We start from the raw sequence: 281,372 nt of genomic DNA on the forward strand, positions 1-281,372 counted from the left end.
AGGATAAAATTTGACCCTTGCCATTCGTCTAAACCGGTATTTCAAAAACCAAATAATTTGTGTATTATGAATACACTAATGGTGGGTAACGAATCGCAATCAATGCCTTTCGTTTTCTTCGATGAAAGAAACTACCCTATTCGTTGCTTCGTATTGGTCGAGATTGGGACTATAAGTCCCATCTTCCATCTAAGCCCTCATCATGCATTTAATATTTGCAGAGGAATACATGGTCAACTAACTCTTGAAATAACATGAAGTCAAATTAGAGACATAGAAGTATACTTAAAAAACAGCAACAAAAATACTAAGTGAACAAAGTTAAATTTACAAAGATGTGATTAGACATGGGAAAACCCTAACATAATGACATTCATCCTTATTGGAAAAAAATCCGCTGAAGCGAAACTCCACACAGGAAGGGGGCGTGCAAAGCCTACCTAATGAAAGAGCTAATGTAGACATGGATATACATGTGCAAACATAAGAAAATACAGGAAATTTTCACGCAGTTGCTGGAAATAAAAAAATAATAAGTTGAAGTAGCAGGAGGTAAGGATTGAATCTTTCACACTGTTCCCATGATGTTATACATGTCTCGTTGTTGCTCATGGTGTGTAGTACACTTTTGAAGGAGGCGGGTGATGATGATTTACGCAGCGGTAAGTCAATGCTGTTGCAATCGCAGCATAGGCACAATTAATGATTTATTATTGAATCTTACCTACTGTCCGGCAGTGAAGTATAACGAGTTTTCCATTTCCCCTCTTATTCGATTCGTGTACTCTACTAACAATAAGTATTTGAACTTTGTTACCGAAGTGCGCTGGTATATTTGTTTGTAAAATTTGATACGAACAGCAAAGAGTACTTGCTGAGCTTTACTATGAATAATCAGCAGAGTTCATTTCAATAGGTTTTGAAATTGGACCATCACTGACAATAAGTTAAAGCCTTATTCAGCGCGAACCTTAATGCCATTTTTAAAATGTAAATTGGCACGGACTCGCATATGACTGAGCGTAGGGCATGCAAGGAATTCTGAAATCTACACTACATCGTACACACATTTTAAAGCGTGCACGTCATCACGGCTACAAGGTTTTACTTATTTCGAATGGGCCCAGTTCTCGATACGTGATACAGATTTATGTAATGCTCCGCGAAGTAATACGACGAAAAGACAAATGAACATACGACGAAGACGGGCAACCCATTCGATCACGACGGTCCCACAAAAGCGGTCGAATGATACGGATTCCTCATGCCTAGATGAGACTCTACGGACTAGAATAGGGAATTTGCACGTCCATGTAAACTTTTACAGAGCAGCATTAAAAAACATTCTTAATGAAACCACAGACGGTGGATTGCAGAAGGTTAACTATTACGAACAAGGGAAACAACTCATTTAAAGCGCTTCGGTCTCAGTCCTGGTAGCTTCAATGAATGTACTGAAACCTGCATTTGATTTATACATTACTAAAAGATTATTACAATACCGGCAGCAATGATTGACATAAAATTGCATAATAGATAATCAACATTTTCAGAAATTTCAGGCGAATATCAGTGAAAACAACAGGCGTAAATAAAAGCGTATCCAAGTGACGAACGTTTAGCCACGACCACATGATGGCAAATTCATAACATACATTACATGCGGAAATCCTTGGTGGAAAGAAATGAAGAAGACCGGTGAAGAGAAAAAATCCATTATAAATGGTGACGAAGTATTGCTGCATCTAGTAACAATTTCAGAAACCGTAAGGGAAGTGAACAACAAACTTAATGTAGCCGAAAGGCACATTAATTACTTGAAGAATCTTACAGCGAAGGAGGGCAGAACACTGATAAACCTAAGAAGTACTACCAAGGCTTTGCTGCAAAACGCGATGACAGTCGCGCAATCAACCATTAAGTGCTTAGAATCTGAACCTTACGGGCATAAAAATGAAAAAGTAATTGACTTATGCGAGAGACTTTATAACATAATGGAAAAAGATTCACAGCCGGATGTGGACAACACGGAAAATTCAGTGCCAGAAGAGGGGGATATCGACTTATCTAGGCTGACGGACAAGATAGAATACATGGAGTCGAAGCAGAAGTCAAATGAAAGCATATATTCTCCCGCAAGCCACAACTTTTATAAGTCATACCGGTCAGACATCGACGAGAAATACCCCGAGAGCTGCTCAAGGGAGTCTTTGCTTGACTTGGATTTTGGCGCAACACTTCCTCCCGTACCAGAAGGAGCATTCACTGACTTCAAACGGCCACCTCGAAGTTGCAGTTTGTCATCCATAAAAAATATTAAGAAAATGAAGCTAACCTTGCGACCATGTTATGACGATAATGAACTTGATGCTGAGGAGAACAGCCTCGTGAGTATTGACTACCATTGATAGGAAAGATGAAGGGAGGAGAGGTGAAATAAAAACGGGAGGTAGTGGACTAGGGGTTCAAACCCACCTTGAAATTTTTAAAAGGGGCTCATTTGGGTAAGCCTGCTCTCGAAATACACCTTCCCTCGACATGCAATCTAAAATATTCCGGCAGGGATGCCGACTTACAAAAAATATTAGGGGGGTCCAAACCTCCATCTTGCTCCAGGAAATTTTTAAGTAGTGAGTTTTACGATTTTTAAGCATTAAGAGTAACATGATCAACATTAGCGCCCTGATAACTCGATATCTGGACACTCGGTGAAAATCGACAAGCCCGACACATTTTTATCCTCACACCCATAACGAATTTTTTAGGGGGCTCGGGCCCCCTCGAGTCGGCACCACTGCCCCCTAGTAAGAAATAATCGTTTCAATCTGAGCCACATTACAATCGCTTAGGTACCCCAAAAGGGATTCCCTATAAAAATAAGCCAAGGGTGGTTGCTCATGAGGGCCTGCACTGCCTAGAGACCCAAAAGGGTGTTTATTCAGCACTGCATTAAACAGCACAAAGCCCATGCCCCTTAATTACAGAAATCAGGGTATGCAATATTCTTTGAATACATCATCACTGCAGAGTTTTTGGGCTAATATAATCACTAGCACCAGAAACATTTTAAACGGAAATGATAGCTCTTTTAGTGATTCCTTGTGAAAGTTACAAAAAATTAAGGAAGCAAAGAGAAATTCATCTCATTTTAACCTTTTAAGCTTGAAGAATTATGAGGCAATATAAAAATCAGAGGCAAGTTGTGCTTTGCATTAGCATCAATTCCCCTTGCAAATTATTTCAATTTATGTTTTTGTAGATGCTAAGCTGCAAGCCTTTAATTCCAGGAATGGTAACCCCAAATCAATTATTACACTGACAAAAGAAGTTCTCATTCTGAATAGATATCCCAAATGAATTCCCTGTCTCAGGATATGATGTTAATTTTCCCCATACATACATCACACTATTTTTAATTTCATTGTTCATTTTTTCAAAAATAATATGTACTACTAAGACACCACTCATTTGAATATAATTTTGTTTTCTAGGGGTCCCACAAATTGAACACACATTAAATACTGTGCTCAGTGTTTAAATTGAGCTGTTTTTCATTACCATGACATTGCTGTAATGATTAGCCATATCTTTGTATGCATATAATTTTTCAGCGCAACTTGCCATAATAATCGACATTGTTTCCGTTGGTATTTTAAATGCTGACTCACATGAAACAGTCCAAAGTAAAGCCAATATTTCACTGAGATTTATCGCTTTTCCAGAGCCCTGAAAACCCTGTTTGAATAAATCTTCATGGTTCCCACTCAAACTAAAATATAAAATTCACGGGTTTTCCAGGTTTTCACGGTCTAGATGTCGTCAAATTCACGGTTTTTGGATAAACCATTTTAAGCAGAAGAATTGATCGCATAACGATCATCGGCCGCCTTGTTAACTGAAAATTTAACAAACACAACAGATGCTGTGAATGCAAGCGCTGCAATGAAAATGTTATCTCTAATGACGTCACATATCATTCGCAAAATTCAGCTCCGACTAAAGGTTGTGAGTGGGAAAATGGAGGGACCAGGGTGCCAGGGAAATTAAGAAGTGTCTGAATTTTCGCCAGGGTTAATGAACACTTTGGTTCTTCCGGCTTTGGTACAGGCTTAAGGTCAATGTGTCATCATCGCAAACGGACCAATAATTGTGCTTAGAATATACGTGTGCAGATAAATGCATGGAGAGTGCCTGCACATGACTGACCTTGAAACATGATCGACATATCAATTTTTCTTTTGCTCTTTCAACCGTAGCTCTAAAATCAAGTTTGAAAGATTTTCAAAGTTATATGACGAAATTCACTGCTTTTTCCAGGTTTTTTCATGGCAGACGAAATTCACGGCTTAACACATTCAATGCGGATGATATTTTCACCGAAACCTCCAGTGACGGATGGGTGATTTTCCTTCATAACGGTGGTCTTGGAAGTAATCCAACAGAATTTGCAATTTTTTTTGTTTCTATTTCAAGCAATTTGTAGAAAACCCTAATGACATACATGTATGCCACCCGTCACCAGTAATTGACAATTCACGCAACCCGCATTACACACATGCAATTTTCCTTGCATGAAGAAGTGAACTTTTCATATTTCTGTTTATAATACTTCTTCTACCGTTGATTCCTTAGGTTAATGACGAAAATATCTTGGAATTAGTCTTTACGTGTATTTTTTTGTTTCAACGGCCGCAGATTTAATTTTTTCAAGTCACAGAAGTAGAACACACAATGAACGGCAAGAAAAATATAAATTTATGGGATAAACATTTTTTTTAATCTATGTTACCTCAGAGTTATTGCAAAATTGAAACATTTCAATAAAAGTTCTCACAAATGTTTATGATATATTTGAAAGCAAGGCCTTAGACAGAGCCCTGGTTGACCTTCACATTCTGGGCAAATCGTAGTCACTGTCCCACGGATGCCTTCACGGTTAGCGGAGAAATGAAGAGCCTGCATCATTCCTAAAAACCTATCACGGCACATTTTCTCCCGAATATCGCTACTCACACTAATTCTGACCTCCAATCGTTAGAAATCGTGTTAACCCTAATTGCGCCCATGTGTGGAAGTTTCCAGTTCTCCCTGTCCAACGGCTTCCAATCCATTATGCCCTTAGTGAAGGCCCTTGGTGAAGGATTTTGGAGGAAAATGCTTTCTGCATTTTTCTCCGTCTATGAGAGGATTATTTCAAAGGAAATATCATTTGCAAGTTGAAATAAACTCTGCGAGTGCCGCTGGTAGGGAGGGACTCCAACCTTGAGCCTTAATAATTATCCAGGAAAATAGTACAATTAGTGTAATGGAGTGTTGCATATGTGATTAATACCTTAGTTTTTATGAAAATTTAGACTGTATGTGTACCTAACACTAGAATGTATTAATGACCTACAAAATGAAAACACCATAATGATCAGAGGACAAGTAATTGATGCGGAGCAATGACTGAGAAAATATGCCGTAAAATTAGGAAAAAAATCCAAATTATGTAAAAAAACGTAATTTGCAATAATTATTTTAAAATTATTAATAAAGTATAAAATACGACCTTATGGACCGCATGGAAACATTTTGAAATAAAATAGTAAGTTTTTAAACGGGAATACACGTTATTAACAAAAAATAAGTCTGATAATAATTTTTGTGGTTGCACATAAGATATGAATAAATTAAAAAATAAGATAAAAATACTATTTCAAGGGCATAAATAATGGTTAAATGCCGTAATGCTTAAAATACCTCTGAGTCTATTCTTTTCCGCAATTTTGTTTACAAAGCTAAGGAAACAAATAAACGAGTAAAAAAATACAGACCAATACTGTAGATAATGTAATGCAGTGTTGCATACGCCATTAATATGTTATTTTTTTTATGAAAAGGAAGAAAATCTGCAACTAACCCAACACGTATGAATAACTCAGAAAATGAAATAAAATCGAAATGAATAGAGGATTGGTAATTGACCTAGGGAAACTAATGAGAAAATATGCCGTAAAAGTAGGAAAAAGACCCAAAAAAAATCACCCAGGATAAACGTAATTTGCATTAATAAAAAATGTTCCTACAAAAACAAATTCAAATATAACATCATTAAATGAAGCACCGCACTAAGATCATTTTTTTATTATGTAGTGAGTATGAAACGGGGATAAATATCTTTAATAAAAAAGTTAGTCTACTCATAATTTTTGTGATAGCACATAAAATATGAATAAATAAAAAATGAAGGTAAAGAAACAAATTAAAAAAGATAATCCATATGTAAGACATGATGATGATATTTACGATAGGAATAATGAAATAGAGGTGAAGGAATTGAAAAGAAAAATCTCAACCTGCCAAATTGTTCCAAAAATAGCACTAAAGTAAACAAAAAAACACTAAAAATGAAGGAACACGTAGAACTAGAAACGGACACTTCTGCAATGGTTTAAGGTCAATCCCGAACTGCGGGAGGGTGAAAAAGTAACGCTAGGCGCGCTCGGAGTACCCTAGTGACCAGCGGAAAAACGAGCTCCCGAAGACATACATTTATGTCATCCGCTTGAGTGGAAAAGCCCTCATGACATATATATATGTCATCCGCACTGAATGTGTTAAGGTTTAAAGGTTTTCACAGTTGGGTGGAAGCCCGGATTTAATGCCATTATCAGAAAAAAGAGACTAGATAAAGTTCTTACCTAAAGTTGCAACATGGACTCTCCTACCTAGTCTTTTCATGCATGTAATCACGCAAACTTCATACCCTAAAACAAAATCCATACCATTGATACAGAAAGCATAGATGTAAATGATAATCAGGAGGTTCGGAAATCACCAACAAATTCAAGACATCAATTCATATAGTGGAGTCAATAAAGTAGGTCTTGATCATTTCAATATGGATGCTTTGACATCAAGGTGTTCTATCATTATCATGCATATACTGCTGATGACTTTGAGGCACATATTACCCACTTGTTTCCCATCCATCTGTTCTGGGGTGCCTATCCACAAAGATTATGGTACATTCCCTTCAAAACTATGATTTAGTGAATAATCTATTATGATATACTTTTTAAATCTAATTATTTTTGCCAGTACTACACAAAGGATTTAAGGCAAGTAAAGTTCAGACTAAATGGAGAGGACTTAAGGAGAAAATCAATGACACAGTAATTAACAAAATACTTGATTTATGTAAAAAGAGTTTGAAAGGATTAAAGGGTTCTTAAATATTTTTCAGGGAATGGACCAATTCCACAAATTACAAATTCAAGGACAAACAAGCAATTCCATCCCTGCAAGCTTAAATACACAATCAGATGATTCTTAAAAATGCTAGAAGACCATATTTACAAAAATTAGTAAAAATGCAGTGCTTTAGCAAAGAACACTTTCTTAAAAACGGTAGTAAAAATTTAACATTACTTATACATAACAGTTACAAATTGTCAACATTAAGTTCACAAATGGAATATCTTGATGATGAAAAATATGCGTGACTGAACTACCTCATCATAAGACAGCTGCATGGTATGAGGCACAGCACAATAGCTATCAACTCTCAGGGGCCTCATCCCTTGGCGAGTCACTAGAATTTGATGATGGAGCAGGGGGAACTCCACATCCAAGGAAGGGAGCCAAGACTGCTTTCACAGTGAGCCACAGGAACCAAATCAGCAGGAAAACTATGAGACCTTGAAAGTATCCACTACCCATGATCCAGGAAAGTACAAATATCACTATAGCCATTTTCATCAGAACAGCTTGATTTGCTAGAGAACGTAAACTTAATCTTGGTGGCATGCTAATGTATTCCTCATTGAATTCTTCTTTCCCTGTTACAGCTCGAACTGTCATTGGAGGACAAAGAACCTGGCGTGCTAATCGGCCCTTGAAGTTGTCAAGCTGATACAAGGTCTTGATTTCATCTCCATACTGCAAGCAAAGAAGAATACAAAGTTATCATGAATTGAAGACAAAGCAAATTTCTAGCTATCATTCATTGTAAACATTTTCCTAAGTCAGAATAACCCCGATTTCCATCCAACATTTTATTAAAAGAGGTTTTCTACTGGCCAATCCTTCACCGAAGGATAAGAATGCACACAGGAGAAGGATGTATTATACTGCAGCTCATTCACTTCACAGCCGCTAGTAAACACATGGGATTTGGCAACACAAAGGTGGACTCATTGTCAAAAAATATGTTATCTTGAGCCAACAGCCACCACTAAAGTCACCCAACTAAACACTGTCATTGGCTCAGAAAAAATGCAGTATGCTCTCCATCTAAATTAATTTAGAAGCATTTAAACAGTGTAGAATGATTTGTATGAGCAGTAATTTATGAAATAAGCTAACTCAAAGATGTCTGTTATAGAGTCCTGTACATTGTATGTTAAAGAAAAAGATAATTAAATACACAAATAGCCAAAATCTGGTACTGATGGTACAATTAATACATGCATCTTAATGCATAATGCACCCTCGCTTAAAATGGGTTTGACTTTCAATGGATATGATCTGAGATTGCCTATTTTGTGTGCACTTTTCAGAAATTCAAATTTGGCAGCCTTCAATTCCAATGGAACAATATGTCATAAATAAATTTTCACATTATTTCTAAATGGGACATATTTTAGAACAGAGCAACATTTTTACATTTGCTGATGCTCTCAAAATTGATTCCCAACCCAGAAATTAGGCTGATTCAACATTTGATGGAAATCATTCCACAATCACTCGGAAACAGATTACTATTGTAAAGAGAGAATCTAATGGATAACAACAAATCTACTAAGTCGCCAACTGTAAATGCCCTAGAGTTGCAGATTCCCAGAGGAAAATCATTCAAGACCAGGGACCTCATTAGAAGAGCTTTATGTCACAGATAGCCAATGAAGACGGACTTCTACACCACAGGGCTGGAAAACTCCAAGTCAATCTCCAGGAGTGGGAGTCTGAGCAGAAATAATGGACTGAGGAACTTAAATGTTCCATCATTGTATTATACTTTTTACTGGATTTGAATAACTTCCCTTCAAATTAGTGGAGAGAAATATCTGCCAATGAGGTAGAAAGACTGGAACCCATGAAATTCAGATTCAAGTCTAAAACCTTCAGTAAAAATCTCTACCGTTTCCAGTTTGTCAAAAAAAATGTGCTCCTTTGTTCTGAGATTTAGCAATTTAAGTCTATAAATGGAATGAACACAAAGTATAGTTAACAAACCATCTGTAAGGCTTTATTGCTCCATCAAACTCATTATTAGATTACTTTGATATTAAAAACCAATTTAGTTCGGTCCCTACAATCCAGGATCAACAAAAAGTTACAGAGTCATTAGGAAAGCTAACCTTAACCAAAATACAACTGCAGAATTAAGCTCTGTAATGAATTTGGGAATCTAATACAATTATTTAATTTCTTTTCAACAAACAAAATTATAAGGAAATTAATGAGCCAGCAATTGATTCCACTCTTTCTTCCTTGTTACAAGAACTGATGTAATCTTCATCACAACCAAATTGTTCACGATGCAGGGGGGACTTTGAAAGTAGCCTCAATGTAGCACGGTGCGTATTTCACGCCATAAACGGCGCAACCTGGGCCGGATTGAACCTTGCATTGCTGACCGTTGACAATGCCGTGCCGTCAACTGGGCGATTTGATTTATGTATTTGAAGACATACATTGAGACCAATGGTTAGGTATTTGAAAGCACGGTACCGTTGACGACGGCCAGAGCAGAGCCAGCTCGTCTGAAAGCGGCAAAAAGCGGTGGTGCGCCGTCTACTCTGTGAAATACACACGGAGCTACATAGAGGCAGCTTTCAGCCAAAACAACTTATCACCAGCTGCCGTTCCCGGCACAGCGCCGTTAAATTCAGGCCACTTTCCAACGAGACGACTCTCTGGATTTCACAGTGCTGTGCCGTGAACGGCTGCCCACGGAAATTCATTGCGTCGGTGAGCGGCCAATGCAGTGAAAAAATTCCAGCTTAAATATACACCTAGAAAAACAATTTCGTGGGAGAAGCATGAGCATGAGAAAAAAAATGAAAATCGCATCTGAGTTGGTGAAAATCGCCCATGAATCGGAGAAAATTCATGATTTTCACAAAGAAATACATTCGAGGACATAAGGCGACTTGTTTGTCAGGAGGATGTCTAAACCGCATTCACACGATGTCTACAAAGTAGCCAAAATGCCATAGGAATCTGATGGTTGACTGAATAAAATTACGGGAGGGTTCATACTATCCAAATGCTCACATTCCATAAGGAGTTAACCCTTTCGCTGCTAATGACGAAAATATGCGGCAGGACGTTTCTTGACCCGGGAGACGAAAGGCGAAAATTTTCGTCTGAGATTTTCCTACGCAGTCGAACGAATGCCGAAAATACACGTTTCTTTGCTCTCCTCCTTTTATGACATTCGTGGGTTCGCGAAGTCTTAGTTTCTGCACCCAACACAGGCCGTAACTGCCAAAATCCGGGAGCATGAACTCGTCTTATATCACCCCTCTTTATGGCAAGGGACCGCAGTCACACAATTGTTCATTCAGTTAGTTTGCGAAATAAATATATGCTTCTTTCTCAAAAAATAAAAACTAAGAATTGAATTCCTTGTCTTTTGAGCAGCATTTACAATTTTTAAACAAAATTCTACCATAAATAATAACTTATCTCTCGATTTCAGAATAAAATCAACATGGAAATTCATTAATGCTGACGTTAGAGCTTCATTCAAAATTTTAAAATTCTCAGAATAAAACGAGGAATTCAATTGGAAGTCTGTAATTTATGTGCAAGCAACTATTATCCATATAGCTAATTCATATAAACAAAGCACGAGTTGACAGTGAACCAATGCCGCTGGTAGGGTTATAAGTCGTGAAAGGAGGGAGACCAACTACCCTCGGAGCCCAAGATAATGCAAAATCCCCACTAGGAAGGATCAAAAAAGGTTGGTGTTGAGAGTGTGTGATTATCCGCAAGACTCTTCTTAACAAATGTCCAACATAAATGCTCCATACAGAGAAGACCGAAGAGTCTCTTAGGGTGCAGTCCTGCATTCATGCTAAGGAGAGAACTCCACCGTTTTGAAAGGGTTAAGGAAGTTAAAAATGAGCCTCGAGAATATTCATAGACTACTTTTTTTGATAAAACCACTTATTACATCTGCAAAACATGACAACCTCTAAAGCAGCTGCTGTAAAGTCAATACCTATGCAGATGGTTGAAAAGGCATCAACCAAACTTGGTTCTCTTATGGCAGAGAACCTAAGCAAAAAATAGGTTTTTGAAAAGATCTCAGTTTTTGATCCCCAAAAAATTCTGACAACAGACATGAACCCTGACTTAAAGACAAAAAAATTCATGGCCTGGAATCAATGGAGACAGAGAAGTTGAAGTTGGGGTTGGGAGAATTACAGAAATTACTACAAAAGCAAAATTCCTGGGGTTCAGTGGATATAATGAAAGCAATCCAGGAGCTCAAATGTCTGAGACATTATTTGCATCTAAGCGCCTTTAAGCAAATTGGATCCCCTCTGCAAACGTGGACTGGGAAAGATTTCTTTCATGCTATTGCACTGTGTTAACAGATAAGAGAACAAATGTGAAAGATGACAACTTGATCACAATAGCAATATTTCATTTGAACTTACAGAAATTTAAAAGTAATTTCTCTCAATGTAAGCTAGATATATGGATACGCGAAGGATAAAATATGTAAAATAGGTGAATTCAGTCAATACTCCATGAATATTATTGCTAAAATTATTCCCGGTCAATAATATCCTAAATCTAGGGCAATGGGTGGGCCACTGGAAGGATGGCTCTCAATCAACATCAATTATTTTCCCGTTAGAATAACACAGATTTCAGGGCAAAATAACATCGCTTTTTGAAAAAAATAACACCACTTTTGGCTATAAAATAACCCCTCCTTTTGCATGTCTCTAGTCATTTCTAAATCACCAGTGACTAACTTACCCCTCACTTCTTGAATTTGACTTCAATGATAACCTAACAACAGACAACGAGTTATTCTCAGAGGGCAGCAGCTATAATGGTTTTCTGAGAATGTTTTTCATTAGCGGCTTATGTCCCTTTCACATCCACTCACAGTGGGCAGTCCATTGCTAGCCCAATATAAATCAGTCAGCTTCTTTCCCAACTCAAAATCAAATTTTTAAATCCATTCCAAAGATCAGCTTCTACAGAGGAACTGTGAAAGAACCAAGGAATTGTTTCCCCAGACATTTACATGATAGATGAGTGAGAATATTCTCTCAAAGCAGAACAACACCACGAGACATCATTATTTAGATATACAGTAGACTCTTGTTATTACAGTAAACTCTTGATTTTACGAAGCAGGATTTTACGAAGTTTTCGATTATACGAAGTGATATTGCGGTCCCGGTGAAAAGCCTATGCTAAATACATGGCGCTATTCGATTATACGAAGTTTCGATTATACGAAATTTTTTGAATTTACAAACCTCGGCTCGGTCCCTAGGAGCAAATGGCATTCGTTTATACGAACTACGGCGAAAAATTTGTCAACAAAACTAGTTACGCCGGCGTAAGTAGCTAAAAAATCAGCGCTTCCAACTGTGGTCCATCAAAAGTGCGAAATCGTAAATGATAATGCAACTTTGGAGAGAAATGGGTCGCCAAAAACCTCACTGTGGGAATTTAGGGGGAGTAGGAGTTCAGTTAAAATATCGCGGCTGACATTATGCCCCTATTTACGTGCCTGTTCGTAAACATAGCATCGACAATAATTCGTAGTTTAACATGTCAGGAAGGTCGCGCGGAGTATTTCGTACACCCCTAATTAACCCTTTGCACTGCTGTGAACGTACTTCGAAGACTACTTGACTACTTTTCGCCGAAGCACTTCGAAGGGTCCCTAATCCGGGACCCTTTCCTTGACGAGCTCACCCTCGCTGGCCCCTGAAACTGGGCTATTTTTTAATGCATTACCTGACGCAACCCTGGGTTTCAAAGGGCAAAGGTGCCATGGGGGAAAAAGAATAAAGTGCGTGTTACTGTGGGGCTGTGCGTCAACCAAATGGGCACGGACAAAATAAGCCCGTTGTCATTGGGAAATTTGAAAGGCCACGGTGCTTAAAACATGTAAAATTGGAAGCCCTCCCCGTTTTTTACCATGCAAATAAAAACAGCTGGATGACCCGAGAAATTTTCCAGCAAACAGTTATACGTCTACAGAGAAAAATTGCTGGAGAGAACAGCAAAATTGTTTTAATAATGGATAATGCCACCGTTCATAAATACGTGGAAGATCGAAAATTGGCTAATGTTCGAGTCCTCTTTTTACCCCCGAACTCGACTAGCAAGTCCCAGCCCTTGGACCAAGGCATTATCCAGAAATTTAAAGTCCTATACCGGAAGAAGCTTGAGCGGTATTACTTGCGATGGATCGGTATGTACACATTCATCTATTTTGCTCATGTGCGTTTGGATATCGATTTAGATATTTTTATTCATGATTATCATTCTTTCAAATCTATTTGCTACTTTTATAAATGGGAACAGAAATTAATAACATCCCGAAATGGACGTTGATACATGCAATCCGCGCCATAATATCTTTTCGTGTATATATTGGCCTTTGTGAATGAACAACTTAAATATCTTAAGTACTGGGCTCTATTTACCGCCAATTTATATTTCAGGCTTCTCGTAATGAAGACGCACTTCCAAGTCTAACCATGAACTTTCTTCTCACGCGCTTCCCCGTTCTCCCATGCTGGGGTTCTGTCTTTCCAAAGCCGTCCCTTCCCTCCTGCCGCCTTTGGCTGATCTTGCTGACACCCACCTTACGCATCCCAAACCCCTCCTTCCCCAGCATTTCCCATTCACTCCCTCCCTAAGGAGACTGAGCTTGTGTGCGTCGCAAAAAAATACGGCCCCCAAAAGTAGACTGAGGCAGAGCTGAAGGCCATTTCCCCACCCTTCTTTGTCCTGCCCCCTTCACCAGTGCTTGTACTGACCACACTTCTTCCCTCAGGCAATCCCCATCCCACTCTTATTCACCCCACCCACTGGGAACGTTCCCCGATTGTGGAGAAGGGCATGGTTCATCTTTACCTGCAACGGGGGAAGTTATTAACCGGAGAGAGGCGGAAGAAGTATCTTCCACTATCGGGAAAATGGTGCCGCGCTTATAATTGTCTCTCTTCTTCTCAGCTGACTTTTCAATTGAAATTAATTTCTTTGCTCTTTCCACACTATATTTATTTACGATTATGGCGCGACTATTTTTTAGTGCTAAAACTAAGAAAATCTTTTCTCTATGTCAATGATCCTTTGCCTAACTTTCAATACGGCGGAGAAAGGAACACGAAAACTAAATGAGGTGACGGTACAGGTTTTTGCGTGTCATTTTTTGGGAATTCACGCTAGCGAACCAATACTTAACCACGTTGAGAAATGATAAAACCTCTCTTGTAGGAAAACAATCAATGTGGATAATAACGTTTCTATCTATATTTCTCCGATACTGTAAGATGTTTCTCCTGTCGTTTTCCGGTTGGAACCTTGCTCCTGTCGGCATAAAAGGAGAGAAACATACTATATGAACAGGTCACCTCACACCCGGTGTGAAGAATACAGTCCTGATGAAGAATTAAGTCTTTTATGGCAACGTCTGCGAAGATGATGGAACACAGTAGTCGGACGGAGAACTCAAACAGAATTTACTTCAAATATTCGCCAGAAGATAATCACATCCTACGTCATTTATGATCGTAATTGAATCTCAGTGATAATATAGCACATTCTGCTGAAAATACGAAGTAACTCGAAATATTAACTTACGAAGGTTATTTTGGAAACGGGCTAAGACCCTTGTTTTTCTTTTTTTCTCGTCACTGAGCGATAGAGGGCGACATAAATGGCGGTTAGGCCGGCTGCCGCTAAAATTCCGTGGGTGTCAGAAACAAATATCTATCTTTTGCATACTTAATAGTAGCTATTGGCTCCTAACCACAAATTTATTACTGTTAATTCTTATAATAAACATTGCAATTCATTATTTGATTACGTTTTCTAAACTGGTCGGGAATTTCTTTAGCGATCGTTGATGTTGAAGTATGAACAAGAAATGGGAATTTTATGGTGGTATAATTATTTAACGATTTTTCACATCATAAATCGATAGCAAAAAGCCTTTTCTATGAATTATACCGAGAATAACCACCGAAAACATTTAAATAAGACCACTAAAGACAAAAAACGGCGGAAGAAGCGAACATTTTTTTTGTGACTTATGAAAAAGGTTTGAATTTACGAAACTCGATTTTACGAAGTGCCAATTTTCCGGTCCCACTGACTTCGTAAAATCAAGAGTTTACTGTACAAAGTTCACGGGACCGAAAAATCGGAGGTTTGTAATAATGAACTTTGTATGAACATTTCTTTTAGGAATCATAAAAAAACAGTAAATTATAAACACGATTAAATTACGTGGAAATATATATAACAGGAAAATTCATTTCAGTTTCTCAACAGAAGAATGCAGCATAATGCAATTGAGGGTTGATATCTTCCTGAATACAGTAAGTGCAATATACGAACTAGATGCATTCCAAGACCTTGTTCCTAAGTTGATAAACCTACAGTCCGGCCGCCGAGAGTTGTCCTATGACAAACAGAATGGTCTAGGTCAAGGGGCATCTGCCTCCCCCCCCTTGAAGCAAAAATTACAAGTCTTACAGCAAAATCAGTACTAAATTGAAACGATAGTATTCAACAAATTTTCTTTAAACCCACGAAAAATAATATGTATTAGTATAAGATATGTATCTAAAATAAAACTATTTTTCAAGGAAATAATCTCAAAATAATGAAGTGCTGTTATAATTTTCTTATAATGATGGTTTCATTCATTTTTTCCATACTAAAATGTCACAACTTGGATTGCCCCTCCATAGTTATGATCCTGCGTATGCCCTTGAATAAAAGCCAGAAGTAATCTTGAATGTCAGTGCATAGAATACAATAACATATCTTTAAAAAATTTACAATCGCCATTGCTTGACGGAGCCTCCTAAAAAAACGCATCAAGTCCACAAGGGTACTTACTCCAACTAAATTACCAAAAAATCCAAAGCTGACCTTTTCATTGATTTTGGATGATACAAGACGCAGAGCCCTCACGAGGAAGCCAAGCTCGATCGTCATAACTGGAGCCATCTCTGGATCCCCCTCATACTTAGCATCGCAGTATTTCCTCCTAAGCCTGGGATTGGGCAGGACAAGATTAGCATCTGGAGTTCTGGGCATCTCACTTGGTGAAGGCTGTTTGCTAGAGCTTTGGAATGCAGATCTTGAATCAGGAAAATCAACTCCCGGGCCTGGATCAACCTAGAAATCATAAAGAAAAAAATTACAAACTATTTCCAGTAATACTATAAAATACATCTAGGTCATAAGATGCACATAAAAAAGTTTACAGTGGCTCATCCTCTTCCCTAGCCTCTACCCTAATTTCCTCAAAGGAATTTCAACAAAAAGTTCTCTCAGAACTAAATGCACCTAACAGCAGTCTTGCACATTTCCCAATCACTTGCAAATACCAATACCTTACCTTATACCAATGACTTGCAAAGAAAAATTATAGGAAAAATAGTCAAAATTCACACTGTTCGCGCCATAGGGAGTCCTATACTTTAATCACCACTCGCTTGATTTATTGTTTGTTGGGCACCCATGTGGACAAGAGTTTTATTGTTTAAAGTTATTGTTTTCGTGGTCGTTGGCTGTGAACGGCAGTTGTGAATGTGTCGTCAAGTCGGAAGGATCTCGAGCCGACGCTGCCTGAGGAAGCCATCGACGGGAGACCGACACCCAGGTGAGTGTGGTGATTTTGGATGGTGTGGGACTCCCGGCGCATAATAAAAAATACAGTCCACTTTTTAATACTCTCGTGTCGTGCCGCGTACACACACAATTAAGTGGCCAAGATGCAGTCCACATAGTTTGCTGACGAGGTACGCTATAATTTCTAACTGAATGAATAATAAATCTAAAATTATCAAACGCAAAACAGTAAGTGATAAAAAATAATTACAGGCATCCCCCGAGTTACGTATGCCTTGACTTATGTAAATCCCGCAATTGAAACGTGTTTTGACGTTGTGCTTTCTGAGCACTCTGGCAATCTTTTCTGATGTACCCGCCACAAAAATTTCAGACAAACTATCCGGAGCGAAGGACAAAATCTCAATGGACCTTAACGAAAGAATATATTGAGTGCCTTGCTCATGCGGTAAATACTACATCGGCGAGACTTGCAGATCAATGAAAGTCCTATTGCAGGAACATCAAAGGGCTACTAAAAACAAACAGCACCAACGCTCAGCCATATCTGAGCATGCTTGGAGTGAACCTGGACACAACGTAGTGTTTGAAGATGCAAGAATAATAGCAAAAGAAAATAAATATTTCCCTCGCCTTATCAGAGAAGCTATTGAGATAGCAAAAACACCGGCAAATTTCAACAGGGATCAAGGCTACCGCCTGCATATCGCATGGATAAGGATTCTCCGACCACCAACCTATGGGAGACCAACAACGAGAGATGGACAACTACCGACCAATGAGAGAGCAGTAGTGGGATGAAGAGGCCGCCGCCACCTATATAACGCGGAAAATTTTCTGATTTACCTCACCTTCGACCTGAAGACGCTGACTGCAATGTCAGCGAAACTGTTGTCGCCAAAACACAACAGATGCGGTGGAAACCCGAAGAGAATACAGACATCATTTACTACATGAAATTTGAAGAAAAAACAAAAATACACATTACTTACCCGGAAAATACTGCACAGCTGCTGATAAGATGTGTCAAGGTATGCAATGACTTTCCTTCGCTCCTCCATGCTGTACTCCTCCAATTCAACATCAATTCCTAGAAACAGTGACTTCATGCTAGACAGGAAGCCACCAGGCCGGTTTCGTCTTTCTTCCTCTAAATTCTGTTGAACCTGCTTTGCAGTAGCCTTGGCCATCTTAATGATGCCCAAAAATTTGATGATCTAAAACAGCAAGTTAATAGATTGAATTAATTCAATAGCACACCCTCCATCGGAAACATATTTGGCTTTAATGCAATTTCATGAACCACAGGAGTTGAGCTTGTATTTATTTTCATGATTCCTAAAACAAATTCACTGAAACCTCTTTATCAAAATCTTAACAAACTACAGAAACTAGTAACAAAAACAAAGCATTGAGAGCAAAATAAAACTAGTGTTCTTCTTCTTTGCAAAATCTACTAGCCACAGCAAGCCACTACGCACTTCCATGTCAAAAGATATATGTAAGAACAAAATCATAAAAATGTGTAAGAGTATATACTTCACAGATCCACTCATAGCAATAATATGTACTTAATGCCAGAGAGTGAAGCATGACTATTAAAAATCCATTTTCCAGAAACTCTTATTTAAAGAGTGAGGCATCACTAAGAAAATGGAAATACATATCTAAATTTCAATCCAATATGAAAATAAAAATGATAGTAAGTGTACCTCATTCCTCAGTTCTGGTCCAAACATAGATTTATACTGGAAAAATGGGCCCTCCAACTCGAGGAGTTCCTGATGCAAGGTTGCACCCCATTTCTCTCTCATCCATGGGGAGTTGGTTGGAGACAGGCTGTGGTTGTGCCGAAAGAGTGTGGAGTGCTGGGCATTTGGTGTTCCCCATTGAGATGCATTGGGAGACTCTGCAGGTGACAACAGTGTATAGGGCATGGTTGGAGTGCCCACCCGTGCTGACACATTCCTCGGCCCCTGTGGCGACTCCATGTAGCTCTCCACCTCAGCAATCATCTCATTCAGGTTGATCTGCGAGAAGACCTAGAAGGAGATAATATCACAGTGTAAGCAGAGCAATTTGAGTTCGCGGGGACGTGAGACCGTATGGTCTAATGGTATTCTGATCCCTATACATAGGCACTTATGAGAAGTGCCTGCGTGGGAAGCGATGCTGCCATCAGCACCTTACAGGAAGCTGGTGGCCACGTGGGGAAAGGACGGCAGATGACGCCGTATGCAGAAGGCAGTCGGCGGAAGAGACTCGTGTGTGTAAGTCGGAAGGCGGGCGTGTGCGCGACGCAATATGTACTGTAGTAAATAAATTCCTTCACTGTATGACTTGTTCCGCTAATTCTTCTGGAGTGCCATCGCAACGGAAACCCCACGCTAACAACAGTAATATTAGAGAACAGAATAAAACAGCTCAATTGCTGGTTGATCAAGACTGGATGTCATTGGTAGTTCTCTTAGCCTGCTTTGCAAAAGTATACTTGAGCACGGACCTCTGATGAAGCCATATAGAAATAAATTTCAATAACTACATACAATGCCAATAAGAGGGTAGTTATAACATTCCAGAAATCAAATTCCACGATGAAAATTTTCATTTCCCCTCATTTTTACACGCACTCTTTTTGATTTTTTAAAAATTATTATTAAAATTTATTTAAAAAAAAATTAAGATTCAAGAAAACTGTATCTTGTAAATACAATTTAAGTCAAATAAAAGTAAAAATATGGGGTATAATGTTCTGAAAATAAGACCTGAGTCAGCATGCAGTGCACGGTTCTCTTGATTCATGCTTCATGACCCTGACAAGGACCCCTTACTTTGCCATGAACTGTAAGAACCTTGGATACGACTGAATTCCATCCAATTATACCACCTTAGTACATATATATGAACTGTGTACTAACTCAAATACATCTTCGGGGCATGCCAGCAAACCAGAATGTACCCAAGTATGACCGAACTGGTACACCATTGCGTGGTGCTGAAGGATATACACAAAATTTATGGAAAAAATGCTTATTAGTACATTATCCATAACTGACCATCTTTAAGTATATTAAAGAATTGCTTACAGAAAATTTGCATCTATAGGAAGGTTGGAGGAATTATAAAAATTTGGCAACAGAATAGAGAATGAAATGTGCTGATGAGGGCCTTCAATTTTTATGTAAAACATTGCATCGCATACGTTATTAATGCATTAAAATACAGATATACTTAAATAGAGTACATATCCCCAATTGAATGTTTCGAAGGAAAAACTAAAATTGCTCTGTGACAATGCACTCTAACAAAATGGTGATTTTAGTTTTTCTGGTTTATTTTAAGTAAGAGGAGCAATATAAACATTTCCATGCATGAAAAGTTTGGAAACATTTTTTTCATATAGCATACATACCTTCCATATTTAGGTACTTTACTACACCTTGAAAATTGAAATCTACCTTCCGACCAATTAAAAAATCTAAGAATCGGTAAAATTTAATTTTAAATACATAGCTATTTGTAATCCGAAGACGTCGTCCTCTCTATAAAAAATACAATGAAGTGTACTAATCAAATATTTTGCCCATGACGAGATGAAGAACACAACCATTTTTCGGCTCTTTTGTGTTTTGTTCTCTTGTTCGTTTGCTCTTCTTCAATCTTTTGACTGTAGAAGCTAAGTGCTTACGTTTAACCCTTAACCAGTGACGTGAAATATTTGTTACACTACCAGTGACATGCGGTCTTGGAGACCGCAATAAATCAAAAATTCATAAAATGTTGCAACGCCATTGTTATTGTTTTGTTTAATTTTTGTTTGAATGCTTAAATCTTAACTATTCTTAAACTTATATTAAAATTTTTACACTCCCAATACGAACCAATTTGTCATTAAAATTTGTGATTTGAAGCAGGCTCAAAAACTGATGCCCAAAACACTTGAGTTATAATTATTCTATTTATGCATCAATACGTCGCCAGATTAAAAAAAAGCCTTAAATGATAAAGTTGGAAGGCAAAGTAGTAAGTAGCTATGAAATTTATCCAGCTTATTCCTTTCTTGATGCTTTCTTATGCTAGTGACGTACGGTCTCACAGACCGCTAATCGAATTGAATTGCAAATTTACAAAATTTATTAAAAGGAAGATTAACTTTTGAGAGTGGGATGTCCTTGTTATGCAAAAATATGAAGCTAACGAGAATAATAGATATTTTGAAATATTAATTTTGAAAATATTCATAATTTTAGAAACGCAGCGGTCTCTCAGACCGCACGTCACCGGTTAAGGGTTAAACAATGTTTACTGATTTGCTGTTGTAGTCAAATACACGATGAGTAAAACGATATTTGACATGACCTATGGAGCTTCAGCAGAATTTCATACAAATGCTTTAAGTTCAGCGTTCTACCTTTTTTTGCAGCGATAGTAAACTCATCAAGTTCAATTGGCTCCACATTGAAAATAAAGCTTAGTCATTGGAATTGATCAAGATTAGTAGTGGATGCATATGCGGGGTGCCGGGGGCACACACATCCTACCGTTGTGCCACCCGTATTGCCAAACATTGCAGAACCACAATGGTACCTTCATATCATTATTATAAGATATTTGTCTTATATATTCATTTAATAAGTTTAAATAAAACTTTCTCAAACTTAGCATGCGAGTTGATTATCTTTTATTGAGATATAACTAAAGGTAAAGGCTTTTGTGCCCCCCTCGAGTTTTTTCTCTATCCGCTACTGATAAGGATGCAACTAAATCAGGGAAGAACAAAGCTCAAGAGTGCTACAATGATACATAGCAGCTAAGAACTTTTTAAGAGTTAATTAACCACTCAAAAATCCAAATCACGAGGATACACACACGGATACGCAACTTTCAAAGCAAAAATTTCAGAAGTGTGTAAAAGTGTATGGATACCATAGAAGATACAGAATTTTTAAACAACATTAAATATTTCCAGAAATTCCTCTTTTCTTTTAAATGGTTGGAAGTACAAACACATCCAGCACCTCAATTATGTAAATGTGACAGCGACGACGGCGATAGATGACCATCACGTTCTCTATCACGTTCCGCTGTATCGCGCGATCATGTAAGCCACCGTCATCGTGCGTATCATATAGGTACGAGTGCGTGAGGTTGGTATCATTGAGAAATCTGAAGAGCCAATGAAATCCTTCGACAAACCTCTGTCCTAGAATGTGTCATCTGCGGAGTTTTTGAAATAACAATAACAAACAATGAAAACATAAAATGGAGGCAGTTCAAGGCTATGTACTTCGCTTCGCCAGTAGGTAATATTATGATAAAGTACTCGTATTATGGTAAAATTATGGGGAAGGTGTACAGTATTACTTTTCGATGTGTGATAACCTAATCCATTATGCTAATGCTCGCCGGGAGATGCTGCAGTCATTATATTTACTATATCGTAGATAATGGCCGAAAAGTCGTGATCTTGGATTGAAACTAATTAATGTTGAAATGATAATGGAAGTGTAATCGCACTAGCGATTTGAATGGAATTAGTTAATAGTTGATTTATGATTATTAAAAAATCGAAAAGGAGTTTAACGATGTTCATGGTGAAACAAAACTCAGTACTATTCCACAAACCTTTATTTTAACAGTCTACTAGTTTCGACGTTTATACTGTCATTATCAAGATTAACCTGACTGTTAAAATAAAAGTTTGTGGAATAGTTCTGAGTTTTGTTTCACCATGAACATTTCATCGTTCCAACAAGTAACGCCCAAAGCAGTTGAGTTTAACACTGTTTATATGTTGGAGAATGTACTTGGCAAATGTTGATAATTAAACTTCGATATAAAGTAATTGACGTTTGAATCACGGATGTATTTCAATTAGCAGTACTTTCCAATTTGCTGTGTGGAAATAAAGCAGCTCAATCGAATTCACCACCATGCTCATATAACAATTGAACATCGCGGACAACTAATGATGTCAAGATAGCACTCCAGTAGAAATAATTACGAATGTTATTGGTTTTTAATCGATTATGGGCATTTTTAAATTAAATAAACAATAATTTTTTGCTAATATATGCATTTAGTGCTCGTTTTTATGCCAGCATATGCTTGTCACCATCGGTTTCGAACGTGATAGGCCGATGACGCTCGCAACGTGATAAAGAGTGCGATCACGGTTTCATAATCGCTGCTATCACCTTCCGTCGTGGGAATCGCGTTGCTCCTGGCAACGACATCGGTCTCACCCTTCTCACAGTTACATAATCAGGGTGCAGTACTTGAGTAAGATTAAAAAAGAGATACTGGTCATACACAAGAACATGCCTCAGCCAATAGTTTATGCATCAGGTGCTAAATAAAAACTAAATCACATTCAGAAGAACCAGATGCAGCAATACAACAAATGGATGAGAGATTACTCTGAAATTACCATTTGAAAGTAAAAACAGGTTCAGTAAGAATACCTTTTTCAGATGAAAAATGCAATAAATATATCTCACCTTCGTGACACGAAATAACATCTGTGAATTTTTGGGAGTAGACAAATCCAGACGAACAAAGCGCGGAAGAAGCTGCTGAAAAATTACGGTGTACGAGGGAAGGTTTTCAGCCACAAATGGAAGCCATCGATTTCTATCCACAATTCTCTCCTGCTCATCATTTTCTCCAGCGTGAAACCTATTCCTATGGTGAACCAAAGATTAAGACATATTTTAAAGTCCATTAATTGATGGTAATATTAAAAAATATTCACATGCACAGAGGACAACTTACGCGGATTTGTTCAGAAAATCAGTATACCTCCAAGGCTGTATATAACTTAGCCACGTCTCCAAAATGAGACGAAATGAACTATCCAGAGGCCAGTTGTGAATCGTGCTTCTCAGAAAAGAATAAATTTTTCCTTGATTGTTAGGTATCACAACCCTGAAAGGAACAACACACATCAGTACACTCCCATAAAAATCATAATATCACTGTCATAGCAAAAAACAACAACTTGGAAGAGGGTGACTTCATGATCAACTTAAAAAGATTTGAAATGCTGACCAGGAGACATATTTAAAACATAGTATATTAAAAACATAATATCAAAGCATTGCAGCCACATGAGTAGGTACAAGCATTTAAAAAGCATATTTTCAACCACTTCCCTGGCAGCCCATTTTGAGTGGGATGAGGGAAGACTGCTACGGATGTGTTCAGGAAGTTCGAAGTACTAGGGATTTTTGACTATTTCTAGTAATACAGTTTATTCAATACTGTTCTAAAAAATTAGGCGACCACAAAACTGACATCATGATCCAGAGGATGAGGGAAAATAATGTGGGATTATTAGTGCCAGTAAATTCAGTTATAAAACTAATGACAGCAGTAAGCAACCAGAAAATAGCAAATGGAAGGACAGAAGGACGAAAAGATTGACCATGTGATCCAAAAATTAAGTTATTTAGAGATAACCCTATTTCCCACTACCCCAGAATTCATCTATTGAATATGGTACAGAGCTATACTTAATGGACCAAAAGCTGAAGCATCCAATCTAAGCATAATGCACCTCCTGACTGCTCAGATTTCCTTCCTTGCTAAAAACAACTACATAACCTATCCAAAAGCTTTTACACCAAAATAATGTCCTCTTTATACTAGGATGGATTACAAGGAAATAGATGTCTCTATAATAAATGTCTAATAAAGGAGAGGAGCCCATATGAAATCTCAACTATGGTTTAAATGACCCCATCAGCATTCCAGTGCTAATGAAAAAGATCTCTCTGGAGCTATCTCTTAGTAGGACAGTTAAAATTATTGTGAAGGACAGGTTTAACCTTTTAATGGTTTCCAGCTACGACAAATAGTTTATTACCTGCTCACAGAGAGGCATATGTATACTAATTATTAATAATAAAACAGAAAATTAATGTCCGAGAACTAAATCGTAGTTAACAATGTTAAAGATCAGCGAGAGTAGAACCAGTAACAGCAGAAAGTGGCACACCTTTTCAATTCATCCATTGCACTCATATCACCGGTGGAACTGTTACTGAAGTAGTGAAAATGCTTAATCATGTTTCTTATCACACGGATGTGCTCAGCCGAGGGAAGGAAATCCTGTAAAACAAGAGAAAAGTGTGATCATTACAACCATAGTTTTCGCATGCTCAACGACCACTCTAAACCTAATAAAGCATTATCTGTAGTCCATAATTGCATAAATGCTTCACATTTCATAATAAATAATCACATTCCAATGAGGAGGATGTTTCAAAGGCTCAAAACAAACTATTCAGCCCGAAACAAGAGATCAAAATCTGGATAAGTTTTTAAATACATATGCGCTAACCCAATTTTTGGAGTGGCAGACATACTTGTGAAAGGTTGCTAATGCCAAATGTTGGTGGATCAGGTTCTCGGCTATCTAACCAGAAATCTGTGAAAACCTGAATGATGGTTTCACTCCTCCATATTTCCATGTTGTTTTGCTGAGGAACTGCAGGAGATGCATGAAGGGGTGATGAAGGCCCACTCTTCAGTAAAACAGCTTGCCTGAGCAGAGTGGGTGACTTCACAGGCCTAAAAATAGACGTAATTATAGACAGTGGCCCATAAGACATCAGTAGCTAAGTAGGAAATCAGTTCTGAAGTGCCCTACTCAGTATGCATAAGCAAAACATGGGAAGCAATATAATAAGATTGCTTCCTATTAGTTCAGTACTTGCATTATGTGAAGATTAAAGTTAATGGAAAAACAGAGTTCTCAGTTTAAAAATAGTTTCCCATGCCTTTCACGACTAATGTACCAGCATAACATGACCACAATGAAGATTATTCCTTTACTCCTACGAGCATGTTGGTGCGGAGGTCGTCATGTAGAGAGCAAATCAAATTCAAGCCAACTAATTAATTCAATGACGCATCTCACAATTGTTACACAGACCTGATTGCAGCTTGGTGCGGTAATGACGGTCTGACGGCATTAGCATTGGAATCTGTATTGCACACAGGAACGTGAGACCCATCGCATGGTAGGAAATGGGAAAAATACTCCTCTGCTAGGAACAATATCAACTGACAAGATGATGGACCCATATCACCTACACCAGATATAGATCTCTGATGCCATGGGTTAATTATGAAGTAAGCAAAATTAAAAACATATAATTCGAAAGGATCTGTCATGGAATTAAGGAAATATGCAAGATAGGCTGATGGCAACAGTTCATACAAAAACATATTGTTATAAACCATGCATAACACTTTCTGTTGACAAAACAAATGATACAAAATTTCACTCAAAGGATACTCAACGCCAACGAAAAGGGTTTGCCGGTTTGGCTGTCTACCTGCAACTTGTCCACATAAAATGGTGGAGCCATTCCTTTTTCAATTAGCTTTTTCACCTTTCCCTGAGTGAAAGAAATCACAAGTTTGCGACACCAACAGTTACTATCATTTACAAAACAGTAAGGCCAAAAGAAACATTAATTAGTATTTGTACTTACGGGAAGGTATGATAACGGAAAATCATATTTCAAATATGAATCGCCGATTAACTTATAGCAAGCCCTAAAAATCGGTCCATTAGGATGAAGAAACTGGAATAACAAGTCAAACTCTCGGGGATTTTGATTGTTATACACATTCCTTAAGTTCCATCCATAGGTGTCATTGGTGCCGAAGAGACTTTCAAGCAATATTGGATACACTGATTGCAGCTCTTTATTACTGCATTGTTCCAATACAGTAACAATATCTTCCACTCGATACTGCAATGGTTTGCTGAGCGCATTGTAGATTCGGTACTACAAAAAATAAAGGATAGATCAAAGGAATAGTAAAGACTCACTTTTCAATTGCAGTAACTATTCAAATGCAAGAACGTTAACTGCATGTAATTCATAACGACAAAAATAACTTCAACAAAGAATGTAGAAGATTTGAATACTCACACGGGCAGTTTCGCAGGAAGCCGCCATACTTACAAAGTCAAGGCAACAACTCGATGTAATAAAAAATGACAAATAAAAGTAAAGCCGGGTGATATATCCTATTATATCACTTCCTAATTTAAATTATCAATTAAGTGGATTTTTTCCACAGGTAAATCCAACTTTTGTAAAATAACCTGAAAGACTTCCATGAAAATAAGTGTTCGAATATGGCGCTTACCAAGGATGAGCATGAGTTACCCAACTTAAAAATTGAAATTGAAAATGATCTCGAGGAGGCTATGGATACAGATGATGGCGAGGTGAATAAATTAAATACTATCGTTCATCACGGACGAGCGAAAGACGTGGAAGAGGGTGAAGTGTGTGACGTGAAGGATGATACTCAGGCGGAGCCAAGGATCGTCAAAACATCTGATACCCTCCCGAAGACGAAAACGTTACCGGTGAGAAGCATCTGTGAAATACACCCACGATTATCTAGGTATAGATATTTGTTATTGTATGTTTGAAGGATTTCCTCTTATCATCGCTATCCGGTGTGTATTTTCTGTAGACCCGTGAAACCCGTAATGATGGCAATGAAGAAGTTCTGGTGCCTGCTGTTTCCAGCTTCAACAATAAGAACGGCGATGGATTTTCTCAGAAGACAAGAAAATATGGCTTATCACCAGAGGAATTGCAAGCTATTACAGAGGATAAGTTAGCGTCCCTTTATGAGAGGTAAGCGAATCTATGTTGACTTCCAAGTTCCTTAGAATCAATTTTAGCAGAATACAACCTTGACGAAGCATTTGATATTTGAAGTTTATTACGGAAGGGAATTTTTTTGGTTTACATACATGTTCGTGCTTCTATCCTCACCAAATTTTCAATTGTGGTGAGAAATAACTTTTAAATAGAAGACACATAAACAATATGAGATATAGCCTTGTTCGTAGGGAATTTGCCGAAAATCATTTCTAAACTTCCTTTGCTTGTAAAACCTTCAGTTTTACTTTATTTTGGTCAAAAATTTCACTGAAAGATGTATTGATTGGTTAATAACAACTTGCAGTTTGGGAATGAAAGATGAAGAATCCACAGAGAAACGCTACAGGCTTGACGCACTGCATATGAGAGGCACTCAAGATATGAGTACAGATGATGTATTCGCCTACTTCAAAGACTGCAGTCCTGCCTCCATTGAGTGGATAAATGATTATTCTTGTGAGTTGTGCCTAATTTTGATTCAAATGCTGCTTATGGCATTTATCAGGAGTCATTCCAATGCATTTTCGTGTTTATTTTCAGGCAACGTAGTGTGGATGAATAATGTACAAGCTGCTAAAGCTATAGTCGAAATGACAAGGCCTATTAAAGGATTGGAAAACAGTCATCCTAAGGATCCTTTTGCAGAAGATAGAGTTTTGCCTGAAAGTAAAAGAAGGAGACTATCTAGTGAAAATGTTGTAGTAATGGTCACAGAAGTTGAGGACCAAGATAATGAGGTTTTGATGGTTGGGGATGATGATCCTGGTGAAGAAGAGGCCTCAAAAGCCAAGGAATCCCAAGAAAAGTCTACCTCACCGAATGTGGATGAAGTATGCTTGTGGTGAACATGGCTGTTAAGGAAGCCTATATTTATTATTCAATATTCATTAATGACGTTCTAATTTCAGGTTGGTGGAGATAATTTCAAAAGTGATGATTCTCAGGCTGCTAATGCTTCCGAAATTGACATACCTATCCCTCCTGGCCTATGGAGGTTAGGTAAACCAACTCCAAAAGCAAAACATATTCTGTTGCGTTATGCTTTGAAAACTGACCGTAAGCCTGCCCGTGCTGAAAAAATGAGTGACTACTATAAAAAGCATGGAAATCCAAATTATGGAGGTAAGAATGCATAAGATATTGTTTCCCTGCAAGGTGCTCATTCCCAAATATGATGGTTCATTCTCCCCCAGTCCACAGTAAATCATTTCAAATAAAAAATGGGCTGAATATGCCGCATGCTATTCACAATTCTATATCCAATGGAATTTAAGTTCGTTGAACTGCAAAGAGTTTCATTCATTTGCTATTTAACAGCATTAATCAGTATGATTAGTGTTTAATTCATTTATTCTCCCTGGAGACCCTTGACTGGGTGCCTTTCTTTGTTTTGATGATTTATGCATTTGACCAAACGATTCGTATATTTGGTGAAACCTATTGCAGAGTCAGTTTTCTTCTTGAAGTATTAAGGTAATTGATGATGGTAATAATACCATGGAAGCAATTTATTCAAGCGTTGTGTGTGGATTAGTTTCCTGTACTTTGAATTCATAACAAAGCCTTCCAATAATTAGTTGAATCCTCCCCCCCTTCCACGTTATGGTATACTATGTTTCTGTCTCCCATTTCGGTTCCCTTCTTCAATTGTCAATCATTACCAATAGGTCCCCACTCCTTTCATCCCACAGTTGGGCTAACAGTGTGTCGTCACTGGGTGCCCATTCCCCAAAATCCCACCAACTACTTATCCATCTCTTTTTGGCCATGGTTGTCAGTTACTCAGTTGCAGAGCTATCTTAGTTGTAGAATTTGAAGGCAATTACAACCGTGTAAGTGGTGGAATTTTATGAGTTAACGTAAACCCATACCACTGTCAAACTAAGTGAAGTTAACTGTGACAGAAAGTTGAATGGTAAGTTAAAGAAAATTAATGCTGGTTTTGAAAATTTTTGGTATTGTACTGCTCACTTCTATTTCAAAGCCATTTATTGTATAAGGTGCCTCCACCATTGTTGTGGGGTTAATATGAGGTCATTTTTTATGCCTTCATTAACCGGCTGTGTATTATTAAAAATAACGAAGTCAACTATTACATATATGTAATTATGTAATCCCTTTTTTGGGTAATTTTTAACAGTTGAATATGAGCTTTGTACGAACACCACATTTAATTAAACAGCAATTTTTTTCGCCATCCTTTTACTACAGGAATCAAAGGGCTCATAACGAAATCCCGAAAGAGGAGGTTTAGAGAGAAAGCCAATATGGATGCCAAGCCTCTGAAGGGGAACCCATGGGGCAGTTTAGCTGAAACTTGGGGTGACATTGACCGAAGAAAAGCAATGCTGCCAGGTAGTTAAGATCACATGAATCATAGGGAGCTAGTTTCCTATGAAATTTCTAATAAATTGGGCATATGAGCTCTAACATTTTCTGCTGCTGCAAGCAAACATTTAAGTACATGTCATGAAAATGTTAGTGTATCAGTCTCTCATCTAGTAGGATATTAGATTAGACCTACACTCTGTGTGAGACTGGATCATTTCACTTTGGTGGAAGTGAAGTTGAATTCTATATGGTTGAAAATTTTTCCTTTGGATGCAAAAAAAGTGTCTTGGGCTTTGATTGAATAGGGAGAATGTATCCTAATGATGGTAAGGAAGTCTATATTGACATAAGCTGGAGTAAAGCCCAGGAAACGTTTATGCAGTCAATTTATTTTCTTTGTGCAGTCTATGTATTCATGGAATTCTAAAATCATAACCACTTACTCTATGTTTTAACTTACCACCACAGCTACTTTGATGGATATAATTGCAAAATTGGAATTCCATTACTCAATTTTAATATGAACTGAATAGTATTAGGCAAAACATGATGGATGGCCCTGTGGAGATGAAGTGTGATAGTTCAGGAAGAAAAGGCAATGGTAGGTTCGATAATTAATTATCAATGTGTCTGGTTTCGGTGTGAAGTGTCATCTTTGGGCACTAATTATAGATGACTTGACTCTACTATTTAGTTCCCCTTAACCCTTCCACTCCATCTTAAAACTCCTGACTCATCTATATTTATGGAAATGATACCTCAAATAAGTGCCTGATGATAATACTTGGTATCAAAACTGGTCGCTTCAATAAATAATTGTGGAACCTGCCATTGCTTTACCTTAAACAGTTTTTAGGACTGTTCAGTTTGCCATTATCTCTATCATTTCTTCCAGCCATTGTTTTCGTTATATTCTCTTTGTTGTAATAGGTCGGCCTAATGTGCAATTTATACTATGTGCAAATTTTAATCCTTAAAAATGTTTTTCTTATCAATTTTTAGCCCAAGGTTATATTTCTCCTTTACAGAAGAATACCCATCTTCACAGGGCCAATGTACAAGTTTATCAAACTTCATCTAGTCCATAAAATTTTCATGTAGCGCAGCTAAATATTTATCTGCATAAATTAGACCATTTTATCTCTATTTTGTTTGGTCAGGAGTAAAATTTTAAAGATTTTTATGCCAAATTCTTTACTTTTACAATTTTTTTGATAATGTAAATTAAAAATGAATAATATTTGCTGTTATGCCTTGGCAATGTTAGAAAAGAAATATCTCAGGAATGCATTTATAGGATGCTGTAATGTGTTACTAAATTTAAAAAAAACTAATTTGATTAATTGGAAGAGGGATATCAGACACAAATAGTTTGTAATCGTAATTTTGTTGAGAGTTTGTTGAAGGCATCACATACTTAGTTTGATAAAATTATCAGTTTGGACTTGAATTTATATTTTCATTTAGTGGTAAATGTTCCATTAGTTGTTGAACGTATATTAAAATGTTTTGTCTTTGGTATGCTATGACACAAAATATTTTTTGATTAATGGCATTTAGCTGGCAAAATCATTTTTTTCTGGTAGCCCTCTTCTGGTTACATAAATTCTGATCCTGAAATGCATGTAAAAAATCAATTTAGTTTTTGAAAAGGCCGTAGCTTTCCTTTCTGAGAATTTAAAAAATAGGGTCCACTATGCAGTGATAAGTTGCTGTTTTGAAATTATTTCATTTGAATCAATATGCTTAGCTGTGTGACGAATAATACCTCTGATTTCCCTCACTTTCAGAAGCCTTTGATCGAGATGGTGAGATACCCCTTACCTTTTCAAACAGTGCACCTCATGTACAACGTCCCATACAAATGTATCCATTGGCTAGATCCAGTGTGTCAGCCAAGACCATCATGCCACGAGTGTCAAGGCCTTTACCCCAACGCAAGGGATTATCATCAGATCCTGAGTCAGACAAGTCTTCTGATGATGAGGATGGGAGCAGCACATCCCAGTGGCGACGTAAGATCAAGCAGCCTAGGATGCGCATGTATGCCGATGAGGAGGAAAAACGTGTCGAACGCCGTCGTGAGCTACAGAAGAGGGAGGCTGAGGTTGCGGCTGCTGTGTACAGTGGTATGGACCTGAAAAGTGTCACCCGTGGTGGTGGCGGCTTGAGGGAGGATGGGGTCAGCAAAAGGCAAATAGGGGACCTTCGTAGTCGACTCAGTAAGGATCGTGGGGACACAATGAAACGGGGAGGTGTGGCAGTCAACACTGTGAACAGGCCGAGCAGGGGGGCATCTTCCGTGTGGAATCGGTTAGCTCAGAGAGAGAAGGCGCTGATGGATGCCGAGGATGATGAAGATGAAGAAGAGGTTGAGGAGGACGAGGAAGAGGCAATAAGGGGTGGGAGTGAGGTTAGATCATCCAAGAGCCTGGACTTAAGGGCATCCCTCACCAAGAAGCCGTTTGAAGGTGATCTCAGGTCTAAGCTTAATAGGAGCAAAACTCTGAAGAACTCACCGCTAAGGATTGAAATAGACAATGATGAATACTATCGTGTGACTGGCTGTGACTGAGTAAGCATGAACAAGGATGCCATGATACAAAATGTCATTATTCCATGTGTGCTTTCTTTACATTGTTTTTGAGTGTTTCATTTGTGAAGCTATGAAATTCATTCTGTGAATGTGGTGTTGTTGGAACTTTTTTGTCGCCCAGCATAGTGTAAATAACTGATAATATGTGCTCTGACAGGTGGACATATTTTGTATTTTCAGTTAGGCCAAATATACTGCAAGGTAACATGAAATTATTTAATTAAAATATGGAAACAAGAAACCTTATAGGACAGAGACAAATCACAACATGTACCAAAATACTTGGTGAGTAAAAATAATTGCATAGTAATATATTTGCATATTTAATTGCATTATGATTTGTCAGTGCGGATATAACGATCCAAGAGAACATCCCCTTCTGGATCCACCTTAGATAATTCACGAAAACCTTCATCATCAACAAAGCATATTTCATGACCATCCTGAAAGAGAGGAGTTAAAATGAGAGAAAATAATTTAAGTAATTACGTGAGATTAAATAATGACATCACATAACATGAAAATATAAGTTTACTCACAGGATCGGCTAAGATGATAACACGAACAGTCGCTTTTCCAGGGGTGTCCAAAGAGATCAGAGGTGTGAGAATTTTTCCATTCATGGATTTAATTTTTTCATCAATAGCTGGTTGGTCATCGTATGGACAGGAAAATGCGATTCTTCCATAAGCAGAGGCATGGTCAACTGCTGTCCCTGTAGCAAAAACAAATTGATATATTTAGAACTTTTTGTAGGAATCCAATCCGTTGAGTGAGTTGGTCTGTGCTTACCAAGGTTTAAAGGTCTTTGTCACCACAATGAACATGAGTTATTCACCCAGTGGACCTCCAATATTGGTAACCACTGACCACAAGGGTTTAAGCATAAAACATAGGAAGGAAACCATTATCAATTAATCTCACAACAATTCTGCAAAAATAACTTCCTTAAATCCATTGAAGGGGAAATAACAGCAGCAAGACCAATAGGTCAAGATATAGACATTGTGTTGTAGAAAAATCATGTAGTACATCCATCCTAACCAATTTAAAAGATAATATTCAGGAAAAATGAAATCATTGCATTAGGTCACACAGATTGTACATATGTATGTAGTATGTTTTTTGGCATAATAGAGGGACAGAGGTTGCTAGATTTCATGACACAGATGTTCCAGCCTAGAACAACAAACAGCCATTGTAGCTCCACATTTGGATAAAAATTCAATGCTTAACACCTATATTAACTCGATGTACTTTTATTTTTTGAGACTTGACCTTACTATAATCCTTAAATCGGAAAATATTTTCCTTACTTTCCATGAGTCCATGATCAGCATAATCACGTGTAGTTCTTCATTTCAACATTCAGTACTCAACCCAAATGCAATGAAAATCAAATTACAATTTACATTTCAATGGTTCGTCATTGCTATTACTGGTTCCCAAGGAAATATAATGTTGATTAAAAAAATTGAGACTTTTCCACTACAATCATGATTTTAAGTCAAATACGAAGTGCAAAAGAAAATCGATTGAAATCTATCTTCATTTATATTACTTCTGAAAAGTAAAAACTGATACCAGGGTATGGAGCCCAATGCGATTTATGGACAGAAGCAGCAGAGGGTCTTTTTTTAAGTCCTGAGGGCAAGTTACCACAAAATACACGATACAAAAACCTTTTCCAGGAAAAAAAAACACGTTAGTGCCAAATTTCACAATGATCAGTGTTCCTACATATAAATAAATGTTAAGCAAAAGATTTAAAGATGATTTTTTTCAGTGATTTGATACAATACCGAAAATTGATCCTATCATTCAAGCAGCATTAGGGAATTTTAAAAGAGCCTTAGAAAAGTCAGCTACTAGCACACATAGTAAGTATGCTACCTGCAATCCACCTTCACCAAACACAAAATTCACTTAATAAGACACTTTTTATGAACATATTTCTCGTGATGCACAAAGGTTGAGAAAACACTTAGCTGTTTCACAAAATAAAATTTTATTTTGTGAAACAGCTAAGTGTTTTCTCAACCTTTGTGCATCATGAAGGAGTTTCACCATGTTACGCCAACCACCATCGCATTCATATTTCTCGTGTTTAGGGAGGGATACTTATGTTGTGATGTATTTAGTGATTTTCATACGATTCAAATCAGAAGAGTTGATTTTTGATTACAAGGTTTAACGTCCTTGTCACCACAATGAATATGAGTCATTCACCCCAGTGGCGCAGTGAGGGGGGGAATAAATCTCCCCCCCCCTGCGAGCTCAGAGAAATTTTTAAGTTTAATCCATTTTACTTAATTGGATGAGTACTTACAGCATAGTGTTAGGATTAATCAAATGTCCCTCACAAAGCCATAACCTTTTTGAATTTTTATTCTTAAAATTTTTCTGGAGGAGGGCCACTGCAACTCCTGCTTACCCTGGCAGGTATGCAATACCCCCACACCCCTAAGTATGAGTTGTGCCTAGCTTTGATTCCTAGCTATGCCCCTGATTCACCCAGAGGACCTTAAATATTGGTAAACCACAGACTAGCTCACAGAATCAGGTGGAGCTGCTAATTGGCTTAAATGAAATTAGAAGTACATATATTTCCTAAAGCCAATTAGAATAGGAATAAAAGGCTCTGAAACAGGTTTTCATTTGGAAAGGCAACCACCATCGTCTTTGGACAGATTGAGACATTTTCCTACCAGATGATGGTTGCCAAGCCAATCAAAAATCCACTTTTGAAGACTTTAATTCCTATTTTAATTGGTTTTAGAACATGTATACACATCTAATTTTCACCACCCGACGCGGTTGAAATCCTCATAAAAATTTAGATAGTACACTAAAAAACTACCAGAGATTTGAATATAAGCCTTAATCAGCCCTGAGGTGACTCAGGTTTGCTTCAGAATAAAGAATTTATAATTCCTAGCCTTTTCAAATTGACAGCATTTTGTAAAAAACCGAGCAAGTAATACTAAATATTAAATAATTAACTATTTTACATGATAACATTTCCTTACCTATGTCTTGTAATTCAAGTTTGGCCTGGCTTTCATCAAATCCAAGCACCACAGATTTATCGCTCTGTTGAAATATTTTGAGACCTAGAGTTCCATTCCAGTAATCAATGGATTTCTGGAGATTAGAACTTGCTAGTGTAACCTTCTGCACAGGATCTGAAATAATGAAAGAATAATATGCTGGCAAATAGCTTTATGGAACAAACTTATTACATATTAAGATGTAAAATTCAGTAACAAAGGCACACAATTAATGTAATTACTCTTTCTATTCCATTAACACTAAACTAAGAGGCTTTGATCGTATACAAAAAATCAATGACGGTTGTTAAATGAAGAGACAAGTGCACCTATATGCATGAATGTCAGAGTCCTAGTCTCATAGCTTCAGAAGATGTGGTTTAGGGAGTTTTGAAAATTAATCATGAGAAATGTCCAAAAACTGATGTTATTTACACACTTAAAAATGGACTTTTTTTTTTATTCATATATACGGCAATACACCTTTTTACAATTTGAAGATGATACAATAATACCAAATGACGGATAAACTATTTCAAGCACAAAATATCTATAATATAACGAGAATCTACAACCATCAAAATGTAAGCTAAATAACAGCAAATGCAACTAATCAATAAATCAATTGGAGACAAGTATATAAAGCAGAGCAAAACCCTGAGTCAGTCAAACATAAACCCCTCTAAGAAGCAGTTTAAGACATTCCCTCTTGAAGGCTTCGTAGCTGGTCCCGAAGATCTCGATCTCAACGCACACCCTGTTTCCAGTCCTCATCAGGCGAGGTATTGCACTGTGGTAGGAGTAGTTTGTCAGGACTTGAAAGTTCTGAGGCCACAAATTGCTAATAATCCCCGTACTGGATTGTCTCCCATTTGAAAGCAGCAGTGCATTTTTACAGTGAACACTTAAGAAATTCTTGTCACTATCAAATAGGGTTCGACCTCACGAATAAATAATTTGTTTTAGAACTTCTATGTTATGCATTTCACTTTTGTTCTACCCTGAAGGACCAAACGACTTTCCCCTCGGAGGGAAATTAATTTCTAGAATAACATATTTTTCGCTCCACATACATTTAAAAATATATACTACTTCATTTATTTGCACGACACATTAAGCACAAGCATACATATAATTAATAGGAAAGAAAGGGATAGGAACATATAATGGAAAAATGACGAGGACAACAGGGCTGTGATAGATGGAAAAAGCCAGAAATAAGATACATACTGCGGACAGTAATTAATTGCAAGATTGGAAATAATGATTTCTTATTTTCATTCTAATGTTCTTGCCCAGAATCAATATTTATCAGAAGCTCATAGGATTCAAATATTTAGAAAATTGCTAAATTTTCATAACTAAACACAGAATTCATATTGATACCAATCACCTCTCCACCGGCCATGGTGCTACCAAAATCAGTATTTCACGATCAGTGGCGGGGACACTTGTCACTCGTATACTTACAACTTTTTTTCTGAGAAAATTCTGAGAAAAAAAGTTCATTTATTTTCTTTATTTTTTGAGTCAATCTCAAATTTACTTTGTTGAAAGTATCTTAATTCAAGTGATAAGAATGGAATTTAATACTTGAATTTAAAAAACAGAAAAACAAGAGAAGGTAAGCATTAAAAAAATCGAAATGAAAAAGGTGATTCACAAAAATTTAATTTTGAACCTAACTGCTCTTAATTTTTTGAAACTACCCATCACCAAAATGAAAAATCCTTTACCGAACACCTCAATATACAACATATGCACAAGTAGTATGCTTTGTAGTTTATTTCCATTGTTGATAACCAAATGCTTTCAAAAAATTTGATATACATTGGGAAAAGAATTTTATCTGTCTATAAATGAGGCCAGAAAACATTTATGATTACGAAAAAAATTAATAGGGCTAACCTACTCCCAAACATATTCCTCACTGAAATTAATGAGTGTAACAACAACGAAGGGCATGGAAATTCACCACCTAACTAGCAGAGAGACTGATACAAATGGATGATGAAAAATCATATTTACCTTTGTCCTTGGGCTGTGGTTCATCAAGAAGGAAAAACCTATAGCCACCAGGTGCCTCCAGAACATGACGACCATCCTCTTCCTTTATTGGCCAATTATGCTCCTTTGCTCTAGCAATTGCTTCTTGAGACTTAATGGTGAATCCTATGAAATCATTTCCTTTGGCGTACGACTTCACACCGTAGTTATAAGTCAATTCAACCACAAAATGGGTATCTTCGGGGCCATAACCCACCATCGTCTTACTCCATCGATTAGCGTACGGACTGAAAAAAGGAAAATAAAAAAATTCAGCAATGAAAAAACACTCAGTTGGATTCCACATAATTTCATTGAAAAGAGTTCAATAATTATTTCACAAATTGAAGAAAACCTACAACAAATTTTTGTAGGCTTAGGGGTTGTTTGATCTACATAAGCAAACCCATAACATTCTCATTCCTGTTATCTTCGATTACTTTTTATATCCTTCATCTTTTTGTAAAAAAGCACATGCTGTACCAGTTAAGCAATGCACGTTCAACTCATCTGAATACATTTTATTCCTATCATTAACCACTAATTTCCAATAGGTTATAGACCCAGAAATTCTTAATTAAAATTACATTATTAGTATTAGCACTAAGTTTTAGAAGCTTAAAGCATAGTTTAGAAGTTTTAAGCATCATCAAAAATAGAGAGTTCTGGTGGAAGTGGCTCCATTTTTTCAATCTAAAGGTTAAGCAAACAATTTGACTATAAGGACTGGAAATATGCTTATTTTATGCTGTTATTTCACAAAAAATTACGTGATTATGCCTCTGACAAACAGACTCCCTCTTCCTACGAGTATGTTGGAAATGAAGACCAGACTGCATTATCCAAAATTTCTCAGTCAATTGAGCCAGAGCTTTATGCACACTTGCGTGAAGCAACTTCCGCAAAGGATGCATGAATCCACCTCGCTGAGACATTTGAACCGTAAGGTACTATGTATTGAGCATCTTGCAGCCTTGTCACAGCTGATTAATGTGTGGCTGTCAACTTCCATGTCCAGTTATGTTGCTCATAAATCGGATACAGTAGTAAGGACATTAGGAAGAGAATTGCATTAGCAAAGGAGGCGTTCATGAACAGGAAAAAGCTTCTGAGAGGATCGTTACGACAGAGTTTAAAGAAAAGGTTAGTGCAGAGTTTGATCAGGAGTGTAGCGCTCTACGGTGCGGAAACGTGGACATTGAGGAAAGAAGATGAGAGAAAATTGGAGGCATTCGAGATGTCGGTATGGAGAAGAATTGAGAAGGTGAAATGGACGGAGAGGAAAGGGAACGACTAAGTGCTGGATATTGTTGGCGAGGAGATGCAGCTTTTAGATGAGGAACGGAGGAGACAGAATGTATGGATGGAGCAAATACTTAGAGGGGAGGGGATGTTGAAAATGTTGTTAGAGGGTAGAATGTTAGGGAAACGAGGGAGGGGAAGGAAAAGAATAGGATTTTTAGATAGATTGAAAAGGAGTAGGCCTTACAGTGAATTGAAGAAGGCAGTGCTGTAGTGATCCGGAAATGGAAGATTTCCATTTCCAAAATATGCATAAATATGTTGTTGTGTGACGCCTCAGAATAGCCAGCTATGACAAACTATGCCTCGGGATTTGCACCTTTTCACTTTCTAGAAGGCGTAACCTTCCTCTTCGACGAAAACATCCTGGTTCCACTTCCCTATATAATGGCACAGTGTAGATGCAATTGTCACTTGGGCACTCAGGGACTCTCGCACTCAGTAACTCTACTCAGTCACTGGTCTGTCAGTAATGTAGCCGTCAGTTGGAGTCAAAGTGCGGGCCTTATGGCCCGTGCGACCGAAGCGCCTCGCTATCCACCCGTGCCATCACCAGCAGCTCCTCTCCTTCCCGAGACATTGGTAATATTCTAAATTTTGGCTATTCTACACACACAAATTCGTTATTACTTCATGCCTTTTGCTTGAATTGATTTTGATATTGGGTTTTTGAATGGAAATAAACTTTGGGTAAAAACTTTAAATACTTGTGTGTAATTATTCGCATCCCGACACCAAGGGCAAGAACCCGCACCCCTTACAGTGCTGGAAGGAAAGGGAGGCTCCCAGATCACTTCTATAGTACTCCATGGAAACCTACCTTATTCAATAGAATACTGTAATAATAATATCGCTCATATGATGTCCGCTGTGCAGAAGTTGACAGATTCCAAGTTCACAAAGAAAGAATTGGTGGGATCTATGACGCTGATTGGGCCTGACATCATTCATCGGCTTAAGGGGATGATTATAGACTACTCTGGGAGAAACCTCACTGCTTAACATCATCAATGCAAGAATGATGGCAGTAGAAGGCTGACGAGAGTTGGAGAATGGGAAGGAGTCTACTTCTGCATTAGCTGTCAACCGTTAAGGCTGCTGCTGAAATCATCATTTGAGTGTGGGTATTGACATATGAAGGGAAATGTTAAGAAAAATTTTTTCAAGCAGAAACGAGTGGAGGAGCACAACACCAGAGGAAATCAAGAAAATGGTTCAAGGTTGAGTGTTGGTGAAAAGAATTCCAGTAAGATAGTAAATTATAGTAAAAGATAGGTTGTTCCAGATGTAGTTATTCCAAAGGAATAAATCTGTTCAAGGAATTGCACGGTTTAGTCCAGCTGAACTTACAATCTTGTTCCACTGGAATGAATCTGGCAGTAGGGCACCTTGTTCTAATGCAACCAAATCAATCAGGCTGTACCTATCAGATCAGAAATAGCTCCCTCTCCACCTCACCTTCTTGCCAAAATTCTCTACTACCTTCTTTACCTCTCACTGTACCCACAATATGTTCCTACAGAATAAAAATGGCTGAAGTGTATCTTGAGCAAAGATACAAAGGCTCTACATTGCACATCCCTAACTTCAATTATGAGTAGCTATTGAGAATGGATAGATCATTGATAGCATGCCTTACTTGCTTAGCTCACCAACTTTACTCGCTAGCACCAGCCAGATGTATGGCTACAGCACATTTCATACTTACTTTGAATTTAATTGAAAAAAGGAAAAAGAGAATACTCCTTACCCATTACATGCTGCTTCACAACCTTCACTGAATTCTTCGTGCCTCAGGGTCTACAAAATAAAGACAAACAAAGAAATATAGTTTCATTTTTATTGCCAAGAGATAAGAATTTTCTATTTTTATTCATCAATCTCCAAGGTACAAAGATGACAGTTGTAATTGGCTTTATGTTATGATGCTTCCTGATGCGTAAATGACTTACACGATTAATTCGTGGCAGTTGGGGAACATAATCGTACCTAACTCCCATCAAGATGAACAAATATTACGCAAGCACTCTTAATTCATAGAAACTATCGCTTCCTTTCCATCCAATGAAACCGCAAGGTCAAATGACTAATTAAATAACCCTTTGATGCATTGAATTCTTTCTAAGACAAGGACAACTTCTCAGCACAGAAAAATACTCATTTAGTACAAATCCAAAGTATCAGCAAAAATACAATACTTTTTCGTAAACACATTAGTAATAAAATCGTAACATTTAAAGATTCCAGTATTACGAACAGGACGAATGAGATTAATGGGTGCCATAACACCTAGACACCGAAACTCGTGGGAAAGCAGATTAAAGCATGAAAGAATATCAACTCATAGTTTTATATAATAAAAAGGATTTTCACGAACCTTCATTCCCAATATTTCACGATAGAATTTCGCTGTCAACGTCCTGTCAGCAACTTTAAAGACAAAATGTAGAGCTCGACCCCTCATGATCGAATAGCCGTGAATGTTTACAACAACTTAAGCAATATAACTCTTCGAATCCTCTCCAACTTACTATCCAGCGGACAATGGGTCTAAAACGAAGAAGCTACTTTGGTAACGTCCGTGAACACCTTTCCTGATAAATGGAAACGGATATTGCGAAGCAAAACTCCGGAATCACGAGTCAAGAGCCACGGATTTTTTTTCCTTGTTCACCTGTTCACCGCTATGCGATCAAAGCGACAAACATTCCTGAGACCTGTGGTGGAATTATTAACTATCTGAACCGCTAGCGCCACAAGCCACAAGCCTTGGTAATACCTACTGGCGGTAAACTCAAATGTACCCTGAAGAAGACCCAGTATAAGGAAGTATATGGCAAGATTATTTACAGTGTCATTTAAGGTGATTTTTTAATAGCTTTTCTAATTCATCTTTTTAAATAATTTCTAAAAAAGTGGTGCTCAACAAATTACACTTACCAGTAAAGGATTGTCTCAAACTACATCTGTTATTCAAATTCGATCAAACGGTCCACCTTTAATTTGTACGAAACTGTAAAAGAAATTTACCTAATGCTATAAAGAGAAACAAAAAATTGAAAGATTAAAAAGGTTGTTTCATTTTATTTAGTACAAAAGTGCTTTCATAGTGTCAAGGAATATTTATGTGAGCTATAACTTGAGTTTTCTTTTTTGATGTGCCTTATACATTTACTAAGTGATCGTTTCTTATGTAGTCTCCGCTCGGAAAATAAATATATTAATATCATTCTCATAGGACTACTACTAAGAAGGAGTGGAATCAAAGCTAAATACTTTTGTTAGAGGTAGAATATGGCTGTAATATATTTATTTTCAAAATACCTGCTTTACCCACCCAGTCAACACAACAATAGGTCACAATAGCCCACTATGACCACAGTACGGCCACATTGTGGCCGTACTGTGGTCATAGTGGGTTGCCATTATGGCCCCATAGTGGTTTTGACCCCTGGCCATAGTAAGGCCAAATTTTGGCTCACCATAATGTGGCTTAAGTGTGGATAATACACTTTCTTTATATCAGCTGAATCAATCAACTTCCATTTTAACCCCTCAAGCGCAGCAGGCATTTAATTAAATCCCATCTCAGCGGCCGGATGAGATTTAAAAATCTTCGCCTTTTTGGTATACTATCATTCAATAATTTATATCTTTCTTAATATACGATCAGTATCGTTGAAAATTTTTGTAAACTTGCGTATTACAATGCGCTACTATATAATAATTTTTTGAGCGATTGGAAAAAAATATTTATTGTTTTATGTATCTCTTTTTATGAACTAATGAATTAATTTTCAATTTTGAAATATTTTTATTTGGTTTCGAATAAGCTACGAGATCTCTAACATTCCATGCATTTAAAAAATACAATTACATGATGTAATTTAGTTATTTGGGTTTGAAAATTTCATAACAGATTGGATACTTTCGATAGGATTACCCGTTTCGCCTACTTGAAAATTTACCACTCCGCCCACTTCTCTGACTTTGTTCCATTGTTACCGTATCATTTCATACAGGTAATCACATGCTAATGTTTCAAACGTCAATATCCAAATATTCAAATGATTTACCTTAGAAAATCTGCTCTGACATGATTTGAAGCAATCCAAACATAATCCCACTGCACATTTTTCACAACAGTACACGCAAACTCTTCATTTCCCATGTTACGCACAAACTGCACACCTCCTTTGTGACTTTGATTTCTTCCCAGCTGCAGGAATTGTCTTTAGGAAATCAATTTTTGTGAGTCTTGGTACTAAATTGTGTAATGAGTGACGGCCAAGTCCAAACAGTTCGTATGACGTTGGATATTTCAAAAATATTATCTCGCCCAATGGCACGCGAAATGATAAGTCAAATTTTTATACGTGTTTTTCCTGTGAACAACATATGAATTTAGGACTGCCTCATTCAATAGTCTCCTAAATAACTTCATACATCACTTGTAATGGCGTTTTCTTTCCATTACGTACGAATGCAATAACAGGTCCTTGAAATTCACCCCACCAATGATTTTACTATAGCCTAACACACAAACAGACTTCCGAGTATCTTTTTTGCCTTTCAATACTATTCCCATTTTGTAGGATCCCCAATGATAAAAAATACCACACACAGGAAGTACACTCGATGAGAATTTCAGCACACTGCCTGAACGAACACCACACAGCATGAATGACTCTGGTGGACTGGGTGGACTGAAGCTCGAGGTTTAGAAGCTCCCTCAAGAGACGAGAAAACATCTCGAAGGGGCCCTGGTATACGCTGACTGTTTAGATGGAATCTTATCTTCGTTGATTAGTGTCCAGAAAAAAAATAAAAAAATAAATGCAGAGCGAAGCACATGGCCCCTATGCTTAGGACGCTTAGGACTAACGAGGCGGACCAAACACACTAGGGGCTCGAGGTGACGACAAACAAGGAGAAGACGGAGAGATGGCATTGAGCTTAGAAGATACCGTATCTCAAGCTAAAATAGCTGACCCTTCTAGACATCTCTCAAGCAGAATAGGCGGAAGTTTTCATGATAGAACAGCTGAAAGAAGGCGATGAGTTTTTGGACCGAAGTCGTCAAGGCGCTGGTTTAAAACGGAATTTTATCGAAGCATTTTTTAAAAATCTTGAAGGCATAAAACCGCTATGAATATTTTATTGGAAAGGAAAAACATTTCTTCAAAAGATAGAGTAATAAGTTTTAATTTAACATACAATATCTGGCGGGAAAAAATATTATAAACAGTAGGTCAGGAAGCGTACTGGGTATGCATGACGGCGGCATACGAAATTTAAAGGGCGCGTACTGGGTACGCATGACGGCGTTGAGGGGTTAATAACTGACATACTAACCCATATCAATAGCAACCGTAATATACTTATGTTTACAAATGTTTGGTTTGCCAAACTGTGGCATTCCTGAGACAATCCACAGTGTGGCCATAGTTTGACATGTTTGGCAAGCCAATCTATTGCTTGCCGCATGGCAACCACAGTCTGGCCATAATATGGCAAGCTGTGGCTAGCCATACCCAGCCGGCACAGCCCATACTGCATCTATATGTGAAGTGGATGCAATGTGTGACAGGATGTGCTAGGTACCAAATATCCTTCAGCCATCCTTTGGTAGTTGCACCTATGTATGCCATATTTTTCATGATGTGGTTTAATACTTAATAATGTCTGCAAATCCTCGCATTAATTATTATAAAATATTAAGAATTATTCTTATGATAATTATTCACTGCTATAGCCATAGTTGCCACAGGTAAACCACAATTCGGCCACAGTGTGGCCGTAATAGGGTGGTTTCCTATTTTTTTTTTATTGCCTAAATCGAAAGATTATTACTCCTGGAGTTTGCATTTCACGCTCTTAGATTTTCGAATGACGATATCTATTTTTTGCGAATAAACGAAAAGTAAAAATTTTCAAGCGTGCGAAAATGCGACGGCTAAGTAGGAATGATGGGAAAAAGTCCGTGTGACGTATTTCTGGTTCCCACTGCCGCCCTGTGAGGTGACCTTGAGGCGAGGCTTGAGTGCTGATACGATGCAGGCTGCTAGCAGGTAGCGCTTGGCTTAAATATGGATTATTACTACCTAATCAATCGAAGGAAACTTTCCGACTTTAGACAATGTTAATAAGTGATTATTAAGAGATATTTCCCTGAGCTCTGCGTCTCATGCATGCATTGGTAATCTCAGACGATGTAAAACTCCTATCCTCTAGTGTAGAAACTAGGTCATGTGGCGTCATGTGGAGTGGAATCGCATGGGTGCCATTCTGGCCTTTTTTCAAATGAGGTTAAAATTGACCATTGCCATTCATCTAAACTGGGATTTCTAAAACCATATAATTTGTATATTATGAAAACCCTAATGGTGGGTAACGAATAGCAATCAATGCATTTCATTTTCTTTGATGAAGGAAACTACCCTATTGTTGTGTTGACTGGGTAGTCCTATGAAGCTAACTGATCAAATCACCTTACATAAATTCTAGGCACTATTGCCATTTCTGGGCGATCAACTGGAGAATGTACATATATTAAAAGTGTTTGGATAATATGGAGGATAGTATTACCCCTCCCCCATAGGCATAAAAGCTTTTTCTAATTTGGAAGGGTTTTCTAATATTTACCTCATCCAACTTGTATTTATGGCTTTGTAACCTTAGGTATAATAAATGATATAGTGGCTTGAAATTTACCCTTTTTTTACAGTTGAATTCCATAATGTGTTGGGAGAGTAAATGTACCTATTACATATATAGTCAGATTACTGGACTCTTAGAACTCGCTCCCTTAAGGGATAATTATCCCTTAATCTCCTTTCCGCAATGTCCTACTTATGCTCACTAGAAGCAGTTCAGGCCGCAAGCATGAGCCATGGACCATCCCTCCCTTAGCACAGCAAATATTTCTCCCTGATGAATGAATTATTTAACGATACTCAAATCTTCTTTGTACTCAAGGGAAAATGATTCCGAATTCACTTGTGTATTTCCCTCACTGGGCTGGGCAGTATTTCAAATATCAGCATTTAAAATACGAATTTCAAATACATTTGTAATTTGCATTAGGTATTTCAAATATACAACCTGAATGTATACCTTGTATTTTGTATTGCAAATACCAATTTGTAATAATTGTACTACATCTCAACATTGAGGTATTAGAGAGATGGATTACTGGGACATTAAGTAATAACACTAGTTACTGGGATAACCATGTGACTGACACTGTAGGTTAGGTGACATCTCGGGAGCTCATTGTAGACAAGACTGCCTATGAGGAGAGAGGATGCGGATCGAAATCATCATGGTTCTGGGTTATGATTGGTTGGGTGAGGGTGGTGATGGTCTGGCCACATCATATATTTATTATATCACAACATCAATTAGAAATATACAGCAGTGTCACCATAACATGACATTCATTGAAGTAAATTATAATTAGTAATCTTTTATTTAATATTTAGATATACTACATGATTTTTTGTATTTTTGCATTCTAAAATAAAAAATGCAATAGTAAAATACTTTTGAAGTAGCTCTGATATCATTTCTGTAACGTTATGCTTCAGAGATTACTTGATTTTCATTCAGTGGTGTATACATATGGGGGCACAGGGGGGGAGGCGCAACCCGCCAACCCCCCTTGCACGTCCGCCCGCATTACTGACTGCAGAACCACAATTGTAACTTTTGTATATCATAAGATGGCATTCTCTTGTATATGTGTAAGATCATTTCATATAAAACTTTCTTAAACTTTGCATGTAACTAGATTACCGTATGTGTCTGTATATAGTCCCCCCTTTTTTTCCAAAAATGCCTGTGGCAAAAGTAAAGGGGGGGACTATATTCAAACGCATTTTTTTAACTTTTCCCGAAACTGAAGCCTCAAAATTAGGGGGGGGGACTATATTCGGAGAAATACGGTATTTTTCATTATGATGAAAGTGAAGGTAGCCCAAGGTGCCCCCCACTTGAGTTTTTTCTGTATCCATTATTATTTTCATTAGAATCACTGTCTTCATGTTTGCAACTATCCATTACGTACCAAGGCAGATTACATTTTTTAAGATCTTTTCTTTTTCATACAAATGTATTTTGTACTTTGAAAAGTATTTAAAATACTATTTTGTAGTTGTTTTTTCAATTCCCCAAGTAAAAGGTATTTTGTGTTTTGCATTTCAAATGCATTTCGAGCGATATTTTGTGTTTCAAATACTCCTTGGCCTGTATTTTGCCCAACCCTGTTCCTTAACCATTTTAAGTGCCAGCTGCCCTATTAATTGGCCCAAGGGGTACCTATGTGCGAAGAATGCCATGAGGCCATCTATTGGATTAAATAAATATTGAATTTGAGAATTATTCCCAAGTTGTGCAGAAGACATAACAATGTAGGTAAAGATTTTTATTGATAATGTATGCATTAGTAGCAAAAAGAAATTACCTCAACATATTCATATTGAAATCTTTATACAATTCTGATGACACTTATACAAATTAGTCACAAAATTTCTGGCACTCCTGATGTGCACCAGTTTAAAGAGGTTGGCACCAGGGGTACAGCTAAGAATTAAGGCTAGGGGTGTTTTTTGGCGCAACTAATACATTGGGGTATGAGGGTGTTGCATACCTGCCAGGGTAAGCAGGAGTTGCGGGGGCCCTCCTCCAGAAAAATTTTAAGAATAAAAATTCAAAAAGGCCAAGGTTATGGTATTCTGAGGGATGTAGAGGGAGGGATCAAAGCAGCGGGTATTTCATACCCTCCAGATCTCCCAGAATTAGTTGCATCTAAAACCCCTGCTGGCCGTAATTCCTAGCTGTGACCCTGAACCATGCTATTATGAGGGCAGAATGAACTATGTACCACCAGCAAAACTCGGCATTCAATGTCACAGAGACAGGGGGAACCAGAGTGCTAAATTTTGGCTGGAACGCATGGGAAAGTCACTCCAACACCTCTCAGGGAAAAATCAGTTTATTCAAAATGTCATTATTTTATATATTTGGTAAATGTGATCCTCATTGTAACTTTTACTACAAGTTTAAAGGCTCAGAAGTTTAAAGGGGGCATTGGCTCATATTTGAAAATCATACCTTCAATCCTATGATACACCTATAATCAAATTCTGGTACCTAAAATTTTAGGTATTAAGAACTGGGGAACCACCAATTGAATATAAGAGATGGTTCCGAGATCTATATGGATCGACAGCTCCATATGCTGACAAGAACAGAGGCCTAGTGTCAGTGGCGGATCAATAGTGGCGGGGGCCTAATGAGGCAAGTGTATGTTTTGACCTAATTGCGGGCTACCCCTCGCATTGGATCAAAACATATACATACTAGATAAAATCGAATTTTTTGGAGGTTACCTCTTTGTACAAAAGTATTTAGATATGTTTTCCCGTAAATTAACCCACTATAACAAATTGAAATACAAATTAGTTTTAAACTTACGGCTGATTTTACAGGCTTTCGTACAAATAAAATGACTTTACTGCAAATGCTCAGTCGTGTCTTTTTTCATCTAAGAATATAAGCCTAAAATCACCATTTTCAAAGTCTTGAATTCCCAAAATCTCCTTCTGACTGCGGAGGAATTCCCTAGACCTCCGGTTGGCTTCCCCCCTTTGTCCAAATCTAGATCAGATCCACCACTGCCTAGTATGTAACAGAAGAAGACGAAGAAGGTACTAGCGGCAGTCAAAATTACTCACAGCATCATCTTGAGGCTGACTGTGTAAGTTGCCATTAGCGTTGAAAGTTCCCATAGCAATACACTCACAATGCCGCTTGAAAATATGCACATGATATTTACTCCTCATAAAATGCCCTGAAATGATGGCTTTAAGGTTCAATTGTGTGTGAGAGGAAGTATTTATTGTACATACTACTTACCATTACCCTAAGGACATTCAAGACACCTAAATTTTCAAATATAATCTCTAATGAAAGGTATAACTATGTCTTACAAGTGAGACCATGCTTTGTCTTCATTGCCTCAGTAATAAAAGGTCATAATTTTGCCGGCCTCAGTGGCTGCTGGGTAAAGTCCTCGCCTGCCAAACATGAGGTTGCAGGTTCGAATCCCGCCTGGGTAAGTTTCCCCTATCCAGGGGATGGTTGTCCGTGGACGTTTAATTGTTAAATTTGCTGAATGCCCTGATGTAAAATGGCCTAAGAGAGCTGTATTCAGTGGTTTGTGAATAAAATAAAATAAATAATGATTTCAGCATTGGCAGTTTCAGGTGGGTGTAGAAGATTGGAGTGGACGCTCCCTTCAATTTCTGGAAAACTTGAAAATATGGTAATCTTAGCCACAACTTTCAAATGGAATTTTTTATTTTGTCAGCTTCATGAAGAATGTTTGAAAATCATTGATGAATATCTAAAAGCTGCTTTTCCAAGAATATCAGTCCTCAAATCTGTTATTGGTGAGAGGTAATGCCTCCCTTCACCTAGGCAATAAAAAGTATCTAATGAACCCTCACATAATAATGTCCTTATTAGGCCTCTGAATTTAAAGAATACATTATATTCAGCAATTTTCATCCAGGAGGATAAGGTGTCAATGGTCACGGATTTTTCTGCATTTACAAGCATTTTGGGTTATTCTGAGAAGGTAAATCACTTTTGCACATGTCTTCACATGTTTATTGGGAAAAATTACAAGCTAACACATAACTATATAATTACAAAGACCTAAACAGAGGACAGTCAAAAAATATTTATAATAATAATTACATTTCATTATATACAAATACATACTTAAAATATTTTTCAGGTTTCTTTATATACATCTGCACTACTGCAGACTATCACATTCCAATACTCCATTTGCCGGTGGTTTTACTTCTATGGAGTAATGCAGCTTCTTGCTCCGAAGGTAGCTGTAGGTGTTATCAAACACCACAGTGTCTGAAATTAGAGAGAGGGAGGAAAGAAATCAAAACTCAACTTCTTGTAAGAGCAATAAAAATGAGAAGTCTTTCACTTGTGAATTTATTCTATTAAAATTATATGTAGTTCAACTGTAGACAAACAAAAATGGCAGCAGTGACAAAAACAAATTTCATAGATCCACCATGGAAATAAGTGTACATGGAATATTGAAGCATACTATGCTTTTGCCATACTGTATCTAAAATGATTTATTTTTCAAGTCAAACTTTCCTGCTAGCCTCAGAGTTGTTAGTTGAAGTTATTTTTATGATTCGCAATTTCTATCGCCTCCCTTATCAGCCGAGGGAAATGTTTGTTCTCTCTGGTGATGATTTTTGATTCTTGGAATGGAAGGAATAGAATGATGTGCCCAGGTTCTGACCATTCATGCTCCTCAACCGCAGGAAGGCAAAAATTTTTTTTTCAGTTGCCTTACGATGTTCATCTATTCTGCACTTGCGGGATCTAGATATTTGCCCGATGTCAATGGGGGAATGGCTCTCCTTTAGCTTTATCTTTCAAACGGCTCTTCCAACAATGGAATTCAAACCGAGCAAATCAGCATGCGCCTGACTAGCCTTATAAATAAATAATTGCAGCTCTGCAGATCATTTGGACCTGAAGATGGGAACTAGAATGTGCCTGAAACTGTTGTCCGCCAAAAATGAGTCGACGCGGAATTAACCCGAAAACCAATCATCAATTTAATCACCACAGAAGCCTTCGTATTGAGTAGGTTCATTGTTTTAATATCATGCCTAAATTACTTCTTGCCTTCAATGAGTCACGAGTTTTCTTTGAGAAGCAAGGGTGGCTATGTAGTACATTTGGCAAGGTTAAGTTTGCTTCGACTCTCTATCTCGGTGCTACCCCTCCCCCATCGGTGAAGCCCTACAACAGTGCCTCGACTCTAAAGAAACGCACCCTCCCCACTTGCTTTTGCCACACCCACTAGGTGGCAAAGATATTTGAACCTGGCATAAATGCCAATGATTCATCAGTGCATCCGGAATCATGATGTGGATCTCTGTCCTTTTCCACTTACAGGTAGCTGGTCCAGAGCATGGCAAAGAGCCCGTTTCAGCGGCCAGGTGGCAGTTAACTCGATGGATTGGAACTGTTGTTGTCTCGCTTCCCTCCTCATCCCTCCTCAGGATCCCAAACTTAATATCATGACCTTCAGAGCTGAACTCCCACCTAGAAATTCAGAAATCATAGGAAGAAATGTCAGTATAGGAAGAAATAGGAATGCACTAGTACACATCAAAGAGATACAGGATGAGGATAATTATTTTGGGGGCAAATCCAATTATTTTTGGGGAAGCTTGGGGATAAACAGGCCTTAGTACATCTCTCCTAAAGGGAAAATTCCTATTTCTATGCCAGGATATCATTAGGGGGAGTCATGAGGTAGGTAATGTAGTGTTTCAGGTTTCCCTAGCAGATTGTAAAGATAAATTCCATGGGGCTTTGACACCAGGTTAAAATCTCCATAGTTGCCGACATTTTTTTGGATAGGTGATTTTGTTTATTAAGTAACCTGTGAAGAGTTTATCTATGTGCATATTACATATTTTTTGTCATGGGAGAGGGCTAGGGAGGAGAAATTGCTCCTCTTACCCCACTCAATAAATCTTCAACTGTCACTAAACCCTTTCTTTTCCAGCCCCTTTCCATCAACAAGACTGTTTCTGGAAATCTGTACAATTTCACAATTTTAATTATTTCTACTACCTACTTCATTTTATTATCCCCACAGGAGCTACACCTTTTGAACTAACATAAGCAAGACAATGCAACACTCAGGGTAGTGTAAAGGTTGGTTTACATAAAAAGTTAGCAGTAAATTACACACAGGGAGCATTTAGTGTGAGATTCCAGCACCAATATGTCAATGTTCATAGAAAAAATTAAGAGTTCAAATTAGCACAGGGACTGGCTGATTTCGAATCAAGTGGAAAATTGGCATGAAACTTTGGAACATGCAGTGCTATAGTCATTTATTTCCAAATGATGTGTAAATTTCATTCGTTTTTTGCCCTCACCTTAGGAAAATTGCACCCCCTTAGTTTTTTTGATAGCCAAGAAATTCAAAGTATGCTGCACTAAATGTGTCAGTGTGCCCACCACAGGGTTTAATGCATCTGATTTTTTTACTCAGTGCTGAAGATGTGTTTGGGGTAAAAACCATCTAACCTGAATAATTTTCAGGGTGAAATATTGAAAAGTGCAAGATTTTGTTGGCCATTCAGAGATGCAAGTTTTTCAAAAACCTGAAAATGCAGCTTGATTTTGCATTTGAATCAGCCAAGTTGAGTGTGCTAAAAACATGGAAGAATTACTGAAGTTGAATATTATTTTTAAAAGAACAACTTAATTGTTATTATTGCAAAAACTGGGCAAATATATCAGCCCAGGGCAGTTTTCATGCATCCAATGAGTGCTGATATATCACCTGAAAAAGGGTTACCCAGCTGACGTAAGGATTGCGGGTATAAAAATAATGTTTATGATAATTACCACTGTTGGTCACCTTTTATGCTAGATATAGAGCAAAGAATCTGATGAAGCACATCAATTGAAGTCATGGTTCCCGACCACTTTGGGCTACACGCTTCTGGTCTGACCACATTCGAATTCAGATTGAGAGAAATTACCTTCGTAAATTTATCATAAGAAAAACCACTTTTTCATGATAATGAGATCGAGGTTTAACATTCAATATAGAAATGAATAATTCTGCACTATAATTACTTCAACATAGATCCTTCTTCGAGCACAAGGAACTTGAGACAGAGCTTGTCGCCCTTCTTCACCACAGTAGTTGAGGAATTGAAAAATGGGTCATCTCCATTTTTTTCCACCTTCTTAAAATAATATGATTTGGGAACCCTTCCTCCTGGTTTTACCTGAAAAACAAAATTACATGTTATAATTATTTCTGAAAGACTAAAAAGAAAGAAAATGAACAAAATGAGACTAAAATCTAAATATCCTACTTTCAGAGTACACTGCTCATCACCACCAGGGTCTGTCATGGTTCCTCCAAAATGCACAGGCAGTTCATCTGGGTCAATGTTATCCAGCAGAGCCTTCTTCCATTTTCCGGGATCATTCTTGTAAATACTGATTTTGCGAAGAGTGTAGTCATTTAAGAAGGGCTTAACAATTGAGAAAGCCAAGGAAAATACTTTTGGAGCTGAAAGAGAAAAGATATTTTAATATTCACCTTTACTCTGTGCAAAAGCATCAAGTATTCTACTAACATTCAGAATCATTTGACTGCATATACTCTTTGAGCAATTTATCTGTGACTTTTAATCATAGATAATCCATAATGAATGGATATGTTCCACTTATGTGAGATGCAATTTGATGAATTCCATCCTCATGTACCAATAAACGTAATTTTAAATTAGAAAAATTCATGAAAATATTACTCCATCAGCTGTTTGAGCAGCCTGAAGGGCCAGAAAAAATACACTGGCAAGCATGTTAATAAATGCTCAGCAAAAAAACACTAAAAAGCTGAAATGATTTTGCAAATGGAATATGGTGTGCAATAGTTGGCCTTTTTATTTCCTGCACTGCACTCCATAACCTAGTAAACCCTTCAGCAGCAGATTTAATACACAACTGTTGAGTACCAATATAGGTACCCTTGAAATCCACAATTCAACTTTTTTGAAATACTTTTGATCAGTATTAATTTTGCAAAGGAAGACATTCTGGGGGAAAGTAATTAAAATTGGCATTGAACTAAATATATCATGCATAAAACAGCATTATAATGAAAATTTATTGTTGAGAAAATCTTTATTCAATAATTGTCATCTAATTTTCCCACAAGAGTTATTCTTGTTTTATGCTAAGTATGATAATTAAATATATATACCTATTAGAAAATACATAAAAATACAAAAACATAGAACACAATTTGATGTCCATTTACATAAATAACAAAATTTAAATAAAATTAAATAATAAAAAGGAAAATTGGCAGGTAGCCATATTAATACAAAAAATGATACTCAAAAGAAAGAAGAGATTTCATTAGTAAGTAATCAATACTCTCTATTTCTAAATTCAATTCACAGTTCAAGACTGATGGATTTAATACTATGGAAACGCACCATTGATGATGTAGCAAGCTTTCAAAATTTCTGGATAGTTGGCTTCATACATTTGGATCAATGCAATCACAGCTTCCCCAGCTAGACAGAAATAAGCACGTGATTAATAAAAAATAAAATATAAATAGAATAACTGGAGCCTCCAAGGAAACACATATGTAACAAATAAGACAAGATTAACAGTGAAGTTTTCTCGGGTTTCACACCAGGTCAGGTCCTCCATTTCTCCTTCCAATGTTTCGATGAACAACTAGCCCATCGTCTTCAGGGATTCAGGAATCCAATGATTGCTGAATTGGATTGCAATTGGATTCCTGAATCCCTGAAGACGATGGGCGAGTTGTTCATCGAAACGTTGGAAGGAGAAATGGAGGACCTGACCCGGTGTGAAACCCGAGAAAACTTCACTGCAATTGTTCGCCGGGAAAAAACCAAAAATTATAAGATAAGATTAACCCTTTCACTTCTGTTCAATCTCCTAAAACCTTCCCCTCACATGCGGCGAAAAGGTTAAAGTATATTTCGTTTGGCCATGGAGCAGGTACTTCCAGGATGGGCATGGTACGCCATTGTACGATTGCAAATCTGGGACCCTTGCCTTGACGAGCTCACCCTCGCTGGCCCGTCTCTTGGACCCTCCCAGCCAGGCCTCACTCCCAAAAATTGACCGTTCTGACTGCAATTTGAAAATCAACCAATCAATCCGATCATCAAAAAATGATTGTTTTCATTGCACTCCTGCCAAACAAGCAATCAAGTACGTCTTTGAACCATGTTTCTGTGATGAAAAATAACAATTTTATCCACTTTGCTAAAAATGTGGCTGCGAACCACCTGAAATTGGCCATTTTAGCAAAGTAAACAAAATCGTTATTTCTCATCGCAGAAACACGGTTCAAAGACGTAGTTGACTGCCTGATTGGCAGGAGTGTGATGCAAATAATCATTTTTTGATGATTGCATTGATTGATAGATTTCCAAAATGCAGTCAGAGCGGTCACTTTTGGGGAGGGAGGCCACCCCACTTGGAGGGTCGAAGGGAGAGGTCAGTGAGGGGGTGAGCTCGTCAAGGAAAGGGTCCTGGATTAGGGACCCTTCTCGAAGTGCTTCAGCGAAAGTGCTTTGCAGGGAGGAAGAAAAAGTTCGTTCACAGCAGTGAAAGGGTTAACTCCTGCTAGACAAGCTATAGAATTGAACTTTTTATTTTTGCTTTGTTGGAAACATATTTTTAACCAAAGGCATAGAAAATTATGGTTAATTATTTAGAAATGAATAAAAGCAGTTCAGTTAGTGTAAAAATGATAGTTATGTATTAATTTTAAACTACTGATAATTCCTCAACTGCATTTAAACAATAGATGATTATGTTAGGCATACTCAATTTACAATAGATTTCCATTAATTTCATTTTAATTAGAGATTAATTTTTTTATTATCCTAAGTTCCATGGAAAATAACTCATGTGTCTAAAATAGTGATGAGAATAATTCAATTATGGACCATGTGACAACCTTTTTCCTTTCCAATGAAATCAATCTATTTAACAAAAAATTTTGCTTGAGTTCTCAAAATGTCCCAACAATAACAATATGTGCCATTATTAAATGCAGGAGTATAAGTATAAATAATTTGATTGAAAATCTCTTTATATACCTGCAATTGCCCATTGATGGCTATAACATTGATTATTGTGACTTAATGAATCACTCACTTAAAATTTTAATCCAATGGTTGTTTTTTTGTAGGTGATGCTTGAGGATACAAAGTCGTATGAGGCGTACGTTCATGCCCCTTAACAGGCATGTAGCCAGAAATTCGCTTCAGGAGGTTCCTGGGTGGTACGCTAATTGGCTGAATTGATAAAGTATTTTACCGATTAAGGTAGGTTTGCATGGAGTATTCATTAAGTATTCAGGCAGTCTCCTCTCCCTTTATGCACTTCCCCCTATCTTTATCATTCCATCTAAAAATCGTATTCTCTTCCTTCCTCTCTCTTGTTTACCCAAAATTCTACCTTCTAACACTGTTTTTAACATCCCCTATCCACTCATTACTCGCACCAATCAAACCTCCTGTCTCCACCCTATGTCCTCTATAAGGAGGAAGGAGGACGAGAGAAGACAGGAGGCGTATGAGATGTGGGTGTGGAGAAGGATGGATAAGGTGAAGTGGCCGGAGAGATGGAAGGACGAAGTGTTGGGTATAGCGGGTGAGCAGAGGCAGTTTCTACGAGAGATACAAAGGAGGAGACACAAGGCATGGGTGGAGCGAGTACTGAGGGGGGAGAGGATGTTGAAAACACCGGTAGAGGGTAGCAGTGGCGCAGCAAGGAGGGGTTTGGGGGATAAAACGTCCCCGGAGCTCAAGAGAAATTTTTAAGTTTAATCCATCTTCTTTATTATTTCTTCTGTAAAGATACCTTTTTCTCAACTTATACGCAACCAAACTCTACAAATGAGGTACCAAAATGCACAGAATTTATCAGAGAACATGCGACGGCATATTTTACTGCCTAAATATTGCTATTGTTTCCTAAAATTGGTTTTTAAATAATTAAAAAAAAGCAAAAAAAAACAAAGACCGGTAAATATTCCTGACGTTAACGGCGCACAAACTGATACATTTGTTCATTTGCAACAATATCTCGCATTCTTTAAATAACTTTTACCAAAATGCGGCTGATTCCACATTCAAGTCTCCTGTTGATACGCAAGTATGAGTCATCATGTGCGTTTAACAGAGGATAGTGTAATTACTTCCAATGTTGCGTTTAAAGAGGTCCTCTGACCTCAATTTGTACATGAACATTCCAATTAAATTTGTAAATAAGACCCTGCTTTTTTTCTACATTTTAAAATTAGAATTGCGGCTATCCCTCTGTGGACCTGCATTGAAAAGAGCGGGAGAAGCCCGCTGGGAGCGGACCCAGCACGCTCGTTTTACTTAATTGGATTGATATTACTAATAGATTAGTGTAAGGATTAATAAAATATCCCTCAGAAAGCTGTGAAACTCACCATTTTGAACCATTCATCTTAAAATTCCACAATCCTGGTGGGTATTCTATACCCCCACACACCCCGGTATTAGTTGCACCTAAACCCCCCCAGCCTTAATTCCTAGCTGCGCCCCTGGAGGGTAGAATGTTGGGTAAACGATGGAGAGGGAGGAGAAGAATTGGATTTTCGGATGGAATTAAAGGGAGTCGGCCTTGTTGTGAATTTTAGAGGGGTGTCCATGAAGGGAGGGGAGACTGCCAGAATACTTCTTAAATACTCCAGGTAAACCTAGAAAAATACTTAAATAATATTTACGCGCCGTAAGTGGTAGCATAAATAGAGCCTCTATGGAGCGGACAGGGGCTTCCTCACATAGAAGTAGTCCTCTCGATTCAAACAACTACTCCGAAGCATCAATGAATATTACCAGGACGCCAGGCGTAAGGCCTTATGCTGAAACCGTCCATGTCAATGATGGCGACCACCTCGGCTCTCGTGGCGTTGTGCTTCTGCTTCTGCTCTTGCGCCACTTTGAGAAGGTGCTCCAGCGTCTTTATGGTCATGCGGATGAAGTCGGACCTCGTCGCGGAGTGCAGCAGCCCCCAGATGTCCAACCCGGCGAAAGGAACCACGATCACTGCGAATTAAGTAAAAGAAAACCCATTGTTAGGTAAAAAAAATCGGTGTTAAAACTAGAAATCATGGAGCCAATATGTGATAAATCTAATGAAATCACATTAAAGGTAACCTAAGGGGGCTTCCATTCATTACGTGAGGTGATTTAAGTGATTTTTGGACGCCCCCCTCCCTCTTAGTGAGATATCGTGAGATTTGGCTCGACCCAATCCAATCTCACGTGAGATTTTTCAAAATACGTATTTTCAGGGTAAATACGTTAATATATGCTTCATTGCGTCTGATTTATTGAAAATAACAATTTTTATCATCAGTTTTATTTAAGATTAGTTAAGTATATAATTTAAGATTACTAAGATCGTAATTTTACTCTTGCGGAAAAAAATTACGCGGCACTTGCCAGGACCCCTCCTCTCCTCCACGTGCGATTAGGTGGGAATCGGCTTGACCCCTCCAACGCCTCACGTATTTAATGGATAATAAGGGCTAAGGGGAAGCATCACACAAGCTCGTCCAGTCTTTTTTTTACGACGTATTACTCGTTTGAATCTTAAGATATCGTCTTGAAAATTTCAGGCCGCATGAAATAAACTCTTATCAACTTTTTTCTGCATTTGAAGTTAAATAATTTTGCATAGAATTTTCGCAGATGTATTTTTTTAATTCGAGATACAGAAAAACGTTAGTAAAGGTCTACTCTATGAAACCTGAAAATTTAAAAATAATAACCTAATCTTTGAGCGGATATATTGCCAAGAAAAAAGACTATCGATAGCTAAGTGCTAACAATACGTATCTCCAAAACTTGGCCGGTCTGAGTTAATATTGCTAATACTGTTAATAAAAAATAAAATTCAAGCAAAAAACAACTCTTTGCCTGCAAAAAGTTATGCTTCTTTTTCAGTTTTATGTATTTTTGGTTTTTCGTTTCAATTAATATTATGTAATTAAAAAAATAAATCGTTTTTTTTTTCTCCGGAAAAGTTGCTATTTTTGAGATACGAGTTGTTAGAACTTAGCCATCCATATACGACCAGCAGAAACGGATAGATGTATTTTCTTAAGGTTGGATTTCATGAAATACAACTTTTACTCTTCACCCACGTCTAACCGGAATCACGCATTCATTTTTTCCATCCCTTTCGAGCGATAGCTCCTATGAAGGCGGACAAAAGACCGTTTCACGCAATCATTTTCCGCGATGGCTCCAGGGACAGATATCCCATCCCTTTTTCCATTTTTTCCGTCGCTGATACCATCGATGGTACCGTCTTTTAGCCAATCAGAACGCACGGCCGCTAACAACAATCGTAAAGCCACGTAAGGCTTTTAATTGAACGACAGTTGTAAATGCGGAAAGTGACGTAATAAGCGATGGAAAAGGGGATGGTGGGAATGACCGTGTGATTCAGAAAATATTAATAGGTGGAACGGTCACTCCTTTGGGCCCTGAAAATCTTTCGCTGAAGCTATGAGGCAGTGGCGTAGCGAGGAGGGGGACTCAGAGGGTCCGGATCCCCCCCCCCCCCACCCGAAATATAGAAACACAGTAGCGTTCCTTCATGAAAGAAAACAAGATATTGAAAAATCATGAATTTACCAAAGATTTCTTTGAATTATTTTTTCAAAGAAATCTTTGGTAAATACCAAAGTTTCTTCCACAGTGAAAAGTGCTAAAATTAGTTTAAAACCCGCTACTTAGTACCCCGTTTTTCCTAAATTTTCCCCTCTGGCATTGGACCCCCCCCCCCCCCGAACGAAATTGCTGGCTACGCCACTGCTGAGGGACTGAAAAAATGATCATGTGATTAAAGTTTCATCCTCACATTCCTTCTTCAACTCTGCGGAGGACCTATTTTTCCTCCTATTCTCCATAAACCCTATTCTCTTCCTCTTTATTACTTGCCCAACATTCTTTTCTTTCTCAACAGAAAGGCACACTTGACGAGTTCAATACGGTCATATTGCATCAACTATGAAATTAAAACTGATTGTAAAGCCTGAATCACACGATAATTTTTTTCGTATTTTTCGAGTGATCACTCCAGGGATCACTCGGAAACGATCGTCGCGCGCAATTGCTTTTCGCGATCACTCCAATGATGAGGATTCCCATCACTTTTTTCACCACTCGTCTGGTTGCTTTTTCCGTCGCCGAAACCGTCACTAAAACCCCATATCAGCCAATCAGAAGGCATGCCCATATGGAGCGATTGCAGCGCAACGTTTGACAATCGTGGGGACGACATAGAGCTGTGATATCGGAATGTCGGATGCGAGAAGCAACGGCGGGAGGGACCGTGTGATTCAGAAAAATGATCACTCGAGTGATCACTAAGAGGGACGAGACAAATGATCGCGTAATTCACGCTTAATTCACGCATGCGTTCCTTTTCAAAATGACATACGTTCTAGCAGCAGCTTTTTCTTCAAATAGGTGTGCACCTCTTCAGAGATTTTTAAATGATTAGATTTAAAAAAACGTAACCGGAGGATATTGGAAGACCTAATATTTAAGCAACGATCGGAAATTTTGAAATTAAGTCATTTCATATCCCTTTTTTAGGAGCCTTCCTCTAATTACGTTTTTAGTGGTCTTCCCAAGGGGAATTCATAGAGGATGCCCAATTCCATCCCATAGAAGGTTGATTTCTGTTGCCACTTCGGTCGCATTTTAATCGGTTTTCAAAAATGCCCGCGGTGCGGCGATAAGTGCAATTTGATACACTTTTTCAAATATTTAGCAGTATGATGTCTGCAATTTCAAGGAATAGCATTGAAAAGTTATGGATTAGGTATATCACATCATCATGCACATAAATTTCGGTTGACACTCCTAATTATAAGTTACTAGCTGACCCGGCGAACTTCGTACCGCCTAACAATCAATGAACAGTTTAGTTACACCATTTATGAATCAAGAGCGGCTGTACCGTTTTTAATCATTTTTGACTAACTATAATAAAACAAGTAATAATAATACAAGTTTTGACTGACTTCACAGCTTCTGCAGTGTTACCAATTCCTTAAAAAAATACCCCTAAGAAAAAGGTTAATTTTTTTGTGAACTTTTACAATTTTTTTATGTTTATTCTGTTATCCAGGGCTGAGACGAATCCAAAAAAACAAATGTCATTGCAATCGGTATTGCCATTCTCGAATCATAAATGGTGCAACTAACACAATTTTCGACTCTCTTTTATGCATATAGATTTATCTGTATAACTCGAATCACTTTGTCCGTCAGCGACGCAAGTGGCGACTTCTGTAAATTCAATTAAATACGCGGTGGATGACGACACATCAAGAACCCAACTCGAGGATCCTCTTTTGCAATATTCGTGGGTCTTCCATTGAATAATAGCTTCTCCTAGGGAGGGGATGAGTAGAAATTATGCCGCGGGGAAATATTTTATTCAATGCAATGCGGACAGCTTATAAGCCATGATAAGGTGGCGAGTTTCATTTTTCTCGACGGTCACTACGTTGGACAAGGTCAACTTCTCTGTGGGTAAGCCGTAAAACACATGGCCTCATTCATTTTATTGGTGCCCTAACAGCGAAAAAAGTAGGTCATTTGGACAAAAAGCCTACTCTCGTCTTGGCATTAAGTTTTATAAAAATTTTGATTCGTACTGTTTTAGAGCCTCGCAATCAGGGGCGGTCAGGGGTGGTTGGGAGCCCTCGGCTGGGGCTCATGATGGGGCCCTCGTTACCTAGGGATTTGTGGGTTCTTCCTCCGTAAATTTTTGGGAAATCGCATGCCCTAAAATAGCTTTTGACCCTATTCTGGCTCTTAAAAACTAGATAAAAGTTAATAAAAATTACAATGAATGTGAGAATTTCACAGCTTATAAAGTTTAATAATGCATTATTGTTCAGTTATCTATTTAGTGAATTTGTCCTTTCAAACTGCACTGAAATGTAAAAAAAAACTCAAAAATAACCTATTCGAATGACACTTTCAAAAAAGCATCAGGTTATCTTTTATCTTCTGACAACTATGTTTTATTTATTATTTTATATAATCTTTATACACTGATTGTGAGGATGTCGCAAATAAAAAACTAATATAAGCGTTGAATTTAATGAGAGCAAAAAAATTTTGGTCCAATTAATCCTGGGTCTTTCTTGATCACACCTTTGATATACGCTTTACGATAGATGCGAGCGTTGTGGGCCCCCCTAATCTCGGGGCCCTCGGCGATCGCTGACCAGCCGACCTGGCCAGACCGACCCTGCTCGTAATGGTATGAGGGGTTGAAAATAATGCTCCATTGCATCCTCATCCATGCCATTTTCTTCAATCCTTCATCACTATGTATTCCATATACCTACTTTTTTATATGTATCATAAATTTCCCTTCTGGTCTTCTTCATAAGCTTTCGCTTTCAATTGCCCATACACGGCTAACGTTATAGCCGAATCATCTGGTTGGCCTCCATCATGACCAAATCTTCTTATCTCCTGATTTTAATTTGAATTCTCGATGGTTAATCCAATTCATCATGTACACCGTACACCTCAAAAATTGGGTTACAAATAACTGTACTACATTTAATTTTTGCTCTCCGTTTTATGCATCGTTGAGCCACGTATAGCAAAATTTTGTAAACATGATTGTAATTACTATTTTATAATTACATACATGTCATTCGTAGGTGGAATTTATTTTATTTCCGCCTACATATCTTCCTCTGGGCTGGTATTTTCATGTTCCGCGTTGTTTTCATAGACTCAACGCGGATAAATTCGAAATAAGCGTTCGTATAATCCAATCTTTGATAGTATATTAGTATAATACAGAGGAGTATTCTGTTTCCATTTAAAGATAAAATACCAATTTTTCCAACTATCACGGAAAATATTTCTAATTGGTTCGAGAAATTGCAACAAATACGATGAAAAACGAATTAGCGTCACTTGAAAGCGTGTTATGCCACCAATAAATACTGAAATGAGGAAATTCTCGTCATTTTAGCAAATTCGTCAGCAAATAACAGTTCTTCCTCGTCCATTCACGATCGTACAGCATCCAAAACATGTTGAAAAACGGAATAGCGTCAATTGAAAGCGTATTGGGCCTAAAATAGACACAGAAATGAGTAAAGCCTCGTCGTAATGGCAAATCCGTCAGCAGATATCCGTCTATTCTAGTCCTTCAACGATCGTACAGCATGCAAAATGTGAACAGGTTGCCTTGCCGAGCGCGGTGGACGCGTGGATTCCTCACCTGGGGCACCGCCCTTGTCGTATCCGCAGATGCCGCTGGGGAAGTACTTCTGCAGGACCTCGGGTGGTTCCCAATCGGACAGGATCTGGTCCACGCTCCACTGCTCCCTCCATTGAAGCGACTGCAAAATTAAGGTGAGGGTGATCAACTCACAATCGATGAATTAGAGTGAGCTACGCTAATCGCCTTCGTTTTGTTACCGTAATTGGATCATTTACAAGTAACAGTAAGGATAATTCACTATCTTGAATATATAAAGACACACCAGTTGGACTGAGGCACTATTAGGTAGGCAGAGGTGGGCAAATTGCGGCCCGCCACAGAGTTTGCGATGGTCCGAGACAGAATTGAAAAGAATGTGATAGGATCTCATTAAGTTGATTATTGCTAGCAGCTGAAATTTGCTAGCAGCTAGAAATCTAACTAATATAGAGTTAACCAAACAAATAAGTTGAATAGAAATAACACTTGTTTAATTTTTATTATACAATTTATATTTTTTTAAATTAAATATAATGAATGTTAATTGATGAATACAATCATTGCAAGCGGTGCGGCCCACCGATAACCTTCGCCCATACAAATTGGCCCTCTAGCCCAAACAATTGCCCACCCCTGAGTTAGGGGGTGCGAGTGAAAGTATGTATTGCCTTAAAATTTGATCAAGTGCAAGAGATAGAGTGGGGTCATCATTATATTTACGTTTAATGTAATCCCATTTGGGTTTTAATCAAAATTCTATCGTGGTAACGTTAAAAACTGAATTCTATAATGATCACTATTTCCCTACATTGAAAAATTTATTCATGTCTTTCTTTGGATTAGAAAAGTTTGGGGGATGGAGATGCTGAAAATAACGCCACACTGATAAGGATTTCAACGTTCAATTCTTTCTAACATTTTATTGTTGCAGCATAATCAGTAGTTAATGTATTGTGTATGCGTCAACAGGGCCGGATTTACCGAAAGGCAAAATAGGCATGTGCCTAGGGGCATCGCAGTCCAAGGGCCGCCTTCAAGGATGGCAGTTCATTCAGATACGGCAGTACGTAATGTTTTTTTTTTGAAGTTACTCTTCTATTTTGTTGTATGAATTAAGGCTGGACATTATTTTTGGAAAGGGTATTTATTAAGTGTTTTAGTTGCATAAAAGTTAAACTGTTCCATATAGTATTACTTTAATCTGTTTTCCTTTAATTGAATTGCCTAAGTTTTCCCTGCGTAAAAATTCAAGCATAAATTTATTCTGCCAGCCATATTTCTGTTTATGCCTTTTTCCCAACCTTACCTCATGGGGCTATGCCTTATCATAAAAATCGGGGATGGGGGTAACTTTGGGTAAATCCGGCCCTGTGCGTCAAAGTTGATCAAATAATCTCAAAAGGTGTAAATTGGATTCTATTTTACTAAGGATGAATACATAATTTCATGCATCAAAAACTAGTGGTACTTTTTGAATTGGTATTTTTTTAAATTTCATTTACATATAAACAAAAAAGGAAATTTTCTCCACGGTTCGCATTGGTATTCAGACAATTCCCGCCTTCAGAAAAAAATACGTTTGATGTTGCTTGCAGGAACTGAAGGCAAATCACAAGATCAAGGTTAAGGTGAAGACAGGTGAGGCCGTAGAGTGGACTTACTGCTGACGTAAAATGTCAATTACGGCCGGTCATAAAAATTCTAATACTCATTAAAACTCTGCCTCACACTGCCTCTCCCTTTATCTAACGATTTGATCGTTGGATTATTCTTCCTCATAGAATAATCCTCCAAGGTCGTTAGTATATTAATTACGTTTGCTTGGTTTCGCTTATAGTAGAGCCCGCCCGCCTTGTGACGGTGCGGGAATCCTCGTCCCTTCCCTTCCTTCCCCGTCCTTCCCCTGGAGGCGTCGTCGGGCTCTCATCGCGGCGGCGCCTCCTTTCCTTGATCCCTCCCGTCCTTCCCCTTCTGGGTGCAGAGGAGAAAAGCTAGCGCTTACAGTCCCTGCCCCAGGAGTGTATCCCGCGAGCCCGCCCTAAGGGTTTCGTTCCACCTGCCTCTCCCTTTCAGCAAAAACTTATTGCTCAACTTTTTTATTAGAATGTGGTTGCATAGCATTCGAAGTTGTTAGACCCACTAGTCACAAGGAAAATTTGACTGATAGTAGGAAAATAGTAAAGGTAATTGTAACTAATTTGTGGCAGTTAAAATAGATTCTGAGATACTGATGCCAAGGCAGGAACTGTTATATTACTTAAATGAAACAGATCCAAGCATTGGGCTAGGTTATTTAGCGAGGCAAACATAAACAATAAAACCAGATGAAGTCCAAGTCTGCGATGATTTTTTTCTATGCACTGTGAAGCTAATTTTTTGTTGATCCTAACTGATATGTAATGCTATTTTTTCTGTAATGCGGCCTCTACTCGTAGTAAGCTTCACAGATAGTTGGATTCCTTAGGAATATTTTCATTTCCTCCAAGATAATCACAATGAAAAGTTTTGAATGATCTCGTAAACTGGAGGAATAATTAAAACATTGTAAAAAAATTGTGCAAAGTGAGCAATGACGTTCCTTAGCACTTTTTTCAGTCGTCGTGGGCACAGAAGAAAATTTTGTCGCAGCACTGTTTACCTGCTAACGGAGCAGCTATAACGTTCCATGTTTTGGCTCGTAGGTACGCTGATGACGCAAACATTTATTTTTCTCAAATTTCGTAAATTTGGAGAGTTGAAATTTATTTTGTGTATTCTTCAGAGATCTCAGTTCCTAGCCTCCAAATGTTTGAGGTGAAATCGTGTTTAACGACCCAATTCCTATCGTTTATTTGAATAGTCCATTTTTTTTTAACCTCATTTCCATATTCTTATCGAGGAATCACTTCCGATATTTTTTTACGCTTTTTAAATAATTAAACTCTGTTATTCCCATACTGTCTCTTATCGCCGCTTTCGTCTTTGATTTCCAACGGAATCAACTATTTCCGTTAGTTTTACTGACAACGATGACCTTATTCACCCATATTTTCTATTAACAAGCAGTCAATTGGCTGAAGGAATACCTCATATCCATGGATACGAGGAAAATTTAAACTATACATTTGTATTATGGTAAAAGGGCTAAACCTTGTGAAATGAATAACTATATTTTTATTATTATTATCTATCATTCTTCTGTCGAACTATGATAGCAAACTACAACACCCAAGGCATTGGAATTGATTTCAGCTGTTTCTTAGACGCATTGATTTGCCAGAGTTTACTCATCAATGTTATATTGTATTTACGTTATTTTTTTTCATCCCGAGGCTTCTTTTTCTAAGAGCGGATCCAGGAATTTGTAGGGGGAACAAGGATCTGAACGGTATTCTCATATTTGATAGTAACAACGTGCAACAACTACTACACGAAATATTCTCTTTATTTCAATATGAAATTAAATGATTGAAGCTCCGTAATGCACACAACAAAACGAACGTAATGGTAACAGTTTTAAAAATATTGTCTATTTTTTAAGCGTCTGGGGGTAGCACGTGCCCACGTCCTCCGCCCCCCGCTAAATCCGCCGATGTCTTCTTCCGCAATTAACGGTGAGAGCTAACACAACCAGGGATGGCAAGTGAAACGAAACGAAAATGTTTCGTGTCGACCCGGAGGGAAACTATGATACGAGGCCTACCCTTAGTTTCGTTCCCGTACGAAATAAAAATCACCATGGAGTTTAGTTTCGACCCGAGACGAAACTTTACTCCTAGGAACTAAACTAAATTAATCGGAACTTCTCTGCTCATAGTTAAGTTTCGATCCCAGAAATGGAGTGGAGGGGGATAAGAGGGAATAGTTTCGACCCGTTACGTTTGGCATACTTGTAGAGAGGTTAAAACATTGAGCTTAAAAATCGAATGGCCAGTTTGCGTTCACCGCTCTCCTGTTAATGGTAAAAATATGAGTGCCCCATGGATTTAAAGGCGGCAGGCCGAACCTCTTCTTCATTCAACCACACTTCGTACTCGGTGAGTGGGTCGAAACTAAACCGTTCGGAGGTGAAGCACGTGGTCCCTCCGGTGCGAAACATTATCTTTTGTTTCGATCCGAAGTAATTTTGACTCCGAATTCGTTTCGACCCTGAATTTGGCTCCCCGGGTTTAACTTTTTTCGTTTCGTTTCTGCATTTTGCTCCCGGGAACGAAAATATTTAAAATGTACTTGTTTTGTCTTTCGTTTAGTTTCGATTACCATCCCTGAACAAAACGCCGTTGCAAAGCGCATGAAAAAAAAGAATACTGGGCACTGCGCCTTCCCAAAATTCACGCTTATGTCCCCTTTACAAAATTTACCAAACCTCTTGCTAACCACACCAGGTTCCGAGCAATTGTTTTCTATATCTTATATCAGGGAACAATCATAATAGTTCTCCAAAGGACCAAAATAAAGAAATGGGTAATGGACACATTCATTTCGTTAGTACGTTAACTGTTAGTTATTTATTAAAGCTGTAGTTTATGGAATGCAGAGATAGATAACAGAGAGAATTTTTCGTATACAAATACGTTTCGGTTTCGGCCTTACACCAGTGGATTCAAACGGTTCCCGTTAGGCCTGAAATAACCTCTGCCACATACACAATACATCCCACCCATTTCTGGGCTCGATAGAATGGATTCCAACTAGCAGATCCGCGGGAAACCCTGGAAGGAAAAGAGAAAAAATTTCGCCCCCGGGTGGGCTCGAACCACCAACCTTTCGGTTAACAGGTTAACAGCCGAACGCGCTAGCCGATTGCGCCACGGAGGCCGTTGGTTCAACTCGAGGAAAATAGATTAGATTTTCTTTTTGCCTCGCTCGTGGGTGCTCGTATTGATGACGCAATGTTTGATGGAAAAGCATTACTGATTGGCGGCAACAGATTCAGATCCATACAATTATTTCAATGGAAGGAGAGTGAACGTCTGGAGAGCGTAAACGACATGGACAATTAGGTAATGAGATCTTGGTTAATTGGGTTATAAGTTTTGTATTATTGAAGATTTTTTTATTTTTTATTTCTGCTACTTGCTAAGGTCTCTTGAGAGGAATTCGACTCACCATTCGAACAAAATGTTTTACTTTGAAGAAGTTCAACTAACCAGGGGCGGATGCAGGATTTCTTTCTGGGGGGGGGGCACAAGCAAGGCCGTACAATACAGAATTTTGTTCTGGGGGGCCACAAGGATACCTCGTAATACAAAAAAAAAACGCAATGATAATGATACTTCATTAACCATCTTGCATAATTTTTAAGGGTCTCGGGCGGGGGGGGGGGGGGGGATGGCCATCCCCCCCCCGCCTATGCAACTAACCACAGAAAAAAGCATTTCCTCTCGGATTTGAGGGCAGTGGCAGCCGGGATGGCAGTGGCACCCCTTCAACTCACAGTATCGGGGAAATTAAATCTTTCGCAGATTAGTGGATGACGTCACCGAATCGTGCCCATCGGGTCGACACTTCTCAGCGACTACTGAACCTGGCGCATTCCCTCACGCGTTTCGCTATTTGCGTTTTCATTCTTGCGAGGAATTCCTTCCTTAAGTAAGCAGTTCCCTCTGCTCGAGTTGATGACCCGAAACTATAGATAATGACGTCATCAGCTCATGAAAAGCGGGTTGCAACTTTTTTTTCTTCCTTTCAATGAATAGGGATTGACTGAATGAGGAAAATTTTGTTCTCCTAAATTACTATTCCATTACATCAACTGAATTACTTTAATTGACCATTCAGGTCTAAGTAAACGACCCAAATGGGTGATAACTATTAATTTTTCTCAATCCCTGCCAAGTGAGGTAGGTATTTTACTCTTCCCCATTGAATCAGCCAAGATTAAAAATACATAACTGGCTAAACTTGAAATGTTTCATGAGATAATAGTTTTCTGCTGTATTAAAATAGGTCGGAATTATTTTTTTAATATTCCAAAAAGGTCTTTCCATTTTTTTCTCGGCAGCAATGGTAAAACAACTCTGAGTCAGAGGTGGATGGAGATTTTATCTTCGGCGAGAATTAATATCAATGTTATATTAGAGTAAGAAGTAAAATAGTTTTGCTCCCTAGGAAGCCGGATAACCATAGATGGACGAAGCAAGAAGGAAAGTCAGTAGAATAACACAGGTAAAGAGGGGATTCTACATAAAAAAAGAAGCTACTTGCAGTTGAAAATACAAACAAAGAAGTAAGAAGACAATTTATTAGATGCTACATTTGAAGCTTGTTTCTATATGGGAGAGGGGTATTGGCATTGACAGATGCAGATCGAGTTCTCTAAAGAAGCCAAATTAGACACATTCCAAATTTGGTGCTTCCGAAAAATGATGAAGATGAAATTGATCGACCGAATAAGAAATGAGGATGTCCAAAGAAGAGTGAGAGAAATGAAATCTACTAAAAACTCTCAAAAGAATGCGGTACATCTAAATTGACCACATCATATAGCTTCATGGTCTGAGGAAAATCATCGCCGAAGGACAGGTGGACGGGAGGAAGGGTATAGGATGGCCCGGAATAAGTTACATGGAACAAGTTGAAATGAATTCGAAAGAAGAGAAACATGTTATTACTAAAGGTTAGCAGATAGCAGAGTGGAGGGCACTCTGCTATCTACTAACTCAATTTTTAATCCACTCCCATGAGGCCGAAATCAATGCATTTCTATACGAAAATGTTTCTTTATTATTTATGTCTGCATTCCATAAACTACAGCTTTAATAACTGACTAACAGTTAACGTGCTAACGAAATGCGTGTGTCCAATACCCATTTCTTTATTTTGGACCTTTGGAGAACTATTATGATTGTTCCCTGATATAAGACTTTTTTGTTTTTATGTAAAAAAAACTCAGTTTTGTTACATTTTAAATCCTCGTATTGGTGACTTATGATGATATGAATCTGAGTAATTATAATGAGAAATAATTTATCCTTTGATGTTTCAAATTTAAAATCCATATAAAATATAAAAGCGCGGCAGTATTAATAATGTAGGAGGTACTACGATGCTGCGAGTCGGTCCGAATCTCACTCCCCTATACCATTATGGCGTCCGAGTATCGCCACAATATCATTACTTACTGCATTGATTCCCACGCGCATTAATTAATTGATTAGAATATTTCAGATTTAGACGATCATTTTTTTCTTTTATGACCTTCACTTCGGGAGGTCAAACGGGTCGGGAATTATAACCTTCTATTAGCCCCTGTCCACAGAGTATTATAGTAGAAAACCAAGAAGTATTACTTAATTATACTTACTGTACGAAGCATTTTCTCGGCAGCTTCCGGATCATAGTTTCTCGCTGAAAAGAGGGAAAACAATAAAAGATGTAGTAATAATAGATTCTTTAAAACAAATATCATCATATCAAAAAATAGCAAATGGCAATGACTTTATATGAATAAAATCTCAATGTATTCCTCAGCATTTTCTTTTACCGACAAAATTCGCTTTGTATCATATGCAGATAGAGCAAAGGAAAAAGCTATGCAAAATAATGAGACTGTTCATAAACCGCAACAAAAACCGCTAACTCTGTACATAAAGCGGAGAGAAAAAAAGAAATTTTGATTAAGTCTTCCCAAAATTAGGAGAACGTGATTACATTTTCTGTTTTCTGTGTAAAATTCTTTGAAAATTTACGAAAGTTGTTTATTTTCATTCAGCATGGATTCTCAACAAGAGAAAGCCGAAATCTATCAATTTCAGATTTGATATTTGATAAATATTATGTTCCTACTTATAACTAGGCATCCTTTAAGTCCATTAATCTAATGGATAACTACTCAGGGACAACCTTAATTTCTGATGTTCTTGATAAATGTAAATATTTATTCTTAAATATAGAAAATATTGGTGAAACCACACCTGACAGGCACAGGCATCTACATCTCTAAAAAAATTGCAAAATAAAAATATCCTCTTTCTTCATTGCACACCATATGGAAAACGTGGACAACCTTCTGTTCGCATTGACCAATATTTATTTTAGTCCTTATTTAAACATCGCACCATAGCCTAATAGGATAAGTGTTGGGACCTTTGCACCTTACGACATGGAATCATAAGACAACAATGGCAAAGAGGGGAAGAAGAAAAATAAATTAATATCAACGTGATGAAAACAGAAAGTAAAAAAAATATCTCAGAGAATACTATAGCAACGCTTAATTTCCTACCATGATTTCGGCACTGTTATCCTATTGTATCATGCCTTGATAATCACATCACAGCGTCAAAACCATTGTCGGATATAAAATAAAACATTTACGTGGTACCACAAATTAAAGACTCAAACGCCAAAAAGAGCTTATTTACAAGTTTTGGATCCATTTATTCCAAGAAAAATGATTTCAATAGAATGAAATGCAGGTATAAAAATAGATATGGAGTCTATTTTGAAGGTCTCCATTCCATAGAGGTAGCCATAGTGAAAAAAGCGACTTCAACAATCCTCTTAGGAAACATAAAAAGAGCAAGAGCTACGCATGAGAGCACGTTTGAAATGTCGAAAACCGAAAACGTGCAATGGGTCTATTTATTTCATTCTGACGATATAGTGTGGTTTCATTTTTTTCGACCAATTGGCTTATTATTACGCTGTTAATTTCGACTGGAAATTTTATTACATTAACTTTAGTTCTCACGGCGGCTGGTATGTATCACGGTTTTAATAATTTCTGCTTTTAAGTATACAATTGGCTAACCTTTTCCCTATAATATTGCGGGAGATGGGGTTAAACTGTTGGTCTCAGGTTTTGTTTACTGCGCTGTCACTCCCGTAAATATTAATTCTAAGCAAACTTCTTCCCATCTCCGTATCCAGCGCCTCTTCCGGCGAACAAGAGAAATTAAAAGGGAAAATATACACATCAGCTTGATCTCTGACTCCCTAAAGAAGGCTTGCAAGTATGTAGATATCCCTTTTTTACTCACTATATCCGTGGCGGAAAAATGCTCCGAGGCCATCTCATCTTTGCGATGCCAGAACTCTCTCGGCTTCAGAATTGCATCCAGCAACGGTAATCATGGATAAGAACGCGGAACAAATTAACTGTTGGGATAATTTCAGCGGATACGCAAATACAATGGTACCTATGTGAACGCTAAATAATCACATATCCCCACAATTAGATTTTAAGTCGTATGCACGTTCTTGGGAGATGGGTGGAATTTTCCCTGAGGAGAAAAGAAAACACAAACTAAAATCTTTTACTATCTTAGCAAGCACGCTCATAATAGGTTGTTGAAGATGAAAATAAAAAAATAACAATTATTTGCCAAGAGGCAAGTGAATAACCGGATTCAATGTCACTATACGAAAAAAATATTATGGTAACACTTTGTGATATCAAAGATGAAAATATCACAAAAGTAATGTGTTCCGTAGAAGAAAATTAATACACAATATTTTACACATAGTTTAAAAATATTGAAAAGCATCAAATTCACTCAGCGTTTCAACTAAAAGTTAAATTTAATCGGTGCGGGTAGAGCTCACCCCGAACCAAGTGAAGAGGGCGTGATTTTAAAACATTCTCGGTTTATGAGGGCAAGTTCCCCTCCCTTGGTCCCCAGAGACTCACTAAAAATATTTTTGGATAGAAAACTAATCGGCGTGGTGTGATTTAGTAAATGCATTTACATTTACAGAGTCCGTGCTAAAATATTTTACAAACGCACCTGAACTATGGCCTATAAAGAGTGGGTTTGGGTTAGCTGGACCGTAACGATAAAGTAAAAATATGCGCCCCCGGGTGGGCTCGAACCACCAACCTTTCGGTTAACAGTCGAACGCGCTAGCCGATTGCGCCACGGAGGCCGTTGGATCAACTCGAGGAAAATAGATTAGATTTTCTTTTCGCCTCGCTCTTGGGTGCTTGTATTGATGACGCAAAGTTTGATGGAAAAGCATTACTGATTAGCGGGTACAGATTCAGATCCAGACAATTATTTTAATGGAAGGAGAGCGAACGTCTGGAGAGCGTAAACGACATGGGCAATTAGGTAATGAAATCTTGGTCAATTGGGTTATAAGTTTTGTATTATTGAAGATTTTTTTATTTTTTATTTATGCTACATGCTAAGGTCTCTTGAGAGAAATTCGGCTCACCATCTGAACAAAATGTTTTACTTCGAAGAAGTTCAACTAACCACAGAAAAAACATTTCGTCTCGGATTCCATGGCAGTGGCATCCGGGATTATCCCCTTAAACTCACATTGGACCCGAACTACATATTTTTCAAAATAAAGGGGCATATATTTATTTCGTTTTTCGATCCGGATTTCGATCAAATATTGGCTCGTTTAGCGTGCTCCAATAGATATTTTGGAGAAGGCCGGGGCTAGATGACATTAGGGTTCATTTCACAACTTTAGAGGGCTGCATTCACGCATAAACCATTTAGATTAAGTCAACAAAATATATAAAATGCACTATATTGAGCTACTATTTTGTTATTCTTTTCGCTATCAACAATCATTCATTGAAACATTGACATAATCAAAGTCAATATATCAAACTTCACCAACTTTTCCTCTAAGAGGCGCATGTTCATTAGAAAACTCAACACACCGGAGATGATACGAAGGTAATTAATAAATCTGTAAAAACACCAATTTTCATAATTCTAGCCTCCCTTACAGGTTACATAAACACGATAAAAACAAAGTAATAAAATCTGAAAAGAACATGTAACAAATGCCATGTGCATACTTCAGGAGGTCTTTATGCATATTTACTTGTAATTGAATTCATCATTAGAGAAAAATTACCTGTCCAGCATCTTTATTTCTTTATTCTTTATATTTTAATTTTACTCTTTCAGCATCTTGTTGACTACTTTGCTACACCTTTTGGTTTCCCATGAAATTTTGGAGGCCAGGCAATTATTCACGCAGCTTTCCACAGGTTCTTCACAAAGGTATTCCCAAGGCGATGTCAAGCGTTTTCCGTTTTTTCGGGCAGTGCTGCTACGTGCTACACTATGAGCACTCTATTAAAGTTTGCCGATGGCTACTCCACTATTTCGAAAAAATGTTCACATATTCGATCAAAAGCGATAGCATGCAAAGAAAATGTTCTGAAATTTTCACGAAATGAAAATTTACTTCACTTCTTGAGGGAAACTCCTTAGCAAACGAGTTTGATTAGGGGGCATTGAACCCACTTATTCAGATTCAAGGGTGATATTTTGAAGTGGTGCTGTTGAGTGAAATATACTGCAGACAACACGTTACTAACAGGATATCCCAGGAAGAACAAAATTATTGGAGAGAGCTCTAATAAGAAGGACACGGAAGCCATGAGACTGGGAAGTGAGATCTCTCTAATTTCAGGAAAACCACCAAAATTCGTGAGCAAAGACGAATGTGCTGTTCAATTACAACGTAGAATGGAGAACGGCAGAGATTTTAATTTGGAGAGCGGCTACTTGCCCTCATGAATTAGGGAAGCATAATTATTGCGGGGGTACACACAAGAAGACACGGAACTCAAATGTTCGGAAATGTACTTTCGAAACTTCCACTTTCTGAGAAGTTGTTCTTTGCTTAGTAAGAATTTTCACCAAGATTTCCTTGTTCTTTTTTTTCTTTCAGTTTGATTTTTGTATTTACCCAGAAAGTGGTCAAGTAAATAAGAATAAGAATGACTCGCTTTCGGCGCCACGTACTGTTTTGATTTTGCCCTTTTTCGAATAGGTAGACTGAGAGAAAATACCCATGTTTTTATCCAGGTTTCGCCATGCAGAAATAGGAAGCATAGAAAATGAAATTTAATAATTCGGGACAAGTGTGTTCCTTAGGAATATACATTATTATACATATAGTAGTCAAAAATATAACAAAAAATATGAAGATTTTCCATTAAACATCGATGTCACAGAATGCGACTTAATATTTGACCAAATATTGATAAATAAAGATACACCTCGTCAAATAGGTATTTTGTTTATATACGATTAAATTAAGTTGTTACGCTTGTTGAAATGCTGATTTTTGTGCGGAGCCGTCGGAGGTTAACAAAGATTATCAATTTGTCAAAACTCGCACAAAAATCGATAAAATATTATTAATTAAAAATTGATACTAGTATTTTTTGCTTCAGACCGATAAAGCTGTCCAATTGACTTTCTAATCGGCTTAAGATCTATCCTTTTATATACGAATTTATCCAAAATATAAATAAAAACTACAAAATATACTGCGAATCTACGAGAGCGTTTAGAGGGTAAGGAACCTTTCAACAGGATTCAAGTACAAGCAAACCTTCATGATGTTGAAATAGACGTATTGGTTCACGAGAGTCTTTTGTGGTACCTATTATTAATTTTAGAATCAGAGAGAAGAAACACCCATGAACCAAAAATAAAATTAAAACTAGAAGCTAACACTTACAATAGTGCAAGGGCTTCATAATGGCCAAGAGACAATATGGCGTTTCACAAAAAATAGTGGTAGAATATACTGATGTAAAGCTTCACATTTCACATCTCAAAGTTTCACATTTCAGAAAAGAAAAATCAGAAAAATGGCGAAAACAATGTTATTTACACTACTTGAAAATTAAAAGATTATTACATGAGTTATAAATAAGCAATACGTCAAGAAAAAACCCGCCGGACGGAAGTTGATGTGTCTCTTAACATTCGACCTTCCTAGCGTCTGAGGAGACCATTACGCCATAAAAGGTTTTTTTTCAGGTGGAAATCATCGGTACCCTCCCAGCAAAATTGATATTGACCCGCTAAATTATTTACAGAACTCTTCATTACACTGAAATAGTTTTGATTTTGAGAATCATGAAGTGCTTTCCTCGGTAAGAGCCAAAACTCAGGCCATGTTAAAAAAAATCCGGTAGTTTAAATATGGTGGCGAGTTTTAGGAACGTATTTTATTATTTAATAAAAAGCAGTGCTATAAATTAATACTTAAAACCGTTCTCTTCAGAAGCTTATATGAATTTTGTATTCAAGAGGTATATTTTTTAATCACTAACCGAAGAATTTAAAATTAAATTGCATTGCAACATAATTCATGCAGCAGATTTGTTGCTATATTACCTGCATGTACGTGACAGAGTTTTCTCAATATTTGACGTTATGAAAATAAGCTTTATTAAATCATTTAGCAACATTCATTAGTGTGAGAAAACAATCACAAAGAGTCATTTAGGCATACTTAGGGCTAGAAAGATTGTGTTACGCCCAAAACCGGTATTATTCTATTGATTAAGAAAAAAGTACGTCGTAAGGAGAAATGTGCGATTTTAATGTGCGTATGAAATAGAGAATTCTGAAATGGACTAAAATAAATCTACTGTTAGGTGACACACTTGACCAGAAAAATATTAGAGCCGGAGGACAAATCCATCCCATTGCCAACAGCCAGGGGAGACAAAAAAACTACTCCTGGTGATGACATTATCTCTATAATTTCATGAAACGGGTCTCCTCATGCGAGACGCATTTCCTCAACCGTTAGGCATTTATGCTATCCCGGTAGCTGCCAACTATATTCAGAGCAGAACTCATGCCTCTAGGGCATGGAAATCTAAAACAAGACGAAAAGGGGGTTTAAACATATTAATTCACGTTTCGCTAACTAGGAAGTACTTTAATCCACGTCAAGGCGGTCATTTTGAGTTTTTCTACATGTGGTATTCATCATCCTGAAAAACTAGTTAAATACGGAGTCATATAACTATGCGTTTGAAAAATACTTCTTCAAATTTTTTCGTTTCTGTCAGACCCATGTGGTTCAATGACGATGTTCTCTACGTCACTCTGATTGGTTATCTGATCTTAAGCGCTCATGCAATCCTTGTGCAATGTGCTGCCTCCAAAGTTGCTCACAGTCTAAATGTTGTAAAAGCAATGTAACGCTCTCTGTTTGCAAATAATAGTTTTTGACGAATCGCTCTGCAGTTCGGTATGGTATTTGGAGGATGCTAACGACAGCTAATGTCATTCTCGCCATGAGGGAAGGGGTGGAGATAAACCCGGCGTCGGCATTAGCCTGCTGTTAACGAAAGGGGCCATGGGGACCACGGCTTAACATCCCATCCGACGGACGGAGTGTTACGCCTTTTACTTTTCACCTCGCAATTGGCATTTAAAACGGAAGCAAATAAAAGGGAATTCGTTCGCAACGCGGGTTTTATGGACGAAATGGAGGATACTGCATGTTTCGATAACTATTTTGCATTCATTACTGGCCCGAGAACCCATTGCTACCGTGCTCCGAAACAGTTTTTATGCCTCATTGGACTAAATCACTATGAGCGAAAGTTCAAAAGCTACACTTTTTGTTGTTTTTTCACTACACGTTATGGAATATAGACAGGCGCGCCGACTTACAAAAAATATTGGGGGGGCCGAAACTGGGGATATTGCCCCGGGAAATTTTAAAAGTAGTGAGTTTTAAGTTTTTTAAACATTTTAGAAGATTCATATGATCAACATTAAAACGCTGATAACCCAATCTCGATACCTGAACACTCCGGGGAAAATCGACAAGCCTGACACATTGTTTCCTCACACCCATAACGAATTTTTGAGGGGGCTCAGACCCCCTCAGGCCCCATGGAGTCGGCGCCACTGAACACAGAACATTACATAATATGTGGAACATATTTTAATATCCATATTATTATTATAAGAGAGATCTCACATCATACATAGTACATTTATGATATATTTTTATGCTAAAATTGTAGGAGGAAATTTGAAAGCAACTAAATGTGTTGAAATTTTGGCCTCAACAGGAATCCCATTGATTAAGGAAAGCATTAACTTGAGCCAATCTAACACTCGCTGCCTTTAACAGAAATGAAGTAGTTAACACTGTCGGGAAAACATAATGAAGTGGACCAGATTTTTACGCGTCATAGCAATTTCCGTTTGGTATTCCAAACAGCCCTTCCTCTTCGGACTTTCTAATATCCCCTCCTGCCTCTCACTCGAGCCCTTGATTCGAATTTCCGGTGATTTTGTCCAGTAAGCGCGAGTATGACAGATTTCGTTGTGGGGGAAGTTAATATCAACCCTCGCATTAGCATCATCGACGTATATTCAACTCTTTTCGTGCGCGAATTCGTGCCTCAGGTAGGGAATGGCGACGAGGGAAAAAAACCTATAGCTGCCATCAAATGTCTATAATAACAATAAGTAGAAACTAGGTACCGTGCAAAATTCAGTAGTCTCCGAACGACAAAATATCTCTTTCATTTCTGTCAGACCTGAAAAAAAAAGTGCGAACTAAAAAAATTATATTCTTCTTGTCACTCTAAAATATCAGTAGTGTACGCTATCAAGACCCGCATTAGCTGTTGCTAATCTAACTCCCGCTGCCTTGAGCGGAAATAAAGTAGTTAGCTCTGTCGGGGAAGTATGATGAAGTGAATCAAATTTTTACGCGTCACCGTGACTTCCGTTCGGGATTTCAAGCAGTCTCACCTCACAAGATTTCTACAAGTGAAACAGCTTTCTGGATAGTTTATAGAGATGCAGATATCATTCCATGACGAATGATTGGAATAGTGATAATATTGGTCACCTTCCTTCCTTCGCGTGTTTTTTTTCCTAAATGGATAGCAATCGGTCGCGTGATTCCCTCGCACAATGGTGCTGCTGTAACTTTCCTTTCAGGCCGCCAACCTCGTTTTCAAACCTTGAAAGAACGCACAAGAATCTCTCACCATGGCATTGTGAGCTATTTTGCTTTCATCTCTGCTCAAGTTCAAGACTGCTTTCTCTCAGAGCAGCTGAGGCCAATTCGCTGTAGCCATTCGCTCCTTTCACATCTCTTATCTAATTCATGCCCTTGAGGGAAACACGCTTAACATTAATAAGTAAACAAATCAAAAAATCTAAGCACAGAGCCGTAGTTTTAGGCAATTTTGCAAATTAAGTTGGGATTGCAGGGCAAAAATTACAGTTTCAGAAAAGCTAGGGGGTATATGCTCCCATGGTTTCGCATAGTAAATAATACAAAATATAATTAAACTTTTACAAAAAAACGTTTTTAGCGAACTAAAAAGAATATAAAAAATTCCTATGAGACTGACGGAGTCCCTAAATAATTTGCTTCACAACGAAAAACGCTGAGCGCATGTTCCACTAAAAATACTCAATTTGTAAACAAATTTGTTGTTATGACTCTCTATCATTCTCGCTCCTTTAAATGAACGCAGCGCCGCCAACAGATTTTGGTGGCCGTTTTTTGGACTTATCTCCTCATATAATATTAAATTCTGAATAACAATCGATATACAGTTAAAATCACAATGAAAGTGTTAGAATATTGCGTGGTCACCTGTTTCGGAGTTATCCTGAAAATGTCAGCTTGATAGCTAATCAGAAAGTGGGTTAAAATTGAGTTGAAAGATGTGACCCAGACAAGATGACAAACAAGCGAATTTAGGAAATGTTATGAAAATATACGAAATCTGTACGGACAGAAATGGTTGTTAAGCAAAGTATAAAGGGTAATCTACATGAATAGGCCTCTCAATTTCTAAAGTCACCCATAGAAGAAGAATCAAAGTTGCTATCCAATACCAAGCTACATTGACCCGCCGTGATGCGTCAGTGCGACTCGTTGCTAGGGCGGTGCCCGACACCATGCTTCTGTACTGAAGATAAGAACAAATAACTTGCTTTGGCCTTGAAACTTCAACACCTTGTTCGGCTAACGCCGTCTCAAATTCGCCTTGCAATAAGATGGCTTGAGGAGTATCTGGTAACATACCTGACCGGCGACTGGGAGATTCAGGTTCGAACCCCGGCTAAGAAAATTATTTTTACACGGCGAATTTCCTCTTAGAGTACATAAAAATAAATAAAAATGCATCTCTTTTGATTAGTTTAGTTTTGCTTCCTCATAGGAAATGATTATAAATACTGTGTGCGAACCTTCGAAACAACGAGATCACGGAAACACATACGCCAATGCGCTACGCATTTAGAGAGAATTGGGGATGAAAAATAAAAGCACGGACAATGATTTAATTAGAGATAACCATTCAATTTTATGGTTTGGGGCGACAGTGAAATTGGCATTTCGAGGTCTTCCTTTCTTGCAAGGGCTGTGTACGCTGCAAACCAAGCAAAATAGGCAGAATATACAACATAGAGGTATTATTTTTATTCAAAATGAAGCGATATCCATCGACTAAAAACGATGATAAAACATACAATGAGAGAGCAAAGATGAAATTCACAAAAGGTGCCCTTATGAATATTTAAATAATTCAACAGGCTCCGAATAAATAAAGCTTATTCAGCAGTAATTTGAAGAGGAGTCCGAAGCGCTGCCTTGCCAGGTCGAAGTTTATTACTTTTTAAATATTGACATTGATCATCCTACGTCCTCTAAGGTCAACATTTAGACGTGATATTACTGAAGGGGATCGAGTTGGTGTGGTGGCTAGAATGTTGGCATCACACCCGGTGGGCTCGGGTTCAAATCCCGGCAGTGGCAGAGAATTTTCAAAGATTGTCCGATCCCTACTTCAATGTTGTAAGTAGGACATTTAAAGCGCAAAACTCCGTCCGTGGGATGGGCCGTTATGCCGTGGCCCTCTTGGCGCCTTTCGTTAAGAGCAGGCTAATGCCGACGCCGGGTTTCTATCCACCCTTCCATCCATACCCTTCCCTCACGGCGCAAATGACATCAACAGTCGGTCGCCTCCTCCAAATGCCATGCGTGCTGATATTGCTGAAGTTTATTTTTCTGGGGGATAGTCTAAACTTGTGTGGGGGTGTTTAAATTGGTGAAATAATTAGTGAGAAGGCTTAGATGACGCAGTGTTTTTAAAAAATATGCAGAGTGACACCTAAAACTTCCCAGTTTAGAAGTAAATTGAATTAGTATTAGGCGAGTGCAAATTTTCGACCAAAGATTAAAGAAATATTCAATGAGCGATTTTCCAACGCCCACAAAGCCAAGCCAGGACGTCAACTCACCTCGGAGCCAACGAAGCAGGTACTGGTCATCACGATCAGGTCTCGTCAGATCACTCACGTTTCGCCTCAACTGGAAAAATAAGAGAACACCCAGTCAGACTTTTTTCACATACATAAATACGTCAGCTGCAATGACAATTAACTAAGAAATAATAGCCCTAAAAGTTGTGAATCAAGGATAAATTTAATAATAAAACTGGCACAACGAAATTAATTCTTCAAAATTATCAGGTTAGCGATTAAAAGGGCAACCACCAACGATTAGGGTTATGGTCAGGTCACCAACGGTTAAGGTCACGGTAATGGTTTCATTTTCCTTAACTGAAGCACTGCCTAGCCAGGTCGAAGTTTATTACTTTTTAAAAATCTGGAATTGATCATTCTTCGTCTTCTGTGATCAATGTTTAGACGTGATATTACTGAATGATGCATCCCACGCCAACAGCGATAGATTCACCACTCAATCGGAATTACTTTGTTTGGCTAACCACTTAGTTACAAAAATTCACGGACATTTCCATTTTGAATTTACTTTCTAGCAAAATGGCTAAAACTTTCATCAATTCCAAAGGATGTTGTAGTAAAGGAAACGAAAATGAAGTTTTAGGTAGCAGAAGTTACACCCGCCGCGGCGTCAAAAAACCGAGCTAGGTATTTCCTTAATCTGAACGCTAGAATGTTAACGAAGTTCGGTTGAAGTCAACCATATAAAGTTAAAGAAATCAACCCTTCCAGTGTCGTACGTTTTGCCTTCGATCATTTATTTTTCTCTGAGATGTGAGAGACAAGATGGATGTTGGTGGGCAAAAATTGGAGCAGGTAGAGTAATTAAACTGTTTGGGCAGCATATTAGAGAAAAACAGATACAGCAGTAAGAAAATCAGGAAGAGAATTGCGTTAGAAAAGGAGACTTTCATGAACAGGAAGGACCTAACGAAAGGATCATTATGTAAGAGTTAAAAGAAAAGTCTTCACTAGAGTCTGATCTGGAGTGTAGCGCTTTGCAGTGAGGAAACATGTAAACTTTAGAAGAATGACAAGAGAAGACTGGAGGCTTTCGAGATGTGGGTGTGGAGAAGAATGGACAAAGTGGAGTGAACGGAGAGGAGGAGGAACGACGAAGTGCTGGACATGGTGGGTAAGGAGAGGTAGCCTATGGGTTAGATATGGAGGAGATAAGGTATGGATAGAGCGAGTACCTAGCGGGGAGAGGATGTCGAAATCAGTGTTAGAGGATGGAATTTTGGGTTAACGAGGGAGAGGAAGGAAGTGAACAGGATATTTTTAGACATAATGAAAGGGAGCAGGCCTTATTGTAGGTTGAAGAGGGATGTCCATGAAGGAAGGGGGGACTGCCAGATTGCTCCGTAAAATTTCCATAAAAATTTACCTTAATCGATTGAATGCTTTAATAATAATAGCGATATATCAATTAAATTGTGCTTTGATTGAGCAACAGGCCTTGAAAATGGGAGACACGTCGTCTTTCTAAACGTCGGCCTATAAGAATTAGTTAACCTGGTTAAAAACCAGAGAAGAATTCATCAATATATTAATTAATTAATTTAAATTACCCCTGAAAACAGCACAATGAGGCCTTTACATCGTGGAGTTTCCACAACTGACAAAGGCACATTCACACCCATACCCTGGATAAGGGCAACCTACCCAGGCAGGACTCGAAACCCGCAAACTACGTTTCGGCAGACGAAGACTTTGCTCCACCGCCACCGAGGCCGGAAAATTAATCAAAATAACTGAAATTGAAAAAGGGGGACAAAGAAGGGAGGGAGGACAGCTAGAATACTTCATAAATTTCTCCATGCAAACCTAACTTAATCGGTACAATACTTTTATAGTAATCTGTTTTCAAACTCGATTCACTATAACTTTGAAACAGGCATTAGTCACTCGAATTCTGGCATTTTAGGGACCAGTGGCACAGCGAGGGGGGGTTTTAGGGGATAAAACCCCCCCAGCTCAGAGAATTTTTTAAGTTTCATCCATTTTACTTAATTGGATTGATATTAATAATAGAATAGCCGACGTATTAATAAAATATCATCAGAAAGCCGTAAAACTCACCATTTTGAACCATTTATCTAAAAATTCCGCAATTTATTAATATCGCACCTACCGCTTATCCTGGTGGGTATTCCGTACCCCAAACACCCCGGTATTAGATGCATATATTCCCCCCGCCCCCCAGCCTTAATTCCTAGCTGCGCCCCTGGTAGGGAGGAGTAAAGTGATAGAGTTCATTTTACGCGGCGTGCTTGCATAATGAACCCCACGCGTCAAAGACGATGCAAAACAACCCTGTGGAGGTCCAGTGCTTTCGCTGCGGAAACGCATGCGATGTACCGGGGGTGGGGCATTGCACTGACTGAGGTTGCTGCCACTCGTGATCTCGGAACCGGAAAAACCCGTATTCCTGGACGTGGAAGCCTCCGGTGAGGAAAATTATGCTCTACCCCCACCATCTTCCCCTCCTACTCCCTTCTTGGCCGTGAATTCGACTCTTTTTAAGGTCAAGCTCACCGTTATAGAGACAAATCTCAAGAACATATGATTGGCCACTAATTGTAAAACGATTTCCACTGTTATTTGGAAAACAAACTAGTTTAAGTTAAACTTTCTAACAATCTAACAGTTCCATAAATGTTCAATTTGTTTCCTGAGTTCACTCGTCATGCAGGAAAAAATTAAAAGCGACAAAAGAAGACATGAACTGCTTTTCTATTACCAAGAAAATTCGGTTGTTGTTATTTTAATATATAAGCCAATTTTGGTGAGCCTTAAAGATAGTTTGTTTAAGATATCGTCTCTTTGTTCATGTAAAAATTCCATTTTTGCAAACTTTAAAGTCATATTTGATAAGATACATACACTATAGCAGATATGAAACATGCTGCTATTATAATATGTAGGCATCAATTTGATGCAGCTTCTTATCACACTCTCCATATCTGTAGCCAAATTGTAAAATTTGACACTATTTTGTGATTTTTTAAATATTTGTGAAATTTACACTTCGCTTCCAACATTCCAACCTCACAATTATAAAATGTTTTTCGTACTATTATATGAAAATAATAAATAAGCACTCCAAAATAAAAATAAATCTCAGATTATTGCCTATTAATCGTCCAATAGTTATAGTAAATATATCTCAAGTGTATATGCCTACGCCACCTTAAAGCGATGAAGACATTGAAAGGATATATGAGAATATAGAGAGGCCCATCGGATATGAGGTGAACTGCTTCAAGATAATAATGGGAGATTGTAATGCTGTAGTCGGAGAGGGCAGAGAAGGGAGAGAAATAAGAACCTTTGGATTGGGGAAAAGGAACGAAAGAGGGGAAACATTAATAGAGTTTTGCAGGGAGAACAAGTCGGTCATAGGAAATACCTTTTTTGAAAATCATAAAAGGAGAAGATATGCATGGATATCGCCAGTAAATAATACACATTATCAAACTGACTATATAGTAGTGGATGAAAGATATAAGAATGCAGTCAAGAAAGTAAAAGGCCTACCAGGAGCAGATAATAATAGCGATCACGTACTTCTAATGATGGAAGTAAGAGTAAGATTAAAGAAATTGGGAGATGGAAAAAAAAGGTTGAGAAGTGGAATATGGAAAGGATGAAAGAAATGGAGGAAACTGTAGGTAGTAAGTTTGCACAAGCAATAACAGAAGGAAAAGTGCAGGATGAAAACAGCGCTGTGACATGGGAAAGAATAAAGAACGGTATGTTGAAAACAGCAGTAGAAGAAGTAGGGTATTATGAAGGAGGAAGAGCAAAGAAACGATGGGTGAAAGAAGGAAGTTCGCAATGAAAAAATATTTGACCTAGCCGGGATTCGAACCCGGATCTCCCGATTGCCTCATCCGTTGGTGTACTTAACTTTGCACCCGTGCGCGTGACTGCGTACAAAGTCACTTGTTCCTGCAGTGCTTTGAAATTCGTCGTCGCAGACGAGCGATCCTCGTCACCCCGACAGTGGCTTAGTAAGCACGACCCTCGCCACATGTGCCACAGTGTGGATTTGTGACGTCAACATCTTGTCCGGTAAAACCCATCCCGAAGTTCGCTCTGAGAAAATGGCTAGGTGGTGTAACTGGCTAACACACCTTGCCGGCAATCGGTAGATCCGGGCTCGAATCCCGGCTAAGTCAAATATTTTTTTATGGCGAACTTCATCCGTTGGTTTATTTTCGATATGATGAATTGGAAGATACTGTTGGAAATAATAAAGACGAAGAAAGTAGACTGTATGGGAAGAAGACTAATAAGAGATTTATATTTGAGAAAAAAGGCAGCCGTTTAAGTGAATGAAAACATGACTGAATGGGTGGAGCTAGATAGAGGGGTTAGACGGTTCATGTAGATGTGATTGAGCTGTGTATTTCCCTCAAAATTATTCAAATTCCCAGCGTGGGGTGCCGCCACCTCCGAGGGGAGTTGCCAAGGCAACCCGTCTCGCCACTCAATCACCGCTTTCCTTTGCGTGCAGCCACGTGACTCACTAGATGACTGATGGATCGTCAGCCGAATCAATCCGGACCCGTAAAAAGACTGCTTCCCTCCGCGAAAATTTAAAGTTTACTTCCAGCGCATCCCAAAAAAAAGGGGTGCAAAAATACGACGTAGGTGCATGACAAAGTGGGTCAAATTACGGATAGCTTTCTCCATATTTTCGTTCGAGCGAGAGAAATGCGGGAATACTTCAAAAGACCGGAAAAATTAGTAATTACCCATAAATCATCACCTTTTTCCCAGGATTTTTTAAGGGCTATAGTCGTACGGACCAAATTGGAATAATTTTTTTTCACTGCTTATTTTGCTGTAATTGAGAAAAGTCGTCTTACCTCTCGGCGCTTCATTAAAAGTTGATTAAGATGATCAAGTTAATTGAAGCACATATAAAACTAAATTTTTTTACCGTTTGAGGTTGATGGTTGAAGAACACTTACTCACCCAGTGGAATTCCATGGGAGTTTACTTAAAGTAAGAAATGGAAAGAGTTACTTCTTTCTCTACTAATGTTACGTTACACGGATGAACAATGATTGGCTGTTTCAATTAACAGCACTATATAAATTGGAGTGGTGGTATAATTTTGAGTGAACGACGGACACTAAAAATAATAGAATGTTTTGACGACAACACAACGAAATATTCAAATTAATTTGTACAAAAAATATAAAATCTCTGTGGATTTTTCGCACAATATGTGCATAGCTGGTGAATCCCGTAAAAATTATCACCGTAGCTAGTCCCGGTATACTTAAAGCCAAAAAATATATAAGTTATAAGGTTTAAAGAAATCGTAACAAACACTCATAAGAATAATGCCAAAAGGTAAAAAGAAAGTTTAAAGAAGGCCAGGAGATAAGTATTTGAGGCGGATAAAACAGGAAACAAGGAAGAAGAGCCTCTAGAGAGAAATGAGACCGGCTTGGGAATATAATGAGACTAATGAGAAAAACTAATGAAACCGGCATGGGAAAGGTATAAATGGGTGGCTACAATAAATAGCACTTAGGATTGTAATACCATGAAAGAATGAAGGTCTAAATTTATGAACATTTTCAATTTTCCTAATAATAACAGAATTACCTTTTCAACGGCGGCCTCATTTTATACTTCTACGGAGCTACGTAAACCATACTGTTCATAGTACAATGAGGTAGCCTATATCAACCAAAAGCCCTTAGCACCAGGCAGATTTAACTGAAGGCAATTTGTTAGGCTTAAAAAGAGGGCTATTCGAAATCAACGACACACAAATTTCTTTTGCCAAGCTCCCACCTCATGTTCTTCGACGAATTCCCCTAAGAGAATAATCGCATAGTTATCATTTCGCCAGACACGCCCAAATGTTTCACGGTTTTTTAGGCTTGGCCAATCCTCGACCCGCAGTCAGCAATATTTTCGGTCATTACACCGTGTACGAAGGTAAGCAGTAATGGCCTGTATCCACGGGTCTCATTCAAAAAGCATGGTCTGCTCAAAAAAATAAGGAAAATATAGGCGTGAACTTTTATAAAGGTAAAAAAAATTTAATTGAAACTCAATTTGAATTCATTGAGCATTTCAGAAGAAAAACCAATCCAAAAATCTTATAAAACAAGTATATAATACTGTATTAGATTTAGTAATCTTTATTTACATGTTCAATCTAGATGAAACTTACCTGATACTAGTAATACTGTATGTGTCAGAGGCTCAGGATCTCATTAAATTCGCATTAAGATAGCAAAATATCCCTTCAAATTATCATTAATACCTATTTAAAAATAAAACTTGAGCTTCATATATAGTTTTATGTTATATTTATGAAAGTTTCGTGGTATGGAGTGTAAACCGTCATCGAAATTCACCTGTATCTCAAATGTAATAAATTACCTCCAAGAAAATAGATTAGTAAAATAATTGCACTTAAAATTAGACGTTAATAGCTAAAGAAAATTTTGAAGAGGATCTGCTCTATGTAGATGTAACATTTAAATTGAAATTGATAGCTTGAACAAAAAGTTCTGAACGAAAATTCGCCACGAAAATCACATGGAGTGATTAGTGCTATTTAGGGGACGTATTGGCGACTCAAATCACCACTAGCGGCGCTAGCGTTGGTGACGTAATTTTCCAAAATGGCGGACACATTGGTGATAAAGTATGTTATTAGATTAGATCGCAACGAGCGGTATATGGCTATTTTGCTCCATCATCTGTTATATTTTTCCTTAATATCTATCGAGTTCATAAGTATCGTGTTTGCACGTCACAGTACAAAGGGTTTTCCGTTTATAGTGCACTTTTTCATTCAATATATATCGTTTTTTGAACTACTCTCCATGACATTGATGCACATTTATCTATTCCGTTGGTTCATTATTAACTTCATTTTAGAACTCTATCGTAATGTATCAACTTGTAAAGCGTCTTGAAAAACACTAACGAGGCGATGGTCTCACTGAGGAAAACGACGATGAGGAGAAATTAAGCGTTTCTCAATGTTATTCGGTGGCCTTATCGAACCCTGAAATAGGAACTCCGATCCATCACATTCCCTTCTCATTCCTTTTTTGAAACAGTTTTCTCCTTAAAACTTCCTATTATTATACCTATGGTTTAACTGTGCTTTTAATGTCTTCATTTATTTTTACTTCAATGGCTTTGTATTGATGAAACTACATGCTAACTGAAACTTAATTCATAAGAATTTTATCATTGCTCTCTCTAACAAAACACTCGTGTGAGTATTGGGCCCATGATTGAACTGTGACTTTAATGCTAACGCTTGTGTGACTCACGGTCAATAAAGACACACGTCCATCTTCACCCATGATATTCCGATTTTTATTTTCGTGACGCGTCACTAGTTTATTACATGCTATAATTTTAAAAAATCTGCATATATGTAGTAGACTTTAGCTAAAATTTGCGGGCATATCAAATCTCCACCTCTGAGAGAATAATATCCACCTCTGAGGCAATGCTTGGATAACCTTATACATATAATTTTAGACACAGGAAAATAAATATTGATGAGTGTTTTCTAAACATACCATGAAAATTTCATAATGTTAAAGTAAAATTTGAAGATTGAATCGATTGAATGCTGCCCGAATTTGTTTTTCGATAGTTCTCAATTTGAGACATATCAGACGTTTTTGAGATATATTTTACCTGATTTTTCTTGATACGATACAAGTATAATAAGAACCGAAGTTTCTGACCAGTGGCGCCGACTCCATGGGGCCTGAGGGGGCCCGAGCCCCCTCAAAAATTCGTTATGAGTGTGAGGAAAAAATGTGTCAGGCTTGTCGATTTTCCCGGAATGTCCAGATATCGAGATTCGAGATATCAAGGTTCTAATGTGATCAAATGACTCTTCTAAAATGCTTAAAAAACTTAAAACTCACTACTTATAAAATTTCCCGGGGCAAGATCCCCGGTTTGGGCCCCCCAATATTTTTTATAAGTCGGCATCCCTGTTTCTGGCACATACTACATTACTCCTATCAGATAGTTTTTATCTAGATTCTGATGTAGATTCAAACGCAGTTTTTTTTTTAGAAGTCATTCGTTCCAAACAAAAGGACGGTTCTAGCGAGAGTGAATATGCTCTCAAAACTCGTATTGCGTCCCATCAGTTCGAGCGAGAAGGGATTTCTGTTTACGACAGTCGATGGCACCATTACTCCGCATTGAGAAATTTCCAGCTCTGTACCGAGTGGTTCACCCAATTTCACGCACCATTCGAGTTTCGTGCACCGTCCAAACTACCTCGCAGTTAGCTCTCGAGATCGGCAGGAGATGGGGAGAGAATGTCTCGATTACAGTCGTTATCCGTGCAATTGCCCTTAACTCAAGGCCAGCAAGAAGCTCTGGAAAGTCTTTTCACGACGTGGTTCACCCGTTGTCTTTTTTTTAGCTGGCATATCTTTGAAAATTCAGACGTAAATGAACTCAATGTGGAAAGTAAATTAGCAAACACGAATAAAGACCGGCTTCAAGAGAAAAAAAATAAGGATAATTATCCTCCGGGTGCACTTGCGTGAGGCTTCAGAACCAATGGCGGATGTGACAGAAAACATTGGCGCGGAAATATTGAAAGTGTTTTAATAAATCTTGGCTTGGGATTGATTTCATAACTGTTCCAGGCGTCTGAACTCCTTTGGAACAAAAACTGCATTTCTTCTTCCAACACTGACTGAACATTAAACGTATCAATATAAGACACAGTCTCAGGCGTTACTTTGTGGAATTGCTTCATCATAGAATAAAATAAAATTACTTTTTTCTATTCAACACTTTATTTTAAACAGCACGACCCGGGTTTCAGCATCTAATGCTATCATCAGGTACTTTAGATGCTGAAACCCCGGTCGTGCTATTTAAAATAAAGTGTGGAATTGAACAAAGTAATTTTATTTTATTCTATGATTAAACGTATCAGTTACCAAATACATCAATTAACTCAGTCAGCTGTCATGGATCACTGGAAAGTAAGTGTGAGAGTCTTCCTCTTAAATATTTCTAGTGAAGCGCTGTCTTCTACCCGTTTCGGCCAATCAACATCAAGGATAGACAATTTTGAGGCAACAGCTGTTAATGATTTTTGGACTGTTTAGTTGTCCGAAATAGTGCTCATTCTTTATTGCGCACTCTGTTGCTGATTGATTTTGTAAGCAATTTAAGTATTCATAAATTATTTTTTATAATGATGTCAATTTTAAAGTTACTACCCACCGATTTTGATAATTTAGAAAAAATGAAGACTTCTCTGTGCATACACCTGCCTTGGTTGCCAGATATTTTTGCTTGTCAATTCTACCATATGTATCGATGTATCATATGGCAACCCCTCCCAAAGAGTGATCTTCTGGGGTAGCTAATTTCACTCTACTCTAACTGATGCTTATTGCAGGCTATGAATAATGTACATCAATTAAACAAAGTCATATATTATTACAACTCATAATTTACGAGGGTAAATTTAAAAGTGAAGTCTTCAATATTTTTGTCATTAAATGATACAATTATTTCCATTGTTGATTACATCGCTGTAAAGGTCATGCTTTCAGCTATTTTTTGATGTAGTCATCCTGGCGCTCGGTGACTTTCCTCATTCGCATGATGAACTTTTGAATCCCGTCGTCATACCAGCTTTCGTCCGCGTTGCAAAGATGGGCGTTGACCTCCTCTTGCGCATTGTCGTCCGTCGCGAACTTTATCCCTCCTAAGTGCTTCTTCAGGGAAAGCAACTGGGGGAAATCATTGGGTGATAGAATCCAAAAAATCATCTCCTTACTCTTCAAAACGGCGCACAACTTCTTCCACATATTCCAAACGCTGCCTTTAGTGATCTTCGGTCAGCTGTTTAGGCATCCACCTGGTAGTGGACCTTTGCATGGCCGGAAAAGAACTTGAGGCAACATTTACGATCGTTTTTACTATCCATACATTTTCACGATAAACTTCAACCAATTGGCGATTGATGCCGATTGGTGTCACCTTTTTCGCGGTCGAAAATCGTCGGACATACCGAATTTCAAACGTGGACGGAGGGAGACGTGAGCGGAAGATCAATGGAGACGGCTGCTATGACAACGATGAGCGGTCGAAAAGGCGTCGCGGCAATCCAGAGTGGTAATCAAGGGGGGTGCACGGAGGAGGCCCAATTCCACCCTAGAGAAGGGTGAATTCTATTACCACTTCGGTCGAATTTAAATGGGTTTTCAAAAATGTCCGCGGCGTGGTGATGAGTGTAGTGAGATCCACTTTTTCCCCATAATTATATTATAATCTGCGATATAAAGTTTGTCATTGCGAGGAATAATATAGAAAATTAATGAATTTGGTAGATCACGTCATCTTGTACATTAATTTCGGTTATTACCCGTAATTATAACTAATTTCCTCGGATCAATTTTTTCGTTAGCGACAATAGTGTTTACTTTTGTAAACCCATTTAAATGCGCGGTGACAACATATTTAGGCCGAATTGAGGATCCCCTTTCGTAATATTCGTGATGATAGTGGAGGAACCGAGGAACACGATGGTGTTAGTGGATTGCGCCAAATGTTATGACAATATTTCCGTCAATTTGCCAGGATTTCGCGAGCACTTTTCTATGAACGTATAACTATTAGCCCTATATCAATGCATTCTCGTACCAAATGATTCCTATGGTTAATTCAAACCTATTACTTTGTTAACCCGGCCTAATGAAAAAAGTACGTCAAAATTTGGCACCACATTTATTCCCAAGATGAATATGTAGATACTTTTAAAGCAGCAGAAAATAAGGCCCTCTACATTCATGGCGGCAGTCGAAAATTAGTGGGCTATTAGTTCGTCAAGTAAAATACGGAATGGAAACGTTTGAGACAGCGTGAAAAGAGTTTATTTTCTAATTATATTCAATTCACTACAGGATAAATCAAACGACATTTAGTGGAGCTATTTATCATACAAATTGATTGATCGAGTGATGATCAGTTTCTCGCGCGAAGATGAAACACTGTTTTTACGTTGAAAGATTAGAGATTTTGAAGTAATTGATCACGCGAAATTCACTCGCACAATCTCATACATGATCACCGACTAGATTGATTATGCTGAAAGAAAATCCTATCTGATGGTTATGCAAGTACACAATCGTACCCACTGATAGGGAAGTGTGCTGAATCATTTAATCGGCAATGTGCCCGTACGTGAGTTTGTGAAAGTTTATGGGTTGTGAAACCAGACCTGCATGGCTAATGTCTATTAGATAGTACTCCTTGTAAATATGATTTAGCAACCTATCTATAATCCGTCCAATCTTTAGATACCTCCAATCAACATGTTGTTATTGATGTTGATATTGCTTGATACTTTGTGTAATTCAACTATAATTGTTGTTCTATAGCCTTAAGTTTTGTCTATTTTCATGTTACATTTATTTTTTTGAATAAAAAAATGGACTGCTGAAATATCTAACTGGTCAAATATTCCTTCTTTTCATCTATTCATTGAATGCAATCGAAATAAAGCGTAGAATCACAAGCCAAAAATAATGCATTCTTTAAATTTTACTGAGCGAGTATTTCTAATTTCTAAAAGCGTGAATAAGAGGATGAATATAGCGTAAAACTTCGGATAAGGTCACACATCATGCATTACTATGAAGTTATCTTTAAGTTTAAAAAAATAAAAATAGCTGATAAATATAATTGTTTTCATAAATAATGCCGGAATTGATAGCATTTAATTCCTTAAAAATATTGGCGCTTATTATTCCCTTATATGTGCTTCCGATTCTATGTGCTCATCCTATGGATCTTTTGTTCGTGTAAACTCAACAAAGTTGACTTAGTTGGTGCTTAATTAGGAGGTGCAGGAGAAATTAATGTACGTATTTTATAATATTTCTCAAAAAATAGTTCATTCTTATTAGCACAATTTAATTTCTACCAACACTTTTAAGCCAGGAATAAAATTAGATTCCAGCCACATCAGTTACAAAGTAGAATTGAATAATGAAGCTACAGAGGAAAAGATATGATATTAAAGTGGAGGGATTAGATAAAGTATTTGAAATTTAGGTAAAACATATTGATTCGAAAAAAAGAGGAATTTCGTGTGAATGAAGTCAGATTTGAACAATAAAAAGTTGTGGTACTTTTTCGCACGATTTATTCAAGACGACCGGTTTCGTTGCAGAGGCGACATCATCAGGTACAGAAATCGTTATATTAACATATAACGATTAATAAAACGATTTCTGTAACTGATGATGTCGCCTCTGCGACGAAATATCTCGCATCGTCTTGAATAAATCGTGTGAAAAAGTACCATAACTTTTTATTGTTCAGAATGGATTTTCACAAAGTAAAGCCAGAAACAATCGAGTTATTTGAAGTCAGATTTATTGAAAAATAAGTAATAATAAATATTTCCAGTTTTGTTTAATCACTTTATAATTTTTCAATGATCGCAGCCATTGACCCTAACTCACAGCATTCCCACACCAAATTTTTGAAAATACTAATTAATTATCTAACATCTAATTATAATGCTGAATTCTAATATCTTATTAAAAGATAGACGATATGAGGAAGTTAAAAAGTAAAAGAATATCATTTTCATTTTTTAATACGAGGTGCAACGGATGAAGTCAACTATTATATTTATGTAATTCTAATTTAATAATAAAATAATAATAAAAAATAATATAATATTAAAACTTCAAAGTTATTTTTTTGCGAAGTGGTAGTTTCCAGCAATTTATGGAACCAAGCATGGTTATAACTTACGTAGGATTGTTAATTTTCTAGTTCCTAAGCCAAATCTTTCTTTATTTAAAAGATCGTTTCTTTGTTTGGGGCTCAAGATTTTTAATAAATTACCTTGTTCGATCAAAGAGTTAAAGAGTATAAATAAATTTTGTAAAAAGGCTAAAGATTGATTGCTATCCCATAATAATATAAATGTTCTTTTTTGATTTGTTTGTGAATACATACATATCATTATATATTATTTTATATATTGTTTTTTATATTTTTGTGATAGGAGAAAAATGAAATTTATTTTATTTCGTTCATATATTATACTTTGCTCTTGTATATTGTTAGTTATTGCCACATATATATATCATAAGGATAATGTTTCAAAAAAGTTATATATACTTTCTTTTGCTCATGGCCTGCCTTGAATTTCATTTTTAAGATGGTAGCTTCCATGTTGTTTTTTTTTTATTTTAACAATTGAAGCTACCTAAAGCTCCATTAATTTTGCGTTGTTAAAAAAAGGGAACATTTAAGGTTGGATTAATAAATTCATTCATTCAATAATTCATTCATTCATTAAATTTGCTTAGAAAATTTTTGATTTTACAAGTAATTACATATAAGACACGGTCTCAGGCGTTATTTTGTAGAATTGCTTCATCATTGAATGAAATAAAATAACTTTGTTTTATTCCACACTTTATTTTTAATAGCACGACTCGAGTTTCAACATCTAGTGTTATCATCAGGTAACACTAGATGTTGATAACACTACATGTTGAAACCCGCGTCGTGCTATTTAAAATAAAGTGTGGAATAAAACAAAGTTATTTTATTTCGTTCAATAAGTAATTACATGTTTATTTTGGCTCAGTTTTTTTCCGATTGGAAACTAGCGTGCGTCGTATCTCTGCCTCCTTCCCTCACCCAGAGTGCCTGCCCACCAACCCCCACCACAGTGGACGTTCTCTGCCCACCAAATCCGCGCTCCTTCGAGTGGCCGACTTCGGGCGTGTGTCCCACATCGAAGAGCGCCGAAAAGAAAGGCGGTGCAGCCGACCGTCGAACTTTCGGCAGTTGACGGGAGAAAGGCCCGCTCCTTCCCATTCCCCCTCCAAGCGATCGACGTTTAACGACCCAGTCCACATAGTAACGACTCAGTGGCCCTCAACAAAACGAGAGGGCATCTTGACACCATAAATTTTCCAAATTTGCAAGCGTTTTCACTTCTGCCTGGATACAGAGGCCTCAAATAAAATTATATAAGTGCTTGATCTGTTACGACGTAGAGTTGAATATTGACTCTACAGAAGATAGCAGATGATTTGAAATGGAAGGGATTAGATAAACTATTCAAAAGTTTCATTGAAAATACTGATATGTAAAAGAAAATGGACGAATGTCACATAAATACAATCGGATATACATATTTTACTCAAAATGTCGTGTTTACTCGACAAAATCAACTTTTACCAAATCAAATATTCATGCGATGTATTCAATCATCAAACGACTGAATACATCCCATGAATACAATCAGGCATTTTTATAAAGATGGGGTAGGCCACGGGAGCCGGCTGCCGCTCGAAATTAATCATAGCAGATAAGCTGCCCACCGCCCATCTCGCCGATTCGAGCTATTTCTTATCCATCTTCTTGTGCCATAATATTATCTTATTACGCTTCTTTAATGTCGAAAAATCAAGGGATTAGCTTATGTTAAATCACTTAATCTGAAACCTAAATTGATATTGAGCCCCCGAAGATATATCATACATTCGCTACAGCTAATGTTACTTAAATGGATATATTACTCCCGCCTGAACCCCAGTATTTCAGTCACAATTTCCTAAAATGCAATACGTCAACAAATCAGATATATCGAACGTGAGCGATGCGCTTTATTAGAATTGCAGAAACGCGTGATAAAGCGATCCTATTCTCACGGAAATATCAAAATTTATATCCTTCATACTTGGCTCTACTGACTTCTGTTGACGAAAATGCAGCCCTCTATACAGTGCTCGCTGGAAATACAATTTTGAAATTACTGAAATCGTTAGATATATGCCCAGTGATGACTAATAGTTGTGCTTTGATAAAGAAATACAAGATGACCATAATAATATACTGGTTTAAGTGGTATCATTTCATTTTTGCAACAATAAGCATGAAAAAGTGTCTCCTTACTATAGTAAAATGTAAGTTATAATCAAAATGATACAATTACTGTCAAAAATATTAGTTAAGAGATAATGTGGCTACAATTGACTCAAATATCTAGAATAAGTTTTACTTGGAAAAAATTTCATCCAGTATGTAGCCTAACTTAATTACTAAGACCAAAGGGCGTCACTTATAAAATAAGTGTTTTTACTAAACTCTAAAAAGTCAGAACTAGGCAATTTTTTGGCTCATGTATTCGAGACAGAATTACTTTTAAAGGTCTTAAACGCTCAGTGGCCCATCCAGCACACCATATCACGCTCCATCACGAGACTCAACTCATGAGTTGATCGTAAAGCCTCCGTTTTTTTGTAGTAATCTCTCGATTCCATCTCAGAGCCCTTTTTCTTTTTGGGGATTATAAGATGATAAGGCACTTAGCCAATCAGGCGAAAGGGTCAGAAAGTAGCTATATCCTTCAAGGCAAACCGGGCCTCGGATTGTCTAAAATCACCGGTGGAGAACAGTGGAAAACTAGGGATTACGAGGCCCAAAATAATGCTTTTTATCGCCAAAAGGAGACCTTCGTGGTTATTTCAAAGTTGCTTACAGAGCGGTTCGATGAATCAAGGCTGTGCAGAGGAACTTATTAGGGCAATTTTTATAATTTTATAGGTAGAATTTTCAATACGCATTAGTGAAGGTGCTACTTAAGGTAGTATCTTGCTGCGACGTTGATCTGACATGACCAGGTGACCATGAAGCACATTATGCTTAATGACCTTCGCTCTTGAGAGATTTAGCTTGTGAGAACGACCACTTTGTAAAATTAATGTAGGACACCATTCAGGTTTGATCATATTAACTTTGAGGGAACTTAAAATGAAAATTAGCGCACTTATTCAGTTCTATACCACCAATATAGAAAAATTCTTTGTCCCTGTTGAAGTTAATAGTAATTATTTTATCGAAATGTTAATTTAAATCAACGACATAAGTGTTGGAGTTTATAAATAAGCAAAGGGTTGCCAAGGGTAAGAAAAAGTTGTTGACTAGTTACCAGTGCGGTTGAATAAATAAGTTAAAAGAGACAACAACATCGTGTATAATTAAGAAGAGTAATTGAGTTACATTAGTCCCATCTCGCGTCAAGTGGAAAATCCTAACCCTTGCTTAATCCAGATGGGAGTTATGTTAGGACCATTCGGCAAGTCATGGGAACTGATATTAAAATTTTAGCCATAATGAATACAGGGCCTCCATATTCTTTTACGTTTGTGTTTTTATCACTTAAATTTCGAAAAATTGCTACGAATACACAAAAAAGCCGGTTAGAATACGTTAGCGGGTTGAGTGTGATTCATTGGAATCTTTATATCTCTGATGACCCGTACAGATTACGATTGTTCCAGCGATCGTTCTAACGATAGTTGGCCGAACTAGCTGTGTGAATGCATGTCCAGACAATAGTTCAGGTAGTTCCGAACGTTATCACTTTACGATGATTAGTTGCTGCAAAACCAGAGGAGGACGTGACAAGAGAAGGACTAAAAGTCTGTAAAGCCCCCATCGCTCTATTTTTTTCATGGATTTGTCCAAGCGAGGAAGAATATGGGCTGAAGAAAAATTATAAGTGAAATACACGTTGAACACGGTAATATCTTAACCCTCCATTCCTCAACAGATTTGCCAACCGTCAATTTCTCGTTCACTTTAGATTTCAGCACTGGATGGCAGCACAGGTTTTAAACATCGTTGTGTGAATGCACGAAAGTTCCTACGATCGCTGGAACAATCGTAATCTGAAAGAGGCATGAGAAAACAACATAATTTCTCCGCAAGTATTTAGGTTTAATAGTCTTGAAACGATATTAGCGCCTAAAAAGGATTTTGAAACCGGAACGGATGAAAATATAGCAATAAATCAATAGAGATATGAATCTTCCGACGAGAAATACGTTTGCCGAAAACAGCGGACGAATAACTCCTTGTCCAAAATGCCCACCAACTTTCCGCTCTAGCGCTTGAGCAGAATTGCATTTGTGGCTGTTGATGGATGACGCAGAAGTCGCTGAAAGGCTAAATGAGCATTCCAAGAGAAAAGGTAATGATCTATTTTATACGATACAAAAAGCGTGAAATAATGGTTTCATCGGCTTCTTTCCAAAGTACGGCTTCACTTTCCAACGCGGATAAATGAGACCCCACCCCCACTTCCTTCACGGAGCGCTACACTTCACGTTTAGCGGGTGAACCTTTCCTGACAGCGTTATTTATTTGTTTTCCTAGCCTGAAGCTTGTTTCTAACTGTCTCAGTTCATGGCTAGGATTAATAGAATCTTATTAGCTACTCATTATCTACGACCCGGTAAGATCAGCAAAAACATTTTGGCAAATTACTCTAGTGAAACATTAACATATATCATTAACGTTTATTTTATTGTGTTTGTTATGTATGTTCATTTAAAATGTTTAAAATAATGTAAACATAAAAAATATGTATGGAAAATTTAGTACCTGAACTAATAAAAAGCATAAGGCCTCATCAACTTATCCATAAAATTTTTACGAGAAAAATATTCAAATCAAATCAATGCCCACCCTTGGTATAATTCAGTTTGTAACAATGTTAGTGAAACCATTGACTTAAAAATGCGACCAATCGTGTATGCCAAGCTTAATTCCATTAGCTCATCCTTATCGGCTTAAAAACAAAGTCACTAAACATTAATCTGACAGAAGTACTTAAACCCATCGATAGTTTTAATAACCGATTATATAGAATCGAAAGAAAAGAGTTAAAAAGATGCCAAGAAGAATTGATAGTTAATTCTTTCCTTGGAAAAGTAAGGTTGAAATCATAAATTTTTCATTTGAGAAGCTTAATTTTACCTGTAAGTGACTCCCTAGTCGTGCAGAGGTTAAAATATGCTTGAGAGATGTATGAGAAGAAGAGGGCGTCAAGGGTCAGGTGATGGACAATTTCGACTTGTAGCATAGGGTTCCACCTACATCCAATGCGTCTCCCGATCGAAAGCACCCACAGTGTCAATCACGCCTTGGAGCATTCCATTCTTTTTGCGGATGCATGCCAAGTGAAAACGGCTCACATGAATGAACACGAGGGGCTCAACGTGTACACTTCCTCCTCTATTTGCATGATAAAAGTGGGAAGAGCACCGCATCATTGTAATTCTTCAATGCGCATTGTGCTCGCTCACAATTTGCAATTATCAGCGGGGTCATGGAAGACTTTCCACTTTCACGCCGATGCACAGCAGAATGAGATGACGCGGCTCACAGCTCTGGTTCGAAACGTTTTCGATACGTCACTCTTTCTCTCGCCAATGACAACGCGGAATTAAGGTCTCACTGTAAGAGACTTAGTATCGTGGACTTATTTAGTCATTTCCACTCATGCCATGTGTCCATGGATCTGTTCGACGGCTGAGCAGAGTAGCTTACCTTCACTCGCGTCTTTATTCTCTGAATAGAAACTCTCGACCTCCATACATCTTCTGCATCACACCGTTGACATATCATTGTGAACTTCAATGGATTTCAGGTGTAAACTCTAATATTTAAGTATTAACTAGTCGATGATAATAATATTCTATGCAGAATTAAGAGCAACTAAGACGTGAAAAGGCTACAGTAACTTTCATCTGCTCTGAGACATATTCAAATCTGATCTCCATAACTGGGGGATAATGGGAGAATATCTGTAACCACTTTATCGGCTGTATAAAAAAAGGTGAAAGCAATACTCAATCTAAAAAAAATACTGAATAGCTACCAAAAGCATTGTTCTCACAATTCAGTCACTGATGTCTTCCGCAATATGAGGAGAGTTTTCGGCGACGGCGATTGGGAAGGGGATGTGAAACGAATTGGAACCCCAAAAATTGAAAGTATTTCGGTCTTCAATTTTTTCGAGCGCATAAGATTTTATTTTCTTTTTTCCAATCTCTTTGTCCGAGAATGTCTCACTCTGTGTCGCCACTCCTCGTGACGGCAGTGTGACGAGCAGTGTGTCGAGCGTTAAAGTTTCCAGGCACGGACGTCCCTATTTTCTTCCGACTCGGTCGTTGAAGTCTCCATTGTTGTGCGTCGTTACATTTCCGTGTTTTTTTCTCAGGACACAGGAGGAGCTCTTCGGCGAAACAAAAACACTCCGGCTCTCGAACATTATTTTCAAGTGTATTGCTGGTGCTACAAATCATTTACACGTTGACAATGGAGATTCCTCTGATTGTGAGACCATGGAATTCAAGAATTAAGACTAATAAAATATGTTCGTACATATGATGATTAAAAACTGCTTTCAAAATTGAAAAATTGTAACAGCAGGCACAGTTTTTATATTGACAGCTGAGCCAAGCCAAATCAATGCCAAAGTAACCGATTCTTCAGTTTTCTTCGGTGCTGATTGAATTTCAAATCAAAATATGGGAACATCATGAAGTTAAATGCTGTAGGATATTCGCCACTCTAAAGAATCTGTTATTTGTATTTTCACCCACACGTGGAGAAAATTGTTATGAATGTGAAAGGCAATATCGTCGCCTTTAGAAAACAGAAATTGTTAATGACGATCTAAAAGGAAATGCTTTTCCGGTTCCCTATTCTGAAACCGACAGTGTTCACAACGCTTATTTTGACGTATTCAAATACAAAGTTCCCAATTATCCGGCTGAATTTCAGTTCTCAGAATAATGAGCTCAAATAAAGGCACTCATCGTAGGGTAAAAAGAGGCCGAGTTTAGATTGTTTATTTTCGCGTCGTCAAAGAGAATTGTTGTTTACCATCATTTGACTCTCATTGTTTTCTCCCGTCATCAAGGAGAATTGTTACAATGTACAAAAGAATTCAGGCTATCAATCATAACTGGTTGCATTGTAATACCTCTCATTCAAGTAGGAGGCGACCTTTCACTCTTTCCATCTTCAAGGTTTTGCTCATCCTCTCTTCCATCAATAAGCAGAATTCATTTGGAGCCAAAACTTTTGACTGCACGTACACCTAAGGGATATTCGTAAGAGTTGAGCCTATTCGCACATACATAATTGGGCAATTCCTAATGAAATAAATTTTGCTTTCATTATGAATGTACGCAACGGCAACAAAATCTGGCATGATTACTTACAGCGTATTATATTCATCCACACAATAGCTGCAGCTATATTGTTCATCGTACCTATCGTTATCATCGTAAGACTTCAACAGAGTATTACCTTATAATAATACATTTTCTCCATGCATTAAATATATTAATTTGATCTCTATCGGTTTAGGACATTGTTAAAAATGTCTCATCAAAGGGTTTGCTACAGATTCCTTGTTTTATCAAACAAACTTAGCATACTTATCTGGTCTCTCCGAAGAAATTGATCTTTCACCATCCTTTCGAGTTTCCACTGTGTGTAGAGAGAGCGTGTAAAAAAAATCAATACGCGAAGAAAACTCGTAAAGATGGAGGGACATGCCTATGCAGTTCGTCGAATAAAAAATCATAGCAAAATATAAGTGTCGGAAGTCATGATTTATGAGCATGTACAGGAGACAGTAGAATACAGAAGATTGGGAAAGATGGATTGCAAAACACATCTCTCCGGACTTGTGGTCATGAGCACAATTTTTCCATCAGAACTCCCTTACTCGGTGTGATGGTCTATTGCTATCAAAATTTCCAATGCTTTCTTTTCCTGTCAGGAGTAATGGATGAATTGTGCAGTCAATTCGAGAGTTGATGAAATCAAGTGACACAGCTAAAATGGAAAGACTGCGGTCACGAAAAGCATGTCACGATGGATGATCGTGGCCGGCTGCATTTTAATTCCTTTAACCCAAGTAGATTGCATCTTTTCTTAATTTCTCGTAATTTTAACATGAAATTATACAGTCCTTACCCAGGGCTCTTTCGCTGATATGTTAATTATTCACAAAGAATGGTTGTGCAGAAATATTCTATCACCAAAATCATAGCCATTATTTTTCTCAAAACATAATTTCCTTTGGAATTTAATGCATAGCATGCTTCTTTTTATCTTTCAATATCTACTTTTGTAGGACCCAAGAAGCTTCTTTTCCTACAATAATACCAACATATGACTGATATCTTAATATCTACCCTGTCGGAATGTAAAGGCAGGAGCAAGCTGCTGGTTATTTTCTACTACTACTTTAACATTCATGGTTACTATACCATTCATGGTTATTATATTTTCAGCTTTAACTATCAATTTTAACGTTCACGTAATATCTGTGTCACATTTTAATAATATTTCCGCAATCTGAACCTATAAGGGAACAGACCAGACCAGAGTGCCATAATTAAATTAGGTTTGAGATGCGATCATAACTACCAGAACAACATGACCACAAGAGAGTCTTAGAGTATTTATGAGAAAAAATGAAGAGAAACTAACCAAAATGTATAAAAAATATGTAATAAATACAATCTCATCTGTATAAGTCAAGATGAAACAACGCAAACAAATTACTGTAGAAATAGTCACCCTCATCCTTTCTGATGGCTCAGCCTATTTTATCTTTCCTTTTTTCTTGACTGCTGAACAATTTCTAGCAACCACACGTTATTATGGCTGGTTACAAGGTATGTATCAAGGTAGTTATCCTCGAGACTTGATTTTTATCAAGATAAAAATGAAGTCCCGAAGGATCATATACCTAGCAACGTATTATATACCGGGTAAAAGTTGAAATAGCATTATATCACTTTATTTTCTCTTTTTCCCGACTTTTTGCTCCCGATACCTAGCCTGTCCTCACCTATGTTTAAATAATCATTCCTTTTTTAGATAGCTCCTAATCCTGAGATGGTAAGTAAGATATGCAATTGAAATCTTCATGGTATAAACTACATGAAAAGGGCAACTAATAAGCAGATAAACGTTTATCTCAACCCGAAGGCCTTCGATTTCGCCAGCCGCAAGGATTTAAACGACTTAAATGGTAACAAACTTTCAACCCTTTCACTTGGCAGTCATCAACGGCTGCAAGGAGGGAAAAAGTGAATTATAAAAAATGCAATTACCTCATAACTTCTTGTTCTTCTCATTGTGTTGAAGCTGTGAGTAACACGAGGAAGAATTTTTTTGGAGTTAACGAAAATATGGGGTGGTGCGAGGCATTCCGGCGAAGGGAGCTGCCCTTCCCTAATATGAACGTATGAATTTCATTCAGGCGTGTGATACCTGGCAGTTAAGAGTATTGTGGCAAGTTTTATCTAAAGGCCATTTCACACTTCGAAAATTTTTGTTTTAGGGGTTCGACAGCTTCACCCAGATTACGACACGGGACCCTTCAATCAGTAACTCAACCAACTGGGCCACCTCTCTTCCGAGTAATTTCTTTCTCCCCAAAGTATTTTCAGGGCTTAAGGATTTTTGGAAGCTGAGGAGAAAACAGAAAATCGAACTATTACCAAAGAGATGTAATTACCAAGAGATATTTCAAACCATACGAAAAACTCAGACCGAATTAGGGGCAAAAATGTAAAAATGTGGCATAAAATATTTAAGATTTGATAGTAAAAAAGTGATACCTACCTATGGTAGGATAGAGTGGTGAATTTTAATCAACTTGTGGTTTGAATAAGACACCCTAATGATAGGCGAGATTGCTACTGTAGGCATCTAAATGACGTGCCGCTGTACTTTGCAAATTTATATCTGGGCTTCAATGCATGTAAATTGATGACTAATACTTAATTATAAAGATAATTTTATTCTTAATTCTAATTTATTTTTTGTATTACGAAAAATTCAAAAGTGTAGACACGCCGGAGCAATAAATATCTCCGCGCACCATAAAAGTAGCCGTTTCGTCAACTTCATGAAGTTTTCAACTCAGCAGAGCGAAAACTACAACATTCATCTTCCACAATAAGTTGCAAACATTAGTTATAAATAAAATGGCTTTGTATTATTTTTAGAACGAATATTTTGTTGCTAATTAGCGGAAATATTTAAAAATTATCTGGTCCTACAGTTTACCAGGAACGAACAAATAAAACTGATAGAAACACTTTTTTTTTAATTTGTAACATTTCTATGATCCATAATTTTTTATTTTTTTTTAGCAGGACACGGATTGGATCAGAGGTTTCGCAATTCAAAATGGTCTTTCAGAGCGACTGAATTGATCCCTACTCCTATTACACTTATCCCCCTTATCAGTCTCCTGTGGAAAGCGTGATGGTTATGATAGAATTGCGACGGAGAGTGACTCAGACACAACCCCACCGCAAGTGGTGGTTGATTTTAAACTACATTCACGCACACTAAAACAAGAGAAGGGATACCAAGTATCGACTTTCGGCACACAAGAACTAAGTGAGGAATGTTGCTATGCTTCCCACTGAACGATCAAAGTTTGATATGTTTAATTCAATCAAAGTTTAATAGTTTAGGTTTTTTGTCCATCTTCGCCCTATCACAAAGACGCTTTATTAACGTCAATTGCGGAATGCATCATTCAATATCAAATATTGGAACTATTTCATCATATTTCGAATAATTAATACGCCATCGAGAGAAATAACAAGGATACCTGATTCAGTTTTTCCTGGAGTTGAGTTACCGATAATACCATGGCCACAAACTTGCATCACACGGAAAATTCAAAGTTCGAGCTGCTGGGCTCCTAATTTGAAGAAAATTTTGAGTAAGGAATGATATTTCCACATTTTAAAATATTAGATTTTAAATCCTACATCAATTCCTCATCTTTTTTCTTCCTTAGCTTATAATTGACTGATTGAATCAAATCTGAAGAATGGCTGCAAAGCTTGAATGCATTTCCGTATCAGGTAAATTTGAATTTACTACATATGGTCGATCTTGAGGTAGTTATCATTTCGTTATTCGAAAATGACTGGCAGCCCAGGGAGAGGCTGGGGGTGTAACCGTGAAGTCCGAACAAACCGACAAGAAAATACAATGCAGCCTCATCGAGTACCGCTGCTCTTCCGCATGAGACGCTTATCGACTGTCCATTGTTTATTCAACTATCGTCACTGTCGCCATGACGACGGCAGAGTTAAGGAGTAAACCTGTGCCCCGATTGTCTTTCTTTGACGAGCTATTCACTTCGCTCAGGGCACAGCAATGTCGATTGTTGCCAAGCCAAGGAAAAGATCAACCGTCGCCTGAAATTGTTTTCTCGTGGACAATCGGGTGGACATGACGACGAGAAAGAGTCGAAGAGAGAGGTAAGCACTGGGTGGAGCGGTGCATGGAAGAGAACCACGCTTCCCCCTCCTCCCGAATACGTCAAAACATTGAGTCTTATATCGGTCAAATGCTCAATTTTTTTGCTCACAATGCACAGCGGGCATTACACTCCAGCTAGTGAAAGTTGGTTGGGGTCTGACATTAGAAGGTAATTGCCAATTGTAACCGCCTCGTTACCCAGAAGTGATTTCGATGGATGAAACTAGTTCATCTGACATAGTAAAAAATAATGTCAAACATTGCTCATAGCATTTATTTGCATTTAGCTAAATAGGATTTGACCTTTTGTTGTAAACCGTCAAGGAACAGTGCTAATTGAGACCCTGAGTAATGAGAAATTCCTCGCTCATCTGGCAAAGTAAAAATTAATGTCTGACTCAAACATAGCAAGCAACATGTCGTTAAATTTCGCTAAATAAACTGTAGCATTTTGTTATCGAACGCAGTAAAATACGTTAAAACCATATTTCATCACGACAATTACTTTTATTCAATCTCCTTAAAGATGGCGTCAGTGGAGCTCTCCGTATAAACTCCCGATAAATATCTGAAAAAGTTACATTCTCTAAAAATTAAATCAATATGAAATTAATGAGATCAAGGGAATTACTAGCATTTTTCTGGTTCACAGACTTTTTTTACATACGGAAATGTATTAAAGTACAAATTGAAAAAGTAACTAGTCATAGTTACAAGTATAGTTTCAGTTAATTTTATCAATTATTATTTAATACCACAAGAGATATATTCACAAAAATTAAATGAGTTTTTTAAACTACTGAGCTCATTTTGCAGAAAAAAGAGAACTGAAAAACTTGCTGTCAAACAGGTATTTATCGATTGCTTAGTATATCAATTGAGAAACATGCATTTTGCAGGTCAGAACGTTAATTTAGATGACATGATGAGATGCCACCCAAATTTTTATTGCTCATGCAATTTTGGTGAATATGCCTCTTATGATATTAAAAAATTATAATGAACAGTACCTGTACTTATACTTGCTTTGTAACTTTTTTATGTCGGGCGGATCTTGACTGCTTCTATCTAATTAGTAGATTTCACGTAGCAATTTTATTTTAAATGCAACGTTTACAAGTAAACACTGAATGAAATGTAATCATCACTGGTAGCTCCGTTAATTTTACTCAGTTTCTTTTTATAGGGTAGAATATTACATAAATGAGGGAGAGCAAGGAAAATAATAGGATTTTTAGATAGCACCACATTAAATGTAAAACATCGTGAATCAACAATTTCATAAGAATTAGATATCCATGTCATTAGTTGTAAAAAAACGTATTTCGTATAATACAGTTCAAAACAGTTCTATTTTAAATTGAATTTAATGAATTTAAAAACCAAAACATAAAACGTTGTATGACAAGAAAAATTAACAGTTTAGGGTTCCTACTATAAATTTTGATCTTTTGTGATTTACGAAGCTTTGCATTTGAGGAGATGATAGAATGAAAGGCACTTGGTGAATCGAAGAGGGAAGTGCTTGAAAGAAGGGGAGGCTCCCGGAATGCTTCTTATGCACTCCATGAAAACCTTAATCGGTAGATTACTATAGTAATACTTCACTTTCCTCCAACTCTGAACTCTAATACATACACTATAGTAAGCACCCTCCTTCGCCCACCGCATGGGGCTGGCGCGAAGGAGCGAATGCCTCGTTCACATTACGATTGTCCGAGCGAACGTCCTTACGATAGTTGGCCGAACTAGCCGTGTGAATGCATGTCCTGACAATAGTTCACGTAGTTCCGAACGTTGCCACTTTACGATGGTTAGGCGCTGGGAGACCGGAAGAGGAAGCAACAAGAGAAAGACGAAAACCTCGTGACACTCTCTTCGTTCTATTTTTTTCATGGATTTGTCCTAGGAAGGAACAATATGGGCGGAAGAAAAAATATTCGGTAAATACACGTTGAACACAGTAATATCTTGTCCCTGCATACCTCTTAACAGATTTGCTAACCGTCAATATCCCGTTCACTTTAGATGTCAGCACTGGAGGGCAGCACAGGTTTTAACCATCGACGTGTGAATGCACGATAGTTCCGACAATCGCTGGAACAATCGTAATGTGAATGAGGCATTCGCTCCTCGTTGCGGAGGCTGAGGTCTCTCTCGACTTCCGCATCGCGCGATCCGCCTTTGGAGCTCTTACTTCAGCCAACGCGGCGGAGAGGCTGCGTCCGCTGTTACAAGGTCAAGAGTAGAGGACCGGTTGCCGGAAACGATTCCGCGATCTCCTCGTCGTATCTCTCTCACTGCGCCACGCTTTCCCTTTTTCCTCACACCATAACCCATCTGCGAGACACCACCGTCATCCTCCACACTTCTAATCCTCCTCCCCCCCTCCATTCCACCAGCGCAAAGGTTAAGCCAAAATCAAGCGATAATTTTTCACACTCAATCCCAAAGACCGTTTTGGCAACGCACACTTTTGCCATACTTCTTCGCGAAACACGAACTGTTGTATTAGTGAAATATGACGTTTCAATATTTCCACTGAATTTATTTTAGCACAAAAACGTTGTTTCAACAATGTCGTTGCTACAACAATATTCTCCAGGGAATAATGTGCAGGCAAGTTCTTCATTAAATACCGATACCTCCACTGCATAAACGCTCAACAATCACCCTCCGAATAGAATCCGCTCATCTAGTATTATTAGGGCTATCTAGATGAGCGGATTTGATTCGGTGGGCGATTGTTGAGCGTTTTTCAGTGGAGGTATCGATATGTCCTATCGCTAAAAGGGAGGGTGTAAGAAGATTTGGGGGCCGGGAAGTGGGTACATTGAAGATTGTGGAAGAGAGAGTCGTCTTTCAGGGTCTAGGGTGATGAAGGAGGGAAGAAAGGTTCCAGGGTTAGGGTGTCACGTACGTCTTCACTGTGGTCTTGAACATTGCTGTCGTTGGGATTGAGTCCTCGTTCTGAATTTGTCATACACGATATGAGCAGCTGCGTTGAGACACTCGGCACCCGATAGCTGATTTGATGAACAATTTCTAAAACTCTCCAAGCTTATTTAGAATTCAAGTTTTTAGCTTTAATTTATGGTGTAAAGTCTAGGAAATTAGCCATCAAATTTATTACTTGACACAAATTTAATGTTAAACGGAATGAACCTGGACGAAATTTTGGAAAGTAATGTCTGAAGGTAACCAGGGGATACACTCTGCATGCACCTGGTAAAAAATTCATATTTTGCTATTTTTTAGAAAAAATAATACAATATAAAACTCGATTTAAGCTAATAATGCCACTATTGATGACTTCACTGTTTTTATTACACAGTTTAAGAAAAATTGGCCAACTCTGGAGCAGATAATCGGGAAATTCTAAGCTTCATTATTATGAACGTCATCTTTGGTGCACAGTGTTAGGATTGGTTTCATGCAGGTCTCCAATCTATCCCCTTAACAGCAATCTTTCCACGTTAGCACATTTCTTTTCATTTGATCCATAAATATTTATTTCCCGAATTTTATACTAGCCTTTGTCATACTTCTCGTCCACTTGCCATTCGGTTTTTGCCTTCAAGAGACCATGTCTCATGATGTGGCCACTTGGGATGGCCTGCCTTCATCTCAAGGATTTCACAAATCATATCTTTTCTCAGGTTTTTAAAATAAATACTCATTCATTTCTCACCCTGAAAATACATTCTACGACCATCAATCGTCCCCACGATTGCATTTCGAATGCTTCCATCTTTGACGTATCCGCTGGTGCCATTGCCCTCGTCTCACTACCAGTAGAAACTTGCTTCATATTTAGTTTATGGTGGATTGTTTCCTTACTTCCAATATATGCCCAGCTCCGAATAGGTTCCTCATTTTGATGAACGCCATTCTTGTCTGGGATATTCTGGGTATTTCCTTATTGCTGTTACGGAATATTAAATCTTGGACTCTACATGAAAACAGAAAGTATGTAGGTATGAGCTAAGAAAGCCGTTGGAAAGCTCCTCAAAGGTGATCCAAAATTATCCCCATTTTACGTAATTGTCAGGTGCATTGATAAAGTGCCTACATGATGGAAAAGACAAACTCACTATTGTAAATACAATTTTTATTTCGTACATTCGGACAGGTTATTAATGTATTTTGGTCATACCAAAAATACTTCAGCACTTGTGGAATTTTACTTTCCCATACCAGTATCGTCCTCAAAGAATGAAACGAGCCAAATGTCAAGGACAATCTGGGGTCAACCTCGTCGGGTCATTATTACCAAGAAGAAGAGTGTATGAGGAGAAGTTGAGTAGAAAAATGGAATTACCTCTTTATTGAGACGATGCGCAGACACCCGAAATCATATCGCAAGAGGAGATATACAGATAAGTAAATCAGAGCCTTCATGAAAATATTTTTTACTTAAAAAAAACCAAAGGTTATTGTATAATAAACAGAACAAGGCCTAGGGAATGGACATTAACGGCACTAAATGGTACGACTAATTCATGATAAAGAGCACTAGTATATATAATATTAACTATTTAAGTATTAAGATTCAAATTTTGCCAATTGGAACAATCTTAGAATGAAAGACCCTGTAGGGGAAAAATTATGAATGTTCTCGAATGTTATATATAAAAAAATATGTTTTTTCAATAAAATATTCCCAAACTTTGAAAATGACTAATAATTTCAATTGATGAATAAACTTCTGTCTGCACGTGGGAAAATAATTACTTCCAAGCATTTAGAGACATTTTCTGCCAAATTCAACACCCTCGCCTTTTTTTCGTGTTAGCAGAAGGGATGAATAAGTAAAAGGAACGTTAGATTTCATAGTAACTAGTTAAGAAATTTGGGTAAAACGTAAGCGATGAGATTTTACATTGGCGATGCAATGAGTTAACATAGTAAGCTTAAATAGTTTATTACTTCAAGATTCAACAATAACAGGCGTAGTTTACTACAAGCACTTGTACAAATTATTAATTATAAACAGAAAATCATAACTGATAAGTGAATGGGCGGGTGTTTTCTCTTGTTTCGTGGTCAGGTCTGTAAGTTTTCAAATCATTCAGGTTGACTCAATTTCACAAACGTTTCCTCTGGATCAGTCTCCACTTGGATTCACTTCTCTCAATCGCAGCCACCCACACGCCAATTCGTTTGACAGCGACGGAATCTATGATTAGATTTTATTGACAGCGATGTGACATTGAAAAAGGTTGCCTACGGAACGATGAGTAGTGGATTGACAGGAAAAGTTCGATCACACGGTGAAGAGCGTGTAGATAAACCAGTTCCCGAGATGAGCACCACAACCAAATGACGTCATATTAGCAGGCCTTGACTTGGGAGGACCCGTTGTTTCCTGGAGTGTCTGGTGACCTTCTCTCCGGTTTATTGCGGGTCCAGATAGCTAGTTTCGTTTTTCTGAACACTTATGGTTCAGGCGAGCCTTTGCCATCGGGGATGCTGTTCAGATAATAATGAAACATATCGATGGCTAAGTTCTAACAACACGTATCACGTATCTCATAAATAGCAACTTTTCAGGAGAGCAAAAAAAGCTATTTCTTTTTTTAATCGTACATAATTTTAATTGAAATTAAAAACCAAAAATACATAAAACTGAAAAAGAAGCATAAATTTGCAACCAAAGAGCTGTTTTTTGTTTGAATTTTATTTTTTCTTAACAGTATTAACTCAGACTGGCCAAATTTTGAGATACGTGTTGTTAGAACTTCGCCATCGATACATTGATTGGTTTTCAAGGCATCATACAAGGATATACAACGTGTATTTATCTCGTTAGCAACTTCAAACCATTTGTAAGTGCGATTGAGTTTTTTTTTTAACTAAGCGATATTGCATTTTAAAATCTAAAACCGATGCCCGAATGCAAATAATCTGCCTTTATGGGGTAATAAATACCTCTCTTAAGATTTTTGTATTGAATAATTCTAGAATAATAATGGTGTGGCTCCAAGGCATACGCGAAATTGAAGCACTTACACACGAGTTACTCTTTCTAGAGATTAAAAACTGCAAGATGTAATTTGCACCATAAATTAACTTTATAATTAATCGAACTGATATATCCATATGCTACCTTGCAAGTAGCGTCAACAGGCACGTGGCCGAAGGTGTTTGGTCACAAGCCATTAAGCTACATGAGAATACCAACAATAATAGCTGTTGCACGCTGTGAGAGATTTTACTGCCTAAGTTCAGTCAAGCATTTATTAAGACCTTCACTGTTTTAGGGGAAAAAGAATACTCATACCTATCCGTTCGACTAAGTATCTCTTTTATTTTATCGTTTCCGTTGGACCTTAAACATGGGTACAAATATATTGATCTATGTGTCATTTTGAAATGTTCTTCATTGCTGAAGCAATCTATGTCGAGCAAGCAGTCTGTGAGTCTTAAGTGGCTCCCATCTCAATTCCAATAAAAGCGACGTAATAATCTCTATTCACTCTAAGGAGTTTTTATGGAATCGTGCCTCTTTCCCTAGCATAATGTGCAGTTAGAACATGATATCTTACCGTGTCGGATTCCATATGATTAGTAAGCATTCGAATTGCGGCCAGACGAGTGCGAATTAGCATAACTTTTTCGCGGTCCCCTCTGAGGGCCTAGAACTCGGTTGAAGTTCGCTAGTTTTAGCACGCAAAATTGCTCGCTGATTAGTCGAAGGCGTTAGGTCACAAGCCGTTAACCTGTATGAGAATACTGAAAATAATAGGTGTCGCACGCTGCGATAGATTTTACTGCGTGACTTCAATCTAGCGTTTATTAAAGCCATTCATTGTTTTAGAGGGAAACGAATCCCTATACCTATCCTTTGCTAAGTATTGAGTAAAAGTTTGTTAGAAAAAGTATCTATTTTATTTTATCGTGTCCGCCATTGACGCAAAACATACATGTAACTGAAGCACTTACAAATGATTTGCGACTAATCAAACTGAAAACCTACATAATACCTTGAATTACCCATAATTTCGGAATGAAATATCAGTTCAAACGTTATATCACTTCATAAAGACAAAACTTTCGGTTGCTATGAAGGCGTTGCGTTGGAGAGGAAGAAGCGGTGTGAATGGGTTTGGCGACAGAAGTAATTACCCACCCCACAGCATTCCCTAGCCTCGAGATACAATCGTCGTCGTGTCGGCAGTGGCTGTGGCGTTTCAAGCCCCACGAAAGCTGAAACGCTCGCCCTTTTACTCCGCAACGCTCCGATGAGAAGGATATCCTTTTAATTCCATCGTCCCGGAATGACCTTCCCACACCCCAGGCGGAATAAACACCTCAAATAGACAACACAGGCGAAACAAAGCTTTCGTTAGCTCACAGGTCCTTGATCGTTCAATTTATACCTGCCGACACCGTCATTAAAAGATCTGATCCCTCCCTATCGGGCGGCAGACATTTGTCTTTTTAGGTGAAGTGCATTACTATTATTAAAGAATTCTGCCGATCAAGGTAGGTTTGCATGAAGTAGTTAAGAAGTATTCTGGCAATATCCCCCTCCTTCATGGAATTCCCTCTTCAATTCACGATATGGACTAATACCTTTCATTCTAACTAAAAACCATATTTTCTTCCTCTCTCTACCTTGTTTACTCAACATTTTACCCTCTAAAACTGTTTCCAACATCCTCTCCCCGTTAAATACTCCCTCCATCCATACCTTCTGTCTTCTCAGTATCTCATATGGAAGCTGCATCTCCTCTACGAACATGTCCAGCACTTCGTCGTTCCTCCACTTCTCCGTCCACTTCATCTTCTCCAGACCCACACCTCGAACGCCTCCAGTCTTCTTTCGTCCTCCTTTGTAAGTGTTCATGTTTCACCGTAAAGCGATACACTCCATACCAGACTCTTCACTAGCCTTTACCTCAAACTGTTACATAACGATGCTTTCATAAGCTGCTGCCATCACTACAACTTACCTTCTTTTTTCATGTAAATGTAAACGTTCCCTTCAAACTTAACCTTTTATTTTGAAAATTTCAAAGAATACTAAGTGAGCCTTTGAAAAATTTGCCTGTTTCTCAATTACAAATAAATCGTGGTTAAAAAAATGATCGGGCAAATTTTTAAAATGTAGGTATGTACGAACTAGGATATTCTTCATATACCGTGAAAATATCAAATGGTAGCAGGGGATAGTTTAGTAGACCAGCGAGTCCCATTAGCAAAGAATCGAGCGGTCATATTATTCCTTTTTTTTCGTGGCGTATTATTTACAAATTCTTGTGCTATTTCCTTAAAAATTTCAGAGCATATAGTAACTTTTTCATGGTATATATGACAGTTTTGATGAAGGCAATCGTGGTAGGGCAAGTGGATGCGTGAAAAGGCATAGGAATGGACAAAATGCATTTCCTAGAACAGTTAAATCGAAACGAAGCTTGTGCGTGTTGAGAAGGCTCCATATTATCAACAACAGACACTTTGTTACTTCCACAATGTATTTTTTTTTAATTCGACCGGTTTCGGCCGTTACACCATTATCAAGTACAGAAAGTAGTTTTTCAGCAGTAGGTAGTATCCTTCATCAAGGAAAACGAAAGGCATTGGTTGCGATTCGTTACCCACCATTAGTGTATTCAAAATATACTAATTATTTGGTTTTATAAATCCAAGTTCCGACGAATGGCAATGGTCAATTTTAACCTCATTTGAAAAAGGCCAGATTGGCGCCCATGCGATGTCACTCCAAGTGACGTCACAGTGACCTAGATGCTTTACTATCACTCAGGAGTTTTACATCGTCTGAGATTACCAATACATGCATGAGGCAGAGCTCAGGGAAACATCTCTTAATAATCACCTATTAAAATTGTGTAAGGTTGGAAAGTTTCCTTCGTTTGATAGGGTATTAATAATCCTTATTTAAGCCAAGCGCTACCTGCTAGCAGGGTACCCCGCTATCTGCTAGCAGCCTGCATCGTACCGGCACACATACCCTCGCATACATACCCCAAGGTCACCTCACACAGCGGCAGCCGAAACCAGAATGACGCTACACGGGATTTTCCCAGCATTCATACTTAGCCGTCGTGTTTTCGCGCGCTTGAAAATTTTCACTTTTCCTTTAATCGCGAAAAATAGAATTGAGAATTAGATCTGCTCTCTGAAGGGCTTCCCGCCCAGCCTAAAAAATAATAGCAGAAAATAATATCCAGTTCTCATCTTCTCTCCATGAGAGTGACCTTTTTTTCCCAGGACTTAGACTACACTTCAATTTGAGAGAGATTGTATTCGCGTGAGACACCGCACGAGATTGTATCGGCCAAAACGAGTAAAAGTGTTGACAAAAAAGATCCCCGTATCAAAGAGTTTGATGATTGAAAATCCTTTTCACTGACTCATCACGCATCTGAATTGAGGATCGAAACTAAAAAAAAATGAAAAACGAGAGGCGAAGACAAGTGAGTTCAGTCACAATGGAGGCTCCGCTTTCAAACTTTCTATTCCGAAATTTATTGAGCGTAAGCAGTTGCAGCACATACCTGTGTTGGTAGTCGAGACATACTAGCACAATAGATCACCGAAAGGCAAGGAAGAAGAAAAAATGTTAGACGAGCCGGGAGCAAACGAGTGAGCGGTCGGAAAAAAATATGAGCAGGCGATTTGAAGTCAACGCTCTGCAATGCACACACCATGAAGCTTGCGCGTTCCACTTTCACCCGATTGCATTATCATTATTGTAATTTGCCAGTGTTTCGCGAGAACACTATGACGGTGCATTGCTTGCGAATATCCATGCGCGTATCCCCAGTGGGTCAACAATGAATCCGCAGGTGCGCTCGCTTTGGGAGATATCCTCTCCAAATCATGTATTCGTAACGCTCAAGAAGTGATATAACTACAATATAAGCTTAAAGCTTTCTGCAATTCTTTACAAGCAAGCCATTCTCTGGGATTTAGAATCATCAAGTAGGATCTAGCTTATAAATATACAGACTGTCCCAAGGGTCGTGTGTCATTTTTGACATCTAATTTTAGTAACTTCCTCTCGAGCAATATTCCTGAAAATTGGCATACTTATGTGGAAAGGTCCTAAGTTTTGTTGAGTGTAAGCCAAATTTTACAATTTTGACCTCACAATGTGGGCTCAAAACAAAATTTTTGAATTTGCCTTATGGAGTTTCATTGTTAAAAAATTCGAGATAGGAAAAAGTCTGAATTTCATTGACCAAGATGTCAATTCTTAGGTTTTTGGACACGAGGAAACCGAAAATAACCCTTTTATTTACGAAAATTCAACCGTAGACCCAGTAAGGTTACAGTCAAGGTCATGAGGGTGGCAAAAAGAATAGGATAACAACAAAGGTGTCGATCCTTGGGTTTTAAAGGGTACCCAAGGCATTGGTATTGTCCAAATACTCGTCTTATCCAGTCTGTATTTATTGCAAATAGTAGATATCGTACAAGTAAAATAAAAACCTAGAATAAAATGATTAGCAAAAGAGAAATATGAAAGCACATAATTATAAAACAAAAAAGTCGAGCCAAATTATTGAAAAATTAATAATATAAGTGAAAAGATGCTAAAATTTCCCAAAAGTCCAATCGAGGAAACCTTCACTCAGGGAATTTTTCTAAAAAATAATTTTTTCAACTTTTTTAAGTACGTTTTCTTTTTAATTTACAGAGTAAGGGGTTTTTGACAAATTCCATGCCAAGTCTTTACATTTTTTAAAAACTTGACGATCAACGGCGTCTATTCAAATGAAAATATGAAAGAAAGAAAAATAAAGATTCCTCTTCTTTTGTAGAGGGCTTTGCATTTAATATCCTGCTAGCTAGTGAGCTGATATTCCGGAGACGACAGATATAGATGGGCACATTTAATTTAATATAGTCGAGCGCGTTGGGCTGAGTATTTATAGGAAATATACAAAAGTAATAAAAAAATTAATAACGTTTGTTTGAAATCTTGTTTCAATGCAATTCACAAGCTTCTTATACATTAAATGAGTAACAACACCAATTCATCTCCTTAAAATGAAGAGAAATCCGTAAAACTGACGTCTGCCGAAGAATAAAATCTTCATTTGAACCCGTCTGACTCATTAGTATTGAGGGCATGTTACGGCATTCCTGACTGTTAAACTGAAAGGTGCTAATGAGCTTTACTGAAAGAGCACTCGTTCGACATTTGTTTATCTTAGTGCGTCGAAAGGAGACTTTATATCCGAGGGGGAGCCCTCGGAGCGCTGCAGGGGAGAAATCCTTCGCCTCGAGTGTTTGCCCAAGTTGCGACTGTCAGAGTTGCGATGACTTTCGCAAATAGAAAAGCGACGCCGGCGGACCCGCGGGCTTTTCAAGCCGCAAGACACCTTATGGTTTCCCCGCGGCCTGTGGTGTTGAAGCACCGTTATTATTAAAAGCACTCCACCGATCAAGGAGAGCATGGTAGCCTAATTGCTGGAGCTCTTATAATTGCATTTAATGCCTAGATAACGGAGGAGAAAATAACCTCTGAAGCATTATGTAAGCATGAAAGTAAATATTTATCTCAAAAAAACTGACTAACCTTTTGGGATTAAGATGATTTTAGTAAAAGAAGATCATTCCTGAATTGAATCAACCGGCGCTAAAGAGCTTTGCGCACCCAAATTTCGTCGGGAGAACGTTGTCGCCCAGTTCGTAGAGCGTTAGGTCACAGATGGTTACAGGCATAGGGGTCCCGGTTGAAGCCTTAGAATGACACGAAACAAAATCCTTAGAGTGTGAGGTGGGCTAGGGAAAAGACCTAGCCCTCATACCCTGAATGTGTGAAATAAACACGCATGTAGCTTATTTCGCGGTGAGCTATAACCTCGCCTATCCCAACCAACCTTCGCGTTAAATCACTGAGTGTTACCAACGGTTAAAATAATTTTTCATAGAACATTTAACCGAACACTATGGTCCTACATTGAAATTCCCTTTATGATCCGCAATCCTATCAAAAGTCCCATCATGCGGATACGTTTGAAAATATCGGTGTTTAATTCACAGTGCAAATGAAGTATTAATCTAAATAAGTACAGAAAGATCTTATGGGTTTCTGGCGATATGGTGAAAGATTCCGGTAACCAATCAATGGGGCGAACGAGAAACCTTTTTTTCATATTTTCGGGAGCTTGGGTTCAGAGAAGTTGGCTTTGAGATGCAGTCACACTTAGGATTTATCAAAAAATTTTCGTCAGCTGTTTAGAGCTCCCTCCAAGAAGTTAAAATTGAGCAATTTTCGGTCAGTTCGGTAGAAGTTGCAAAAAGGTGACAGAACATGGTATGCCTCATTTCTTCGCGACTTTGCTTAAAATATCGCCCGAAAACAAGTGAATGTAGTCTAAGAAGTAGTTAAATGTATGTAGAGCCTCTGTATAAAGTGAAACAAATCATAAAATTTAAAAGTCACCGATGAAAATTAAAAAAAAATTACGACCACCACTAGTTTACATTAAAGCACCACGCAGAGCACTAAGATACCAGAGAACTCTAAAAGAAGTGGAAATATGAGGTGGGAATCATAATAAAAGCAAATGTGTGATGAGATCCATGCTGGGGAAATAACTCGTGGAATCTCTTGCACAAGAACAACAGAGGGGCTTGGAGCACAAGAAGTACGGAAGTTGGCGAGAAGGTCAGCTTTTACAGCACACTTTCCAAAACTTAATTAATCACGACCTTCATTTCAATAATAGAGGGGAAACTCGCGAATTTCCTTCTATTCCAAGGGCAAGTACAGTCAGCATTAAAAAAATTAGGCAATAAAAACAGGAAATATAGACTAAAATAGCCAAATCATTCATTTCCATCAATCAAATCACGCGATTAAAATATACCTTACAGCCTCGTCACATTTGAACTGAATTCTGATTAATTTTCAATAGAGACCATAGGCTTAGCCAGAAAAATGACGCTATTGAGGGTAGCGATTACTTTTAAATGAAATTTTAATACTTTGTTTAATGAATCATCATCACTCAAAGAATATATTTTTCATCGAAATGTGAAATTGAAAAGGCATTTACGCCTTAATTTTTAGGAGCATTTATATTATTCCAAGCCGTTTCATTTCCCAGCCGTATGAGCAGATTCTACTTGGCAAGGCCAAAACTTTGTAATCAAGGAATTGTACAACAAAATTGTTACTGATGGCTTAAATAAACCAATAGATGAAGTTCGCCATGAAAAAATATTTGACTTAGCCGGGATTCGAACCCGGATCTCCCGATTGCCGGCCAGGCGTGTTAACCAGTTCCACAACCAAGCCATTTTCTCAGAGCGGCTACTGATGGCTTTGGGTTCTCATAAGCATTATACGTAAATAGGGATCCTAGTTCGGAATACTCTTATTTTGAATTAGCCGACGATTTTTATGAGCAGGGGCGCAGAAATAAGGAGGAGGTGATGATGCATTTCTTGCCGAAACATTAGTGCCGCTGTCCTCAAACACAAATAGAAGAGAACAGCGGTCCTGATGAATCGAAATTGTTCAAATATTCATCACAATGCCATGCATTGCATAATTTCTCACCTTTTATCTAAATTTCCATGTTAATGGAAGAAATTTTAAGCGATGAAATTTTCATCACACTAACGTTTTCTAGCAGAGTTATTGCTTAGATGGAAACCTTAAACAAACTACATATCCTGGAAAATAACCATCACTTCACGCTTTTAATTGTTGTACTGATTTTGGTTTTGATACGATATATCATTATGCCTTTCTCATTAAATGTCATACCAAAATTATGGTCAGTAAAAATATAGTACTTACATAAAGTTTAAAAAAATGTTTTCTTTCTATAGCCGCTACTCAATAAGGCCAGGTAAATTTCAAAGTTAATAATTAATTTTAACTGATGGGGCCGTTCCAGTACTGTCATGCTTTTCATGGAAAATCACTGAGGATTCTCCAAGAATGAAAAAGATGATAAATAGAGCCAATAGTTTTAAAACTATATGACCAGATTCACACTTAATCGATTATTCTTGGATACCAAAGAGAGGAAGCAAGTGGGCCATGTCGTATTTCACATGGAAAGATTTCTAAAACATGACTGTAATATCTGCATGAGCAACTGAAGCAAAAGGAATGAAAGGCCAGCGCAAGAAACTCACTCCAGCTTTGAAACAATGGATTTTTTCGGGCCATCAAAAATTCTCCCGTTTCTCCACGAGGTTTTGTCTCTTTGAGCAACACTTACAGGGGAGTGGCTCAATATCTCACCCTTCTTCCGCTTTGACATGCGGAAATCAATTCCCAAAAAAACTCGTCGCGCACGGGACCAAGCGGAAAAATGATCGTTACTTTTTCGTCACACACAATTTCGCTACTGCCATCTTCCGGGGAAAGGAAAAGACAAAAACTGGGTTCCAAAATTCTAAGGGGTGAGAGTCTGTGCCAAACATGGCGTTCCAAAATAAGAACCTCATTCGCGCTAAATAACCCTATCGATTGACTAAGCGATCATATCGATTACCTATCAACCCTGAGTAATTAGTTTCGTACGGTCTACGCACACTATCGTGGGAGCCGCATTTCAATTGAACGAAATACATTCATTAATGAATTATAAAAATTATTCAAGGGTTTAATGATGAATACCCCCTATGGTATCCATGTCTTCATATGCCGGTGAGGCTTGCGTGCTCTGACAGCCTCAAGGGTGGTTATTTAGCTACTTGTAGGCTCCCCCAAACCAGACTGTTCTTTGTGAGGTAAGAGCCAGACTAGAATAATTACCTTGGTCCTATAGATTGGGGGTTGAGGGTAAGGTTGAGAACCGACCAAGTAAAGCGACTGGTTTCCAGAAATGCCAACAGATGGAATCGGTTGGAAACAAGGGATCTAGACTCCAGCTTCGTTCAAAGGACTTGAGATTTGGTACATGTAACCCATGGAGGTAGACTCCTTACTGAGGATGGTGGCAGAAAATCTACCACGAAGCAGAAGACCACTTTTAGACGCTGACGACGGTGGGGATATAGAGTGCAGAAATACATGCAAAAAGCTTAGGAGAAACACAGGAGCTTATGGAGGACAGAGTCGGATGAGGTATGGACGTACCCAGCGAGGGGCAGGAGGGGGCAGCTGCTCCCCCCTAGAAGCAAAAATCGCAAATTTCTTGAAGTAAAATCAAGAATGGATTGAAACGAAATTTTTGAACAAATTTTCTTTAAACCCACGAAAAATGATACTAGCATAAGACGTGTAACTAAAATAACAATATTTTTTAAAGCTAATCATTTTAGAAACGCCGTTATAATTTTCGTAAAATTTTGGTTTAATTCACGTTTTCCATGCTAAAATGTTATATCTTTAACGATCATGGCTTGACCCCCCTAATTTCGATCCTAGGTACGCCCTTGGGATGGGGAACAGCTATTGTCGATCAAAAATTTTTATGGTTTGAGTGGTCACGGAGGTAGGGTAATAATGAATGTTAATCATTTCGTTAAGACCGTATACATGAATGGATGGAGTGAGTACTTATTAGAAAGCGAATTTTGAAAACAATGCTAGAGGGTAGAATATAGGGCAAACGAGGGAGAGGAAGGAAGAGAATAGGGTTTGAGAATAGAATTTTTGGGTAGACTGAAAGGGAGTACGCCCTATAGTGAATGGAAGAGGTAGGTACCTGCATTGTAATTAAAAGTCCACAAAGGTAGTGGAGACTGCCAGAATATTGCATAAGCACTCCATGGAAACCTACTTATTCGGTGGAGTAATTAAAAAATAATAAATAAATTCCAAGAAAGGAAGAAAGGCGAGGCTGCCACAACGCTTCTGAGGTACTCCATTGGAAAGGAACTTATTCGGTGGAATACTTAAATGGTAATAATAAATGCATGACAAATTATATAAAATATAATGATAAGCCTCGTAAAGCCCTCAGTTTACTCTTACTCTGCGAATGGTGCCAAAAAGAACAGCTAGTTGAGCAAGAAAGAGGCACGAAATGGGCACAGAATGGAGAGACAAAATTTTTCTCACACGATGGAAGTAAGAACATCAAAGAGATAGACAAGTCATTGTGAAGAAATTTTCTCACGCGAGTTTCAGTTTCTACCCGAAACGCCCTCAAAAGTCAAAATAATGTTTTCACTGGACAAGTATTATGATAAAATTATGTCATTTTCGTTTTTCCACAGTAATGAACTTTAAATTGTTATGTACTTTATTTAAATTACTATGTCATTTGCATTGTATTTTCTGAAAACGGTCTTCAGACCTGTCGTAAAGAGATAGGTCTCTATTGCCTCAACGAATCCAAATGCAGTTTCTTAGCTAAAAGTGGGATCTTAATAATGTGCTTAGGCTAGAAGACATTTCACGTATGAAATATATAAGCACTTCTTCTAACCGCAACACAGAAAGCCTAACATAAACTGTAAACTAACGCAATTATTAGTTAACGTTAAATGTATTCACCACATGTGATTTCACGAAGAAGATGGAAATAAGAGATATATTTTTCATCGAATAAATGATCAGATACTTTACAAAAGCTTAGTGATGCATAAAATCAAGATGCGTTTCGTATAAAAGTATGAATGAAGCTCAACAATTAATTCAAGTATCGATGAAATATTGACGCAATTCACCACGAGATAGTACTTTAGCTGGTATTGATGTCTTCCTCTTGAAACTCAACATTGACACCTTTCAATTCCCGCAATCGCCATTAAAATGCAAATCGCGTAGCATGAATCTGTGAAGAAATTATGAAATAAAGGTAGCAAAAAAACCCACTACAAGGACGAATACACAACGTCACTAATCGCTATTGAAATAATGCATCTGTCATTGGTTTTTTTCACTGCACAACGGAGCAATAAATGGTGTCGTATTCGTGGGTACGTGTTTATATTCACACATGACTGTTTCTGTCACGAACATTAAAGATCGCGCTATAGAATACATATTTTAAGCACAGGAGTGTAATTACGTTGTTATGGAATACTATGAAAAATAGGAATTCCGAGAAATAAGGTGATTAATGGATTGCAAAATGGATTAAGTCACTTAACTTCTCCACACTGTGATTAAAAACTTACGAGCGATGCAATAAATTCTCTTTATTAGCTATTATTGCTATTAAGTTTCGCGTCAAATAATAAGGTTTAAGTTATAATAACAGCATTTTCTATACTATAATGTTATTTGCTTTTGGGACCGAGATAAATGGTGGAAAACATTCAGCAGATGTTATCGATATGCATTTCTAAAAGTATAATATGCTTTCAATTGCCAAAATGTAGACCTAATTAGGCGAATTTAAGTAATCTTTTAAGTAACAACAGTTTAACATTAAAATTAACGCAGCTTGCCGACATATAGATAATTAAAGTAATAACCAATCTCTCGTAAAGTCTGGGATTTCTCCAACCAATCCGCATCGAAAATAAAACAATGAACAGTCATTAAGGATCGAGAGGGGTAATGTATTACACAAGGAGAAAACGAAGGGAAACGTAACTTACGTTATTGATACGCTTCAACGGAATATAAAATTGAGCAAAAAATTAAATTATATAAAATTATACTTCAATCAGAGAATAAGTTCATTGCATTACTGAAATTGAAGCAGTTGGTATTTTTAGTAGAATTATGTTTTATTCCGATCAAATTTATAAATCACGAAGTGGAGAGGTGACAGGATTAGGGATGAATCTATTTCAAAATGCTTAAGTTGTCTACCTTTTTCCGTTATACACAACTACAAACTACCCCGAAAGCCGCCAATAAAGGCGTGTGATGAGGGTTTAAGGACACCGGCTGTTAACAGAAATAGAAAAGGAAAGGCACATACCTACCTAGTATTTATAAAAAGTTTATTTTTCGGGGAAAAATATACCAATAACTAATCGTTCGGTAAAATATCCCTTCATTCATCGTTTATGCAAGATCTAGAAACATACTTCGTTTCTAAGATGATATTCTCCGACTTACTTTGAAAGATATCTATTCTAAATTGCTCAAGCAATCTAAGCCTAGCATGTAGCCTCCGAGTTTATAGCAGCCCCCTGGATAACATTGGCATTATTGACAAGCCACATGGATTCAATGTTGGCCTCAGCTCTCGGCTATTGAGCCGCCATTTCGAGCAACTCTGTTTACACTCTAAGGGCCTTTGCACACTAAGCCACCATGGAAGCGCCACCACGAAAGTCATTGAGCTATATGTACAAGAGCACACTGGGCTAGGCATGGGCAAAAAATACCGGTATTCGGTAGTACCGAGTACTATTTTTTTTCTACTTCGGTAGTACCGGCCAGTATTTTTTTAGCGGTACTACCGGAGTACCGGTACTAGAAATACCGGTATTTCGACGGCGCTGCCATCTTGTGCGTTATCAATCAACTACCTACCCAGCTACTTAAACAGTTGAGTGTTGATAATATATAAATCTTTCCGGTTGTTAATATATTTACTTACTTTAATAGTTAATTGTTAGTATTTACAACCTCGTTGGCCATTTCCAAGAAATAAACACCAATTCACATTGGCTTTCAGCAAGAAGTGTTTATTTAATTAATGAAATGGATATTTTTCAAGTAATCATAACAAGAGACAAGAAAATGTAGATGCAGACGTATGCAATTAGTGCACAACTTGTATTTAAGCACACTAAAAATAATACCATCTGTTTATTTTAATTTAAACTGATGGTATAAGCACTGATTCAGTTGATCAACGTAGGAAGAGACTGAAAAATAGCGATGCTATCATGCTATAGGCATTTCTATCAAGCTTAATCTTGTTTACAATAGTTATCAACTTTTTTAAGTATTAACAACGTTCATCCGTTTCTCGTTTTTTACATACAGCCAATCAAGTGAACCACCAAAAGAAGACCAAATTAATTTTACTTCTTAATCATTAAGATGTGTCCTCCTTCATTAGTTTCTTTCTTGTTTTCTTATCATTTAACGGTACTTCTACAAAACTGTGAGTTCGAGACAAGTGTTATCATTATTGATATAGACGATATTTATTTACTCAAATAAGGCAAGAAAAGACAAAGTGATCGAACTCCACATATGTATTTCTTTCTCTGAAATATATGGAACAGCGACCTACACGTCAAATTTTATTCGATCGCAGTATTTTAGCCATAACTAACACCGATTCTTGTCGTGTAAAATCATAAAATAAAATGTCTTAACATTAGAGGAGCTTTTTCTAGGTAATCTCAGACTGACAACGTAAGCTCTGTGAATAAGAAGACTTTTCATCATAAGTTCTCGGCAGAAGACGTTCTAATGTTGGTCTCGAGTCCGACAAAAAAACCGGTGGCTTTATGAAAACAAGTCATCTGATAGAGTTCCCGTGAGAACTTCACACTTCATATACCCCAGGAAAACAACAAAATTCAATGGTATCCGCCAAAATCATTGCCTTTAAAAACTTCATCGCTATCACCCTTCTCACTAATAAAGAATCTAGCCTCCGTCTATTTTTCCGATAAATTTTCGTAAAAAAATCCAGTTAATGATTTTCTCAGTGTATTCTTTCTGTATGTTACGCTAATTTACCGAAATACCGGATAATTAGGGTAAGACAAGCGTTAAATCTCAACTTATTAACATATTTTATCAATTAGGAAAGTACCGGTATACCGGTATTTTTTCGCCGGTACTACCGGGAGAGTACTGTTATTGCTTTTTAATACTCATCACTAAAATACCGGTACTTTTTCAAGTACCGCCCATGCCTACACTGAGCCACTTGGCTTGGCTTGGTCGCGCTCCTGGAAGCGCTCAGCTCTCGCTTTGCTCGCCACCAGCCGAAAAGCATTGAAGCATATGGAGCACTGCACACCAGCGCTACACTGTGGCGTCACCAGTAGGTTTGTTTTGTTTTGATTTTCTTCAGTGTAACTTGTGATCATGGCGAGGATTGACGTGGAACGTTTTATCTTAGAAGTGCTCCATGAAGTGCTCCATGCCAGCGTTGTGGGATATGAGTGGTGAAGTGTACTCAGACAGAGATGTAAAGCGTAAAAACGGGTGTATCCAGTATTTTCTCCTTGCTTTTTTTCCTTTTATTCCGCAACTAAAAAACATAAAATCAAATCCACAAGGTTCTTCCACATCCATCACGATTAATAGAAAACAGTAAACTGAGCAAGCGTGGTGGCTGATAAAGTGGCTCACCACTCAAGGTTACTCGCCACCAAACGCTCTTCCAAAGTGGCGCTTCCATGGTGGCGCCACCATGGTGGCCTAGTGTGCAAAGGCCCTTACTCTCATGTCCAACGGGAGGTCGTCCGTATCGATTCGCGATCCCAGTGGTTTGGTTTCCTAGGAGACAAAGAGCAGATGAACAACGGGACGCATTACACAACAGCCTATCCACGCAAACAAATGCCCATCGGCTGCTTTCACTCTCTATTATCGAGTTACTGGAAAGCTTTCGCAAGAGGCACTGCAATCAATATGCTTCTCCATGAAAAAAAACACTACGATATTGTACAGATGCCTACTTCCGAATACTCAGCTAATTGATGCGCTCAAGGAAACGAACATGAGTGTACCAAGTTTAGCATTCAGGAAGTAACAGGGATCTTCATTACACATAGAGCGGTCGAATGATGCACAGATTAATTAAGTAGAGTATATTCAATAAAAATAAGGAGGAAGTAACAGGGATCTTCATTACACATAGAGCGGTCGAATTATGCACAGATTAATTAAGTAGAGTATATTCAATAAAAATAAGTAAAATATGCATAAAATATTGAATAATACAACTTTGACAGCTCACCAAAATGTATCTATTCTAGTTAGTATTACTTTCTAGCCTGTTTCCGCGGAGTAAAGACTTTCGAACCGAAGGTGACAGCATGCCAATTTTAAGGTTACGTCATTCATGCAGAAAAAACGAGAATAGGCGCAGCTACGTACTGTAATAGATAGCCGTATTTCGGTTTAAATAACGCTATACAGAAAGAGCGAGGTGAACCAGGGTAAAGAAATGCCCTACCCTGAGTGTGTGAAATTCACACGGATACGACTAATTCCAAAATGAGCTCTACCCTTGCCCAAAAAAATCTGCCTATGAGTTGAATCACTAGAGTGAGTGAGGTATAACATAAGGAATAGGAGAGAACTATTATGAGGATAATCAGGTGAGCAGGTACCCTTTTTGGTCCAAGGAGAAAATTTATTTAGATGTTGATTTACTGAATTGTTTGTTGAGATTTGTTGAATTACTCCTCATATCCTACTAAGTACATGAACTCTACGCGCTCTAAAGTTTACTTGTGAAGTCGCCTAATACCGGGTAGAGTCTGATAGCATTTAATCGACTTTATGAGGTTGAAGATATTATTTGATTTCAAGTAGATTCTGATCCCCATCACAGGTAAAAATTAGCTTAAGATATAGCAATGGTCATTTGCGCAGTTTTGCCTGTACTTTTTATGGCGAGAAAGAAGTCAAAGTTTCAAATGGATGAGAACCTCATTATTCACTTTCCTCTTCTTCGGTGGGACTTGTAATGGAAAATATTAAGTACTACGTATACAATGTATTTTTCAAGGAAAAGGTTATATGAAAGTTCCTCAGATTCTATTACGGGTAAAACTTTCAAGTCACCAATATCCAGGTATACTTGTCCCAGAGAGAGATATAAATCCTCAACAGTATGAAGGTCATAGCAGAGTAAGCTGTCGAGAGGTTGGTAAAGGATAACCTGGACTGATAGCGGGCCTCCAGGCAAGAGAAATAGGTACGCCTATCTCACAGTAAAAAACATTGAATAAGGACGGGTTATTTATTTCAAAATGGGTACGCCATATTGCATGCAAACTTGTGTGACATCTCGAAGCAAACCGTAAAAATAAAACAAATAATTTCTCAACTGTTCATCCAGTGTAACTGGGTGCTTTGGGTGAGATGCGATAGAAAAAATAAGAAATCGACAACGAATGAAAAACTTCGCGATTCCGCCCTTTCATCAACTATTTTTCATCGGCAGGCAAATCACTGGACTGAGTGACTTGCAACGCACGGTGAGGAAATTTTTGCTCGCGACGGAAGAAAGCAATTTTATTCTCTGAAGTTTTTGCTGCGGAATAACCGCTAAGCAATCAAGGGGGTAAATTGTCGCTTCGCTCACCCGAGTAATGAGCAAGCAAGCTCACTCGAACGTCAAAACACCCCCTTTTCCATCCGATATGAATATTGACGTGAGCTTGAGCCGGCTGGTGATCTTTCAATTATTGCAGCTCAATTAATGCGCTCTAACTCGAAAAAAAATATTAAAAATTTCAGCTAGAATAACTCTCACAAATGAAGTAATCACTAGACCAATGATTTTAGATGTCTCATAATTAAAATTCACGGGGCATGGAATTTGGAGGAGGCGACAGACAGCTTAGGTCATATTCGCCATGAGGGAAGGGTATGGAAGGAAGGGAGGAGAGAAACCCGGCGTCGGTATTAGACTGCTCTTAACGAAAGGCACCAAGGGGAGCACGGCTTAACATCCCATCCGACGGACGGAGTGTTGCGCTTGAAAAGTTCTCCACACAACATTCTAGCAGGGATCGGACAATCTCTGAAAATTCTCTACCACCGCTGGGATATGAACTCGAGCCCACGGGGCGGGGAGGCAACACTTTAGCCTCCACACTAACCCTTAAAATTCAGAAGGCAACATTTAATTTTGCATGGGAATCGCCAGGAAAAAAGCTTTTTGGGGCTCTTTTACTCCCGTAAAGTGATTTAAAGTATTTCCGTAAAATAAAAGAAGGCTTAGACCTTAAACATCTAATGAGTAGCGAATGGATGGGAGTCAAAAAATTATCATGAAAACATTAAATAGCCCATGATGACAGTAATTGCGGGTCATTTTCAGAGTTATTTAATTCATTCACCATTTGGTGAAACTTTCATTGGTTGTCTCGAGTCCCTAGCGGCCAACAGCGTTTTCTCTTCTCCCTTGCGCACCAGAAAGAAACAATAGGCTCCATGACTCTGCTTTAGTTTCTTGAGAGAAGAGAGGCCTCCACTTTCTAAGGCGTAATTTCCGACTCAGCAACGATGCATCTTCCTATTCCACGAAGACAAAAGGTCCGTGAAGCATAATGGGCAGCACTTAAAACGACCATCAAATCGAAATGAAAGCCCAGATTAATAGCTTTTTCACAGGAGCTGGACAATTTTTGATCTGAGTTTCTCTTCTGGAATAGTATGACACGGAAATTGAACTTACAGGACACTAGGAGGACGTGAGGTCTGAAGACACAAAAGATATTTCCAAAATCGATATCAGGGGGTGATCATATGAAAGCTCTCATACTGGTTACTTAATTATTAGAGCATAGAAAAAGAAAACTTAGGGTCAGCCGGTATCGCAGAAAATATTAGGTAAGTAATATTATCTTAGCCCCGAAAGTTAATATCCTAAGATCAATTCCTAATTAAGAATATAACTTATAAATTCAGGCTTTACTTTGTGAAACCTCTCCATACTGGATTTAAAAAAATAAAAATTAGTAATGTTCACTATTATTTTAATAGGGGCACGAAACGGTTTTCGTAACGTGGTTACAGGAAGATTAGTTTTTTAGTTTTTTTTTTAGTTTAATTTTTCCATTACATAGAAATTTCAAATGCTACATCATGCTTAAATATCAGTGCTTATTATTATCCCAAAAAGTAAATGAAATGCCAGATAAAATATTCTATGAAATAAAAGCTACAATGCTATCTACAAAATATTTTTTAAATCAAACTGAGGGTTCAAATAGGAGGACGAAAAAGCCTAGAATTTAACGAGTGAATGGCAGTAACAATGCTAGTATTATACTATAAAATTTGAATTCATCACAGAATAGTCGGCACATTTAGTATTTTTACCGCCTCTCATCTTCCGCTATTTGTTAGTTTCCTTCCCCTCATAATCATCTTAGAAATCCAGCCGACTCAGCGGGTAAAATATGAAAAGGCAAGTGCTTGTCAGCAAAAATAGCGAATCCTAAGGAAAAAAAAGACACCGAAAGCTGAATCATATTCGAAAGAGCATATCGGATGGTGTGAGAGCCGCAGAGAAGCAAGAAAAAGAGAATTGCGATGTTGAAATAGAACGTAAAAGTGTTCTCCACTGCGCTGAAATTATTTTCCATACTTTTTTTTCAAGCAGACTTGTTGCTATGGATGAAAAAAGCATAACTTCCAGGGATCCATGAAATGACATTCTGATCTTTCCGATCACATATCATTACAGGGTAGCAGTAGACTGTAAGATAAAGGGCAATGGCCCTAATTGACTCATGGAAAGGCAAGAGGTGGTTATTACGTAAGTACGCCCTCAAAGGATCAGGGCTATTAAAGAACGTACTATATATTTATCGGAGCTAACGCTTGCTTTAGGTATAATCCTAGTGGCGGCGCTATCATAACTTACTAGTAGAGCACTCTTTCCCGTTCAACAGGAAGTCTCTCCAGAGAAATCGCCTCCTAGTAACTCGAACTAGGAAAGTCGAACATTCTCGATACTATGCGCTCATGATTATGCTTGAAATAAAAGGGTGGTGTAATTTCGCATGCTCGACAAACGTTGATTTTTAATGGCAGTGTCGGCATAGTGTCTGCGATGATGGGATATCTAATCCTTTTTCTCTCCAATTACGTGGATTAGCATTTCAATACCTTGTTGATGAAGTCTTCACGGGAAATCAGCCGGGTCAGGATGGACATTGCTGCCAACGTTTCAATGGCCTTCTCTGCCATCGTCTTCAGGGCGAAGAGGCCATTGAAACGTTCGCAGAAATGTCCATCCTTACCCGGCTGATATTATCGTGAAGACTTCATCAACAATATTCGCCGGGAAAGCACCAAATCCTTCATCTTTCAATACCTTATTACACCAGCTCCTTCTTTAGCATCACAATATACCTTCAATATTCTTTATGAAAAATCAAAAATTGGCGTTTTCAAAAATTGTCCAGGGAGGGCTCTTAACGGCACTTAGTGAATTTTTTCAAAAAATGAACATTACCAAAACAGATCAATTTTATAAAGTGGTCAAATTTTGATTAAAAACAAAAGAGTGGCTAAGCACCAATAAAATAAAGAAGAGTATGAATGAATATGGCTTGAAAGTAACACAGCTCAACGTATTGACATTGGTTAGGACAAATAGTTTATTACAAAAATTCGTGAGTCGTCAAAAACTGCTACAGAAAGTGGTATATTGATTTTAAACGAATTATTCTGGTAGCCGCTAGAGACTCGGAGGCTGCGCGCTAGGCATAGATTGTTTGAGAAATAGAGAATACATATCTTTCAGAGCGGCATGGAGAGCATCATATTAGAATCTCACAATATTTCCAGATCTAAGGGAATCCATACATTAAGAAAGATATGATACGGGCACGGGGATTCGTTTTTCCCCCGAACAATAAAGGACTTAAATAAATGATAAGCGGGACTTCGTAGGAGCATTTCCTTTTTATTTGTAGACGAATGGTGTCCTTAACACCCCCCGCCACATGTCTTTTGCAGGGTAGTATGTAGATGAATATTTAAGCATATAGAGCGATTCCAATGGGGATCTTAAGTAGTTACAGGAGTGAACAGAGGGCACAAGATTAAGTAACTAATCTTCGAAGGATCCTCACTTCATAAGAGTCATTAGCGAAGGAGACGGAAGCCCAAAACAGTTTCGCAATCGACGCGTGCTTACGAGAGAGGTTACGCTTAACAGCTCCATTTCTCCGACCTCCACAGAGTTTTTTTTCCCAGCACATATTACACAATGCTGCAGCGGCATATCACTCTAAGGTACAAAGAGAACATTCACCGGGGGAAGCGATTACCATCGATTATCATTTTATTCGTTCTCCTTCGCAATTGGAATTTGTGCTGGTCCTGCGTTGGTCCCCCTAAATCAACACGCTCGAGAAAACTGCGTGACGTCACGGGTTCTGCGAGAGGGCTTTATATACAGGAGGTGTTACCATACGGCGGGCTCAGATATACTATGAGTGTGATAAATGTAATCCATCACATGTATTCGAGTACCCATTTGATAAACCAATAGTTACTCGAATACTTGACATTATTCAAGAGCTCACACGAATTTGTGGGAACCAACGGTAATCATACCCTAAAATTTTGTTCAGTATTCAACGAGTTAATTGAGTTCATACCAAGAGATTCAAGCATTCGCCTTGGACGAGGAGGTATTTCAATACTCGTCTGGATATTAATATGTTCATATTGGTACTCGAGTACTTAAATGATTAAATAGGCACCTTTTGAGGTATTCGCGTATGTAACCTTATGCGTAGGTACTCCTAATTTATTGCATACGAATGGTAAGGGATTTCGAAGAGGCAAGACAGCTTGGGTAATTTGCGCTGCGAGAGAAGGATTAGGAAACGTAGAGAGAAAACTGGCGTCGGTATCAGGAATAAGATTAATATGCCACCCAAATGAAGATAAGCCATGCTAGTACCCTATCAGCGCAGGAGCCAAGCAGGGATCGGATTTATCCTGAAAAACCTATACCACCAGCATAGGATGAGCCCAAGCTCTCCGGGTGGACAGCCGCAACTACACACACTTCTCTCAATCACTCTCGAACTTCATATTTGATTTTTCATGAAAACCTATACCTGCAATATATCATATAAAAGCATATTTATTCAAAATAGGTTTCACACCGGTGCAATTTTATCAAGCATCAAAACCAACATTTTTGAATTTGTAGCATCGTACAAAACGAGGATGACATTAACCCATAACCACCACTTTGGTGAAGAGCTACCAAAAGAGAGGGATGCACGCAAATATCACTGGAAATGTGTTGCTAATTCCTGGTGAAATTTAAAAAAATATTCATTGCAGCATTAGTATAGAATTGGTTCACCAGATGGTTCGGCGTCTTTTTAAATGGTAACGATACGTAAATACAAATTAGAAAGCTTCATTCGGGAAATCGTGGTACTCGGGTAGGTATACCGAGTAAAAGTTCAATGAGACATTAAAAAAAATATGTTATTGCATATATAATTTATTTTTGTACAAGCCTGTAAGTATAATTTCTATTTTTATTCTTATAACTACACAAGCTATAACAGAGCGAATAAGAAAGTGCGACTATTTGTCTCACAGGGTATCGTGAAGTGTTATCATGACTTTGAACATGCACTCAACAACTATGGAGTAATTTTTTACATCCTACTTTAACAAAAATAAGGAATGAAAGCTTACAATTACTCAGCAAACTGCAGTCAGCCTCGAGTGCATAAACTTCTTTAATGTCTCAATCGGGAATATAATTAAATATTTGCAGTTTTAATGCAAATAAATAACATTAAATGTAACGCTAAGGGGGGTAAACTATACATATTTGAGTACTTAGTACATTCAATTGGCAAATGCATCGACCAAGAAATACTGAAAAAACTTAGTGGAAATAAATCCATTTGATCCCTCACCTGGCTTTCTTGAGAACTAAGCCCGAAGAACTTGTCCTTGAGTTCAAATGGCATCGTTAACTAGAGAAAAATCGTCGGCCGGTCACACTTATGATGGACTCTTTTGATGCCAAGGACACTCTTTACTTTTATCCCACCTATTTCATTTCCCCGTCTCTTGTTTTCACTGTCAGAAACGCTTAAGTACTATAGTGCAGGCCGTAACTACAACTAAGCCACACTTAACTCCTCTTCGCTAACTTCACTCCACTTCAACCTTTGAGCGTCAATTGTTTCATCAAAATTCGTTTGAAAGCGTTGGAGAGTTGAACTTGCAACTGATTCTTCCTAACGTTGCCATCGTGAAGGGAGACAGTTTATAGTATTCATACACTTAAACCGCGTTTACACCGGACTTTCAAACAATATGTTTCAAACTTTCGTTTGAAACAGTTTTTTCTTACAAAAGTTTGAAATGTTTGTTTCATGGTTTTTATTGCCATTTTTCATGAAAATGTTTTAAACACTTTCGACCTTGATCACGACCCTTTTGACAGCGTGGCGCGACGAGTGATCACGTGAGTGGTGGTGGAGGTGGAAGCGCGGAGGTGTAGTGGGGGAAATGTTTCCGTTTCATGTTTCAACGGCACATAGTTACCGATACAAGCGTTTCAAACAAAAGTTTGCAACACCCTTTGACCTTTAACGACTTCAGGTGGAAACAAAAATTTCTGTTTCAAGCACTGAAAAACTGCTGAAAAGTTTCTCGTGTTTTCCACCGGTTGATGTAGTCCATGTCTCCCGACGTTTCGATCAGCGACTTGCTGATCATTCTCAGGGGATCTTCCGAAATCGAAACGTCGGGAGACATGGACGACATCAACCGGTGGAAAACACGAGAAACTTTTTAGCAACTGATACGCCGGGAAAACCTAAGATCATACTGAAAAACTGTTTGCAAAAGCGAAATGTTTCGTCTACTAATGCGCGCTTTTTGAGATGTTTGACATTTTTGCTTGAAACTCGTGTTTCAAACTCCGGTGTACACGCGGCTTTAGGCTCATAAGTTTGGGTTACTACCGTTTCCAAAAGTCTGCGTGCATCTCTACTCGCCAGTTGAAGGAATGGGGCGAATTTCGGGGGAAAAGTACTTTTTATTTTTGGTACAAAATGCACAAAAACTATATCTGTCATTGGAAGAGCCTTTTGTCGCTGGCCGCAAATAGGATCCTTGAGAAAATCTTAGTAGGCATGCTAAAAACAGTGGTTAAACGAGAAACAAAGCATATTTGTTAGCATTAATTTGATTATTGATAAAAAATTACAAGGCAACGTGCCAACAGTTTATTCGATGGTCAGCCTTCAATTGTTTTTTATGTCAGTGATGAATGCTCCGAAAAATTCATAGAAAAGAATGCCATTAGACGCAAAATGAAGTTTGCTGTAAAACATGAAGCGTTTGGTGGTCGAGTAGCGGACGACCAGTCTATTCACCGGGAGTGCAGTCCCACGTAGCCCCTTGGTTGGAAGAGCTTGGAGGTGGGGGCATGAAGGCCCTCAAAGGAAGGGAAGCGGAGGACCAGGGCCCCAAGTGAAACACAATATAAAGGTGCGTTTATACTATGTAACATGTTATATAAACTTCTTACATGTAACAAGTTACTTGTAAAATTTGTTTTATCTAACATTTGCTTCATAACAAGAGTCCAGCGGAGCCAAAAATGCACAAATAACATGTTACAGATCCAGTCGCAGCCCATCCGTCAACTGTCTATCTCCACCATGCGCCTCACCTCTTTTCTGTAACATCACAAATTTTCTCACTTCGTGCGGGAAACCAAAAACTTGCTATAAGACTCGAATCTTTGTTTTGTAACAAAATGTTACAAGTAACTTGTTACACGTTTTTTAAAACTTTTTCGTAAAACATGTTATATGTAACTTGTTTATGTAACATGTTATCATTCCTCTTCAGCCCTTCTCCCAAGCGAACGGCCGCTACATTACAGTTTCTACAGAATAGTCCATTCGGTTTACAATAATTTTTCCTTGGGGAAAGATATTCGAGGCATATTTTCACGAAGCCCTCCCATAATGATAGAAAAAAGGTTTACCTACTATGTTCGTTTTCGATAGTTTATTTGAACGTAACAACGATCATGACCGAATATTTCACCAAATAGTTAGCATTAACTCTTATAGAATTATCAACGTTTCGGTCAAAGTTGGAGTGGCTTTCCTACCCAAGCACCCCCATTCCTGCCACACTGCGCTCATCTCTCGGAACTCGTTATGCCCAGTATACAGGGTGTCCCATTTATCTTGACCATCCGAAATAACATTTTGTCCAGATGCAAATTCAAAAATGTGTCAAGCAAATGTTCATCAGCCGTCAGGGGGACATTAATCAGCATGACTACCTTACTAGTAGCTTCGTTGTTTTTCAAAGATATGAACAGCGGTATGTCTTTTTTAAAATGGCACCCTATATTTTTTGAATTCGACAAAAAAATGTTATTTCGGGTATTCAAGATAAATGGGACACCCTGTATAGATCCAGTATATTTACAACCTCCTTGCAAGAAACAGACAACATTTACATTCAAGTGTGTATCTTACCATTCGTAGTTTTTACCATGAGCATAAACCAGAAAATGTTTTAAAAAGAATGAAGAGGGCAAGATACGCCTTATATTAAGCAGAACGATTTGGTATATTCGATCTTTCGACACATTCTAAATGACTAGGGTAACCATGCACTTAATCTCCTAATATGGCGTTCTCCTCCTATTATTATTGGCCTTTCTGATTACACTGAGCGTGATGATGACGTTCGACCATCGGATTGAGTTCCCGGGATATCCGATCTTCGCATTTTGCAACATCGCCGCTGACCGCGGAGAGATTGACGCAAAAGAGCCGCGCGCTCCCCATGACAACAAATCCGATTGACCCGCGCCCATTGCACCGCCACGCGGAGGGAGAAGGAATTACGGGTGGCAGTATCAGTTTCAGCTAAAGCATCAATCCCGCCTGGATGGTCTCTTTTCTTGTAACATACTACTTCATTTAAACCTCAGCTACCACCTTCAAATCTTAGGGGCGTGCATAGTAGACCCTATTCAATATTTGTCTGCTTGTCAAATTTTAACACTTTACCTCAGTGTTTCCCATAACTCAAAATTTATGTATTTGAGAAGGTGAATTTTTAGCTAGGGTTAACTATATGTATACCCAGAAAATTCAAATTTCATATCATTAATTGTAAATGAATAATAAGATAGGTATCAATAAAGATAAAATTCGACCGACTGAGCGGTAGTGATACTCTTTGTCAGAACCTAATATATTTTTCAATAAATTTTATTAAATAAGCTTGTTTATAGTAAGGTAAGGGCATATTATTCTTGATATATTTCATCATTATATTTAATGATTTTAATCTAAATATTTTAGTAAAAACCTAGGAAAAAGAAATGATGGAAGTTTTTTATAAAACATAAGGCTTTGAACATGTTATCATTAAAGCATAGCTCCAATAACCTATGTATCATTCAATGTGAAATGGAAAAAAATCAGATCCCTATAATGGTTACCATTTTTTCTCGGCCTCTCCTGGGAAATGGATAAGATGACGAAAATAGGTGGGTCCATAACTTTCTACTCATTAATGCCGTAAATTGATCTTTGGAACCCATAGTTTTTACTTTTTCGCTACTCAAAGTCCACAGGAACAGATCGCTACGCATTCAGAAAGTATTTCATAAGGCGTTTCAGTAATAAATTGGTCGAAATAAAATGATGGCCAAAAATATATATACAAAATTTACTGCGGCTATAACACATTAAATGATGCAATAAAATTATGAATGAAATTCATCATAAAATTTCAACCAGAGATCAAGAATGTAATGTGAATTATTGTTTTTTTCAATCTCTAATAGTATAAAAAGTAAACGCAACTTGCGCAAATCCTATTTATTCATGCTGCATATTATTACCTTTTTCATACCTCGATACATCCGCATGGGAAACATGAAAAAAGGTACTCTTCGTTACAGGCGAGCAAACTTTCAATAGGGTATTCAGCGGGTAAACATTTTCAGGCGTCATGTGTCATTTGAAAGTGAGAAGAAATCTCAAGTCAATGACTTCTCATGTTCCTCTTATTGATTATTCAAGGACGGTTCGGCTACGACAGCGTTACTCAAAACAAAAATAACTCATGCATTCTTTGAATTAAAGTTTATTCATTGATTTTTTCCCAATATTTAACAAAAAAAATAATTTCGTTATTTTATTCGAGTTATTAATAAAAATCGTTTCAGTTAATTATTTTCACGAATGAAAATACCGTTTAAAAACTATGATGAAATATGTAACACTTTTTTTATTCAATAAAATTTACCCTAACATATAAATAACAAAAAAGGTAGAGGTTTGTCGGAAAAGGAATAGCCCCATGAAAATGTTAAGGAATAACAATTTATCAATTATTCTTTTTCCTTTATTTGATTTTCACATTCAAGAAGAGTAGTTTGTGAGATTTCGTGTTAACACCATTCAAGAGGTCGTTAAGTTATTTTGAAATCACAATTAGCTCTCATTATGACAAAAATACGCATGAAAGTGTTTCAACTAAACTCAGTTTTAATAGTAACCCAAAGTTTTGTGGATAATCTGGTCAACAAATCGAAACGATCGTGAAAGAAAAAATGTTACACTTATTAATGAAACCCTGAACTCACATCAGGCTACGGTAGAGCAGTAGGGAATGTAAAAAAATTTATTTCTACTCACCCTTACCTCGCTATTGAGCAAAAATGTATCATCTTAAATGTTCGTAAAGAAAGTTCCAAGAATTTAGGTGTATTTAAACTGAAAAATCTTACAAATTAATTAATTCAGACTTTCATGAGCGGTTTCAGCCCATCTTCAGGAGTATGGTTTTCAAGAGCGACAAAAATGGGAAAAAACGACATACTATTAAAAATGCCGACGAAAATATGTCGTATAGTATTCAAAACGGTTAAAAAATATGAAGAAAGTCGTCAACATGCGTAATCCTTGCAGAGGCTCGTGAATTGAAGAGGGAATGGGAGGCTCCCAGAATGCTTCTTAAGTACTCAATGGAAACCTACCTTAATCGGTGGAATACTTATGTTATAATATTAAAAAGGTAGGCAAGCGCTACCATAATAACTGGTGTAAAAACGAGTGTTTTCAACTGCTATTTTCAGATAAAGTAGCATGGAAACTCTAATTTTGTGACCGCAATTCGAAATACAATTGGAAGATCACATTTAGAACTTTTAGTGAAAATGAAATAAAACTCGTTTATCGCAGCAACCTCCTTGATGAAACTTCGTAAAAATCTGAGATTACAAGTACTTATCTTCTTTTACACGTGACAAAAGTGCAACGAGTTCACAAACGAGACATATTGAAGGGGAGGGAAGGTTCGCACGTACTGGGTGCAGTAGGGGAAGTTGGAGGGAGTGGTATGTAATCGTTGAAGGTCAAGCGGACACTGTGCACACTTCGCTGTGCGTGTCGAGGTCACAATGACGACCGATCGCGCCATTGTTGTCGATCTTTTTCTCAGCATGGCTATTCCGTTCCGCGCAGCATTGGAGACAGCGGAAAAAAAACTCCTTGATACGAATTCGCGTTCGGAAACGAAACTGCGTGCGAACGAAAATGGATCGAGTTCCAGCGGAAACGACGCGCGCTGACGCGGAATTTCTCCCGACAGGCTTTTCCTGAACTTGCGAAAATGCATCGATGAGTAAGTGCTAAGAAGAGTGGGAGAAAAGAGAAGTCTTCTGAAAAACCTTAAGGAGAAGACAGGACAGTTTAGTTGGCCACATTACGATGTCTGATGGCCTGATGCAAACAATCATAAAAGGACAGGTGGAAGGGAAGAAAGGCAAGGGATGGCCTGAATGAGTTGCATAGGACGGGTTATAAAGGATGTAAAAGAGAAGAAATACGTCGCTATGAAAAGGTTAGCCGATAGGAGAGAGGAATAGAGAGCTGCGTCAAACCAATCTTAGGATTGTTGAATTATGATGACGATGACACATAGCGAGCAGTCCTAGCGAAAGATGCTTTCATCATCACTGGTCAACAATCCTAGGATTGGTTTGACGCAGCTCTCCACTCAGTTCTCCTATCAGCTAATCTTTTCACACCTACGTATGTCTGCTCTTTCACATTTTTCTTTACTTGTTCCATATATTTTGTTCGAGGTCTTCCTTTTCCGTTCTTGTCTTCCACTTGTCCCTCGACGATTGTCTTCATCAGGCCATCGTGTCTCAATATGAAGACAATCGTCTTCATATTGAGACATGATGGCCTTATGAAGGAAGATGCTTTATGCGCCTCTAACTAAACATTATTCCCCTCAATACCCTTTATCTCAACTTATTTAATTTATTATGACTCATCAAATTTAAGGAAGGCAAAATTTCAGGATATGTTTAACAGTCTCTCCAATTCAGGTTTCACTGCGCGTCGACTTGTGCGTCCGTTATGGTAAATAATTTGGTTCACCAAGACACCACACAGACATATTGGGTATTTCTTCATTTATATGCTCACATTTCCTCTCCGTTCCTTTCCCTTACCCCTTCCACACAATTGGCCCCGAATTGTGCGCATCCATAGGACGAAACCTTTAGCAAGGACTCCACTTCAGAGGCAGAGGATGAACGCGTTTTTCAAAAACAGCTCCATTGTTTAAATATTTAAACTGAAAGTTTAGTTGAAGAAGAAACAGTGAGATAAAACTCTTTTTTGCAATTATATCTGTGAAATGAATTTATTTCCCCAGCCTTCTGGCGGATCATTATTATGACTAACTATGGAATGATGACTAAATATTCAATGAAACTATGACAAAAGTTTTACTTGAACGTTTAATAAATAAATAACCGAAAGAAGTAAAAAGAAAGCTACCAAACCAACGGACCTTTTTGAAAAAAAATAGTTAATTATAATTTCTTACTCGTGCAGTAGTACCAGTGAATGCATCGTAAACTCATAGTTACGCCCCCTGATGCAGATGCGAAAACAAGATAGAAATGGCTCTACTACTTACTTATCTAAAGGTATCTATGCACAAAACACCCGAGTATTTTCACGTACCACCTAGCAGTGCAGTGTAGAGTCCTGAATTACGCCTCTCAATGCATTAACATCAACCCCACGTGGCTCAAGTAGCTTCGAAAGCATTTCGCCATTTTCCCTGAAAATATAATGCCTTGGGTACTATACGTTCGGGAGCGAGACGGCATAGTGAGTTGAAGGTTCGGATGCTAATCGAAGATTCTTGGTTCAAATCTAGAGCGAAGCCATTGAACAATCGTAAAAAAAGTCCTCAAAAATGGAGAGGGTATTTTTGGAAATGAACTGTTCTCTCGACAACGAATGCGTAAAAATCATTCACACGTGGCTATTTTAGGAATGAGCTCTATCCAAGCCAACCTTTGGTTTGAATCGTCAAGCGAGCCTCAGAGCGGAATGAAAATCGAAAAGCAATCCAAAATTTGAAAAACAAATCTTAAAAATAATCAGAATTTCACCTAATTAGGATGAAGCCACAGCCCATTTCGGTCAAGGGTGAGGCATGGGAAAGGAGGGATATCGATTATTATCCCTACGTTCTTTCCTCTCTCATTACATGTTCACATTTGCTGCGAATGCGTATCGACGCCTCGCTGAGCACTCAAGACTTTAGGACACCGAATTCACAATTGCAGTCAGAGTTAAGGTAACAGAGAACCAATCTTTAACTGAAATGTTCCATTGACTTTGCGAAAAATACCTTTCCCTTTGGCCAAGAGAAGTAGGTAAGTTTTGATGCTAATATTTACAATAATCTATGAAATCAAGTATCATACGGCAAAGACTGAAAAAGTTTTTGACTTATCGATGATAAATCATCCCAGCATTATGCTCATTGCTCATCTCAGTGGTTGTGCGGTTGTATCGAGGGATTAAGTCACCAGTAGATACCCAAATTTCATAGTTATAAAATAAAAACCGCCATTGATAAAAACAGAGAAACATGTTCATCTTAGAATTTAAATGCAATCATCATGATTAGAGCCATTTTCAGCAAGTATCAATGAAATGTTAAAAAACTTCAATTTTATAACCTTCAACCGCAAGAATTACAAATGAATATCTCAAGTGAAAAAATTTTCAATGAGAAAATAAAAAAATCCTGCTTTGATCGCTGGTCGGAATAAAGTTATCTCTTAAGAAATTTACGGGAATAAATACAATGCCACCAGTTGCAAAAATGTTAGGTAACAGATCTCCCAAACAACAGGGGACTCCAAGTAAAGAAATGGCTTATGACCCTTACCAAAAAATGTAAGTCCTTGAATTTTCTAAGATTGCTACCTTCATTTTTTAAACGTATGTGTATTCTTTTTTTTTCAGACTCTCAGTACAAAATAAAGATTAGATTGAACATCCCTAATAAAAACTAAGGAACTTGAATTGTCTAGTGGCCCGTGTTTGACTAAGAAGAAGTGAAAATCGAGTCTCTGACCAGAGAAATTTTTCTAATTGAAATTATTTTTAAACATTTTCGGATACCTAGTCAAGTAATAAAATTTTATACAAGGGAGCGCGAAAGTTATTTAATTTTTACCCTGGGATTTTATGAGAAAAATTTGTACGTGAAAAGTCCAAATATTTATTCGAAAAAACCAGCGGTATGTGAATCCTAACATCAATGTCACCATCAACAGTACAACCTGACAAGCCTTTGTTTCCTGAAGATACTTGTAGAAATACAATAACAAGGACAGTAATATGAATAAAAGGCGGAAAGCCTTCTGCAATAACTCCAGAGATCAGAGACAAATTGCGGTCACTCTCACTTGACCGCAGAATTCCGCCGTTGGCCCCTTTATGAGCATGCTCATTTCCCGCATTGAATGCTACCGTATTCCACGGAATTGTGAGTTGCACAGTATTGGAATTTAAAGACGGAAAAAAACAATTTCACTAGAGTGTAACTTTGCTCGCGTATGCGGGCTAATTAAGTTCGGCAAATCGAGACTTTCTACAATTATCCACTCGCTTGCTCGTAGCTTGCCACTTCTTAATGGGGCAAAATTCATCGACGGAAAGAATGAGGCATGAAAATAAAAGTAAAGAGCGATCGATCCTCTTCCTTTGCATTCAAACATTATGCAATACTGCCCTCCTAATAAAAACCAACATTATTCGATGTACGAACACACACTTTGACCTTTCCCAACTAAAACACTGAAAGTATGGTAAAATGTTTCGAAAGAACAGTTCATAATTACCATACAAAAGCTTGATACTTCTTCGCGAGTTTTACAATTCACATTGTTTTATAACGATTCCAACGATTGCATACCCATCTTTGCATACAATACTTGATATCCTTCTTTTTCGAATCAAAAACTGAATTAACACTAGAACTACCGATGGAGTCATTTTGACTCCGCGCGATTTTTTTTAAAACGAATACCATTTTATTTTATGGAACTATTTTAATTTCAAAGCCTCATTTTGTGTAAAAAATGAATAAAAGTCACGGAATTTCAGGTCAGAATTCGGAAAATAATATTCAGAGCAGAGAAATAAAAATCGCGAGGAGTCAAAATAAATCCATCGGTAGTTCTAGCGTTAAAACGAATTAAAAAAAAAGAAAAAAAACGCAATTCAGCACGGATTTAATCCTTTTGCAAATAGCAATTTTTATGATTTTGTTATTCATATTTTTTTGTTTTTTGTTTAAATTGTTTAATACTCCAAAAAATAAAAAGTATAGAATAGAATTAATTACATAAAACGGAGTAACTTTAGGTAGCCATTAAGGACAACCTGTTACCTGCAATGCAATAAACACATTTATGAACTGACAATATTAAAGCTAGAAGTAGGAAAGACTTATGGAAGAGTAACTTGATGAGAGAGTATGCATGTTTTTGGAATTTTAGGATCATAATACCAAATGTCTGTAATTATTGTATTATTGTTTGCCCCGAACATGGACTTAAAATTATTTCCTACTGCCGTGGAAGCGTACTCCTTTACAGGAAGTAAGGGTTATAATTCACGAAGCCTTTGGAGTGAATGTCGTCCAGAGAGTAGGGGAGGCGTATTTACCTTGGGGTTACGGATCCTTCAATGGAGGCGGAGAAAGTGCACCCGTAGAATCGCTAGGCCAATGACGTAATGGCATCCGTGCGTAGGCCAACAGTCGCATAAACCACGCCCACCTCCATTGCGTGCTATTTAGTGGTTGACTTGCGGATTCTGCGATTGTTAAGTCGGAAGGAAAGCAATCAGAGGCGAAAGCCGATAAGGAAGCGATCGCCAAATGAGGCGAGATAGGCTGAGTTCACATAAGCCTCTCGGTATCCATTCTCCCTCTCTGGACATATGTCACACCCACTCCCCTCCTAAGTTTCTGGCGCAGCAGACGGCGAGAATATAGGCCTGGAGCCATATTGATCACGGAAGAGCTAAAGACTTGCAGACATAGGAATTTGACCAGATCTCATCGAGAAAAAAATATAATGCTATTTGCGAGAAAGAGAACTTTTCCAAATGTAATTTTTTACAGACTCCGTTTCAAGAATAAAGGGTATTCCAAAATAAAATTAACGAATATTGCAACTAAGCATACTGTGGATCGTACAACAGTGGATATATTTATAGGATTGTGCAACAGAGATCTCCACTGAGTTGAAGATGATGGTTTAAAATTTAAAATAGACTAAAGGTAACTGAGGCAGGCGAGACGTAGTCGAATGATTGCACCAAATTTTAATTTCAGAATGACCTGACGGTCGAATGGCATCGTATATTTATAAACAAGTTTTGTGGAAAATTGCCTCATATCTTTTTCATCAAATAAGAACGGTCTCTAAATTTTCAATACAATAGTATATTTGTAGTAAAAATGATAAAAAATAGTAAAAATAATACGCAGTCAACTCTCCTGACTAGATGCTTTCGAGTAACTATCAAGTAAATGCTAATATTGAATGCAAACCTGGTAATTAATATAAAAAAGTCACAACAGAAGGTTATTAGTGCAAAAAGAAACATATTCTACATATATTCATCAAATTTTACGCATCTATGGATATTTGTTATGCTCTCCAACAGCAAAGGACATCATTTAAGAGAGAATTTATTATTTTAATTTCAAAGGCATATAGAAGGTGGGATTAAAATTTTATTTTTTCTCTTGAACTAGGGGAAGACCTCATATTTGTGGAGGGAGAATTTTTTAACTGCTTCAGTGTTGCGATAGATAAAAATAGACGCGGCTAATGATATCAGAAAGAAAGAAGTATATAGGTAAAGCGGAGGCTTAAGGTATTATTGAACGCGGAAGAATGTGGGACTTGTGCTCACTTGCTTGTAGGAAAATGCTAATAGAACAAAAAATTAATTCAGGACTCAAAAATTTTATTAAGGAGGCCACAGAAGTTATAGAGTGAGTACTGAATAGGGAGGGAATATTGAAAACAGCGTTAGAGGGTAAATTGTTGGGTAAACAAGGGAGAGGAAGAATGAGAATTGGATTTTTAGACAGGACGAAAGGGAGTAGGCCTTATGAAGAGGGAAGCATGTGACGGAAGGGGAGACTGTATGAATAATTTTTTAAATACTCCATGTAAATCAATCTTAATCAGTGATGAACTTTATTGGTAGAAATATTATTCAGGTTTTCTCTGGAATAGTCTAAAATAAGTTATCAAGTATAAAATAGATTATTTCAACAAAAATGCTTCTGTAGGGACTAAAATGGTCGGATTGCCACTGAACTTTTCCCTCAGTCCCTTAAGAGTGACAGTTATATGAATACAGCCGTACTAGTGCATTTGATTGTTAACAATAAAGCCTGAATCACACGATCATTTTTTTCGTCGCGAAAAGCGATCGCTCTAGTGATCGTTTTTCTGAATCATACGGTCCCTCCCGCCGTCGGCTTTCGCATCACTTTCAATATCTCAGCTCGTTGTCATGGGACCCGCATAACGAAAGCATACAGCGTGTTTGTTTATCTATGTCGTCCCCACGATTGTCAAACGTTGCGCTGCAATCGCTCCATACGGGCATGTGTTCCGGTTGGCTGATATGGGGTTTTAGGGTCGGTTTTAGCGACGGAAAAAGCGACCGGACGAGTGATGAAAATAGCGATGGGACTCCTCATCGCGATCGCGACCGCGAAAACAATTGCCGGCGACGATAATTTGCGAGTGATCACTCTAGTGATCGCGATAGTAATCACTTTTCGCGACGAAAAAAATGATCGTCTGATTCAGGCTTAAGATACGGCTGTGAAAGCAGACAAGTTGGCCTTACTGCCAAGCGATCTTAATCAAGCACGCCTTATTCAAAAATGACTTGAGACCGCCTTATTTGACGGTTATGAAACGAAAATTGCGGATAAGCTCGTGCTTCAGACGATCATCCTCAAGCAAATGCTTAACATGCGACTATGAATATGGGCCAAAGGATTAACTCTATGGGAACTGCTACGCAGCGGAGCCAATGCCACAAACACCATTCGCGGTGGGGTGAGGCCCTTCTTCAAGCTTAGCCGAAGTGATACACCGCAAAAGTGAAAATGGAACTGAGATACAGCACGGATGGAATGCTACCGGTCGTGCAGGTGGGCCATGGTCATTTCGGCATCCTTGAGTTTAACGAATGGCACACACGTATGCCCTATATCTCCTTTTGAGAAACAAAATATATTTTCATGTAACGTTAATTTCGAATTAAAAAAAAATATATAATACTCTCTTGACTGTCGTTCGAAAAATTACATCGAATACATTTCTCTACTATCCTCACACCGTTGCATCTTTCTAGTTACTCATCACTCTATATTCATTACAATATCTTTCATACTGCTCGATTTTCAAGAAAAAAATGCATCAATGAAGGATTGGAGGATTGAAAATTTTCTTTCTGCTATCTATTAATTCCTTATTAGAGGATGGTTACGTAAGAGTTTAAATAAAAAGCTACTGTAGCGATTAGTGGTGTGGAATCGTGGACTCTAAGGCAGGAGGACGTGAGAAGACTGGAGAAGTTCGAGATGTGGGTATGGCGAAGAATGGAGAAGGTGAAGTGGATGGTCATGAGAAACAAGGGAGAGCTGGACATGGTGGGTGAAGAGAGGCAGCTTCTAGATGAGATACGGAGGAGAAACAGGTATGGATGTAGCGAGTACTGAGCGAGGAGGGGATGTTGAAAACAATGTTAGAGGGTAAAATGCTGGGTAAACGGGGGAGAAGAGGGACGAGAATAGGAATTTTAGATGGAATAAATGGGAGTAGGAGGAACGGGAAGGGAGACTGCCAGAATAATCCGTAAAAACGCCTTGCAAACCTACCATATAGATACCATACTCAAATAATAATGATCTATTAATTAATAAAACTAATCGAACTAGATGCTTTGAATAATAGCTCTTTGTTCCCTTGCCAACACATAGAATCGATTGTTGAAGATTTAAAAAAATACACCAACTGCCAATCACGTGCAACGTGAACAGACGATGTGGTACACAAGGCGGCAAAAAAGATGCACCAGCAGTTCCGGAAATATAGGGTAGTTTCCTTCATCAAAGAAAACGAAAGGCATTGATTGCGATTCGTTACCCACCACTAGTGTATTCATAATGTACAAATTATTTGGTTTTAGAAATACCGGTTTGGACGAATGGCAAGGGTCAATTTTATCCTCATTTGAAAAAGGCCAGATTGGCGCCCATGCGATGCCACTCCACGTGGCGTCACAGGGACCTAGTTTCTATACGAGTAGATAGGAGTTTTACATCGTCTGAGATTACCAAAGCATGCATGAGGCACAGAGCTCAGGGAAACATGTCTTAATAATCACCTATTAAAACTGGCTAAGGTCGGAAAGTTTTCTTCGTTTGATAAGGTATTAATAATCCTTATTTAAGCCAAACGCTACCAGCTAGCATGGTACTCAGCTACCTGTTAGCATCCTGCGTCGTATCAGTGCTCAAAGGCTCGCCCCAAGGACACCTCACTTGCGGCAGCGGGAACCAGAACGACGTCACACGGGGTTTTCCCGGCATTCATACTTACCCGTCGTGTTTTCGCGCGCTTGAAAATTTTCACTTTTCATTTAATCGCGAGAAATAGATATCGTCATTTAAAAATCTAAAAGCGTGAAACACGTACTCCAGGAGTAATAATCTTTCGATTTATGCAATAAAAAAATAATAAGAAACCACCCTATTGTCTTCCGAAGAAATGGGCCAACGCGGAGTAAAACTTGGAAGACCTGTATCTTTACCAATAACTCCCCGTAAAAGCCTACATGAGGATAAAAATTAGGTTTGCTCTAAGAAGTCCCTCTCAAAACTTTAGGGACAAGCTACTTAATAAGGGAAAACGCGTCACTTATGGTTTGGGCCAAAAAGTCAAAAACGTTTCGCTTTTCCTCAGAAAATAAACATCTTGTCCTGAATGACCTTGTTCTAATCACTCTCACTAAGAGTATCGAACAAAAGGTTTTTATCCGCTGAGGTGACTATAGGATCTTCAAGTTTGGCTGAAGAAACTTAATAATCGTATAATGCTTTCCTTCATGGCTACAATTTCTACATTGTGAAACACAACATTTCAATTTCCAGGATTAAGAAAAGAAGAAATTTCATCGGCAAAACTGTCGTCCGAAGAAATGGGCCAACGCGGTGTAAAGCCTGGAAGACCTGTATCTTTACCAATAACTCCCCTTAGAAGTCTACATGAGGATAAAAATACCAGTACCTGCGTCCCAGATAACTAATCTTACAACCTATTGGCACGATAAGGTTTCTAAGTCCAACAATGGAATGTTTATTAGCAGACTATATCATTCTCATGATCTATAAGGTGCGTTTGATCCTATTACTTTAGTTTAAATCGCGTCATCTCTGTTGGTCAGGCTTTATCGTATAGTTTAAATCACCGTACATTGTCTTCGAGGCAAGACATTTCCACGGCGAGGCTGGGAAATCGCAGGGGCAATGAATGATCGCAAGATATCTCATAATTAGATTTTCTTTTTTCTCTTGATTTTTGTCTTGCTAGCCATAGCATAAACAATGGTCATGTTTTCGATGTTGACAACGCCGAAATTTTAGATCATGAGGTTTAATTGAGAAAAAGACTATTCGAGGAAATGGTTCACATATCTAGATCAATTAACAGCTGTAATAAAAAACGGAAATTGTAAACCTTAGCAAAATTTATTTTTAATCAATCGATATTACTGGTAACTAAGTATGGTAATAGCTTAGTTACATACCATCAATAAACAAATATGTGCAAAACTAAGGTATGTCAAAATTCTTGTGTATTCCCTTCTCATTTTTTAAATTATACTATTGTAAAAAAAACTGTTTTGTAACCTTTATTTATGTATCAATATTATATATCATTGTACTCTCATGTTTTTCATTCATAGCCCTGAGGAAGGTTTTAAAATACACCGAAACGTTGGCAAAAAACTTTTTGCATTATATGACCTATACTCCAGGAATTTTTGATCATTAAGATATCTTCTGTGACGCTCGCGTCCGCAGAGTGGCTATGGGTGACCAAAGTTCCCAGGTGGTGACCCACATACCTATATGAGGAAAGGTGGAAGGGGTCGGGGCTCCTCCTGCGTCGGTGGACATGTCACGTGACCTGGGGATTGTGGACATGTCTGAAAGAGAGTGGGGGTGGGAAAGGAAAGGGAGGGAGAGAGAGAGTGATAGTGAAAGAGAGAGGGGTGAGAGTAGTTTTTCAAAGGGCAGAAAATTAAAAGTAATATTCCCAATGGTCTTCAACTCTCTTACCATCTCCATAAAGACGGGAGCGAACTGAGCGAATAAACTGGTTTGCTCTTAAGAAGTCCCTCCCAAAACTTTAGGGACAAGCTACTCAATAAGGGAAATCGCGTTAGACTGGGCCAAAAAGCCGTAAACATTTCGTTTTTCCTCAGAATATGAACATCTTGTCGTTAATGACCTTATTCTAATCACTCTGACTGTGAGTATCGACCAAAAGGTTTTTATCCGCGGAGTTGGCTGTGGGATCTTCAAGTTTGACTGAAGAAACTTTATAATCCTATAATGCTTTCCTTTATTACTACAATTTCAACATTGTGAAACACAACATTACAATTTCTAGGATTAAGGAAAGAAGAAATATCATCTGCATTGATAGCGAAACAATAAAGAAATCCCCATGACTTTTAAATCACTTTTGATGGTAATGTTAAATCCAAAACAAGCTCGAAGATGTCACTCTGCAGGTTTATCAGCTATTAAATTTCGCAAGAACGCGATAATGATTACAGAAAACGAAATATCGATGAATCGCATTCGCCATCAGCCAGACACCGAGACAAATAATCCGAGAATATTTAAAAGAAACACCTTCCGCACAAATTCGTTAGTTTCCGGCGCCCGTCCTCTGCAAATGAGCACAGATTAATCAGTGAATAGGGAAGTATCTCTTCTATACCACAATACAAATTTATTGTTACAAATTGTTACAAATTTATTCCTTGCTAATATCTAATAATGATGCACTTATAACAGACATCAAAATCAGTAGAAAACGCATTAGTGCCTTGCACAATAATTACGACAAGTTTTAATGGTATATCACACATTTAAAGACAGAACTGTTATAACCAGTAGCTCTACAGCTTTAAGCCTAAGTTCGAGAAAAAGAATTTTTTTAAGGGAATCGTGATATTACTTTGATTTTAATTTCGCTTAGAACAAACTAAAACATATGCCATTTTCCCCAAAAAATAGTTGAAGTTAATAGCTTTAAACTATGAATGTTCTTAAACAGTTACTGGAGCTTTTTCTACCTAATAATTCACTGGAAATTTCGTTATTATAGGTTATGAAAAAAATCAAAAGGTACCAAGTTTTATCATACTGGTTTGAACATTTTCAAGTGTTTTCAGAGAGGAAAGCTACATGTATTGCTTTTGCGTAAAACATACCATAACAAACGGAAGTGGCCATTAGTTCCCAACGAGTTGAGGTAAGTAATATTACAGCATACTCCGCTGACCTGGATACCTTCATCCTGTGAGCATTCCTCAGAAACCAACCCAAGCAACTTTTCCTCTTAGCATTCACTTCATTAAGGAACGTTCATTTCAAATCTTTTTCATCGCTCGACATCTCCGCTTAAAAAAGAAATAATAGCTTTCAAGACATAAGAAGGACTGTATATTGACCTCTGATATTTTTTAAACATTCATAGCCAAAGTTAAATTTGATCGATTTTTCCCTGCAGTCTGAATGCTTTGATAATGGTCGTAGACCTAAAGGCAATACATAAAGATCGTAGTCAAGTACGAAGGCTATCCTACAGATGGCTCCGTTGTATTTGGGTCATGCATACGTAATAGACGGGATGACCTAGTTGAAGATGCAGTCATCATTATTATTAATGTTCTAGTTTGGTATGTTTCACGTATTGCGGAAGCAAAAGATGAGAATTATGCGGATTAATTAGAAAAATTGATCTGTGGATTAAATATACATCCGTTTTTAAGTAAAAATAGGTATATGTTTTTAAGACATAATACCAATGAGAAGTAAAATGTACAGTATCTATTTTCTGAGTGAAAGCATAAATGTTGCTCTGAAAAACGCAAAATCATTTGTAATTCTGTAAAAATAAAATAATTTTAAAAAGTAACATTTCCAAAGGATACCTAATTAGAGAGATAGCGGAAAATCTTACCATTGCAACGGAGTGATAACAATAGAAAATTTCGGCAACTGGCTTTCATTGAGAAAGCTTACAGAAAGAAACAGAGATAAAAAAGTGAGAATGTTTTTATGCTATGCAAGTAGATGAGATGTTATGATCACCTGTGCACGCCATCTGCAATTGTGTTCCATAATAGTGGAACTGTTGCACTTGCAGGCTTATCATCTATCCCCGATCAATAGCGTTCACAAATCATAGTAGGGATTATGATAGATTCAGCATTGACCATTGCTTCCACCTTCTTTTTCTTGTTGGCACTCTTTAAACGAAAGTTTCCCATGATTCCAAAAACCATTCGTCTTGAGTTTTAGAGATTCTAATGCAAAATTATCCACAGAGAATCCATAGCATAAACTTTCATGATTTCCATCGATTAAGAGAAATGTAATTAAACTTCTCCACACCCAATCTCGAATTCTTAAAGCAATATCAAGTTAAGCTGCGTCGTTTTTAGCAAATATATGCATTATAAATCCGTTAAAATGGAAATCAGATGGAATAAGCGAATTTGATGATGAGTTATAAATTTGAAACCAGAGTTCAGTCATAAAAATATTCTTTTTCAGAGTATTCCCCTATGTAAGTATCCCTGAATTTACGACGTAAAAATTCACATAAATCGGTATCGGTATCATTGGTATAGGCGGGACAGATTTTTTGAAACCTGAAAATAAAAATGAGGAAAGAGCAAACCAACGCCTAGATCGCTCGTCTATGACCTATGATGTCTATTTTTAAAGTTTAAGATTTCCAGTTTTTTCTTACAGTAGAGAGACACGCGGAAGGGCCGTCGCAGTGCATAGAGAGAGCCTATGCGATGCAGCTCGGCCGATCGTCCGATCACCGGCGGGAGTTGCGCAATTCGTCGCCCAGGCCTACGCCCGCCCGCCGCCGCCTTCGAATGAGGCCGACCACTGGAGGGAGTTCGAATCGAGCGCTATTGCGGAAAAGACGGGAGCCAGCGAGGCACCATTGTGAAATGCAGTAGGGTGCACTTTATTGAAGTTTATTGCGCGAAGAGTTCTCGGGATCGCCACCGGGTCAGGAACTGCATTACTGCCGACGTTTCGATGTCCGACTCGGCTATAATCCTCGGGGCTGTGAGGTAACTGATTATCACAAAAAAATTAATGTTTCTTCTTCAGTCTCTTCAGTTTCTTCTTCAGTTTAAATACTTCAAGGGCCATTTAGTTTTTTTTAATTTCATCTTCACACAAACAACACTTTTGACGACAATGGAACACATGCGTACGTCACATTTTCGTACCTCTGTCTTCTGTCTGGTTTGGATGAGATTGACTTCACCGGTACAGTTCGAACATTCCCGCCTTCGGCGCTGCCAGTAAGGGACAACCAAAACGATGGCCGAGTAGGGAAACGAAACGTCGGCAGTAATGCAGTTCCTGACCGGGTGGCGATCCCGAGAACTATCCACGCAGTCAATTCGCCGGGAAAGCACTAAATATTTATTCAGTTTGACATTTCATAATATACTCATCCGAAACAAGTGAAAAAAATCTAAAGCATATGAGTCTCGGCTTTCAGGCGTTCCTCCGCGTTGAGTGGTCCATAGGTGACGACAGTTTCTGCAGCCATCCTGCTGGCGTCTTCAGGTCAGAATTGGCGATGCATAAAATTTGGCTCTCTTATAAAGGTACTTTGGGGAGCAGAGGTCGGTAATGATTGGTTGGATCTCAGGTGGGCTCTGATTGGCCATTGATTTTGAAGACCCATTTCCATGTGTTAGCTAATGTGTAGCTGTCTTCTCTGTGTCAGTTCTCAGGATGCTTAGTCATCTCTATAGCTTCTCGGATTAGGAGAAACGCCGAGGAAACCGTAGATCTAATCTAAAGCATATGGTGGAATAGATAAAAAAGATGAGAGTTCTCCGCAGTCTCACTAAAGATTCTATTCAACGATTTGAATGAAGATAGATCATCAAGAATGAAAATATCGATAAATGAGCGAGCAAAATAAAAGAATGAATTCAATACCCATAAAAGTAATATCAGAAAAATTCATATTCTTCCGGAATTCTTTTCAGGCCTTGAACTTAAATGAATTTCATTTCTAGTCAAACGATTGAATTAACTGTTAAAAAATGGATGCATGAAATCTCCTCAACTACCTTAGAAGAGTTTACCCTCTGCCAAGAAAATAATGTGCAAGCGCAATAGCTGTAGTGCTCGTTTGAGCCACCATCTTAAGATTCTGCGATTTCAATTACCACAGTGATGAGATTGGTTTGATTATGCTCCAGATCCCAAAGTGACATACCACACAATTTTCAATCGTCGTAGTGAGAATTTAATGCATTTTTATAAAAAAGCGTTTATTTCCTATGCTGCCAGTGTACATGGATATTAACATATGAAGGTCAGTGTGATTAATGACAGTAGGTACATCTCAAGAACTCTCATAAATGAATAACTGGTTCTCAATATTTCGTGGAAACATATAAGGGTTAAGTTGTTTGTGATCTTGTAGCAGCGATAGGAGAAACTTATTATGCAGGAACTCATTTTCCTCCGGAATGGCTTCGTGGCCTGGCATTCGCCCGAGACGTGAGGGAAACCGGCAAAACCTCACGTAGACCACCGTGAATGGTATAAGAAGCATATTATTCTGGAACTCTTTTCCTCCGGGATAGCTTTATGGCCAGGAATTCGCCCGAGACTTGCGGAAAAACGGCAAAACTCGACTCAGGCTGTCGTGCATGAAGTTGTGCCAAAGAATTATGGGATGATATTGTTTCAATTGAGACGTCTTCCGCTCCCGTCGCATTCTTGGGATTTGACACTAACTACAAGAAGCTACTTCAAAAGCTATTTCGCCTGGAGCGACAGGATTGGCGTCCCCTTCTGCGGCCCGCTTCATTCTAACTGAGCCATCCATGCGTTTTCATCACCAAGGCATCAGGAGCATTGTTGGCCATAGCTTCAGCCGTCATCACCCCGGCGATCATTGTTACAGCCCAATATCGCTCAGGGCTATCGCTCGACTATGAACTATTATGTCTACAAGTGTGGAATAGATTGTAGTTGAGTAGGAAATGGAGCGAAAAATTCAAGTGGTGAATTTTTTAAACCCATTTGCATTTTCGGTTGGTGGCAACACACTTTGATGTCAACCAGAGAATCTTTAATTTTAATAACTAACATTTCAATAAAGACCGCATCAAAACACTTCGAGCTGTGACTACGTAGATTTCCGCGGTGTTCAGGTTCCAATTTCTCCATATTTCCGGTGCAACCGCGTCGGTTTGTTGGTGATGACAACAGTTTCGCTGGCACTGCTGCCAGCGTCTTCAGGCATCATCTTCGACCTGAAGACGCTGGCAGCAGTGCCAGCGAAACTGTTGTCATCACCAACAAACCGACGCGGTTGCACCGGAAATATGGAGAAATTGGAACACTTCGAGCTATTGTCATGAATTTCTTTCAAATTTCAAATGATATCCTTCAATATTAATGTTAAACATAATTAACTCTGCAGTTTCCCACGTGATCGCGAATCGTAAGTGTTGAGTTATTTTATCGTTGAACTTGATAGCGATAGGTTACCAGGGGATTGCTGTGACCACTAAGAGAAACAGCAGATGTCTTATTGAATAGTCCACGTAATGGGATAAGACCACGTGTTCTTCGTCCTCTTGCATCCCACCCCCTCCCCTGAATATCCAGTTTCTAGAATCGAGTCCACGCAATGCATCGCACACTCTCTAAGGCGGGAGCGGGCGCTGACCGCATCACTTGCACCTACCTACGCTGGGAGCACGAATGACTACACTCGATCCTCGGTTTGATGGGGGAATGATGTCACGAGAGATTCTATCCAGCGTTGCCAAATTTCCAAAACATTAACCTTTGCCTTCCGACGATCACTCTTCGGACTCATTTATACTCAATAATATGATAATTAGGCATTCTTCAAAGTTACTGAAGTAAATTGAGGGGGTGAGAAGCCAAGGGATTTCTTTTTCTAAACAGAGTTAGGTACAGAAATCAGGAAAATAAAACAACTTACATCAACTAGATATTTAGTAGAGCATTTGATTTACCTCTCGATGTTAGCAAAGAACAGAGATTCACTCGTATCCCTTGGCCACCCAGTTTTTGTACATTTCTTCTATCCATTTCTCTACCTAACTCTGTTTAAAAAAAGACCTGTAGCCCTTGGATTCTCACCCCAATTTACTTCGGATATGGGTGCAGAGAGGATAACGTATGACTGATAAATAGTTTCGTATTAAATTATATACAACATTTAGTCACTTTGGAAATTTTCCTTCTCTTTATATTAATAGGTTATTGATAAGGTTAAATGGGTAATAAATTATAGGCTTGACAAACTTACTCATATAATAATGGAACTGTGCCGTCGATCATGTTTTCTGGTGATCATCTTACCTGAAATAAACAAAAAATATAATTTAGATACTTGAAATAGATATACAAAAATTAAAATGGAATAAATATCACATTGAAAACTACAATTGCCAAACGTATAAAAATAGTATTAATATATGTATTGATTCTCCATATTGCGATCTAGTCGCTCTCTTTCCTTGCATTCCTTTGCGCGTGTACTGATGGAAATACTATCAAGAGGTACTTCAAGGTCTAATATTTAATATAAATAATTATTTTCAACACAAGAGACCAGGTAAAGACTGGAAAACGAAATTTATAGGAATGCAATATGGTGGGCTTCATCCTCAAGTTTAAAAATATGATATTTCTCTCTACGTGCTAGGTACCCATGAAAATTCGTCTTTTTCCCCTTCGGAGCCTCATTATCCATGAGCACTGTTACGGCTGGCTCATTGTATGATAACTACCCAATCTTGACTAAGTAAATAAAATTTCGTCACTGAGTAATCTCAATATTTGCGAACAAATTCTGTTTCCTTCTCAAGGTTTGATTTACTAAAAGTTCCCACGGATGAGGGAGCTTATGTGTTTCTTATTTTTAACAGACTATTTTTATATTTTGAGGCATAATAGAATCACGACGACTGTTCTGTGAGACGTGACTTCAATGTAGAAATGTATTTCACAAGCTCATATCCTGCGTGTCAAAAATTCGCTAGATGGAGCCCCATTCACAACAACTCAATTTATCTAAAATTGGCTTATTATGGGCCAGGAAGAGTGGTGAAATGCATAAACAAATCACAGTTCATTTAACGATAGTGAAATCAGCTAGAGAGGACTTTCCATCGCTATCAGTACTATCGATTGCAATAGCTATAAATAACTCTTATTATCGCCCAGAATTGCTGGAAAGTTAAGATCATCTCAATTAAAGGTGATGTCTAGGCGCGTCACGACACTGTTGTGGACTAGCGCGATCTTTTCTGAATTCCTCAACTTCTACGGCGGGCTAAGTCAACCCATTATTCCCTGAAACGTGCGTACATGACTCAAAATGTGAGTGAAATTATGACCTGCCTCGATATTGTTTTTGTTACTCTCAATGCAAAAATGTTTGCAATATTTTTTCGCACAGGTGAAAATATTATTGTATAGTGATTCTAAAACAGCAAATCTTCAATTAAAATATTTATGTTTGATTATGATCTCTATCAGTGGTGACCAGGAATGTGCCTTGGAATGGAAATGGGGTGTGGAATGGCATGGGGTGGCGAACCCCTACCCTAAGCAACCCCCAGGTCCGGGAAAATGCTTTGAAAAATGACATGCATATACATACATTTCACATCATTTTGTCACTAAAAAATTAGCTTTAAGCAGATGCAGTTATTATATGCCACACTCAGACAATAGTTTCAAATATTTTTTTAATTTCTCTGAGGCTTAGGGAGGATCTATCCCCTCATTCCCCCCGTAGTTACGCCACTGATCTCTATTTACAACGTATTACTATTATGATGAAAATACTTTATGAACATAACGTAAATTTAACGCAAAGCAGTGAAAGCTGTGGCATGTAGTTATCAGGGGGGGTCTGGCCAAGTCGACTGGTCGGCGATCGCTGAGGGCCCCGAGCTTAGGGGGTCCCCACAACGCTGTTATCAATAGTGAAGTTTACATGAAAGGTGCAACAAAAACGAGTCAGATTACTTTAATCAAAGTTTTCTGGCGATGATACAATTCGACGCTTTCATTAGCTGCTTTATTAACAGCATACTAAGTCTAAAAATATGAAATAAAAAATTAATTAAATATAGGTGTTAGAAGATAAAGGAGAAATATACGCTTTCTTGAAAGGATCATTTGAAAAGGTAATTTTTAGTGGTTTTTATTACAGTTCAATTACAAAGAACAAAGTCACTAAATCTATAGTAGAACCATAATACATTATCATAGTTTGCAAGCTGTGAAGTTCTCACTATTCTTTGTATTTTTTCTTAACTTTATCTAGTTTTTAATAGCCAGAATGGCGTCAAAACCCATTTCTGGGCATGAAATTTCCTAAAAATTTTCAGGGGAAAACCCCCGAATCTATCAATACGGAGAGGCCCACCATGAGACGGCCCCCAGTCGTCCCAGACCGCCACTGGTAGTTATATACAACATAGTTCAATTGAGATGTAGGAAGCATATCTTAGCAGCAGACGGTTATTCGCATGCTTCCCCCGTCTCTTTGGCCTATTTTGGGATTTACTTTCTCTCTCCCTACATCATGTTCAGCACTAACCGATTAATTATTCCTTCCCTCCATACTCCCCGCTCCTATATTTCCCCACGCGTTATTACGCGTCCAGAATCTTTCAAGGACGCACGGCAAAGAATAGAGTCGGAGAAAAGTTTCTCACGTGCATGTTCAATTATCTTCGAATTTGTATGATTTCGACAAGGGGCAACAACCGCTGATAACATATCTTCATACAAGTTCCTAAAAAAAATCCGCTTTTGCCGGAATTTGAAGATTTAAATATCTATCTGAGACTGAAAGATAGAGGTTATATCCGGAGAGAATGCTGTCGATTTTCATGCTGGGCTGAAAACACTGTTAACAAAGAGGCCATGCCTAGAAACTTATGTACATACTATATATTCATTGGTAAGGGAGATTACTTAGTCGAAATTTGAGTTCGTGGCTAGATAAATTTATGATTATTGAAAACTTAGCCAATTCCAAACAGCTTAATTCGGTACAACCTCGATAAAAAATTTGATACATAAAGTACTAACCTGTATTAGGCTTTAATTTTTTGCTTCTCTTGTCCCTAATAATTGGAATTATTCTTGAGCAATTGAAAAACCCTAAGAAATTCAATCGAATCAATGCAATGGCTATATCTGTAATGACATGGGAGTGTAGTTACGAGTCGATATTTATCCGATAAAAAGAGTCAGGAATACACAAAGTTTTCAATGCATAATTATTTAGAGATTGCATTGATTCGATTGAATTCATTAGGGTTTTTTCAATTTCTCAAGAATAATTCCAATTATTAGGAACAAGAGAATCAAATAATCAATACAGGTTAGTACTTTATATATTAGTTAAAAAGCAACTGAAAAAATTTCCCAAACATACAAGCATCTTTTGCAGAGGTTAGCATTAGCAGTTAATCAAAAGGCTCACAACCTGATAAGCAACAAATTTATTCTATTGGCATATATTTATGAAATAATTTACTGAATTTTGCACTCACTTTAAGGAAAACTATTCCGATATATATTTCCCACACATTTCAAGAGTAGACACATGGTTAATTAACATAATTATGACAGGAAAAAACTCTTCCCTTTCGCATAAATCTGAGGTAAAATAATATGATCGCTGTATGCATAATAATCTGCCCTTTTAAGGTCATTTGTCGCAATCCATAGAAAACGTAGTACGTGTTTCCTCTTACAAATCTAAATTTTCGCTGGGAACATATTAATAGCCTACACATCTACTAGTCTCAATTTAGAAATCTCCTTTGTGGATGGCGATCCACTCAGGAAACCTAACAACCGAAGATAAGTTGACGCATATTTCTTGAGATATACAATTATTAGCAACAATGAATACGCAGGTCATGTATAAAACAAACAGAGGTGGCGTAAATTGTTCCAGCAAAGCTCTTCGCATAGACGTCATAGTCAATTAGAGGTGTCCCTGCAATGCATCGGGATGATTGCAAAAGCTAATTGCCTCTTCTAACGTTACTGGTGATGATTTAGTCTGCTTTTATGGATATGCGATTCAAATCACAGGGGATTCCCAAACACAATCGCAAAGTACGCCTTCTCTAACACCTCTTATTGAGACCTGTTCTGGCGACAATTTGCTGCCTCTTCGAGGCACATGCTCTTAATATAAATGCAACGTAATATTCTCACAACTGTCCAATTTTTCGCTACAAGACTTACGCTGATAGGCTGATTTCAAGTGATAAAATTGTTCGAGTCTAAGGGGCTAGTTTTTTGTTTTATTCCAAGCGTGTTTTTAAATGGCATTGACTTTATAACGCGCGCTTGTGACGAAGTTTTAGGCTATGACTCTACATTCTGAATTTACTTTTTTTCCCAGTTTCCATAATTAATTCGGAAAAAATTGTACCCATCAAGACAAAGCATATTTCATTTTCGCGTTTCTCCTAAAAATGTAACCTTTAAGAGTCATGTTCCACAAAAAACTGGCTTATGAGGTGTGAGGAAGTAGAGTTTCTACTAAGAAAGGTGGCTTAAAAAGTTTACAATAAAAGGTATATTGTATATTCTATGTATGTAATTATGCGTTTATATGAGAAAAATAGTTATCTTTGTGCAAATATTTGAAATACATTTTGTAATAATGAATGCAATCGGCAAGAGAACAAATAACTGAATGCAAAGAAATTTTACTTCTCATGTGTGCTAGCACCAGACCTATGTAAAACGTTTAAGATCGTAGCCCAATAACTATTCAATAAGGGGTACCTATATATTCCATAATTATTTAAGTATGTTCTAATGTAATATATTGAATGTAAATGGAATAAAGTTATATTATTATTATTATTATTATTATAAAAAAACTGGCACTAAACAATTAGGCGCTAAACTCGAAGGAAATTGCATGTGAAAATACTAAAAATTCCATTAGCTCTCACGGTGATGGTTGCCTACGTGGCAAACTATATGCAGAGTATGGATGGAATTAAAGCGTCTTTACATGTAAATAACTGGTGTGTGGTGCATAAGGGCGGAAAAATCAAGTTGAAAACGAAACGCAGGAGGCAGCGGGAAACCTACCATACCAAAGTGGTATAAACAAAATTATACTGTAACTGTAGTCAAAATAACTTAGTTGAATAATATAGCACCACAGTCATCGCATGCCGTCGGAAAAAATATGGAATATTCATTGAGTTTTCATCGGACTCACTAAGATCATTTCGATTGCTAATATGAAAGAGGGTAATGCATGAGATTAAGCAGTATGAATATATAATTCAAGGCTATTCCTTTTGGGTTTTGATTTCACGAAAAAATCGCCTTATAATAAAAATTATTGGAGATCAAATTCGGCGCTGGCATCTGTCCATATATATTCCAGCTTATTTGGATCGAAATCACTTCTACTTCATGACGCCTCCGGTAATTGAGGAGAAAAAAAGCGTTTTTCGGCCATGAGCACCGACACAAGCAGCAGCAGCAGAAAATCAAGAAGAATTTTGGAACCATTCTCCCGAATATAACTCAATTTTACCCAATGCTTTTGGTTACGATGAAGCTAATTCAAGCGACAGGTATTTTTCGTACCCCGAAATGTTATTAAAAATCTTTTTTGTTTATTTTTTTATTCACTGCCCCGAAAACAGCGCCTTTAAGGCCTTGTCTAACTCTAGTGATACCTGTCTATGTGTAACGCCTAGCATTCACCGGTAGTGTATAGCTTATTGGAAAACCATGCCGTAAACGTGGGTTTCTTTCTTTGGCCTAAACTGGGCCACCTTGGGCCAAAGTAACCCAAACTCTAGGGTTTGGGTTAACATTGGCCCAAGTAAACATATCTTTTTAAATTAGCAAAATTTTTAAAAGCTTGAAACTATTCATATACTATACCAAAGCCTATATGGTTTATAATGTTCTAAAGGCCTGAAAAAGTAAAATATAAATAAATATGGGAAGAATCTCTAAAAAAATTTTGATAGTGAGCCAAAGTAGCCCTTAACCTACGATAATTTACGTTTTTACTGATCTGCCAGCCTCGTTGGCGGTGGGACAAATCCCCGCCTGACAAACCCAAGGTCGCTAGTTCGTTTCCCGCCTGGGTAACACCCACCTCTCCAGGCCGGGTTCGGATACCGCCTGTGTAAAACACCCCCATCCAGGCGAAATTCGAGCGCGGGTGTGTGATGATTAACAACGCAGGACTATCACAAACGCACGTACCCTAGATAGAGGCAGATGTCCAGGCGGTATTCGAACCCGCGACCTTCGATTTGGCAGGCAATCACTCAACCCCATCGGCACCGAGGCTAACAAACCAATAAACCAGTATGGTATGATTTTACAGTAAATCATACACTACCGATGGATGCTAGGCGTTACACGTAGACAGGTTTCACTGGTAGAGTTGGCCAAGTGATTAGCAATGACCCTATGATAGAGTGCGCTCGACCATAGAGAGCATATTAATTATGCAGTTATGAATTGGCGCTGACCAATCCAGATGCATATCGCATGTGGGGATGTGGAGGCCAAAAGACGAGCGAAACGCGTCGGCGGAAATCACGACCTTAAAAATGCCTCGGATGGAAAGCGACTTGGAGCGGATCATGATGGCCTGGCCATCCCTTGAACGACTTTCCCAAAGTGTTCTCCCGCAAAAGGAAAACATTCACACCCGATATTTTCGATTGTACTTCCGTGCTGTCAAGGTTTTTCGTCGACTTCACTTCCTGCGAAATGAGTTCACTTGATGCTGCCGTAACGCTTCTCAAAACCACAAGAGGAATAATCACAGTCGAAGAGGGATCTGGATTTCGCGTTCGTATGCTAAGCTGTCTGAGATTGAAAAAAAATACTGAACACTCTCCTCGTAATGTTTTATGTTTACATCGAGAAATCCACCAATGTAATCAAAGATAAGGCTTAGGGCGTCAATATCCACGGAAAAAGGAATTAGTATGCTGCGATTTTTTTATGTCATAGCAGTCATAGCGGAGACAGAGAATTGTTTGAAGAAGACTTTCACAAATACAGAAAGGGCAATGGCTAGATATCAGCTGAAATCAACTAAAAGAAGACAAAGGTATTAGTATTCAGCAAAAGAGAGGAAGCTAGGATAAAAATTAAACTAGGAAAAGAGAATCTTGTAGTTTTGTTACCCGAGAGGAAAAATTACCAACGATGATCGAAGCAAAAAAGAAATAGCAGAAAAGCGAAGGCAAGGAATTCTAAAAACCTTAAAGACCAAGACGGTACAACATGGTTGGCCACATTATGAGACATGATGGCCTCATGAAAACAATTGTAGAAGGACAGGTGGAAGGGAAGAAGGGCAAGGAATGGCCCCGAATGAGTTGCATAGGACAGGTTACAAAGAACATAAAAGAGAAGAACTACGTCGCTATGAAAAGGTTAGCCGATAGGAGAGAGGAATGGAGAGCTGCGTTAATCCAATCTCAGCATTGTTGACTTATGATGATGATGGTGTTCTGGCGCCTTGGTCCTTGAGAAAAACGTCAGGGATTTCTATTTAAGAAAGCTTACTCAAAAAGATACAATCTATACCAAAATTGTCTCTGAGGATTTTAAAGCTCGGTTTTGGGTTGCTAAGGTGATGTCTAGTTGAGGCAAGCATATTTTCCCTTGGCCGCGTTGATGATATCTCTGGAATATCTTAAATTTTCCTTCACCTGAACATTCCGGTATGTACAAGACAGTAGACTGACAAAACTATTGAGCACGAAAACGACCAACGCAAATGCCTCTTCAAATGATGGAATATACTTCAACTTCTTAATTAAATATGTCACAGAAGAATAAACGAAATATTTTCATACTGGAATATTCTAAGTAATTGAATGTAAATAAGAGTAATAAATATAACAAAATTCAATTTGGCGATCGTTTTACGGCTTAAGTTACATAATCGAGAGACACTTAGATGAGTTAAAATAACTGAAAATGAGAGTATGGCCGGAGGCTATTTTTTTGCTAATTTGAGGACCTTCAGAAAAATTGAAAAATAATTATATAACCGCCCTCTTGCTTAGAGCTATTGGACAATAGAGAGGCTTCAAAATAGAAATTTACACAAACAGGCGAGGATGATCCTCCAGCGAACATTTTCGTCAGACTCATCGCCGTTTGCGGGCAGCGGTATATAGGTGCGGTTTGTGCCTCACAACCTTTAGGCATCTGAGGAGTTGTTTTCCTGAGTCAAAGGTTATATGGGCCAAGGACACCTATGATGCGAGACAAGGGAAAATGAAATGAGTGGAGCCGATGCAGGAGAGTGAATTTTCGTTGAGAAAAATTCATTTTCTTTAAATTTTCGCAATTCTTCTTCTCAACGCACTATTCACCTAAAACATTCAAACCATTGGGAATTTTCATCAATTTGCCTAGTCACGACTACTTTAAACATTAACATAAAGGTAATGTTGGCATTCTATCGAGTAAAATATTCTGCATTGTAAACTAGTCTTATATTCGTATGTTCAGGCGGCGAATACTCGAGAAGGTATATCGATCAAATGTGGTAAAATACTAATGATCAAGCATAGAATAATGTAGGTGCTAAAGGATTTGCCGATAAGAAAATCGAGCATAGAGCTGTAAAAAAACCAATCTTAGGATTCATGACTATAGATGATTATAATGATTACCTTTGAAGGAACTACTAGTTAAAATTCACAAGTTTTTATAGACAACCATTGTAATAATTTCCTATGCTTAAGATGATTTAAAATCGCCACTCTAGAATTAATTTTTTCTAAGGATTAAAATTTACCCATGATCGATTTCGTGGTATTTTACGTAATTCTGAAGAGCAAAATGTTATGAAATACCAAGAAACTGCTCGCTACCAAGAGGATTAGGCAATATAAAAATCAATCATATTTATTGACATCGGTCTTCACGCAGGAAAGGCTGTGATGCCGACAATATATCGGCACAGAAATAGCTTAGGGGAATGGATGGATAAACTCTTAGCTCTTCTCCGAATTCGTAAAAATGGGGTCTGAAATTGATAAATACGTTATCGAGCATTCCTCATCAACATATTGTTTTTCAGTCCTTCGCCACCATATTTAAGAGTTTAACTTCTAAACCATCATAGACGAGACAAAACCATCAAGCTACGTCCTACAAGATAGAAAATATTCCCTACGCAAGTCTGTAAGTGGCAATTTGCAAGTTAAAGTTATCATTGGCCGTGAAAATAAGATATAACAAGGGAAAGCGATGCCTGCAATACTTTCCTCCCTTTGCATAACCCCCTGGTGGTGAAGTTTTGATAATTGACTGATTATGACATTAGCGCGACTGGTTTTCATTCACGATTCTATGACCGCACCGAAGGTGCGTTTGAAATTGCCATCCCCGTGTGTCCAGAGGCTCACACCAAACGGGCAATTTACGTAAACGATGATTATTTTGAGCATTTATTTGCGCTTTCGCTGTTAAGTGAGGTTTTTGTGATAAAGGAAACTTAAATCTTACAACTTGACAATTGTGCATTATAACATTTGTATAATTGTAGAAAAATCAATTAATGGCAACTTAATAATAAAAAAAAGACATTCGGTTATAATTAATTGATTTTTTCCTTTCAATTTCTTTTATATTTTGAAAAAAGTCATAGATTAGTCTATATTAGTCATCGATTTCCATTTTCAAGAGGAAATACTCGGCAGTAATTCGTAATTGAACGAATAAATCATATATACCACCCATTTAACTCATGCGAGACTATTTTCAACTAAATAAGACCTCAACAGTTGATGGCGGAAAACAATGAATGAAATACCGCTGCCTAGTGGCGCCGCCCGCCGAATAAAATGCGCGCGAAATGGCAACAGATATAACCGATATAACGCTTAACCACCATGTTCTTGGGCCTCATTTCATGGAGTCCCCTAGTTCACGTGAGTGAAGGTTTAGACCACGGCGCGGCGGTTGTGCATTGTGTCTTGGCGGCTGAGCTGATGAGAATGCAACAAATAATTTTACCTTTAATCAAAACCGAAAACTAATATTGAGAAAGTAGGGTGTTACAGGCATAGTCGGGAGCTTGCGGAATTCTTCTATAGATGATTAATGCCCTCATGTAACAAGGGAGTCACGAAATCCCAATACAAACACCGTTCACCGGTAATGTGTCGCAAGTGCTCAAGACACGACCAAACGTCGGCGACCGTGTGCAGCTATGTAGGGAAACTAATATTTCCACGTCAACAAATAGCCTCCTTGGGAGTAGTACGGACTTGCATGTTAAGTCCAAGAATAGCTCATCTCTGACCGCGGTTCACTACTTGGTGAAGGGTTACAATGCGCTGTAACTCTTTACTAAGTAGTGAACATGACAAGCTTTAAGTGGTGTAATACTTCTTTCCACAATGCACACAGACTCCTTAGCCCGGTAGGAGGAGAAAGTTAAAGAAAAGCAATATAGGAAAAGTTTCACTGTAATATAAACCTGAAACAGCATACGGAATATAACCTGTAAAAAAATTAGCATCCAATAATTTCCACCGAGTGTAGATTAAAATTTCAAAGAGAAATAATAGTAAAAATTAAAATTGCCCGTAGAATAACGAGAGGTAGAAAAATAACTAAATAACTGCTAATAGACAAAAAGTATTCACTCTTCACTAAAAACTGACAAATAATTTGTTGCATTTTGCTCTCCATAGAAAGCACAAGGCAAGGTGAACATTTTAAAAACCAACAGAAAATTGCAAAACAACAAAAAATGGCTTTCCAAGAACAGTTCCACTTGGAGTTCATGGTAAACTAATCTTTGAGGACGGAATTCATGTTTGAGAGTTGAGCAAAATAAGTATAAGTGATTCAAATCCGACAAAGAGCCCAAGTTATTCACGACTGAAGATCTATACGCTTTTGAACGCTTTTTCTGGTCCCCCATCCCGGTTTATCCTTATGTCATTGCAGATGTTTCCAAGGCAAGGTTTATTTGTATCCTCCGAAAAAATACGTCACAACTTTTATCAATCACTGTTCCTGAGAATTAATAACGATGCATGCAATAAAATTTCAACAACGATAGAATTTTTAACCCGATGAGGGGCCCGAATAGCCTTCAACACCGCAATGTGCTGCAAAAATATTGTATCAGTAGGTAGCCAGAGGTTAGGCTCCCTCCAGGCCACCTACGAACTTTTGCCTCTTAGACCTTTAAAAAAAACATAATATAAGATACTAATGTATTCTTAAAGCACTCTTAGTTACTCAGGCCAACTTTAGGAGTGGTAAGCACTTCAGTGATTCAACCCAAAGGTTGGTTTGCCTAGATTAGGGTAGAGCTGACCCCACATTATGCCACAGGCGTGTGATAGCACGCATTAACCATTTGGGTGCCGGATGCTAAATTTAAAGCCCTACAAAAAAATCCAGCCATTTTTACTATATTCGTACATTTTTTTTAACATTAGCATCTAAAATATATATTCATATCGATGTGCATTTCAATAAAAATTGACTTTGCTCTTCTTTATGAATGAGTTGAATAATATTTATTGCAAATTTTTGAGAATATAATTTAACAATGAAAACCTACTGTTTTTGAAAAATAAAAAAGTTGCAACATATGATGTACCGCCAAAACGTGCATAATATTTTTTTAATACGCTCAACTTGAACTATTTAAAGCATGGTAATCATAAAAAAAGCATTGTTCCAAGCAAAGCATTTTAAATCCTGGATGACAAAAAGGGTCAACGCACCCTCAACGAACGGTCCATTCGCCCTAAGAATTTTCACACTTAGTGGCCTAAGATGAGGATGCCGGTAGCTACAGAGGACTTTCCGTCCTTAAGACATAAAGTGAACTCTTTTTCCATGAGCAGTTGATCTTTGAAAAAATAGAACCCCTAAGCAGTAAACTGGAAAAGTTGATACCACAGGCAAATTATTACGGCTTCACGCATACAAAGCCAATTAAATGGAAAGACGTAATATTACGTCGATGGCAATCCTCAGAAGGATTAGCAGGACGTAATATTACGTCCATAGCACGCAATATGTTTAGGGTAGGGGAGACAGGATGTGATGGCTCAGGGGAGCCCTTTGAGGATACAACGCACCGGGGCAGGGGCCCAACAATTATGCTGATACGCCCGATCACCCGGGGAGAGGGTTTGGTGGGAAGGAACAAGGAAAGAGGCGCCGCCGCGATAGGAGCCCGTCGACGCCTCTGGGGTAGGCATAGGGCAAGGTCCTTGGCATAGGGTTGGAAGGGATGGGACGGGGTAAAACACCTTACCGCTATAGAAGCGGAAAGGATTCACTGACTAGCGAAACCCGGCATCAGCCATGTGCCAACGATTTTCGAGGATTTTCCTATCAAAAAGAAAAACCCAGCGATCAAATCGTTGGAAGGGTAGGGGAGACTGTTCATTTCCCTGGGTCATCGAGGATTTTTATTCGGGGTGTCCAAAGGATTCGCTCGGGTTTTGAACCCGGGACCCCTCGTGCAGCCGCCAAGTGGTGGTGCTAGCCGCCAATTCCACTAGAATATCGGACAAAATCTTAAAATAATCAATCTATAATCAAGATCGAAAATAGTAAACTTGAAAATGTAAAATAAATTGACAATTTTATTCTCTACAAAACGTTCGTTACTCCGAGGATATAGACTATTCTACCTAAGCAAATGATTTAACAACACTTATGACCCTTTATTTTACCTAAAGATAGTTTGTCCTAGGCACGCGCTAGTCATTATCACCTGGGGTCATGATCAGCAATGTATCCTTGAAGGCGAGGAGAGTAAGATATAGATTTTAGGTGCAGCGCAGCGCGACGGAGACCTCAACGCGCTCCACCGCAGCAACCGAGGATCGCATTCCAAACAGATGAGGAGCACAATGGAGAGATCTTTAAACGCTCCAACGCCCCAAGGGGAAGTCCAGGAATGGAATGCGAGCACTAGGCAATGATTTCACCCGAGAATCCGCGGCAAAAGATCACTACTAGAAGCGATATCAAGAGCGGCTATAGAAGTGACTTAGATGTGCCATAATTTGAAAATGAGAAACAGCGTAGATACATACGACTGCGGCTCTGCATATAACAGTTCGAGGACGTGATTGGGTAAAAATATTTGGGCTGGTTCAGTGTAATGAAAATATATTGATTTATTATCGGATATTTCTGTACGAAGCAGCTTTGAGAACACAAGTACTACGCCGGTAGGGGATGCTGAAAACTGTAAATGAGTGATTGAGAGGAAGAATACTCGGTGCGCTGAATTGGACGGAGTAATCAATTCAGTGTGGGAACAGATGCAGAGGGGCGCGATAATTAAAATTGGTTGTTGCATCATAATCAAACCAACCGAAACCGGACAGAATAATTGGACAATCAAAATTGCGTCGTGTAAAGCGGTGAATTGCTAGAACACATGCGAGAATGTGTGGATGCGAGACGGCAAAATAACCCCTGTTCTAATTTCGTTCATGCATTCGCGCAATTCCACGCCATTTTAGAAATTGGTGCAGCTCTAACCAGCGCAATTCCGTGCCCCGTGTAAAACGTTCTTTAGACCCAGCGATTAAAGGTTTAATGATGGTCAAGGCGTGCGGGGTGATGCCATCTCTCACAGAGAAGGGGCGGTCGGCGGGGAAGATGGAGGGGAAGGTAGAGCCGTTATATCCACTGACGCGGACGAAGGTGGATTCGAGGAAGAAGCGCTCTCTTTCTCTCGATGGATGAGACGAGGAAGGTTGGAAAAAAGGGGAGGAACCTCTTCGCTCCGACCGACAAACCTCAAAAAGTTCTCGCTTGGCCCTCCAGACCGTCTCCTCTCATCCTCCTAACTTTCCCACTCGTTTCATGCCTCAAGATGCATTCGAACGTTTGGGCCGTTGGCGTCATCCTGTTTGCCCGGGACGATTCGGAAAGCGACGTGAATACCCTTTCGAATGCTGAAGCCGTAACACTGGAATATGACAGTAATCGAGCCATTATCCTGCATGCATAAAACTTCTGGGTTGACACAAGGGATTCGTCAACTAGCGATTGGTACGCAGAAGCGGCGAAATTGTGTGATAAGTATCGTTTCAAATGCCGTCATTACAAAACAAATTTATTATTATCAAAGTATTCCACCGATTAAGGTATGTTTGCATGTAGTATTTGAGAAGTTTTCTTGTTATTACCCTCCATTCATAGACTTTCTTCTTCTAGAAATGATATTTGGAGGAGGCGAGTGACAATGAAGATCATTTACGCCGTGAGGAAAGGGTATGTAAGGAAGGGTGGAGAGAAACCCGGTGTTGGCAATTCCTGCTCTTAACGAAAGGCGCCAAGGGGGCAATGGCTTAACGTCCTACCCCACAGACGGAGTTAAGCTTGAAATGTACTACACATAACATCCAACAAGGGACCGGTAAGTCTCTGAAAATTCTCTGCCACCGCCGGAATTTGAACCTTAGCCTAAGGGGTGGAAAGCCAGTAACCCGTACTACAGTACTACAGTAACCCGACCCCCGTTTTCTTTTAAATTCATATTAAGGCCTACTCATTTTCATTCTATTTAAATTTCCTATTCTCCCTCGTTAAAACTTTTGCGGGCACTCGTCGAATCCCTTGAGAAAGCGACCAGCATCGGTCGGGAAACGTTGGGGCCACCCAAAAATTGACGCAGCGACATAGCCCAAAAGTTTTTATTCAACGTTCCTATTCTCTTCCTTCCCCACCCTCGCTTGCCCAACATTCTACCCTCTAACACTGTTTTCAACATTCCCTCCCCGTTCACTACTCCTCCATCCAAACACATTAAGAAGAAAGTAATTTTACGATGCTTACAACCGAGGTTTCCTTTTCCTCCGCAGAGCGGCGCATCGTCGAGAGCGGATACGAAGGTACTGGGAATTGCAGAACTTTAGCGATCATGCTAGACTCTAACAAGAGCCTGAAGACTCCGCTAATGCTAAGCTAATGTTAAGGCTGAACTATAGACGGCCAATGAAGTCAACGTGATGTCACGTGAGGTGGGGCGCTAAGGCAAAGGTCTGAGCGCTGCATTCGTAGTACAAAAAATTTATAGTGGGCTGATCCAATTGAAAATTCAAATATTTTTGGCCATTTTATCATGGAAGACAAAGCAATTCAGACCAGCGGCATTTCAACTTGCACACTTTCCGTAAGGAAAAAAATATTACTTATTGGAATCCATTCCATCTATAGGAAAGTTTCATTGCAAAAAATGTAAGCCATAAATAATGGCACAGCAAAATTAAGTCACGGCAAAAATTTGAAATATATGTAAAATAAATAAATTAATTATTGAGAGGAAATAGGTTAACGATGTTATTAACAGTGCGCAGTGTAATACTAGCTTCATGTTGATGAAAAATGATAATATAATTAGGTCGCTGACACAATATATTCCACAATGAGTATTATGTTAATTAGTTTTTTCCTAATTGCGTGATTACCTTTTGCTACATTATTACGTTACATTTGACTAAGGCCATATGTGAAGAGCTTTAACCGATTTAAACCACATTAATGAAAATTCTTCGTGTAATCTGTTAGTAATGAGGCAATTAACAGACTGCAAGAAAACCTACTATAAACATTAGAATGTAGTAATGAAAATAAACCTACCTCGATATTAACTAATCTGCAGAAGGAAAATATTGAATTTTTGAATATTTATTTCAGATTATTCTTAAGCTGGATAATATTTCCATTGAGCATAGAATAAATTCCGGATTATATCCACTAATATTTCAATTTATCAACATTCCGTAAAGATAAACGCTGCCAGTGAAGCGGGAAATTTTCACTGAAGTCAAAACTACCATTCTCAACACTACCAATTTCTAATAAAACTCTTTAAAGTTCTCTATTATTATTCTCCTTTAAATTATTATCCAGGAATGCCATTAATTTAATTTTTTAAATACATGTTTGAAAAAATAAAAAAACAAGCTAAGGAATTATTTTGATCGATACAGCTTAAGGTTTTGCCAAGGATGTAACTCTTGGTTATCAAATTTTATATCTGCCTTAAATAACTCTCAGCTTCGATAATGAAAGTTTTTTTTGGTGAAAGTATGAATTTGAAGGGAATTGTTTTTCATTAAAGATTGTAAAAGGGCTATCCCGTAATTGATATGCATTGTCTCTTTAAGTGAATTCATAAAAGCGAAGCATCGCAATTGCCTTTCATTTTTACATAACATCCGAATTACACAACTCTAGTACCCACTTTCAGCCAGGCAATCCTTAGAAAATTAAAGTGTAATTACTCGGAAAATTTTCCTCCGAAAGCCTTGCAAAACCAGGTTTTCCACCAACTTTTGTCAGAGAGAACGGACGCAGATGCACTTAACGAGATATCACCGCCTATCTCGTAATGAAAGCTTCCTCTCTCAACGATTAATGGTAATTATCTCATTTCTGTGTTCAATGGCTTTAGTTTTTTTCTTTAAAAGACTGACTTTTAAGTTTTCTGTTACCAGGAAGGAAGGACGGGATGCTAAATTGAACGTTTCACTGAACAATTTTCATTTGACAAAGACTTGCAAATATGTACGACAGCCTATTATTCTGCTATCCCCCAGTAATCAAGTAATTTGGTTGAAATACGATGAAAATATTTATCGTAACGATTCACACTAGAACTTTCATGCACAATATCACTCTTTAATTGTACTGAGATGAAGATTTGTGAAAATATAATGCACAGTTTTTCATGCACAAAAGTCAAGCACATATTTAGAAGGAAAATAATTCACTTGGGACAAATTATTGCTCCTAGAGTTCAAACACAATTATATTTGTCACACGTGTTATATATTAAGGTAAAAGTGAAAAAGGAAAAAAATAAAGTATACCCTTGTGCCTATCACCATTTTGATGTTCACTACACGCCATCCTTTTCATTTCAGTCATAAGTCCAATAGTATCCCTACCTTAATCAAGTTATTCAAGTCGCTGCAATACCACGGACTTCAGAGAACCCCAAAGGGATTTTACAAGAAAAATCTCTGTTCCCTATGTCTTTATTGCACCTACCGATAATAGAACTACATTATCACTTCCATCTATATCAAATGTATAATAATGTTCTTTTTTCGATATTTTTCAAGGGATTAACATCACAACCATGCAGTGAGCCCATTAAGATGTATATTCTCGATAAAACGGCTGAATGTGACGTCAACAGGAATAAAATATACCCTTTGTGACGAGAAAGTGAGAACACATGTTTCATTTGTCATACGAATTAATGCGAAAATAAATCGCAACCTCGCACTTCCACGAATTCATGGGGGGAGGGGAAGGGAGACTGCATCTTCGGAGGAACCAATATTTTGTTTGAAGAAAAAATATGCGGCAAAAAAAGGCGGTGAATTTCTGGAGGGTCTATGGGATACCTCGTAATTGCTACTGCATTTTTAGTCAAGGGGAGTTGAGTCACGAAATGGAGCATTAACCATGGATATGGAATTATCCACGGCCTATTTGACCAGCTAAGAGTAGTATTCTTTGTTTTATTCATTGAATTCTAGTGCTTAAACCCGAGTGCATCCCTCAAAGAGATAACAAATGAAAGAATTTTATACTTTTAAGCATGACATCAAGTTGGAATTACTCCAGTATTAAAAGAAACTTGTAAATAGATATTATAAATATCCTGATATCCCAGAGAGTGTTAAATTTAATGGACACAAAAAAATGTGTACAATTAACAACAGGTAAACAAATTATATCATCAGATATCACATGATCACGTTATCTTTTGTTAAAATGGATAGCCATTTTTTCTGTGCCCATTAAATATAATCTCCATGAGGAAAAAAGGGGTATCAGGATGCGTGAAGAGTTTTCGGGATCGCCACCGGGTCAGGAACGGCATTACTGCCGACGTTTCGATGTCCGAGTCGGCCATCACCGTCGGACAAAAGAGGACGATGGCCGATTTGGACATCGAAACGTCGGCAGTAATGCATTTCCTGACCCGGTGGCGATCCCTAGAACTATTCACGTAGTCCATTCGCCGGGAAAATATAAAATTCGGTATGAGGGTTTTTATTATAGCTATGTAAATGTGCTTTGTAATTACTATAATTTTCCTATTTTCCGTAAAATAATATTTAAATTTGCGGTTTCGCTGATGCCCTAGCTTTTAGCAATTACGCAGCCATTGCTACTCTGAAGCCCAACAATTGTACGAATACATCAGAAGTGTGGCTCTCGTGTTTGTTAAACGCCTGTCTCGCTAATGAAAGCAGAGAGGCCTTATCCTAGAAAGTTGAGCAGTATATAACGGTAGAAACGAATACAATAACGCTCAGTCCGCGGCCGCAGCCGAGCAGTGAAGGGACGATTACCACCAAAAGAAGCAATATTAGATCATAGTAACAAATCCACACGAAAAAAATTGAAAAAATAGGATACCTAAAAACATTGAGAGGTAATACTTCCTCCTAGATTCTTCACCAGTAATTTGGTTACGTTAAAAATAATTTGCAATATACTTCCACTTACGTTAAATAAATCGGTACATAAAAAACGTTGGCTTTCAGTCAAACTTAAAGACGAACAATTGTATTCCAAATTCCAATTGAGAAAACGTAAAAATCAACGCCAATTTTAATGATAAATTACGCAAAAATCGCGTTCCTCGGCTCCATAATTAAATTTAATATTTAGAACTGTTATAATCAGAGCGGCAACTCTAATCAACACCAAAGAATTTGTTCCACCGCGTGAGACACATGTTTTCAAACGATAATGCGGTCTACGCTTTCTTTTTCAACACTTTCGATTCGATCGGCCCACATGGATTAAGAACTAAAAAACTAACCTCCCTCACAGGGAAGATTAGAAATACATATTTTAATTATAAATTCACGGTCAGGCACGCTTTAATAACATAAAAAGGAAGAAGCAAGCTGAAAATTTAATCCAACTTGACCATCCTACGGTATCCACGGTACATAAATTCAGAGATCTATACGCTCCAAGTTTTCTTTCCGAACGTTCACATGTTTCCAGAACTGAGATTCCGATTCTGTTCACCGAACAGGATAATCATAGAGTAAATCTACTTGATACTTTTTCAAAAGGTGAGCACTGTCAATGGAAAATATCATAATCACATCTCCTGATTTTTCACAGGTCAAGCATACAACCCGAACTCAAAGTGTTGAAGAAAGAGTTTGAGATAAAGTGAATAGGCAGTAGATGATATTTGACAGCTGAATCCGAGGTGAAATTGCTTAATCCTTCACAGCGATGCTCATCGATACGACACGGATATTCGAAGGAAAGTTCTAGGCTTTTTTATTATCCCGTTAAATAAAGCGAGTCTTTTTTTCTCGTCCAAGCACATCGTACCTTAAACAGATAAAAATAGAGGTATTTTTGTATCTTCCATTCAAAAAACATCATGAAAAAGTCTATTTTAAATTATTTTTATCTATTTAAAAATACATTTCCATTTACAAAAATGAATCATGACGGGAAAGGGTGTGAATATTTCATAGTACAATCATATAAAATGCATTATTATTTAGCCATTGTAATGTATTAAATGGGAAGTAAGTGAAAAGTAAAATTAAATGTTTACAGCATAAGATTTTCTGGAGAGGGAAATTCGGAGTATGCCTTCAACTCGCATGAAAAATAAAAAAAACAAAACACTAAAATATTTATGCGCACGAGGAGCGCGAGCCGTACGACACAGATTCAGTGGGTCACGGCAGGCTACCAAATAAAATAATTAATTTCGAGTGCGCTCATTGCCCTAGCAACGTTTTTGGCTTCGCAATACTCCATCAATGATCGAATGATTTCCTTCATTGAATAAGTTTCAATAAAAAGGTTAATTTACCAGAAAGTTATTTCTTATCATTTTGCTCTTTGTTATTATGAGACCTTTGTAAACGACCTTGTGCTGTTTTTGGACTACATCGAATAAATAAATTAATTGCCATATTTTTAAAAATAGGGTCATTCACAATTGGTCACCAGGTTACGCGCCGAAGTTTACAACTACACGTACCAGGAATTCTCCCAATTCGAAGCGGACAAATCACGTACGCTACTTGTTCGGCGGAACACGTCGCGGGAGTGAGAAACATGCGGGCACACGGAAATATGTCAATACAAAGAAATCAGCAACCAACATCTCGCGACCATTGTGGTCGGACAACGCAATTCGCGACCGCAGGAATGACAACTTTCGCGTGGGCTGGGGACATGGAGTTTATGGTTGGGGGAGGGAGGGGTAGGGGGGATTGGTTAATAGGGGGAGCTTGATTCTTTGGAGACTTTCGCGTTGTGGGAGAGCGATCCGGGTGTCTAGTTGTATCGAGAGAGGTTGTATTGGAATTGGAGCATATCACACGGAGACATGCACAGAACTCCCAGCGCCTACGTATTATAATTAGAGATGCGTGAAAATCGCAAATGCAATGCGCGCAAATAAATGCAGCATAGATGCGATTACTGGACTTTTATGATATTTTTACGAAAATTTGCCATCTCCCGACGAGCGCAGTTTAAATGCTCCGCCGACACTCACCGCTTAAAGCATGTGAGCCATATGAGCGACTGGCCAGCTGCTAGTTGGCTGGCACTCTACGAGGCCGCGAACTACAAGTGGGCGCAGGAAAGCTACACATCCGCCACTATATGTTTTATTCCTTAACTTATTATTGTTCTACAAAATAATTATTTAAAATATTACGTATTTTGACATATAACTGTGTTTCCCCACATTTTATCGTCATCTATCTCATTATGAAAATAAAAAAATAGAGCTACAAAATGCGATAAACTGTTATTGAAAGTGCGATAAAATAAAAATGAAATTGCGATTTTCACGTATCTCTAATTATTATATATATTCCATGCATATCTGTTGTAATCCTGCAGTGATGTCTTGGGTTCATAGCGACCTGAGCGATATCCGGCTACTGAGCATCGGACAGAGATCAAAATGACAAAATCCGAGATCATATCTACATCTAAATAATACCCTGCGAGCCAGCTCTTTGGTGTTTGGTAGGGGGTGATAAATCACCAGCATGTGGCATACGATTGGATTCCCAGATGCACACCACACGGTACAAAAACGTTACACATACTTCAAAAATTATACATTTAAAGGCAAAACTTACCAATTAATCATTAAGGTTATCTGCGAATAAAGCTAGAACACACAAAACATGCTGTTAGAAAGAATAAGAAATAATAAACATGCATTAAGGTATACATAAGTTAGTGGGCTACACTACAAGTTACCTAATATACTTTTGAGTTCTAACTCTGCCGTTATAATCTCTTATACACAGTTTATGGAACCCACGACCGCAAGATATCAACAGATCTAAGCCAAATTAAAACACAATGTTTTTAGGTTCTCCATGAAGGCGTTAAAACTTTTGCATGACGAATACATCTGATTCAAACATTAAAAATTATAATCGTACAAATAAAGTACTTTTCATATTTTGTCAAACTTACGGACCTTTGCGCAACCGGAAATTTTCAACGGATTTTGATGATTTCCTTTTCTTTTGTCAATCCAATTCGCAACTTTCCCGCGCTATTACAACTTCGAAATAAAAAAATAGTTTTTTTCGGCACACCCTATTCTACACCTGTGCAACTACCTTGAAGCAAGCCGTCTCAATAGACGTGCGACGCAGGATTTTCGGATACCAGTTGTCAACAAATAAACAGGAAATGATCTAACGAAATTTCGTTCATCATTTATAGAAGTCTTTTATTGTTCCAGGTAAAAACGAATTCCCTTACCTAATCTCTCGGAAAAATATCTCACTTAACCTATTGTTTCTGTTGGATCCGGAAATACAGTGGGGTTCTGCTATGATTTTCTGCGTGTCCCTCTCCTTGAAAATTGAGAATAGATGTCTTTAGCGTCTCAAAGTCTAGAGTTAAATTGTCTTTAAGGAGTAAAAATTAGCCACATGAAACTGTTGGCATCACCTTGGATACCGCATGAATAGCAGAACGAGAATGAAATCAAAGAGCTCGCGTTTTATCAACTCCGAGCCGAGATGGATGTTGGCAGTCTACTTCTCTTATCATTCGTTCATCCAAACTCTTTATTCTATGCTAGCACATGCTAGTGAATTCCATTCTCCCTTCTATCCTTGCCGGCTGCACTAATCCTTCACATACTATTACGTTTTACTTACATTACGTCACCTCGATGGCTGTAGTAGAAAGATGATTTCATTCTTTTCATCCACCGAAAATGTATCATATTCTAATTAGCTTTACGCCCATTTTATTCCCCTATTCATTCTACCGTATAAAGAATGTTATGATACTTTTATTCTGTTCTTTTACCTCATCTTCTCGACAATCAGCCTTTTTAATGCTCCAATACTTGTAGATAAGGCAGCTTTATTCAATGTTTCGTTCCGTTCCGTTCGTCAATTCAAGTCAATAATGATGCAAGAGGGTCATTTTTTTCAATATTAATCCTTTTTTAACATACATTCTACGTTTTAATCAAAGTAGATTTACAGGGAGCTGATACATCTGAAGTATGATTAACATTTTTTTGCATATATGTAAATAATAACACATTTACGGCATAATGAAATATATATTCAAATATTTACATCTATGAATAATTAATCATTAGAAGATTCTAAGATATTGTGAGGTACCCAAAAACATAATTCGGGGAAATTTCTTATCCTTTTCTAATCACTAATTTACGCACACAATGCCTCTTTGCGATTCTACTATTTACACTCCATTCTTAATCACTCTTATCCCATCAGATAATTTTTCATTTTTCATTGAAAAATACTCATAATTAATCCGCTGGCTTTGAAATCATGTCAATGAACTTGTTGTGCATAGCTGTATAGGTAATGGGAGAAGAATTCCTTTCATTTCCCTGAAAATTACATGCTTGGGTATTGTAACGTCGCGAAACGTCTTGCCCAACTCTATATTTATTTTTTTTATTCCGTTCGTAATTTGGGTTTTTATTTGTTTGTGTTAATGCATGTTTTGTTACGTTGATGCTTTAGATTGTTTGATATTTGTTTAAAAGAACGTTGCTATGCATTTTTAATAAAAAGAATGGTATTTTGAAAAACAAGATTTCAGGGATAAGACGAGTTAAAAAGAGGGGCAATGGCAAATTGAGATTTCAAGGAATTTCATATTAATTGAGGGATACCGGCGACACAGTATCTACATTCTCCTCTTGAAGTTGTCATATGGGGAAGACAAAGTCAAAGAAGCGCACCAAATTTTGTCAGAACCGTGGAAATAACTTAGCTTCAATAATTTACTGAGTAATTCGCAACAAAAATACTTTCTTCACCACATGAGTTTACTTCCTGAACTTTTATACCGTCACAGACTTGTAAAAGACCCATTTACAGTGCTGTCTCCATCGTATTCCCCAGGGGCGTTCTCCATCTACTTCCTTCTCCCACAACTTACTCTCTTCTTTCGTAACACTCTTTCGTCATTCGACTTTCTTCCCCTCTCCATACTCGGCCAAACCGACGGAGCACTATTATTCCTCACGAGCCCATCACAGAAGAAGTACTGCGTCCAATATATTTTTTTGTAAATAAAGGAATAGAGATGCGAGTATTACGTTCGATAAGGAAAGAAATAGGCAAGATAAATTAGGTGCATGTTACACGATAAAAAATACAATTGTACCTTCCACTTGTCCCGTATGTTACTCTCATGGGGAAATAAAGGAGCCGACAGTTACAGTTCTAACGGTTCGGGAGCAATCTTAATTAATTTTCAATCGATTAGTATGCACGGCGTTTTCTCCACTAGGCCTTTCGCTTACCTTTCTCTTCGTCCTGACGCCACCCTTGCGTGCCCAAAACAGTAGACGAACGATAGCGCGCACACTTCTCTTTGGGATCGCATTATAGGGGACTTCGACGTCACTCATTCATACACATGGAATGACCTATGGGACTGCCGATAGGGGGCCCAATTCCAACCTATAAAGGGCAGATTTCTGTTGCCATTTCGAAAGCATTTTAATCTGTTTTCAAATATGTCCGTGGAGAGGCGATGGGTGCGATCCTCTTTTTTTCCAATATTTTTAATTATAATGTTTTTAGAGGAATAACATGGAATAGTTTTAATTTAATGGATTAAAGTATCAATCATATTAATTTCGGTTAACAACCCTAGTTACACCCTATATCCCCGTTAAACTCGGATCACTTTGTCCGTTAGCGACGCGAGTGGCGGCTTTTTTAAATGCGCTATGGGTGGCAACACAATTACCCAAAATGCATACAATTGGCTCCTAAAAACTGCAATCTGTGATTAATAAGGATATTTATCAATTCATTTTAGAAGGTAAACGCACCAAATGAGTCTAGTGTATTTACAACTTAAGCCCGAAACAGAGAAATTTAGGTAGGTGTATGTATTTTATGATAAAGATCTGGCTCTTCAAGAATCGAATTGGAGAAAATAAACTTGTATATCAGCTGTATGCATGCAGATAAAACGTATTGTATTCATATCGTATTTTGCAATGGATTTTTGTCCACATACTTTTTATTCATAATGCATGGACACATGCTACTGCGATGAGTCCGAGATGAGCTACTTTTGTATGAATCTTATTTGTCAAAAGCACTGCCGACCATATCCCAATTTTCACTAAATGGCAATTCTTAACAAGATTGTATCTTCTGGGGTGCCTCATTTCACTGATTGTCCATACATATTGGTGTAATTATTGGGCAGCGAAATAAATATCTTTATTATTATTTTCACTAGTTATATTTTATAATGGCAATAGTTTGATTTAAAAGCGTATACAGACACGGTGAGAAATTTAAAAAAACAGCCGCTTCTGCCAAATATCAGTACAATATTATTTTAAATTTGTTTCTTAAATATGAGCGCAGGGACAAGAATCTAGGCTTGAGAATTACGTGAAAATCTTCGCAGTTTTCAACTCATCCAATTCGTCGAGTGCTACCTCTTTGCATGATTAGATCAACATAGATATTTGGTATTCGGTGAAAACGGCGCAGGGTTTCGCGTGTTGTCGGAAGAAAAAGAAAGCGTCGTCTTCAAATTTGCGTGACTTCATGAAGAGAACGAACCACGCACGTCAAAGCACTCTTCGTAGAGGGCGTTAAACTTTTCTCGACCCTCGGACAGACAACAACACACTCTCTAGAGCGATAATCTTACGTCTTTAAGGCTCCCGCCTTGACCCAACTGCTTATCCATCCTCGACAGATGGGCATAATGACGTGATTTCCATGATTTTTCCAGTGTCTCAAATTCAAAATTTACTTTATCTACTTTTTCACAAAAAGTTCTTTAAATTGTGTTAATAATTTACAGCATTATTTAATAAGGAATGCACTATAAACATTATGCAAACAAACTGCTCATTAACTTAAAACACAAAAGGTATTCAAACAAAAGGTATCCCAGGTGGTGTCCTAAAATTTAGAAGTCATCGCTCCACTACAGGTACCTAAACCAATGCCGAGCTGTCGCCGGGCGAAGTAAATACAAAGAAGTACTCGATATGTCATGATTTTTCAACTTTAACACGATTCAATAGATTCTGCATCTATTATAAAATAAAATATAATAGAGATCTTTTGAAGTTTAGCAGTAGAGTTAAATTTCGCAGCCACAGCAGGGCGAACCATCACCTACTGCGTACATGATACTTCACTCCATGGTCACGAAATCTTGGTCGACATCACACAACACTATTAGCACACCCAGCAATTATCAATTTAAAAATTAAAGGGCCGAAAGAATAAGACGCTGAAGCAGGAATCAAATCATGGCTATGAATTCCGTTTAAGTTGGAATTAAGAGATATCCATTTCATCTGAAAATGCAGGGATGACTTCTTTCGGCAAGAACAATATTCAATACTGATAAACCGCTCCGTAACACTTTGTGCGATGAAAATTTTCGGATGAAAAAAATATAATTCGATGGCTAAGTTCTAACAACACGTATCTCAGAAATAGCAATTTTTCCGGAGAGCAAAAAAAGATTAATTTCTTTCACTTGCACACTGAAATTAAAAACCAAAAGTTCATAAAGCTGAGAAAGAAGCATTCATTTGCAAATAAAGAGTTGTTCTTTGCTTGTATTTAATTTTTTAAAATTTTATTACACTTTGTTTAAGGTACCCGTCTCAAACCGGCCGAATTTCAGATAGGTGTTGTTAGAACTTATTGTTAGCCATCGAATATACATCTTTAAAAAGAGTTTCTTCATCTCCATCTAAAATAAATGATGTAAAAATATATATTTAATTATAATGTGGTACAGGGTATAGCGTGGTACAAATATAAGTGGATTTTTGTTTCAGTCTATTCTTTTCCTAAGGCCTTTTCAGATTCTTAATCACTTGGGGCTAGGTGTATTGTATAGTTAACCAAAGTTTTTTGACGATTGTAAGACGGATCATCAGTATATCATGTCATAATGACTGATCCAATAACTACGAGAAATTAGGATACCCAGGCAGCTACTATCGAAAGACACTGAAGCAAGTGCTCCTCTATGCAAACAACCTCGTAACATGATAAGCGAATTTGCCTGGACGGTGACTGATTACTTAAAAAAAAAAGCCTTGGTCGGAACTACCTTGGATCCAGTCAGTTGAAAAGGAGGGGAAAAGATGATTTTTTTCGCCATTCACTCTTTAATGTTAAGAAATGCTAAGAAAATGATTAAACAAAGATAAGCCTCTCAATTGGCTCCTCAAGGACAAAAACCTCCCCCACGGAGCCACTCCACGAGTGAGAGGATGATAATGAACTTCTGGGCTTGTTAGGGAAATCTCACAATCGGTTGAGGCAATGACGCAGGTCCACCGAAGATGGAAATGCGATGACACTACGGAAGAAGTCAATTATATTCACCACCAGCACTAACAACTTCATGCTTTTGCACGTGCACAAAGAGCTGCAATGGTAATGACTCTTCGAATCAAAACTTTGAAATATTAAACTTAGCTAATGAGTTATTCCACACCCCCGAGTTAAAGATTTCAAAACAATTAATTTTCATTTGTACTTCTATTTTATCTAACGTAGAATGATTTTTGAAATCATATTATGAAGATTTTTCTATAAGTCGCAAGGATGAAAACATAAGCGATACGTAAACGTAATACTACCGAGATTAATACCTCACGAAGCAGAAAAAATGGATTGTAAATAGCAAGGCATAAGATTTCCAAAATGATTGAGACATCTACATATCCTTGCTTCACTCTCTTAGTTAGAGGTCGGTCATAAGCTTCTGGAATTTGGAACTATTATTGTTCCGCATTGACCATTTATTAACAACGCACCAGATATAGCTTTAACTCTGAGGAAAAAAATTTAATTTAATTTTCATCAGTTTAAAATTAATGGGTAGAGTGGTGTCGCTATTTTAACAAGTGAAAAAATCTAACATATTTCCGCGAAAATACATGTGAAAAAGAAAATTCATGAAGTCTCAGGAGAACAGCGAATAAATCCAGTAGATAAAATAATTAACAAGAAAATTCAAGGTAAGTAGGTTTGTTCCCAGTATTGAATAAGAAAACAAGACAGTTGGTAAATCACTCACTCATTGCCAGCGATTTGACCCGAGGGTTAATTTGAATAGGTGAGGGTAGAGCTCACCCCAGACCCCTTCATCAGGGATTTGAACCTAAGACCATTAGATCAGTAGCCAAGAGCTCTATCCACTAACCTACCGGCACTTCCAATTAAAATATAGCTATGAATAAAAAATTAAAGCCGTTATTTTACTGCTATCCTGGATTGATATTATTCTTTAAGAATCTAATCTTACAATGCACTTTTCCCGCAGTTTACGATGAAAAATAGTGCACGTAGGCTAGTATAAGTGTTCTTAAGTTTCATCATGCGGAGGTAATGACTCTGGATCACAAACGTTAGGCGGACGCCAAGAGGTAAAAACATGAAAAAAATGCATTTTGCTAATTCAGAGGTTAATTAGATATATGAGCAGTGCTATAAAATATGTGCCCATTTCTATACGAAATAAAAATAAGACATTTTGTGAGAAATTGAAATGCCTGATACCAGGTCAAAAACTCAACTAGTTCGTTTATTTGCCTTCCAAGTCGCTGATACTCAAGAAAACGAAATTGGATCCCGAAGAATCTGAGCTTTTCCCGGTGAATAGCGTGGATGAAAGCTTCTCGGGGTTCCAACCGGGTCAGGGTCTGCATGGTGTAGGCCGACGTTTCGTTGGGAGACTTTCCCAACATCAGCAGCCCTGAGGATCAGCAACCCAACGAAACGTCGGCCTACACCATGCAGACCCTGACCCGGTTGGAAACCCGAGAAGCTTTCATCCCCGAATTTGGATCCCAACGCTTACTGTGGTGTCACGACAATTTGGATAATCCTTGGGCAAAATTCCCACATTTTGGACTAAAATTGAGAAAAGTTAACTAATTTTCAATGATGAGAATGCATTATCTAGCATCTCTATTGCTACATTTACCTCAGCCTCCAACTAAGGTCCACTTTTATTCGCGAGCAACCGTTTCCTTTCGTCCTAGGTGATTGTTCCATAATGACGACCTCCTTTCGAATTCACTCCCAAAATTGTTCCTTCGAGAAAATCTTGCCCGAAATAACGCCGCGGCGCGCCGGTCCCTATTTTTCGTATACTACGTGCCCCAACTTTCGTGAAGTAAAAAATCAAATCAAGGATAAAATTATTATTCCCTAAAATGGCAGAAAACAGAAAAAAGAATTCCTAACTCCAAAATAGTTAGGTGGTTACAAATCAACCAGGACAGGTCCATATGTTTGGTATTTCTTCAAAAATTCAGGCTGGAAAAAAATTGTGCCACGATATTTTAACCCTGGATAGCTGATACCTGTAGGAACCAAAATTACCTCTGATGTTTAGGACGATAACTAATCATTTATAAAGTACAGAATTTGAGCCATACGCTTCGATTAACCAAGAGTTTTTCCAGTGCGTTGATTCGTTTTCTAACTCAAAATGATCAGTAATTTTGATTTCTAATGGCATCAGCTATCCATGGTCAAAATTTCGTGACACAATTTTTTTTCACCCCGTATCCTTAAATTTGGGATTATTAGTAGCAATTTTCACAGTGACAAAATGAATATATACATCTTTATAGCTTCTGTAATTAAGTAGCCAAGACTAATTAAGTAGCCAATAAATTAAATGAGTCAATAAAGTCATATCTGCATATACAAACTTCAGATCATAATTGCTACCCAGTATTTCCGACAAAATGAGTAGGAGGCATAACCGAAGGAGTCCGTAATTGCAACGTTCGAAAATTTAGTATTGAGAGTAATTTTTTCTATAAAGACTGACCGTAAACTACTGCAAGAAGGACATTCTAAAAACTTCTAGGGTATTTTAAGTATACTGGGACTAGCCACGTTGAAAACTTTACGGTGTGACCCGCAATTCACAAATTGTGCGAAAAATCCACAGAGAAAAAAATCATTCGGCTTGACCGGGACCTTCTTGGATAAGAAAGTTACCTAAATATTAAATTTTACAGTGGAAATGCAATGCAGATTGTTTCACATCCTCGGAGAGTCCAGAACAGTGCGCCCAAAAGAAAAGACCGCTTGTAAAGACCGTCACTGCCTATTCCGCCAAGCATATCGTTATTATGAACCCGGCGACGTGAAGAAATCAGCGGACCCAAAAACCGTTCGAACGGAGCTTCAGCGCCGAAATCATTTCTCTGATGCTTGGTGACAATCAAAGAGAGATCGACTGATGTAGTTTTAATCGCTCGTTAATTATCGTCCTCGCTCACTTTCCGCTGTGGAGCAAAGTTTTCCTGGAACCCTTGTTTCACCTGAATGCACCCTCAAGGAGAGTCGTTTACCGCCAGGAGGTTGAAGGAATTGAGAATTTACCAGCGAGGCCAATCGTCGACTTGGTACGCTATGGAGTAAATCGGTATAAATCGGCATTTTTTTGGATCGATATTTGTTCATCAGAAAACTTTTTTTGAATGGCATAAAATAAATCCCGAAAAGTTGATGCCTCTCGGTCAAATCTTGACACTTGTGCCGTCACCATTTATTGATAGATGTAATGCATTTCCATTTTCGACACCAGGGAAACCGATTCTGACTCTCTTTATCGGCTATAAGACAATATTCTTTTGCGAAAAACGCCTGCATCATTCACCCACGATGCAGAAATTTGATAGCCTTAAGCCCTTTAAAAATAACATTGTTGAACTGTACTAGCACTAATGTACTTCGCAGTGGCAGTGCATTAATAACTTTTACAAGACTGGTTCACCTCTATTCTTGGAATTTGGTGTTATTATGGAAGCAAATCACATAAAATTTATCATAATTTCGTTAAACTTAAATAGTAGGATTGCGAATTCAAGCTAAAAACATTTTTCCCACATTCACACATTTCATAAATAAATTCTTCAAATAATGAATAGAATTAGCACACAGTTTGCAACCTAAAAATGCCACCGGCTGAAGAAGAAGTAGGCTGTTCCCTTTATATTTATTTTTATGGGAAACAACATCTGCGTAGTAGACGAGCGTACCGATAATAGGTAAAGTGAAAGGTTCATATAAAAAATACAAGCCGAATACCTATTGTCTTTGCATCAACGGCGCAAGAAGAAATACATATGATCTCAAAATGATGACGCCTACAGATAAATCATTAAGTTACCATAATGAAGAATTTTCCAACGAGCCTTAAAAATTAAATTCCCAAAAATAATTTGGAATGCATTAGTAAGCATGACATGCTAAATCCCTGTTTTTTTTTGGGAAAGATTCTGATGTGTCCTTGATAAACGCTGAGACATTGAAAAATGTGTTCTAAAAGCATCAGTGACTCGGAGATTTTGAAATTAGAAATTACTTAAAATACAAACCCTCCGCAGGAATAGCTAGTTTTTTTTCCCTAAGCATTGGATGAAGTTTCTAACAAGGACTTTTTTTGACGGTACCATACCAAACCTGAACTGACAAACCATGATTGCTCAAAACTCACATTCGTTTCATTACTAATAACACTGTTTTAAAACTCTTTTTCATATCCATAAAGGCATCCAACTGCATTTAAGAAAGAAAAATGCATCAATAATGATCGCGTGTAGGCAACCACGTAGCACATAGACCTTGGTATAAAAGGAAAACTTCGCTCGTGGAGACTTTGATTGCAAAAGAAACAATTCCACGCTTCAATTAAGACTGTGCACGTGACTAGTCCTAACTACTTCGCATAGTTCTACGAAGAGACATTCACATTTTGATCAGGAAGAAATCACAATTTGGATGCGAATTATGTCTTGTGGGGGGGAAGAATATATATACATATGTACACACAAATTTGGAGTGTGTATAGTTAAGCTACTTTCAACACAGAAACTATGTGAAGGTTTAAAATAAGCAACAATTAATCTTCTATCTATATAACATGAAGCCCCTTAACGACCACTCATTCATTCATTCATTCACGTATACAAATGTTTGGGGTTAACGAGACGAGATACGGCAAAAAGTCTAATGAAGACCCCCTCTAAAATTGTCTGAAACCCCAGGAAAAATTATGAAAACACTAAATTTACAATTATTTATCCGTCTATTCATATAAAATTGAGTGTATGGGGATTAATTCAAAAAATGGCCACCAAATTCCAATGGCGGCGCGGCAGTCATACAAACGAACAATCATAGCAACGTATTTGTTTATGCAAACAAGAGGAGCTAAATTGGGAAAGAAGATAAGGGAAATGAAACGAAAAACTGATAAATATAAGGTAGGAAATTAAGAAAGTAATAATTGAAGTGTCTATTTCTTTGCGTCTTCTTTCCGCAAGAACAAACATCTGTTTAAATCAAAGCGCATTCAAATCAAAAGCGGAGAAATGTAAGGTAAGAAATTAGTTGTTGTTTTTGGTATATTGCATCGAGAGTGTGGTGGTTATTAATTTCAAAGTTAACAAGTGCTCTAAATGCCATATTAGAAATATGATTCGTGCTGTTGACTATAGTTCGTATCTTGTTGGAGATACACGATTGTAGTAGAAAGACTTTTAAACAAGTCTTACATAATATAGGTTGGTAAAAATGATTTTATTATCGTGTTTTGTGATGGTGATAACTTTTTATTTTTGTTTACGTTCTTTTTTCCGTTAATTTCCTTTTTAATGTACAATGTTATCCGTGAGCTGCAGGAGTGAATAGGCAGTGAATAATACAATATGGAAGATAAGTGCAAATAAAGGTATGGTAAATTTTTACAAGAGGTACAATCCGGATTTCACCTTCAAACCTTCACTTTCCTGTAGTATTTTTGCCTCCTGATTAACGTGGTGACATTCATTCCTGGCGGAAATTAATAGTTTTCGAGATATTTTAACTTTTATGGATAGCGATTTTCGGGTTCTGCGCATGCGCGGCCATATTGGAATGGCGGTAAATGAGTTTCACGGAACATGTTTGAAATTGTAAACAAGAGAAAAATATCCCTAGTGATGGTCCAATACATAACAAAGTGGGAGGTAGAAGTGGATAAATCACTTTCTGGGCACATGTAGGGTCTGGTCAACTAGAAAAAAATATCCTTCGAGCTGGTCCAGTTGGTAAAGTGGGTAAATCACTTTCTGGGCACATGTACGGGCTGGTCAACTAGAAAAAAATATCCTTCGAGCTGGTCCAGTTGGTAAAGTGGGTAAATCACTTTCCGGGCACATGTACGAGTTGGTCAACTAGAAAAAAATATCCTTCGAGCTGGTCCAGTTGGTAGGGTGGGAGGTAGAAGTGGGTAAAATGTGCTTACCTTCCAGTGCTTATAGTTGCCCAGATGTCCCAGGCAGGTCTTCCTCAGTGGGTAAACTTTAAATTTGGCGGCATGGTAATGTTTGCGCATGCGCAGAAGGTGAAGTGCGTAAAGTAAAGGGTGAGTAAGTGAAGATCGTAAATGGCGGCGCATGCGCAGAACCCGAAAATCGCTATCCATAAAAGTTAAAATATCTCGAAAACTATTAATTTCCGCCAGGAATGAATGTCACCACGTTAATCAGGAGGCAAAAATACTACAGGAAAGTGAAGGTTTGAAGGCGAAATCCGGATTGTACCTCTTGTAAAATAATACCAAAGGTATTTCTTATTCAATTATTTGTCTTGCGTTAATCACGTTTCCTTGAGTGACTAAGTTATTCAACTGTGAAAATTATCGAAATCTTGACATTCACAATGTCTTGTACACCAAAGGATGTGATCCGTTACTCACTCCGTTCTCACCAGAGTTATTGCGCATTGCGTTTTGGATATTAAAGCTGAGATATTTGTGTATCCCGATTCATTAAAACTTTAAATAGAGGCATTTCTGAAGTGAAATCATTCACGATCACGATAAATAATATTTCGATAAAATTCGTTATACTAGCCCCAATTCATGCTAAGGTGCATTTGTTTCTAGATATTGATATTCAGTCCCAACGTAATTCGCTTACGAAGGGGAACAGCTGTTACATCTTATTCGTATATCAAGAATTTGGTTGTTTTGTGGAAAATAATTAATATACGTGTTTTTCATTGTAATTCGTAAAGTCGTTATGTTATGATATTACGTATGCATTGGGTGTTACAGTGGAACGTGGTCTCGACGTTTTTTGTATTTGAATTGAATAAGTTAGAGAAACTCGTAGAAATTTATTTTACTTTTTTAGCCCCTCAGAAAAACGTTTCTCTTTATAAATATTTACATTCACATTGTAGCCTACGTACCATGCGCTCGTTTTACGTGAAAGTGGAAATATTGCTTATACCTAAGTTAGCCAGCTTAAAAGTAAACGATCCTTAAGTAACAAGTAGCAAACAAAAAGTGTAAGACCTCCCACAGTGAGCATAACAGGCCGAAGGCCTTTTTCGGGGGGGCCTAGGGGGGGGGCAGAGCCCCCCCAGCGAGCTAAGCGAGTATAAGATATATAACCATGGTTCAGAAAACTTTTTGGTCACAATTTTCACTGATAATATTTTCAATCATTCTAATATCGGTAAGGAACGCTTTGAGGTGTGAATTAAAGAAAGCATAGTTACTATTGGTGAATGCATCCAAGTGAAATTCACATCTCATTCTTCAGGATGATTGAAAAGTAATATGTTCACCAAAGAACAAATACAGGCTAAACTTTTGATAAACTAAACTTTTAGGTTTCTCTTCCTAACCAAACACGTGTATATCTCCTTATTACAGTCTCCAAAACAGTTGATCAATGCCTGACAAGCCCATTAATCAGTAAATTCTGGGCGAATGTCTGATAAACAAGGAATTGACATGTCTAGGAAATGAAGTAGAAATTTTATACTTTATTGACCTTTGCTAAATAAAAACCTAGATGGAATTCATAAGCTCAAAATTGTACTATGAAAAAGGAGCATACCAGAAGCCGTAGCTATTATGGGTCGATGTTTATAATTCTTTGAAATTTATTTTTTTTCAAATGAGTAATCAACTGTCAGGCTCATTGAGTGAAATTCACTCAAAATATTTAATGAGCAACCACACCATGAGTTGTATTCGTCCATTGAACGGTATTTTAAGAAGGTAAGCTTTTTACTAAAACAGTTCGGAGTAGCTCATTTTATTTGCAAAGGCATTATAAGTCTTTCGTGTCTTTTTCCAGTAACTATATCCAAATACCTCTTAGTGATCAAATTAACCAGCTTGGGAGCAATAACTGCGCAAACCAGTGATTCAAGTGTCACATGCCTAGTCTTTAACTGCACAGGTCTTTAATTACCAGGATTGAAGTTTTCCTGCACACGCTGTATAATGAGCCAAAGCAAAAAACGTTGCAACTCCCTTATTCCTGAGCAAGTTTTACCGTCAGACTAGTACCTGAGGTGTCACATGCCTAGTCTTTAACTATACAAGTATTTAAATACCGTGATTGAATATTTCCTGCACGTGCTGTACAATGAGCCAAAGCAAAAAAAAGTCTCAACTCTCTAGATTCTGATCAAGTTTTACCGCTAGCAATAGTGAGGTGATTAAATGCCCGGCAACTTCATGAGACCTAGCCAATGATTTCAAGGATAACATTTGCCAATAACTCATTTAAGACGGATATCACGTGTTACAGGTTTCCTACCACCATGCCGTCGAAAATAATTGATATCTAACATCATAACTGACATGTTAATGTCATGATTAGGTAAAAGCAATGGGCGGTATTAAAATGAAAAATAATTCATTTGTAATATTCCAATCCTTCCGCCTAAACGGCGGTAAAATTCGAACACCTGAACCCTGTGGACAGTCGCCATGGAAAATCAAGAACCTGGACCGTAGCGCTCTGCGCTGTGGCCCGTAAAGTCAAAGGTCCTTGGTTTAACTCCCGGTCCGGGGGAATTTTTTCTTTTAGTAATTTATAATAGGGTTGTTTCCTATTATTTTTTTATTGCCTAAATCGAAAGATTATTACTCCTGGAGTACGTGTTTCACGCTTTTAGATTTTTATATGACGATATCTATTTTTCGCGATTTAATGAAAAGTGAAAATTTTCAAGCGCGCGAAAACGCGACGGGTAAGTATGAATGCCGGGAAAAACTCCGCGTGACGTCGTTCTGATTCCCGCTGCCGCAAGTGAGGTGACCTTGGGGCGAGGCTCCGAGCGCTGATACGATGCAGGATGCTAGCAGGTAGCTGAGTACCATGCTAGCTGGTAGCGCTTGGCTTAAATAAGGATTATTAATACCTTATCAAACGAAGAAAACTTTCCGACCTTAGCCAGTTTTAATAGGTGATTATTAAGACATGTTTTCCTGAGCTCTGTGCCTCATGCATGCATGCAACCTCAGAATATGTAAAACTCCTATCCTCTCGTGTTGAAATTAGGTCCTTGTAACGTCACGCGGAGTGACATCGCATGGGCGCCAATCTGGCCTTTTTCAAATGAGGATAAAATTGACCCTTACAATTCGTCTAAACTGGTATTTCTAAAACCAAATAATTTGTATATTATGAATACACTAATGGTGGGTAACGAATCGCAATAAATGCCTTTCGTTTTCTTTGATGTAGGAAACTACCATATTCATGTTTTTGGCAATGCCTCAAGATGGCATTTCGGAAGCTTAAAATGTTATTTCACCTTGGCTTGAATAAAGACCACTCAAGTCGAAGGTTATGCGTACACCGGTAGGCAGGTGCAACTTCAGTGCGAATAAATGCGAAAATATTAATCGGTAAAAGCAATTTTTGTCGCCATTTCAAATTATAGGATTGCGCTGGCCTCGGCTACTCTCACGCGGGTAACCTACTTTTGCATTTCATTCAATTAATTTCAATTTTAACCCTTAATTCAACTCTCACGGATCACCCAAGGATTAATTGGCAAGTGCAATGTTTTGAAGTGGTTTTGCAGGATTCATATCATGCTTATATCTTGCTTCATATCATGTTACCTAGGATGCAAATCGACGGCAAGGACTCTAATAAATTAGCGTAGTGTCGTAGAATATCAGGTCAGAAAATTCTACGTCAGCGGAATGTAAGAATGAAATTCAGTACATATAACTCCATGGATGAATCTTCGAATAAATCGAATGAATGATTCGAAGTAATTGGTCGGCGAGGAAAGTCTGTTGATGCTTAAAAACTCGTACTGATTTCTCCGGGAGTCCATTTTTTGTCCTTCAAGAACTGGTTTCCGAATTTCCCTGGTTATGGTTCTTGCCCTCTCAAAATACTCACGATGACTAAGCATTTATCTTTCAGAAGGAGAAGGTTCAAAATATGTATAGTCATTTTAAGGTAGTACTTTATATCTCATTTTGGCAATCTTAGTAATTAGCTAATCTCCATCAGTACATCTAAATCCTGTTTCAGATTTTGAATATCATATTTTGTGTTACGTTTGGGTAATTCTCCATGGTCAATTTACAAAGAAAAAATATTCATTTACGAATTCCACAAAATTATTTTGTAAGTGACCGGTTTCGTTGCATAACAACACCATCAGAACACATTTTTTAATCGAACATGGTACCAAATATATTCGGTCAGTTATTTGGTTGAACCACTAGGAAGAAGGAAGAAAGTGGGTTGTATTTTTTAAATATCTCTTTCGAGAGTTATATGGAAAGGGGGAGGGAAGGCATTTTTTTGTAATCGAATTGATTGCAATGCATGTTTCTAATAAGTGAATTGATCAATTTCAAAATGACTTTACATAAGATTTTTTTTATTGAAAAACTAAGTAAATATGTCCCTCCTGAAAATCACCTCTTCTGGTCGAACTTCATCAACTTCTGACCGAAAAAAATTGACAAGAAATTTAAATGCAAAAATGAGAGAAATTTTTCTTTTCGGTTGCCTTAAGATGTTCATTTATTCTGCATTTGACATCTAGATCCCTCAAATGCAGAATAAATGAACATCTTAAGGCAACCGAAAAGAAAAATTTCGTCTTTCTGCGGTTGCAGAGCACGCATGGCCGGAACCTGGGCACGTCATACTTTTCAAGGAATCGAAAATCATCGCCAGGGAAAATAAATATTTCCCTAGGCTGATAAGGGAGGCGATTGAAATAGCGGGTCACCCTAAGAACTTCAATAGGGAAGACGGCTATCCTTTATCCTCATCTTTCAAACGGCTTTTCCAACAATGGAATTAAAAATCAACATCCGTCTGACTAGCTGTAAATAAATAAGGATCACAGATCTGCAAATCATTTGGACCCGAAGACGGGAGCTGGAACGCGCCCTAAACTGCCGTCCGCAAAACATGTATCAACGCGGTGTAAACCCGGAAAACCATCACCAACCTAACGATTTATTGTTTCATTTATAAAATTGTGGGTAACAATTAAAATTCCGCTATGTAACGTAGTTTTAACATTTTAAACGAATATCCGTACAAAAATGCTCATCATTAATGATAAAACTATTTCTTTTAAATAAATGATAAAATTATCATGTAATTCTAAGCAGAAAACGATGTGCAAAACTTTTCTCAGTCCCATTGTTAAATAATTATTTATGTAAATGGATGGTAACGATGCTGGAAACTAGTTACCAGCGCAATGATCCCGAAGGCATCACGTAAAAACATATAAAAAACGGAAAATAGAAGCAACTGCATGTATCTCCTTCCAATCTCGGGTCCACGACCTTCTGCAAGGACGAAGGCGATAACTCATGCACTCGTCGTCTCAGCAAGTGCTCGCGTGTGTCAAACGTCTCATCGAAGAGGCTATGAATCGGACTGTACTATCAATCCCATCTTGAGAACCATAATATCAAATGTAGCAAAAACAAACACCATGGCGCAACGAACACTTATTCCTCTGGGGGATTTCCGCATCCGAGATAATTCACTGAATTGTTTACATCCTCTCATTAAGCAGAACGAAATGAAAACAGTTGCTTAAAGCGAAAGAGCTAAAAGTTAGCGATCGGCTGTAAAATAGCGCGTCACAATTTTCTCCATGTTTATCGGGGTTTATTAATTCATAAGAGACGAAATTTAACGTATTACGCTTAAAAAAATTGCTATCGACGGGCCGCCGCTAGTAAGTTTACGCTGTGCTACAATGCATTTATTTATTGTGTTTAACGTACATCCAGCATAAAAGTACCATTAAAGGATGAACGGTTATAACATAAATAAATATAAATTCTGTACGTATAATAGTCGCGTCAGACTAGTAATTTGTATATATTATTTTGATTTACAAGTTCATTTTGTACAAAATTTCCTTCGATGCTCAAATAAATTCAGATTGTTACGTAGTGTATTAAAGGAATTACAAATTCTATTTAAAGGGGCATTTTTACAACAGTCACTGTTAACATTCATAGCACGAAAATTCCTCTCATACCTTACTTTGCACAAGGGTGTTAAAACGAAGTTCGCAAACAAAGGACGTTCAGATGAGAGTTAACCGTTACAAAGACGTCACCAATGAAATAGTTATTCTTAATGTGAATGCATATCTATTACAACGTGGGGCGAATATGGCGATAGAGAGAGTAAATAGACCGAAAGAATGAGAATTGATGTTATTATAGTATTAACTGCTGAATCGTGCAACATCCAATTATAATTGCTCGAATAAATGATTTATTTTTATGGAAAAATTACCCTTGCCAATTACGATGGGAATCCCTTGGAATAAAAAAGGAAAGTGACTCTATTATTTCGACAAATATCTAACAATGATTCGCATCCCGTGAGCACAATCATAACTTATTCATACTTAAAGCAGTTAAACGAGGATGAATGGGTACTGAATGAATCAACATGATGTGCGACAGCATACTACACTTTCATGAATTCATTTTTGTAGCACTTACCCAAATTAGAATGTTTTATGTATCTCCAAGAGGTAGAAAATAATGGCTGCAATACCTTTTCCCCGAAAATAATCACGTAGATTCATTATATCGGGAAATACAATTAGATTTAGTCCTCTCTCAACAACACAGTGGAAAATTACAAGTTTAGTTTTTGAACGAAATACATATCGTTCATGCTTCCACTGCCCGAAATTTTAAAATTTTCTTTCATTCCTTCACTCCAACAGACCAACACAATCTTTTCATAAACATTGTTTCATAATATCCTTTCCGCAAGGTCTTAAGTTTTCATAATATTCTCTCTCAAACTCTTGCTAACGAAGGCCAAACTTTGTTGCCAACCAGATAATGTACGAATGCTAATCTGAATTCCGAATTTATTCCCGCAAAGAATCACCTGCGCTATATTTCCATGCTGCTCATAATCTTAATATTAGTAACAGCACTTTTTACATACCATTGGATTAATATAAAGAGGTCATATTTATATAACCTCTGTGAAACTCTTACTCTTCAACTTGGAGGTCTTTATGATTCATAAATGGTTAACGACACACAATTACCGCCTAAACCCACTTTTAACGGTATCCTTATAAAACTAACCATTAATAGAAATCACAGAAAAATATTTACGAGTTTAATATACGTAGTCGACATAGTCAAGGGAAACTTTTTACTTTACCCACGTTTAGATACAATTGCATGTTTCGAAACAGCATAAGCCAAGTTGTCTCAAACATGGAAACAAAAACGGCGTTTATTTTTTCTCAGTCTCATTTTTTGTTGTCACAAGTATTTCTTCACAGTCTATTCCAACATGATTTCATACGATGAATATTTAGGTTTGTATATCACATAAGAGCAACTTCCTATTGATAGAATGATACTAAAAAGCATTCCTGGATACTCACTGGACGGAATACGGGAATGAAGCTATAGTAGACACCTGGGTCAACCAAGAGTCACACGGGATTGCCGTGGATTGCTGGCCTGTCCTAGTATGGAATGCGATGGCTCGGGTCAGAAGGGTGGCCCGGAGGAGTGGGAACATTGAATGACCTCTAAGATGGTCAGAAAGTGTTCACAAATGAGTTATAAATACGAGAGTCTCCCTGAGATGAATACTTCTGGTCGTTACCTGATCGATTGAAATTCATGGCTATTAGAAAAGCTAAGTTTCGTAAGGTAAACCTTGAGAAATATTTTCAGGTGAGCTTAAGAGCACGTGAATAAATTATATTTTGTTTCAACTATGTAATGTGGAAGAACTCAGGTCAAAAAAGAATGATATGCTGCAGGGAAAGTACGGGAATAAATATAATTCGGAAATAGTACGGTAAACAAAGAGCCAACAGCGCAGCCGCAAACAGCTGGTTTGTTGGGAGATGAATTGGCTTATAAAATACAAGAATGTAATTATTCGACGATGATAAAAAGTGACTTGACCGAGATAAGAGCCGGATCTCCATATCGCCGGTCAGGTACGCTGCCATTTACTCCACGAAGTCGTCATCAATTGACTCGAATTTCAGAGAGGATTTATCGAACCTCTTACGCGGCGCGGGAGATGAGGTCGTCCTTTCTCCTTGTAGTAGGAATAACCCCTGTTATTTCTACGATAGTCTTTATCAAATCAATGCGTGATTAATGCCTGCGTCGAGAGTTTATGCAATCCCATGAAGGTCTCTCGTTAGATCAGTGGCATGGAGCAGTGGCACAGCGAGGGGGGGGGGGGGGTTTGGGGGATAAACTCCCCCCAGAGCTCAGAGAAATTTTTAAGTTTAATCCATTTTACTTATCTGGATCAGTATTCCTTATGGAATAGTGTTAGGATTTATCAAATATCCCTCAGAAAGCCGTAAAACTCGCCATTTTGCACCATTATTCATATTTTTTTTCTGGAGGAGGGCCCCCGCAACTCCTGCTTACCCTGGTAGATATGCAATACCCCCACACTCTTAAGTATTAGTTGCGCCTAAAACCCCCCCACCCAAAATCATGCGTCATAATTATTGAAAAGGACACATTCTTCATAGAGAAAAATGGTCATATGTTCAAAGTGGAAAGAAGATCTCTAAATTATAAAAGTTAAAAGATTTTTATCCATCAATAGGGCCGTTATCGAATGGAACCAGTTACGAACAGTTATTTAAACCCTTACCTTGTAACTTATAGGCATTAAAACAGAAATGTGATACCAAAATGCATTCATAGACATTGATGAGCACCGTTAATGAAACATTGTCGGGTCTATTAACATCTATGGTTAGTTATTATATTGATAATATTTTGTTTATAATACGACTCAGAGGGTCTTTTGATGTAGCCTTACAGTTCCGCGTTACCTTGGTCCATTTGTTCTCATCTGACAAAATAAATATTTTGTCTCAATTTCATGGCCGATTATTTATTTTAGACTTACACTATCACCTTCAAATTTTTAGGGCGTTCAATGTAGACGCTTGCTATACAGTACCCGAACTGTGGATGTGAAATTCAGCGACGGGCACGGTTATATTAAATCAATCCGTGATTAATGCCTGCGTTAGCGCAATATTCTCCAATTGCTGCCCACACATTGACAACACCAAACTGACTAAAACACGGCAAAAATAATAACAATAACTTGTGTATCGATAGTTGAAGATTTCGGAATTCGATTAATGAAATTCTTAGGGATGTGCAAATACTCGATAATTCGAGTCGATTCGTATAGTTGGTAATCGAATCGAGTCCTTCGAGTACCTACTAGGTATTACGAATGTCGAGTGGTGCCGAGTAGTTTCGGTTACAGAGCTGTTGAGGCCAGTGGTTTCATGATTTCATCAAGCGCATCATCAATACAGCAAAAAAATACATCAGTGATGGCACAGGAAAGCAGTGGCGCAGGGAAGGGGTGGTTTTGGGGGATAGCCCCCTCCCCAGAGATCAGAGAAATTTTCAAGTTTGATCTATTTTACTTAATTGGATTAATGTTACTTATATACAAGTGTAAGGATAAATAAAATATCCCTTAGAAAGCCGTAAAACTCACCATTTTGAACCATTTATCTTGAAAAATTTTCTGGGGAAGGGCCCCCGCACCTCTCCCTTACCCTGACGGTTTCTATTGCCTATTCTGTCCTATTCTATACACAGGCGGATATAGATCAAAAATGTGGAAGATTTTTAATACGGTCCCATTATAATTGCTTTCGTTTTGTATTACGAGGTATCCTTGTGCCCCCACACCCAAAATCCTGGATACGGCTTTGTATGAGCCCCCCAGAAATAAATCCTGGATCCGCCCCTGATTCTATACCCCCAGGCACCCCAGCATTAGTTGTGCTTGAAACCCCCCTAGCCTTAATGACTGGCTGCGCCCCTGCAGGAAAGGCTCTTCACTGGAATTCTTTCGGTACTGACCTTCATGAGTGCGAAGCGCTGGTCATCCGACAATCCGAGCGATACGGGCGCCATGGCCTCGATACGCCGCTCTTCCCGAGAGAGTCGACGGAGCACACGGCGGCGGCGAGAGGAGCTCACGGATGTGAGGAAGATCCGACCACGACCAACTCCAGACCCGACGTTTTTTTCACCTCTTATTCCCCCTCGGAGACCAACTCTTGCTTGCTTACGCGCTCAGCGGAGCGTACTGGACGAAGGTGTTGATCGAATTATCCTTTTATAACAGTGAATGTATGAGTGAAGATTTTGAAGGGATGGAATGTATGTAGAGAGAGAGAGCGATAGAAAATTGAACCAAGAGAGCTAGTGCGTTGCGCCCCTTCGGATTGCGTCGCTCGACTGTCCGCGAGGCGAGGAAGAATCGTGCTAGGAAAGAGAGGCAGTCGGCGGGAGGGGAATGTTTTGCTGTGTAGACGGGAGGGGAGGGGGTTCTGGGAGGGGGGGGAGGAGAGGGAATGCTGCCGGGGCAACGGCTCAACGGAGGGGCAACAGGTAGACCGAGAAGAGAGGTCATGGGAGGGGAGAGGAGGGGAGGGGGAGAGTTCCACCTTCACGTGGCTTGTTTCCTTCTCTCGCTGCACACAGCAGATATGCTGCTGCGTCGACGAAGTCGTGTGCCGTGTTCTCGCCCCTATTCGTAGGACACGAATTTTACAAATTAGGATCCTCACAGTGACGCAGCGAAGGGGCGATTTTGGGGGATGAACCCCCCAAGAGCTCAGAGTTAATGGATTAGTATTACTTATAGAATAGTGTTAGGATTAATCAAATATCCCTCAGAAAGCCGTCAAACTCGCCATTTTGAACCATTAATGTTAAAAATTTTCTTGAGGAGGGCCCCCGCAACCCCTTCTTACCCTGGAGGGTATGCAATACCCACATACCCCAAAGTATTAGTTGCGCTTAAATTCCCCCTAGCCTTAATTCTTAGCTGCGCCCCTGGATCCTCAAGTCGGCCTCTAAAGGGTCTAGCAGGTTAAGATGGTGAAAAGTGCCCCCTGATATTTTGAGAAATAAAAAATATACACTTAAAGTGCATCCAAAATTATGTGTGAATATAGCGTGCCAAAAAAAACAGCTGCTATGAGTATAAAGGGTCCATGCCACCTATTGGCACGGAGAAGTGAAAAAAACGCTTACGTTGATCCTGTCAGATCCATTGCGTCCGAAGGAAGGTTAAAGCTTAACAGTATGATTATAAACAATAATTACGATTAATTTGAGTGTGATACGCATCGTTTATGTTAATGCTTATTCTTAATCAATATAATATTAGAAACTGATCAACAATCCTTGCTCTCATCAATCAAATCAAATATCCTCCTAGAATACATGCATGCAAATGGCGGAAGCAATTCTTTCCATTATTATTAGTATTACCATTATTATTATTCAAGGTAAAATTGAACTACCCAGTTCCCAAAAAAATAATTACTCGGTAATTTCATGATTTAATTGACACATTAAGATTTTTGGGTAGATAAGGGGGCGGGTCCTACCCCACGTGGTTTCTCTCGCCAGGCAACAGAAATGCCGACCAAGGTTGGTGCTAATAACAGGTTGTGCACCTATATTCATAATGTTCGACGGCGTTGAATCTCTCTATTTAAATGAAGTGCAAGAAGTTTAAGTGCCCAGAGCGAAGGCCTACTTGCATATACTCTTAAAGTAGACTAAAATCGATTGTTTAAGCTTTCCATCAATTAAGTTTTTTATCATGTAATTTTTTTATGCAAGTTTCTTTTATCAATGGTTTTATGAAATGGTGAGCGATATGTTATGATACAAGGATGCTTATTTTAATGTAAGCGGTTTGAACAACATTGTGAAGCTTTGCTCAGTTGATGATAGAATATTGTGAAGAAGCAACAGAATTCTTTTTATAATTTACTATTCAAGAGTCATAAATATACCTGTGAAAACATTATTCAGTAGTTTTAGAAATAATAATAATAATTTTGCTTATTTAGTGACAAAATACCTAAAGTAAGTCTTTCGAACGGTAGGTCTTCATGTTTATTTGATTTTTCTGGGTAATAATGAGCTAAACGTTGCCCTAGAAAAAAACAATACCACTATGTTTACATGATACTGCCAGCAAATAAATTTTTCTGGGTGAAGAGAATCACAACTTTCTCTCTTCCTCACTAAGAATAACTCTTTACTTTTATCAGCAGAAAAGGTTTGCAGGAAAATTGAATCTTGAATAATGAATTAAGTATATCAATAATTCCGTTACATCTTCACGTAATGGCAAACTGCATGGCTGAAATTGCTTTGATAATGCAATGATGCATAATTTCAGTCCTTAAAAATAATAATCCACCAAATGGAAATCATGAGCTCTTAGTCCAAAGGCCTGAATTCTAAACGAAGTCCACCAAGAAATTGCGCGTATTGAAATTACCTGCGATTCTCGATAAATTTCACGTTTTTCGTCGCAAAGTAACAAAAGAATTCCTGCGTCAAGGTCCTTGCGTCCATAAATTTGCACTCATACAATTCGCGGCTCAAACCGATGTCAATTAATATGAACTTTTGCATGCATCAGGCGGTGCAATCACATGGCTTGGCCACAACGGGTTCCTTCGCCATTTTTTTAATAATTATTGTCGCTTGCGACAGAGTTTGAAAAATAAAAACAGAGGCGTATTTTCCATTTTTCGATTGTCGCATACCTATCGAGCTATTAGTGGTTGAAATATCGATTCATTACATTCGATAAAATTTCTTTCTCTAGACTACGCGTCTTAGGAGCATTGACAATATTTTCTGCATTACCGCTCCTAAGTTTACTTTGCTGCGAACATTTTCGCAATATGGATTTCCTCGGAGGCTAAGTTTAGTTAATTCTTTACAAATCCCACTGGATGACATGACCTCTAGTCTAAAAAAATAATTACGCAGCTCTACAATCCAATGAGCCACGAACGCTGCGCCACAGAATTCGAACGGCACTGCAGTCACCAAATTTGTACGTAGTCACGAGGACGGGTGCAAAGTTAAATACACCAACTGATGGAGTTCGCCATGAAAAAATATTTGACTTAGACGGGATTCGAACCCGGATCTCCCGATAGAGTATGTGCACCCGGGAGGAATACGATTGAAATGCAGTTTATTCGATAAAGTGTACCTATCGTAAATATCATTACTTTCGATTAACAAAATTAATTGTTGCTTAATTAATATGCATTGTTTTCGCAACGATATTGAGCAGATGAAAACGCTCATCTATTGGCTCCTCGGTATGTGACGTCACTCTGTTCTATCTCATCAGCGTGCAAGGTGTTTATCGTGTTATGATCGTGTTTTTGATACAATAAACTAAGTGTGCATTGGAAAAAGTTGGTGGATCTGATCTGTGTAAAGGGAAATAAGTTTAAGTGCTTATCTTGGAATCAGGTTTCGTGAAGGTTTCTTCAAATAATATCCCTAAGGTGAATGCTTCTATGATTATCCGTGCTGATTATGTTGGACTATACCTACATGCCTCGGCACGTAGTTTTAATGTTGAACAGGAGCTTTTTTGTTGTGTTGCCTCATTCATAATAAAGAGCAATCGACGGGAAACCTCATCGGAAATTAGGCCTTAAGTGAATTAAGTAAGATTGTTTACAGTAGGTAATTGGCCAAAAGTTTGTTAGCACGATTCGAAGGTTTTCGGAAGTAAAAGTGCCGGTACGTAGATAACTATCGACATTTGTATTATAATCATTTCAAATACCGATCATAATTTAATTTATCTATTTAACTATTTTCTTTTCTATTATTATTTAACCTACTGACTCGCGAAAAATAATTTTTCATATTCAGTTATGGCCCGTGGTGACTGGATGAATATCCATAGTTCCTTATTTAATTGCCGCTACTGAGCTGGGTTCTTCTTCTTCTGGGCTATTTAAGGTTTTAAACGTAAGCACAAATAACTGAAGTTACATTTTGTTTCAGTCTAAACAGTAATATGATCTTAATTTCATTAAAAAAACGCACTTTTTATAGACGTATTTGTTCTTCCGTAGACGTATTCAAAAGCAGAGTTCTGATTATCTCAATGTTTCTACAAGTTATTTTCATTTCGCTAACAGAGATATGTCAGTCAGATATAAATTTGCTTGGTTGAGGTTTATGAATAGCATTTGTGTGGTATATCTAAATATAATGTTATTGAAAACTTGGTCCGGATGTATGAAGGAAATCTCTCGGGCTGGAAATCAAATGTTTGATAGTTAGATCAGACGATTACTTTTCATTCAATCGGTTTCAATATGCTTCTCGAAGCATTTGTTAGCACAATTTAAAAATTGGTTCGTTTTACATTTCTTCTCAGCATAAGTTTATAGGTTTTCAAGGTACAACTGTCTTGTTGTGACTATCCATTAAGCGAGGAATCCCTGCGCGCGGTGCACTTCCAAAAAGTAGTCCCGACTTGTGATACGTAATAATGAGCTTATTTCACATCCGATTTGGAAAATGTTAGCATCACTGTGGTTGGAATTAAATTACAAACATTTTGAATACCCAAACTATCACTTTTTCTCGAAAATTAATTTTCCGTTTTTTAGTTAGTACCTAGTACGGGTACTGTTACTAAGCTAGTTAGTTACTAATTAGTGACTTATTTTTCACGAATTAAGTCGTACTATTTTCAAGGATCATCACTGTTTAAGTGACTCTTAATTTTTATGTCACTATAAATCTGCAAACGAACGCAAATGCGGGAACCGAGGAGTAAGAAATACGATTAGGTAGTCCAAGGTAGAAAAGTTGATAGAGTCTTGTCGTCAGCGTAACCGAGAAATAAATGAATTAAAAGATGTAGATGATGGTATATACACACTTTTAATCTAGTTCATAAGCCATTCCATGGCTTCTTTCCAAACTCAGTATGCGCTGTAGAGGGGCTCACCCTAAAGAACAAGGTATGCCTGAGAACACATCGAACAAAATGACGTCACAGCCTTGAGAATATGGCCGACTGATGTTTCAGCGCATCATTAATTTTGCTAATTTTAATAATTAATATCTCACTTAAAAAGTACCTCTCTATTCTCAGACTCGGAATTTAGCCTAATTGAGGTTTAAATTTTTTTAAAGATCACTTCCCAAAAACGTGCACATACTCTATTGCCGGTCAGGTGTGTTAGCCAGTTACCTAGCCATTTTCTCAGAGCGAACTCATTCGGTAAAACCCATCCCAAAGTTCGCTCTGAGAAAATGGCTTGGTGGTGTAACTAGCTAACACACCTGACTGGCAATCGGGAGATCCGGGTTCGATTCCCGGCTATGTCAAATATTTTTTCATGGCGAACTTCATCAGTTAATGTTCACAGTATCTTGTTGAGGGAATCTTGTCCCAAACTCGAGGGCTGCAGTCATTCCGTGGAACAACGCAGTAGATCGACACCAGTGCCCCTACGAACGCGTCTCAAGGTAATTGAAAATATAGCTGTTAAGGCCGTTTTACACGGTGCACGGAATTGCGCAATCTGACGTACGTGCGAAGGCGCAATCAAAATTGCGTCGTGTAAAGTGGTGAATTGCTAGAACACATGCGAGAATGCGTGGATGCGGGATGGCAAAATATCCCCTGTTCTAATTTCGTTCATGCGTTCGCGCAATTCCAGGTCTAACCTGCGCAATTCCGTGCCCCGTGTAAAAAGGACTTTAGAAATACCATGACTTTCCTGGAAAGCCGTAACTTCCTCCATGGCTGTCAGCACGGCTTCTGGAAAGGCAGGCCATTTGAAACACAGCTCGCGCTCTTTCTTCACGACGATATTCCGAAAATGCGCACTCCAGAGAAAGAAATTATATCGAATGTAATAAATCGATATTTCACCGTTAATAACTCGATAAGTAGGCGACGGATTAAAAAAAGGAAAATATGTGTCTCTTAATATTTTCAAACTATGTCGGAATCGACAATGCAAAAAAAATGGCGAATGATCCCAAAGGGCAAGGCCAACCCATGCAACTGCACCACCTGTTGCATATGCAAAAGTACATTGTTATTGAAATCGTCGCGAATTGTATGAACGCATGAGCAAATTTAGGGACGCAGGGACCTTGACGCAGAAAGTGTTTTGTTGCCTTGCGACGCAAGGCGTGAAATTGGTCTAGAAATACACGCAATTTTAATACCTACGCACAGTTTCGTGGCGGATTTAGTTTAAGACTAAGGCCATTGGACTAAAGCCCGAACGATACATTCCAATTCATTGGCCATTCTATTGGATATTGGATAGTGGTCCAACTCACACACACCAATTTCTAGTCCAATGTCATTTTCACAATATTGGACACAATTTGTTGTCCAAATTAGGAATTTGGAACATGTTTTATTTTCCCGCGGCCAATCTCCAATCAGAAGTCAGTTATGTTGACTCCTAGTGGCCAAAACAATAAGTTCTTTGCAAAACATCAGGTTTGGCTGTAAAACATGTTTTTTTTATTCGAAAATTCGCTTGAAGTTTCTAAAATGAGGACGAAAGAAGTTTTTTCACGAATGCTTATGCAACGTGAAATCATCGAAATACAATGGCGTTCTCTAGCGGGAGATTAGAACACTATTTCTGTCCATATTGGTGCAAATAATAATACGTGTCGTACGGTACGTAACTCCCAATATTTTAAACAAAATTGCACGCCGATTTATTGGCCAATAAATTGGAAAGTGTCATACAGGCTTAAGAGTTCATGGCTTGCATTTGGAGATGACATTTTTTATGGACTGAAATCAATCATAGCTTCTTTATCAAAGCCATTTAATCCATGCAATTTGCCATTAATGAATACATATTCGGAGTATGGTCTTCTTTCTTTTGGGGATTATATAGTTTAGAGTGCATGCACTCCGTGAAGAAAGGCTTATGCATCGTTTCATGGCATGGTGTAATACGAAGGTCAACATCGTAGACGCAATAAATAACAGCTAGGGAGATGGGTAAGTATCTCCTAATTGCGATACATTAAAAAATTACTTTTTGTAATCACCATTCGGTTTCTTTATAGAGAATAAAAATCTGACTCCGTTTGAAACCATCTTTCGGCCTATTTTAAAAGGCCATTTTATTCTAGGAATAAAATTGCACCACCTGATGCGCATGAAAACGTGAATTTTGAAACGCATCGTTTAGATCCGTGAATTGAATGATCGCTTGTGCACGGACGGAAGGTGACACAAGAGCTCCTGCCCGAACAATGAAATGATTTCACGCCCTATCGATAAAAGCATTTTATTTGAAGATGCGCAATGTCGTGGTCTGCTTAAAACGGGCAAAAGGTAAAGTTTGATACACAATATGCAGTAACAGCGTCAATTAGAAAAAAAGTTTCGTATGTACGTACTAAAAAACGTATTGTGCAAAAGACCAATAAAAATCTGATTTGAAAATGTATGCACCGAAATATATTTATAAATTTCGTTTTCTCGAAGTCCCCATCTTAAAGCGAAGGTTATATGATGCATTCCAGTGTTTAAGAATTGATTTCGATGTAAAGTCCCTTTACTCTCCACTATCGGATGATTTCTTAATGAATCACCCTTTGAGAATTGATTGCAAATAGCATGGTATTAGTATTTCCTTGAAACATATTGCTGGACGTGCATTGTTAAGGTTGGCAGTCTACTCAAATGGAACACCTCGTTTTGACCTTCGATAAAAGAACTAATTTCACATATTAAAGTTAATAAATTGTAACACTAATTATGCATCTTAACGCTGAACAATATTGAACAATTAAGCCAAGACCACCGGAAACGTAATGAATGAACTCATTATTACTAAGGTATAATTCATTTTTAACGCAAAATAAATCGTCGTAAGAAAATAAGCTATTGTAACTATCAGAAATCAAAGACGAGAAGTGAGAAAATACATTCGGAGAGTATTGAGTCGTCAGCATATTGTTTCCAAAGAAGTTTCACAATTATTACTTTTGAAAATCGTGCGATGGGCATTTTTTGATGATATAATGATTTTGTTATTTCATGTTAATTGCTCATTGACCTATTTCAAAAGAATATTTGTGGGTAGTTATTAAAATGGCCATGTGAAGTGAAAATTTAAGCAACATGGTATAATTAAATCTGATTTTTCTTTCCAGGGAAGGTGTGCTCAACCATGGAGAATTCAAGGTTCCATTCTTTGTGAATAATTAAAGATGTATTACAACTCATATCTTCCATGATTTGACTGTAATATGTGTCCTCCATAATGCATACGCACACTTGATACTTAAGTGGTTTGTTTTAGTAAAACTCCAATATCATAGAACCATAAAACAATAAAATAATCTAATTATTTACTAATATCTACATACCAAGAGTACTATTATGAGTGAGAATTATGAATCGTATATCATTATGCCTCTAATAAATATTATCGATGATGTATAAAAAAAATAAAGAGCATGGGATCTAATGGCTAGATACCAGGGAAAAAATTCTCGAATGTTATATATTTATTCAAAACTTTGTATTTGGATTGTTAAAATAAAAATAAAAAATGAAAATTGGTTTATTCGATGTGATTAAAAAACCACAAAATTGACTATTTAATTTAAATAGTTTCTATCAGTAGCCAATGTCCCTTACAGGACTAATAAAGCCACCTGTGACGTAGTTAAATTCTCGGGGTCCCACTAATGGGAAACGAAAAAAATGCCCTTTAGTGATTTTTCTTTTTGTGATGATATATGTTTTAATTTCAGGGAAGGTACTTCTTGACCTGTTTCTAGACCTAGCTGGTCTTAAATCATACGTCCAAGTCTCCTAAAAATAACACTCTCGCTTCCTCATTTACTCATTTCAATTTCCTTACCTCAGTTAAAATAGATAGTTTTATTTTCCTCGTATATATTTAAATGTTCCAAGCCAGGGCTGGTTACTGGACAAGTCGGCAGACTTCACAAATAGAAAACTGCGTTTTGGCCCTCGTTATGAGAATACATTTAAAAAATTAATCCATTGTAACAGTAATTATGCACCATAGCGTACAACAATGATGAATAATGAGGTCAAGATTACTGGAAATACAATCAATGAGTTAATTATTTCGGAAAAATAAATTATCGCATGAAAATAATATATTGTAGCAGTTAGCAATCAAAGATGTGACGTGAGAAAACATGTCTATGAGCAGAAAAATTACATTTATATATAACGATTTTTAAGAATTTGTTGTTCCACTGTAAAAAAATTGCTATATAATATAAGAGCAAAATCTCGTGATGCTTAGTGGAAAGCTTTCCATGTTTAAAAATAGTGAACGAGTAAAAAAAGTGCAGTCTTCAAATTAAGTGACCTTCAATCTTCTTTATGCTATTATAAAATCTTAAGCGTATTGGAAGCGCTCACTAGACATAAAATCGATGATATCTTCATAATTATTAAACTATTTCATTATGCAGTTAATTTAAGATTTATACCAGGAAAGGAATCAGAGCTGTATTACTTGTAGATGCTTCCTAGAATTTCATATTAAGATAAAGGTTACTAAATAAATAAACCCTTGGTAATTTCTTCAATGCATTGAATTTAAATAGGGACGACGAACCATTAAATTAGGTCAATGTTCTGGTCAGGAATTTTATAATAAAGGCGACGTTGTCATTCGGCCAGATTTCTTGAGTGACCTGTACACAGCGAACATTGTTCCACTTCAATATTGTTTATATTAGTTGCTCATAAGTTAAATGCCCATTTTAAGTGTTAAAATAGGTCTAATGGTCCAAGAATGCTTTTTAGTGGCCCTTCACGTAACTTAGTCTACTGATAAACTTTCTCTACCTTATTTTACGCTACTCTTTTTCATACCCCATCAAGTATGGCATATGATTTATATTAATTGAATGTACCTTGGTCTTCTTCGTGGAAAATAGGACATCTAGCTTTCGATAGTGACGAAAACCCAAAAGGTTCGATTTACCGGCCAAAGAGATTTTTCTTCCTGTGCCTCATTGTCGTGAAAATATGGCAAATATCGACTATAGGTAAACATATAATTCAAATTTTCTACTAGCATGTAATCAATGAAGTCGTGCGACACCGAATTGAAACCTTACTTAGAGAAACGCTTCTCAGCCAAAATTCAGTGCAGGCACCGGTTTCTGAAGGCCTTTTTACACGGGGCACGGAATTGCGCAGGTTAGAACTGCATTCATTTCTAAAATGGTGTGGAATTACGCGAATGCAACGAAATTAGAATAGGGGCTGTTTTGCCGTATAACGTCCACGCATTCCCGCATGTGTTCTAGCAATTCACCGCTTTACACGACGCAATTTTGACTGCGCCTTCGTACATACGTCAGATTGTGCAAGTAAGTGACCCCAAATGGCCTTGAGAAATCCGCGATGGATTTCTGCATACGGAGGGATCCCCCACAACGTAGGATTTCATGGCTGTATACTTCATTTCGCAATAATTCATAAAGCCTGAATCACTCAATCATTTTTTTTTTCGCGAAAAGTGAATACTCGTGCGATCGCTTTTCTCGACCGGAGAAGTAATCGCTCGAGTAATCACTTCTCCGGTCGGTCGGTCGGTCGGTAATCGGTTTTCAAAAATACCCGCGGCGCGGTGATGAGTGAAATGCGATCCACTTTTTCCCAATAATTTGCTTTAAAAATTTTTAATGGCGAGGAATGGCATTTAAATGTTAAGGAGTTGATAGATCACATCATCATGTGATCAATGAAAACGTAAATCGAACCAGGATCCTTTGGGTTTACTGTTGAAAGCTAGATGTCCTATTTTCCTCGAAGAAGACCAAGGTGTAATATTTCTAACCCTGCCGCGTGAACGGCGGTGAAATATACAAGAATGCCATGAGAAAAAATTCCCCTGGACCGGGAATCGAACAACGGACCAAGGTATTTTCACTTAATATAAATCATGAGCCATGCTGGATGAGGTATGAAAAAGAGTAACGTAAAGTAAGGTAGAGAAAATTTAGTAGCAGATGCAGTTGCACGAAGGGCCATTAAAAAGCATTTCTTGGACCATTTGAGCTATTTTCAGATTTTCGATAAGTTTCGGTTAAATCCCTAATTTACACCGTATTTGCCCGTGAAACTCAGATTACTTTGTGCGTCAGCGTCGCGAGTGGCGACTTTTGTAACTCCATTAAAATGTACAGTGGGTGACAACAAATTTAGAGCCCGATCCTATTTTGTAATATTAATTGTTCAGGGCATGGATAGTTTTGTCGGCGCAGTCTCTGGAAAACCTAAAGACAGTTTCGTCTCTTAAAATTCTTGGAGCAAGTGGGTCAAAATGAACTGTAAAAAAAGTGATTCGTTGCAGCTCGTAAGTATAGCGAATGTAACTCAGAAAAAAAGGCGTCGAATATCATTTACAGCCTACATAACGTGAGGTTGCTTGTCGCACAGCTGGCAAAACTTTTGTGCGCCAAGTTGACACATTCCGAAAACGCTCGTACGAACTGATCGACACGGAAACCTACATATGAACAAAGGTTGTTCAGTTGAAAAGAAAGAACTAAAAAATACTCCGCCGCGACAGCAGAATTTAAAACAAATACTTTTTAAGTTTTCAAATGAATCGTTAAAAAATATTACAACTGTTCACAAAAGATATAATTCTACGATAAAAGATAATTGAGGTATGCAGATCAACACATTAACGAGGACAGTTTAAATTAATACTTTTTCAAGCTGTTTGTTCTCTCCTTGACACCAATTACATCTAAAAATCTATTTTGTCTTCAGTTACTCAAAACTTACAGCATTTACATGATTTCATAATATTTATATAATTAATTCAACATTATGGAATTCCTTATTCATCATGTAATTGGTGAAAACGACATTTCTATTCTTATCACAATGCGTACTTATTCAAGTACAGACAAGCACTGAATAGGATTTAATAAGATTTTCTTGACTTCCGTCCGGCCATTACTCCCTGATAACAAGGGACGTGTTGGACCTCAAAAGAGGGGGAAAAAATGGAAACTCTCGCCCGGCTGATAGAATTAGACCCTAGATAAAATTAATTCAATAAATTCGCCGGGAAAACACCAAATCTCTCCTCTATTTGTGTATGAGCCTAGGGAAAATTCCAATAGAAAGAAAGGAACTTCCGACCAAAGAACGAGTAAAGTGATAGACTCATTTTTAAGTAATTGTCAGTGAAGTACATTGAAACGAGATCCCAGGGCGGGCCCATAGGGGTACGCCTCTTCGGTCCCGAAGACAAGTCAGAGACGTATAGATGAAGGAAAAACGGAATGGAGGCGTCTCATCACGGCGACGCGGCGCCAGGATAGGGGAGGAAGGGGTAATAGAATGGATGAATCTCAACGCCACGGCGCGGCGAGTCGTGATGAGTAGACTGAGTTACCAAAAGCTAAACCTGTTTGGCTGATGAATTCCAAATCCCATCTCATAAAAGTTCTAACAACCGAAAACATACTCATCAGGAAGATAGCAGTCGCACCCTGGTTCATGAGAAATAAAGACATCGCATCACCCCGATACTGCATGAAGTAAAAACAAACCTCAGCATCTTCAGAAAATCACTCCAGAAAATATCGAAGTTATCGACCTCTGGAACTACAACCAAGATACAAAAGCAAAGCACAGAACCCTCAATTCCGCAATTCATCCCAAACCATATCCCCTCCCCTTAAAATGCAAATCTCCTGCCATACTGTGTACATAGAGATTTAGATATAGAAAGGAGTTAAACGAAGACGTTTTAACATCTAATCAAAACACCAATGAGGAGGATCAGACGGAAGCAAGGGTACACGCAGTAATTCCGTTTGTATCTGGCACCTCAGAGAATATCGCTAGGATTTTACGACAGCACAACGTTGTACCAAGATTCACTTGTGTCACCAAGACTGGCGATGTGCTATCGGGTCCAAAAGACGTTTTGCCGCACGACATTCAAGAAGGGGTCTATAAGGTGCCATGTTCATGCGGCAAAGACTACATAGGAGAGACGTGTAGATCAATGAAGGTGCGCATCCAGGAACACAGAAGAGCCACAAGAATTAAGCAATTTCAGCTCTCCGCCATTGCGGAGCATGCATGGAGCGAACCCGGACACTAGATACTGTTTGACGAAGCATCAGTTGTTGCAAAAGAAAATAGATATTATCCCAGGCTAATAAAGGAGGCTATCGAAATATTCAAGACACCGGAAAACATGAATAGAGAAGACGGCTACCCTCTCCACAGCTCGTGGAAGAAGGTCATACGAGAGAAAAGAAGGTGGACCAATCAGCATCCAGCATGAAAAATTGGCGCCAAAAATGAACTATATAAGTCACCAAAAATTGAATCCCGACATCGACCTGAAGACGCCGGTTGGAATACCGGCGAAACTGTCGTGACAAAGAAAATCCACGCGGTGAAACCCAGGAACATGGAGACATCATCTAGACAACGCCGCGGAAAACTACGCATCAAAATCCCCACTTTGATGCAACTATTTTATTTATTTATTTCCATTACCCCCGAAAACAGCACAATGAGGCCTTTACGTCGGGAGTTTTTAAAGAATTAACAGCTGACGATCACACACACCCATGTCCTGGAAGAGGAAACCTATCCAGGCGGGACTCGAACCCGGGACCTTGGGTGTGGTAGGCGAGGAATTATTTGTTTAATCTTTTGAGGTCCATATTTTCATTCCTGGCGGAACATTTATCTCCCATCCGAAAGTCTCACTACGATGAATTCTGGTGAAGATATCAAAGAGTAATCTTGACCTATCAAATCAAACAAGTTTTAGGATGAGCAAATGGCATAAAATACGCTTTTATTTAGACGCATTCGCTATCGTGGCTATATTTTAGGCAGATTCTGGTTTTCTTGGCTGGATATCTGATGATTATTTGGTGGAATATCTGGATATATTTTTAGTTTTACGAGACCATTGACTTTCAACGAGTTCGAAAGTATATATTAATGATTCTATGAAATTTGAGTTTTTAATCTAATTTCAGTCGAACTGAACACCTCACAGTAGATATATTCCATTCGTTGAAAAGGCAAGTGGGATAAAGGGCAAACGTTTTGGGATACAATATGCCTTCAGAAACCGCAAGGCCTATTAAAAACTCTATGAAAAATTTATTCCTATGTACTTTTCGTCAAATATTAAAATATAAATCAGGATCAGCTGCACTACGTTTGAATAGCAGAATTTATTCAACGATAAAGCGATGATAATGCTTATGTGCCATCGTATTCAGTCATAAACAAAATAAAAGCATGTTTTTGAAGGCTGAAAACGAAGGCTGCTATAGCGAATACAAAATGAAACGTGCTGTTTGATTCGCGAATATGATCGGTCTGAACCGATTCTCTTATCTTCACTGAGCGTTCGAGTGCTCCCTTTTATTGTTGGCGATAAAGTTTATCCCTCGGTACTTCTCATCGGAATGAAACGTCAATCAACACCGCGTAATAGGAGAAGAAACTTAGAGAAGTCATTGATTGATAATCTTATCTAGGCTTAGAACAAGATAACATGAAGCAAAAAATAGCATGACCAAAACAGCTGATCCCTATCTCCATTTACACAACACTCGCTATTTATATCAATATCAATAATGTTGGCACCATTGGTTATTCCAGTGAGCTGCTATCAGGGCCGTATATTTTTCTAGCATCAAAACTACACCAACTGGTACTAAGTGATTTAAAATGAAGAAAAATTACGCCTAAACACAGTTTTCTGTGAAAAAAAACATACTTAAAAGGCATAAGTAATCAACACACTTTAGATACAGTATGAGCTCTAAAAAGAGCTCTATATCTTATTTCGGCTTGAAAATAAAATAAAATGGTGGCTCCTCATATAAAAAATGTATAAACCCACCCGTTTCTAAGATAAAATACTAAAAATATCGTAATTAGGGATGGACGGATCCAGGATTTTTCTCGAATTCGGATCAGATCCTTGATTTTCGGAGCCGCATCTTTCGGATCGAATATTTTCGGATGCAAATGCATTTTCAAATTCCTGACGCTGAGATTCCCCCGATGATTGTTCAATATCTTGGGAAGAGTCACACTATCTGCCAGTCGTATTTTGCCTTTTTTATTTTCCACGGCTGAAATTCTCCTACGTAACCTCTGCGAGAGCTTTCAAATAAAACGTTTCGTGAGTAGGACAAGAATCGCATGCGACGGCGCAAACGAAGACAGAATCGGAACTCTTTCCACCCTTATGGGGTGTTGCATTCACTGAAGCTATTATTTAAAATTTCGGATCTAGACCCGATGTCTTCCTCGACTATGGATCCGATGTATCCGATGAAGAGCAATATCTGCGGATATTTGGATCAGAGGTATCCGATCCGACCATCCCTAATCGTAGTGATGCAAAGAAGGTATTTTCCGTTTCACTTAAATCACATGAACTCAGGAAATGTAATTGAGGAATGATGTGAGTTTCATCACACAATATTATGTAACCTAAATTTAAATGGAGTGATGAATACCAAATGGTATAAAAGACTAAGATAAAGGTGTTCCTGCCGTCAAGAGGCCAAAGATCGATTTCGTTTCTACGCATTAGGTGCGTCTTTCTCTCCTTCACCACTCCACACTTAACATATAAGCGCCCTAAAATTACGGTGACAGCATTTACGTGTTTTCTAACCTTATTTGAGCGAACACTGGTACCGTGGCCGTTTAAAAAAAAAGTGCAATCACATTCTTCACCAAAATGTGACAATTTTCCAAACTTCCTCATTGAAAGGAAAATTTTTATTCAGAAAGCATCGCTAAAAAACTTGCGGAAGAAATTCGACCGGTGATAAAAGGAAATTCCGTCAAAGTGTGAAAATTGCTCCATTTTCTCCGCAACCATTCAGTTTCACTTCGCGTACCAATGGGTGTCAAATTGAAAAAATATCAGCCAGAAAATTTGACAACTGGGGAAAGGAAAAAAATATGGCAACAATTACATCATTGCTGGAGTGGTTTCAAATCTTAGAAATAATACACAGTTATCCATCGATGAATCAGTTAATAAAAATGTGTCATGGCTTTATTCAACAGGGTTTGAAATTTTTTCGCTTTAATAACGTTTTACATAAGTTTTCTTGTTGAATTCAATCAAAGATAAACTTTAAAACTACGAATGAATAGGCATGTTGTGATTTGCAGCTTTCTATGTATCTTAAGAATAACACGATAATCCCCGAAAGTCATAATTGTAAATTGTATGGACATTTAAAAAAAATCCGTTCTTCAATGTTTCAGTACAAGATGGGATACAACATACGTAACATGGGATGAATAGTTATTGTGAAATTTAAGCTAAAATGTCATTGGTGGGTTTGGTGGTTTGGTCGTAATATGTGTAGCGCCTTTTATTAATGAGATTCTCCGACTTTTGGCGAGCCTATTGCTTAACCGGATGTGATGACGTGTGATTTCTCGGCGAATTGCTTGCCGCGACTACTGTTGCGTGCTGCCGCGTGCACAAAGATTGGCTTTAGGTTGAAACTCAAGGTTGAAACTCAACCTTGATTGCGACGATGTCAACTTAAAGTTAGCAGACACATTTATCATAAAATGAGATCTGGGAAATCGTTTGAAATAAGAGTTTTTTTCACCTAACTAATTACATCTGCACGTGCAAATTTATGAGCTAACGATGAACGCAACGCCAAGTTCACAGGCCTTGAAGCAGAGTTGGCATTCACGAGATGATTATGATTGTATTTCCTGCATTCTAAAAAAGCGTTTAGATGGATTTAGTGGAATCGCTGAAAGAGTAAATGAATTTTATTGCTAATTAATAATTACTGAATATTAATAGCGATCTTTATTTTGTAAAAATTTAATGTTACGCTGAAATTTTAAAGTTTTATATAAACATATATGAGAAGACTCTCTTAAACATTCCAAAATTGAAATTTCAAACCTATTTTCATTTCGTATGAAGACAAAAGTTTTATGATTTATCTCTCAGAGAGATTGGCAGTTGATAGGCATCTAGGCCCTTAGTTCATTACAAATAAACACGGGCTGTAAAGTTTCCTGTTTTTCAATGTGGTTGCATGCGTCGCGTCGAGAGAAAACGGACCGGAATGTGATTTTCTTCACATTTGGGACCAACTGTTTGAGGAAACACTCCTCTCCTCTTCTTCCTCTCAGAGCAACGTCGAAGGAAACGCTAGTAGAGACATGGTTAACACGATGGCTAGCGGGTTGGCCACATTCACCCTTGGGCCCGGGTTCAAATCCCGACGATAGCAGAGAACGTTCGAGGTTACACGATCCGTGCTTGAGCGCTGTGTGGTGGAAACTTAGAGCGCAACACTCCGTCCGTCGGATGGTACGTAAAAAAGCGTGGCCCCATGGCACCTTTAGTCGAGGCCTAATGCTGGAACCGGGATTCTCTCCACTCTTCCTTCACTACCCTTCCAACATGGCGCAAATGACCTCAGCTATCGTTCACCTCTTCCAAATTAATAATTGCTAATGTACTATGGCCTTGATGCCTATCAACTGTTGATCCCTAAGGGAGATAAATCACCAGATTTTGTCTTCCTATTAAATGGAAATAAGTTTTAAACTTCAAATAAGTCACATGCAAATGTATGAGCCAACGATGGAAGCAGGACCAAGTTCACAGGCCTTGAAGCAGAGTTGGCATTCACGAGATGAATATGATTGTATTTCCTGCACTCTAAAAAAGCGTTTTTTAAGGCAATCAGCAGTGGCAATTAGGGAATGACTGGCAGAAGACGCCAATGAAAATTTGTACCAAGTCTTTGGGAAGCACCCACAGGGTGCTCTTTCTCTTGAGTTACCATTAAACTTAGCAGGGATTGTCGAGATTAAACATCTTAATGATTACCGATATATCCGTATTAAATAATAAAAAAATAACCGTTACAGGCTTAATGATGGGATTTATTTCCTTCTAAAGGATCATTGGCATATTTATAAGGGGACGTTATCTACGATATTTGAAAAAAGTATTAATTTACCACAAAATCTGCTTCAAAAAGGCAAAATGAGACGTAATCCCACATGTTGGTTGTTGGTCACACACAGTCAGACATGTTTGTTACTATGCGGGTTGCCCGTGCTCTATTTGTTGATCATTATCACCCATTTCAAAACTATACAACTCCATAGATAAACTTTAAACTTGGTAAATATAATCCCGGAAACCATACTTATCACTGGGTCTAGCCAAAATGCACAAATCTGTGGTGATTCCTTCTGAGTATTTTTCTCGTAATTCAGCCTGAATTTTCCAAAAAAATTTAACTTAAAGGCAATCAGCAGTGGTTAATATTGTCCAATTTTGAAAAAAAATTGGACCTTAGGCCCTTAGTTATGCAGACAACTTTTCCGTGGAGGGAAACTTTGATCCCGATAAAAAGCCATCGATCACCTTAAACTTAGGGCTTGCCACAAGTTGCGGCCTAGAGAAACATGCTTTGGAAGTAATTTGGATGGGTTGGGTTTGAGCTTCGGAGGGGGAATTTGAAAAAGGTCTTTAATAAGTAAATCCGTGTGAGGGGCGCGCGTTTTTCCCCAGGAATTACTAAATTAGGCGCACCGGAGTATAGGTAAGCGTGCATCTCTCACACTGAGTCCCTATCTGCCTGATCCTGGTTCCGCGGGCAACAACTTTGGGAGAGCGAGAAAGCGGATGACACCCCTAATTACCTTAGAGAAAAGCAGAAATCTCTATAATAACCATTCCAAATCAAAATTTTGGAACTGCGTAATTCCTTGTAGATTCTAGGGATCCTAGGTATAGGCGCCGGGGTAAAGTCCCCGACTGCCAACCTAGAAGTCGCGAGTTTGAATCCCGCCTGGGTGGTTTGACCACCATCCAGGGCATGGATGTATGTGAGTGTCAAAGAATATATTTATAAGAGAGGACTATCTAATCCTAAATTCGTTTGTGAAATAAAAATGGCATTAATATTATTAATGCAAGTTCCGGAAACAGGCAAAACTTTGCCACATTCTTTCTATCTCGCCACAATTGTTCTTTTCCAACTGCTTTCTTGTAAATTAAGTAACGATAATGCTTTAATAATATATAAGCCATTATTCTTGGTCTCTACTTTAAAAAATGTTTGCAAAAATGACAACTCAAGTAAACTTTTATGTGTTACTAAAAGAAAAACATAGTTGGCAAAGATTCCCTAGAACTGGGGCGACTTTACCAACTGAGTTACAACCAGTGGAAATCTCAATAAAACAATGGAAAAAAATAATTTGAACTTTGAAGAATCTTTAATATGATGAAAGGCACATAGAAATACTCAAAACATTGAATGTAGAATGTCTAAAATTCACTGTCTTCAACATTAAAAGAAAACCGAAATTTTCGTCAGAAAAGGTAAAGATACCACGGGTTTCATTGTAAGGAGGTTCAATTATATCGCCTGTGTAATGAAAAAATAGGCGCCTCTATTGGTTAGTTCGGGAATTTGGTAGGTCGCCAAGCATGTTATTTTTCAAAACCTGGCTAAGTTGTCCCGGTTTGCGGTAATTTTATATTGAATTCGAAAAAGCGAAGATAGTGGCAAAAGAGAGTCGCTACTACCCAAGGCAAATCAGGGAAGCAATTGAAATTCACAAAAGACAAAATATTAACAGGGACAACGGCTACCCAATCAGCAACGTTTGGAAGAGAGTTCTGACCAATCAGCGCACAGGAGGAGATCGGCCAGTGCTATATAAGACGGCAAAATATGAAAACTTCTCACCTTCGACCTGAAGACGGAAGCAGGATGGCTTCCGAAACTGTAGTCAACCATAAACGACAGACGCGGCTGGAGAACCCGGAAATTAGCAGTCATCGTAATTTTATATGTTTGTAGTGAGGAGCGTAGCCACAAAATATTATTGGGATTTTAAGGAGATGGAAGACAATTTTGGAGGGATTCATTTATTGGCTCCGTTAATACTGCATCACGCAAAAATTTCAGGGGGTGAGGGGTTAATGATACCCCCCTTGATCCCCCTCTCCACTCTCCACCGCCTCGTTAGTGGCACCATGATCTCGCTTCAGGTAGCAGTGCGTACTGTGAGCCGGTTCAGATAATTCTAGGAATCCACACTTCCGCAATTTAAGAGGTTATTGAGTACGTTATAAACGTATGCAATTCGAGCTGAATTTCATAACCATGAGTTCATTAAGTCATTTAATAGTAATCGGTGGAAATCGTCTGTTAAGGCCTAAGTATTGGCACATTCTTCAAGAAAATCGTGCCCTGCTACACGACACGAGACAATAACCTTGAGGCACCTGAAAAACTGGAAAATAATAATCGCGGGAATGAGGAAATATCTCCTGAAAGGACATAGTTAAAAAAACACAGCTAATCCCTATGGAAAGTTGCTTAATACGCACATAATAACGATCATGAGTAGTTCGCATTGATCTTCCAGGACTGAGTATTTCGGAACAGGAGTAAAAAAAAATAAAGAGTCGTTAAGTATTTTTAGGTCAAACAGGATTTCCCAGGCTCACGCGAATGGGCGCCCTTTTTTGTCGCGTAGAAAAACTTCAGTTGGCTCATCCTCCCAAGTCCACCACATTCGCGCGGGCATTCGCCATACAAGCAAATGCTCGATGGAAAAGCTCCGACTTGCTTCTGATTCTCACGTCATCATCATTAGCTGTCGTCAAGCGTCTCTCACATATCTACTCTCCCAGCTCAGCTTTTTCCAACTCCCCTCCAGGAAAGCACGTTTAGGCTGCAATACAGCGTGCCAAGCGTTTCTTTAAAGCGCAGTTTGGCACTCAAAAGAAAAAATGAATCACTGTATTCTTTTCCCAATGTTCCTTTTAGGGTAAAGATTTTACAAAAGTTAGACATTTCATAATATACTCATCCCAAACAAGGGCAGAAAAATCCTAAACATAAAGTCGGATGGAAAAACAAAGATGAGATGAAAATGTACAACCTTGGTATCTTTTCACAGGAAAATTTATTCGTACGACGCGTTTCGACGCTGAGGCGTCATTATCAAGTACACTCTTGTAATATCTGCAATCCAATATACAGCCAATTTTGGCAGGGGTGGAGGGGGAGGGTTATACAGGGGGGGAAAATTGGGAAGGAGTGGGAGGGTTGGTGAGGGAATGGTTGGGAAGAGTGACTATCCAGTGTCTTCCCCAAGGAATTTAGACCAGCGTTTTACAACCACGCTAACTTAAGAAATCTCCTCAACAGGACAAAAGATAAAGTGAAAAAATGGGAATACAACGGGATATACAAACTCAAGTGTAATGATTGTGACGCAGTGTACGTGGGGCAGACGGGTAGGGCGTTCCAGACCAGAACTGAAGAACACAAAAGGTGTTAACGCACGGGGAATCTACAGCAATCCCACTTTGCAAAACACCTGTGGGAAGAGGGACATCATAGTGACTTCGAACCGGACGTTTTACACAGAGTCAAGAAGGGGAGGAAGATGGACGTCCTGGAGGAGTTGGAGATAAAAAGAAATTTGGGTTTGGGACATGTCCTTAATGACATCGTTTTCTTAAGAAATTCACCTCTCATTACCACTGCACTTAACCTCAAAAATTTACCCCTTTCCAAACCAACCCTTTCCCCCGGCCCAGGAACCCTACCTGCCTCTCCTAGCGTGGGCTTAATCACTCTTCCCAACCATTCCCTCACCAACCCTCCCACTCCTTCCCAATTTTCCCCCCCTGTATAACCCTCTCCCTCCACCCCTGCCAAAATTGGCTATATATTGGATTGCAGATATTACAAGAGTGTACTTGATAATGACGCCTCAGCGTCGAAACGCGTCGTACGAATAAATTTTCCTGTGAAAAGATACCAAGGTTGTACATTTTCATTTCAACATGGATTTTCACAAAGTTAAAGCCGAATCAATTGAATTCAACAAAGATGAGGGTTCTCCGAATAGTTTCACTTCGTGACGACTTTACTAAAGATCGATTATGAAGAGTGAAAATATCGATAACTAAGCGAGCGAAAGAAAAAAAATGAATTCAATACCCATTAAAATAATGTCAGAAAAAATAATATACTTCAGGGCTTCTTTTCGTTCTGGCGTTTAACTGAAATGAAGTTTATGTCTAACCATACGATTGAATGAACTGTACATAAAAGGATGCATTAAATCTCCTCGAATGCCTTCGAAGAGTTTACTCTCTCACTATGGGCGTACTCAGCGAGGGGCAGGAGGGGGCAGCTGCCCCCCATAGAAGCAAAAATCGCAAAAGTCTTTAAGGAAAACAATATTTTTTCTAGCAAATAATTTTAAAAACTAATAAAGAGCTGTTACATTTTCCTTCAATTGCTGTTTTCATTCACCTTTTCCATGCTTAAATTTTACCTTTAACTTGAACAACCACCCAGACGGCACAGGAAGTTTTCGTACCTAAATACGAGGGTGGACAATCAAGATACAAAAATCGCGCTTAGGAAGTTACTTAGAAGGTTTTGTTTCTTTATTTCCTTTAATGACGAAAAAAGATGCAAGAGGACTGGCAAATTCATATGCATCGATAAAATTGTATCTCATCGATAAAACTGTATTCGGTCTGGGACTATTTTCTTTCGCGGGTGGTGCCATCTGGTGCCATCGTGCCCTATCCTCCTAGAAAGATCACATGCCTTCACAAGCCGTTGGAGATCGCGTCGTTTACGTCACGTCTCACTACATTTCAGGGATTTTTGTGGTTAAGTTAGTGAAGAATAGAGTGTCTGGTAATGTGGAAGTTTCCCTTATTCTTTAATTTCATTCACTGGGCTTCAGAAACGTGTTTGTGAGATATTTTTGTTAGAAATGCCTTTCGTGTGTGTATTGTCGGGATGTAATGGAAACTCCGGGACATATGGTTCAAGTTTTTAGCTCTCCAAAAGATCCTGAGTTGAAGAAGAAGTGCATTTGGGCGATAAGAAGAAAACATTTCACCCCTACGAAAAACTGTGAGGTATGTACTCTTTCTCGCTGTAATTATTTGGATGTAATTTTAAGTCAGAAGTGGCTATTCAGTACTAAAAATGGTGATTCAAAATATTGTAGCAGCAATTCTTTTGAAAATTCTTGCATTTTAGTTGTCTTTTTTGTATTAATTCATTCGGTAAACGTGTGGTTAAAGGAGAAACTAGGAATAAGCTGCCAAGTTTATAGGATCGAATATTGCTTCTTAGCTTGCCCTATGGTGTATTACACGTCGGCTTTCATCATTTCAAATTATCTTATGCTATAGTTTAAAACAATAAAAATATCAGGCATACAAATATTTACTATATTTACGAGCCTAGTAATTTGATTTCTCATGCAGAAATACCAAAAATTGGAAATGATTTGACCTAATAAGTTACATGGTATTTTATTATTTATTAATTTTAGGTGTGTGAGCTTCACATTGCACCATTGTGATATCAGAAAGTAATCTGTGGCCTTGGACGAGAAGACGAGGAGAAAATTCTTGCTGAATGGAAGGTGCCCAGATTGGAGGAAGGTACCATTGCTTCACTGTTACCTGTCGCCAAGAAGACAGACATTGTGGCAGAAGTGACATATTTGTGGATGTGGATTTGATTTGTGCAAGTTGGTGCAGTGATAGTGGACGTTCATCGGAGAAAGTATTGACGATAGTTTGTATGTATCGACCAGTCCTCTTTTAAATAATTTTCTATTCGAAAGAGAATAAGAGTAATTGTTTCGCTAAATTAGATGTGGGATAGAAGAGAAAATTGGAAATATTATTGTGGTTGACAATAGAAAATACATAATATATGTATTGTATTTCTGTGGGTTTTTTCTTTCCTGCCTCTTTAAAATTTCTTGCGGTGGTGACTTCATGCAAAGTAAGTATAAAATCGGAGGTGTGATCTAAGAGATAACATGTTTTATTTTACAAGTGTTTATGCTGGTGATTTGGCAGGACTTTCATATTTTTAATAGGTTGATACATTTACTGCAGTTACCTAGGGACTTTTACTCATACCAAATAATTTTTCAAATACTTTAGCGCCTGATATGGGTAAGTTTTAGTAGCTGAGACTGAACTATACGTTAATTTTTGCTTGCATTTTGATGAATTCGATCATACTAATAGCAGATGTGTCAGCAATCCTGTTTCATCGGCAATTTTTATTTAAAAATCTTATTTCGTCAGGCTTTAGGGTAAGCTTTTTAATGCTCGTGGGCTATGTGATGTCTTATTTAGTGTCAAAATTAATAAGAATTTACTCTCATTAACATCTCAAGGTTTCCAAGTAAGTACGAGCCACTTAACAATGCTGGATGCTGGTGGTGCGTGAATTAGCCGTGAGAATCTCATTTTTCGCAGAGTTATTTAAGTGGCCGAGTAAGTTTTGTAAGTTCTCAATGGGTAAATAATACTATATCATGAATTCTAATTACCATGAAAAACTCACAACCGACAAAAACTTTGTCGGTCGTGAGTCTTTCATGGTAATTAGAATTCATGATATGGTGTTATTTACCTATTGAGAACTTACAATTCATTCGTATCAAGGTTCTCGCTACGGTCGGTAGTTATCGATTGTGTTGCGTTCGATACATTTTTCGATCGTGCGAGTTACGATATAACTAATTTCGACCTAATCGATTGAGATTAGCCTGAGTGCCGTGTTCCTGCGCGCTATGTATCCAATCGTACGTGCTTAGTAGCGGACATTCACATGCTGCGTACGCGCTTCGTCGACAGGCCGCGAATGGTATGTATCCATTGACGAAAAGCGACGGAGCGGCACAGTATCCCCTTAGTCAATGGGTACTATGTACATACGAATTAGATACGGAGGGTTCTGTGCCGTCTGGGATTGTTTTCCTCCGCCCCTAGTTTTGATCCTAGTTACGCCCTTGCCTCTCACAAGAAATTAATGTGCAAACGCAACACATGTAGTGGGTTTATTTCTAACCCTAAGTTTGAATGAACTGTTCAAAAATTGATACATGAAATCTCGGTTTCCTTCATAAAGCATGCCCACTGATAAGAATTAATGTATAAATGCAATAGATTCATCTATTCCTTGTCGGCACCACCAACTCCTTTAAGGTTCTATGACTTCAATTGTCCAAGTTATGAGAGTTATTTGAAGCCTATTTTCCGTATCCCAAGAGATATGTTACACAATTTGCTATCGTCGTAGTGAAAATTCAATGCAATTTTATAAAAAAGCGATTATTTCCTATGTTGCCAGTGTACATGGATTTTAACACATGAAGGTCAGAGTGATTAATGACAGTACATCTCAAGAACTCTCGTAAATGGATAACTGGTTCTCAATACTTCGTAGAAACATATAAGGGTTAAGATGTTTGTGAGCTTGTAGCAACGATAGGAGAAACATATTATGATGGAACTCTTTTCCTCCGGAATGGCTTCGTGGCCTGGCATTCGCCCGAGACGCGAGGGAAACCGGCAAAACCTCACGCAGACCGCCGTGAATGGTACGAGAAAAATATTATTCTGGAACTCTTTTCCTCCGGGATAACTTTGTGGCCAGGAATTCGCCCGAGACTTGTGGGAGAACGACAAAACTCCACTCAGGCTGTCGTGCATGAAGTTGTGAGAAAGAATTATAGGATGATATTGTTTCACTTGAAGGTCTTCCACTGTCATTCTTCTTCATCCATATTCTTGGGATTTTACACTAAGTACAACGTCTAAAGTTAGAATTTTAGAGATCGGAGTTATGGTATACATTTTTCACGTACATCGGAGACAGCGCCCCTATGCTGATATTTGGAATCAAAAAAACAAATGAGTAACTACAAGCGGAAATATCCCTTTCTTTTGGAGCTTAGACCATATAAGAACTAGACCCGCCATTCCCCACCCCTACCCATGTCTCGCCGTGTGGCCAACATCTCCCCTCCGCTCCCTTCCTTCCCCACCCACTTTTAAAGGGGCGTGACGTAACGGTTGGGACGCTCATCGTCGTAGCGCATGGCTACGAATGGGGATTCACTGTATCACTGCGGTATTTTGACCATTTTCTTCGCGATTTTTCAATTAAAAGTACTAATATATATTGCGTTATGTACGAGAAGTATTCTCTCAGCCATGGTTGGATTGGTGAATTTACAATTAATGAACAGGGGCATTTTTCGTCATTGGCAGCGACGAAAAAATATTGTGGCAGTAAAATGAAGACAAAGCCCTTTGTAAACTTCCGCAGATTTTTTTCTTATCTCGTTAGCGATCTAGCATCATTCGGAACATCGTTATAAAAACATGAAATCTTGCACAAAAGTTGTAAACGGGGGAATTTTCGAGAGGAAAAGGGTCATGGTGTAAAGAATTTGCCGGTCGTCCACGAAGTAACGCGGCAACGCCTTCGCATATAGTAATTTTTAAACGGTCAATTATGCGATGCAAATTGAGCTGCGCGCTAGCGCTACTTAAAAGGGATGTCAACAAATCAGCATTCATATTATTTAGGTAAGTAATTTAGTTATTTCATAAATGCATAATTTTTTACTTAGCAGACAGCTCTCGTGTTATATATATTTTGCGATGGTGGAAAAAGGTCTAGCCGGCTTTGCAAGTGACACCTACGATTTACGTACGCTACGGAAAATTCTGGGAATAAATAATACCTATTAACATATTTATAATTAGAAAGAAAGAGGATTGGATTAAAATAATTTTAAAAATAAATTTGCTTTATAACAATCAATTATATTTAATATATTGAATAACTTATTAAATATTTTTATGTAATTTTGTACGTATGTACTTACAGAGTTTTCAATTAAATTCTTTAAACAATTTACGACATAATTTAATTTTTTATATTCTTGTCACAATACGTAAAAAAGAGGATGTGGATTCAAAGATCATCTAAGAAGTGAATCTCATTTTATTAAAAAAAATCCAGACGCGATTACTCTGTCAAATGTGTGAAATGTAACGGATAAATTTCTATTTTTCACGGCAGTATGATATTTCGAAGCACTTGGAGACGCAAGACCATAAAAGATATTTAAATACTGCTCTATCTTCCTCCAAAATACAGAAATTTTAAGTAAAAACAATTTATGAAAACGAAGAAAAGAAACTAGCATTAGCAGAAGGATGTATTTCCATTCTATTTTTTATAGTCATTCCTTCAGATCTAAGGTCTGTACATCAAAAGTTATCAAATCGGTTTTGCAGCGCACATGATACATAAGGCCGTTCAAACAGCTGCTGTTTTGTTGCCCGCAGATGTGGAAAATATTGTCATTAAAATATATTTCTATTTCTACATTACACTGTGCGTCTTCAAATGCTGAACGAATTTTGTGAAAATGCGGAAGTCGCATGTATAAGAAAATACTTGGTTACAGTAAAACGCGCTAGTTACCTCTTTCGTCAGCTGTAGATAGAATTTTTAAATTATACCACACCATGAATTCCTACTTTCTATATCAGGCTTAATGTCCTAGAATTGTAGAAGAGAGTTTTGAAAAAGAATCCTCAAATTTAGCTAGAGTTTAAAAACAATCACCTTTTTTTAAATGCTATTGAAGTTATTGAGGGAGATAAAATTTGGTAATCGAAGTAGCGAATGAAGTTTAAAATATCTGAATCAAAAGCGGTCAGAAAGTCAAAGCGGTCGACTAAAATCTCTATCACCTTTGACCCCCATTATGACTTTCGGAGGTCAAAATAAATTGTTGCACGGATGAATGAACTGCGTAACCGACTTTGGGACCCTTCAAAACCTATGGTTTGACACGTTGGTTGTCATGATGGCCAGACATTTAACTCTATGACCTTTGACCCCCATTGAGACCTCGGTGGTCAACAAATCAACAATACGGATCTATTAACTGAAAAATCGACTTTGGCACCCTTGAAAACATATGGTTCGAAACCTGGGTGTCACGATGGCCGGACGTTTACCTCTACGGCCTTTGACCTCCGTATTAACCTTGGAGGTCAATTAGTGAATAATACGGGTATTTGGACAATATCAATGACTTGGGTGCCCTATAAAATCCATGGATCGACACCTTTGTTGGTATGCTATTCTTTTTGCCACCCTTATGACCTTGACGGTGACCTTACTGGGTCAACGGTTGAATTTTCGTAAATTTAAGTGTTTTTTTTCGGGTTTCTTGTGTCCGAAAACCCAAGAATTGACATTTTTGGTCAATGATATTTAGACATTTTTCAATCTCGATTTTTTACATTAAAACCACATAAGGCAAATTAAAATTTTTGGTTTGGACCCACATTGCGAGGTCAAAAGGTCAAAATTGTAAAAATTTTCCTTAAACTCAACAAAACTTAGGACCTTTCCCCATAAGTGTGCCAATTTTTATGAATATTGCTCGATGCAAAGTTACTAAAATTACGGGTCAAAAATGACACACGACCGTTGGGACAGTCTTAATATTCATTTTCTAGGAATGTCACCGTTAGGTTAATCTACTAGTAATAAGGAATATTTCAAAAATAATTTTGCCTTTTTATGGACCCCTCCCTTCACCCTTTGTGAAATATCGTGGGATTTTGCTCCACGCCTTCTTTTTAATCTCACGTAGGACTTTTCAAAATGCGTATTTTCAGTGTAAATACGTTAATCTAGGCTTCATTGTACTGGGCTTATAAATAAAACGATTTGTTTAATTATTTTTATTGAAGATTACCGAGATCGCAATAAACTGGTTTTTGCGGAAAAAATTACGAGATACTTGCCAGGACCCCTTCTTTTTACCTAGAGGGGGTGAAAAGGTATGGTCTAGGGGGAGGAAAGCCATGGTCTAGGGGGGCAAGCCAAGTTGAGACATTTTAGCATGGAAAAGATGAATGAAGAACATTATAACAGCGCTTTATTAGTTTATGAGATCATTTCCTTGAAAAAATAGTTTTATTTCAGTTACTTAACTTATACTAATACATATCATTTTTCGTTGGTTTGAAGAAAATTTGTTGAATACTTTCGTTCCAATTCAGTACTGATTTTGCTTAAAGAATTTTGCGATTTTTGCTTCTAGGGGGACAGCTGCTCCCCCTGGCCTTCGCTGGGTACGCCCATGTTTACATATGACATTCTTAATCAATTTATTTAATACGATCGCTTCTAGCTTTATCTTGATTTATTTAGCTTCTTGCGCACAGTCAAGGCTATAAAATGCCTTAGTTCATCGTAAAAATATATTTATTAAGTGTATAATCATTTTGCGTGCCCAATATCGTCACTTTTCGGCGACTTTGCAGCGAATGAGCGTTAAAATATCTCAAGCGCACATACGGAATATCGTCTGCAGTCCCAACCGTGACGTCACGCTCCCTCATCCCACTCACTTCCCCGCCGTGCGATGTTGGCCACAGCGTTCCGCCCGAATGGCACGTCTACTTACTTAAATGGTCTAAGTTTTGGAGAACACAGCGCCACCGCGCCACAGCGGTACTAATCCGAACCTGAAATCGGATTCGAAATACGTGCTCCTGTCAATGAAAACTATTAAGAAGGCAAATTATACAGCTGCAGAGAAAAGTACACATCACTTGGAAACCGTTATTATATTATTGTGTGATGCCCAATTAGGCCCCGAGAGTGACTTAGTTTCAGAACGTTTCGGTTAACATTTTTGATTAACATCTTCATGCCGGTATCATTCACCTTTTACCTTATTTCGTGAATATAATGTGTCTCTAAATCATTAAGTGGTTTTGTTTTGATGTCATCTATCTATGGGCAATCATGTTTGAGGAATATATCAGTGTAAATATTCGATGTGAACTTGGGGTAACATTTCTGATGAACAATTTTCTCATGCGGCATTTATCCTTATTTTCATCGTTCTGGAGTAAAAATTCAACTGTGAATAATAAATAGGTAAACATATCGTGTTATTATACAACTAGAACGCTTTTTAGATGCAAATTAAAGCAATGGGAGTTATTTTAGTTTCAGAAAGTTTAGGTTAACATTTTTGGTGTACATCTTCGTGTCGGCATTTATTGGCATTTTACATCATTTAATGACAAGAATGTGTCTCGTAATGATAAAGTGGCTTGGTTTTGATGTCATCTTACCATGGGCAATCATGTTTGAGGAATGTATCAGTGTAAATATTCGATGTGAACTTGGGGTAACATTTCTGATGAACAATTTTCTTGTGCAGCATTTATCTCTATTTTCATCGTTGTGGAGTGAAAATTCGATAGTGAATAATAAATAGGTGAACATATCGTGTTATTATACAACTAGAACGCATATTTAATGCAAATTAAAGCAATGGGAGTTATTTTAGTTTCAGAAATTTTGGGTTAACATTTTTGGTGTACATCCTCATGTCGGTATTTATTGGCATTTTACATCATTTAATGACTAGAATGTGTCTCGTAATGATAAAGTGGCTTGGTTTTGATGTCATCTTACAATGGGCAATCATGTTTGAGGAATGTATCGGTGTAAATATTTTATGTGAACTTGGGGTAACATTTCTGATGAACAATTTTCTTGTGCGGCATTTATCTCTATTTTCATCGTTGTGGAGTAAAAATTCGATAGTGAATAATAAATAGGTGAACATATCGTGTTATTATACAAGTAGAACGCTTTTTTGATGCAAATTAAAGCAATGGGAGTTATTTTAGTTTCAGAAAGTTTAGGTTAACATTTTTGGCGTACATCCTCATGTCGGTATTTATTGGCATTTTACATCATTTAATGACTAGAATGTGTCTCGTAATGATAAAGTGGCTTGGTTTTGATGTCATTTCACTATTGGCAATCATGTTTGAGTAATGTATCAGTGTAAATATTCGATGTGAACTTGGGATAACATTTCTGATGAACAATTTTCTTGTGCGGCATTTATCTCTATTTTCATCGTTGTGGAGTAAAAATTCGATAGTGAATAATAAATAGGTAAACATATCGTGTTATTATACAAGTAGAACGCATTTTTGATGCAAATTAAAGCAATGGGAGTTATTTTAGTTTCAGAAAGTTTAGGTTAACATTTTTGGTGTAAATCTTCATGTCGGTATTTATTGGCATTTTACATCATTTAATGACTAGAATGTGTCTCGTAATGATAAAGTGGCTTGGTTTTGATGTCATCTTACAATGGGCAATCATGTTTGAGTAATGTATCAGTGTAAATATTCGATGTGAACTTGGGGTAACATTTCTGATGAACAATTTTCTTGTGCGGCATTTATCTCTATTTTCATCGTTGTGGAGTAAAAATTCGATAGTGAATAATAAATAGGTAAACATATCGTGTTATTATACAAGTAGAACGCTTTTTTGATGCAAATTAAAGCAATGGGAGTTATTTTAGTTTCAGAAAGTTTAGGTTAACATTTTTGGTGTAAATCTTCATGTCGGTATTTATTGGCATTTTACATCATTTAATGACTAGAATGTGTCTCGTAATGATAAAGTGGCTTGGTTTTGATGTCATTTAACTATTGGCAATCATGTTTGAGTAATGTATCAGTGTAAATATTCGATGTGAACTTGGGGTTACATTTCTGATGAACAATTTTCTTGTGCGGCATTTATCTCTATTTTCATCGTTGTGGAGTAAAAATTCGATAGTGAATAATAAATAGGTAAACATATCGTGTTATTATACAAGTAGAACGCTTTTTTGATGCAAATTAAAGCAATGGGAGTTATTTTAGTTTCAGAAAGTTTAGGTTAACATTTTTGGTGTACATCTTCATGTCGGTATTTATTGGCATTTTACATCATTTAATGACTAGAATGTGTCTCGTAATGATAAAGTGGTTTGTTTTTTATATTACCTAACTCTGTGTAAACATGTACTTGTCAGTGTAAATATTTTATGTGAACTTGGGGTAGCATTTCTGTTGAACCAACCTTATAAGGCATTCATCTAGATTTTCAATATTGTAGGGAAAAAATTGAATTTTGAATGATAAGCAGGTAAGCATTTCTTGTTTTATCACAAGTAGAACGCTTGTTTGATGCAAACCTAAGCACTGGGAGGTATTTTGGTTTCAGAACGTTTGGGTTAACATTTTTGGTGAACATCTTCATGTCGGTATTTATTGACTTTTTACATTATGTCGTGACTAGATCAAAACATGTCTAAAAATCATAAAGTGGTATGGTTTTTATATTATTTGACTATGTGTAAACATGTTTGAGGAATATATCAGTTTAAATATTTCATGTAAACTTAGGGTAACATCCCTGATGAACATTTTGCTCATGAGGCATTTATCTTTATTTTCATCATTGTAAGATAATTTTCAATTGTTAATAATACATAGGTATACATTTCTTGTTATATCATCAGTGGAACACTTTTGAAGCAAAGTTAATGTTTTAATCTCTTGCTCTCCAAAACTTTGACAAAAAATAACAATAAATACAACTAATATATGTAAAATAAGCTTTTAGATCTTGAATAAAAATTGTTAACCTGTATATTTTTGATAATAAATCTGAACCAGTAAATAATTCTTTCTTTCTGTTAATCATATATACTAATGCAACTGTTTTAAAAATTCTTCAGTACCTTTTCAATATTGGCTACACATTTGAGATATCAAGGACCTCATACCAATGTAAAGTATTCAGTTGCATATCTGTCTATGTTGACATTCAGAAAAGGGTAACTGAGAATTTTTGTTGTAATCCTTACAATGCTTTCATGTGAAACCAAGGGACTCGAATATTTATTTGCTTACGGTTGAATCAATATCTGTCTCTAATGTTAGTTTGTAGTCCAACAGTACATATTGGTCCTGTTTTTAGTGGACCCTATGTAATATGTTTTCAGGTAATTAGTATATTTAAAAAAAAGGGTTTCCATTTACAAAAGGTAAGTACACTACATTTAATGATGCTTATCTGCAATAAATTATTCTTGTACTACTAAGCAGAAAGAGAAGCTAACCGTTGCTGAAGGTCAATGACATCATGTAGTATTACCGCTGACACTGCACTATGTGAATCAATGGAATACAAGATTTTAAAGTTAACAGCGGAGATGGAGTTCTTTCTCAGATTTAAAGACCATTCTCCATTAATGGACTCTATGGAAAATCCATGATAGTTATCATTCACAAACAGTAATAAAGGAAGTGGTCCCAGGTGGGAGCCCTGTGGAAAAGCAGATGTTGCATAAAATTGTGATGGTTCTGCATTCTGGATTTTATTTGCTAGTGCTCTCTTTGACTTATAGCATGGGACCAGATATTCCATTGGCTGTCAGTTTTGCTGCTGATAGAAAAATGATAAACTTTATTGAATTCATTTGGAAAAATCACAATACACTCTACCTGAAAATGATCAGTAAGATCTGTAGCTACAAAGAGCTGAAAAAGCAAAAAGGTTTGTACCTAGTAGTTGAAATACTGCACCTAAATCCTTGCCCTTAATCAGTAATCAGGTTTTCAAACACTTTGGCAAAAACTGACTGAGTAATGATGGTCTACAATCACTAAAGGCTGCTTTACATGGGGCACGTAATTGCGCAGGTTAGAACTGCATTAATTTTCAATATGGCAGAAAATTGTGAGAATGTGAGCTTGGGATTAGAAGGAGGCTATTTTGTCATCTCGTGTCCATGCATTATCGAATGCGTCCTAGGAATTCACTGCTTTACAGGACACAATTTTGACTGTGCCTTTGTACATAAGTCTGATTGCCCAGTGACTTGCCACTTTTTCATTTTTTTTAACAGTGTTAACGTTTTTACACACAGGTATCACAATTGCTTTTTTGGAGGAGCTAGGAATTATGCCAGTATCTAGAGACTTGTTAAAGATAATATGGAGAGCTATTTTAAATGTTTTGTTAAGAAGTGGGGACACAAATTCAACTGCATTCTTGAAGGAATAATATTACTTTTCTCATGAGTTACATGCAGAGGCATAGCCAGGAAGGTCTCTTGCCCCCCCTCCCCCAAAAGCATTAGTTTTAGCAGAAAAATATTAACCTATAAAACAAATTAATTCAATTCCACCAATACTAGGAAGCAAAACTAATATTGACTATTATTTTTGTGAAGCAAAATACATAACATGTCAATTTTAGAGATAAAAATGTTCACATTTTACCCAGAGGGTTCCACCACTGTACCCCGAACACCATTCTAGCTCAGGTGCCCAGTCAGGAATTAGGCAAGGGGATGTTATAGGCGCAACTAACACTGAGGGATCTGAGGGTATGGAATACCCACTAGGAGAAGAGGGAGGTAGGCGGGGGCCCTCCCCTAGAAAATTTTTCAGATAAATGGCGAGTTTTACCACTTTCGGATGGATATTTTATTAATCCTTACACTATTCTATAAGTAATATTAATGCAATTAAGTAAAATGGATTAAATTGAAAAATTTCTCTGAAATTTGGGGGAGGGGTTTATCCCCAAAACTCCTCCTTGCTGCGCCTGTCCTAGCTACACCCCTGGTAACATGAGGCCAAAAAATTACCAAATGGTTTAATGATCACCTATTACTATCTCTTGATGAGGTGATTGAATTTCATGTACTCAGTTCGATCACCATTTTTTTAAGGTCTAATGGTAAATTTTATTTTGAGTGATCCAAATTTTGAGAGCAGGGATGAATCATTAAGGATAATTACTCTTACTAAAGAAATTTACGGGAGTGAAAATGCAAACAGCATATTATAAAGTACTGCATAAAAACTATTCATAGCATCATATAGCGATTTTGGTTTCATGAAATCTCATTGTTGGCCCAGTTAATATAACTGAAATAATAATTCAAACTAATAAAATCAGTTTTGAAAGTCATACAACAGTGTGATAAATACCACAGGCTTAATGGCAAATATTTTCCTCATACACTGACATCATTGATAGAATTATACTGTGTTTCCATGTGCTTTTAAGAGTTCCAGTCTTTTTCTGGGCAAACCTTTATTTGTACTGTTAGTTCAGCACACTCCCGATTATCCGGCTACGGTTTATTTGGATTGCGGATTATCCGTGCATGATTGTCACTCTTGCTCATTTTTTTTTGCTATATATTAAAAAAAATACAATCGGACGCAAAATCATCGGAATTACTGCATTAATGCGAGGATACACCATGCTTATTATTTCCGTTACAATCCCCTACGTAAAACGGAAGCGATCGCTTGCTAGCTGCATTGACGGGATCACCGTGTTCCTATTTTCCAAACCTCGCAATGCACGGCCGCGCTCCGTGATCACGGATACTCCTTTACCGACCTTGGGATACACGTCCCGCAGCAGTTGCAATCTGGGCAACTTGTGCGAGACGCAACTAACATAAGTGGCGCGGTGCCTGAAAGTAATATCCGTCGTCGAGTAGCGGTTTTGAAGCATTCGTTCAAACCACTTTACTGCATCCGTGATCACACAGCCACGGATGTATGGTTTTCGAAACCAGGCCTTATATAGAGCATAATTAATACAAGCACAACAATCTTATCGCCGCTAAAAAGATCGAGAACTGGCGAAGAAAGCTCTCATTGAGTCCGGGAAGCACTCTTAACTACCAGAATAACTGCATAAATAATATTATATTGTTTTTTTACGTAAATTATGAACATTACCAGACATTTAAGTAAAAGTTTAGGTTATCCGTGTTTTCCGATTATTCGTGCCGTCCCTCCCCATCATTAGCCCGGATAATCGGGAGTGTACTGTATATGAAGTCATTTTCTTTTTATACATGGGCTAATAATTCTCATGTACTGACTAAACTAGCAAGTGGTACTCATTTAAATACAATGGGTCGCAAAGATTTAAATATGGATTAATTTATTATGAAAGAGGTGGTTTACTGTTTATAGCGTGTTAAAGTAGAATTGTTTCTTAGGCAATGTTTCCAGATATTAGTAATGGTCCAAGTCTGACCTAAATGGAAAGAATACCATAGAGCTCTGCTAATGTTATATGCACAGGAGGAAGAACTGAAGCCCTGAAATACATCTGAAATACATTTACTCTATCATGTACCTTTCCACGTGAACATGAAACACAAACACCTAACTTCTTCTTCGTGTTGTACTGATCTAAATAAACAAGAACAGATACCTACCAATATAATTTCCTAGAAGCAGGAAAAATTTAGTTACAGTAGACGCTCGTTATTGCGAAGTTCATCGGACCGATAGCCCGGAGGTATGTAATAACGAAGTTCGTACGAACGTTTCTCTTAGGAATCGTCGAAAAAACCGTACGTAATAAACGCGATTAAATTACCTTGAAATATATATAAACAGGAAAAATCGTTTCAGTTTAAGGCATGCAGCATGACGTAATCGAGGGTTGATATCCTCCCGAGTACAGTAAGTCCGATTTACGAACTAGATGCGTTCCAAGACCTTGTTCCTAAGTTGATAAACCTACGGTCCGGCCGCCGAGAGTTGTCCGATGACATGCAGAATAGTCTACGTCTGGGCAGTGTTGCCAGGTGAGAAAGTGAGACGCCTATAAGGGCCTCCGTGAAGAATGGAGACGGAAAGGACGACGAGCGTGAAGGACCCAGTGGAAGAATCACTTGTTTTGGGGATTCGAAGAAAGGGCATGTTTTAGTGGATCAGGCTTATTTCGCTGCTCGGTATGCATTTGACAACGTTGCATGACTAGGCATGTGTGAGGTGCGTTTGGGGGACAGCGATTGCCTGCAAACCGTGCTGGCGAAGGGTTATCCGCACCTCCTATTGTGCCGTCATCGGACCGGTCGTACTGTATGCAAGGCATCGAGGAGTACGGTTATGATGCAGAATGCAACACTTCACAACAATCGTGCGCTAACTCACGATTGTGACGAATTGATCTAGCTGGGCGTGCAACGCAACCGGAGCCGAAAAAGTCGCTCTCCGCGGCAAGGAACAACGGGCGAATCGCTGAACAGTTCCTAACTTCACACCGGAATGAATGATACTGTTCAGATTATTCCCAGAGTACGATTTCCTCTACGCCGCACGGCTTAGCAACGGCTAAATCAAAAGGCACCAAATTCGAATTTTTTTAATGCTTTCATGTCCGCAAGTTCGTAAATCGAATGTGCGAAGGAAGAGAACTAACTGTACATCAAATTTACGAGCTGTGAGTCTGTCACCATGATTCCCAAGGAATGAAGTTCGTTATATGACGCTGCGCGAATGGTGAAGAAATAACCATAAATGACGCTCTCGGTCACAGTACATGAGAACAACTTAAACGTGGCGAGATTATTAAAACTTAGCGTAGTGAATATCCATCTAAATGCCATAGCTTATGCGTGGTACTTCGTAATAAAGTTCATTTTGTAACTACCAGGACCGGGACTGAGGTTCGTAATTTCGTAAAAACGAAAGTTTTGTAATAACGTCTCTTTTCCTATAGCTTGGATAGGCCTTTTCGTCGGGACCAACGATTTGCTTCGTAAAAGCGAGAACTTCGTAATAACGTGGTTATTATTAACGAGAGTCTACTCTTATATACCACAGTTCTCCAACCACAGTTGTATTCCATACAAGGAATTTATAGAAAAACTTATTTTTCTATGTATAGAAAATTCAGTAAAATGGTAAAAAAAAAGCTCATATTGATGACTTCCTATGATCAATTGAGTAAGTTGAAGTTATAGTTATCAAGTAAGTGTAATAAATGGGCTATGTGCTTTAGACATTTTCCTCATGCCAGCACTAATACCAATATGTTTGTGGAAACATTTCACAACACTCTGAAAACCCATTACCTTAACTGGAAAGTTAACAGGGGATTGATGATCTTGTAACAATTATTTTCAGAATGCAAAAAACAGCGTATCTGTCTCAAAAGTACAATAGGATTATTGAATAGCCACCTCTTGGATTTGCAAGCGTAAATTGTTTACACCATTACAAAGGCATCAAAATCCTTGATGAAAATGTAATGGTAGTGACTAAAGGCTAGTGTTGGAATGTCAGAGCCCAGTCTGATCCTTCGTTTTTGTACTTTGTCAAGTTGGCCAATGGTGATTGTAGCCTTCCAGAGTTGTGCTTCGTAAAATGCTGTAGGTTATCTTGTGCGGGTCTTTGTTCACACATGTATATTTGATCATACAGTGACAAACATTCAATATGGAAGCACGTTCATAAAGTTCACTCTTTTCAAGTTCGAAATCATCATACTTCATGTGCCCCTGCCTTTGAAGTTGAAAGTACAGCGAAATTGGACCTTTGCTCATCATCATTTTCCAATAATGATTAATCTAAAGAACAGTTACTCCATTCCATAGAAAAGAGTTTGAAGCAAATAAAATCATTCATCAATCAAAAAAAGTCAGAGCCTCTCCTTCTCCATGTTCTTAACACTTTAAAATTACTGCTCGAGAAATGAGATGCAATTGAGCATACCACAGAACCTCCTAAACTGCAGCATGCAAGAGTACCCCCTAACTCTAAACTAGCAACTCAGTACAGGTTGCACCAAACCTCAAAGGATCGCAAACCCACCAAGCACTACTTCCAGAGGCCTAGCCGAGAACAACTAGAGTCCATTAAAGATTCATTAATGAATAATGAGTGTTACTCTTGCACAGATCGAATTTCTTCGAACAGTAATCTTCTGAAAACTGTTTGCAGGAGTGGCCAATATACAGTCAATTCTATGCATCTAAATCACTTGATTGTTTTATAAGTCATTTAGAAGTTGAGCAATTAGCCTAGTGTGTATCACCAGATTTTCAAAGAGGCTGGCTGTATGATACTGTAATTGCAGTTTTTCTAACAATTGTAAGCTCATCTATGTCTACTGCTAGAATTATAGATCCGGCAGTTTGTAGTTAGCAATATGATGAGAAGGTATTATCCCTTTTTCAGAAAATCACCTTCCAGATGTAACTAAGCTAATTATTCCATTTAATCCATTGAATTCACATTGGCTTCTCCTAGTAGTTAGGCTTAATGAAAAAGAAATTGATTTTTATGACCCTTCCAGTGATAGCATTAAGCCTCTGTATAAATACAGTATTGCTCGGTGGGTAATATTCCTTGGTCATAAATGTAGTGGTGAGATTGCAGACTGGAAGACATTTCACCCAAAGCATCTGTTGCAAATTGATGGCTTAACTGTGGGGTTTACATATCAAGGTTTGCTGAGCAAGATCTGAAAGGACAACCAGGCGATCACCCTTTCGATCCCGTTGCCTACAGGAAGTTAATGTTCAACACAATCACTGGGAGAAGCCACTGAAAACCATGCTTGCAGGCTACCCAATTGCCAGAGGTTAAAGCAATGAGTGTCTTCAATAGCTGCACCTTTTCATTCTTCTTTCCTATTTCATTTTCCTGTGTGCCTTAAATATTTTGCATGACATTTTTTCAGATCTTGAGATGACTTGCATCACATGCATCTTCTACTTACTTCTTCCTACTATCTTTTCAAATTTGATGGAGCATACTTCCTAGTTGAGACGTATAGCATTTGTATCATTTTATGTGCTAGTCATATTTTATTTTTTGTATTGGAAGGTATGCCAAGATAGCAAATTTTTATTTGATTATTCTAGTCATTGCCATACATAACACCTTAAGTCTTCCACAAGGTCATGACTTTTATTTAGCTTTATCTATATGGAAGTGCTAAGGTGCTTTCTATAAAACTGTGCAATATTTTTTGCACTGACATTTGACGTCATGTACATTACAGCTTGCTAAGAGAGCAAATTTTTGTCCAGTCGTTTTGTAAACAGCATGCTAAGAAATGAATACGTCAAGCCGAGTTGCATAGCCATTTCTAATCATATGCAGCATGTCTATAATCATTCAATAACAACTGGCTCTTAATATCCTTCATAAATAACACATGTACATATCTCTCTATTTTCCTAAGTCTTGAAGGCTCAGAATGTTAAGAGAATGTGCAAGGAATTTCTTTATCTTCAGTTACATTATTTTTTACTTGATAGTTACACCTATACTGTAAATATGTAGATAAGCAGTTTGCATGTCTCTTTCCAAGGACTACTACCTTGTCGCGGTGGAAGGGCTTGTGTGTTCCGTGAAATCTGCACAATATTGGCAAATGATAAGTTTTTCTCATTGTCATGTAAATTCACACCAATAATTTACAAGGGTAGGAACCAGACTAAAGGTAGTAGGTGATATCAAAAGCAGTCTTATCAACAATACCAAAATGGATAGCTGTTGAGTGTTACTTTCATGTACTTAATATTTAAGGTACATACAGATTTTTTTCTGAAAATAGTCTATGTATTTTTGGAAAATGTGTATGAAAATAATTTTTTGAAATGAAAATTTTTCTGTGAAAGTATTCTTGCCTCAATTCAATGCCAAAAGAAAAACAGCTATTTTTCTTTTTAACTAAAAATTTCTTTGTCAGCAAAAACATAAGTCCATCACCTGGCCCGAATTATTGATGGCAGTCCCCTTATGTTAATATAACAAAAAATGTTTACCTATTTTTTTATTCACTATTGGATTTTTACTCCATAATGATGAAAATACAGATAAATGCCTCATAAGCAAATTGTTCATCAGAAATGTTACCCCAAGTTCTCATCACATATTTATCTCGATATATTCCTCAATCATGTTTACACATAGTTAGCTAATATCAAAAACAAACCACTATATGATTCTGAGACAGATTCTAGTCACAATTTAATGTAAAAGGCCAATAAATACCGACATGAAGATGTACACCGAAAATGTTAACCCAATTTTTCTGAAACCAAAATAACTCCCATTGCTTCAATTTGATTCAAATAAGCATCCTAGTTGTATAATAACACGATATGTTAACCTATTTATTATTCACTATTGATTTTTTTACCCCACAATGATGAAAATACATACAAATGCCTCGTAAGCAAAATGTACATCAGAAATGTTACCCCAAGTTCTCATTACATATTTACCTCGATATATTCCTCAATCATGTTTACACATAATTAGCTAATATCAAAAACAAACCACTATATGATTCTGAGACAGATTCTAGTCACAATTTAATGTAAAAGGCCAATAAATACCGACATGAAGATGTACACCGAAAATGTTAACCCAATTTTTCTGAAACCAAAATAACTCCCATTGCTTTAATTTGATTCAAATAAGCATCCTAGTTGTATAATAACACGATATGTTAACCTATTTATTATTCACTATTGATTTTTTTACCCCACAATGATGAAAATACATACAAATGCCTCGTAAGCAAAATGTACATCAGAAATGTTACCCCAAGTTCTCATTACATATTTACCTCGATATATTCCTCAATCATGTTTACACATAGTTAGCTAACATAAAAAACAAACCACTATATGATTCTGAGACAGATTCTAGTCACAATTTAATGTAAAAGGCCAATAAATACCGACATGAAGATGTACACCGAAAATGTTAACCCAAACTTTCTGAAACCAAAATAACTCCCATTGCTTTAATTTGATTCAAATAAGCATCCTAGTTGTATAATAACACGATATGTTAACCTATTTATTATTCACTATTGTTTTTTTACACCACAATGATGAAAATACATACAAATGCCTCGTAAGCAAAATGTACATCAGAAATGTTACCCCAAGTTCTCATTACATATTTACCTCGATATATTCCTCAATCATGTTTACACATAGTTAGCTAATATCAAAAACAAACCACTATATGATTCTGAGACAGATTCTAGTCACAATTAAATGTAAAAGGCCAATAAATACCGACATGAAGATGTACACCGAAAATGTTAACCCAATTTTTCTGAAACCAAAATAACTCCCATTGCTTTAATTTGATTCAAATAAGCATCCTAGTTGTATAATAACACGATATGTTAACCTATTTATTATTCACTATTGATTTTTTACCCCACAATGATGAAAATACATACAAATGCCTCGTAAGCAAAATGTACATCAGAAATGTTACCCCAAGTTCTCATTACATATTTACCTCGATATATTCCTCAATCATGTTTACACAAAGTTAGCTAACATGAAAAACAAACCACTATATGATTCCGAGACAGATTCTAGTCACAATTTAATGTAAAATGCCAATAAATACCGTCATGAAAATGTACTCCGAAAATGTTAACCCAAACGATCTGAAACCAAAATCACTCCCGGGGCCTAATTGTACATCAAATATTAATATAATAACGGTTTCCAATTCATTTCTACTTTTCTCTGGGACTCTAGCCTTAGAACTCGCCTTTGTTTACATTTTTAAATAATATTTCGCTTTCGGCCATCTTGAATTTAGATGTACGTCCTCATGTATACCAAACCTCCATTCGGAACGATTCCAAAAGTTATTTCGCCTGGAGCGATTGGATTGGCGTCCGCTTCTGTGGCCAGCTTCATTGTAACTGAGCCATCCGTGCGTTTTCTTCACCAAGGCAGCTAGAACACTGTTGGTCATAGCTTCGGCCATCATCACCCTGGCGATCATTGTTGCCGCTCAGTATGACTTGATACGTTGCGCTCTGTTGCCAAGGGAGCCAGCCACATAGAACTGATATGACAAATTTATTTCTTCAGATTCAGAGATCATTATTTTCAAGATTATTCATAAGAGTTCCAAAAATTAATTATTGGCTGAATTTTAGTCCTTTTTTGATCATATCCCTTAAGTGTTAAAAAACTGCTTCCTGCCAGGGATTCCCATCTTCCCCGATGTCAATTTTCGTAATTCCACGAAACTAATTCAATATAGTTAAATGTATCGAGATTTTCAACTGTATATTTGTAATGAAAATTCCCCAATACATTTTATTGACGGCTTAACTTATAATATACATCCCCCAGACGGTTCTACTTCATACCAAAACTCGTATTCAATAGTTGTATCAGTTCAAGTCACTTGAATTTATCGAAAATCGCTTCTCCATGTTAGACATTTTAAGCTTCGAAAATTTGAAAATTCACCTCGCTTTCGCCCTAAAGAATATTCCATACTATTGAAAACATCAAGAGATACACATTCTAGGCTATAAAGTCCTCTTTTTCCAAAAATTCGCGTTGGCATAATTAATGGGAAAAATATTTTACCATTGCCATGAGGTGGTAATGAAAATTTGCGACCTTACTTTTGTTTTTGCTAATATGACATGTTATGTGGATCTGTTTCAAATTCCAAAGTTTCCATTCGGAAAATAATTAATTAGCTAACTAATAGACCACGGAATGGTTCACCGTTATTATAAATACATTCTTAGAACACTACGCGAAATGCAGAAAAATAAATGCGTTTTGCACTGTAAATCGTGATACTGTGTAAGAAAAGCAAGGAGACTCAACTGGCATAACCCATGAATTTGGATTTTCCTGAAAACTGAGTGAATTTTTATTGAAGTATTGTCACAGTATTTCTTACCTCAATGAAAACTAAGTGTGGCAAATCGGTTCTCCTGTTCCCTATGCGAGGTAAGTACTGACATGGAGAAGGTGGTAACAAATGGAATTTTACCCATTTACTTAATATAAAGGAATAGGACTTCACTTCAACGCTATTGAAGAATAAGCACAACAGCACGAATCCACTGACAATGAGTCGCGTCTAACTCTATCCAAATTACGCGGAGTCAGCACCGTGCGCGGAGTCTTAACCGGCAGAGTCCTCTATTCAGGTAATGAATAAACTTCTTGCCGTGGTACTAGCGTGGTAGCGTTACATTCTGATAGAGGTCTCTGACAATGAGAACGCTAGAAAGTTTTAAGAGGTGGCGCTAAAAGTAACTTCATGAAATGAATGTCACAAATATGATAAGATTAAATGCCAATTTCAGCTTTTTGTAAAATAATATATGGAATTATTATGACTAAAAAACAAAGACATTCTCTTAACCCATAGAAGCGAAGCATTATAACAACGGGGACAAGCAGCTTCCATCGAGAATTTGGATAAAATTTAGAGAATGTGTTACCACACAAATGTGTAACCACACTTTGAAACTTTGTATTTGAATAACCATTCTTCCTCTATTTCGTCTCCATTTTTGATATGCGACTCCTTCCATTTGAAATTCGCCTCGTCAGGTACTCCAATAGCATAGAAGCAGTATATCTGCTCTTGCAGAGATGATTTTTAAAGAAAATAATAGTTTATGAACGTATTAATGTAAAATGAATATCAATTACTATGCATACTCAGCTAAATTTCTCACTTTAAATGTCAAATTTTTTAAATTATTTTAAAGGAATTACATGGGGATGATGTGTTTATAGTTCGATGAGGAAACAATCGACATGTGGCGTGTTAAAACATGACGGTAAATTTCATTTCGTCCATTTGGCTTACAGATGATAACATATATAAAATTTTAATCCCAATTTTCGTAGGTTTAAGAGATTTATGATTAATAGGTCCGTGGAAAATGTAATCACTCACAACTGTGCAAATCATATCACTAAGCATTATGACGAAATATTTGAATCGTTTGAAAAATTGAAAAACAGATTCACAACTCATGGGGAGATCATTCATTTGATTCACCCTTTTGCGAGTATGGATTCTCATTAAGGTTACTAGTCACTAATATCGGGATGAAGTTACGCTTGGAAGAGAGTTTGTTTTGATCTTTTTCGGGAATATTGGCGCGGAGCCTATTGTCAATCTAGCTTTTGTAACCCTTATATTAATATTAGGACGCTTAATACAAGGACAAGGAAAATATTTTCGGTATCTTAAGAACTAAGCCGACCCTTATTCCTGAAGTGTATGCCTTTATTTTAAATATATCCAGAGAGAATCCTTACCACATCTCAGGTTATTTTAAGGTAATGTTGTCCGATTACACAAGAAAAATTTCTAGAACCGGCCGTGGGCTTAGTTGTACAGATCAAAAGTAGAAGACTCAGGTGGGCAAGCCATGTATCGACGCGTCGCGATGGAGGGAACGTACCACAAGGATAAAAATCTGTATTAGAGGGGTTACGAACACCAAAGCAACCAGGACAACCTTGGGACGGCCAAAACCTCGCTGGAAGGACCAAATTGTAAAATACATGAGAAAAGTTGGAGTAGAGGTCGATTCGATGCAGGATCGATAAAGGTGGCGAAGTGATATTGGCGAGGAAAAAAAACCTTCTGAGGTTTTAGTGGCCTAATAGTTTAAGTTACATGTTCAGATGGGGTTACAAGTTAATGCAAAAATGTATGAACGCTTGAATGAACACGAAAATGGGCCGTGTAACCACCGAACTTCTGCGAACGCATGGACGGAAAATAGAACCTGTTCTAATTTGGTTCATGCATTCATACATGCATCGTTTCAGCCCATAAAAATCATTCATGAATTCACACATTAACTAGTACGTGCTATGTACCGTGTAAACAGAACTTTATAGGTACGGGAGTATATACGAACTGTAAATGTTAGACTGCGTTTTTCGGTTTATACCGTTGCGTTGGTTATATAATCCCATATGTGCGGTTATTCGAGGACAGCTCTCGAGGGACTATTACACTTCAAAGTTTGATTGTATTCTTAGACCCGCTTCGCGGACACTCCCCTTGTAAGAGGAATGCGTCCGCTCATTATTTTGTAGTGCATGAAGTTTTCCGTGTCATCTTCCAACTGATAAAGCCATTAGCACAAAGATATTAATATACAATCATACGAAGTTATTGTATCACGGCATAATTTATACGCCACGGGCAGTGGCGCCGACTCCATGGGGCTTGAGGGGGCTCGAGCCCCCTCAAAAATTCGTTATGGGTGTAATATGCAAATTCAACGGTTTTGCTGTAATCATCTATTGATCCCTATTTCAGAGTAAAGACGCATTGCTACATGTCCGATAGTGATTTGATCGGCATTTTTAACACCTTTTGTTTACTATACTGGTAATTTCATTCCCAATATTGGAGTTGTATGATTTTGAATATAATTTAACCCTCGAGCGCCGCCTGATATTTTCACCCGACCGGGCACGTGGCGTACTTTGTCCACGATTCATGCATTTATATGATAACACTCGTATTTTGAACAATTTATCTTTATTTGTAGAAATTAGTTCAAGTTTGTACATTTATAGGTGATATAGGTGTAAAGGTACACAGGTGGTGCAGGTGGCACACGGCCGGTCGCACGGCATAATTTATACGCCACGGGCAGTGGCGCCGACTCCATGGGGCTTGAGGGGGCTCGAGCCCCCTCAAAAATTCGTTATGGGTGTGAGGAATAAATGTGTCAGGCTTGTTGATTTTCCCCGGAGTGTTCAGATATCGAGATTCTAGTTATAAGAGCTCTAATTTTGATCATACGGCTCTTCTAAAATGCTTAAAAAACTTAAAACTCACTTCTTAAATAATTTCCCGGGGCAAGATCCCCGGTTTGGGCCCCCCCAATATTTTTTGTAAGTCGGCGTCCCTGGCCACGGGTGCCCTTGCCGATTAAACAAAAATTGCTACAATACTTTGTGCTTTAAAAACTCACGCTATAGACCGTCAAAATGACAAATTACAATGTTGTAACAATACTCGAGGCCACTCAATAAAAGCGAAGCACGAGGGATACGGCTGGTCGCGCGGCGCGCCGCCGTACTTTGTACGCCATGGATCTCGGTTCCTCTTGCCGATCAAAAAATAAATTAGCTACAGTACTTCGAGCTTTGAAAATTCGCACAATAGACATTCAAAGTACATTTTAAGAATACACTAGGCCAGGGGTCTCCAATACACTAGGCCACGAGGGCCACATTCCAAGTTCCGAATCGCCCCGCGGGCCGAATAGCAAATTTGCCGATGACTGAAGTATTCGATACCAACGTCTACTGAAGAATCCGGTGGCGTATTTCTTATTTACGAATAGGTGAAGGCGACTTTGACGTGCAGTACAGCGCTGCAATGCTCCTAGCGGCGTCTCACAGAATTAAACGAGCGGGAATCACGCGCTACTTGAAACGAGTGCGCGGGCCGGATCCGGCCCGAGGGCTGTATTTTGGAGACCCCTGAACTAGGCTATTCTAGACAAGAATGTACGTGCAATGTTGTAATTCTTGGTTTTCGGAGATTGGCGTACTTTATACGCCGGCGTTCCCGCTCGAGGGTTAATATTGACATATTTACGTTAAAGTGATCGCCATGGCAAAACAAAACCGAAGAAGGGGACTGATTCATATCGAGACGTGCATGTTGGTACCATGCTTATCTCATTTTCTCTTCCTTCAGATCCACGACAAATACCATTCCAGGCGAGTTTTTATCATGTATTATTACTCATCCGTACAAAGCACCACTTATTTTGAGCTACAGAAGCCATAGCTTGCATAGCAGTTGCGTTTTCTGCAGTTCAACACCAACTGATGCCATGGTATACAATCCTCAAGCTACACGGTATGACTTGTGACATCATTTTCCCACAATTCCGCGTTCCTGATGTTTTCGCAACCGTTCAAATTCTTCTACTCTTTTTCATAAATTTTTGCCAAAAATACTGCTCAATTTGCGAAAGCAATTGTTTACCACGTATAACTTGACGGAAAGAATTTTTCGGTTCACTCTCAGGAAATCGGTTCGTAAGCCCATTTCAGGTGCTACACCGGATGGTGTACTTTTAAAACATTTTAGATGGATATATACCAACGATGAGTCGATTCCAAAATGTCGATTATCGATCCACCGATTCTCGGGCAAGGAATCAGAATCGAGAATCGATCGCATAAAAGTCGATCCCTATTCCATCGATTACAGGAATATATATATTTTGAAAATAGAGAATAAGCTTGGGGCTAAAGGTCACTGCACACCTGACTCATTGTGTACTGTACTTTATTTAGCCAACAATTTATGTCTGAAACAGTTAAAATGTTTATTATTTCATTAAATCAAGGATATATTGCTGTAATAATAATTAGCTATTTTCAGTAAATATGATATCTTCTGGGCCACTTAATTTTCTAAGTTATTTTATTCCATTCAATTATTAAATTTTAATGACAGAAATTCTATATACATATCAACATTGCACCTGTTAGTTGGAATAGAAATCGATAGAATCGGAATCGAGCATCGGGAATCGAATTGAAAGAATCGTAATCGAAAAAAAGTGGAATTGACGCATCCCTAATTTAAATCACAGAACCCTCCCACAATCGGTCTGACTTTGGCGTAATGATGGCACCATCCTAATTATATACCCTAAAAAAGCTACAAAAACGATACTATCCATGCGTCATACAAAACTGTTTCCGATTAATGCCCAGATATGTAGGTAACCCTCGTTGCGAAAAGTTTCCGAATTTTCAAAGTGTTATTGGATACGAAGATAACGGGAAATATTTTTTTGTGATAAAGAGCACAACTTTCGCAATGGGATTATAATACGGTAGCCATGCTTCTTTCAGCTTGAGGATTAGTAGGGAGATAAGATACCTTCCACTAGATACATATCAGTAAATGATATCTCAATCTGAGACTTGTAGAGTTTCGAGCTGGCGCCACCATCGCTAGTGATTCACGAAAGTAAGCTTTGAAACTCATAGGAAGTTTTGAGATGATAAGTGCCATTTCAAAAAAGTCAAACAAATTATAATATAAAATGGATTAATTTACGAGGCTTCATGATTTTGCATAAAATTTCACCATTCCTTTCGAAGAACCAAATATTTCAGATGTGCCAAAGATTAAAAAAATAGAGCAAAAGGTAGGAAACGGGTTACGTTACGTCCAAAGAGCTTTGGAAATGCTTGCGGAACCATGGCAACTGTTAATGACCAAATATTAAGAAGGCCCGGAATGGAGAAACTAATTCCGTCAACCCCGAATTTTTGTCGATAAATAGGGATGAAGACGCACTAACAAGTAAGTAAGGTAGGGGAGAGTGCTGTACCCCGGAACACTTTTTCAATTTTTTTAGATAAGCAAAAAATATTTACTTAAGATTCAGTCTAATAGTAACAATTTAATCCGTCAGGATTACTTAACATAAGTTTTAAGTTTTATATTTGTACCTTTACTATTAATGGATCTGATTTAAACTTCTAAAAGTGTTTATAATTGTTCCTAGGTGGATAATGCTCATGTACCTAGTACCTAAGAATACTACCTATCGTACCAAGGAACACAATTTAGATTGGTGGGAAGAGTAATTAAAAAACGTGAAAAATGGGAATCAATTAGTAGTATTTTTCATTAAATTTGATTGTACATTATAGTGTTTTATAAAGAAAATAAATGTAGCTTAGGTAAAAACTTAATTATAAAATATAACTCGTTTCAAGTAAAAATAAACTTGAGTTAAACCCTCCAAAATTAATATCATTCTCTGAAGTCCAATTAATAAATGAATGTAACACAAAAAAAGTAAATTTTAGAATATTAGACCATAAATTACGGCTGACTACAAAAATCACAAGCATAGGAATATTTTCCTAGGTACATCATGGGCTAGTGTTCCTTGGTACAACAGGTAGCCATTTTTTATTTCGGCTGATTGGTGCGTCTACAATACCAAATAAGTAGCTAATACTACTCACAATTCTATGTCAATTTCGCCTGTGCTACGATAACCACTGTTGTGGAGATAGATTTTCGGTAAAAGACTTGGATTTACAGCTAAAAATATTGATTTTCAGCGACAAAAACTTCAAACCAGCGTCTTCTTTGTTAGGATATAACCCAAATGGAGTCATAATTGACCTGTTTTGCACTCTAGCGCATTTTTCATATAATAGCTTAGTTTAAAGCCACTAGGTCGCAGAACTTGCCGGTAGTTGCAAATGTTCCTAGGTACAAGAAATGAGGGCCCATGGGAGCCCTTCGAGGATACAACACATCGGAGCCGGGACCCAGTAATTCAACTGATACGCCCGATCACCCGGGGAGGGGGAGGAGAGGAAGAAAAAAGGAAAGAGGCGCCGCCGCGATAGAAGCCCGTCGACGCCTCTGGGGTAGGGTTGGAAAGGAAGGGACGGGGTAAATACCTTACCGCTATAGAGGCGGAAAGGGCCCACTCCCTAGCGAAACCAGGCATCAGCCATTAATGTGCCAACGATTTTAGAGCAGTTTCCTATTAAAGAGGAAAACCCATCGATCAAATCGTTGGACAAAGGTGCCTAGGTACAAAGTTTGAGGGTTCTAGGTGAACCCTTCGAAGGATACAACGCATCGGGGCCGGGAACCAAGCCAGTGGCTTATACGCCCGATCACCCAGGGAGGGGCTGGAGAGGAAGGAAAAAGGAAAGAGACACCGCCGCGATAGGAGCCCGACGACGCCTCATGTAAGGTAAAGGGACGGAAGGGACGAGACGAGGGAAAAACACACCAACGCTATAGAAGCGAAGAGGACCCTACTATTAGCGAAACCAAGCATAAGCAATTAATGTTCCAGCGATTCTAGTGGATTTCCCTATGAGGAAGAAAAATCCATCGATCGAATCGCTAGGAGGTACCTAGGTACAATGTGTTCAGGGGTCCAAGGCGGGCCCCTGCAAGGATACGCTCTCGAGGACCGGGAACCAAGTCTGAGACTTATACGCCCGAGCCACTCGAGAGGTGGTACCTAGGTACAGTGGATTCGGGGGTCCCAGGGCGGGCCCCGTAAAGGATACGCTCTCGAGGACCGGGAACCAAGTCTGAGACTTATACGCCCGAGCCACTCGAGAGGTGGTACCTAGGTACAGTGGATTCGGGGGTCCCAGGGCGGGCCCCGTAAAGGATACGCTCTCGAGGGCCGGGAACCAAGTTCCGAGGCTTATACGCCCGTGCCACTTCGAGAGGGGGAGGACAGAGGAAGGATAAGGATGGGAGGCATCGCCGCGATGAGAGCCCGACGACACCTCCAGGGGAAGGATAGGAAAGGAAGGGAGGGGACGAGGAATCCCGCACCGTCACAATGGCGGGCGGGACCTACTAACAGCGGAACTAAGCTTACGCAATTAATATTCTAACAATCTTGGAGGACCATTCTATGAGGAAGAAAAATCCATCGATCGAATCGCTAGAAGGTACCTAGGTACACTATGTCCTAGGTGCCCTACATTCCTTGTACAAGACACTATTGAGATCATTAAAACACAGAGCAGTACAAGAGCCGTCAATAAATAAGATACTGGCGACTACTCTTCGGTGCATTAGCAAAATATATGACTAACATGAAAGCACCTGATAAATGAACATCCACTAGCACATATCACTTAATTTTTAAATTAACTTTACCAATGCTTTTTGTCTCAAAATTCAAAAAGATCGGCACAGTTAAGTCTTTCATGGACACTAGATTGAAAATCGTAGACGCAAAGGTGAAACCTCTATCTAATGAGGAAAAATTACCGTCTGATAAAAACATTAAGAAATATGATGAAATATTGCGTAGGTGTTCTTAGTGTGGAACTCTCAAGATTTTTCTGATCGAATAAATATGCCGTGATGAGCGGAGAACTTTATCTGATTACTTCATTATTTCCAAAGCGAACTAATGCGTGAAATGTTCGTACTCAATCACGTGAATCATAAATAATGTAACCTGAAAACCTTAATGCCAGCATTATAGTAAAGGTACTTGATAAACTTAACCCCTGGGTGAACCCTATATTTTCGGTTGAAAGGGCTCAGGTGCTCAAATTATATAAAGAACTGCATTTCACAGATATTTTATAATATCAACTTTTTTCAGTGCTATTATTGCCTAATATGACTGTTGTTTTAAGGGGATACAACCGTGACTGCAATATTCAAAACAAGGACTCTATGCATACGCTATAATAATAACAATAATACTTTGCCATCATTAATGATATTAATTGACACTAAAAAAAGAAAATGGGACAAAGAGAATGTGGACTGCATTTCCGTGTTCTTAGAAAAATACCACCGCAAATGGCGAAAAAATGAGGATTTTTCAAATAAAATTAACAGAAAAACAGGAACCCATTATTTTCTTTTTCATGAAAACCTATTTTGGTGGACTTCTTTCCAAGGGCCACAATTAGTTGAGTTTATTTCCATTCCTTGATGAAAATAACATATATCTCGTTCCTTGGGTCAACTTTCTTAAGAGGGTATGTCATTTCCTCTGGACTGCTTCGCGTACCACTTGTTTAAAACATAAGCTATCAATACAACATTTTCATGGTGCTAGTGGGCAGAACAGTGTGTATGCTGTTTGATGATCATAAGTCAGTAATACTAATATTAATTAAACGAAACACTTCATTCCGCCCTCTTATCCGCTAGCCTTTTCATAGCGACGCGTTTCCTCTCTTTCAAATCCTTTTTAACAATGTGGCTCATTCGCGGCCGTCCTTGCCCTTGTTTCATTCCACCTGTCCTTCGACGATTCTCTTCCTCATGATGTGGCCAACTAAGTTGTTCCTTCTGCTTCTTAAGGTATTCAGCAGACAACACTTTTCTCACGCTCTTTCTAGCACTTCCTCATTACTTACTCGGTCGAGTGAGTAATTTCGGCTCCTTCTAATCTTCATCATTCTTCGGTAGCACCACATTTCGAATGCTTCCACTCTTGACTTCTCTGCAACTGTCAACGTCCAACTTCGCTCACATAGAGAAATATGCCTTATAAGTACCATCTGATGAATAGTTTCCTCACCTTTATACCTGTATTTTAAGCTGTAAATAGATTCTTTGCCTGAGATATTCTACTAACTATTTCTTTCCTGCTTCGTCCATCGTCGGTAAATTGGCTTCCTCGGCGAGAAATCTCTTTCACTTACTCAAGATTTCGCTATCCTCGTTAAAATTTGTCCCAGCCCCCCTCTTTTGCTGCATATTAATATTTTAGTATCAACTTTGTTGATTTTTAGCTGATATCTGGCCATTGTCTTCTCCATGTTTGTCAAGTCTTCTTCAAATCGTCTCTGTCTCGGCTATGACTGCTATGCCGTAAGCTAATCGCAGCATACTAATCCTTTCCCCGTGGATAATCATACCAAAAGCCTTCCTTATTATTAATTAATCCTAACAAGAATTATAGCGGGGATGTTGATCCTTAATTTCCATTTTTTCACCACAATTCTTCAACAATAGACACAATATTAATCACTTTCAAGAGTAAACCTTATAGCCCGGTCAAAATAGACATTGACCCTTGCATAAATTGCCAACAAGCTGAAAATTTGCATGAACCTCAAGAGTACCGCTCTAATGAAATCCTGAAAAGTCCCCATCGATCCCGTGTGTGCAAAAAATTTTATTCAAGGTCAAAGGTCACAAAAATGAGTTTTTTGCATTTTTTGGCCAAACGGTTAGTTTTACGATAAACATTGCTCAAATCAAAATTGAAGATCAGAAAATTATCTACAAAATTGTTATTTCTATTTTTTCTCTAAGATTTACCGTTTCTGAGAAAAAGCTTTTCGAATGTAGGCTGGAGCTGTACTCTCCGTAATATGCTTGACTAAATTGTTGCGTTCTCCGAACATTATTGGAACATTATTAATGATTATTTAAAAGGTTTTTTCTCAGAAACGGTAAATCATAGAGAAAAAATAGAAATGACAATTTTGTAGATAATTTTATGATCTACAATTTTCATCTGAGAAATTCTTATCATAAAACTAACAGTTTGGCCAAAAAATGCAAAAAACTCATTCTTGTGACCTTTGACCTTGAATAAAATATTTTGCAAACACGGGATCGATGGGGACTTTTCAGGATTTCATTAGAGTGGTATCCTTGATGATCATGAGAATTTTCAGCTTGTTGGCAATTTATGCAAGGGAACCCCTGTTTTTTGGGCTAATTTGACCGGGCTATTAAGTTTTAAGTAAAAGGTGATGTATTCCGGGATGTGAAAGAAAAATAACGGCAGTGATTGATGTGAAGAAAACACAGGGCTAAGAAATAATCTGACTCATGTTGATTTATCGAATTCGCGGCTATTTCTTTGATATTGATCTCTCCGCACATTTTAGTACAGAAAATCATTATCACCAATTATGAAAGCAAGCCTCGAATTGAGGCAAGTAATTTGGCAAGCGTCATCCAGAGTCAATTATTGGGGAAAATCTATAGCGGTAAAGCATCACAACAGATAAGGAGGGAGGGGCTCTTCACCACGCCGCACAGTGGTACGCATCCGGAAAAAGGTGGAAAAAATAATTTTCTCGACTATTTTGAAACCCGTTTTGACTATGTAAGTTGCGTAATATTATTTCTTTTCGAAAATCCCTTTCGCAACAGTTTTTTCGAAAACGTATTTTAGATTTATTTTTGGCTTTAAGTCGATAATTATTTTAGAAAAATAACTTCGTACTATCTTAATATAGACACAATTCTATCACAAAATCTAGATTTCACCCTTTTAGCGATGTTGATGATTGCTGCAGGAATAAGTGAACGGCACGCCGTAGCTGCCAAGAAAATATCGAGAATCTTAATATAGACTCAATACTATCACAAAATCTAGATTTCACTCTTTTAGCAATGTTGATGATTGCTGCAGGAATAAGTGAACGGCACGCCGTAGCAGCCAAGAAAATATCGAGAAATATGGTGACTGAAATTTTGTTTCTTCAAGCTATGCTTGGCGCATACTGCATATTACATGAATATTGTCAATTTTTTTACCTCCGAGGGTCCTAATTGGAGTCAAAGGTCATAGAATTAATCGTCGGGCTATCATGATAATCAACGTGTGGAACCATAGATTTTAAAGGGTACCCAAGTCAGTTTTTTAAAACATTTAAACCCCACAAGGCAAATTCAAATTTTGGACCCACATTGTGAGGAAAAAAGATCAAAGTTTTAAAATTTTTCTTATACTCAACAAAGCTTAGGACCTTTTCGCATAAGTATGCCAATTTTCATGAACATAGCTTGATGCGAAGTGACTAAAATTAGAGGTCAAAAATGACGCACTGCCTGTGGGACTGTCTGTATACATATCATATGTGTTCTTATAACGGGATCGTTATACGAAAAACCTGTAAAATAATAATTTTTATCGAATTAGACCAGTGGCGCACCCAGGATGGGGACAGGGGGGGCTAGGTGAGTATTGAAGGTAACATTCCAGCAGTAGTGGGGGTCAGAAAAAAATTACCATTTCTTCTAGTGTAAATTGGATACTCCAGGGGGGGCTCGTAATCCCCTCCCTGCAGCCCTTCTAAGCCCCTCTCTGGATCAGCCACTGTACGATCTGACCTATTTTCTTGACAATCCTGCCTTTATTAATACGATTGAACTCAGGATAAAAAGTTTTGAGAGTTTTAGTGAAGATGAAGTTAAATAAGTGACGTTGTTTCAAATCGATTTGGGCAAGATATTTGCTGACTGATTCCCTAATTACAACTCCTGATTTCTACCCGTAGAGGAAAATTAAAACCATGTCTGAAAACCATCAACTTGAATTCACTTAGTAGTGGTAGGAAAGTTTCAAAATTTTAGCAAACAGCCGCGGACCAATTAGAACAAAAAACCATTCAGCAGAATAGTTAAATATTAACATTTCATCATTTCTAATAATTAAAACTAACAATTGAAAAACTACGAAATGAAAATCAAAGAGTGTTAAAAGGCGACTACTATCTTAAATTCCGTTTTCATGCGATTACATTCAATTCATTTTAGTACAAAGTTAATTACCCCGGTGTAATCCAGAATCTATCCCTCGGAAGACCTGAAATCCCCAAGGTATGAAAGAAACATTTATAAAGATACATATTATCACAAAAATAGGGCGAATTGAGAACCTACATTTGGAGTATGCTCCTATATGGAAGTGAGGCATGGACAATGACTGCAGTTGAGAAATAAAGGAAAGATGCATTCGATAGGTGTTGATACAGAAGAATGATGACGATCAAATTGATCAACCGAGTTAGTAATGAGGAAGTCGTAAGTAGAGTAGAAGAGTAAATAAGCCTCATGAAAACCTTGGAAAGAAGAGGGAACAACCTTATAGGCCACATCTTGAGACATGATGGCCTGATAAAGACAATCGTCGAGGGACGAGTTGATGGCAATAGCAGAAAAGGAAGAAGAAGAAAAAGAAATACAGTGGAACTTGGTTATAACGGCATCGGCTGTAACGTCAACTCGGGTTTAACGTCACATTTTATACAGACCAGCCAAAATTGAACATTTTATGTTGTACGAAAACCCGTTTATATCGTCAACAAATATTGCGACGCTCGGGTATAGCGTCAAAAATTTTGCGGTTATTAGGTTGTAAAAGTGGGAGTGTGATTGTATTATGTCCCAAAGTTCATAGAAACCATGTGTAGAAACATCAAAAGCAAAAACAGGTCACAAGCTGGACGTTGAGCAGGTGACGGGATGCAACTCTTTTGTTTAATTGCTGTCTGGAGGGAGCGGGGGCTGTCCCGCATACCTGAATCTTATCCCTTACCACCCCTACATTGTACAAGGTCACTGACACAGGCACACTGTATCGTATTGTTTGTTTCGTTAGTAATGGTAGATCATCAGTCACATACCTACCTCCGTGAGAGCATCGCGTATGTTGACAGTTGTTCTATACGTCGTTAATTGTGTTTTGTTTGTGCAATGTCAAGTTGTGGTGTCACTCAGATTTAAGGTTGCTTTTTTATAACGTCACTCGGATATAACGTTAAAAATCTTCTGGTCCCTTTGATGAAGTTATAACCAAGTTCCACTGTATATGGGACAGGTAAACGATGAAGTGAAATAAAATTAGTACGTTGGTGTGAAAAGATAAGCTGATGGGAAAATTTAGTGAAGAGATGCAACAAACCAATCTTCGGATTGTTGTGCAGTTGTGATGATGATGATAGCCTGATATGCTATGGAGAGCACTTAAGTGAAATTGTGAATTGATTCTCGTTATTAGAATAAAACTTACCCAAGTCAGTTAAATAACTTGAAAGCGTTAAAAACCAATAGAATTCCGCATTTATTTAGATATGCATACGATGCACGACGTAGGTGGCAAGAAAATATCGAGAAATATTGTGACTGAATTTAATATTGTGATTGGATTTTTGTCCCTTTAAGCAATATTTTATGCGCATAACCTGACAGCCATTTTTATCGTAGGAGACGACCCATCATCTCAACGATTTAGACTACACAAAGCCAAAAAAGTCGTGAGAAATGAATTGAGGACGAATGAGTAATTTTAACATTAAAGTGGTGGAAAAGAAATATTAGCTCATCGGGCAAGTTATAAAATACCGGATTCTTACAAGGAAAGAGCTTCAGATCAAGCAATATATCGAAGTTAGTAATCGAATGCATGCGATATATTATCTTATCAATTAAAGGAAAAGTTTTCCTGCTCACAATCTTGATATGATCAAACTAGCCATTTTTTGTAACGATTGGCTGATAACAACACTAACTAAATAGACTATCAATTGGTTGTCACATATAAAAGGTCGATATTATCCAAGAAGTTCAGTTACGGTGTGATCATAGATTGGATAGCTAAGATAGAATTTCGATATGTGACACCAAAGCGGTTGACGACACCGATGGAAAAGGTAGCTGTAACGAACGTAAGTAAAATCTTTTTCTGGCCTCATATACAACTATCCCTAAATGTAACTGATATTAATAATTTTTAGCCACAGAAGTCAACAATAATTATTGCTGAGTACTTTACTACTCATATGACCATTTACATGAATGGTTGAGTCACTCATTCACAGTTCCAATAAGAACACAGTTGAAATAACAATGTGTAGCACAGATTTTCAATTATTCTATCAGTGTAATTAGGCGCAATACTTATGATGTAGCAGTGGCACCCTTTCTATCGAAATACATTCATTTAAATATGAAAATGATAGCACCAAGGAATATACCCACTGTCGTATCCCGCTCGTCTTCGAACGAGATATTAGCGACAATACGATCGTCTCTCGAACGGAAGGATCAGGTGCCGGAAATAAAAGGAGTCTCTCTGACCCAATAAAAGTGACTTTATTCCCTTTAAGAATGAACAAATATTTCCCCCAGCCACTTGGTTGTGACCACCCCAAGCAATTGCCACGTCACAACTCAGCCGCGAGCTAAGCTATGCATGTTCTTTTAATCTTCTCCAGGGGAAGTCCATAAAACCCTGTTATCTACCCCCGATCCCTGCCATCCTCCCCTAGGGCTGACCCTGGACTGACATCCGCCAATCACGTGCGGGCATCTCGTGGACTTGCACTTTGGTCTGACATGCCTACGTGCCAGCTCACGCGCAGCAATGGCTGCTGCCTGCTACACCACTAACTCTTTGTACTGGAGGGAAAACGATTTTAGTCTCAAAATAGGTCATTCCAGATTGGTAGTGACATTGTGATACACTTATCAATATTACAGTAGATTGAAGATGAGAGTATAGGTAATGATTCGACTCGCTCGATGTGATTCTTCCGATCCAGGATGCAGTATAATTGGAAATAAAGAAATAAAACTTTGTAAGGTTCACTATAATTTAATTATGGGTACGACCCGGGTTTCGTAACTTGGTTACATCGTCAGGTGCCTAAATTAATCAAATAATAGCGAACCTTACAAAGTTTTATTTCTTTATTTCCAATATGGAGAGGTTTCACAAAGTAAAGCCAGAAGTTATCAGTTATAATATGCAGTATAATACCTTTTCAACCACTACCGCGCATTAAAAGTCATTTACTGATTCCCCAATGTGAATATTAGTGAATTTTTTTCATCATAAATGGACGTAAAATAAAAATATTTCTCCTTTATATTTAAAAAATACCTATTACATACTATTCCTTGGCATACCCTCTCATTCATAAATGCAACATGAATTTCCTAACGTTGCGAAAAATCCACAGAGAAAAAATCATTCGCCTTGAAATACGGGAACTTGTCGAGTGCTTTAGCCAATTAAGCTACCTAGGCGTAATTCTCCCCGGTGGAAATCCCTATCAATGCAAATTCGGCAAAAATAGGATTAATTGTAACATAACATATTATATGCCTTTTTGGGCTTATAAATGAAACTGAATAGAATAATTTGTTAGTGAAATACTGAGTGAAATGTATCCTATTATCTTTGATTTTCTGATTCAACTCGGTAATATTAATTGACCCCTCTTATATTTATAAACTGCCAAGTAGACCAAAGGATCTGTATTTTTCCACTTTTCTCCGCACTTTATGCATTGGAGGACAATTGATTCGATCTTTTCGTGAGGTATTTTGCGATAATGGCTCTAGCCCCAAAAATACAATGCTGTTCTTTACGAAGAATTAATTGGACTTTACCTGGACTAAGACATATTTTATTTTGGAAATTATAATTGAATACAGTGAGCGATCTCTTCAAATTATGGCCTTATCTTGAAATTATCTGAAATAACGTTGCAACATTCGGCGGTGTATTCCACCTAGAAGATGAAATTTTAGTTCGTGAAATGTGAACTGATAGGGTATTTTATAACTAAGAGCACGATGAGGAGCATCGTTTGGCGTTTTGATGAAATATTTTCCCCCTAAAACTATCCGAAGTTAAAATATAATATTTCAGATCTTCCATCTAATCCCTGACTTCAACCCCGGACTCCAATTAACTATTAACTCTGCTGCCTTATCAATTACCCTAGCACCCAAAGTTATCTTAACATATCAGAATAAGGAGGAGGAAGTCATAAGAATTACTCTGTCATTATAGGTGTCGTTATTTTTCATGATGGATAACCAGCATAGCAATCATCGCAGGTGCCTCCAAGGGCAACCTACCTCCATTTTATTCGGAGCTCGTCAAGAAGAGGGGACTTTAGCCTGTTTATCATAGGTATGTAATGAATACATACACTCCTACGCAGCCATGAATCGGGAAATTCGATGATTAATCTATGGTACTCACCTACAGGTTAGCGTTACGAACTGATGAAAGTGAAGAAGTTCAATGGTAACCATATGACTGACGACCCGCAACTTCGCTACGTCGCATCGCCAGCTGCACTGAGGCCCTGGGAATACCATTAAAGTTAATAATAATATTATTATTCTCATTGAAAATAAAAAAATCATAGTTTAATAAAGCGAGTTGCTGGAAATGGATACTCAGAAAGAATGCATGCGCTGCGTTCCACCTTACACAGCATAAGAATGCACGGTAATATTCCAAAACAGTTCCCTAGTCAACAGCATATGATCGTGGCTTTAGAAAAGCGTAAAGTCGTTGCCTAACATTAAAATATAAAATGTTTTATTTTACTCTACGTGCTTTCAGAGAGCAATGTACAGGACACTAATGACAGAAAATGTGATAAACTTCATATGAATAAATAACAATTTTTCCCCACGGAGAGGACGTAAAACACTGATTTATTTCGAACAGAATTCATCAACTCCAGCAGCCGAGGGAAACATCGAAACTTTCGGTGCAACAAATGAACTGAAGGGACGCGCACACTGTCGGTCACTCAAGAGGACAGGCCACTCCACATTTCATGGATGCAAGCAGGGAAGGATTGAAAAAGGAGAGAGGGAACTGTAAGGTCTTCACCGTCCAACGGGGTCCACTAGAGCACTGGTCATCGACAGGATGGAGCGTCTGCACCAGTGGTGAAAGAAAAGTAAGCAAGTCAAGCAAATTTATTTACACTTCCGCATCCGGAATTCAGACAATCAAACGACCCTTCTCTCCCACAGCCTTCAATATCCCGTCTTCTCGTGACCCAAACCCCATCCTCCACCTTACCCCTCCCTTCCAGCACCAAGACATAAATAAGGAGGAAATCTTAAGACATGTTACACACGATAATGTTGTTTGTAATGACGAAGTGCGTTGTGCCATAATAAAACTCAGTGGAAATATTGCAATGTCTAATTTTAATAATAACAAATTTCACTGTTTTCCCATTGATTTGACTCAAAAGTCTCGATTTTTCCATGCCAATTAATCGCTCGAGTGTATCGACTCCACATTTTTTTCAATTCTAAACTTCAAAAAAGGTTTAAAAACCCGTTAAATCTAAAAATATACCAAAGAAACGTAGCATAAGCAGGTTACGTTTACAGAATTTTGTTTGAATTGCCGTTGAGGCATATTTTTCGAGCGGATGTTCATGATGATGTGATCCCAACCCAGCGCCTTTCGGAATCGCTTCATTCAGCGGTTCCCAACCTTTTCTTCCTCCCGTACCCCTCTATATGGTTATTACTAATATTTGTATCCCCGACAATGTAAAGTAAAATGTAAATGTAACTAATAGTGCATAATTTCACTACGGGTAGGTGACACTTTTAATTATAAATAACTGTATAATAAGAAAATTTGTTTTAAATCCACCATATAACAGTGGCGTAACTAGGAATATGCTTTGGTGTGGGATGAGGGAGCCTTGGGAGGGATGAAGGGGGTTTGTGGGGGCTACCCCTAAGGAAACGGGGAGTTCAGAAAGTTTTTTAATAATAACATGCCTGAAAATAAATTTTACATCACTTTGGCACTTATTGCTCTGAATCAGCTTTAAGCAGATGCAGTTATAATGTATCAAATCCAGACAAGATGTTTGAATAATATTTTGATTTTTCTGAGACTTTGGGGGGGTATATCCCCTCATCCCCCCCCATCGTTACTCCACTGCCATCTAATATGTATACATATTTCCTAGCTAAGCCACTGCTGCCAGACTACTATTAGGGAAGATAGCGTCCACCATTACCGATTATTTTCGGCGTACCCCCAAGAGCTACGCGTGCACATGGTTGGGAACCGCTGGCTTAATTTAACATACAGCTGCATGAACCACAGGGTTAGGCTCTTTGCACCCACACCGCTTTGGACGCCCATATAAATATCACTACAACCAAATAAGTGACCGGTTAAAAGCCGGCGTATGTGCAAGCAGCGCTCCTCCGATAAAATATCGGCCGATTTTTTACTGGCCGTCCGAAACCGGTGTGTGTGCAAGGACCCTCAGAGATATCCTTGGCTTTCAACAGAGTTTTCTTGGCTTACTATACAACAGGCTACTGAAGATTATGCCGGTATACTTCAGTTCATTTCTTTTTATATTACTTAATCGGAAATAAAGCTTTGTGAATTTGGACTCAATTTTGTGAAATAATTTTCCGGAGCACATTCAGTTGCATGAAACGTCTCGAGCAGAACCTTTGCCATGAAAAAAATCCATTCCTTCCATTTGAAAAATATTAAAAAATATCGATCCGATTTCAGGTTCCTTGGTCTTGAAGCTCTGATGCTCTATGACATGGGGAGAGCCTATTGGTCTCCAAAATTCCTCATCCAAGAGAAAAATCGGACATTGATCACCGGACTGGACCGACGCAGATGACCGAAGCGGAGGGTGCTGGGTATGTCAATGCAGGAACGAGTGAGAAAATGGATATTCGTAGTGTCGGGCACAATTGGAAATCATTAATGGTTTGAACTGTCAGTTAAAAAATTTACCTCTTTCGAATAGGCAAAGTGTTCGAAAAACTCTTGCAATTCCAAGGAAACACAAAATGAAAATGCCCACCACCTACTGAAGAGAACCATTTTACAATCCAGATAAAAGCAAACCGCAAATAAGCCCTGGTGATGATACAATGTAGCATCGAAACGTCGTCAAAAATTTTGCATTTCGTTTTACTGACCTACACTACAAGAAAAATTTTAATTACTACAATCCAGATATATGGCTATAACAAGGGAGATGTGATTAGTTATGTCTATCCAATCAGGCTTTGAATTTGAGAATAGGAATCAAATTAGGTAACTGCGAGATCAGGAGAAGGAAACGTGGAAAAATATATTTCATTTACAAAGCAGCCCGATAAGAAGATTAGGATAGAAAAAGAGAAGTTAGAAGTAAGACAAAGTGAGAAATTTCAAGATGATTTGCAATTAACAGTGCCTTAATTCTCCGTTTGATAATGGGTTAGATATGCACCAATTTATGTGTTATATAAAAGATCATAGAATGAAATTTACAGATACTAATCCTTGTTCAATTTTTAATCCACTGTTCCTCTGAGTCTCACGCAATTATAGAGCATAGGCAGAGCAAGGGACTAAATATTTCTACTACACTCGTCAGATTACAGCCGGAAAGGTATTGCGAAGAGACGCAGTCAAAATAAGGTGAAGGGAGCATTTTTACACGTGATGGAATGAAGAGTATCCATGGACAGAGCAAAGCGGCGGAGCGCCCGGTGAAAATTTAACACCGGGGATACCAAGGGAAGAAGTTTCGGGAGCGTTCCTGAAGCGGAAGTTTGGAAAAGCTGTATGTCCTGATGGAATCGCATGAAGCATGGGATGTCTTATGGGAAGACGGAGTACATCTTGCGCGGGAGCTGTTTTGAAACGCATATGACGAGGATAAGATCCATGACTTCTGTATAGGGATAGTCTGCTGGTGCCTTTATGCAAGGTAGAGCATGACATGCAGGAATGTATTGGCGTATTTGGAGAGAGTTGGATGAAATGATGTTAGAACTGCAGGAGAATTAGACTAATGTCACACACCATGAAAGTTTGGGAGGAAATAACTGGAAAAAGATTGAGGGAAGAAACAGCTATAGGAAACGAACAGTTTTGTGCTATGCCAGGGAAGAGGACTACGGATGCTGTATTCGCTTTGCGTCAGCTGTTGGGAAAGCACGGAGAGAAGAAAAAAGAACTGCTCTTCATCTTTATAGATTTAGAAAAAGCATACGGCACTTTCCCTAGGAAAATATTGTGGCAGTGTATGAGGAAGAAGGGAGTGCCCGAGGAGTATGTGAGAACAATGATGGACATGTATGAGGGACTGCACACCCGGGATTGACCAAGAGTATGGGAGACAGTTCCGGTGATGGTGGGACAGTAGCGGGGGTCTCCGTCCATACCTTTTAAGTCCTTGCTATGGATGACCTCGAAGAGGGTGTGAGAGTAAGCCCCGTGGTCAAAGAAGATCTTGATAGACCTATCAATTAAAATAAGAAATAGGTATTAAATTTATAAACCACTGGCCTGTACTTCAATTTTCCAGGGCTACAGTATGAATACAATCTACTCATTCATGCCATCTTTCCTATTGCAAAAAAAGAAACAAGTCACAAAATGTTCATTTGAATTCATTGAATTAATAGGATGTCAATTAATTATCTACTTTCGCAATGCAACGTCCTTATTAAGCAAGAAGTCGTATAATAAACACAGTGCCTGAAGTTCCATTCTGCAATACGGATATTTTACGCTTAATTTGCAATTGAAAATGTCAATTTTCAAATTAATGAAAAGTAGGAAACGTTTGCAAAGAAATGAATGGGAAGGATTATCTACCTATTCAGTCTATTATTACTACAGAAGAGCACTAGGAAAAGTAATAATTCACACTGCATCGGTTGGGCGACACCTTCCTGCTAGTACATAACAACTCTCTTAGAATACCAAGTCGAATATTCGTCCAATATCTCCATGTTCAGCGGGAGGATTTCCCATTCCTCAAGCAAATTTATTTGCTCTATCTACGTATTCACCCTATAATTTCCGAAAACAAAGCAATAGAAAAAGTATGGCATGGGTAGGATGACAATTACCTTCCTGCTAGTACATAACAACTATCTTAGCATATATCAAGTCGAATATTCGTCCAATGTCTCCATGTTCAGTGGGAGGATTTCCCATTCCTCAAGCAAATTTATTTGCTCTATCTACGAATTCACCCTATAATTTCAGATAACAACGCAATAGAAAAATTACGGCATGGGTAGGATAAAAATACCTTCCTGCTAGTACATAACAACTATCTTAGCATATATCAAGTCGAATATTCGTCCAATGTCTCCATGTTCAGTGGGACGATTTCCCATTCCTCAAACAAATTTATTTGCTCTATCTACGAATTCACCCTACAATTCCCGAAAACAAAACACTAGAAAAAGCACGGCATGGGTAGGATGACAATTACCTTCCTGCTAGTACATAATAACTATCTTAGCATATATCAAGTCGAATATTCGTCCAATGTCTCCATGTTCAGTGGGACGATTTCCCATTCCTCAAACAAATTTATTTGCTCTATCTACGAATTCACCTTACAATTCCCGAAAACAAAACACTAGAAAAAGCACGGCATGGGTAGGATGACAATTACCTTCCTGCTAGTACATAATAACTATCTTAGCATATATCAAGTCGAATATTCGTCCAATGTCTCCATGTTCAGTGGGACGATTTCCCATTCCTCAAACAAATTTATTTGCTCTATCTACGAATTCACCCTACAATTCCCGAAAACAAAACACTAGAAAAAGCACGGCATGGGTAGGATGACAATTACCTTCCTGCTAGTACATAATAACTATCTTAGCATATATCAAGTCGAATATTCGTCCAATGTCTCCATGTTCAGTGGGACGATTTCCCATTCCTCAAACAAATTTATTTGCTCTATCTAAGTATTCACCCTACAATTCCCGAAAACAAAACACTAGAAAAAGCACGGCATGGGTAGGATGACAATTACCTTCCTGCTAGTACATAACAACTATCTTAGCATATACCAAGTCGAATATTCGTCCAATGTCTCCATGTTCAGTGGGAGGATTTCCCATTCCTCAAGCAAATTTATTTGCTCTATCTACGTATTCACCCTATAATTTCAGATAACAACGCAATAGAAAAAGTACGGCATGGGTAGGATAAAATACCTTCCTGCTAGTACATAACAACTATCTTAGCATATATCAAGTCGAATATTCGTCCAATGTCTCCATGTTCAGTGGGACGATTTCCCATTCCTCAAACAAATTTATTTGCTCTATCTAAGTATTCACCCTACAATTCCCGAAAACAAAACACTAGAAAAAGCACGGCATGGGTAGGATGACAATTACCTTCCTGCTAGTACATAATGACTCTCGTAGCATACATCAAGTCGAATATTCGTCCAATATCTGCATGTTCAGTATTAACTCTACCTATTCCTTCTATAATTTCTACAACATAGCACTAGAGAATAACTTTCTTATTGGTGCATAAAAACTCTTAGCATACATCGAGTCCAATATTCGACCAATGTCTCCATGTTTAGCGAGCTATTGCCAGAATGCACAGTTGATTAATTCATCTGCCAGCAAATCTACCCATTCGTGTAAAATCCATTAGAATTACAATAAATTTCTTGATGATGATTATAAGTACTTATCAAACTGCAATTCAAACTTTCCGCCAATGTCTCCATAATCAGTGGGAGTTTTATCAGCATTCATAGTAAATAATATTCTTCTGGTAGCAAATCTATCCATTCGTGAAAAATCCGAAGATTTAACCCTTTCCAGCCCAAGTTTTTTTTATCCATCGAAAAAATTTTTTTTTCATATTTTTCGTTTACTTAAGCTTAAAGAATGATTTTATTTTAATTTGCACTATTTATCATTATTATTAATAAAAATAAACACATGTTGCCTTTTGGCAACATTGGGCAATTGTGGTTCTGTTTGCCTCCATGTTCCCAAAGTAGCCATATGGCAACATGCTGTGATAATGGAATGGAATATAATATATTCTTACTTTTTATTGTAGTTTCTTACTTATTGATGTTGTTTGTAAATTTATATTGGTTTAATTATGCATCCCCACCATACTTATCGAATTATTCAAATATTAATTAGAGTACAGATATGAAAATTACCTCTATTTTCTATGCTAATGCTTTGACGTGGCATTTAGAATCACACATAATTTAATTGAATCCATTTCTACATAAACAATACTTTGAATTTTACACATGTATGTTGAGAAAATAAGAGCTGAACATTTTTTATAAAATTTTGGGCCTTTATTGACACTCAAGTAATACAAAGAGTTGAATATATACGAGAGCTCCACATTTGAACATGCTAAAATGTAATAAGACACAACATCTTACAATTGAAAATTATCTATTTTTTGTGGTATTTAGCATAGCAATTTCTCTCTTGAGTCAGACATAAATTTACTGTACATTTTGTGCATGAGATTCTCGAAAAGTGTGTGATACATAATTTACACCTTCCTTTTTTTCCAAAATTAGCAGGTAAATGGTCGATATTATCATACCTCATATCATCATTTGGTGTAACAGAACATTTCCTTTTAGCATTGGGCACCTTATCATTACCATGTGATGATGGTCTTCCACGTTTTGGGCTGACTAATTTACCAGCCTGAAGAAGTGCATTGCAAATATCAGCTTTGAATTCAACCAACGTCATACCTTTTTCCTGCTTTTGTTTGTTATGCCTCCGATACAATAGCCATGCATTTACGACTGATAAATCCAGGAGGTGGAAAAAGATTCTCAAGTAAAACCTCTTAACCTTGATGTTAGTTCTGTATAGAGACACAAGCATGTCATTCAGGTCAACCCCACCCATATTTGCATTATATTGTTGAATCGCAGCCGGAATAGGAATTTCAATTTGACTTTTCTGCTCTTGCGACCATCTTTTTGCCTTTCCTATAGGTTCAACTCCAATGTAATTGGATATTACATGCACTGATCTATTGTCATACCATTTTATTGCGGTTATCTTATTTTTGATGTCTGATCGACAGTCATAACTTCCTCGCCCTGCCTTCTTCAATTCTTTTTCAGTTTCGAACTGACATCCGGCTAATCTACATACTTTAGCTGTACCTACTGCAAGGAAGCCATAATTTTTCAGAGCAAGCATTAGGTGATAGGAGGAAAACCAATTGTCGAAAAATATTTAAAAATTTTTATTCTTAGGAACTGTATTTAGTAGCTCTAATACAATATCCCCACTGACTCCCAATTTGCTAGTGCTGGCTATCGTTCCTTTTCCGACATACACTTTGAAATTATACACAATTCCACTCACACCAGCTAAAGCAAATATTTTTATACCCCACTTATGAGGCTTATTTTTTATATACTGTTTCAGGGAAGAGTGGCCTTTGAAAGGAACTAGAATTTCATCAACTGCTAATGTTTTTTCCATCTCAATTTTTTTCATGTTTTGTAATAAGCTATCCAGAAATGGCCTAACTTTGTAGAGTTTATCATAAGCTGGATTTTGTCTATTGTCAATAAATGTACTGTTATCATTGAGGTGAAAGAAGTTTCTCAATTTGTCAAATCTATTCCTTGGCATAATATCCGCAATAGGGGAATATCTTGTTTTACTAGCCCAATACATTCGATAACTTGGCATTTTTACTATCCCACTAAGCAAGTTGATTCCTAAAAACTGCTCCATTTCTACACTATTTGTATTAAGACTTGAACCGGTCTTTTGCACAGAATACAAATTAGTCTGTTTGGACATATCAGAAATCATGCGGTCATCACAAAATAGTTTGAAATAGTTTATGGGAGTCATTTCCTCATGTGAATATTCAATAAATGTCTCATCATTTTCAGGCACTAAGAACTTTAGCTCACTTTTTCCCACATAACTCTACCTCCTCTTTCAAGAAGTGGTCCCTGAAGAAAAGGCCGATCCTCTTCAGACCTCGGTGATGCTTCTTCACACTCCTCATTCTCAACATTTCCACTACCCGACTTGACTTCAATCAGTAATTGATTTTCCATGCATGGCAAACTTTCAGCTGTGTCTCTCCTTTCACTAATGATGCAATCAACTTCATCCTCTGACGATTCATCTTCTATTTCTGATAAGTTTGCATCCAGCAGCAACACAATATCCTCAGCAGTACAATGCGTACGTTTTCTACTCATCTAAATATTTGGAATAATTAGACACCAAATATTACACAACGATCTGTACCATACTTTAACAGAAAATATATTAGTATTTTTGAGCAAAAATCAGAATGAGGAGAAACTATATTCGCTTTCACTCTCCAGGATAAGTTGCCTATAAGGACCAATGTTGCCAAATGGCAACAATAATATTAACTCACCTTGGATGAAAGCTATTGCAAATATTTCTTCGAACTGGATGAAAACCACAGAGAAAAACATCTACCTAGTGGTAACTATTTTTTTTGTGGTTATAACTGCGGTTTCGTGAGATCTATATGAACTTGAAAACTGCCAACTGCACCACCTGAGAAATTCCGGGAGACTGAAGAAGTGAAGTGATCGGGATACACAACAGATTGACTACAAAGTACTATTGTAACTATATTAACATCCAAGAGTGGAGACGGAGGGAATAGACCCGGTGGCGACGACATTTGATACACTGTGTGAGGTATAGATACATTGTAAACTCATGTTGCCATATGGCTACATCTGGCTGGAAAGGGTTAAGGGTAAAAATTTACAAAAAACGTCTTAATTTCGATTTCCCTTACCGCTAGCAAATTTACTAATTTTATCTACCTATGCACTCTAAAATTACTACAGTGAAGCACCGGAAAAAGTACTCTATTACACTGCATTGATAGGATTAAAATTACTTTCCTGCTAGGGCATAACCACTATCTTAGCATACAACAAGTCAAACATTCCTGCTTTCACAAAGCAACGCTCTTAGTAAGCATGAAGTCGTCAATATTCGACCCAGTGTCTGAAGTTTTATTCTCCACTACGGAAATTTTACGCTAAATTTGTTACTCAAAACATCATTTTTACAATTGATCAAAAGTGGGATACATTCACTAACAAATGGATGGGAAGAATATTAATTACCTTCCTGTCGATTGAATTGATATCTCAGCATTAATGGAATAACAATTAACAGAGTTGTCTCCATTTAAATTTCCCATACCTCAAGCAAATTTATTAACTCTATTTAGCTATTCACTCAGTAATTTCAGAAACAAAGCACTAGAAAAAGTACGGCATTGGTAGGATGACAATTACATTCTTGCTAGAGCATAAAACTCTCTTAGCATACATCAAGTCGAACTCTGTCCCAATATCATTATGTTCAGTGGCGAAATGATCAGAATTTACAAATCTATCTATCCATTCGTGCACACATCGAAGATTCAAGCTTCATGGAGTAGAAGTTTTCCATATTCAAAAAAATACTTGAAAATTTCCCACGATTATAAAATTTATTCGCTATAGGTTTCAATGTTACCACATCATCTTCAACGTTCACATTATGTGTAGTGCATTCAATTTATACCTTTTTAATAATAATAATAATAATAATAATATCGATAAAAACAGTCATAATAATAATAACAACAACAACATTTTTTTTAAATCCATAATACAAATATATTATTTCATCAAACGCTTAGATGTTTCAAGCAATAAGAAAAATTTGAAAGATAAATAAGACTTTCTCAGTCTTTGGATTCACTCCTGGGAATTTTGAAAAAAAAAATGCATATAAAAATAACAATAATTAACCTTCAAGGGCTGCACAGGATGAACTCTTATGAAACAAGATGTTTTCCGCTCACAGTAAAAACAAAAACGTTCCACTTAGAGAAAATGTATGCAAGTAAATTCACGACATTGGATAGGAAGAAGTTATTAGATCAGTTCAAAACAAAAGGAATGTAAGTTGCTGAAGATTGCCAAATTTAGTTCTCGTCAACTTCTGCTGTGATTCCTCATCGAAATCTGCATCTTTACCATCTGTAGCCTTGCACAACGTTTGTCTACCGATTTCATGTGCTTGCATGTTTTTATTTATTGGTGAATGGATAGATTTTTTACGTAGCGATACATGCGTTTGATTTACGACTGGATGGATAGATTTGTACATCGTGATTTTACTTACAATTTGATATTAAGTAATTAATATGGAGACATTGGCTAAATTTTCGACTTGACGCATGCAAAATGAAATATCATGCACTAGCAGAAAATCAATTGAAGTCATTCCAAGTCAGTTTTTACCCCAGTGGTCAATCGCAGAGTGAAAATGAGTGTGACACAACAGAGTTACTTATGGATGGAGACTTTTGTAAGCAGCATGAAATTGAAATTCTGGCCATTGGTCTGAATTTTGATTTCAATCATGCTGAGCAAGGCTGCAGCTGATGAGGATGCAACAGTTCGATGAGGAGCCAGAGACAGAAGTCAAAGAGAACTAAATTTGGCAATCATCAGCAACTTACAATCCTTCTGTTTTGAACTAATCTGATAACTTCTTTCTATTCAATCTCGTGAATTTACTTGCATACATTTCCTATAAGTGGAACGTTTTTGTTTTTACTGTGAGTGGAAAATATTTTGTTTCATGAGAGTTCATCCTGTGGAGCAGTTGAAGGCTAACTACTTTTGAAGGTTAACTATTTTAAAGGTTTTTGTTTTTACTCTGAGTGGAAAACAATTTGTTTCACTAGTGTTCATTGTGTGGAGCCATTGGAGGTTAACAATTTTTATTTTTATACGCATATTTTTTTAAACATTCCTAAGTGTGAATCTAAAGACTGAAAGATGAAATAACCAAAGGTTAGTGGGGATTGGATTGCTGACCGTTGATGGTCGACTACAGAAAAATATCACGTCTAAACACACTGTCTTTCTACAAGATTGTAATGAGGAATAATGAGAAATATCAATGATATTCATGACTAAATAAGACATGACTGAACATGGAGTGATTTTCTTCTGACGCTACTTGTCGAAAAAATATAACATGATCAAGTTTAACACTCTTTTTCTCGATTATTCTCATTGCATGAAATTAACACTAATGGCACTGTAAATATAATAATAATATATTTGTATTATTATTATTATTATTAACTAACTTACTCTTGCGGATGACCTCTAATACACGGAAATCTAACAAAACGGTATTCACGCAACATAAGGTATTTAATGACCTAACTTGACACAAATATTGTACAGGTCTAGATGAAATCGTTTGATTTCTATGCATGCAAGTTATAAAATATCACTTTCTAGATCCCTTTCAGCACACTTCTATGAGCAAATACGTCACCAAATGTCACGAATTAAGCTGGTTTTCTATAAATGGATTGTGTACGACATCATATCCCAGGAAGACACACTGACTAAAATTCAGCGGCCATTCTATGGACGTTTAGTCCATGCGAAAGGTTCCGGAATCTTGATTGGTGAAAATATACCAATCACATCCCTGATCACTCTCTCTCTCTCTCTCTCTCTCTCTTATAACAGTATTCGGATTAATAATCGCACTATACTTAAATGAAATTGACACTAATGGCATTGTAGAACCTACTTTCATCGCTAGTCGAGTTTGGAACCAAAGACCTTTATCATCAACATACTACTGCTAACAATAACAATAGTAAAACATAATAATAACAATAAAAATACTAAAAATAGCAACAAAAATGACTATAACAATAATAATATAAATAATTTACCCGAGCTGATATTCACGGTAGCTCATATATTCCAACAATTTCTCGCTCACCTGGTTGCATTTCTCAATCAAGAGTGCTTGGAAGATTGAGAAAATTATTTTTATTTTCACGAAACTTTTCCAGTCCTTTTACTCATCCACTACTGACATGGGTGTGAAATTAAACATAAATTTCCACTCTGTGTAAAAATATGCATCCATGGGAAATGCGAAAACCAGATATTTAATTAATGTTTTCGATGAGGGAAAACAGAAACTATGCAGCCAACTGAAAACTTGGTTGCGCATCTTTAAAAATTAGTGTCACCACTATAGATCTACTCGACAGAATAAGTAAAATTCATCAAGTATTGAAAACTTAATAACTTGAAATGACTTAATTATGCCACAGAGAAATTCGCCTCCATATCCAAAAATTGTAAACTTTTTTGGACAACGTATACGACCATTGTACGGGCTTTGGCCCATATCGTATATGTTGCACGTTCTGCTAAGAAGTAAATGCAAAAAATCAATAAATGTGTCTCTAACTTCACTGTAATTTTTATTTTGGCAATGGGTAACCTTTTTTTTTTACATATTCCTGTAACAAGGAATTGAAGAAAGCGGCATTTTTAAGAGTGTATTTAGCGATATAATTTTTTTCTGGTGAATTGAGCAGAAAAAAATGTCTCAGACTTTGCATAAAGTCATGCTTTATAACGACGCCGGAGTGAATTAAGCAGTGAGGACACAGCGTTGAGAACACGCCCAGAAGGTGATAGACGAGTCAACTTTCGAAACATAGGCTTCATTAGAAGACATCACACAGTGCGCTGTCATAGAAATACTTTTGCAACCGGAGTTTTTGATTACTGATGGAGCAGTCGTCCCATGAGAAAGAGTGAATGTGAAACTAAATATGATATTTAAAATAGGAGACACCATTATCCGCCACTGACTTTCATTTAACCGTTTTAACAATGTTGAAGCTCCAATTTGTTTAAGAGTAGGTAATTAAATTAATGAAATTTATAGAGCTGCCGCATCGGACGAAATACCAAAGCAAAATATACATGAAATCGTAAAAATAATTATAGGGGTATGAATGTGTGTGCCGCGTTAATGGAAAAAATAGAACAGAACGTAATTGGATAAAAAATATGAGAGGCTATGAGTAAAGATCAAAATAGCTTCCGATCAGGAATGGAGACAATGGCACTTCAGAATTGTATTTGCGGTAAGTTATAAATGCAAAAGGAATAGGAAAATGATAAAGATTTTATGGTGTTATTTATCAGCAGAGAAAAATCCAACAACTTTGTTATATGAACATCTACTGGGAAAGCTTAGGAGAAGTTTTTGTATATATATTCTATAATAACTGGATAAAGAAAATGTACACAAGGCATAAGTATGGAGTGTAAACTGGTTTGGGGAATACCGAATGGTTTTAAGTTAATTTACATTAACTTCAAACTATAAGGTAATGTAAAATGTAAATTATGTACGGAACAACCTAAAGGGCAGGTGTGCCTTTTCATTCCTCGAGTTCATGTCTTCCAATAATTACTTTATGTAAATAAAGTCATTTACTCAAAGAGACCTAATAAAGCCATTTACCGTAACGTATGTAATCTGCTTCGCAGTTCAAGAATTTATCGAAGCAAAGAGTAAATTACAAGGAATCATTACTCAATTGATAATTTGGGTCCGGTATTTGACTAGGAGCTATGTGAAGGCTCATTTTAACTAAGCCTATATTAGATTGATAGGAATGGGATAGGATAATTAACTGAAGTATGTTGCGAATGTTACCAGGGAAAGATACTTAAACTCAGAAGCGGGAAGAATAGGTTGGAATGGAAATAGGGTTTCACGTTAAACTAAACTATCATCTGTTTCTGTGGTCGTCAGCATCATCATTGGTCTACATTTTAAGATTAGATAGACGTATAAGCACTCTTCACTCCACTCTCCTATCAGCTAATATTTGTACAGCGACGAAACCACTTCCCAATTTTATCATATCCGTTGAGATTAAAGGGTTTTTTTGCTGGTTAGACATTATAAAAAGACTTTCTTTTAATTATAAGAGTATATATAATTTGTATCATCCGTGGTAGGTATCGATTTCCTACATTGTCAACTTTAATTTTTTTATTCAGAGGTGTAGATGTAGTTAAGCCTGAAAACGTAAATTAATTTGCCGAAACGTTGTCTGTGTTCGACGCTCAAATTTTAGACCGTGGGCAAACTAATAGAGGTTTATGCCATGCGTGCATGCAAGCGGATGAGATGAATACTGCATTTGCAACACTACTTATTGCAGTCAATGATGAATATTCAAATCCCCAAAAAATTCATTCACTGTCGTAAAAAGAAAAGCTGCGCGACTCGTCAAAAACTAATACAGGCACACATACAGTAGGCCGGCCGATATTTGTCAGCAAAGTTATAGAAATGGAAATGTTATAGTTATAAAAAGTCAGAGATAAGTCATGTTTTCCTAGTCTCAAAATGATCCAAATGGTGTTAATATTCACGTGTTAAAATTTGGTTTCTTTAAAATATCGGATACCCGTGCACAAAAGGGCTCTATGTACTGAGGACCCTCAGTTTAGTTTTTTGGGGCGGTAAAGGTCCTGTGTATATCCACACCTTCACATCAAAAACACTCAGAAATCGCCCACCGAATCAAATCCGCTCATCTAGTAGCCCAACAATACGAATCCGCTCAGCTGGCAGTATCCGGAGCATAAACGCTCACATCCAAGCTTGGAGAATAGGAGATAAGCCACACATGGCACACACAGCCCTTGCTCCAGATGGCAAGACTCCGATTCACGAGGTATAGACTTGAACAGGTTGCTCCTCCTGTGTCATGATTAACATTTTTTAGGCCTAAAATGCCACATTTAGCCCTACAACGCCGTCCTATGTGTTGGGCTACGTACCGACCCCATTAACCTTACTTTGTCGCCACCATACGGCTGCGGACCGTTCCAGCATGCTTAATTTAAAAGTTCTCTTTATGTACAAAATATCCTAAGTATGTGAAACAATTGTGTTCGTGAATTACGAAAGAATGAAGGAAATCAGCGGGGCTTCCAGTACTCCACCAGTGGATAGAAATACTCAAGAAAGAAGAAACGATGCAGTCAGTTCACGGATGTAGATCAAAATGGAGAGAGAGTTCTTGTGTATAGCGTACAAAGGAAAGACAGTGATAAGTTTTCGAGCATTGAAGGAGAAAAGTTGTGAAATTACTAGTTTACAATGGATACATGACATACACGTGACTCAGTTTAAGATTAGGCCATCGATGAAAGGAATGAAATTAATTATAAATTCAGAAATGGAACTGGTTGGAAAAGAAAAAGAAGATATACTTAGCTCAAACTTACCTACAATGAGAGAAGTACTGTGAGCTTTTTTATGTCACCTAAAGGGGTCGAAAATTTGTTACACTTATGGTTAGTGCTAGAAAAACCTTAAGAAATGTGTTTCATTTATTAACGAATCGAGAACTCCTATTATTATGGAAATGAAGGTGATTGAATGGTTTAAAAAATTCCACAAACATCGGAGGAACGAGTGACAGTATATAAAGAGAGCAGGAACTGCCATGAAGAGAAGATAATCTTCCGTATCAAAAGCTGATGATTTGTTCGACATTGCGCCTTCAAGGAGCGATGACAATGAGTTTTTGACGCACGAGGAATAAGTTAATTTCTTGGATAAGTGTGCCTGGGCTGAAGAAGTCAAATTCTTACGCGATCAAAGAGGAGCACGAAATGCAGTTAATGGTGGAATAATTTCAATATGATCAAGAAAGAAGAAAAGTAAGGAAATAAAACTTTGTAAGGTTCACTGTTATTTAATTATGGGCACGACTCGGGTTTCGTAACTTGGTTACATCGCCAGGTAACTGATCTTGCATGCATCATACATTTATACACAAAGTACACAAGTGACAGTGAGGACATCTATTGGAAAGGAAAAGGACTGGTTGAAAGGGCGGGGGTGAGGGTTAAACACGGAATGGAATAGTGAGAGGGGGGGAAGGGGGAAAGGGGCAGCCTTGATTTGAGGTTTCACAAAGTAAAGCCTGAAGTTATTAGTTATAAAAGAAGAAAATGTGGTTCAAAAATTATTGAAGAAGTTGCAGCGGGAACAAACGTTGCGTGAAAGAAGATTGAAGCGACAAATCTCAGGAAAAGCCTGATACAAATGATCATTTTTTTCGTCATTTCCGAGTGATCACTATCGCGATCATTAGAGTGATCACTCGCAAATGATCGTCGCCGGCAATTGTTTTTCGCGATCACGATCGTGAGGAGGATTCCCATCACTTTTTCCATCACTCGTCCGGTCGCTTTTTCCGTCGCTGAAACCGTCAGTAAAACCCCATGTCAGCCAATCGGAACGCATTCCCGTATGGAGCGATTGCAGCGCAACGTTTGACAATTTATCTCAGCTAATATCTCATCGTTAAGAGGAAAACAAATCATCCAGCACATGAACTTTTCAACAATCGATAAAAAAAGTAAACTTAAAAAATTAACATTATTTTATCCGACTAAAGCCTGAATCACACGATCATTTTTTTTCGTCGCGAAAGTGATCACTATCACGATCACTGCGCAAAATGATCGTCGCCGGCAATTGTTTTTCGCGATCGTGATCGCGATGAGGATTCCCATCGCTATTTTTCATCACTCGTCCGGTCGCTTTTTCCGTCGCTGAAACCGTCAGTAAAACCTCATATCAGCCAATCAGAACGAAGTCCCGTATGGAGCGATTGCAGCGCAACGTTCGACAATCGTGGGAACGACATAGATCAGGGACCTCCAAAATACGGCCCGCGCACTCGTTTCAAGTAGCGCGCGATTCTCGCTTTTTACTCTGTGAGACGCCGCTAGGAGCATTGCCGCGCTGTACTACACGTCAAACTCTGCTTCAACTGTTCGTAAATAAGAAATACGCCACCGGATACTTCAGTAGACGTTGGTATCGAATACTTCAGTCATCGGCAAATTTGCTATCCGGCCCGCGGGGCGATTCGGAACTTGGAATGTGGCCCTCGTGGCCTAGTAAATTGGAGACCCCTGACATAGATTAACAAGCACGCTAAATTTTTGCTTTGGTTTTATATTTCTGGTTGACCTCCTAACGACGCTCCGTCGCGAAAAGCGATCGCTTAAGTGATCATTTTTCGCGACGAATGATCGTGTGATTCAGACTTAATTCTTCCAATAATTATATATTTTCAAATGCATATCCTTCAGAGTTAGAGGTGTTGTGGTTGAATGAATACGGAAAGGGGAGTCAAGCAGCCCACTGCAGGTGACAATCAACGTGACGGTATAAATCTGATATTTTAGTTGCCATAGTAGATACCAACTTAAAAAATAGTGATTTTTTTAATGAGAAAGATATGGAGGCTCTTTAATGCATTAAAATATGTTCTGCATTCTATGATACGCCCACGTGAGAATGACATGAACATTCTCACTACAAAAACGGTTTGAAAATTATTCGTTGTCTTCAAGTGGTAAATGATTGTGCAGATAGAGGGATGCGACTAATTCAAGATTTTTAGTCAGTTACGAGGAAGAAAGAGTTTTTCAAAATTTTATTACCAAGTGTAAATTTTCACCGTAGCGCAAACCCTAACGTGCGCAAAGACACTTTTATTACCGAATATGGTCTTGCAGTGGCAGATTAGAAATGCACTGAAAATTTATTCAATTTTTATTAATGTATACTTAAATTTATTGACTGAGTGAAAATAAATTGATTGGAAATTGTTTCATGCCATTTAAATCCTTTATAACGCTAGCACATTTATTTAGATGCTAGATCTTGTCATCAGGAGCAAAGGGTTTGCCAAGCGCCGGAAGGGGGTAGGGGGGAAGTCTCTAGTAAGTGGTGTGGGCCGTACCTCAGCAGCGCGGGGTAGCGCACTTGGGCGATGGATCGCATTATGACGGACAATATCTCGTATACGCTTAGAGATAGATAAAAAAAACGTAAATTCCGCTCGAAAGATCTTTACTTTCACGTTGTACATATACATTGTACTTTTTCTGCTTCTAATTTTGGGAATTCGTTTTTCCCCCAACAATAAATGACTCCAATAAATGTAGTCGTAATGTTATTTTAGCCTTTACTTTTCGTATATGAATCGAAAGAACAGAGATATGGCACTTTTCCACAGGTTTATTATTGAAAGTATGACGCCCTTCAACCTGTGGAAAAGTGCCATATCTCTGTTCTTTCAATACTAATATGATGTCATTCCACAATATCTCGCCTACTTCTGTTACCTTAGTTTTTCATATGTAAACGGCTGGTGTCCAAAATTCCCCTTGCCACTCGCCTTTTTAGGCAGCTTGCGGGGTAGTATGTATATGTAGACATAGATGTATATGGTGAGAGGGGAGACGCGAATCACTAAGGAAAACATTGCCAACGACGTTGTCGTTATCACCCAGCAATGAGTCATCAGCGATCAGCAAGCTCGCTCAATCGCTGTCACCTAATTCACGTGAGCAAATTACACTCTTAATGGGCGCGAACATATTTATGATTCCAAGAAGTCGTGATAATTGTTATGATATCTTAAAGCGACTGATTAAAAATTCTGTTTTAAAAACGAGGAAAATACACACAAAAAACGCGTCAAGATAACTAACAGCTTTTCATCAAATGAATCCGCCACGTTGTCCAGGAGGAAAAAGTACAGGCAATAAGGTAACGAGATTAAGTTTGAAAGGTGCGAATCAAATCTAATCTAGTAATAGAGGAAGGATTTAGATGATTAGTATTTGATACGATTGAGTATCCTTGATATCAATAGACATGCCTAAATACTTTATCCGTTTGGTCCCATTGCATCATAAGGAGATTGTTTGCAAATTCACCGATTAGGCTTCACTCGGATTGGTGAAATATAAAATACGATAAAATTTGGGAGGACAATTCACTTCCTGGAATGGTTCAATCAGTGTCAGTCGTGCGGGAGTTGTGTCGCTGGATGTGTCGCTGGCGTAAGACATCACTGATGGACGGACACTTCACAGCAGTTGGTCGTCCGCACTTGGAATAGTAATGTAAGTCAATAGGGTGATTTCCTATTATTTTTTATTCCCTAAATCGAAAGATTCTTACTCCTAGAGTACGTATTTCACGCTTTTAGATTTTTTAATGACGATATATATTTTTCGCGATTAAATTAAAAGTGAACATTTTCAAGCGCGCGAAAACGCGACGGCTAAGTATGAATGCTGGGAAAACGCCGTGTGACGTCATTCTGGTTCCCGCTGTTGCCGTGTGAGGTGACCTTGGGGCGAGGCTTTGAGCGCTGATACGATGCAGGCTGCTAGCATGTAGCAGAGCACCCTGCTATCACGTAGCGCTTGGCTTAAATAAGGATTATTAATACCTTATCAAACGAAGGAAACTTTCCGACCGTAGGCAGTTTTAATAAGTGATTATTAAGACATGTTTCCCTGAGCTCTGTGCTATTGCATGCATTGGTAATCTTAGGCGATGTAAAACTCCTATCTACTCGTATAGAAACTAGGTCCCTGTGACGTCACGTGGAGTGGCATCGCATGGGCACCAATCTGGCCTTTTTCAAATGCGGTTAAAATTGACCATTGCCATTCGTCGGAACTTGGATTTATAAAACCAAATAATTAGTATATTTTGAATACACTAATGGTGTGTAACGAATCGTAATCAATGCCTTTCGTTTTCTTTGATGAAGGCAACTACCCTATTCTCATTCCATTGATATTTTATTGCCTCTTGTACAACTCGTCAAACACTGATGGTCATTAGAGTTTCCGTGATCAATCATTCCTTGAAGGAATAAAAAAAGCTCTTTCCACATATTAATCAATTTTTTTCACCTTGAAAATGTTACGCTGTAAGAAAACCGTTGTCGGACAAAATTAATGACCATTTTAAACAAGCAAAGTTTTTATTCCGTCAACTCTAACGATAAAGGATTTCCGCCAAGTCACGCACGCTAACTTTACTTATATTAGATTATGATCATGGTAATGAACTAAAAATGGTTAAGTAATATTTAAGTATTCTTTCGGTTAAGGTAGGATTCCGTGGAGTACTTAAGACGTATTCTGACAGCCTCCTCTCCCCTCAAGGGCTCCCTCTTCCCTCTTCCTAATCCCTCTTCAATTCACAATAAGTTCTACTTTCTTTCATTCTCTCTACAAATCCTATTCCCTTCCTGCACCTCTCTCGTTTGCCCTACATTCAACCCACTAACGCCGTTTTCAATATTTCCTCCCAATTCAGTATCTGCTCCAGCCATACCTTCTGTCTCCTCCGTATCTCATCTTGTAGCTGCATCTCCTCACCCACCATGTCCAGCACTTCATCGCTCCTACTCCTTTTCGTCCACTTTACCATACCTATCCATTCTCCTCCAGTCCCACATCTCGAACGCCTCCAGTCGTCTCTCGTCATCTTTCCCAATCGTCTATTTTTCGCACCTTTAAACTCTTACGTAACGATCCTTTCATATGCTCCATCTCGTTAATGAACTCCTTCTTTGCTACCGCAATTCTCTTCCAGATGACCTGATTGCTTTAACTATTTCCTCCTAATGTGCTTCCAAAGGAAAAACAATGTTAAGAAAGAATTTTCTCCGCGGGGTAAGAAGTCAGGAACCATAAATAGTGATTATTTGGCCATTTAAGGCCAAGTTGTTTCTATTAGGTCTAAATTATCTCATTTTATCGGTCAGAAATATCTTATTTGAAAAAAACTGCGCGAAATTGATATAATCTAGAGTTATAAAATGGTGAAATTGAATATAAATTATGTGTACATAATAGCCTGAAAATTAATCTATAGAAAATTAAAATTTTAATATTTGCTCTGAGAATACTGATACTTACATTGGGTGGTGAACACCTCTGCAACAGTTGGATTTACACGAAAAACATTTACCATTACAAATAACGAATATCACTTTTAGACATCCATGGCATCATCATAACCAAGGGTTTGAAATCTTCAATTATTTTTCTCTCGAAGTAATAATTATTACCAATGTCATGGATCAAGATTATTTCTCGAAATTTTAAAGAAATGTATCAAGAAACGTTGGGATATCACTATTTTTGTATGATTAAAGTTGTAGGTGGATTCGAGAACCCACTTTTTGTTCCCAACGGGAAATGAAGTGAATATAATTTTCGTTAAAAATATGTATGATATCACTTTTGCCACTGATTACGCGAAAAATATTCACCATTCAACACCTGGAATTTTTCCTGTAGAGCCTTAAAATTTTACTAGACCAAAATTTGGTCAATTCTTCATTGAATTGCATTCCATTTTGATGAATTCCTTCGATGAAGAAATCCGATAATTCATAAAGTTATCTCGCTCGTACCTTTTCCATCTCAAAACTTGGATTTCCTGTAATTATCTGTTTAATTTCAGGTAATTAGGTCATTGGATAACGGAGGAAACGCTATCACGTTTCTTAGAAGAGGATTTTGATAAGAGTGAACTTGAGGAAAGCCTCTTAGTCATCCCCATGGCTCTTATTTTAAAGAGAGAAACGAACATTGATAGTGATCAGTGGGGAGGATTTAGAGGAAAGAAACGACACCGTTATGAAAGTATCAGGCCAGTTCCCGATCAGCGAATGGAGACCGATTCACTTGCTCGCTTCGATTTGTTCAAGTCTCAAGGTCTCAGGAATAATTTACTTCCAATGACGGATTAATATTTACGAAATTTCTCAAAGAAACCGGAAAGAGCTCCAATTATACAGGATCAATCCGTTGGTTACGGCAGAAGTGAGTAGCAAAGAATCATTATGACCAAAGATATGATTTGGGCACATGTGCATAAATAGAGGACCAACAAGGAAATGCTACGTGAGATAAAAATGAAAATTTTTTTAAACAAAAAAGAAGTAATTTTTCCTGCGCACGGAATTTTTTATGGACTACAAACAAATGAAGTCATGTCTCGGATTCATCTTCTCTTAAATATCTCGAGCTCTTTTTATTATGAAAAAGAGGAAAGTCCCAAAATGGATTTCTTGAACACTTTCCTCATACTATATCTTCGCATGCTTGCATGTAATGGAAGAAAATTTATGCCACAACTGTGATTGCAGATTGGGTAAATTTAAAAATTTCCATTTAATCATGACTGAGAAAATTATTCTCATCTATGGATTTCAGAATCTCTAACTCGTGTAGATAAAGTTGATTCTGGTAATATCCATCCACAGATATAAAATCAAAGTAACAGATCTGTCAGGCCTAAAAAATATAACTATTCCTCACAAATTCCTGCCAAGTGGAAAGGAGCATTTTGTAATCCATGGCTTTAATTTATAATTATAACAATATCAGTATACCATCCTAACAATTATTCTTAACGTAAGACTAAATCGAAGTTCATCGCCGACGCGCCAGCTTTGTTCGAACTACCGTTCCGGTAACATTTCTATCAATCAATTAGAAAGCGAAGGGTTTGTTCAAAACTTAAGTAATTTTAGGATAAAAATGCTAAATAAATCAACATACTAAAAGTATTTGACTCTCATAGCGATATAAATGACCCAATGATTTGGTGTCAGAAGAACCAAGTGTATCACCTTAGTGAGGGTAGCTTGGTCGGTCGAAGGAAGAGGGGATGGGGAAGAGATCGCGAGGTTGCGGTAACCAGCCCCTTCGGAGCGACCTTCCCCTCATCATGACCCTAACTTCCTAGACAATCACTGATTAAAGCAGTGAAAAAAAAACGACTTTTTTCGAACTTTTTTTAATTGGTAGTAAAAACATGACAGAGAATGCGGGCCCAGGGGAGCCCTTCTAAGATACAACGCACCGAGGCCGGGTCCCAGCAATCGTGCTGATTCACCCGTACACCCGGGGAGAGGGTTGGAAGGGAAGGCACACGGAAAGAGGCGCCGCCGCGATAGGGAGCGCGACGACGCCTCTGGAGTAGTAAAAAATGACAAGATGTTAGGGCTCAGGGGAGGCCTTCGAGGATACAACCACCGGGCCCTGGAACCAAGTCCGTGACTTATACGCCCAATCACCCGGGGAGGGGGAGGAGAGGAAGGGAAAAGGAAAGAGGCGCCGCCGCGATAAGGAGCCCGACGACGCCTCTGAAGTAGGGAAAGGGTAGGGACGGGACGGGGAAAAATACCTTAACGCTATAGAAGCTAATAAAGGGCCCACTAAATAGCGAAACCAGGCAGAGCCATTACTGTGCCAGCGTTTTTAGAGGATTATCCTATGAGGAAGAATAATCCAACCCAAGGTGCGTATAATAGGAGGAGGTCTCAGCTGAAACTCCGTGCGGGCGTGACGTCACGAAGTTCCCAACGTAGACGTATGCCAGGGAATAACAAGCAGGAACCGGGTCGTGATATCGCCTTTCCGCATCAAATTCTTATGAGTTACAATAAAAAATATCGTTATTGGCCATCAGATTACGTTGTATATTCTTCCGGAATGTCCATATTTCCTTTTCAATCTCATCAGAAGACTAGCAAAGTAAGCAGAATTATCGTATTCTACATCCTATAGTTTCACCCGTAAAATATCGTTATGATCATGCTATTTGAAATGATAAACTCATAAGAGGAATAAGCTACCGTAAAAAAATAGTTAAACTCGTATTTTATTTAAGTATTTTTAGCTGTAGAATTTAAACTGAAAACCAGGACTGCAGATTCGTTGCCACTCCAAAATCGCAAATGGAATTCTATTGATATCAAGATAAAACATTTACATGTAATGTAAATATGTGTCACAACTATTATTTTGGCTAAAAATAAATATCCTCTGTTAATTGAAGACCGTAATCTGAGCTAAGTCAGCACCAGCAGCAGTTAATTCGCCACAAAAAAGTAATTAAGGGAAAACTATAAGCGTGCCTTAGACAAGTTTTGATGCTTTTACAGGACGTTTTTCCGGGTATGGAACTTATATATGAATTAACATGGTAAATCATATCTGAAAGTACTGGTATTAATATCATGCCCGCAAAGTAGCAA

At 37.9% G+C, this 281,372-nt stretch overlaps 5 protein-coding genes, 1 long non-coding RNA gene and 2 other non-coding genes across 11 annotated transcripts; 3 read left to right on the forward strand and 5 right to left on the reverse strand.

Moving 5' to 3' along the window:
* The first annotated feature begins 1,603 nt into the window (after positions 1-1,603).
* Positions 1,604-7,464, forward strand: LOC124158595. The gene is made up of 2 exons (XM_046533757.1): positions 1,604-2,387; positions 7,229-7,464. Exons 1-2 carry the CDS (start codon positions 1,686-1,688, stop codon positions 7,316-7,318), a joined length of 792 nt encoding a protein of 263 aa, XP_046389713.1. The 5' UTR covers positions 1,604-1,685; the 3' UTR covers positions 7,319-7,464.
* Positions 7,162-26,924, reverse strand: LOC124158591 (sphingomyelin phosphodiesterase 4). Its single transcript, XM_046533751.1, has 12 exons — positions 26,799-26,924; positions 26,352-26,651; positions 26,153-26,255; positions 25,787-26,021; positions 25,218-25,422; positions 24,848-24,960; positions 23,623-23,775; positions 23,349-23,532; positions 18,561-18,890; positions 17,841-18,065; positions 16,144-16,392; positions 7,162-7,923 (listed from the first exon to the last, which is right to left on the reverse strand). The coding sequence occupies exons 1-12, from the start codon at positions 26,823-26,825 to the stop codon at positions 7,543-7,545; spliced, it is 2,505 nt and encodes an 834-aa protein (XP_046389707.1). The 5' UTR covers positions 26,826-26,924; the 3' UTR covers positions 7,162-7,542.
* Positions 26,908-32,788, forward strand: LOC124158592 (nuclear cap-binding protein subunit 3-like). 2 transcript variants are annotated; one of them, XM_046533752.1, is made up of 7 exons: positions 26,908-27,244; positions 27,355-27,521; positions 27,856-28,007; positions 28,092-28,381; positions 28,460-28,673; positions 29,763-29,906; positions 31,673-32,788. In XM_046533752.1, exons 1-7 carry the CDS (start codon positions 27,008-27,010, stop codon positions 32,455-32,457), a joined length of 1,989 nt encoding a protein of 662 aa, XP_046389708.1. In that variant the 5' UTR covers positions 26,908-27,007; the 3' UTR covers positions 32,458-32,788. The 2 variants fall into 2 exon arrangements, with proteins under 2 accessions (XP_046389708.1, XP_046389709.1); XM_046533753.1 differs by lacking the exon at positions 29,763-29,906.
* Positions 32,681-41,556, reverse strand: LOC124158594 (glyoxalase domain-containing protein 4). Of its 2 annotated transcripts, none has more exons than XM_046533755.1 (6): positions 41,254-41,556; positions 40,627-40,676; positions 37,557-37,822; positions 35,508-35,663; positions 33,018-33,193; positions 32,681-32,921 (listed from the first exon to the last, which is right to left on the reverse strand). In XM_046533755.1, exons 1-6 carry the CDS (start codon positions 41,338-41,340, stop codon positions 32,811-32,813), a joined length of 846 nt encoding a protein of 281 aa, XP_046389711.1. In that variant the 5' UTR covers positions 41,341-41,556; the 3' UTR covers positions 32,681-32,810. The 2 variants fall into 2 exon arrangements, with proteins under 2 accessions (XP_046389711.1, XP_046389712.1); XM_046533756.1 differs by lacking the exon at positions 41,254-41,556 and adding an exon at positions 40,829-40,893.
* A 7,971-nt stretch (positions 41,557-49,527) lies between these two features.
* Positions 49,528-197,610, reverse strand: LOC124158593 (SEC14-like protein 2). Its single transcript, XM_046533754.1, has 10 exons — positions 197,220-197,610; positions 80,819-80,888; positions 70,108-70,151; positions 62,841-62,961; positions 57,398-57,607; positions 53,972-54,052; positions 52,838-53,037; positions 52,593-52,747; positions 50,884-51,035; positions 49,528-49,814 (listed from the first exon to the last, which is right to left on the reverse strand). The coding sequence occupies exons 1-10, from the start codon at positions 197,271-197,273 to the stop codon at positions 49,702-49,704; spliced, it is 1,200 nt and encodes a 399-aa protein (XP_046389710.1). The 5' UTR covers positions 197,274-197,610; the 3' UTR covers positions 49,528-49,701.
* Trnan-guu lies at positions 67,538-67,619 on the reverse strand. Its single transcript is given in 2 exon segments — positions 67,538-67,573; positions 67,582-67,619. It is a non-coding gene; the product is annotated as a tRNA-Asn (tRNA).
* Trnan-guu lies at positions 72,598-72,671 on the reverse strand. Its single transcript has one exon. It is a non-coding gene; the product is annotated as a tRNA-Asn (tRNA).
* Positions 197,611-254,532: 56,922 nt separating the features above from the next.
* LOC124158596 lies at positions 254,533-259,337 on the forward strand. Of its 2 annotated transcripts, XR_006864842.1 has the most exons (5): positions 254,535-254,619; positions 256,755-256,877; positions 256,956-257,072; positions 257,427-257,664; positions 259,272-259,337. It is a non-coding gene; the product is annotated as an uncharacterized LOC124158596 (long non-coding RNA). The 2 variants fall into 2 exon arrangements; XR_006864843.1 differs by lacking the exons at positions 256,755-256,877; positions 256,956-257,072 and having other exon boundaries at positions 254,533-254,619.
* The last annotated feature ends 22,035 nt before the right edge of the window (positions 259,338-281,372 follow it).

Source organism: Ischnura elegans, chromosome 5 (assembly GCF_921293095.1).
Source record: "Ischnura elegans chromosome 5, ioIscEleg1.1, whole genome shotgun sequence".
In the NCBI taxonomy this organism is placed as follows: domain Eukaryota; kingdom Metazoa; phylum Arthropoda; class Insecta; order Odonata; family Coenagrionidae; genus Ischnura; species Ischnura elegans.

What these genes read in the sequence shown, in the direction of transcription:
- LOC124158595 (XM_046533757.1), top strand. Translation starts at nt 1,686, where the DNA reads ATGAAGAAGACCGGTGAAGAGAAAAAATCCATTATAAATGGTGACGAA. An exon ending in ATGCTGAGGAGAACAGCCTC is followed by an intron (nt 2,388 to 7,228) that starts GTGAGTATTGAC and finishes AATATTTTTCAG; the next exon opens with GGAATGGACCAATTCCACAA.
- LOC124158591 (XM_046533751.1), bottom strand. Translation starts at nt 26,825, where the DNA reads ATGGCGGCTTCCTGCGAAACTGCCCGT. An exon ending in CTTCCTGCGAAACTGCCCGT is followed by an intron (nt 26,652 to 26,798) that starts GTGAGTATTCAA and finishes TATTTTTTGTAG; the next exon opens with TACCGAATCTACAATGCGCT. An exon ending in GCATTAGCAACCTTTCACAA is followed by an intron (nt 24,961 to 25,217) that starts GTATGTCTGCCA and finishes CTTGTTTTACAG; the next exon opens with GATTTCCTTCCCTCGGCTGA.
- LOC124158592 (XM_046533752.1), top strand. Translation starts at nt 27,008, where the DNA reads ATGGCGCTTACCAAGGATGAGCATGAGTTACCCAACTTAAAAATTGAA. An exon ending in CGAAGACGAAAACGTTACCG is followed by an intron (nt 27,245 to 27,354) that starts GTGAGAAGCATC and finishes TATTTTCTGTAG; the next exon opens with ACCCGTGAAACCCGTAATGA. An exon ending in AAGAAAAGCAATGCTGCCAG is followed by an intron (nt 29,907 to 31,672) that starts GTAGTTAAGATC and finishes CCTCACTTTCAG; the next exon opens with AAGCCTTTGATCGAGATGGT.
- LOC124158594 (XM_046533755.1), bottom strand. Translation starts at nt 41,340, where the DNA reads ATGAGGGGTCGAGCTCTACATTTTGTCTTTAAAGTTGCTGACAGGACG. An exon ending in TGTGAAGCAGCATGTAATGG is followed by an intron (nt 37,823 to 40,626) that starts GTAAGGAGTATT and finishes TCCTTTTTTCAG; the next exon opens with TCCGTACGCTAATCGATGGA. An exon ending in TTATCATCTTAGCCGATCCT is followed by an intron (nt 32,922 to 33,017) that starts GTGAGTAAACTT and finishes CCTCTCTTTCAG; the next exon opens with GATGGTCATGAAATATGCTT.
- LOC124158593 (XM_046533754.1), bottom strand. Translation starts at nt 197,273, where the DNA reads ATGGCGCCCGTATCGCTCGGATTGTCGGATGACCAGCGCTTCGCACTC. An exon ending in AGCGCTTCGCACTCATGAAG is followed by an intron (nt 80,889 to 197,219) that starts GTCAGTACCGAA and finishes TTATTTTTCCAG; the next exon opens with TTGAGGCGAAACGTGAGTGA. An exon ending in CGACAAGGGCGGTGCCCCAG is followed by an intron (nt 57,608 to 62,840) that starts GTGAGGAATCCA and finishes CTTAATTCGCAG; the next exon opens with TGATCGTGGTTCCTTTCGCC.